Genomic DNA, 288,358 nt, shown 5'->3' with positions numbered 1-288,358 from the left:
ACCCTCTTATCCGACACCAACACAGCAGTGGGCCATACGTACAGCCTATAGATACTGAACTAAGCTTCAAGTCTGACATGATGGATTCCTTTGTGAATCTTGTGTAAATTCAGCGGCCTTCTAATGATATGAACAAGCTGTCATTTATGTCCTATTTTACAGTTTTGATTAAGAAGAAGTAAAAATAAATAAAAAATGTTTTGCTAATGCTTTTTTTCGCCCAAGTGAAAATTTCACAAATTAACGTAAAGGTGCTTAAGGGATTACAGACTGATTGCACAAGAGTTTCAAGGGCATCTGCAAAGCTCAAATGCAATTATTCATTAAAATATAAATAACATGTGTTCTCACAGCTGTATGAGAGATGACTGACGGTTTTCCCCTTAATGTCGTCTACATGAACCCTTCCTACACCTCAGTGGATGAATGCACCACTAGCTTCGGTGTCATCATGGTCTTTGCATATGAATTTAAAGCCGAACAAAAAAACACCACAGCCACTGCAGAAATATCCAGTTTCATGCACTGCAGTCCTCCTGCTCTGACATGTTTCCTTCACTTGAGCCCCACAAACTGAGCATTTGTCATCTGCGGCTTTTACGTTTAGCCTTCAAATCAAATGTCTCCAGTATCTCGAGACTTGGTGTTTAATTATTACTCTGGAACCAAACACAGATTTTTGGGCTGCTGCACCTTTTGGAAGTTAATCTGGTTAAAATTAATGGAGGCACAATGAGAATGAATGATGTATGATGCATCTAATTTAAATGGAATCAAAATTGGATTAAATAGTTACGCCCTGCTGATGAGAACAACTGTGGAAACAGTGAGTACATGGAAGAGCTTGTACTTGTGCATAGAGCTAATGAACTACAGTCAAATGGAAGAAGATTATACAGAACCATACATTAAAACTGGTGACAGTACTGAAGAGCCTTCTTTTAAACTTGTTTTTGAAATATGAGTATTGCTGAAGATTTAATCAATTTTGTATTTTATTTTCTCTTCTCCAATTTAGAGCTGGCTGAATATCCTGGAGGTTTTTTCGGAGAATTTTTCAAAGTTCGATATTCTAACATATCAACTGATATTTTCGTTTTTCTTTCAGACACACGAAAAATGAGCGGATTTCCTAAACCTTTGTCATGTGTAGTTATGCAGTAATCTATTAGATACAAACCTGACACTGTTCATAACAACTACACTGGAGAAAAGTTATTTATAAGGCTTTAAGGTAGGGATGATTAATATGTGGCTGCAGACACAGGGAGCTGTAGCTAATAGCTATCTGGTAGATCCATCCACCAGTGACTCTCCTGGACCTCCTGCTCATGTTTATGCTTCTTTATGCAACTGTCTGATCAATAATAGAGCTTGTTGTCTGGTTAATTGTACAAACATATTGTACATGATGTTTTTAATTCAGTTTTAGGGTGTAGGATTTTCTTAGCTTACTAATTAGCAGGTATATAAGAATGCACATTGCTAGTCAGCTTAACACTTCACTCTCTGTCCAGTAGTCACTTTTGTCTCCAAAAATCCTAACATGGCTGTGGTCTACACGACAATGTTGAGGTTCCAAAGTACAGAGTCCAGAAAATGATTGGTCTATAATGTCTATAATGCTTATTAGCATCCACCACTTAAAAACTGCAATAGCTGGTAGAAACAAGATTCCATTCAGAGCTAAGTGATCATAAACTAAATGATGTGATGTTAGAGAAAGATTAACCATCAAATGATCACTTTTACACATCATCCTGAAGGGAACATGAATGCTAAAATTTATGGCTATTCTTCCTGTCATTTAAAAAAAAAAAATCAGCACAAAGCCTCCAGAAACTACTAAGCTGAGAGTCCAAACCTCTCCAGCTTTTTATTAGCACTCATTTTATATAACATATTGTTAAACGAAGGTTTTAAAACCATGACAGCCCAAATATTTGAATACTTTAGAAAAGAATCCCTCTCAGGTTGTCTGAGACTTAGGAAGAAATCTAAACCATACAGCATCATATTGATGACTAATCCTGTTTTGTGGATGGTCTCATCGCAGATATTCTCCAGGCAGAAATTTGGTCTGCTTTTTTTGTCTATTTGCTGCCATACTATAGCATTTGTCTCTGCCCAATTGAGACGCTCAGCATGAAGTTTGATCACATACAATTTAACACTTCACCAACCCTTTTGAGAGCGGCTTCTTTACTCTCACAGTTATAGCTGAGCTGCTTTGCTTTTTGTTTTTTCTGAAACTATTGGCATGCTACAACCTCACATCTTTAGATGTCATCCAGCTAGCTTACTTACTACTTATTCCAGCTCTGCTAAACCTCATAATGCATTAATGTTTTGGAGTTAAACTGTTTCACAATTGTTTGCTTTCGGGAACTGAAAGAGCATTTGGACCCAGAAATGGCTAATGATAGACTTAACACCACGATGAGAGCACAAGGAAACTGCAGAAACATGAACCAACTCAAGGGATCATCACAACTGGTGTGATTCTTCCTTGGTGGAGCAGATATGTTGTACTGAATTTTGTGAGCAACGCACTGACTAACCGAGACCGTATCATAGCAAAAATTCTTGCAGAAAAATGCTCCAATTTACCTTCAAAAAGCTACCCTCTCGCTAAAATATAAATCTGATCTAGCCACACTGGCAGAAATAAAAGCAGTTCTGCTGCTGCTGCTGAGGCTCAGGCTGTCATCTGCATGACAATAAGATGCACTTGAGTTTCTCTGTGAATGACAGCGGCTGCTCTGCTATCACTTTCTGTCTGTCAGTCTGGATCCCTGCAGGCTGAATGAGGATGAAACAAAAACACTCGGCTCCTGACGGATCCTATCGCCTAATATTGAATTCTGATCACCTTGCAGCAGCAGCATCAACGCACCCGCCAATATCCGGTTATTCCATTTTCTTTTTTCAGAAGCATCATTTCCCGTTGTGCTGTAGTGGCAGCTTTTGAGTCGTCACGTTTACCTGGTGGGTTTTAACAGGTTTGTGCAGGCTTGGTCTCCATGGTGACGTTGACAGTGTTTAGTTTATTCAGGAGGAGTTGTAGTGTCGCATGTAAACAGCTGATCCAAAGCAAGCGAAGCAAGCATCGGGATGGAGAGTGATGAGGAGAGGCCAATGTAAGGCAATGTTCCTCTTTAATGCACCATTTCATCTTTCTCATCCATGTATAAATAACCAGATCACTTTGCCCAGCCAGCTTTTTAAGGGTCCATTACGCACTTACTTGGCTTTTTAAGTTTTCAGCGTTTTAAGCTGAAATCCTCCAAAACTGCACCTTTAAGAGTGAGTGATTATGAAGGATAATAGGCTGAGACTTTTGAAATGTGTTTTTCTGACAAATAAAACTATTGTGCCGTGTTTCACTGGCTGAAAGCTTTCATGATGACAATGAATGTATTACATTTTCAGCTATGGCATACATTTTATTAAATAGGTTGCATTAAGGCTGTAAAATCATAACCATGATTATTCTGGTCAGTAATCGTAATCTTGATTTTTCTCACTAAACATCATGCATTTATTAAATATGAAACCTTTTTCTATAATTTCAGCTTAAACTGTATTATACTGTAAGGATTCCTGAGCTTTTTGGGAGAGGTGAAAGCAAACGACTCTAAAGGAAAAGGTCTTGTTAGTAGGGCTGGGCAGTCTGCCCGTAGGCCAATCATTCTTTTGTTGGCGGGGAGGACGTTAAGTTCTACTATCCACCTTGTAAAACACACAGTGTGCTCAGTAACACATAGTTTAGTTTTTATTCTCACTTCTAGCATGAAGAGATGTTGATGCAGTGACGTACAACGATGAATGATTCAACCGACCTTAACTGGTAAACCGTACCACGTCATAATATTTGCTGGCTCTAAACTTCTACTAACACATTCATCACGTCCACATACAGCAAGTTTGACCATCATCGATCATCATCCACAACCCTTTCTTTCTTTTTTATTTATTTATATTTATACATATATCAAACACAGGAAATGGAAAATAAACATAAAAGAATTCCAGCAAAATTATCTGTAAAACAAAAACAAAAGGTGTTTGAAAAGGAGCAGGAAGAAGCAGCGGCTTATCCAGACCTGCCCCAAAGTTTGCCAACAATTTCTTAATCCAATTGGTAACTATATATGTGTACATATATACACACACACACACATCTGTGTACCTGTGTAGACAAATGCTCTCTCATATCAACAACATAACAATATTCTCATTCTGTACAATAGAACAGCTGTATAGCTATATGCCCATCAAATATGTATTGCTTATATTTATTCTTATATTGTGCAATATTTTTACCTTTTTAAAAATTTCTTTGTTTAGCCACATTCCACAAACTGATATGTATGTGCTGTGAACACATGACTGCTTTATATTGCATTTTCCTCTCAGGTCATATGTGAGAGGAAAATGGTTTATTCTTAAATAAATGAAGCATATTATTTCTTGCTTTTCCTGATACCAAACATTATGCATTATCCTTCTTGCTCTTTTTTTGCATTGTGCATAGAGAGAACTCTTGTGTTACCCCAGACCACTGTTATTCTTATTATCCTTCTTATTATCCTCCTTATTAGCTTTTTTAAAAAAACAATACTAGTTAATTAAAAAAAATGATTTGTTTGATTTGTTGTTGTCTCTTCCACAATCCTTTGTGAATTAGCTTGACAGGAGGTTAATGGTTTGTTTTTTCATTTAATGCAAAACACTGAAGTTGTGCCAGGTTGTGTCACACAGATACTCAAAAACACTGAAATACTGGACGCTGAGATTTAATGATTTAGTTTTGAGACTAACAGAGTTGTCATTTGGAGGGCTGGTGATGGAATAAGTTACAAGGTGGCCAGACAGCTGAATGCAGTGTCTGTTAGGTGGGACTGAGGTTTTCTATATATTTTAATTTATCATTTGTATGTGCTTTTCCTTTAGTGGTATTTTTCTTCTAATCGAGTTAGAGTAAGTTGCTAAAAACTACTTGGTTAAGTTTAGGAAAATTGCCTACATGTTAAAAAAGTGTCAAGGGAGGAGTGAGGACCCAAAGACTGGATGAGCAAATAATTGTGAGCGATGAAATATCAAACTCAAAACGAAAAAATTAAATACAAAAATTCATAAGAAGAAAACAAAGAACACAAAACACAAACTGGCAACCAACACAATGAAATGCAGCATTATAGAGCATGAATTATGGGAAGACAAAGACACAACATCATAGATGAGACAGAAGGCACACAGAGTGAATCACAACAGTAGTTGCCTCAATGCACTTTATATTGTAAGGTACAGACCTACAATAATAGAACCAGAATGACAGTGAAACTCTAAAACACAACAAAACCTTGAGACTATGATAATATCACACTCACTTGGCACTTACAGTGTCTTGCAAAAGTATTCGGCCCCCTTGAACTTTCCCACATGTTGTCACATTACAGCCACAAACATGAATCAATTTTATTGGAATTCCATGTGAAAGACCAACACAAAGTGGTGCACACGTGAGAAGTGGAACGAAAATCCTACATGATTCCAAACATTTTTTACAAATAAATAACTGCAAAGTGGGGTGTGCGTAATTATTCAGCCCCTTTGGTCTGAGTGCAGTCAGTTGCCCATAGACATTGCCTGATGAGTGCTAATGACTAGATAGAGTGCACCTGTGTGTAATCTAATGTCAGTACAAATACAGCTGCTCTGTGACGGCCTCAGAGGTTGTCTAAGAGAGTATTGGGAGCAACAACACCATGAAGTCCAAAGAACACACCAGACAGGTCAGGCATAAAGTTATTGAAAAATTTAAAGCAGGCTTAGGCTACAAAAACATTTCCCAAGCCTTGAACATCCCACGGAGTCAAGCGATCATTCAGAAATGGAAGGAGTATGGCACAACTGTAAACCTACCAAGACAAGGCCGTCCACCTAAACTCACAGGCCGAACAAGGAGAGCGCTGATCAGAAATGCAGCCAAGAGGCCCATGGTGACTCTGGACGAGCTGCAGAGATCTACAGCTCAGGTGGGGGAATCTGTCCATAGGACAACTATTAGTCGTGCACTGCACAAAGTTGGCCTTTATGGAAGAGTGGCAAGAAGAAAGCCATTGTTAACAGAACACCATAAGAAGTCCCGTTTGCAGTTTGCCACAAGCCATGTGGGGACACAGCAAACATGTGGAAGAAGGTGCTCTGGTCAGATGAGACCAAAATGGAACTTTTTGGCCAAAATGCAAAACGCTATGTGTGGTGGAAAACTAACACTGCACATCACTCTGAACACACCATCCTCACTGTCAAATATGGTGGTGGCAGCATCATGCTCCGGGGGTGCTTCTCTTCAGCAGGGACAGGGAAGCTGGTCAGAGTTGATGGGAAGATGGATGGAGCCAAATACAGGGCAATCTTGGAAGAAAACCTCTTGGAGTCTGCAAAAGACTTGAGACTGGGGCGGAGGTTCACCTTCCAGCAGGACAACGACCCTAAACATAAAGCCAGGGCAACAATGGAATGGTTTAAAACAAAACATATCCATGTGTTAGAATGGCCCAGTCAAAGTCCCAGATCTAAGTCCAATCGAGAATCTGTGGCAAGATCACACTTTGTATTGGTCTTTCACGTGGAATTCCAATAAAATTGATTCATGTTTATGGCTGTAATGCTAGTGTTTTATTAGCCCTTTGTCTACCCCGAACTCCTCCCTATGCTGTCTTAGTGACTTTCACTTTAATGTAACATTGTTTCAACATTTTCTCTTCTGAGGATTCCGTTTGAGTGGTTAAACCAAGAGAATAGCCAAAGTAGATTTTAAATCAAATAGATCGCTTACAGAGCTTGGAACATCTTTAACTATCAGCATGGAAAAGATAAAACTGAGCAGCAGCTGTGCAGGTTCACCACCTTACACCTGTAAGGCGCTAATAATGCTAAAAAGGGGGGGGAAAGGTGTTAATGAGGACTGGAAGTGTTACAGTGTGATACAAAGAGAGAATCTGTCGTTTTTCCACTATTGACAGTTATAGAGCACTAAATAAAAATATTCACTTTTATTGGATAATTAAATTAATTGTCTCAAATATTTATTAGCATTTCTTTACCCTCTGCTGATCACTGACTGGACTTTATGATGGGCCCTGCTTTTTTATTTATCATCACATAAAGGTCACCAGCTCTCAGCAGGATTCAAACTTGCGTCATACAGTATGTGTCCAGTTTTCACCCAAGGTTGATAATCAGCAGAGCTTTGATGTTGTTTATCCTTCCTTTTTCAAAGAATATTGGCTGGAGCCAGCATGGACACATAGTTATCTAACAGCCAGCCAGATGTTTTTCCAAAAGACTGAACATGTTTTCTAAAGGCACGAAATGTCTGATTGTGAAGTCTTGATGTGGATTTCTAAAGGGTGGGAGGACAAACCACCAGGGATCTGACACGTGTTTGCTAAAATGTGCAAAGACTAAAATTTACAGCTGTTAAACTCTGAGTTTTATTCTGGGAATGTTACAAGGAGGAAACATTGATATAAAAAGATCTCTGTGTAAAACAATGTCATTGTTTAGAGCATTACAAACAGAAATCCATCATTTCCCACAGGGTTGGGGTACACATGTAGGTGGGCATTAAAAGACGTGAAACCACACCTTTTCCAATGACTTATTAAGTAACACTTGACAATAAATAGAAAAATTATCAGCTGCCGCAGTGAGCTGATGGACTACAGTGATACCATCTTGGACTACAGACTCACAAGAAATAAATGGGCGACCCAGTAAAGTCTTTGTGTGGAAAGGATGGCATTAACGCTGAATTCTGGGTGGGAAAACGCAAAAGACAACATTTTAATTCTTTTAAATATTTGTTGATATTGCCCTGGCTGTGAAAATTAGCTTTGGTTAATTTGTTTAATATGGGCAGTGGTCAGAGTGATCAGGACACCAGTCAAGGCAATTTTTGACTCGCAGGATGGGATTTGTATTTCATTTAATCTACCTGACTCTAGTTTTATGTAGGCATCCCTGCATATAACCAAGAATGTGTGCAGGTACATGCAGCACATACAGAATTTCATGAATGTGTGCAGAACAGCTACACCATCATCATCAGAAAAGAGAGAAAGAGAGAATGGGGGTGTTTGTGTGTGTTGGGTTAATTTTGAATTCGAGCTTAATGCAAATGTGCATTTGCAGAGACAGGGTACTAATTTTTCGCCTCATCTTTTTGTTTAACTGGGTGTGTGTGTTTGGTGGTGAATGACTGCTGTATGTGAGAAGAGGCATAACAAAGAGCAGAGACGAAGCAGACTGACAATAAGTAGAACTACATGCCTAAAGGGAAAAAAAAGGCATGATAGCGGCTTCTGCACAAAAGTAATGAACAAGAATTAAATTTACTGCATTAGTACACATCAAATGGTCTGATTGATAGCGCACCGCTTCAGGGAAACTGCAGAACAACCAAAATTATTGGGGTCAGTTTGGTAATTGCATGCAATCTATTTGTGATAATGCTGCAATTAACTGTGATAAACTGGTGAAAATCCCAAATCAGATGCCATCTGTTGCAAATCTGTAAAACTGTTGTCTTCTACATATAAAAAAGAAATCACATTAAACAGAAATTCACATTAATTTAGATTCAGAGTTCAGCCAGGACGCCACAGATTTAAAACAGAAATTCAGAAATCTCTTTACAAATAATGATGTTGTTGCTGTTGGATGGCAATTTAACCACAAAGTGACACAAATGCTCAGTAATGTTGCTTTTATATAAGAGTATAACCAGAATACATCCATTTGACAACCTGCTGAGTTGAGTCCCCTGCTGCAAAGAGACGTGTTGTGTTGCAGATGAGTTGCACTTACTGCTGCAGACTGAGACTGTGCAAAATTTCATCATCGCCCATTTGTAGAAAAGACTTTGATATGTTCACCCTGTTGAGAAATATTTATTTTTTCCTTCTTTTGTTGCGTAAAATCCACCTTTAATTTCAGTGCTTCAGCAGAGAGCAGTACTGGCAGGAGAGTTTTACTTTGGTTTTGTGTGTTGGCTTCACGGGGCTGTGATTGACAGGAGACTATTGACTGAAAACATGGAAATCAGACAGGCAGAAGGCAGAAGTAGACCCCTTGTGAATATGAAGAAAATCTGAAGCTTTAGAAGCTTTTGAAAATAAGCGAGTGACCTTGGAATGCCTTTTTTTTTTAAATTTTGCTTTCTTTATTTAAACACATAGCTACATTAGTATGCTTCAGTTCCACTCGCCAGCCTTAAGTTAGGTATATAATACAAAGGAGTTTAGCTGTCTAGTCCTTAAAAATATCAGCTTTTACCCCTAAAACATGGTGACTGTAAAACCCCAAGAAACAAAACCCTCAGAGTCTAAATGAAAATGTTTTGTGTCAAATATTAAAAGCTATTTGAAATTAAAGGTTTGAGGTTTGAATCTGTTAGGCTGGAATAAATCAGTGAGAATAAGAGTGGCAAAACCTGGAAGCATGTTTGAAATGTAACAAACATATAGGCAGAGTCATCAGTGTCTTCAATAACGATAAATTAGCAACAGCAAAGCTGCACTTTCATTAGATGTCATTATTATTATTCAACACCAGGCAAATGAGCATCCAAAAGAATGGGTTCCTGGGATTGATTTACCCTTTAAATGTACATTTTATCCTCTAGATTTATTTATTTATTACACATTTATTAGGCATTTAAAATATGATATTGTGGTCATATATCTGTTATGACTTTACATCCCCCATGACCGGCCAGAAACTGAGCTTTGGACAATGTGATATCATTGTGGTTACAATATGATGACAGAGGCGTCCATAGATCCACAAAGCCAGCACGCAGTTCCCTCATTGTTCACTTGTTCAAGGCAGAGCCAGAGTGGAGAAGCTCCAGCAGTTTGTATTTTGTCTTGTTTATCACAGGCCATGACTTGTACTGCTGCATCTTATGTCCTTGCCTCTAGCAAAAGGTAGTACATCGGTCTGTTAAACAAAGATCAACCCACAAGACTTGAATGCATGACTGCAAATAGAAAAACTGCATGATTTATGAGATTTAGGTGCCTTCGGTTCTTCTTTCATACAATTCTGACTTTTTACACAAGGTCTACGAAAAAACGCAATTCCAGGAGTGTAACTTAAAAAAACAAACCAAAGCAAAGAATCACGATTTCACATGATTTTGTTTGCTGTATTGTTTTTATTGAAGCCTTACCTTTGCTTTAAGAACAACAAAACTGTTACTACTGTGCAATCTGTGAGCTCAAACTGTCAATCATTTTGCACAGCCGGGGTGCAGCTCCATTGCTGTCGTTACTGTGGGCATTACTGCAGACAGAAATTTGTGGAGTGATACCACAGCACATGTTTATTTGCTCTCCTTTCCCAACGAGAGAGGGTTGACAAAGATCATTGATCAGCTTGAATAAATATGTAATCAATCAAAGCTAGGTAAGTCTGACTACATGCCAATATTGGCTCAGTTTATTGGCATTTTGATTAATCAGCCTGATGCAGACCGAAGGAAAATGATTTTCTGTTTTACTTGATTGGACAGAAGCTTGAATAGAAGAAAAGGAGAACAAGTGGACGAGCAAACGGCAGTGTGAAGGGTGTTTTTAGAACAGCTCATGTGGAGGCTGGACTGAGAGTCCATTAGCTATCAAAGTATCAGTGCCAACAGAGTGAAAAAGGCTTCATGGTATGACAGTACGCCCACGTGCTCTGCTCTGCAGGCTGGCAGGTTTTCCTTTGCATCCATTCATCAAAGCCTCCAAAGCCACAGGAAACACAGAAATAAAACAGCATCATAATCTCACCTCCCACCGTCTGTCATTACCTGAAAACTCGTCGAAGAATCACCTCACATCCTCTTCTTCTTCGCTTCCTTTCATATTTTATTTAACTGCAGCTTTCCTGAAACATCTTGTAGCGGCTGCACTCAGAGGGATGCTTCAGTCGCTCTTTGACTCAGGCAATGAGTGTCTCATATGTGCTCAAATCCAAATCAGATTAAAGCTGCTTTCATCTGACTCAGACAATATGATGGCAAATCAGGGGATGTGGTTTTTGGAGATGTGGTTTGTGTGCTCTTCCCTTTTTCTAGTCGTACATACTATATAAAGAAAAAGTCTTAAATGAGGCCAGCATATATACTAGGAATTTCCATCAAGAGGTCAGGCTTCAGACTGTTTCAGGCACTTTTTTTCTACTTGGCTCTCTATAAAGAGTGAATATCTCAGGCAAACAGCTGCGGCTGTGAGCACAGAAGCCCCACCCATCTGCTGTTCAAATCGTATGTTTACGAGGGGCAGCGAATCACAGCTCTGTGCTATGAAGCAGGATTTAAGGTTAAGCAAGGTAATGTCAACGTTATTGGTGTACATCACCACCAAAACATGGCAGCTAGAATAGGCAAGTAGACTAACTACACTTACTGTCCCATTGGCTGCAGCTAATTTGCTTTTCATCTCTATTATGTGTTTATCTCACATAATATGCACAGCTGAACTTTTCTTTTAGTCAAACAACATCAGTGAATGCTTCAACTGGACGTCTTTAAATTTCCTCCATCGCAATGATGGCAAAAACTGGGGTGCTCGTTTTCGGCTCAAACAGCTTCTCAAAGGATGGCAATTATTACATCGGCTCCATCAAACCCTTTTGCTAAGAACCTTGACATTATTTGTGACCAACATTTGAATTTTGAATCTCACATCTCAAAGCTCATCCAGTCTTGCTTTTTTCATTTAAGAAACTCTGCAAGAATCAAACCTTTGACACTCAGTAATGTGGAATTTGATAACTTTAAGTAACTTTTTAAGTGCCTGTTTTAACTGGTCCAGAATGCAGCAGCTCGGCTGCATAAACAACAAGCCAACACACAACACATCACCCCAATTATCATTTCCCTTCATTTCTTTTTTCTAATTCATTTAAAAATGTTATTAATAACATGGCTCCAGTCTACACAGCAGACCTGCTCAGACTATTTTCCATCAGTTAGCCTTTCTGGTCTGGTCTGATCAGGGTTTTTAACTATTCCTTGCTCTAATTTTTTAAACCAGAGGCAATCACGCTTTTGAGGCTCCTGAACTTCTGAACAGCCTGTCAGGTCAGCTCAATCAGTGGTCTGTATTAAATGACCACTGATTCAGCCAACCAGCCCATTATTTTTGGCTCTTGTTCTCCTAATGTGTGTTTGTATGTTTAGACACATGCACGTTTCTTTAATCTGTGCTTTTATTGAAACTGCGAAGCACTTGCAAAAAATGTTATACAAATAATTTTAGTTAAACAAAACCACAATGTTCCTCTTACTGTAACTAACTCTTAAAAACACAAAATCCTGTAGATGCCAAAGGATATCATCGAAACCACGAGGATTATTCAACAGTTATATTTTTGTCGACTTGTTTATGCTCTACCATTGTGCTCTTTTTTTAATCCAGTGAACCACTATATTTATATCCTGTTACAGAGCTAACAAGATGTGTTTTATTGGTGTCTAAAGCATCTAAAGCACTAGATGTAATCCACAGAGGCCTGTTGATAGTTACATTAATGCAACAAAAGCAGTGTTAGTCTGTAAATTTCAGTCCAACAATAAAATTATAAATTGCACGCATCTGCAAATGCGGCAATTAATCTTCCTACTTGAAAACAGTGTGGTGGCCGTTGGATTTCCTTTAGTTCATATTTGCTTTTGCAATTCAAGGTTGGCAAGCCACATCTGGTTGTCACATGTGGGGTTGCCATGTTATTACAATCTCTTTTTTGAAAGGATAATAGCTCCCATGCACAGGCTGTTTACTGAGTTGGAAGTAATGGTTCACTGGCCAATCATCTTTGCCATCTTTAAGGTTTCACATTTCCCCCGATGGAGTCTCTCATCAGCCGTCACACTAAGAGCGTGTGATGTCTGCTTCACTTCAGATGCTTTATAATTACATCATTATGAAAACGCTGCTTGCAAACACTGCAACTCGGGGAGATTAATTTATGCAGAATTGTGCTAATGTAATTATTGTTAATGGTTGATTGTGCAGCAGCAGTGTTGAAGGAAAGAAAGAGGTTGAGATATTTTGGAGCAGGAGTTATTATAGCGGTGAGTAATGTCCATTGTTTTTCACTCGGTTGGTTTAAATGCCATTAGAGCTTGTCATTCAATAGGAAGGTAAGTGGTTTTTGTGTGCGTGTCTGTGTGTGTGTGTGCTGATGAGGGACTGAAAAAGGAAGAGCTGAGATGAGCAAGGCTGGAGAGAGAAAATGGGAAAAATGGCTACTATTCGTGAAAACACACACAGTCACGCGTGAAGCACAAACGCAAACACACACTCGATAAACCACAGATTGTCTACGCACACACACACGCCTCCTCTTTCAGCAGCCTGACAATAAAGACAGAGATGATTTTTGTCTGCGAGAAAAAAAAACATCAGTGAGGCTGCTCACTGAGGGATTTAATATGAGGGGAGGAGGGAGAGGGGAGGAAGGACACAAAGAAAGCAGAGGAAAAGGAAGAAAAGAAAAAGGGATGAGAACGAAAATGAGGTAAAGGAAAAAGGAGGATTGATGGATGGGTGGAAAAAGGAAAAGATGGAGGGATAATTGGATTGATTCAAATTCTTTTTGGCATTTTTGAAAAACCGCATTGCTCTGTGGGCGCTTAAAAATGCGATTCAAGATTTAGAGGAAAAAAGAAACATGAAAACCAAAGATGAAAAAATGTCTCTTTGTTTAATTATAGATTTTAGAGTGAGAATTAATGGAAAACTCAGTTGGCTCCCTTGACTCTCACCACCCAGCCTCCCTCTCCTGATTAATTTGGGTAAATCCAGCTCTGCATGCCAGTTAGGACAGCTATTTGTGATTCAACCTCGACACAAAGCTCCAGTGTGTCGGAGGAAACATTAAAGTTGAGTCTGCTTTATTTGAACTGCAGCAGATTTTTCTGCTTGCTTTCTCCTCTTCTCCTCCTCATCCTCTCCCTTTCACCAAAGTGGATTTAAAGGGTGAAATTGACACACGGCTTTTATTGAGATCCCTGAAGTCCCTGAAGCCTCTTTTACAAGAGGCAAGAACAATATAAATTTAGGCATAATCTCATAGAAATTTATTAAATTTGATTTGGGATTTTGATCAAATGAATCAAGTCATTTGATTTGATTCTGTGATGCTGTGATTGGCGTATTTCAAGAGGCGGCTGAGGTTGCGCCTGTCCACTAATTGGAAGGCAGGTTGTTGAATCCCCGGCTTCTTCGGCCCACATGACGTGTCCTTGGGCGAGATAGTGAACGTGTCTGATATGTATCGAAAGTGGTGCATTTATACAATAAAATATATGTGGATTTGTGAACATGGTTTGCCGTGTTAAGCACTTTGTGTGCCTCATTTGCCTAGAAAAGCATCATTAAAATGCAATTATTTATCATTTGTTTCAAGTTTTACTTATAGATTACTGGATAATTGACTATCTTGAGTTCATCTTTCATGAGGCAAACAATACAATAAGGCTCAGGCAAGGATTATATCAAAGATACCAGAAATAGGAGAGCAGGGGAAACGGGTAGGAGGTAGGATAAGGAGAACCTTCCTACCCCACCCCACCACAACCACACAAATCCCACAGTACCCACTAATCAGATGATCCGATGTAATCCAGCACTTGGAGATGGCGGTAAGGAAGAAATTCCTTTTAAACAGGAAGAAAACTCTGGCAAAGCAAAACACAAAAATTAATTACACGCAGGAGTGGCAAATAAACATAAGGGAGTGAAAGGAGAAGAGTGAAGGGTTAGAGAAGAAGTGCTCAGTGCACCATGGGAAGTCCCCCAGCTGCCTGCATCTATAGAAGCATAACTACGGGATGGCTCAGGGTCACCTGATCCACACTAGGCTTTATCAAATAGGAGGACTTAAAAGCAGAGATTCAGTTTGTCTCTTGAGTCCAAACTGGGAGGTAGCTCTGCCTCCCATTTTACTTTTGGAAACTCAAGAAAACATGCAAGCGTGCAAGTTAGCAGTCTGAGAGAGGGGTGCAGTATTGGAATAGTCTTAAAATTAGTTTTAACATGCAATTTAAATTTATTACGTGACAGAAAGATGAGATGAGTATAAATCTGGTAAAGAGTTTTAATAACAACCCAACTGTGTCAAATGTCACAAAATTAAAGGGGAATTGCTCTTTTTCAGATTTATGCATGGCAGGTTAGCTTTTAGTGTTTGAAACATTCAGTTTAGTTTAATCTTTATTATCTTCAGTGTTAGTTTTTAGACTTTTTAAGTATTATTTTATTTATTGTATTAAAATAAGACATTTTTGAAAGCAGGTGATTTAGTTCTGTATCCAAAAGTCTCAAAAACATGCCCGTCAGATCCTTATTAGGCAAACAATATGAAGGATATTTTCTCTATATTTTAATTTTGTTCCACTTACTTAGTTTACAAAGTCATTTCATTTAGTGTTTATTTTTTTCAAAAGTTTCATTTTTACTAAGTTTACTAAAATGTTTGTGCATACCTAGTTTTAGTTTTTAGCTTAGTTTTAGTTCACTATAATAACCTTGCACATTAACTGATCATGGACATTAGCAGATATAAGTGTAATCAGTACTCTCTGAAATGTTGGCCTCTTGCTAACAGTCATCACAAAGCATTTTCTAAACCAGCTCAGGGTTTAAAGGCAACAGCATGTCACCTGAATATTTTCTTTTTTCAACCGTCTTCTTCATGAAAGAGCCCAAAATATGAAACCTCATTGTTTTTGTGTCAGCTTTTTACCATTTCACGTCTCACTGTCACCTGCTTCCTTTCACAGAGTTGTACTGCAAGGCAAATTAAAGCATTAGGGTTAGGTATGTTGAATCCTGAGTTTTCACTGTGATAAAAGTGGCTCTCTTCTTAACTTGCTAAATTATTATGCTAATTTATTTTGGTCATGTTACAAATAACAAGAGTTTTGGTTTAAAAAGCAGCTAGAAATGCCACTTTTAAAACAAATTCTTTCATCAACCATCTGCTCAGCCTGTTGAGCCTACCTCGATAACAACAATGAAGGAAGCTGTGCAGTAACGGTTTGCATGACCGTGTCGAGAAAATTTGCATGTAGATAAAAATAAATAAGAAAAAATGTTTGTGTTTGGTCCTAATTTGCTGCCAAGTTTGTTTTACAGAGCTGAATGACACTGAATCGATTATAGACTGAAAAATTGTTTAGTCTATATTTTACTATATTACACAAAATCTCTCAGACAACAGAATCTGTCTGTTTGTTTATTTCTTTGTCTGCAATCTCCTCCTAAACCAGGGGTGGGCAATTCCAGGCCCCGAGGGCCAGTGTCCAGCAGGTTTGAGATCTCACCTTGGGTCAACACACCTGAATCACATGATTAGTTCGTTACCAGGCCTCTGGAGAACTGCGGGAGCTAATTTAGCCATTTAAATCAGCTGTGTTGGTTCAAGGACACATCTAAAACCTGCAGGGACACCGGCCCTCGAGGCCTGGAGTTGCCCACCCCTGTCCTAAACAGTCGGGAGTTGAGGAACCAAACTACGTCTCGAAGGCTCTTGTATCTGTATTACAGTATCAGATATAGATATCAGATATTATGAAGTCACCATGTTGCCTATTATGATCAATCAGTGGTTGCAGTGGAGTTTTTAAGTGAATATTTATGTTGCTTTACTCTCAGAGTGGAAACAGTTTGTCACCTTCAAGTTAAACATTTATAGAGAAAAAAAAAGAAGTTTAGACATTTTAGGAAAATGTAAAAAAAATGTTGGACTTTAGCCTGGTTTTTGCATCCTGTGTCACATTTATTAGAATGTGACACATTAGAATTTATTAGAATATCTTATCAAGAATAATTTCTCATTTATATGCACAAAAATTTAATTATACAAGCAGAGTGAGCAACTAACAATGCGCTAAAATGGTCACTTCTTAACATCTAAATAACATCTACCACCCACATTTTTTTTACCAACAATGTGAACACAAAAGGAATATTATAGCATGGTCATGCTATGATATCATACAGAGTAGCTTTTAATATTTAATTTTAAAGTTTAAGGTACTCGTTGTCTCTGACTGGGTTCCTCTACGGTTTGTGGAACCAGCTAACTCAAAGCTCAACCCCAACTATGTGGAAGATGCTTCTTATTACAACCCTCTGGTAATCTCAAGATAGCAAATATTAAGAAGAAATAATAAGAAATGCTTAAACATCCCTTTTAATGGTTCGATACTGTCTGGTGATTTGAATCTGACTCTTAGAGGAAAAACGAGCATGGACATCATCTGAAGGAAAGTGAGAACTAGAGAGACTTTGTGTTGTGCACAGCTCCAGGGTCCATGCATATTTTAGTGTTATTTGGATATACTTCGTGTTCCTGTGTGGATTAGTTCAAGCAGCAACACTCGGGCTTCACTTTCTTTTTTTTTTTCATATTTTATTTATTTATTTATTTTGATCTTTGTTCTCTAAAGATACAGAAGGCATCACAGAAAAAGATACTGGGTACTTACGAAAAAACACAAGCGAAATCAGCACGTGCAGGAGCATGAGGCAGCGGCGGCGGTGCAGTTTCAGTCAGTTCCTGGGAGGAGAACAAAGACTTAAGAATAGAAGAAAGGCACTGGAGTGGATTCACAACATAAAGTCTTCACAACCAATCAGCATCATGAGCGCAAGCGATTTCATCTACAGATCAACGTGACTGCTGTAATCAACAATACTCTATCATGCTCTTCAATACAGAAACATCACACTTTTTAGAATTTTTTTGGACGCAATGATGCAAACCGAAAACCGAATGCCACACGAATACCAGTTTTGGCATTGATGTGGCACTTCTGATCTCAAAGCACCACTTAAAGCACTCTCCACTACTAGACACGTTCACCTTTTTCACGCACATATTCATACAGCACTTTATCCTTTGCATTTAAGTGTGTTATCGACCTTGCATTCATGTCCAGTTTTAAAAAATGCACACCTGAGTTACTCAGAGGAAAGCCATGCATAGCTGCAATATGACTGCAGGAAGATGAACGCTTTATTCAAATGAAATTCATTTATTTTAAATGTAAAATTTTACGACTTTGACCTTGACACATTTTGCGTTACGCTCATTAGGTGATTGTTCTGTGTAAGTTTGATTAAATTCTGACCAATAGTGAATGCAGAGTAGTGAAGTGAAGGACGAATGAAGTGACGCTTCACTATGGCATAAGCTCATTGATCTTTTGATGAATTAACAACAGGTAACAGATATGTCTGCATTTTCTATTTCCCAGAGGTACTGTATGTTGTTGTATTGTTTTTCTGCTCTTAGTACTTTGGACGCAGGCTTTTACCACTATAGAGTCATTTTTTATACGCTGTTATGGAGCAAACCAAAAGCAAAGTCTGTCTAAAGCAGGGTTGGGCTGATTTAGATACAGTAAGTGAACTGCCACAGACTGAGCAAAGTGCTGAAATGTGTGAAAATCCATAAAACTTTGGCAGACAAGCTGGTGATGTAGAAAATGCATAACTATTGTTGTGCTCGCCCCTAATCTGTTACTAAGTCCTATTTACAAAACTTGAACTTGTGCCTATTTAAGACAAAGAATATCTGAAGAGTCAATAAAATTTATTTGACTTTGACCTTGTAACAGGCCATTTCCAAAGCTCCTCAGAATGCAGCTCTCCTCTCTCAAGAAACTCTGAGATTACTGGACAAGTTTCTTATTTTTTGATTACTTGATAAGTGTTTAATAACTCAACTTACAGAAAAGGCTACTGTAGGAACCTCTGGTCAAGATATGTCTGCATTTCTAGTTCCCAGAGTTGCTGAAATAATCCTGCCCGACAATAAAACATATATGTTTTGTATATAAAAAAATATACTTTTACATTTACACAGTTTTGCTAATTTTATGATACATGAAACAGTTTGTTTACAGTCATGTGAAAAAATTCTGAGAGTTACTCAGGTGCTGCTAATCAAACGGACTAGATTAACTGATCATCAGCAAGTGTGACCATTTCTGTAAAAGCAGAGGTTTTAACAGTTTGCTGTCAAATACCTTTAAAGAAGTGCAGCTCTAGAAAGACTGATGCATTAACACAGTGCTTCAATCTTCTCACAAATGCACATCCCAGCAAATTCAACCCAAGGTCAGACCTAGCAATGCACCAAGAAACAATACAGGCCTCAGTTAACATGTTAGCTGTTAAAGGTCGTGACACTGCAATTAGAAAAAGACTGAACTACTATGGCTTGTTTTCAAGGGTTGTCAGGAGCCTTCAAAACAGATGTAGCAGCACGACTTAAGTCTGCAAAGTTGCATCTGAAAACAAACTACTAGACTTATAGAAAAATGTCTTTAGGACAGAGAAAATTAAAGCTAAGATTTTTGAACAAACTGCCATATTTGGCAAAAGCCAAGTACAGGATATCAGCAAAAACACGTCATACCAACTGTCAAGCATGGCGGTGGAAGGGTGATGATCTGGGCTTGCTTTCTAGCCACACGACCTTTGAAATTTTTAGTCGTCCATAAACTCCTCTGTACACTAAAGAAATTTGAGTCCATCTTTAAGACCAAAGATGGGAGAGACTGATTAGGTCATACAGAAAATGACTGTGTTGCTGCAAAAGGTGGTTCTATAAGCTGTTCCATTTCACAGATCCTATGAAAGCTTTTGTTTTCACATGAAAACCAGTGTTGTATTTTATGCCATTCTGCACTGTACTGGACGCAACTGTGTTAATAATATTACCGAGACATTTAAAAGGATCCCCGTTCAGTGCATTTAACATATCAGGTTCTATGAACAGAACAATCGTCTGACTAGAAAAATAAAGCAAAAGATAACCTGGTATTTAATCTGGAAAATCACAGCAACATCAGCTCATGACCTGAGCCGAGCCACAAACTAAGAAAGAGCCCTGAGTGAATTTTCATTATTATTTCATATTTAATTAATGACTTTATGTATGTATTTATTTATTCACTTAATCTTAGTGTATGGTATTTTTGAATAATACCAGCGCATTAAGTAATATCATTACAGATCATATGAAACTAAGCCGACCTGCGATTTAAACTGAAGCCTATATTTTTATTTAATAGATTCTCCTGTTCTGGTGTGTTATATTTGTGTGTGCGTGTTGAAGGATTTTTTTAATTAAGAAACAGTGTGAGAAAGGATAATTTGTTCGAAGCGTCTGACTCACAAGGGAGCAGGCCTGTGTTTTTATTGTTATTTTGCTGTGTGAGTCTGCAGCCTGGTCGACTGTAGCTGCCGTGTGATTTGCAACCAAGCGTTGTTATTCTGGGTATCTGAGGGAGGAAAAAAAGGCGTTAACGGCAGAACAGAAATCACCGGGGATCGTGATTCTTCTTTTATAGTTAATTTGCTTTGTGATTTGGTTGAAGAAGTCCTGTGTGGTCTTTGTCAGCAGCTGTGTGGGAGTTAACAGACGGTTTCAGAAAGCACAGAGGATTATCTGCCTTTTGTTTTATTGCTATTTTGCATGATAAATTTGCATTGTTTATCAAGGTTTTAACATAAATTCTGTGCAGTACGCAGCCGAAACAAAGCTTTTCATACTAGCTGGATTACAGATACTGCAAGGGACACTAAACAGGCAACTCAAGTGTTGGTGAGTTTCTTCCACTTATTAATCACTCGGGTAGTAAAGGAAGGACGAGTAATACGTGTTTGTGCCACTTTAATATATGCATGTCACAGTTTGGCTTCATGCATCAGCCTTTGTCCTCAACAGTGTCCCGCTTCATGGAATAATCGATGTATATCACTGGGAACAGCAAACGCTAGATGATCAACCCAAAGGTTGAGGGAGAGCTAACAGGGCATTTCTCAAAAGAGCCAGCCCACCACGTTTCAAGTTTGTTTTCTAAACTAATAAATATGTTTTGTGTTTTAAAATATTGTTAAATCTTCCAAAAGCAATCAGCAGACTCTGAAGAAAGAGGTGCATCTCTGTATTATATTGAACAGATAATAAAAATGTGTGTATATTTTTTAACATTATAATCTGGTTTCTTCTTATAATCATTGCCTTGTAATATTTCATAGTAAACCATGGCTAACAATCCTAGAGTACCAAGGTTTACTGCTGCAGAAGCATGCGTAAAGTGATGATGAAAACAGCTCTGTTGATGAAGACACATTGATTACATTTTTCAACGTCTGCAACAGATAAAAGAAACTTTATAGGAATGAAAAACACAAAAGCAACAATTAAAACAGGCATAAATGGACCAAATCAGTCATTTTAGCCACTTAAATAGTTTCTATATTCTTGTTTCTAATGTTAGTCTGAGAGACCGTGAAGGCTCTTGAGCAAATGGTTATGGTTAAAAAGACAAAAGTTTAAAAAAACAAATACTTTTGAAAACATCTCAACATGTCCAACATGGAGTTTCAACTTGGGAAAAATGTGTATTCCCTGACTCGTTGGTCAGTCGCTGCTGGTTATCTCCAGCTGTAGTAGTACCACAAACCTCCCGTTGGTATCTTTAGCCACTGGCAGATTGTCATGCTCATATGTAGTTTTTTCCACAACAGAGAGAGTTCGCCTTCATTTTGCTTTACCACTCCAACCAACACATTTCAGAAGCTTAACTTTGATGGTGAATGATGTCCGTGTCGAGTTTACGTCGCACTTTTCACAGTCCCACTAATGCTTGTCGAGTAGTTTGCAAACAAGCCGGCTTCTTCCATACAAACCATGTGGGACAAAGGTAACCTGCTAGCAACCAAAGCAATCATTCTTGTTTTTAGTGCAGTACCGTAATCTTGGAACCAGTTTCACTCTAGTGACTGGCAGTAACCCCCGGGTCTCTAGCCTTTACTGACTGAGGCCTAATTAAAAAGAGAACCTTTAATAAGGCCACTAATACTTTTTCAGACATTATCCCAAAGTATGAAATTCTTTTTATTTCTATTTCACTTTTTTTTTTTTACAATTAAATAACATTTTTTAAATTATAACCTTTGATTGATAATCAGGGAGACTATTTCCCTCAAACACTAATGATCATATTTGATTATGGATTTTGAAACCAGTAGTTTTTGGCCCTGATTCCAAAGTGAGCTGGAGCTGCAACAATAAACTTGGCAGTATCGAAATCTGCTGTAGAAGAAAAAGTAAAGGCATTTCTAAAAAAAGGTGCAGGGCACCCTCGAGTCTTTTGTTTTTCTCTCTAAAGAAGTAAGAAAAATCTTCTCTTGTCAATTTTTAGAGAAACCTGCAAGGAACTGATTGATCTCCATAATAACACAACAGCAGCGGACCTCCTTTATCTGGGAAACCAAACACTACAGAAAAGCTCCGTGTCGGACCTGACAAAGTGCTGCTGTTTTCTCGGGCACTTCCAGACACAGCGTGGTGAAGAAGTTCTTTTGAGCGTTAAATCACTCAAGAATATCGCGCAGTGAGATATCTGTCAAGCCCGTAATCTTTATTGAGTCATAATGGCGAGAAAAATCCTTCACTGCTGATTGCTGCTGCTCTCTCAGCAGAATTATTTCCCAGAGCTGCTGTAATTGGGACTATAATAAGTGGTGAAGATAAGAGAGGAGCTCTTAAAGGCACCGTTGACATGGGTTTCATTACATCTAACTATGGTGATGATAGTAGTTAAGATCACTCACAAGCCATGAACTTAAAAACATGTTCTTGGGTTTATGAAACACCACTGGAGCCTGGAATCGAAGAAGAAATATGAAATGACTCGTAACGTTTCACAAAAAACTAAGGAGTTGTTTTTTTGAGTTTGAACTAATTTAGTATTGATTAATATAGTGGGAAACAATGGTGATGTTGGCGTTTAACCAGACCTGAAAATTCAGGTCCCTGCAGAACTGGCAAAAGTGCAGAATTGTTACCTAAGTAGAATTATGATACATGTGTTAAAAAATACTCCTATAAAAGCTGAAGTACTCATTAAACTTCTTTATTCAAGTAAAAGTGAAAATGTACAAGCTCTGAAATATACCCAAAATAGTAAAAAGCAGCTCTTTGAAGGACATTTTGACCAGCTTTTTTCGTGCCAAGCTAACTGAAGCTCTTGTTCTTTTAATTATATAATGATAAAATGTAGCAGTCCATGGGAATACAAACGTTTTTTGTTTTTCTTTGCCTCTACACCTAAACAGAAAAAAAAGTGCAGTCAAGGGTTAAAGTGGGATTTGGCACATGGGGGAACGCTAATATTGGTGAAAATGGCTGAGTGTACGGAAAAGCACCACAAATCACAATAATTCCTGTTGTGTGGTCCAGTAGATTTCTTCTTGTACAGGTGATCAGCTGATCTTACACAACTTAATCCATTAGCTATCTTGGCTGATTTTCATCCCCTACACTGACAGACAGTTTGCTGCCTTTATATCAGCTTCAGTTCAAATCCATCTGTGCTGTACTTGATGTAACCTAATCTGACCATGAACACCACAGCCACTGTGCACCAGTCCAACACTTTATTGTAAATTTGCAAACAGTGCTGCAAACTAACCCGTTTATCCCGAGTTTTTTCATGGATTGCTTTAATAACATAAAGTTAATACCTCAGTTTGTTTGCACTGATCAGTGCAGTCGTCTGTCCTGTCTTTTTTTACATCTTTCTCCATCTCTGACTGGAGTTCTCTCAGTCTCAAATACAGCAGCTATACTTTTAGCTTTTAGCACTGCACAGAAAGAGGTTGTGTGTTTGCTGGTATTTGTTGAGCTGATAGAAACGTATTTATAATTGCCTGCCATTTTAAAACATGTTACTCCCTTTATGCTCCCTCTTTTTCTGTAATTAGCAGACCTAAAAAAAACAGTTTCTGATTTTTCCCAATTTAAGACTTGAGTACAGAGCTTTAAATGATGCATAGATTACATGTTACTGTTTCTTTCATCTGTTTGTATACAATAAGCCTTGGTGATGGATACACCAATAGGATTGTTTTTTCTGTGTTATTGTTCCTGCATTTAGACTCAAATTGGTTTGATGTTTGAATGTGCACAGTGATGTGAAATATAAACTTTCCTCAGATCCTTTAAACCCAAAGTAGGCTAAGAAGAAGACCAAAGAATATTGGTATTGTTCTAATGCATGCTGAGTGGTCATGAGGGTGCCCCCTCATGCTGGCACAGGTTTCTAAATGATAATTAAACATCAGAAGTGAAGTTAAAGCCCATCAGAAGCTTCAGTGTGTGTATAAGAAGCAGCTGGTTGATGTGGATGAAGGTGATGCTATTGGGAGAAAGCTGCCACAAGTTCTCTGCTGCCGTTCCCTTCATTCCTGAAATCTGAATAGCTGATACTGTAAAATGACACTATGATGTCTTTAATACCTACAGGAAATTATTTTACTACAATCAAAACACTTAAAAACATCTGAAAAGAAATCCCTCTGATATATCAAACCCTCATCTTAAACAGATGAAATTCACGTTTTTGTTCGACAGCTCCATAATGTCAACCAGTGCTCCCAGTGACCCAGAGAGCAGGAGGACTCAAATACATTAAAATCTACAGACAATCTATAAACGTTAAAATATCTAATGTGTTCCTTTTAACCTTTTCACACACAAAAAGCTTGAAAGTTGTTTTTTTTTGAAAGGGAGTGTTCCTCACAATTATGTCCACATTTAACATTGATTAATATTAAAATAGAACAAATCCGGTGTGCTGTGAATTTGAATCCAGCCCTCAAAGGGTTGATGATGTTGGTTACACTGACAGTTGTCACACGCATTATTGTTACACAATGAATATCAATAAAGATTCTGAATATGTCATGTGTGATTTCCAAATATTTCTGAGCAGTTACTTTTGTCCTGATGCTGAGAGCGTGAAATAAACTCTCCTGCATCTCTCTCCGTCTCATTCCACCTCCTTGTGTTTGCAGAAATGTTCTCACTGCTCCACAATTAGCAATTAGTGGGTGGATAGGCTACACGGATTGAGTGCAACATTAAATTGTCCCCTGCCCTGCTGGCCCCAGAAGCCGCAGGGTCTAAGCACTTTCCTGGCAGAAACACTTTTTTTGTTGTTGTTATAATCACACTGAATGTATCCATTGTTACCTTCTTGCACTACTGTATTATTTTTCTGAGTCACTCTGTACAAAAGTGGAAGCTAATTATAATGTGCAGCTTCTGTACGTGTGTGTGTTAGCTGGAAACATTCATCCAAGCCTCTGCTCTCAAAAACTGCTCAACGAGTGTGAAATGTTTGCATTTCACAAGGGTGAGGACTCCACCAGCCAGGAAAGAGAGATGAAGATGAATCGAACCAGACCGAGTGAGAAAAAATGATTTTTTTAAAGTCTGGATACAGTTGAGAGATGATTAGCTGACACTCAGTATTAGGAAGCTGGTAACTGCAGACTGAGGGTGGAATAATGAATAGTGTGACATTTGGAGAAAATGTCTCCTCTTCTAAAATGTCCTTCCGATTCTTGCCTCCATTATGCAGCATTATCCAACACTGAAATAATCATCTGTCAGTTGGATTCACTCCAGTAATAATAAAATGACTTTAATAATCCTTTTCCTTATATTTCTGCCCATCTCTCTCTCCCATTAATTTCAGCAGAAGCGGAAGCTCAATCATGGACATATATTTCATTAAATATATTGAAACTAAGCTGAGTGGCATAATCTGATCTTTAATGAATCCTCTTCTCTGCAGGTGGACCCCATGTTCACAGTCCCAGCTCCCCCAGCTCCAGGCCACCCCGGGGCCCCTGGATGCTCGCTGCCCTCGGCCCCCTCGTTTTCCCCCCCGGCCCTGCCCACCTCAAACCCTAAGCAGCTGGCGGTGAGGACGAGGTCCATCGGCACCAACACCCAGGATGGAGCTGCGTCAGGGGCGCTGGAGGGTGATTCGGCCTGCTTGGGGCCCTGCCAACCTGGGACTAGTGTCAACCTGGAGGGTATCGTTTGGCATGAGACAGAGGAAGGTGAGCATTCTTCCTGAAACCTCACACTGGTCAACACACAATTTTAGCACATCAAGCATTAAAACCCAGGTTACATTCAAGAATCTGCAGACTTATGGGGCTATTAAATACTACTTTCTCCTCTTGCAAGGTCTTTTGTAGCAGTGGCTGCCTTGAAGGTAGAAAAACCATAAAAAAGAAAACATAATGGATACAGTGTTTGGCATTCAGTGTGTGTCGGAGCAGTAGTATTGTTCCAACCTTTATACCTTCCTCGCAGTGTTTTGATTTGACACAAGAAACAGTCTGAGGTAGAATAAAGTCATTTGTTGTGAATGGGTTTAAATAAGTAGAAATATGAAGAAAACCTGAAACTCGTTTACAGTGAGTCAGAGCGTTTCCAGGAATGCACTGAATGACGGTGAGAATGTGAAAAGGCTAAAGTGTCAAGCACGGGCAAATGAAATACCTTTGCCATGCTTCAGTAGAATTTGAGATGCCTGAAACGCCCTGGCAGCTTTTCTGATCCTTAGCGAGACATGAGTTTACTTTGACAAGTGGAAAAGTCTAAACTCTCTTTCAGGGATGCTTTTCTTTTATTATTGTTTCCATTTGTTGCAGCTATCCTGCTTATTTAGGATCCAGTTTATTTATTTATTTTTTTTATTTTTTATTTTTTCTAAATGACATCAGAAACAGCAGTATGCGACATTACGTGATGGCAGAGCTTCAGTTCATCCTTTGTCTTTTTTTTTTTTTTTTTTTTTTTTTTTAAAGCATTCTTCTGAGGCAGGGTGGCCTCTTTACAAAAAAGGGGTTTATGCTTCCAGCAAATTGTTGTTTTAGTCCATCTCATTAAAACTAAAGACGGCGTTTTCAGTGAGATATAGTCAATCACACTGTAACTGGAGACTCTTCATTTAAGGACCGTTTATACATTTCTGACAGCTCTAGGGAAACAGACTGTTTTTACTTAGAGCTGAGGAAAAAATTCTACTTTTATTTATTGCTTTGGCTCGTTGGGATATTTGGTATTTCCATAATGAGTTCTTATCAGGAAAACACAGCACATCATAATGCAACTTTCAAGAGCGTTAATTATTTTATGGAGCTGGTCCAGTTATTATCAAGTGACCTTAATGTAAAAGTGTGATGTAAACGACGACCTTATTGGGTGGGTGAATGGATTTTTGCAACGTGGTGAAATCTGATTTGAAGAGAAGCTGATGTGACTGTGAGACAGCTAATGCCTTTGGCACCAGGCGCTGATTTAATGTGACTGAAGGATGTGCGCTGTAGGGTTTGTGTGTTTAACTATCTGAGAAGATGTATTGGCTTATCGGTCATAGGTCATCATCCAATAAGCATGTCTCTGGCTAATCCTTTCTGAAAATTAGGATGATCAAAATTTAGAAAACTGACTTAATTTGTAGTCACCAGGATCCAAAATGAGTCAGTAAGACTATAAACTCAGCAGGAAATGTTTACTGAGGTACAATTTTTCTACAGACTTTGATAGACAGCTTCACATTTTAGTCTTTTAAGCGATGTACGACTTCATCGCTCTATGACTCCAGCTCGATGAGTCCTTTTTTAGTTTGTTCAACATCCTCTTCTCCTGTGCTTTCAGCATCTTTGCATCTCGGCTGTTGCATAAAATAATGCACCGTGTTCTTATTTGAGTAAAGATGGGAAACCACCAAGGTTTAAGCATTAAACAGCGAGGCAATTTGTTGGTCTGTGTGGATGCATCTGGTAAAGCCGTGGAGATAATGCAGCAGAGTGATGACACTGTGCCAAAGAAAGGGATCGGGTCTAGAGAACGTGACATATCATGAAATGTCCTTCAAGTAAAACAGTTTTGACACCCAGCAAAGAGGTTCTGGCCCTAAAAAAATGTTTTTTATTAAAAAAAGACTTAAGTTTAAAGAAGAGGAAAGCAAAGTTCAGTGAGGTTTTCTTTGGTGTGTTTGTTTGTTTTTTGAACCAGCCGTCCACCGACAGCTTCTTGATGTTGTATGCACATCTGCACAGCTTGGCTTCTGTACTATGGGTGATGAGCCGAGCAGATAGGAGTAGTAGCAGGATTGCCTTCCACTGAAGCACAGACAGAACTGACAGCCCCAAGTCGCAGATGAATTTTGGATGATTGATCTACATTAAAAAACAGTCCTTGATTTCTCTAATATCTTGTAAAGATTTGGAGGTTGTTTCCCAATTTACTTTGTTAAGCACCTTTCTGTCTGCTTAAAACAAAATCAAAACCACTGCCAAGCCTACCAACCATATATTTGTACACCTAATATATCACCAATATTCTTCAGTGAGCTCTACAGTCTGCGCCCTGAGACCAGCGGTAGTAAATTTACATTTTTTGGCCTTTTATTTTCTTCTGTCTTGTACTTTCACATTTTACTGGATAATATATTTTAGATTACCTGGTTTATAGGCTCAGGGCTCCACCGCAATACGATGCATTCATTTTAGATTCTATGTTAGTGACTAAGATCTTATTCACAAGGCTCAAGCCTTTCATCGCCAACCCAGAAGAAACATTTCTTCATTTTCCAGCAAAAGACATAAGAAACAATGTCTGTAAATTTGCACCAGGAGAACTTCAGTGCTACCAATATGAGTTGCCGTTAAAACCCAAATTCCAAAAAGATGGGATGTTGTATGAAGGTAAATATAGTGTAATGAGGACTTTCATTGCATTATTATTATTTACATTTTATTCAGGGTCTCAACATTTTCAGAACCGGGGCTGTAAATCACCAAATATCAGTATCGATCAACTGCAGCCATTTTTCTCTAACCTTAACGATGTGCACTTCCTCAATTTGGTCCTGTCACTGGAGATCAGATTTTATTTTAGCTTCTCCTTTTTACTTTCAGCCATCTTCGCAACCCACAGCCAGAACATCATCTGCCAGCTTTTTCCTCTTTGGAGTGAAAATATGCATATTAAAAAAAAGTTGAATATTTCAGCTGTTTGTGCCCTGAAAAGATACGCTTGGCCCAATTAAAGCGGGCATTGCTACAATCTGTGTGGGTTTGAAAAACATATGTTACAAGAAAAAGTAGATGATAGTACTAATTTTTATTATTCCAGACCTTTCAGTCCCACAAACAAAAATAACCACGATTCTTTTCAAACAAGGCTGGACGTCCTCGTGAGAGCAGTTTTGGCGTTGCACCGCGCGCTCATGAGTCCAAATAACGCAGAACTAGAAACGCATCCAACACTACAAAATGATACCATGGGAGTGCTGGGCTGTAGATCAGACGGCCCGATGATTCACCCGCCGATTTCTACGCCACCGCACTTTGATAGGCCGTTAACGAGGACAGCATTCAGCACTGCAGCCTCTCAGCGGAGGTGTAATAACTTACTGCAGGCTTTTAATGAATAAATCCAATCTCTCACTGCCCATCTCGCTCTGCCAGCCGCTGGTCCTCTGAAGCTGAGTGTTGAGTTTGGCGTAGAAGTGCCCCAGTATTAATTAACTGGTGCTTTTCGCTCTGCCCAGGAAAAAATAAAGAAGAAAATATAAACACAGTGCAGGGCAATATAACCCTGGCCAAGACTGCTGCTAAACAGGATAGAGATGGAGACGAGAAAGAAAGTGAAAAATGCATCTCCCACTTCAGACTGTTTGTATAACAGGGCCCAAAGAGGCAGAGAAAACAAACTGTGGATAAAACTTTTGACTACACTTAGATGTATTCTCGTGGACCTTGACGACCTCAAATAGTTAAAAAGAAGGAACAAACTGCAGGTAAAAAATTAAAATGAAGCTTGAATGTCTTAGAAAAATGAGAAATCAGCGTTCAATCCTCCTCCAAGGCTGAGATAGGGGTGGGGGTGTGACACAGACTGTATATAAAAACTGAATGTTAAAATTTAAGCCAATGTGGAAGTGCCGTAAACCTGATTGTTTCTAATTGCCAATAGGGAGCAATTATGTTGTAAACATCTGTAGAAAACCAAATCTAGTTTGAACAAACGCTTTTCTGATGAGTTCATGTCTCTGTTGTTAAGTCTTATTAAAACCAACATGATGTTCATTTTGTAAATTATTGTCCTCATTAGCATAAAGAAAGGAGAATCAGGATATAATTGTGTCCAAACTAAAACCCTCAACTTCAGGTTTCAAAGCTAACTAATGAGTGACAACATGTAGCTGTGGGGTGTGTTAGAGTATTGAAAGAAATATCTAAGGTTTTCTTTTTTAATTACATTTTTCCCAAGAAATGTAAGCCTGAATCAGTAGATATTGTAAACTTTACCTTATTTGCATAAATGTTACCTTACTGAAGGAGAAAGCAACAGTCAGCTTCTGTGTGAGCAGGAAATGAGTTTTCAGTATTAAAGGATATACAAAAATCAAGAAGCTAATTCAAACACGCAACACTACAGATGAAAACACTGTGATACAGACTCAACAATATTTAGTGTAGTACTGATCAGCTGATCTCAGTATGAGTCCACACCCATCATGGTTCAGCTGATACACTTCTATAGTTCAAGCAGGGACTGCTATGTAAACTGTGCATTTGCAAGCTGCTTTGCAACCCACTTTCACTCCAGCCTGTCTGATCTTCTTTTCACTATAAAGGTTCTACCTTGGTATTAAATGCTGTGATGTTACATGAATCTAGAGATTAACTCTGCAGACGTATCCTGAATAGTTTTTTTTCTCTGGTCAGCTGGTAATATCTCAAAATATCTTTCTGTAAACTGTTAAATTCTAAATTCCAAATATTTCTTCTCTCCAAAAGTGAATATTTGTGTATTTAATTATTTGTTTATCTTGACTGTTTAAAGGAAATCTGATCAATTTGAACCCTCTCAACAACTCACCAGCCCAGTGCAGTCTGTCCAGAACAACTTGGGAGTCAGCCTCAAGTGTCTCCAATTCAAATTTTTCTCATTTGTAATTAGCTCTCTGTCTTCAGCACAGTAGTGCGGTGGTTAGCACTGTTGCCTCACAACAAGAAGGTCGTGGGTTCAAATTCACCATCTGGCTGGTGTCATTCTTTATGGAGATTCTCTCATTGATGTCAGTGTCTCAGGGATTAGCAAGCCTTTTCCAATTTAATTTTTTAAAAGAGTCTGAATTTTAAATTTGCTTTGTGCTCGTAAAATTCATGGTTTAATAAGGCAAAAATACTGTTACCGAGTTCACCACCAAAAGCTTCTGACTTCCCACCAATCTCGCACCGATTCTTCCCTGAGATACCCTGCTGAGTAGAAAACAAAGAAACAAACAGGAGTGACAACATCCTCCAGCCCGCCACCCTCCCCCACCCCCACCCCTCAGTGGAGGCACTAAATGAAAACATCAAAGCATTGTGTTTCCAGGTTTGTGCAAGTAAATAAATAGAAACAGCATCAGGGAGATGATGCGTTACGTTATTATATTAGGATAAAGTGAGTCACACACTCTAATGAGCAAATAAATAATGATATAGAGACATAAACTGCAGTATATCACCAGATAATAAATAATACACAGACAGGGAAAAGGATGGAGGGTGGCTGCAAGAGGAAAGAAAAAGAGCAAGAAAATAGATTCGGTGCTCAGTCTGTCCCAACAGGCTGACAGATGGATGGATGGAGCGAGAAGTGGGGAAATGGAAAGAGCTGTAGCAGAGGTTTAGTCTGTATTTTTAAACTACCGCAGGGATAAGAGGAGATGGAGAGGAATGTAAAGACGGAGGCAGGAGGAGACCGACAGAGGCACGAAGAAGAAGCATTTCATCAGTGATGCAGACTGAAAGCGATGGACAATGTCAGAGTCAAAGAGAGAGACACAGAAAGACAAAGAGAGATAGTGTTTTTCTTCCTGCCGCTCAGGGACTATTGTTCAGGAGGTGGAGTGATAACTGGAGCCCCCTCCTTGTGACGGCGGAGGGATACGGGAGGGAGAGATGCAGGTTGCATGTTAATTAAGCTGAATACTAATTGGAGAGACAGAAAGGAGGAGAAGAAGAGACCACCATTTCAGCTTCAACCCTCCTCCCCGTCTTCTTCCCTGTGGGGGACCAGACTCTGATGAGCGCTAATCAAACAGTGATTGGCTCGATTCTTAACTAAGCTGCACAAACTCCATGACTTCGGATCTCTCAGTCTGTCTGTCTGGATTCTAGACATTAAGTCAATTACAAGTACTGTAAATAATTATGCTCAGCAAGTGATTTGCATTTCAATGAACACACAAAATAATCACATGTAATAACAACTAAGTAGCTCCTTCATCTTATTGGCCATAAAATCTAACTATTAAAATTTATTTTAACACAAACACTGTTCCGATCTGGGATGCTCATACTGAGCGTGGTTAAAGTTTCAAATGATAACCTTATCATTTGATATCAGTGCATGTTCAGCTAATTCCTGTGAGCCAAAAGCATCACACTGCTCTTTTAATCTACTCTTTCTTGTGTTGGATGTCATTAAGGGTGGATATCCCATCCATCCATCCATCCATCCATTTGTCCATTTATCCAAAGTCTGGTCACAGTCGCAGCAAGCTAAGTAGGGTGTTCCAAACATCTTTTTCCCCAGAAACACTTTCCAGTTCCTCCTGGCAGATCCCAAGTCATTCCCATGCCAAATGAGATCTGAAATCTCTCCAGTAAGTTCTGGTTCTGCACCAGGGACTCATCCCATAAGTTATGCCCGGAAAACTTCCAAAGGGAGATGGCCATGAGGCATTATCCCTTCAGATAGCAAAGCTCCTCATCCCAACTCTTATAGCCCTTTTCCACTAGTACCTACTTGGCTCGACTCAACTTGGTTTTGGTCGTTTCCATTATGATCGAGTACCCCCTAATGTGCTGTCATTGTAGCAACACGATCATGAAAGTCCTGTGATCGTTCGGATGGGAACTGAACACCACAACAATGGGGCGATATACCTGCTGCTCAGTGTGGCTTTTTGTCAGACTTGAGGACTACGGTGTTGTTTTTGTGTAGTCATTTCCCTTGTTGCCAGGTTCGAAAATGGCGGTTTCGATTTTCATGAAAGAGGCACTCATGACTCATCAAGTGGCACCACTGACTAACCTGCTGACATCACATTTTGGATCAGATTGCTTGGAACCCTGGCAGAGTTGGTATTAGAAAGTATCTGATACCAGGTACGGCCACCTAATTGAAAACCCTAAAAATTGAGTGCAGCCATGTTGAGCCGACCCGAGTAGTTACTAGTGGAAAAGGGCTATAAGAAAACCCCCTAATAAGATTTAAATTCCAGTTTAAGGTCATGTTTTCATACACCCTAGATCGTTTTCAGTTCAGCTGCTATTTTTGGATAGCTTAACTGAAAACGACCACATGCAAATAGCACTCTGTGATTTCACCACAGACCTCAAACTTGTACAGACGAGAAACATCAACTTCCGTTTCAAACTGATCCGAATTTCATGTGGAAGATCGTCAAGTGATGAGCTTCATTGAGCTACAGCCGAGCAGTTTGTAGTGGGAGAATCCACAGTTTCCAAGCCTGGAGGCAATGTGTCAGGTGATAAGTGAGACCAGGATAATACTCATCATTTTTTCAGCATTCAAGGGATCCTACACAGTTAATTCGCCCCTCAGGATGAGGCTGTCAAAGCAAAGTTTTACTGTAACATCCTGAGGTGTCTATAGGGGGACATTCAGAGGAAATGATCTGAACTGTGGCATCGCAATCTTTGCTTGACAGGTTTGCTCTCCTGCAATGTTCTTCAGATACCAAAAATAAAAATCAAGTAATACTGAAGGAAACTGTTTCCAGGGCCTACTCCGTGGATCGGCTTCCTCCGAGGCGTGGACGTCTATCAGCAGAGAATGTCCCTTAGTCTGTAACACAGTCAAATATATTCTCAAGTAATATTCAAGCATGCCATTCAGCGTGTTAGTACGAGCAGCTCGGGAGCAGCTTGGGAGAACAAGAAAACAGAGACTGCTTTAGATTGTCTTCCCAAAGTGACTCAACTTTATTCACAAGTACAACAGTTTATATAGAGGGTAAAATTCATGAGACAGCAGATTTATCAGTTTAAACCAGTACAGACCAAGATAAGGCAGCGTCTTCCTGCCCTTGGGTGAAGAAGCATCCTTTGTGTAGTTTATTAGTTCAGATACAATTGTGATTATCTCAGCGACATATTTTCAAGGCACAAAACGAAGAGTTCTTTCATTAGTGAAATCTGAAACAAACCATTTGGCCTTCAACAGGCGTCTAAAAGATTAAGAAACTAATGTAGCTGAGGGAGTGATCTCTGTGGTATTTCAACCTTGTACCAGCCTGTGATTCTCACACATCAATTCTTGGGTCAAAGAGAAAAATAACTAAAACAAAGGGGCCTTATTGAATGACAGAGTTTTCCTGCATAATGTCACTATAAAACAATATCCAGTAAATGCTCCCATGGTACTAAAATACCTAACAAATACGATCATTGTTTGGAAGCACTGGAGGAGACGCAGTGTCCATCACAGGGGGACTGTTTTGATACAAGTTTATTAGCACTGTTATTCTTTAACCTTATCTAAGCTGCTTTTGCTGACTAAGCAATTACACATATAGGACTCTGAACCTTCTTGCCTGCCATCCATTCTAATAACCTCCTGACAAATCTAACTTGATACATAATTCCTCATTCTCTCAAAAATTCCCCTCCAAAATCTCACGAAGCAGTAATTAATCACGTTAATTTACCAGCACTTAAATGAGAAAGTGCACATTTTATTGCTAAATACATGTGATACTGTGGAGTCAACTTCAGTGACTGTGACTGGCTCAGGTTTAAGGATTGCTGTTGACAGTGCTCACACAGCTGCAGAGGAGAAGTCAGGGGATGCTTGCCGAGAGCTTAGAGCAAATCAGCAGAAAAATATGAAGCAGCAGCGACACAAACACAGGCGAGGCAGAGCTGGGTGATTCTGACAGCCTCGACAGACACTTAAACTGCACTCAGTGCAGTGTGGATGTCACATTTGGATGCAGCAGTGCAGCTCGAGCATCTTTTTTCATTTCGTTTCACAGCAAAAGCAGATGCAGGTTCAGACTGCGAGGGAGAAAATGAACAGAGAGTCAATGCAGAGTACGTGTGAATGAGGGAAAGACATTCATTTTTAATTTCTCCATTAAGATGTTGTTATTTTCTGCAGTGCAGAGGATAAAGAGAGGGCGCACAATGCGGAGAACATTTTCTTTTTCCCTGACTCATAACAAACAAACCCTGAAGTCCCTCAGATAGAGATGCTTGAATTCAGGGGCGTTTAGTTCAAGCACTACTCAACCATTGCTCACTCTCTTTTAAAAAGTGGTTGCTTGTTTGTGCGAAGCCTCTGTGAAGCAGTAAAATTGAGTCAGGGCATTTATTTCAATAAGTGTTAGAAACAGACTTTGAGGGATCCTGAATGCCACACAGGTTCTCTAATAGCAGCACAAACGCCCACGTTCATGACAGCGAGACACAAACTGACGACCTATTGAGTGTTTTGGCTTCTTCCCAAGAAGAGACTTGCTGACTAAAAATAGAAACGCTGTCACGTTTCAGCCCGAGCGAGGCTTCAGGGGGCACGAGAGTGAAGAGGAAAACCTCCATTGCTGCACTTTGGACTTTGTTTCTACATATTTCATCTACTTCATCCTACATCTTGTACCCTTTTATCCTTGTCCTTGTGCAACTATTATTTAACCATCAGTTTGTTTTACTGTCTGCTTGACTTGTTCTATTACTTTATTGCTGCTCATTTCTTTATTGCAAGCAATGCAGCACTGAAGAAGTAGATTTTTCACATCCACGTGGGCCTGCAATAAGATATCAAGAAATTCATGAAAGATTAAACTAGAAGTGACATTAGCTCTTTTAGATATGGTTTAGATATGTTGATGCAGCAGTATCGTATTGCTTACTCCTCCATTGTTCAAGCGCTCATCATCATCATCATCAGGTCTCTTGCAGTGTATGTGTAGACTTGATGTCAGACGTGTTTCCACTGTAGGTGATCCTGATGAGGATTGCAAGATCCACACCAAGGATCTATAAGTCATCAGTGCTAACGTTGGCCCAGCGGGTGCATCGTGGTTGCTTCTGTTCATTGACTTCACGCTAATGACTTCATGCCTTCGTTTGCGCTGAGTACTTGAGAGCTGAATCCATCCAATCAGTCTCTGGAGATTTGTGGAATTTGGCATTTCAAACCGATTCCTCTTCCAATCTGACTCATTGTATCACTGTATGTAGCTGATTGACTGTCTTATAATGTAATGAGTCACTATATTGTGATACAGTCGCATCATCACTGTATCGTGATGAGTATCTGAGATTCTTGCTTCTGCTATTTAAAGTTACAAATGACCAAACCAGCTCATCACGGCTGTTTCTTGACTCCGAGGACCGCTGCCTGCACATTACAGACATATACTGATTTACAGGAAAGTCAGTTTAAAATGTCTGTTTATGTTTTTAGGTCAAACAAAACCCTTTCTTTGTACACAGTATGCGTCAACCTCCCTGTGTTGACCTCATCATCTCAGCTGTCTTATTAGTCAGACCAGCTGTCAGAGACCCTCTGACTTTTTATTTTGAAATTTGGCTTGAACGCCACATTCTTGTCTTTGCGCACGGCTCGCTTTAATCAGTGCTCCTCAGCTGCACACCAGGGGCCAGATGTATAAATGATGCATACACACAAAAATCATGCAAATGCCATTTATATAACGCATAAACCGGTATTTATAAAAGAATGATGAGCAGCGAGGATGCACCCTGCAGGTAAAATAAGACAAAACCTGATAGAAAAATAATGTCTTGTGGTATTGTTTTACAGCTTACACAGATATCTTTAAAAATTTCATCCCAAAAGGTTCATTTATGAGCTTAATTTTTGTATGATGAATGTCTCAGTCAAGTTCAGTCAATTTTATTTATGCGGCATTTAAAAAAGAAATGAAACGTGAACTCAAAGTGCCTTTCAGTTGTTTCAGTAAAATCATAGCAAAAGTCTCTGAGCCGTTTTTCCATTTAGAGAGGGCGTCACATCCAGCTTGTAGCTGCTTTATTTACCACAGACTGTATTAAAGAAGATAAAAATAGCCTCTGTGATATTGCACATTTGAAAAGTCCCTTTGGCACTGCTATTTTGGTGTTTTGAAGCCAGATGTGACAAACTAGAGGTGGATCTGACTGAGAAAACAAGGAACACTTCACGCTAATGCAACAGCTACCTGTCAGTCATGTGGTACAGCACACCCTGCTTTATTCTCCATTTTGACTATAATGGGGTCCCTAATTTATAAATAAACATCGTGCTGTGTTAAATAAAACTTATTTAACTAAAACTAGTGACTGAGGACATAAACTTATTCATTAATCATAGTCTTAGTCATTAATCAGGGAAAGCCAAAGGGTCATTTTCCTATAGCCTTTATGCCACCAGGCTAATATCTGCATCCACAGGAAACGCCCCCTGTTGGCCACTCAAAAAAGTGCAGGTGTAAGACTAGTGTTTTTACGTAATGTTCCTTGTTGACGGCTGTGATTTGAAAACTGTGAAGCTTACACACATCTTGTTGGCGTCTTTGAGATGGTGTCAATTAGTTTGTTCAGTAAGTTCAGTAAATTTAAATATAATTAAGCCAGAAGTCAGTTATGTGAAAATACCTCCTGCTGCCAGTAATGGATTGGTCCTGCTGTGCGTTTTGTATTGTGAATGTAAAATTGCCAGTTGTCCAGCCAGTGACAGTTTAGTCAGGTGGGAGCATATCAAACACTGGACCAGTTCTTTACATTTTAGTCATTTTTTTCTTTAATTTGAGTCTCATCTGCTGAGCCTATTTCAGAATATGCTTCATAAATGTATTATTGAGCATGATTCTGATGTTACATTTGGATAATTATGATAAAATAACTGTGTTCTGCTGTTGAAGAGAGTCGTCAGTGTTGCAAATTGGTTAAATTGCATGTCTTCTTGGCCCTTTTTCTCACTAACACGACTAATGAGTGGTGATGTGCCCTCAAACCATGTTGTTTTGGGCAGTTTGTGTACATTTGTGATGAGAATTTAAATGAGGCTTATACATGTTGTCCTGCAGTTCTACAAATATTGACTTTTATGCAGCGGAGCCATGTGTATATGTAGCTTTATAACTCTGATGATTTAAAAATCTGCTTTACTGGTGAGAGCTTTATGCAGCTGCACCCCTGGGCCTTACACAGCTTCCAAAAACCCACACCTGGCCTCTAAATGAACTTTTAGTGACTGAACAGAATCAAGAGAGGATTTTATTTACAGCTATATCCAAACCTTTATAGTCTCAGAAGATACAGAGGCATACCGAGGAATGCACTCAGCAAGCAGTTTCTCACATATTTGCAGTGGTTTGTGTTGTGTATTTTGGGTTATAACAGGATCCGTAGTGGGCTTGCCCCGATGCTTTTCGGCTGTTGCTCGGGCTAGCTCCATGTTAAGTTGCTCCGTTATAATAAATACCGCAAGTTACGTCGTGGTCCGAGTATCATTGTTATACTAGTAACCCGGAGTGAAGATATAACAAAAGTGGCGACGAGGACGTCTGGACCGACGCTGCAGTCCGCTTTGGAGTTTTACATTTTTTTTCCCTGCTGATGCCTCGCGCTAACCTGGTGTTAGACGGCGCCGGAGGTAGGACGACGCTACCGGTGTGCGAAGGTGGATGCCGTTTTTTTTTTTTTTTTCTCAGCGAAACGGGGAGGAATGTACAGCGGACAGGACGACGAAGGCAGACTCCGTAAGTGACGTTAACCAAAACATAAACGGATAAAAGAGACGTTACGAAAAGGAACAGTTGTGAGGGGAAGAGTGCCATTCAACCAGGAGCCGAGTAATGGCTGGAGTTACTGGCCCTATCGGTCCCTTCGACGAAAGCACGGAGCAATGGAGCTCATATACGGAGCGTTTTGGATATTTCGTTGCGGCTAACGACATACAGGATGCTAAACTGGTGCCCATTTTTTTGAGTGTGATAGGCCCAAAGACTTTTACCCTGCTAAGGAGCCTGCTACAGCCAGCAAAGCCAGGCAGTAAAAGTTTCACAGAGATCGTGGACACACTGACCAAACACTTCTCGCCCAAGCCCCTCGTGATCGCTGAACGGTTCAAGTTTCACAAGCGAAACCAAGAAGAGGGTGAGTCTGTCACAATGTTCGTTGCATCGTTACGCAAATTAGCTGAACACTGTGAGTTTAAAGATGTTTTAAATGACACATTAAGAGACAGACTCGTGTGTGGTTTAAGAAATGAAGCTGCACAGAAGAAATTGCTCACGGAAAGTAATTTGACTCTTGAGAAGGCAATTAATATCAGTGTGACCATGGAAATGGCATCAAAAGAAGCCCATGCGCTACATGCTACAGACAGAGTACACAAACTAGACAATGGTAAAGCAAATGCACAGGGACCATGCTTCCGCTGTGGCAAGTTAGGAGACCTTGCTAGTGATTGCTGGTGCAAAGAAATGGATTGCAACAACTGTGGAAAAAAAGGTCATGTAGCACGGGCATGCAGGAACAAAAGGTGCAAGGATAAGGGCTCAAAGCCTGGGAATAAAAGAGGCACTGCAAGATTCAAAAAAGAAAGACATGTTCACACAGTTAAGCTTCATGAGGATAGAGCAAATGACTCCTCAGATGAAGAAGTGTTGTCTGCAATAAATACTGTGCGAATACTGAAGGTGGACGAAACCTCAGACGGCTTTTGGGTCACGCCCAAACTGGAGGGACATGTTGTAAAAATGCAGATTGACACTGGGTCAAAAGCATCACTAGTGTCATATAATGTCTATAGGACATGTCTGAAGCACCTTCCACTCAAACCCTCCGACACAGTATTTAAAGGATATACTGGACATCGAGTGCCTATGAAAGGAATGGCAGAGGTGACTGTTCAATACAATGGCCAAACTGCTAAGCTGCCTGTGTATGTTACGCAGAAGAACTGCCCTGCTATAATGGGACGTGTGTGGCTCAAAACAATCAGACTCAACTGGCAAGAGGTGAGAAAGCTGTCGCATGGTTCCTCTCAGCTACAGGCCATACTGGGAAAACACCAGGAGGTTTTTCGTGAGGAGCTGGGCAGCATGAAAAAAATTACAGTGAAGCTGCATCTCAAGCCTGACTCCAAGCCAGTCTTTATGAAGGCTAGACCTGTGCCGTACGCCATTCGGCCCAAGGTGGAGTCTAATTTAGACGCATTGGTCAAGAATGGTGTTCTGGAGCCGGTTACGACCAGCGAGTGGGCCACGCCCATCGTTCCAGTTCCCAAAAAGGACGGCGGAATCCGGATCTGCGGAGACTTCAAGGTATCCGTGAATCCTGTATTAACAGCAGAGCAGTATCCCCTTCCACTGATTGATGACTTATTTGCTGGTCTGAGTGGAGGACAAAAGTTCAGCAAAATAGATCTCAACCAAGCTTACCTGCAAATGCACGTTGAAGAGCAGTCACGTGACATGTTGACTATTAACACACATAAGGGACTTTTCAGATTTTGCAGGTTGCCTTTTGGCATCACATCAGCTCCAGCATTGTTTCAACGAGCGATTGATCAAATCCTGAGCGGATTACCTGGTGTGCAATGCTATCTGGATGATATCCTGTGTACAGGAGCAGATGATGAAGAGCATCTGCGCAACTTGGATGCGACCCTTCAGAGGCTGAAGGAATACGGATTGAGAGTCCATAAGGAGAAATGTGACTTTTTCCAGTCATCTGTGGAATATCTAGGGCACGTGATTGATGCAAATGGACTTCACACTGCACCTTCGAAGATCACAGCAATCGTGGATGCACCCCCACCACGAAATGTCAGTCAGTTAAAGTCTTTCTTAGGGCTGTTGAACTACTACGGACGGTTCATACCCAACTTGGCATCACTCCTGAAACCACTGCACAACCTGCTACGCAAGGAAGAAGCATGGGAGTGGACAGCAAGCTGCCAAGACGCCTTTCAAAAGGCAAAGGATTCACTGACTGCATCTGAGGTGCTAACCCACTTCAATCCCAAGTTCCCAATTCAGCTTGCTTGTGATGCTTCTCCCTATGGGGTGGGGGCAGTGATTTCCCACATTCTCCCAAATGGCGAAGAAAGGCCAATTGCATTCGCATCAAGGACATTAAACACAGCAGAGTCCAACTATGCTCAGCTGGAACGAGAGGCGCTGAGCATTGTATTCGGTGTTCGGAAATTCCACCAGTACCTGTACGGTAGGAAGTTTACACTGTTTACTGACCATAGGCCTCTCACAACCATCCTGGGACCCTATACAGGGATTCCATCTCTTGCTGCTTCACGTCTCCAGAGGTGGGCGTTGATATTGTCAGGACATTCTTATGACATCAAGTATCGCAAATCGGAGTCTCATTGCAATGCAGATGGGTTGTCCAGGTTACCCCTTCCTGTTAAAAAACCCGTCTCTGACACAGTTGAGATCCTCTACTTCAGGGAGGTAGAGACAGCACCTGTTTCGGCTGTGCAGGTGAAAAAGGCGTCCAGAAATGACCCTGTGTTGGCAGCAGTGCTGGACTGGATCATTAAGGGTCTGCCTGCAAGTAAGGGTGTAGACCTGAAGGCTTTCCTGGGAAAGCGGGCGGAGCTTTCTGTTCAGGCGGGATGTTTGCTGTGGGGGAGGAGAGTCATCATTCCCATGTCACTGCGACCAAAACTGTTGAAGCAACTGCATGCAGGACATAGTGGAATAGTGAGAATGAAGGAAATAGCGAGAAGCTATTTTTGGTGGCCAAATATGGACAAACAGATCGAGGAGATTGCTAAGAACTGCTCTTCGTGTCAGATGGTCCGGAACAACCCACCACTTGCTCCTCTTCATCCCTGGGAGTTCCCACAGGAGCCATGGCATCGGGTACACATTGACTTTGCAGGTCCATACGAGGACAAAATGTTTCTTGTAGCTGTTGATGCACACAGTAAATGGCCTGAAGTGACCATCATGAAATCAGCCACCACTGAAAAGACCATAGAAGCTCTAGGAGAAATGTGCAGTAGGTTTGGATCTCCTACTCAGATAGTCTCTGACAATGGACCTCAACTGGTTTCACAGGAAATGGAGGCTTTCCTACAGGCTAATGGAGTGCAGCACATTACGTCAGCTCCATACCATCCTGCAACGAATGGTCTTGCAGAAAGGTTTGTTCAGACAATGAAACATGCACTGAAAACATCACAAGGCCAAGGAACACTGCATCAGAGACTGCACAAGTTTCTGCTTAACTACCGGAATAGTCCACATGCGACCACAAGGACATCTCCTGCCAACGCAATGTTCAAAAGAGATCTGCGCACTACCTTTGATCTTTTGAAACCCTCAACTGTGAAGGACACTGTACAAAAACAACAAGAGAAACAAATCATGTACAGGGGTCAAAAGGTCAAGGGCAGAGTCTTCAGCACCGGCGAGTCAGTGCAGGCCAGGAACTACCGAGGAGTACACAAGTGGGTTCCTGCAACTGTCATTGCTCAAACTGGTCCAGTTTCATATACAGTTCAGGTGGCCGATGGAGTCTGGAGAAGACACGTGGATCAGCTACTCCGGTCCGCACCAGTGTCTGCAGAAGGGTCTTGCGGAGATCTTGAAAATGCACTCATCGACTCGTCAGCCCCTTCACACACACAAGTAGAGAACTCCACCACATCAGGAACAGTGGTTCCACCTGTAAAGGAGACTGTAAGAGAGACTGAGACATCTTCGGTGTCAGGAACAAAGGCTCCACAAGAGAGCACACAGACTGACGTTACCACAGACCGCCGATACCCCAATAGAGAGCGGCGGCCTCCTGTTCGTCTGAGTTATTAGATGGCACCTGACCCAAATGAACGGGGCAGAATAATCCCCATGGGTCATGGGGGAGGTTGAGGTAGTCCACCCTCACTCCCCAAGATAGCAATTAAAAGAGTTGGTGTTGTAAACTTACAGTTAATAAGAGGTGAAATGTTTGTGAGGCTATTACTGTCATGTGCCAGTGAAGACTGAAGTTTGTGAGTAGATCACCTGTTTATTTCATAGTACATCCTTTGTAAGAGGGGAGGAGATGTTGTGTATTTTGGGTTATAACAGGATCCGTAGTGGGCTTGCCCCGATGCATTATGGGAAATGATGCTTTTCGGCTGTTGCTCGGGCTAGCTCCATGTTAAGTTGCTCCGTTATAATAAATACCGCAAGTTACGTCGTGGTCCGAGTATCATTGTTATACTAGTAACCCGGTGTGAAGATATAACAGTTTGTTTCCAGTCCTCAGGGAGCATCTGTACTTGCATTACCTCCATTTGAGGCTCAAGACTGCAGAGAAAGAATCTCAGCTGGCAGTCGAAAACTAGTTTCAGTGTCATTATGCTGCACGGATAACAGACTGCGTTACATGAATACAAACCTTTCAGTGTTCAATAAGACTTGAAACTCGTCACTGACATAAAAAAATCATCGGGATAGTGTTTACATATCAGAAGCAGTGGGATTATTTTCGTCTATAACTTCAGTTTTTATTTTTCTGTTTTTTTAACCAGAGGAATTGGCCCCTGCTGACCACTGTTTTTCCATCTTTTAACTCTTATTGCTAAACCAGCTCTTATATACACCTTATTTCAGTGGGCTTGAGTCCAAGTGACTGTGGAGAAACGTCGGTATCGTCATTTGTAACAGCTGATAAATGAAAAATCCATCCATCCATCATCCAGCTCATGGTTGTGTGAGGGTCGTGGAGTCTATCCCAGCTGTCACAGATAGCTATGTTGACTCCCCAAAGGACTTTTCTGAGTCTCTGTGAAATCTGCATGTAACATGCATCTTACGCATCACTCCAGTGCTCAGCTTAGCTGCCCAGCTTGTAGAACACACAGTCCACTTCCATGCCGAGTTGAACCCGAGAAGTGGGAGCGAGCTTTGCACAGTTTTTCTGGTAGTTGACCTTTTGTCTGCTCATATTTCCTGCATACATTACACATTGCCTGTACAGCAATGTAGCCAATTTGGGCAGGCATGTGGATGTTTGTATTTTGCTGACTGATGTCCATACTCAGTTGCTCGCATACAGCATTCTCCAGTCCGCCTCACCCCTGGGAGTTGGTGCTCACAGACCCAGGTCAGTCCCATTGCTTCACAGAGAGTCCAGAGTTATGTCACAGCTATGTCTGTCAACCTGGCCTACCTTCAGTAGAGCAGTTGCAGAAAGGGAGGACGCTCTCAGCAAAACAAGAAAAGGAAGAACCATTGGAGACTTTCAGCGACACAGTGGTAGCAGGGATGTTTGATCGTTTCCACAAGGCTCTGCTGGCCACTAGAAGGTTCCTCACTTTTATGTGTAAATAAAAATAAAAAGTAAAAAAAGGAGAAGAGAAACACCCTTCAGCCATTTTAGATGTGTCAACATTGCATAGTTTGTCCACCAGAGGGCACTCTGTAACGTCCTTCAGGTTTTAGATCTCACCTTGGGTCTACACACCTGAATCAAATGATTAGTTCATTACCAGGCCTCTGGAGAACTTCAAGACATGATGAGGAGGTAATTTAGCCATTCAAATCAGCTGTGATGGATCAAGGACACATGTAAAACCTGCAGGACACCGGCCCTCGAGGCCTGGGTTTGGACACCAATGCATTAAAGTTTTAGGGAAATCTGTTTCATGTGTCTGAAAGAAACAAAAAAAAGAATCAGTCTTAAAAACCCCTGTATTGGTCATGCTCTTATGTCTTTTTTCCATTGCTCACTGTGAAATCAGCTGCATCTGAGCCAAATCTGAGCGTTTGCTCTCCTAAGAAGTCATTTAGAGACTCTGAGACCATGTCTAGAGAGCTTTCTCTCACAGGACTTCTGCTGATTGGAGTCTGAGTGCTCCTTGATGTATTGATCTTCCGTTGATGTGCTCACTTTTATTGCTTTGAATCCAACTGCACAGTGTGAACACAAGAAGATAGAAAGAAGATAAACGTGTTCATAGTCATCTGAATGTCAAGATGAGAAGACCGGTTTTTATGACTGCCTTATACTGCATGATCGAGATGATGGAGGCACACTACAGCTTTAGCAAAACAGCGAGCTTTTCATTGCAGCGTTGGATGTCTGCAACACTAAAAATGCTTGAAAAGTCATTTGGTGTAGTAGTCAGTCAAACAACCTCTGATAAAACCACTGAATTTGTCATTTGAAAGCTGCTTAAATTGGAGGATACAACCTGAGGAAATCTGACTTTTATTACCAACGAGTTAATGTGGTCGATAACACTAATCTGTTTCATTTTACACGTCAGACCTCGTGTTTTTAAACGTTCCTGCATTCCTAAACATTCCTTTTCCAGTTTGGCATGAAAATGAGACAGGACCTGGCTGAACAAAGTAGAAAATACATTTGATCAAAGCCTTGTTGGAGTATTTAAAGTGGAAATTATGAGGGTTAAGTTCTTGACTAATGAAATCCGTCCAGTTCATTAAGTGGAGATTTTAACTGGAGATTTTAGGGCCTCCGCCTGATCACATCCACCTTCTTGGCTGCGTTTCCTGCCTCTCATTTATCTGTGAGAGTGTTCTGTGAAGGTGGCGGCTATCAGACATAATTGAAGAGTGGGGAGTCGTGTGTTGCAGTCAAGCCTCGTTTTAAAGCTGTAATGCGTCCAAAATTTGATTTGCCTGGCGTTGCCGCTGGCGCATCACAAAACGGAGGTTAATGGTTTTCAAATGTCAGTCTGGGAGCGAGAGAGAAGAGAGAGGCATTTATTTCAGATGGCTAAAGCGTCTTCAGATTAGAGTTTAAACCTTGAAGACTAAATATTTCTTCCATACAAAAACCTGACAAGAATGTAAGACTGTATTTTTCCTCCGAGGATGTTCCTGAGTAATATCAGACCGAGTGATTTCACAGGCTGTAGCAAAACAACGTGAAGCACTTTGAAAACATTTCTTAAAAGCCTGAACTCCGTCCTTCAGGTTGCCACGGCTTTTTATTTCCACACTATTAACTGCTGCTGTTCTCAGATGTCTGCTCATCGCAGCGATTTTTCTCTCCTCTAAAATGCGGTCTGCTCCATTTTATTGTTTCATCATTCATTACACGTTCGTCTTTAGATAAAAGCCAGAACAGAAAAATGAGAATTTCCGTGGCTCCACAGAGGGCCTGGAAAAGGGTGAAAAAAGGTGAACGCTTCTTTCAGACACAGTTGATATGCTGTAAAATCACTTCAGCAGATCTTTCAACACACCTGTGTCACTGTTTGATATGTCAAATATCTGTATAAAAATCACTTTTGAGATCTTATTTCCTCTAAATGTGTGCATGTGAGTGTGTATATTTCAGAACAGCGTTGTAGCTGAACACCCTTGTAAATTAAAGCCTTCATTCCAGTCACATCTGGGCTTGATCTGGACTCGTTTTGGCAAGTACAACTTAGTTACAGCACTTGTTGTGTGGGCCAACAGTAATGAGGCGAGCAAAACGTAGTAATATGGGTTGTGACAATCGTGGTGTGTCACAACAGACCGAACATCTGGCACGTGTAAAGTGTAACTGTGGCTGAGTCGAGGCAACAAGTCTCTCCCTGAGCCAGTGCAGTCAATCAAAGCCAAATGTGGTCCAAAGAAAACTGCAGATGTGAGACACTTTTGGGCCAAACAATTATTTTTATCTAGGATGCTGAGTGGGGGGGGTTTGTGTTCTGAACTCTATGCCAAACTCTGATATATAGGCTTGTCAGTGAATCCAATGCTGACTGCCGTCCCTTTCCTCTGCGGCTGACAGGTGTGCTGGTGGTGAATGTGACGTGGAGGAAGAGAACCTACGTGGGAACTCTGTTAGACTGCACCAAACACGACTGGGCTCCTCCAAGGTAACATTTACTATTTACTTTCTTTTCTTGCCTCTATCCAGCACTGTAGACAGGCTTTTGGGGTCCAGGCCCAGCTGAAAAGGTCACTGTGCTCCTTCAGCAAAATTCTGCTGATCTACGTTATGGGGTGACTGTTGCTCAGGAGGTAGAGCAGGCTGGAAGGTTGGTGGTTTAATGCCTGGCTGCTCCACTCTGCATGCCAAAGCGCTTCTGGGCAAGATACTGAACACCAAGTTGCTCTCTGGAGTGCGAATGTGTGTGAATGTTAGATAGAACGCACATAAGTGTGGAAAAAAAGTGCTTGGGTGAATTAGGCCTGTTGCATAAAGTGCATTGAGTGCTCAATTACAGTAGAAAAGCAGTTGCTGCAGCTCAAGTTATTCAGTTAACAGCTTAGTGTTTTTGCAGCGACAGCGCTAACCAGCATGACTGAGGAGGACGCTGACTTTGGAGCAGATGGTCCTAGGCAAGAGATTTTGAGATGCACCCCTCTCATTGCTTCGGAGCTAAGAAGAGATTCGTCAGCTTGTGAGGCTAGCTCTGAAGCATCATATCACTTAACAATTGCAAAACAAATGGAAACATGTTGAGAATATTCTGCACTCACAGACACTAACTGTGTCTGTGAGAAAATGTATCTCCTGCTTTCTACACTTTGCAGTCTAAGAGAGATATTTTGCACTTTGTGTCTGTGGATACATTTCTGTATGAGCATACTGTGTGCGTTTGTTTGTGATATGCTTTCAAGTAGCTTATTTATCCATAACAACAGTAATGATAGTAGTCATGTGTATCTATTTGCTGTGTGTGGGAGTGTTTTAATGAAATAGCAAAGTGAGTTGATGTCCCCCTGTCAAAGTTCATATGCTCTGGTGCCGAGTCTTCCTCTAATATGTAAGACAAACTTTACTCACACTGAAACACACAAGACTAGTGGAGCTCAGACAAATCAAGTGGGAGGTTTGGTTGGAGCTGCTGACCGCTATAAATCATGTCAGGCCATTCTCCTTTCCAGGACTTATATCACATTAAATTTTATACTTCAGTTTGGTACTGGTCCCACGCCACAGTGCATTGTGTGGGTTGTTTGCAATGGCAATGAATTGATTTTTCCAGAGAAAAGTTTCAGTAGTCTAGGCCAAAAAAAGACAGACAGACAAAGAAAAAACTAATCAATGAAAAATGTGTTGGACCTTCTTTACTTTAAGTTTCTAAAAGATGGTTCCTTACTCAAGGATGGCATCTGTGGTGAAATAATTGTGTGGATGCTTTAAGCATCCACACTATTGAGTTCCTCTTGGGACTTCCGTACACTTTTTGGCACTTAACTACTTCCACAATTTTCAGCCGATTTTCACCGATTTTCACCGTTCAAATTTTAAAATATTCTGCTATTTCTGCTAATTCCTGCTATGTCTTTTGGTACTTTTTAAAATATTAAGCTTAATTTGTCCCATTGAAATGAATGGGAAACTTCTGCAATTCTGCTAAAATTTGCTTGTTTCTGAAACTTAACTACTTCCTCATATTTTCACGTAGAACAACCATTCAAACTTTAAAATGTTCTCAAATTATTGGGCTATTCAGGTATGATTCAGCTTTTTCAAATCTTTTACCGTTTTACCTTTATGCCTCTTAAAGTTTTCAGTTGCAAAATTGTGATTTTTCACAAAATACATGCGTTGTTATGGTTGCTGTGCACTTGGCTTCCAGTGTGCCACTGAAGGTTTTGCAGTCTTCTCTTCATGTCCGAACAACTTCTTGCTACTTGCTCAATCTTCACTCAACTTCCACAAATTATACATCAAAACGTAGGTATTTTTGATGGGTTTCCGAAAATGTCACTATCATTGTTGTGGGATTTATAGAATTTTGGCAAATCTCCTCAGACCAACACAAAGTCGCAAAACTCTCCATAGAAAGTCAATGGAGAGCTTGTTCAAAATCACCGCTTGATTTCTGTAATGAGAGGCATATTCGAATCGTCATATCTCCTTAACGAAGCAAAGTTAAGACATAAGGCTTGTCCCAGTATATCTTCAGACACTCCTGACGCTCACAATTCAAGAATTATTTTCTCACCTATTACCGTTCTGAAATGAGTTAGACTTGTTTGAGGGTAGGAACTTCGTCCTTCGCTCAGATTTCTTCAGATTTCAAACTCTGGAAATGAACCACTTTTTTCTCTCGTCATATCTTTTTAATGGATTTCCACAGAGACCTGAAAATTTCCATGATTGTTCACCAAAGCCTGCTGTCTCTTACGGTGAAAGAATGATATTGATACTCCAAATAGATTTAGAGTTAGAAAGCGTTGTTTGAGGGCAAGTCAAGGCAGTTTTTGCTTTGCTCTACTCAGTTATGGTGCATTAGAAGTCAATTATCTTTAATAATTCATATTTTAATGATAAATTGTCAACACTTTAAGATTCCCCCATCTCTTCTGAACAAAACGGTGTAAGAATGACCGTTCTAGCCCCTACGGTTAGGAAATTATGGTCATTTATTTGAGGGGAGTCGTCATTATGAGAAATAGACTGCAAAAATCCTGTGTCTCTCTGTGCTGCGTGCACCTGTTTTGGCGGGAAAAAGTGCACACGCTCTCTGATTGGTGGATTCAAATTCAGCAGCTCCAAGGCTGCTTGACTGAGCTAGAAACTTACTTCTCTGTGTGTGTGTGTGTGTGTGTGTGTGTGTGTGTGTGTGTGTGTGTGTGTGTGTGAGAGAGAGAGAGAGAGGAAGCCTTTTTATGGGATGATCTCATTGTAAGATTCAAATTCAATATATTTAGACTGGTTGACTGAATTGGATCTTGTGTGTGTCTCTCTCTGTGCATGTGTGTTTCCATATGTGTCCATATTTGTGATTGTGTGGCTGTTATATTTTTTTTTGCCAATTTTTTTCATTTAACAAGTATATTTGAGGGACCCTTAGCATGTTCAGCATTTTTTCAGCTGTCCATTTTGCTTTTCCAATTTTTCTGTTTAAGTTATTACTATTGTGCTAAATCATACTATTTCTGCTATTTTATAAGATTTGTGCTAAATATAGTATTTCTGTCAAATTATAGTATTTGTATTGATTTAAAATTACAATATTCATAGTTCATCACAGTGTCTCTGGTAAATCACAGTATTTCTGCTCTGTTGTACTATTTTTCTAAATCATAGTGTTTCTGTAATGCTTAAGTATTTTTGGCTAAATATATTCTTTCTGTTATCTTATACTATTTCTCCTAAATTCTTGTATTTTTGAGAAGTTATCATGTTTCTGGTAAGTTACAATATTTCTGCTAAGTTCTGCTATGCTATTGTATTTCTGCCAAGTATTATGTTTCCTCTAAGATATTGCAGTTCTGCTAAGTTATTCCATTTTAGCAAAGTTCCTTTGCTTCTGCAAAGTTTTTACAATTTCTGCAACTTTTCAGCTTTTTCAGCTAGTTTTTGCATACAGCTTCAGCTTTAAAGCATCCACACTGCATTTTCGCAGGAAATGCAAATCTTTCTAGTTTTCATTAACATTTCAAAACTAGAAGTCAGGTCTTTAGGTGGAAGCTCATTTTGATCTGTCTTTCACTTCCATTTAGACAAAAAAGAAAGGTATTATTAAAGATTAAATAGAGAGCCTTGCCTGCTAATGTGGTGCTTAATACAGTCACCAGGAGGTTTTTGCAGCAGTTTTTTTTTTTCTCTGCGCTGAAGGTTATAGCAGTCGTTTAGTATGAATTTCGGTTTTCAAAACATCAATTTGGTTTGCTAAGCTGGGTTGTGAGCTTCGCAGTGTGTTTCTCTTATAAGCTCTCAGACATTTACTGTTGAAATCAGGCCCCAAGCAATTCATATTCCCACTGTAAACACACTTAAGGGCATACTGCTGCCTGGTTTATTTCCCTGTTTGATCCACCGCGTTTTGTTTCATCATTTTATTGTTATTGGCTTTTATTTGCTGCTGATTGTTTATTTGATTAACTGGAAAGAGCACCTATTTCTTCAAAGTGCTTTAATGTTGCTAAAATGATAAAAGGGCTCAATTGGCTTTGGGGCTGTCAGCTGTTGTGATGAGCTTTAACAAAAACGCTCTCCACTCTACATCTCAACTGTTTCATAAACGATGAGTGGTTTTTGTAATTGTTGAGTGGAAAATGTGACAGTCCCTCCTCGCTCCGATGAAACCTCTCAATTATCAACCCTGTATGTAAACGATTGTTGTCATGGCAATTACTGCTTAATCTCAGAAAACGGGCACCAAATTCATTCGGGTTCTCATCAGTGTGGACGTCTGTCAATGGTGACCAAATCTGGGTTTTGTTATATAATTCAATGGAATAAAACCCTTCCTCTTCTATGATTGATTCATCCATTTTTGAGTGAAAACGCAGCTGAAAGATTTAACTAAAATTGGATGAAATATCAAAAATAAGTTTCAGATTATTAAAAAGTTGAGTGGTCGGAAAGCATCATCACTCAGTTGATTAAAAAACACGTTTTAAATAGAAGAGATATCCTTGAAATGTCAAAGGAAAATACATAAAATTTCAGTTGCATGTTCCGGCTGCTTCTGTGACATTCAGGGACACACTGATGGAGAAAAAAGCAATTACAAACATCACAGAAAATGTGAGATATCATCGTTTTAAAATCACAGAGGGAGACGAGAAAGTCTAGTCTCAACGTGCTCTGCAGTCCGTTCCATTAATAAGGTGATTAATACCCAAAACTCTTTTTCCAAGGTCAGAATTTATTCACTGGGTATTTAACACAAATCAGTCCTGTGATAACGTGTCATAATTAATGCATTAGAAGGCCAGCTCCGATGCAAGGTTCAGAGTCCGGCGTCTAAAGCCATGCTTTACACTGCGGATAAACATAAAGTGAGGCATTTTTCTCATCACAGCAGACAGGTTTTTGATATGAATAACAATATCCGAGTGTGGAAAAGCATCTCCAGTGTTAAGATGCTAGGCACCGAGGTAAACAGCATCAAAAGACTTCAAAGTAGAAGGGACGGCAAGTGAATACAAAATGTCTCCATATCAAATACAGAGATAACTGGATTGTACAGGATTTTTTTTATGTTATCAAAAGAGGAACAGGCTTTGTACAGAAAAAAGTCGATTTTTATGCCTGACGACTGGGTAAATTGGTTCAGATGAGCCTTGAATGGTAATATGTTATCTCATGGGGTCTCTGTCTGATTCTGGAGTTCAGTTTGGGTAATGATATGAACAAGCTGTTCTTGGTATAAAAAATGAAAACCTTTCAGGAACAAAAGCATGGACATGAAAAAGAGAATCTTGTTTTCAGCTCAGGATTTAAGGAAGATGTCATGACCTCAACAATAAATAATGGAATATATATTCTACAAACACAACAACACTAGGGCTGTCCTGAATAGCATTCAGTTCATAGTTTACAGCAACAGTCACCTCAAGTCAGTGTTGTAGGGTAAAGACCCTACAGTATTAGATGGAAAACACCAACAATCAGAGGACAACCCCTCTTCATCCTCATTAGTAAGCACAGTACGAGAGAGACAAAAGTAAGAAACCTTCTGTTGTGTCTCATTATTTTACATGTTATTGGAGCCAAAATCACAGCACAGCCGTCATCTTTAAGCAATTTCTTTTCTCACTTTCGAAGCATATTTCCTTGTGTGGAAGAGTAAAATCAAAGCAAACTGTTTGGAAGTACAATGTTGAAAGAGTTTCTTACTAACTTAACTAACCCAAATTGCACTTTCCACAGTTACTTTTTAAGTTGCTCATTCTCCTATTTCTGTTTTTCTATTATTCAGAACTTAAAGAGTTACCTTCTGGATAACCTTCCCTCTCTAACTCACACAAAGGCTGCTTTCGCAGAGCAGAATGAGTTTAATTATTTTTATGTATTTTGTGGCATCAGTGTGGGTTGTTTTTGGAAGTGCACAACTGTCCTCTCACATGTCTTATCTGATTTATTACTTGACACTATATTTTTTTGTTGTACTTAACATGCCCAGGATTACTCCAGTCAAATGATTTGAACTTTGGGACAAGTCAACCAGAAGTCCTTTTATCAGTCTTTCACATGACTGTCAAAAATTTTGTCCCACTCTTTTTTACATCGTGGCTTCAGTTAATTGAGGTCTTAAAGTTCAGAGCATTGCAGACTTGTCACAGTCTGGACTTTGAGTTGACCAATATAACACCTTGATTAACAGAGACCTGTAGAAGTAGCTCTTGTCTTTTGGCAGTATTACATTGTCTGATCTTGTCATGTTTCGGCTGTGTGCAGGCAAGAGAAGGACCCAAACGCAAAACTCACCACGCAGGAATAAAACTCAAAAAGCTGCTTTATTGCAGAATGGCACAAAAATATAACAAAACTAAACTGGGGCATGGATAAACTGACACACAGGCCACGAGGGAGACTACGACACTAACAAAGAGAAACACAGGGCTCAAATACACAGAGGGATAACGAGGGAACAAGACACAGAAGGAGAGCACAGCTGGGAGTAATCAAGCTGGACGAGACAAAGGAAGCAAAACTAGAAACACTGACTGAACTCTAGACATGTAAACTTAACAGCAACTGGGGAGACAGAACATACAGTAGGAACCTGAAACATGGTACAAAAACGTCACAGTAGACACAACATGGAACACAGGGAAGCCATATTACAAAGCCAAAGAACTAAACCTATGATAACCATAACTGAGACCTAGGGAAACAAGAAACAGTACAACAAAGGACTCAAAACATAAACCATAAAATAAAAACACAAGATCTCTTCAAAATAAAATAGGAAACATAATGAGACGCAGACATGACAACCAGAACTTGACAACGTAAGACACAGACATGAAACACATGAAGAGCAGGGGAGACTTAACATGGGTTGGAAACACAAGGGGGAACTAATAAGCAAATGAACATAGGAGACCTAATGAGCTTAAACATACTATAAACATCAAAATGAACTAAAACTCAAAACACTGGGTCATAAGACCCAGGATCGTGACAGATCTTAGGGTGAATTTGCTGGAACATCCTTCTTTGGGACTTTCCCAGGAATGTTTTTCCATTTGTGAACAATCTTTCTTATGGTAGAATGATGGGCCTCAAATTGTTTGGGAATGGCCTTTTAACCGTTTCCAGATTTATGGGCAATAACTGTTCGTTCTCAAAGCTCTAAGATCAGCTGTAGAAGTCTTTTCTCGATTGAATTGTGTTATTACCCACCTCAAAACTGTCAGAAACTCTGCTTTTGTAGAGTTAGTCACACTTAAAGATGATCAGTTAATCAAGGGCTTTTGATTAATTGATTAGTATGACTGTTATTTGATCAAAGGGAATTTACTTAGTTCATTGTTTTTTTCCTCCTCTGTCTAGGTTTTGTGAATCACCCTCCAGTGACCCTGAGTTACCAGGTGGTCGTGGCCGGGGAAAGCGTATGCGAATTGCCATGGCCGATCGACCCTGTGTAGAGCCGACCCCTGCTGCCAAAGTCCGTGGTCTGTCTCAGCACAGGAGCCGCGGAGGTGGTGTGGCCGGAACAGCTGCACCTATCCACAGCAAAGGAAGAAGAGGCAGTCTTAACCTCATCAACAGCAACTGCCGAGCACCTCCTTCTTTCTTCACTGTGGAGGAAGTGAAACCAGCCTCTCTCTCATCTGGGAAGCGAAAGAACAAGCCACCATCTGACTTGGATCTCAGCCTGGTGTCCTCAGATGACGTTAAAAATGGCAATGGGAAGAGGATTCGTGCAAAATCCCGAAGCGCCCCGTCCACACCACAGGGTAAATCTGACCCATCGTTTATGGATCCAGGAGGAGGCTGTGCTTCATCACCACCACCACCCATCCTCATTGACTGCCCCCACCCAAACTGCACTAAGCGCTATAAGCACATCAATGGCCTGCGCTACCACCAGACGCATGCACACCTGGAGGTTGAGGAGCAGCGGAAGCCTGAACTGGAACCCATGAAGGATGGGGAGAGCGAAGAACGGCTATCAGACTGCGAGGACAGCATCAGCAACATGACATATGACCTCTCAGAGACAAACAACAGCACTAATACCAACAGCTCCTCAAAGAAAAATGCTCCTTTGTATAAGGTGACCACAGTGGGGTCACCTAAAAACAGACGACTTCTTCTCAGTACCGACCACAGCCCCACAGCCAACTCCAAAACCAGAAGAACCTCACTGCTAAAAGATGGTCTAATTGATGACCTTAGCAATCTGCCAATCATATCTAACATGACTGTGGTTCTGGAGAACTGCATGGTCCCAGACAGGAACTCCTCAGTCGAGATGCCCAAACTGGAAGCTGAAGGTTTGATCGAGAAAAAGGGAAATGCCTGTGATAAGGGCAAGAAGGCCAACGGGAAGGTAGAGAAGCTGTCCAAGTCAAGGACCAACCGGCCAATTGCTCCAGCCCCTGCTCCCCCTAAACTTATCGCCATACCCAACACAACATATCCATCCAGCACAGCAGATGCTGTTAACTCACAGCAGCCATCTCCTATGGCAGCTGTAGGCCTCACTAGTAAAAATCTTCCTTTGAAACCCATCAAGCCAAAGTTAAGCATTGTTGTAGAGCCAAGCCTGGTCAAAGCTACGCTGGTCACCTGCAAGGAGACCAGGAAAAAAGAAAAGCGGAGACTTAAAGACAAACATAACAAAGATGCAGTGAGAACACCTAATGGAGACAGCAGTGGAATAAAAATGGATGATGGTGTTGGGTCTAAAATTGGGGTGAAAGAGAATTCTGGAAGCCTTCTAAAGGAACACCTCAGCAAGCAGGATGTAATGAATGGACTCAGTGAGAGCCAAGAGAGCAGGATGGCCAGTATTCGTGCTGAGGCCGACAAGGTCTACACCTTTACTGACAATGCCCCCAGTCCCTCTATTGGTAGCTCATCACGCCTTGATGCAAGTGGTAGTTGCCTGGGTACAGCAGACAGCAGCAGCAAGAATAACAGTCCCGCCTACTCTGACATCTCAGATGCTGCAGATGATGGGGGATCTTCCGAATGTCGGTCAGATGGAATCAGATCCAAGTCTGGCTCCTCAACTTCTTCCGAGGTGAGCTCCAACAGCAACCATAGTAACTCTGGTAAAACTCCACCCACAGCATGCACCCCGTCATCAAAAGACCCTCAGTCCCCGTACTACCATAGTTATGAGCCCTACTACCTGTCAGGATACATGCAGTCAGATAGGCAGAACAGCAGCAACATGACTTTCCACAAAAGCTCAGCCCACGACTGCAAGGGGAAAGACAGAAAAGAAGAAATGAAAGAGGAGGATAAAAACTCCTCCCACGAGTTCTCTGATTCCAAGAAAGGTGACGGACCACCTCAGTCTCAGCTACAGCTGGCTATGAGTCAGACCCAGACAGCTTTGGCCCAGTCCCTATATTATGGCCAGTATTCAAGGGGACTGTACATGGACCAAAAACTGTTATTATCTTCCAAATGCTGTGACCAGACATCCAGTGCCAAGCAGAGGGCACAGACTGTGAGAGACAGTGAGGAAGTTAAACATATGGTTGGGTGTTCAGCTGGTGGACCCATGCTAGGTAAAGGTCCAGACGGTGCTAAAGGTTGCTGTCCCAAACCTGTCCTGTCCTATGTAGAGATGAGTGAGAGGGGAGAAAGGGGACAGAGCCTGGGCATAAAGTCAGTGCACAGTGGCATGGTGGACCAGCACCAGGTCTCAATGAAAGACTGTGATGACATCAAGTCACCCTCCTCTTCCTCTTCTTCATCACTCCACAACCCAAACAGTCAGACAGATCTGGACTCAAATGTTTCCTTTTCCAGTGTAAGTTTCTCCCTGTGTCTATAACCTGCCGCCGCCGCTGATGGTGTTGTTGGTGTGCTTTAATGACTGCTGTTGAGTGTCACAAAGAGATTAATCACACAGTGTGTACAGCTAAACCAATAGGTGCTAATAAAAAAAGACCATGTGGCTTCTGTGGTGGTGTAGCTCTACTTTAACATGCTACTTCGTTCAAAATTGTTTGATTTGATGGAGGCAAACGATTTTGATGTTTAGAGAGAGAATTACCACCTTAGCTGTAAAGAAGCTAAAAAAAACCCCTTTCTAACCCGTAAGCTTGTACAGATTTGTAACCCATGTCTTCTCACAATGCGATTAATCGCTGACTCTAGCCATGCTGATGTAAAAAAGAAAAAACAAACAAAGGCTGTACAAATTGAGCGAAAGCTGCGTTGGGGAGGGTAGGTTCTTTTTTTTCTTGGCCTAAATTCTGCACTTGATCATGTGTGAGGCGTGTCTTGATTCGTGTCATTGAGAGGGACGCCACAGTCTTCACATCCCACTTCTGAATGGCCGCCTGCTGTTGAAACGTCGTCATCCTTCATCAACATCACACCCAGAGCCAGTGATAGATGGTCTGTCTATGGCTCTGTTCACTCAGTGTTTCCTCTATAGTCATTCAGCAGCGGTGGGCCGCCGCAACAAGAAATTTTCCACCCCTGTTAAAAAGAAAATGTGCAATGAAAGTCATAAATTTGCTTTGCTTTTCCTCCAAAAATCCCAAGAGACAAAGAGATAACATTTAGACTTAATCCAAAAAAAGGCATTTAGTTTTAGCCCTTCGACTACCCGTGTAAACACAAACTGGGACAGACATGGACTGGAGTTGAACCAACCCCAAAATGACTCCCACCCACCACTGTTAACAAAGAATTATAGGGGAAACACTGCAAGTAGCACCAACACTTGTCCCCATCGATCTAGCCCTCAGACGGCCCCACCTGGGCTCACCGCCTCGCTCACAGCAAATACTCAGAGCTACAGAGTCAGCATGGGGAGGAGGCTGAGGAGGGCGAATCAGACAGTGGAAAAGAATGGGGAGCTACCATGGAGCCTGCCGGAGCCAAGATGACTTCAGGAGGAGGAGGTGGAGGAGAAAGAGGAGGAGTTGTGGGTGCAGATGCTAAAAAAGCCAGGGTCCATGCACCGCACGATCTCCCGCCTGCCATCGACACGGAGGATTCAGACAGGCTGGAAGGGCTGGATGATCAGGGCCAGGAGCCAATGGGAGGGCTGTCTGAGGAGTCACAAAGTGCCCGGGCGGCAGTTTCTCCTCCAATGACCCCTCAGCAGCCCTACATTCAGTACCAGCACTCCTCCTATCAACCCTACCTGGCAATGTGCGAGAGCAGTGGGGGCTCCTACAGAGGGGTATCCCCAACCCTGGTCCACAATTACCCAGGTAAGACTGAGTGAAGGTTTGAGTTAATGTTAAGGGCGTAGTTCAACATTTTGGTAAATATGTTATAAGAGCTCAGAAGACAAAGGCGGAACAATGCAAAAATTAATCTAGGGAACTGTTAGCTATTTACCTCTGTTTCCACCATTTAGTCTCGGCTCAGCTAAGTAGTTTAGCTAAAGTTCTTGTTTACACTTATACTTGCGTATTCACATTAAAATACAGTAGAGTGCTACATCTGAAACATTCAGTTTGAAGTTTAAGCTGAAGCAATAACAAGAATTGATGTGTTAGTTGAAACTGAATCACTGAAAGGCTTTTAAATGAGTGAAGATGCATAGTTACATAGTATTAGCCATCATATGAGTTTTACCTGCTGTCATTCAGCAAATAAAATACCCTTCACTGATTACAGAGGCTGGTGTTTATCTGGCATGTCGCATCAGGTTTGTGCTTTTTAACATCCTAAGATACCAGGAAGATGAGCTGACTATAAAACAGTCAAGCATTTCTTCTTTGTTCCCCTCACACAAAAAGAAGTGGGTTGTTCACTTGCCTGTGCAGTCTGAAGTGCGTACACTTGCACACATCACATACGTTATGCAGTGCTCCGCTGCACATAGTCTAATCTCCCAACACTTTGTGAATACTGAGAATATCAGTGAACATAACTGAGCAATATATAAATTTGCTTCTCCGGTGAGTCACTCATTCTTCATTCACAGCTGATGACAGCTCAGCCTCAGCAGGATGGCTGGGGGTCCTTTGTCTGAAAGGATATTGTCACACAATGCTGCCCCCTATACTGGAGTATGAAAGGCAACTGCAACAGCAGGCCTTTATTTATGAAACTGAATTCCAATTCACAACATAATCTCTCATATATATTGCGTCTGTTCATTCTCCTTGTTCATATACAGCAAAAGATGAGTTTGCTTAACATGCAAAACTATATTAAGAAATTTTCTTGATTATTTTTGGCTTAGTTAATTCTTTAAAGCCTGAACCATGAAATAACTGTCAGAAAATTCAAAGGTTTTGAGTATTTGGTGGCAAATTATAAATATATCAATTTGCATATATGAGTTTTAGTAGTGTCACATAGCTACGTTGTGTATTTCTTAAAAATGTAAAGTGCAATTCATTTAGATTTATAATAAAGTTTAATAAGTGCAAGTATAAATATCATATATATCATGTTAAGTATTGCAAATGAATGTACTGGTTTGGAGTTGGTAATATAATTTGTATTTTTTATAGATATGTAAAGTTACTGTGTGCCTGTTTCTTTGTTTCTGTGTTTGTCGTCATAGGTTTTCATTATCCTCTGTACGGTAAGACAGCAGGCAGGGAAGAATCGGAGGTGACACCACCCGGCAGAGGAGGAGCGGTGAGCAGCAAGCAGAGCAGCGACTCATCCTCATCCTCAGCCATGGAGCTGCTGCAGCAGCAGAGCCATCAGTATCACGGAAAATCACCTGCTGTGAGAGGCTTTACTGCCACATCCACACTGCAGCTCACAGCGACACACTTCTGATGTTTGTTTTCCTTCACACGACACAGATCTGATATCTTCCTCAGACAGGAAAAACACCTCAGGGAAAGATAAAGATGGGGGTAAAAATGGTAGCCTGCTTTGATTCCACTCTGCATTTAAAGCAGTCACTCATGAAGACCATCACATAACATCAGCGTGGCATAAACATGCCTTATAAACCCCTAAATAGGAAACTATTGTGACGACCTCAACACATACATGTGCAAAGAAGGTTTTAGGATTATTTTTATAATCAGGTTATTGTTTTGTTTTTCCTTTGCAGACAAAGCAACAGAGAGAGAGAGGAAAAATATACTAAAAGCCCTGCATGTGGGTGTCCCGCAAATGATTTGGTTCGTAAAGACTGGACTTATTATATTAATAAAGTTCAGCCTGGAAACCACAAAGTAAAGCCGGCAAAATGTTGACTGTATAAGTTAACTGTCTGATGGATTATATTTCTATTCCATTAAATGAGTGTTTAGATGTGCCCTAGACAGTTTTAGCCTTTGTGAAGTTTAACAGTTAAAGAAAAATAAAATCATTTGAATATTAGCACACTTAGAAGTCTCATTTTTTAACAAGTTTAAGGCGCATATATTAAAGCTTAAAGAACCAAAAATGTTTTACAGTAGCCTGCAGGTAACAGGAGAAAAGCAGGAATCAAGTTGCTTCTAACACAATGTACGCAACAAAACATGCACAACTTTTGACTTTACTTTTCGACTTCAGACTGACACTAAAACCTATAGATGCTCCTCCTACATCATGGTTTGTGGTCCACAGGCTCTTCCAGGATTGGTAAGGGTATTTTGTCTAGTCTGTAAGTGGTGGCTGCTTATCTCATATATAACATCTCCCAACCTGAACTTGGATTTTACTCATTAGCTTCTTATTATAGGCCTGAATATGTGTGTATTTAAACACTATCACCATGCAAACTTGTTAACAAAGGCATGACTGTTTCAGGATGTCTTGTCTTACATGGGTCACTTCAGAAGGCAGAAACAAACCTTTTGCTGTTTGCTGAAAAAATCCTAGAGATACAATTTAGCATTTTTTTCTTAAGCTTGGCAAAATTAGCCAAGATAATTCTTGATTTGATTTTGTCAATATAAAATAACTTCTCTTGGCATGATGTGAATGTAATAGATCAAAATAGTGATCACATCTAAAATCTTATGGAGACAGAAAAGTGAAAGGCACAGTGTAAGCGTGTGTGTGTATGTCTGTATGTGTATGTGCGTGCGTGTGTGTGTGTGTTTGTAGCCTGGTGAGAAGGGATCCCCTGAGGGAGAGAGAGAGACGGAGAGAGAGAGGAACCATGTGTCATTCGCCCGACACCTCCACACACACCATCACACACACCTGGGTATGAGCTACAATCTGATGTCAGGACAGTACGACATCTACCAAGGTATGAATCTGCAAAACAAACGCAGACAGTGTTTAGATAATGAGATATGCTATACAAAATAACATGTTACTGGAATCACATTACATTTTTCTGTAACATAGTAATCACATTACAGTTATGGTGTTACTTGCATTAAGAAAGTTCTTCAGTTACCTACAGGATTGATGGATTTCAAAATAAAAATATCAAACGTGCATTTTATTCCTGCACATGCTACAATTAGATGACTTCACATCATGTGCAGGGAGGCAAAAATTAGTTGAGTGGTTGCAAGTTTTCAGGAGTGGACACATCAATAATACTTCTACTCTAATTGCACAAAACGGGTGAGAAGCTAATATTAAAGTGGAAACAGACCAAAAAGCCGAAAAAGCTGTTGCTAACGTGACTCCTTTTGCTGATTTTCAGCTTTGTTGTCAACCTGATGTTTGCTCTTAAACACTGAAAACACATTTTGTGTGTTTGTCCTGGTTAGCATAGAGATTTGTATCATTGTGTGGGGCTACAGCCTAAAGTGAGATTTAAGCTTCTGTGATAAATCTATGCCATAGATGCACCATAACCACAAACCTTTCTGAATCCCTGTGCTTTAACTTACGCCATAACCTCACATGCATCTCCCTAGAAATGTAACAGGATGTCACATTAACAGAGATTGTAATCAACTGTGATTGGCTCATCCTGTAGACCAGCGGTCCCCAACCTTTTTTGCACCACGGACCGGTTTATGCCCGACATTATTTTCATGGACCGGCCTTTAAGGTGTCGCGGATAAATACGACAAAATAAAACTAGTACCGGTACTGAAAAAAAGATTTATTCATAACACACGTGAAAAGACCCAGGAAAACCGAGTTAACGATAAAAACGATAACAAAATAACGCTCAAAACCGATAAAAACCCTGAAAACTATACATTTCACACCTGAGCCTCAACTCTCGCGGCCCGGTACCAAACGACTCACGGACCGGTACCGGTCCGAGGCCCGGGGGTTGGGGACCGCTGCTGTAGACAATGGATCAATTCAAAGAGAGAATCTTCAGCACCATGTAGTGTATTGGCAGTGGAACTGCAGAGCATTGCATGCACACAACACACACATGGTGGCAACAGTGTCGGCCACTTGAGTGTACTACGACATAGGCTCTAAAAGACTTAAGTCACACATTACTCTCATACTGTTAATTGGTAATTATCTGACAGTGCATCTCAGGCCATGCAAAGCATACGTGATGTCACAAAGGAGAAGTTGTATTAAATAAATGACTTTCCTCAGGTACCAGCTGAGGAATGTAGTTCATTACCTGTTTCAAAAAGTAAAGTAATACATGACCTTTTTTTGAGTAACAACTCCAACATTGATCACAGCTGACTTTCTCTTCATGTTCCTATTCCTATGTTTTTAAGGGTTGAGCTCCAGGTCGCTGGTCTCCAGTCAGCAGGTGTCAGGGCACTCCTCAACTGGTACGTTTGAAACACACACTGAAATTATGTTAAAGCTTCACTGGTTCCACCTGGGAAACCAGGGTAAATGGACCAGAACATCTTTAATACATAGACTAGACATCTTTGTTGAGACTTCCTTGTACAACTTTGATTGAAAAGGGTGGAGCAGCATGGACTCATTGTTGGGATACTGCTCTTTAGTCTCTAATTCACTGTCTTTAAAGATCTTGATATACTGCACATATATTTATCGTTTTGCCTGCTTTTATTGTTAGACTTTATATATTGCTTTAGTTCATTTTTTATTATTTCTTTTCATGTACAAGTTCTTAAAAGAAAGGTTTATGTCGCCCTAATAAGGAGACAAATTAAGCACAACTGCTGCTTAGATTTTTAATGCAGATTGCCTTCAAATCACGGAAGCATTTTCTAAGTTAGCTTGGATATTAATACTGTAAAAACTAGGCCCATTTTTGTATTAAAGCTCTGGCACACAGAGTACTGAAGTGGCCAGGGTGTTGTTTTACTGCTGAAATTACTCATCATTTATGTGCAGAATATCCTGTTCTGCTCTCAGTGTGGCTCACAGACTCATAAATTATCTACCAGGTTTTCATATCATGAAATGAATTGGCTAAAATTTTCTCTCATAAAATGCAAACTGAGAGCAAAACGAGCTGGACAATTGTCTCATTTTCATGCCGTCTGCCAGGTCAATAAATCTAATATCTGAAACTTCTCTGCTGGGAATAACAGCTCTCTGCTTATTCGGCTGTGCGACACTCGTACCTCGTTGCTGAAATTATCCTCCAGTAGATCATTACCCTCTCTCCAGTGTTTTCCATATACTTTCATAAACCATATATCACCATGTTTGCTTAAAATTGTGAAAATATTCCAGAGGGAACCTGACAGGCAGTTAAAAAGCTTAATGTGATGATTACAGTACTGCTGCAGACACTGCAGTTGTCTATAAATGTAAATTGCTGTGAAATGGAGGAGATTAACAGCAGTGATGGCAACAGTGGAGGCACACAGCTGCAGAGAAATGAAGAATATCCACGTTTCTCTGTAGAATCCAAAAACAGGAGCAATTTGTAATCTTCCTGGAGTGACATCTGCAGATCATGTACCAATTATCTCTGTTTTTCCTTCAGGTATTAAAGAGTTGTGTTACAAAAAACTACTTGAAAGAACAAATAATAAAATGCCCCTTAAAAGAGATCCTATTTCGATTTTACTGGCTTTCTGTTATATAAATATACTGTTGCAAGGAGATCCTTAATATGGTCATCTCAGGCACATATGTCCCACCCACCTGATGTTTAAAACTTCTTTTTGTAAGTGGACAGTAATCAGGAGAAGGCTGGCTTAAATGTGTCTTTTCTAATCATCTTTTTAAGAATTTAGCAAAAAAGTTCCCGCCAGTATCGGCATCTTATCAAATGCTGTATTAAGTTGTATTGAGATATTTTCAGGATGTGTGCTAGTCATTAATTTATTTTTAGCTGCTCCCACAGAAATGGGTGTTGCTTCAAGGTTACACTGACTCACTGTGCCATCTTGTGGTACAAATTGGTACTACACGAAAGTAGAGCACAGCCCCAGTTCAGCTTCAGTTGATATCTCTTCAGCATATATGTGTGCGGGTCATAAAGATGTAGCAGTTGAATCTTAATGTTCTTTTCAAAGCTTTAGTTAATTCTGAAAAGTTTGAAGTTGGTGTTAAGCACAAGAATTTACAATAAGTACCTTTAACGGGAGAGTCACCGTCAATGAACAGGAGTGAAAACATCTTAATGTCACACAGAGGATGAACTGAGGAGGCTGCACCAACGCCCGGTATAATTTACATTTGATTAATCATGTAAAGTGACTCTATTAGCTTTAAAGAATAAAAATACAAAGTGAAACAATCATAATCTGTCCTATTTATAGTTTACACGATTCAGTGTCCTCTGAGAGGAGGAAGAATTTTCATGGACTATAACAACTATTCATGCAATGTTAGGGATATCATTAACATGAGATAACAACAAGTAGATGTAGCCAGTTTTATGGTATGTTTACACATTAAGAAGCAGGTTGTCCACCCTGGTTCTTGAAAAACATGACAGAAAGCACAACAATGCTGCATTAATTTCAATCATAGCAGTTAATAAACAGTGTTTGTAATTGAAATTGTGTTGTCAAATCTAAACAGGAGGCCTGACTGTTTTCACCCAGCACAGATGCATCTCTACTTCTGTTCAGCATAAATCCTAAGTGTAGTAAAGTTTACCTTTTTTTTTTTTCCTGTCTCCACAGACAGCGAAGGGAAGAAGTAGGACCATGTGACCACGTCTCACATGAGGAATGGCAGATTTATCAGACATCAATTCCATGGTGTTGAATAAGCTTCGCCTCGCTGAGAGGCAGAGAACAAAAAAGAAAAAAAAATCAAGAAAAAAAAACTTCTTTCATTTCTTACTAATAAAAGAAGAACCACTTTTATAACTCATCACAGAGGAACTGATGAGCTGACAGCAGGACGGGAAGCAGGACCAGGACCTGTTTGAGGACGAACTACCTGTATAAATCCAGAATCACTGACTTTTAGAGCTTTTGGTTTTACAGAGTTTTGACAGAAGCAGGTGGCATGTATGAAACAAAACATCCCAGAGCGCCGTGCACTCAGCCCAACCAGGGCTGTGGTACTTAACTTTAGAAATGCACAGTTATTGTCGTGTATTATGATGATGATATGACTGAATGTATTGATGATGACTTACACTTTACCACATTAGTGTGGATCTGTTTTTTTTTAAAAATGGGACAAAAACAGCATTAGGAAGCTAAAAAGTCTATTATTATCCTTATTATTCTCATTATGATTATTGAAGTGGAAGTCCTCCTCCCTCCATAGTGCTGACGCTACATTTGTATTACTAACCTGTAACTTGAGCGTAACCATGTTGATTGTATTGTCTTTATGTGAGAGTAAACCTTCACATTGACCTGCCCAGTGCCATGTAGGAACCCAGTGGTGTATATATTCTGTACAGATTCATGGCAGAGCACTAACATGCTTTATCGTACACTATGTTGATCTCCATCGGCCGTGTATGGGAGCAGAGGGCAGAGCGGGGACGACCGGCAGGAACAGAGCCACTGTTTATCTCGCTGACTTCAGTTTATCTGCAGCACATGTGGTGATGTCATTGGTTAGACTGCATACGTGATGAATACAATCAGTTCGCCCCAGTTTGTGCTTCTTATGAGTGGCAGTGTGCCTGAGGGATGTTAGTGTCTGTGAAATATCTTCACACCTACTGGATGCACTTTCATTATTTGCGTACAGATAGTTTTTCAGGTGTGCTATATTTAGGCCACTGTTGAGTGAAGTATAAGTAACAGATGATTTCTTTTGAACGCATTGCAAATCTACATCACATGCATCTGAGCTTTGTACATCAGAGAAGGACATGGCCACTGTGACTTCCTTTACTTTTGAAGCCTCACCTTTACCATTTTGGTCCCCACCATGTTAGTCTGTTTGGAGTTCATATTTGGCCTCGGGAGTGGGGTGCTAAGTTATCAGCTAGCTAGTTACATCCATAGACTCTAACAGTGCAATGCACAGACACAGATATCTGCTAATTAGTGCTATATAAGAGAAATTTACATAGCACTAATTACTAACTATAACTTAAGCACAATTTAATTTTATTTGCACGAGCATGTCCTGCGCAGCAGGTCATACAATGTAGAATGTATATAGAGTTTTGTTAAAAATGTTTCAAATGGCACCAACGGCACAAACACAGTTGAGAGATCCAGTTTAGAGACTCCGATTAGGAGAAGAGGTGCAGGCTAGCAGACAGTGATCAGGTACAGCTACCTGGGTTGGCACACCTGCCAGCCTTAACAAAATCCAAAGCTGAGCAGAAAAATTGATTCATCCCTTATAGAGTTCTTATGAAAGAGCAGAATTAACTAATTTTATAGCTACATTTTTTGCAGGAGCATTGATTCATTTTGGAGCTAGCCTCCAGCAGCTATTAGAAAGACTGCAATTCAACAGCAGCATCGCATGCATGTTTTTGCATGCACGAGCAAGCCAGACTGATAAAATCAGCGAAAACAACAGTGTTTAGCAGCGGCTATGAGTAATATAGGGATCGTGTTTTCAAAAGCTGAATTGTTTTTTGAGGCATGCTCAGGGTCCATCTAACTGAAGTTCTGGAGCTCGCAGTCATGTCAAATACAGATTACTCTAAAAGTCTATAAATAGACTAAAAAATGCAAATTAGAACAGTTATAGTTTGATCTACTGTGAAAGATCATATGATATGTGACATGATACGTCTAATCTGATGAGCTCAAGTTAAACAGCTTGGAAAGAGCAAACGTCAAGGCTTAATGTCAAAGTGATTTTGAAGTCAGATGTACAGACTGGGGCTTATAAATTCTGTTGTTAAAATACCTCTCTGTGAAGGATAAGTCCAGTGAACGTTTTCCTTTCTAATGGAAATTATTTACAATAACCTCGAGGCTGTCTGAAACATGGTATTTTCACTCAGGTAAAATAGTGAGTTGATGGCAAAAAACCAAAAACAATAACTGGCACCGATTTGTTTATCAAATGGAACGACTAGATGCAGACTGTGAACTTGGGGTTGACTTCTGTTTTCTTGTTATTCTTTTGTTTTTTCACATTGTGCATTAAATCATTGACTTGCATGAGATTCTGCTCAGTTTCGATTACAACATTTTGCCATCTAAACAGTTTTTAGATGCATACAACAGAATATTTTAAGATTCTTGGGCTCTAGGAAAAAAATAGTTGGTTTGATTACAATATTTATTTTCAATGACACTTACAGTGATAGAAAAGTTGCCAGAAATATCTAATGAGATCAAATCTGCACTCAAATAATGAAAAGTGGATGCACACTGGCCATCCTTTTGTTGAAATGCCCACATTTGTATTGTCAGTGATGACTGTGGGGACATACTGTATATGTGGAGTGCCACAATCCTTCGCCCTGCTCGTGCTCTTGCTCCCATGCTTTCTACAAGTTAACTAGCTCACAGCAGAGTCCCTGATAGACAAAAAGGTCTGACTTTACCATTGGTGTTGTACCACTGCCAGCTTAAATAAGGTTCAGTAGATGCATGTATGTTTACAGATGATCCAAAATTTGTTCAAAACTCACTGGAGAACTACTGTCAGAGTGATAATGTTTATATCTGGCATATGTGCTTAAAAAGACCAACAGTAGACCTCTAATAGGCTGTTTCCGCAAATATAGTTTCAGGTTGTCAGTCAAGCAAATAATCCAAGGCTTATTTCACCAGCCCTCTGATCCAAAAGCCTCTGGATGGTCAGCTATTATCAATAGCCACCATGTCAAGAGGATTATGGCTGAGAGTGAGGGCCAGTTAATGGTTTCGATATCAGCTACAGACTCAGAACAGTTCCAAGTATGACCAGTATGATCTCCAAAAATTTGGAAGCACTGACTAATGACTATTGGTTTAGGCTAAAGACATGAGTAGCTCAATATCACAGTGCTGCAGTATGTGTATTTGTGTGTATTAATTAGACAATAGCCTTTATATGAAAGGTGAATCAAATAGATCAAATATCACAGAAAATTGGAGATCACAAAGTAGAGACAGCCATTAGATTAAATGGCCCCCCTATATAATTAACAGAATAATCATGTTTTAACAAATGAGCACTCAACAAACGATTGTGACTATAACCTCGCCAGGAAAGTGTGCACTGGGGTTATAGCCCTACTGAACAGTAGGGGGCTTCCTTTTTGTATAATTGTTTTTATTATAAATAACCTCTTGTGGCCCCTTGACTGACGACATCATCCCAGTGGTCTACCTTGTCTATGAGTAGCTCTGCCTCACTCACAACACCTTACCTGCATAGTATCAGTGATCATTCTATTACTTGAATATAGTGCTATGAACTCTGTTTACAAGATGCTGTCAACTTTTGGGAGACACAGTGTTGTCTTTAAAAGGCTGCTTGGTATGTTCAATTCATCCACCTGGTATATCCAGTTATTCACACACTGAAAACGTACAAAAACATGAAACCTGCTGTTGCTTTTTTATACTGTATATGCCTTAATTCATATGTTTGGCAATCATGATTAAAGGATGTTTATATACATTTTTGGTCAGTGAAGGTTTTTTTTGTTTCTTTCTTTCTTTCTTTCTTTCTTCAGGATATTTGTGTTTCAACAGCATGTTGACCATTGGCTTTTTAAATGTTTGAAAAATAACTGTGTGAAAAACAGTTTTATGTGATGAAGTGTAACACCTTGCATATGACAGGCAAACATCTGTCCTCTGCAAGGTACAAGTGATTTATAGGGTCCTGTTGGAAAACGGTTAGAAGATGATACTAATAGTAATAATACAAGACAAAAATATTTCAGTTAATTCATATTAATGAACAATCTGTCAGTCATTCAAAATAATACATGATTATTTGACATGGTTGAATTTAGAAGTTCGGTTTAAGTGTGTTGCTCTTTGCTTACTTGATAGTAGTAATCAAGGTAATTAATACTAACTAAAATTAAACTAAAATGAAAACTAGACTTGAAAAAAATAATAAAAAAAGATTAAAAAAAATAAGTGAAACGATTTTGTGAACTTGCAAAAGTAACTTTGTTTAAATTCAGCATTAATGTTAATTTGGTTAAAAAAAATTGTTATCATAACCTACCTGAGGCCTTCATGTACGGTGGCCCTGAGAGGCCAAGCGGACTGCAACTTAAAAAAAAACACCAGCAATAAGAAAAAAGGTTGCAAAAGCACACAGAACACAACGGAAATAGGGAAAACAACAATGGAAATAGGAAAAAACAAAACAGAAAAAGGAAAAACGACAACAGAAATAGGAAAACTGAAAGCAGTAATAATAAATTCCTGCAACTGGTGCGTCGGGTTATTGTCTCCCCAGAAACACTTCCCTTGTGCTTTTGGAAGTCTGTTTTCTGTTTTCGCTTTTCCCATTTCCCTTGTCGCTTTTGCAGCGTTTTCTTTTTATTGCTGGTGTTTTCTTAAGTTGCAGTCCGTTTGGCCTCTCAGGGCCACCATATTCATGGCTGTGGTTAACAAGGACTGTCCAAAACATCACGTTCAGCACATTCCCTCCATGTGCTAACATAATGCTTTCAAAATTAACATTTTCAAACTATAGGAAGTCAATTTAAATAAGTAAACCCACGCTGGAAACTAAATGAAAATCAGTTATATTAGAATAAAAAAAAATCAAAACTAAATTACAAAATACTCAGAAAACACAAAACTATAATAACTCTGGTAGTAATAGCAGACGTAGCAGTACTAGTGGTAGTAGTAGTAATAGTAGTAGTGGTTAACTTTTACTGCAGTTCCACCTCCAACCAGCATGAGGTGCTAAGAACTCGGGCGCCTTTATCATCACTTCCTCTTTGAAAACAAAATGGGTGGCGCCAAAGCTTGACAACAAAGCGGCTGTTTGCTGCCTGTAACGGTCGTACAGTTATTCTTTATGTAAACTACGTTTCTTTACCTTGACATCTTCGTCAAAACTCAGCTGAGCAGCGGCGGGAAGGAGAGTTTTCCCATTTTGAATAAAACTTTTTTTTCACTTCCCTGCTGTACAAATGTCAACATGGCTGCGAAGACTGACCAACTTCTCATCGTTCTGTCCATTCTGGAAGGTGAGCGATTTAAAGAGCTGGATATCCTCCGATAACCCTCCTACATTGGAGCTACCAGCCATGTTTGCTTATACGTGACGTGTTTGACTCGTTGGTACCACAACTGCAGCCGTTTAACGGGTGTTGTTAGTCCCATGGGGAAAAGCCGAACCTGTTGCTGCTGCAAGTGTTGGTGGTGATCTCAGGTCGGTGAATTAAATCCAGGCTGAGGAGGCATTAAGTGTTTGCTGTTCGAATGACACGCCCTAAGCTGGTGAAGCAGCTATTCCTGTCACTGGGGACAGTATAGAAGCCACGTTAATGTCATTTATGCTGAGAAAGCTTCTTACACCTATGACTTTCTATGTCATCGTTGAATTTGCAAGTCATCACATTGTGTTGGTGTTTTGATGAATTCAGGCTTTCAGAGATAATGCATCAGTATTCTGATTTGTGGCTCAGCACACAGCAGATAGGGTGGCCAGGTGCAACACCCCATGTGTGATTTCACTGCTTTCTGTCTCTTGTTCACCTGTTTGGCCTTTGTTGGCCTTTATATTATTTCTTTAAACTGTTCTTTTTATAAGGTGGAGTAGTTATACAGCATACATCTTTAGTGACATTCACAAACAAGAATTGAATGCAAGAGTTTTAAATTATTTCGAATTAAAAGGCCAAATTTACCATGACATTAATGGCCAGCTCAATTAACGAAAAAGTCATAGTCACATATTGATTTGTACTGACGTCATGATCATTTAATACAGCTACTTAGATGGTAAAAAGTAAATGGACTGATTCTTATATAGTGCTTCTCTGCTGTGTACATCAAAACCTTTTTGATGTACATAATAGAAAGTGGGACAAAGTAGAGAATTGATCAGCATCTGTGTAACCAGTGTGTCGGAAACACTTTGTGTCAATCCCTAGGTCGTCACTTCCCCAAGAGTCCTCGGCTCAGTCTGGTGGTTCAGGCGAGCTTTGACGGGGAGCAGCTGGCCACGGATCCTGTAGAGCACCGAGAGCAACCGCAGTTCAGCACCGAGCTGGCCTGGGAGCTTGACCGCAGGACGCTGCACCAGCACAGGTTAGATATCATGTGTTTTTGAAACTTTTTAATCACATCCTGGGCTCTATGAGTAATTTAATATTTTTGATCTCATGATACAGCTGTTATTTTCATCATAGATTTATACAAAAGGTCTTTGTCGTTGGATACATTTTTCCAGCCCTGTCCATGTCTATCTTTTATATTGTCTGTTCTGTCAATACACAACTTGACTCCACCCACTGTGTTTAGCTGCGATGCTTCTTTGCTACATGCTTGTAAACAGTGGAAGCATAGCACATTCTACTGGATTTACTATGTGATGACGCGACTGTTTTTTTTTTTTTTAAATTATGTTGTTGAGGTTAAAGTTGTGGTAATATTGTAAAAATCTAATTATTATTATCTAATTATTTAATTAAGAACCACAAAATACTAATATTAGAACAATTTCCATTAAATTACAGTAGGTTGAAAAGATTGACTGTAGAGCTGCAACCACATGCCTCCATAGACTGTATGTAAAAGATGGACATAGCCAAGTACATGTAGAGTTACTTGGAACTGCAACCTTGGAAGAAAAATAACACCAACCAGGGACCAAAAAAGGTTTTTGATGTCTGTACCTAATGCTCTGCCTCTTCACAACTGTACAGAGGCTGATTATTGTTATTAATTTTCCATAATTCACATGTTTGGACTTTCTTAAGACTTAAGTCAAAGAGGTTTCTGTTGAGCTGTAACAAATGTTTATTTGGCTAGTTCATGATTCCCTGGTTATTTTCTCATTTAATCGTTTGAGCAACGAGAACAAAACATAATTAGCCAATGTTTCTTTTTTCTTTTTTCGCCTCACCTCCCAAATTGTTACAATAGATAGCTACTCCTCTCTGAGCCTGGCCCTGGTGGAGGTCTTTTCCTGTTGAAAGGAAGTTCTTCCTTCCCTGTGTCCCCAGGTGTTCGATCACAGCAGTTTGTCTGACTGTTTGGATGTTCTTTCTAATACTTTTGATTTGTTAGGCAGCTACCCTTTGAAGTATTACAGAAAACAAATTTTATCTCAAACCACAAAAAAACCTTTCTAAAGTAGGGTTGTGAAAATGTTAGCCGAGTCACACTAATGCCTCTTGATGGCCTTGTCTCTTCAGACTGCAGCGAACTCCCATCAAGCTTCAGTGTTTTGCTGTTGACCCTGTCAGCAAGAAAAAAGAAAGCGTCGGCTACATTGTCCTTGACCTTCGATCAGTTCAGGAGGTCAAACAGGTGAACGTCTTCTCTGTCTGTCTGTCTGTTCAGAGGTGCGCTGGTAGAAGATTTATTATGCAGGGCTGATGTTCTGATAAATCTGTTGTGTGTATCAGGAGTCACGCTGGTATCCACTGCTCAGCAGTAAGTACACCAAACAGAAACCTTCCCTCCTGCTCAGCATGGTGTTGGAGAATGACAACAAGCCCTCTGAACCTTCACCTGATAGGTTCAAAGCCAAGAAGGCCCCGCCCCGACAAGGTGAGCTCTCCCAGCTCTCTTTCTTTTGTTTTCACCTTCCTTGGTTTTATCTTTTCTCTATTTAACTGTATTACTTGTGTTTGATGGTGATGAGCTGGAACAGTCTACATTTTAATAAACTATTTTTCTTTCTGAAGTCCAGTCGGACTCTGTGCTGAGTCGTCACTGCTGTGCCATATTCCTGCCTTAAAGAAACTTAAAAGAATCAGGGCAAAAGACAAAGCTTGGGATTTTATTTTCCTTTAACATCCTTCTATAAAGTTACTGCTTACTGTTTAGGTTTTGGTCACCCTCAAATATAAAGTGTGAGTAAGAAGAAAAAGGTCCAGATCTTGGCTCAGTTGTAGAGAAAACACTGACTCATGTTTGAAATCTAAGAAGGGAGAATAGTGGGTTGGCAGCATACATGGAGCCTAAATCCAGAGTTTTTAATGTGTAAAATCCGTCTCTATTTAAACCGGGCATACTTTTAACCTCCTCCAGGGTTCTAGATGTGAAAAAAAAATTACTTTTAGAAATTCTTGTCTTTTTTTCTGACAATGACAGACAACTCCAGAGCTTATCCATCATTTTGACAGATTAGTGCACTGATGGAGGATCTGGTGTAACTTTTACTGACATTGTAAAGAACAGTGGTCTGATGGTCTGTCTCTTTCATAACATAATATAGCATTAGTCATGTGTTATGTTAGTCATTACAGGGTCATAGCTGCAGAAGGAGCTCAGATTGTGGGATTTCCGTTCTGTGAAGTGAGCACTTGTAAGATCATAAAGTCGCACATTCAGAAAATTGAATCTCATCATTTCTCTGGGAAAATATTCCCAGTCTATACAGTTGAGCCTCGAGCTGAAGTTCACTTAGTTCATATTTGCCTGTTAAAGTGCACTGACTGCAAGGGCTTTGTGTTTCGGCTGTTACTGCAGGGGGAAAAAATCATAAGGGAGCACTCAGTCTATGTTTCTGTTTACGATTTACTTATGAGGGTGAAGAACTACTATTCTATTACTCATTACATTTAAAACAAATATAATATTTTCATTGAGATTATCACAGTTTATACTTAGTCTAAATGCTATGTGCCGCTTTTTCACAAGATTGCATACACAAGTAGGTAATTCAGAAAGTGAATAAATATATTTTTACTGAGAATGGTTGCAGCTATTGATTATTTTACTAATCGAGTAATCAACTGATTATTCCGTCGATTAATCGAGAAGTCAGATAAGAAATGCTTTTGTTTTATTAATAAGAAATAATAAACATTCAAAAGACAAAAAGCACGTCTTTCAGAATGAACTTTTCATTGTTTTCTATTTTAGAAATTGTAATGCTTTAAAGTTTAACTGCATATAACGTCTGTCAGAAAAAAGAAATCCTTTGATTGTATTTATGTGCCATATTAAAACGTAATTAAAAAAAATAAAATATATAAATATTAGATATTTTGAATAAATAAATACTCTCAAGTGCAGTCAAAGCTAAATAAAATAAGATATGTAAGCAATTTGTACTCTTGCTTCTTGGAAGGTTTTCTGACATTAATATGAGGCAAGTGTTTGTGTGCTTTTGACAACAAGTTAATGATGTAGACGTAATAATAATTCAGCGTTCTACCTAACAACCCTCAGGTCAGTGGTTCAGAGTTTATTGGTCCATGTACATTTTTATTGGCTTGCTGGGAAAAAAAGCTTTTATTTTTATGAATATTTTTAATTCAGTTTTTAAAAATATGAATGCAATTTAATTAACACAGTATTTTGTATTATTTCATTATTAATCTGAGGAATTGAAAATGCCCCCCTGTAGACTCACCCTGTGTGCTGCAGGCATCGCGCCACGTAAAATAAGACGTCTGTCGTCAGTCTTCAGGAAGCTGTGTAATTTAAACATCCTTTCAGACCAAGTTAACATTCATCTGCATATTTTAATACAACTTCTGGAGACTTACTGCAGATTTATTTGCTGTGTAAACCAAACGGCAGTGGATGGAGCAGCTACAAAGTTCCTCATGTCAGAGTTTGCTGACCAGGTGGTTTGAAGAAGGACGTTAGCTTTTTCCCAGGGAAGGTTTTAATGGTAATTCCAGGATATTTTGGATGCTAGAAACACGTTTTCTTTCACTCAATCTGAGCTCACCTTCTCAGTCACGGTGGTGTGTGTGTATGTGACAGTGTCATCATCACTGCTGTTGTTGTCTTATCAGTGTTTTTGTTGTGAAAAACTGGGGGCTACATGGTCTTACGTTTTATTCATCCATTGCTCCTAAATAAGGTTCAGTTGCAGGTCTGTTTTTAGTAACAAATGTGAATGAAACACTCGCCTGCTCATCGTTTAACACAAGGGCGTGCTAAAGAGCCGTGCTTTTACCTAAGCATTTAGTTTATTGTTGCAGCCCTAACTCTGAGTCCTTTTTGCTGCCAAGTTACTGTAACAACCTGTTCTGACATCTCAGTTTGTACACTTCAGATCTGAAAATGTGTCTGAGGTGAACATTGCTCTATTTAGAGTTAAACTTCTGTTCACACAGTTCCTGGTTTGCAGCCATGATGTCTTGCTTGTGGTTTTGTACAGTCTCACTTCATGCTCAGCTCCGGTTCTTGTGTAAGCGTTGCTCTGCTACCAGCAAACATCAGAGAGGAATAATTGGTGGTTTCAGTGAATAAAAATAAAACTTGTGGTTTCTTCACATCTGCAACCTGTAAGATTTTTGTTTTTGCTCTTTTATTTACTGCTTGTTTTGATCTCCTTGTTATGCTGGTGTAGGTTCCTCCTCGGTGACCGATCTACTCCCAGAGAGGCTGGAGGCCATACTGATCCCAGACCAGGGATACCATCAATTAGGGCCGGCAGATCTTTGCACCGACATGTTTGTCCTTTCTGTCACCGTGGCCTTCGCAACCAAACTAGAGCAGGTAAAGACCGAACTCTGACCCTGATGCCTGTCTGATCACGTCAGACCTAAATGTTGAATTGTTATTGCTTAAGATAATGTAGCCAAAGTGATGTCACACCCACAAATTTCCAGTATCTGGACTAAAGTTTGATAACAGAAAATGGAGAAACACTCTTTTTCTTGGCTCGCTCGTATGTTGTCACTGCTGCATGGGTTGTTTCTGTTTCCACGTGTCAGATAATGATGATAAACCCAGCTGACAGCATCCCCAGGCCTGCTATTTGGGGTCATCTAAAGGCACTCTGGGAGAAGCTGAGAAAAGTATTAAAGAAATAAAAGCACAGCAGTTTTCTCAGAATGACTTCTAAAATATGGATGAAGAATATCACAGGTGGTTATTGTTGTTGAAAGATTATTGCTTCATCTCTTAACTGCTCCTACAGGGACTGCCTCCTTTGGAGTGTCATAATAAGAGAGCAAAGACACTGAGTATCTCACTGCCAAATTAAACCAATCTCTTCTCCAACCATTACAATTAGAATTGTTTTCACATTACACGCTGCGCAGCATTAGTTATAAATCTTAATTAATGTGTAGTTGGGGTGTTTTTATTTTATAGCTTAATGTGGCAGTAATTCTAATCTTGAATGTTTAGTATAACTATTAATTAATGTCATGCATATATTAAACATACTAAAACTAATAAATGAATTGAAAAAACATGGCTATGGTGTCAGGGGCCCAGATTAGCAGTTGCTTTTAAATGTAAAGCCAATCCCTGCTGGCCTACAGCCTCTCCCACAAGATGTCTGCAGGTGGCAATAAGAGCCCTGCAAAGAAACGAGGGAGAGCTGAAGCTGATAACCAAATGACGTCCCAGAAACCCGAAAGCAGAGCGGGTGAGAGAAAACAAAGGAACCTGCAGGCACCCATTAATTGTCCTTCTACTGGTTCACCAATGGGAGCCATTTTCAATTATTTCATGCGCTGTAGATTTTTTTTGACCAAAAGCTCTCGTTTTTATAGCAAAAATAAAGGCAGAAAAGTAATCGTTTTATCCCCAGAAGCCAAAAATGTAATTAAATGGAAATCCAATTAGTCGACCAGCCCTGCAAAGAAGAAGGGAAGCGCTGCATGGCTCTGATGGCTGATGTGCTCTTCAGTGAAACAGATAAAATAATAAAAAAACAGAATTCAAGAAGTACTAGCAGGGGTTCTCTATAAACAAATAAATGAATGTCATATTGACAATAACTCACTGTTGAATAGCCTAAATGTAATCAGATTTTTAATTTGAATTGACGACTGTGTTGCAGTGGTTTGCACTGCTACATCACAGCAGCTGTCGAATCCAGCAGCTGTCTTTCTGTGTACAGTTTGCATGTTCTCTTTGTACCTCTCTGGCTTCTCTGGCTTCCTCCCCCACAGTCAAAACACATGATGTGATCCCAAATTGGTCATAGGTGTGTCTTTGAGCCTGAGTGAAAGAAAGCCTCTGGCTATTGAAATATATCTAGAGAAGTAAATCTTGAGAAATGTTCTGTAGAGGAACATGTGGAAGGACCATTAACACTTGCAGCTGCCAGTTTTCTCTGTCGGTGTACTTCAGGGTCACGCAACCGAGTAAAGTCGTTTGACTTTTGCTAACATTTTCTTAAAAACTGTATGTTTGAGTTAACTATCAATTAATTAAAAGTGAACTTCAAGTATTTATTCATATTTAACTTTAAATGAATGTTTTTTTATGGTAAATGGTAAATGGCCTGTATTTATATAGCGCTTTACTAGTCCCTAAGGACCCCAAAGCGCTTTACATATCCAGTCATCCACCCATTCACACACTGGTAATGGCAAGCTACATTGTAGCCACAGCCACCCTGGGGCGCACTGACAGAGGCGAGGCTGCCGGACACTGGCGCCACCGGGCCCTCTGACCACCACCAGTAGGCAACGGGTGAAGTGTCTTGCCCAAGGACACAATGACCGAGACTGTCCGAGCCGGGGGCTCGAACCGGCAACCTTCCGATTACAAGGCGAACTCCTAACTCTTGAGCCACGATCGCCCCGGTTTATGAAAATCTGCAGCTTCTGTGGGAGTTAAAATTGTTATAAAACAGTTCTTCAATAAAATAGTAAAATATATATAACTCTATAACATTATCACACACATGCACACACTCGTATTTTACCAGCATGCTGACTGAAACTGAAAAATTATCTTCACATGTACATGTAGACTTTAAAAGAGAATCCTTTAAAACCAGAAATGTTTTTGTTTCGCTGTAGTTGGTCCCCAGCACCATGAAACTGTCAGCGGAGGGCTCAGAGTTCTTCTTCTACTATTCTTTACTGGGGAACGACATAACCAGCGAGCCTTTCCACAACCTCCTGAGTCCTGACTTTGAGCCAGAGCGCGCGTCTGTGCGCATCCGCAGTAGCAAACAGATCCTCAAAGCCTTCCTGTCTCAGCAGCCCAGTTTACAGGTGAGTGCCTGACTGGGAGCTCCTGCCTCCCAGTTACCTGCTGTGTACCTGTATGGCTTAGTCCTTTCTCTTCCTCAGATCCACCTGTGCTGTGGGAATCACTCTTTGGGCAGCACTGACATTTCTCTCTCAGCTCTGGCTGGTATTTCCACGGATCTGGATAACAAAGCAGCGACACTAGAGGGAGCCTTTCTCCTGCAGCCTCCGAAGCGAGTCAAGCAGACGCTGCCTGCTCTGCCCACCGACCTGCAGCCGACTCTGGGAGTGGCTGTAACCCTGAGGAGGGAGGAGGTCACACTGCAGGTAAATGAAAACAAGTACTCAGAGTTTAATTTCTAAAACATTTATGATTGGGATGTTGTCAGCTCTAAATTACATGAGATGAATGAAGGATGAATCTTTGCACTCACAGCAATTTGGAGGGAGAGCAGAACTCTGCATAGAGCCTCAGACTAGATTTCATGTGTTTCTTTACCACTGTGATTTTATAACTTCCTGATGCATTGGTTGTTTTTGTTATGCTTTATGATGGACCTGAGTTGTTGTCCGATTATCACACTACATGTTCAGCAGTCTGTGGGGAATAAAGAGGCTAGTGGAGCGCTGTCTCCTGCTGTTCCTCCTGCTGAACAGAGACCTCGAAGCTCTTCTCCAGTCCATAAGCCTGCAGGGTCTCCTCCACATCCTGGTCCTCGGGGTCCTCCTCTCCCTCCTCCTTCATCTCATACAGAGAGCGAAGCCGAGAGTCTGCTGGATGAGCTCCGGCACGGCAGAGAGCCGACAGGATTGGCAGGTAGGACTTAAAATAAGCAGCTGTCATTTTCACACGAGAAGTTTGAAAGGTTTAGAGCTGAAGTTTGTTCACTGGTGTCCAGCTACAGATTTGGAGGCTCCAGCATCGCTGCCCAGACAGCCTGAGGCTGCAGCGGATGGTGGAATGTCATCCGTCAGTGTTTCTGCTCCCAAAGTCTCCATCCCCCCCTCTGCTCATCACTACTGCTTCTCTCTGGACCTTCGCAGCCTGGGAAACCTCAGCTTACCCCACCCCATTGCTGCTACGCTCAGGTGAAACACTTTATCTGCTTTCAGCTGTCAGAATGAGTTTTTCCACATACGGTGCTGTGCAGAGATTTTAGGGAACTTTAGATGTTCACATTAATATCTGTCAAACACTCAGCAGCATTGAGCCTGAGTCAGGAGGAAGCATTTTAATTTCCATTCAGTTTTATTTACATGGTGCCAAGCATTAGAAATTGCAGCTTGTTTACAACAAAGCAAAGAAGGACTCATCCAGGCTGGAGAAACTGATCAGGAGGGCTAGCTCTGTGGTCGGCATGAAGCTGGACACTCTGGTGACAGTGGCAGAGAAAAGGACATTAAAGAAACTGATGGACATTATGGACAATGCCAGACATCCTCTGCACACGGCCATTAACAACCAGAAGAGTCTGTTCAGTGGCAGGTTGCTTCTCCCAAAGACAAGAACTAACAGACTTAAAAACTCCTTTGTCCCACACGCCATCAGACTGTTTAACTCCTCCCTGGAGGGGACAGCGAGGGGAAACAGGAGGACAAAGGAGGGGGGAACAACTAAGCTGTAGTGCCTCTTCACCTCACTGTGCAATACCTTTTGTGCAATACTTTTGTAAATAGTCAACGGTGCAATAGACTCAATACTTGAAATGTGCAATTCACCTGTATTTTTATTTTTATTCCTATTTATTCTATTTATCCCCTTCGTGTATTTTATTTATATTGTCTCTGTATTTATATATATATATGTGTGTGTGTGTGTGTGTGTATTATATATATATATATATATATATATATATATATATATATAAATATTCTGTAACTCTGTAACTTCTGTCGGTGCTGTGCTTTTTTGGAAATCGAATTTCCCAGAGGAACCCACCCGAGGGATTAATAAAGTTCTATCTAATCTAATCTAACAATTAAAAAAATATTATGTCAATTGAATTGATAAGAATTTAGCGATTCTGATGCCATTATTGATATTACTTTTTAATTCATATCCTTATCGATTTCACGGGGTTCTCATTGACTCCGCCTTGAGAGTCATCACCATCACTAAGCAAGATATCGAAGACATTCGATTCTTGCAAATTAATTGCATGCTGTGGGTCGAAGGTTTGTTGGAGGTATTCTTCCTCTTTTTTCTGAGTCATTACTGGTTTTACAAATAATGCAGTGCGTTACTTAAGTATTTACTGGAGAAATTAATTAATTACACAATGTGATGCATTAGTTTCTTGTTTCTCCGTAAAGTCACCTGAAATGCATTTTCTCATAGTTACATTTTACAATATAAGGCAATAGGCCACACCCCAACATACCGGCACCTAATGCACTATCCTAATGAGCACACACGTGATCTTTCTCTTAGTATGTAAGCACAACACCGGCAACACAAAACAAACATGAAAACCAGCACAAAGCGATCGCCACAGTGATTCTACTTTAGAAACATTAACAGGTAGAAACTGAGGCTGTAGCCTGAGTGGTCATCTATTTGTTAGCTGTTGAGGTTCAGGGTCTGGCTGCATAACTAAAATTTCTGGGCCTAAAGTTGTTATTAATGAAATACACAAATTATTTGCATTAAGAACCTACAAATCCTGTCTGCCATGATTTCGTTCCCATATAAAAAACAAGCCCAGTTGCGACTTGCAATCATGCAATGCTATCAGTGCCATTAAACCTGTTTATATGTTCTCAAAAACCATAAGATGTAAACTACCTGCTAAGTATCTTGAAAACTGGGTTAATGGGGCCAGTAACGATTTTTAATTGTTAACATGTACAAATAAATGTACTGATTTTACCTTTAGTGCTTTAAAGGTCTGTATAAGTGTGGATGGTTAATTTATCAACTGTTCAACATAGAGGAAGTAGTTTTCCTGTATTTTACTCAAAATCATCACTTCTAACATTTTATTTTAAAAAATCGGTTATAACAAACATGCCTTTAAAAAAATTATTATCGTAAGATTTCATGGACTTCTGTCTGGTGTTTGATTGAGATAATTTTCTATTTAGGAATCCATCCAAATATTTAGTGCAGTGGTTTTAATTTTATCTGTTCATTGATGGTTGTATATTTGTCACACTTCAGGTACTCCTACCAGTTCTTTGGCAGTGCTGCTCCGATCATGACTAACCCTCCTGTGGAGCTGCAGAGGAACACGGAGGTGTCTCTGCCTCAGTCCTACTGCGCCTTCGACTTTGCTGCCCTGCCACAGCAGCTACAGGAAACCTTCAGCAGGTAGGGAAAAAAACTTCATTCTTCCATCAAAATTTAAAGAAGTGCAGCTATTATTGCAACTGATGGACCCTGTTTTTAATATCATGCTTTAAACATATGGAAGGAGATCAAATGTTGATCGCAGTTAAATAATTCACTTTCATTCAGTATCAGTAAATATTATCAGGAAAAAATATTCAGTGTAACTTACCTTGTATAGTTATAAAGGTCCAGTGGTGATATTTTTAATGATAACACAGTAAAACATAAATAAGTGCAAAGAAACCATCTCACCTTCATACATTATTTAAACAAAGCTGAGCTGTCAGGTTTATCGTTGGTTTGCTCTTTGTCCTCCTGCTTGAGGGATCAGCTCTCTGACTCTGTGTCAGCCAACAGGCACAAAACTCTTCTGATGGAAAAATAACTCCAGACCTATTATAATGACAGCTCGAATAGTGTTTCCTTTTAAGTTATCATCTATAATTATCTTTTCCTTTTACTTCAAAGTTTGTTTTTCATGACAGTATAAATGACATAAATGGGTGAAAAATTAAAGGAAAAACCTGAACCATTGAACCCTTCAGTGATTTCCTTTTTCTTAGTTCTGCTGTAGAGAACATTTTGCTGTTATGTTTTGTGACACCTTTGAGGGAATGGTCACTGCAAATGAACATGATGCCCTTTTTTTATTTTTAAATCCTGTCCTGTCTGGCAGCTTTTGCAATCAGAGTTGTGATCTGAGTGCACTGTGGTGCCAAACACATTTTGCTTTTCCAAAAACAGCTATATAAAATCTTTATAGCCTCCTTGTGTTCATGTGAATCTTTTATCTGATTATTTATTCATTTCCTTTTGTGTTATTTCAGTTATTACATTATATGTGATAAAGTATGACAATGTGTAAGGTAGGACAGGCAGGGGAAAAAGTGTGTGTGGGGGGTATAATAATAGGATGGAGCACAAATAGAAATGAACAATGTATCGACACCTGCTGCACCTGTAAGAAAAACAAACATACAGCACCTGGAACACAAAAATGAGAAAATATACTAATCACCTGAGAGATGTTTATGTGTATTTGTCATGAATTGACTTGATAATGAGGGTGGGAAGCTGCAGTAACAACCCCACAAGAGCAACAGACAGATGGAGATGGAACCAGGGCAACTCTCCCATCCAAGACCCTGAAGAGTACTGAGGACCCAAGGCCACACATCACTGCGACATCCGCGCATCCATCCAAGGAGGAGAAGGATGGAGGCCCCAGATGGGGTGCCCATGGCCAAAGGGTGAGACTCCCAGAGGCAATAGGCAGTGGACCTGCTAGAGGCCGGCCACCCTGTTACAAGTTGAGAACACAGTCACCCAGCACGCAGCAATCCCCCCCCACCCCACCAACGAGATCGATCAAGCTACCCTGACTCACAAAGGGAGCGGGCCAACGGCCACACCAGAGCATCCAGTCACGCAACCCGGAACCAACAAGCACCCACATCCCAGGGAGAGGCATAAGCGTCCAGCAGGGAGCGGTGACCATGTCCCACAGGGTCCGGGGCTCAGCCATGCACACACACACTCATAGACCACTCACTCACTGTCACATGCACACACGTTGACGTCCCACCTTCGAGATGTCACCGATGACATCGCCCCGCACCAGCAGCAAACAGAAACACTATGCAGTCCCCTGGTAGTCACCTGGTTTTTCTTTCTTTCTTATTCTCTGAGGAAACATTGTTATCCTGATACAGTGTTTCCATAGAATCAGATTGTATTTGTGCAGTAGTGAGGCTGGGGAACATGTATACGGATGTGTTTTTGTGAGAAAGATGGCTCACTCGTACTTAAACTGGATTCATAAATAATGTTGTGAACAGACTTCAGCTCCACAGTTTTGAATTGCAGCCTGCGATAGTTGTCCTTGTTCTCTTATGACGCCTCATTGATCTCAGTGTAGCAGCACGAGCTCTCCTGCTACAGCTCATACTCCTGCAGCTTTGTACATGAATGCCAGCTATGCTTGATGAGATGAGCTCCACTTTTTAAAGTGAACCGGTTGGTAACAAATGTTCTAAAATCTCACAGCAGAAATTAAGAAAGAAAAAATGCAGGAATGTTCATTAGTTTGGTGTTAGTTCAGGAGAAGTGTTAAAAAAGCAGCGGGGGGATTTCATGTGTTTTAACTGTGTGTTGTAGAGTTCCTCTGGTGGTGGAGGTTTGGCATAGAGATACAACCAGCCGTGACCAGCTGATTGGACGAGCCTCCATCCAACTCTCTCAGCTGTTGAGCACTGAGAAGAGCAGATTCCTGGGATCAACTGGAGAGCAGTGCTGGAGACAGACTCACCTGGACAGGATCCCTGTGGTCCAAAAACACCGGTAGAAACCAGACTGACTGATGGATCACGTAATGATGATTAACCTCTGTTTAACAGCTGCATTTCTATCTGTCTCTCAGGCCTAGTGAGAAGGTGGCAGAGTTGGGCTACATGGCAACGCTAGAGGACCTGGGATTGGTTAAAGCCACAGAGGTCATAGTGTCTGACTCATCACAGGTGAGAGAGCAGCGCAAATAACAGCCAGTATGGTGCATCTTCCTTTCAACAAGATAAAGAACAAAAATATTCTGGATTTAGATGACCTAGGTGTGTTTTAGTCGATCCCTCCGTGCAACATTTTTCACCATCAGTCAGACTGAAAACTGACTTCTTTTACTTGCTGCACCATCTGTGGTACAGAGTGCTATTCTATAAAAGCTGCTTTCAGTTCATAACTCTCCAACATGATACACAAAGTATTGGATGTGGAGTCACAGCTTTAGTTGATTTTATAAGGTTTAAAGGATTTTTAAGCACGTCATCTACAATAAGTGCCTTTTAAAGAAACAGGATGTAAACCTTTGTTTCAAAGGATAAACTGAGTGCCAGGGTTTGAAAAATATGTTTTTAACTGAGTCATGTTCCAAAAATAAAACTATATAAACACTGTAGAGCTGGGAATGTGTTCTGCTCTAAAAACAACCTTTTTCTGTCCATGCTAGTTTTCTTTTAGAGATAAAAAAAAAAAAAAAAAAGTCTTTCTAGTCTTCTATCACCACAGATTACTTGGAGTAAAATGTTGTTGTTTGTTTCTAGCTCAACTAGATCACTTTTGACATGTTTATTTTCCTACATATCTACAGAATGAAGTTGCACCTCGCTCGCAGCCATCCTTCCACCCTGCAGTGCCCAGACCTGCAGCTTCCAGCCTCCACACAGCGCCACTGGGTCTTACAGTCCCCAGAGAGACTCTGGAGTACCGCACAGCCCTGGAGCTGGAGATGTGGAAGGAGGAGCAGGAGGATCTGTTTGATGATCAGGTAACCACTAGCTCCATGCAGTTTATTGGATTCTTACAGCGCTCATATATTTTCTTACTTTTGCCAAAAATTGAACAATTTTTTTTCCTGTAGGAGTTGACTATTATATAACGTTTATAAAATATGCTTGTTTTAGCTGAGGAAGAAGGAGCTGAGCCACATGCAGGCGTTAGCAGAAGAGTGGAGGAGGAGAGACCGAGAGAGAGAAGCTCTGGTCAAGAAGAAGGTGGAGAGTCTACACCCGCCTACACAAATTCACATATCAATATATGCTTAAGTTTTACTGAAAGGTCCCTCCTGCTCACTTCTACACATCTGTGTGTGTTTGCAGGAGGTGGAGTATAACCTGCTGGAGGAGCAGCTTCAGAAGACTTTGTCTGATCTGGAGAAGAGAGAGAAACAGTTGGCTGAGGCTGAGCTGGAGGTCTGATGCTAGCTGATGACACAACATACAGTATCAAAGGCTCATAATATTCATACAAATTATTGTAATTGTAATTCTGTAAATGTGTGTTTTAGTGTGTTGTCAACACTTAAGAATTGCTTGACAGAAGGAGGACTGTAGACAGAAAATTGATCATCAGACATCACATGAAGTGTTTGGATCATTGCATTATTCAGTAATTTATCAGCATCTGTCATCATCCATCACCTCAACCGCTTTATGACTTTTATGCCACACATTGTAGCACCATCTTGTGTACAACGTTATATATAAAACCAATTCTTCATTCATTCCAAATGCTAATAGCTCACACTTCAAAAGCAGCTATCAGTAAAACTGTACTTTTTGTAGTTCTTGTTTAACATAGACTAGAAATTATGTGGCCATTTCCAAACTCAAGATTATAACTGACCAAACCCTTTATAGCAGGTTTTGTTATTATAGAAAATGTAAGCATAACAAAGACACTTCAATAAATCTAAAGATACAAGTGTATGTTTTAGATTTTTGGCTCTTTTAAAACACTTTTAGTCAGAACATCGGCTGTGCTGATGTTTAAAATGTAGATTAAAGGTGAAATGCTACACAGAAGTCTTCATTAAAGCTTCTCCAGGGCTATTTTGACCATAGAATGTATGTAAAAGCCTTTTTCTTAACATTTTTAGTATTATTATCATAATAATAATTTTTTTCTGAGATCTCTTAAAGACCCCATTTAAGCAGACCATTTTACTCTTGCAGTCAAAGTGTTCACTGGTAGATTGTAGATTTTAGCTCTCTGCAAAATGTAATATCTAAAAATGTATTGATTATTGAGAATGTGAAATGCATGCAGTCTACGTATATTTCACACATACAAAGGTAGAAGGAAGTGACCAGGCAGTGACATTCACTCTAGTCAAGATTATAACTGACCAAACCGTTTCTCTACAGTAAAGTGAGTGCATCTCTGTTTTCAGACTCAGAGGCTGCAGAGGGAGCTGCGGGCCGAGCATGAGCTGACCCAGAGGGAACTGCAGGAGAGCAGCAGGCGACTGCGACAGGAGTGCGACCACCGGGTGGCGCTAGAGAGAGAAAAAGTCCGACTGATGGAGGAGGAACGAGCACGGTTACTGCAGCAGGTAGAGATTGAGGATTAATCTGTTTGACTGATTCTGATTGTAAAGTCAAGTGACTTCTTCTATTCTTTTCTTTGTGCTCCTGTTGTGCAGATTGCAGATGGTGAGTCTCGGTACAAACAGCTGGAGAAAGAGTTCCAGCTGTTCAGAGAACAACAGAACATCAGACCCGAGTTCAGACTGCAGTCAGAGATCAACCTGCTCACCCTAGAGAAGGTAAAGCAGCTGCTTTAGGAATAGTACTACCTGGAAAGACGGTACTCATTATAATGAAATTAAAGTCAAAGTTACAGCAAAAGAGTAAAGAAATAAAAAACTGACAGACCTTATTTGTACATCACCTTTCTGTGCAGGTTTCCAGGTTTTCTTCACAGATATACGATAAGCTGATGGGACAGAGCAGATGTAATATATAAAAATATTACAAGATGAAATTTAATGAAACTCAAAGAAAATGACACAATTTGCACTCCACAGGTTAGTTAGTGAAATAAAGCAATATTAGAGAAAATGCTAAAAAAAGCTGCTAAAAGTCTAAAATAATAAAAATTATTATACAACATGTAATACTACAATATTACATAAAACAGTGCTCTATAACCTTTTTAAGCTAAAAGGGTTAAATAACATTAATACATTTTTGCAATAATAACTCTAAAATAAGTAAAAATAAAGCAATACTGAAAGAAATAAACTAAAAATGAAAACAAAAAAAATGCAACACAATAAATATGCTATTGAAAAAAGCACAAAAGGTGTTTTTCGTTGTCAGGTGGAGCTGGAGAGGAAGCTGGAGTCCGCCACTAAATCCAAGCTACACTACAAGCAGCAGTGGGGGCGTGCCTTAAAGGAGCTTGCTCGATTCAAACAGGTATGGTTCACCCAGAGAAGGATGTGATTCTTATAGGAGCTGTTTACTGTAGAGTGCTAAACTTTTATACCGGGGTTACAGATTTAAAGGATGGGTAGTCTTAACAATGCATGTTTGCATGTTAGTATGGGCTATAAAGGTATGTTCATGCTAGTTGTCTAAGTATAAAAATATGGGCCAGTGGTTATCCCTGTTAAGTATGTAAATGTGTTTAAAAACTCATAACAAACCAAACATAAAAAGGATTTTTCAGCAAATTACAGTTACTTATTTTTGTTTTTAGAAAAGCGCAATAACATCTGAAGCTAAATGTTAATTACATTCCAAGTTGATATTCATAGAGTATTCCAGTATGTAATGACATCAGTAACCAGATGGATGAAAACAAGACTAGTAGTCCAGAATCTCAACAGAACAGGACAGAATGATGACAGCAGTACCTGAAACTGACAAAAACAAAACCCAAACTTTACCATTAAAACAAAGCGAGTGAGAGGAGCTGACCTCGGACCGTCTTGACAGCGGTCATATTTCACAGCAGATAATTGTAGTTTTTCAGTGAGGGGATGCTGCAGGTTTTTAAATCTGCTGCTAGAGATGAGCTGACAGTGTTAGGACATGTAAGTGCTCTGTTTAAAGACATAGAGTGAGCAGAGGAAACCAACCATAGCTCCACACACGTCACATCATACTGAGGATGCAGCAGCATGTAGATGTGTGATTGAGTTTTAAGGCAATTTAAAACTTACTGTAGACTTTATATTGCTGTCACCTTTTTTGGTGTTGTCTTTTTATTTCCTCAATCTAAACATGTTCTTTTTAGACTAACTGGTGATTCTAAATTAGCTGTAGGTGTGAATGTGAGAGTGAATGTTTGGTTGCCATTCAGTGTCTTGGTCCAAATGCTGCGACAGATTTCATCACCCTGCAGTTAGTCGCCAAGTTGAGTAATTCACTTTAGTTTAAAGTTCATAGCTTAAACATAATCTCAAAGCACTTTATATTGTAACATTAGGACCCTAAATAAAGCCCCAGATATTAGACGGAGAACCCCAGGAAGAAATTTCCATTAAAAACAGTCTCATTGAGCGGGAGTGACCATCGATGACCAGCTAGGGGGTAAAAAGAGAGGATAAAGGAGCGTAGAGAGATGACAAACAAAAAGGCCAGAACTTAAACTACAAGAGAAACTGGATAAAAGCTGAAGGTGTGCAAAGAGTGGAAAAGTAATGTTTGGTGCATCATGGGAAGTTACGTGAAAGCATCAACAGCAAAAGATGGAAATAGAAAACCGGAATTCAGCTTTTGGTTAGTGACGTCTGCTGCTGCTCTACTCTACTCTAATAGGGACCATCACTTAAAACATGACCATGACGTTGTAAGGCATGAAAGCAGTCTTTTTGAAAACAGAGGAGTTGCTCTCTGTTGGTCATTAAAAAGATTTAAGGCACTTTCACGTTGCTACATGCATCTTTTACAGTATACACTCTGTGGTCAGAGGCCCAAAAAGCATCAAAGTGTATATATCTATGCTATTTGAGGATTAAGAGTGGATTTGTATTGGTTTTGTGTCCTCACAAGTTTGGAAAGACACACGTGTGTGTTTGTATGTCTGAAGGAGAAAGAAAACGGGAGGAGAACGAAGTGTGTTTTTACATTGGAGTCAAATATTTAGCAGAGTTGAAGTAGACAGCCATCAGTTCTTAACAGCCCATACACACTCATCCACCTATCTTTGTGAGGACTCTGATTCACATACAACTACTAAATGCCTAAACCTAATACCAACCCAAACCCTGAAACCAAACCCTTTGAAGGTCTGTCACAAAGTGAGTGAGCACGTCATCACTCCACAGGCCTACAACTGAAACTTGTCCTCACAAGGGTAGACGTTTATGTGCACACACACAGCACTAAGTGGGGCTTTAGTCAGACTAAGCCTAATGTAAACACACGCAGACGCACAGACCTTATCTGACAAACTAATAACTGTTACCGACATTAACCAGCTGGAAAACTGGACGGACATTTTTCCTCCCCCTCGCTCTCCGTCTCTCTTTCATTTTTCCTTTTTACAGCAGCCTCGCCTCTTTTGTTTCCTCCTGTCTCCTTTTTTCTTCTTGTTTGACAGTTTCTCCTTCTCTTGTGTCTTCACTATTTATCACGTTCAAACTTCTTCCTCATTTTAGTTCTCCTTTCTTTTCTTAATTTTCTTCGTCTGCCTCACGTATCCTTCCTTGTACCTCCTGTCTGCCTCCTTTTGGTTCACCTTCCTTTTCGTTTCCCATCTTTGTTCTCACTTTTTTTTCTTTTGGTTTTTCCTCCCCATCCCTCCTTCCTCCCCTCTCTTAAGTGCCACATCATTGTAAAGAAAACACAGAGTGATTTATGCACCTCTAAGGGGGTTCAGCTCTGAGTGTCACCCCCCACCTATTAATCATTCCCTGGGTTTGCGTTGAGCAATAAGCTAGTCAGGCGCTAACTATTCAGATGTCACACTCTCGCTTTTTATAAAATATCAGGCCTGTGTTTACACGACCATCCGTCTTGGTGCGCCGCGGTTTTTAAAGCCGCCGCTTGTTTGGTTTTTCTCGGCCTCTACTCGCCTATTTATTCTCTCCTCTCAGCGCCTCGCATGGCGTGCTGTTTAGCTCAAGTCAGATCATAAAAATTCTTGTCCAAGGAATAATGTGCTTTTCTACCCAGGAGGTGCAAGCGGCTGGAGAATTAATACCCACACAGGACTGTGGTTTTAGATCAGAGGGTCGGCCCCTGCCTTTTTGAATTCAAAATATTGGGACAAGGAGCTTAAGTTGGTCTTTTCAAAGAAAAAATACTAGGGCACAAAGAGATTAAAGTTTTGGGACGAGAAGCGTAAATGTGGTATTTTTAGAAGCTAGGTGTTGTGGGACAGAGAATTACACTTGGTCATTTTCTTGAAAAGAAAGAAGCAAAGACTTCTTGGCCAGTTTATTTCTGCAGATCCAGCAGTAACAAAGGCTTTGATACAAAATCCAAGTTTATGGAGGAAAGAAAAGGGGCTGTTGCTGTTCTGATGTGAACTGAAGTCCACCATAGAAGTCAAATATAATCATAAGCCACAACATTAAAACCACCTGCCTGCATCTGATGGGCAAATTATGCAAAAGTGGGTTATTTTTAATGCCTTTTTTTTTTTTTTCCAGCATTTCTAGGCCACTCAAGTACATTTTGCTTCACGTTTTAGCAGGTTTTTTCCCCCCGAAGAATCTATTGTTTCTAGCTTTGGGTACCGCTCACATTTGAACTGCTACTGAGGCCGTTGCTGGAATTTGCAGATGGCCATTTTAAAAACCATGAATCTTATATTTTTAGAATTCAAGTAAATAATTGAATATATACAATTATTTATTAACAATAATAATAATAATAATAATAATAATAATAATAATAAGGTACTTTTTGTTCTTTTGTGAGCTTAAAATGATGTAAAACCTTGGAAAATTAATTGAAACTATAAACAGAATATAAAGAAATGCCCACTATGACTTTTTGTCAAAACATCAGTGTATTGTGATGAAGAGACATCAATTGAAGTTGAGAAAGATCCAGGTAAAAAGAAAAATTAAAGGTTAAACGGAAGCATACGTTCTGAAATATTTCAGCAGTTTTATCTATAATCATACAGTCTGTGTATCAGTTTTGCAGTAATGTAAATCTACTTATATAAAAGTGCACATAATGTACTCAGTAGTGCAGTTTTTAGTACATTACATGTGGAGATTGCGCGTTCTCTCCAGATACTCCTACAATCCAAAAAGATGTGTGCTAGGTGATTCTAAATTGGCTGTAAGCGTGAATGGTTGTCTGTCTCTCTGTGTTAGCCTGGGGACCTTTACAGGGTGTACTCAACCCTTCGCCCTATGATACCAGAGACACGTTCTGACCCCCAACCACCCTGCGTTAGATAAGTGGAAAAAAAACTTGATGGATTAGTGTTTCATTCAAAATATTGTGGACCACAAGAAGAACACAGGGTAGCATTATAGGGTATACAGTGGGGCAAAAAAGTATTTAGTCAGCCACCAATTGTGCAAGTTCCCCCACTTAAAATGATGACAGAGGTCAGTAATTTGCACCAGAGGTACACTTCAACTGTGAGAGACAGAATGTGAAAAAAAAATCCATGAATTCACATGGTAGGATTTGTAAAGAATTTATTCGTAAATTAGGGTGGAAAATAAGTATTTGGTCACCTCAAACAAGGAAAATCTCTGGCTCTCACAGACCTGTAACGTCTTCTGTAAGAAGCTTTTCTGTCTCCCACTCGTTACCTGTATGAATGGCACCTGTTTGAACTCATCATCTGTATAAAAGACACCTGTCCACAGCCTCAAACAGTCAGACTCCAAACTCCGCCATGGCCAAGACCAAAGAGCTTTCGAAGGACACCAGGAAAAGTATTGTAGACCTGCACCAGACTGGGAAGAGTGAATCTACAATAGGCAAGCAGCTTGGTGTGAAAAAATCAACTGTGGGAGCAATCATCAGAAAATGGAAGACATACAAGACCACTGATAATCTCCCTCGATCTGGGGCTCCACGCAAGATCTCATCCCGTGGGGTCAAAATGATCATGAGAACGGTGAGCAAAGATCCCAGAACCACACGGGGGGACCTGGTGAATGACCTGCAGAGAGCTGGGACCAAAGTAACAAAGGTCACCATCAGTAACACACTACAACGGCAGGGAATCAAATCCCGCAGTGCCAGACGTGTTCCGCTGCTGAAGCCAGTGCATGTCCAGGCCCGTCTGAAGTTTGCCAGAGAGCACATGGATGATACAGCAGAGGATTGGGAGAATGTCATGTGGTCAGATGAAACCAAAGTAGAACTTTTTGGTATAAACTCAACTCGTCGTGTTTGGAGGAAGAAGAATACTGAGTTGCATCCCAAGAACACCATACCTACTGTGAAGCATGGGGGTGGAAACATCATGCTATGGGGCTGTTTTTCTGCCAAGGGGACAGGACGACTGATCCGTGTTAAGGACAGAATGAATGGGGCCATGTATCGTGAGATTTTGAGCCAAAACCTCCTTCCATCAGTGAGAACTTTGAAGATGAAACGAGGCTGGGTCTTCCAACATGACAATGATCCAAAACACACCGCCCGGGCAACAAAGGAGTGGCTCCGTAAGAAGCATTTGAAAGTCCTGGAGTGGCCTAGCCAGTCTCCAGACCTCAACCCCATAGAAAATCTGTGGCGGGAGTTGAAAGTCCGTGTTGCTCGGCGACAGCCCCAAAACATCACTGCTCTCGAGAAGATCTGCATGGAGGAATGGGCCAAAATACCAGCTACTGTGTGTGCAAACCTGGTAAAGACCTATAGTAAACGTTTGACCTCTGTTATTGCCAACAAAGGTTATGTTACAAAGTATTGAGTTGTATTTTTGTTATTGACCAAATACTTATTTTCCACCCTGATTTACGAGTAAATTCTTTACAAATCCTACCATGTGGATTCATGGATTTTTTTTTTTCACATTCTGTCTCTCACAGTTGAAGTGTACCTCTGGTGCAAATTACTGACCTCTGTCATCATTTTAAGTGGGGGAACTTGCACAATCGGTGGCTGACTAAATACTTTTTTGCCCCACTGTACATATACAGGGTAGAATTACTTAGATTACAATTTGGCGATGCACAAACTTCTGTCACACAAGATAACATTCTTCACTCTTCTGGACCTTTTGAAGATGTAGCAGTAGAGTTGGAGTTGGTCATCACGATTAGGAGCTCAATACTCCACTGATTGCCACAGAGTATTTGTTATTTTATTGATTTTAAGTGCAGCATCTTCCATGTGCCCACATACCTGCAAATGCTTTTTATCTTACCACGTAGAAAAATGCAATCCTTTTCCATGGGAAAGAGTCTGCCGGGGGTTAAAGTTTTATAACAGGTTGTTGAAGGTCCATTCTCTGCTTGGACCAGTTAACCTCCATCATGTCTTGGTTTCATTGGTCATGTGATCTTGCTGCTGAGTTCAGCTCCCCTCGGGGCTATCCAGACTAAAAGTGTCCTCTCTCATGACGCCGTGAGTGTGTTTGTATAAAACTGTCTGTCAAACAGCAGATGTAACATGTTGTCTGAGGGTATTTCAGTGTTACTGGTCTCAGTGGACACTCTGATGGTTCCCACTGGTCATTCCTGAAATATTATGGAGTCCCAGGGTGAGGGGTGCTGTCCCAGACAGCGAGGGTCAAAGGGTTTGATCGGTACTGAGAGATTTTAAGGAATAATACTCTACACATGATGAATTTTCAAATTTTTTCCACACAGTTGCTTTGCTGGATGGTTTTCAGTCCATCTGGAAGTAAGCACGCGGCTGAAAACACATAAGCAAAGCAGGAAAGGCAAACAGTGGTAGTTCATAGAAGTTTAATATAAAGAGCCAAGCAGCTCCACTGGGAACGTGAATTTAACACAAATTGCAAACAGTTGGAATAGAAATGACGTTTTTGACCACTTGTCGGTCAGAGAGCTGGTAATGAACATCAGTTATTTCTCAGGAACAGAAACCTCAAATGGAGCCAAAAGAATGTGTCGAACAATGAAAAATGGGAAACACTCTACTATAACCATTGTTAATAAATGGTAAATTGACCGTTAATTAAACTTCAGTTGCCTCTCGCCCTGCGACAGCTGAGCTAGGCTTCGGTCCAGCCCCCCCACCACAACTCTGCAATGGAGTAAGCTGTTAGGAAGCTGGTTGATATTAACAGTGAAAATTGGTTTGTAGAGCATTTTCTGGATGGTTATTATAAAGCTGAGGCTGATTTTGATCATTTTTGTTTTTTCTCTTGTCGTTTTCTTGCATTTCCACTCAGATAGGTTTAGTTTGGTTAAGTCCAGGAAAACATTGCTGTTTAAAGTTAAGTGAGCCTGGTTTTGCCCCAGGAATAGACTAGCGCTCTGTATTTGCCTTCTGGCACCAGGCATGCTTGAGGCAGGGTTGAGAAGACATGGGTGCACAAGCAGTTTAGTCTCTAACTGCTTTTCACTTTTATTTCCATGCAGTAACACAGAGATTCCCAGATGACAGAGGAAGATTTTGTGACAGTTGGAAAAGATGACTTTCTCAGATCATTTGAAAACCCTTCATGATCACTTTGTTTGCCGCTTTGACTTCTTGCTCTACAACAACACTGATGGGCTTGATTTTTATTTCTGGTCTTTACTGCAGTGAGTTTTAAGCTTAGGCCTGTGTTGACATCACAGTTTAGGTGAACGACTAATATGTCGGGCAGAATTGCAGTTTTTAGTGATTGACATGGTTCAGAGTTGGTCTTACAAAAAGCTCGATCACAGCTTTACACACTCGTCTGCATGTTGTCACTGTTTGTGCCGTTCTTTCTACAGCTCACTGTGGTGACTGAAGTTATAATATGCAAACAACCAACGTGAAACATTGTAAATTTGAAAGCTGATTTTGGTCAGATTATTGAGCTTTTGGTCCCATAATTTATTTTTAAATCGTTTATTTTGTGTGTCGCTGCTTGTTTTAAAGATTGAACAAATAAGAACTTCAGCTTTAACTAGGTATCGCAACTCCGATATTTCAGTGCTACTAATACATTGAAACTTCACTTCAAAGAGTGAATACAAACCCAGTGCTTAATGTTAAATGTTTCGGTCTCCATTATAGACGGACGGCATTCTTCAACTCTGCTCCTGCAGCTTTTATCTCCTGCTTATTGGTCTTAAACGAGGGCGATCGTGGCTCAAGAGTTGGGAGTTCGCCTTGTAATCGGAAGGTTGCCGGTTCGAGCCCCGGCTTGGACAGTCTCGGTCGTTGTGTCCTTGGGCAAGACACTTCACCCGTTGCCTACTGGTGGTGGTCAGAGGGCCCGGTGGCGCCAGTGTCCGGCAGCCTCGCCTCTGTCAGTGCGCCCCAGGGTGGCTGTGGCTACAATGTAGCTTGCCATCACCAGTGTGTGAATGTGTGCGTGAATGGGTGGATGACTGGATATGTAAAGCGCTTTGGGGTCCTTAGGGACTAGTAAAGCGCTATATAAATACAGGCCATTTACCATTTACCATTTAAACCTCCACTCTGCATGTCCCTGCAGCCTGAACATATGGACCTTAACCCTTCAAACACAGCAGATATAACAGAGCTGCAGGCATGTTTAACCCTCTGTTGCAAAGATCTCATCTGCTCAGTGCTACATTTAATTAGTGAGGTTGAAAAGCCTGCAAACATTACACTATTTAGGCTGCTGGTTGTGATATTGACTTAATAATTATATCAGTATGATGGTAAGAGTTCTCAAGATGAAATTGATGACTTCAATTCTGAAAACTTGTTGATCCGTCTCTATATTCAAAAACATTTTATTCCAGTTTTATTTCCTAAAATTGGCAAATTTCTCATCAGTCTACTTCTTGAATAAATAAAACTTGCTGATATTTTTTTTTCATCTGAGGAAATGGTAAATGGCCTGTATTTGTATAGTGCTTTACTCAAACAATGTAAGTTGCACATTTTCTAAAAACATCTGTGAGTCCTTATTACTTAAACTCCACTTTGTTTTTCTCCAGACGGCCAAAATGTGGGTTAAGTGATTTACAAAACTGCTCTTGTGTGTGAAGCTCACCCAGCTTCTTATGGAAACCAGAGATTCTGTATATGAAGCTAGGAACCCTCGTTTATCTCTAATCATCCTCATTTCCTTCGTGTTTTATCCGTCATGTCTCTAAACAAGCTCACAGAGCGCTGGTGGAAAAACTCCCCCTGAACTCCCACAGGTGGCGAGCTGCTCAGAAAACTTCATGTGATTATAGAAAAGTGTGTCCACATGTAAGCGATGGGATGAAAGTGTTTGTACGAGGCATCCCCCACCCAGCTGCTCAAGACTTCTGACAGTACAGGCGAGTAATGGAGGGTCAGACAGCGGGGGAGGAGAAGTCATTCTCGGAGCATCCATCCCAGAAACCAGCATCCAGCCTGGTCTTCATCTTCAGGCTCACACCAGTTTTTTTAGCCGTTGATAAAGGAGCAGTGAAGGCTGGATGTTGTGTTGTGGTTCACAGTGGTCATGGATATCATTTTATCTCAGTTTATATTTTCGGTCTGTTTAAACATTTCATTTGAATGTGTTTCAAGAATCAGGAACTTAAGATGGATGCTCTTTTATTCAAACAGTCTGATATAATAGACACAGCTATATATTCAGAGATTTCGATACAGCGGTACCACTAATGTTGAAAAATGAAAAATACGCCAATTCAACGTCTATAAAACTGGAAATTCCAAGTCCAACTTTCTTTCTGTTGTGATTTTTGATTGTTTGACTTTTTGTGATTTGAACCACACCAGTGGGCTTCACATGCTAGATGCTCTACACAAGATGCTCGTAGTCTCTCGATTACATCAAAGGATGTAAAAAGGCCCCAGGAGGAGGCCTGAGGGCAGACTCGGGACACGCTGCAGAGATTACAACTCTCGGCTGGCCTGGGAACGCCTTGGTGTTCCCCCGGACAAGCTGCAGGAGGTGGCCGGGGAGAGGGAGGTCTGTGCTTGAGCAGTAAGGTCGTGTTTATACACCACGGACAAGCAGTTGTGCCTATTATATTTTATTAAATGCACCTGAAGGTCGTAGTTGATGGATCATAGATAAATGACCAGTCACAAAAAAAACTTGAAGAGCAGGTTGAAGTCCACTTGGACACTTGCATATTCATGGAGAAATATAAATATTATCGCTGCATGATTGTGGATTTTATCTTATCTGCAAAGAGATGACACTTCTGAGTAGAGGCTGAGATTAATTTCGTTAATTTAATCGCTTTTGGTGACCAAAGCTTTTTTATTTCTTTTTTTAATTTAATGAACAATACCAAAAACTTCCAAAAATTGGCATTTGCCCCTAGAGTCAAAGCATACCTTGAGCTTTCTTCTACATGGGTTTTGTTAAGTGAAGTTTCTCCTTTGGTTACCTCAGCTGATGCTAAGATTTTCATTCGGAGTGAGCAGGATGAACAGGGTTAGAAATGAGTATAACAGAAAGATAGATGGACGGATCAAATCAACAAGACATCAGGACAGCAGAGTGAACGGGAAGGTTTACAAGATGGTAGCGAGACCTGCTATGATGCATGAACGACAGGAAGTCGAGCTGGAGGTGGGAGAAGTTGAAGATGCTTTTCACTGGGAGTGACCCGAAGGGACAAGATTAGAATATCAGAGGGACAGCTCAGGTTGAGGTTTGAGGGGCATGTTTGAGATGGTTTGGACATGTGCAGAGGGGGGATGGTGGATATATTGGGGAAAGAGTGTTGAAGATGGCTCTGACAGGTTGGAGGAAAAAAGGAAGACCACAGAGAAGTTCATGGATGTCGTGAAGGAGGACATGATAGTTGTTGTGATAGGGTTGGGTGCTAAGGGTAGGGCGAGATGAAGGGAGATGATCTGCTGTGGCAACCTCTAAAGGGAGCTGAACAGAAAGAGGAACCAACGGAATAATTTTATACAGATTATTTTGTTTTCATAATTGGTGGAAGCCAAAATCAGATTAATTGTGTTGCCTTATATTTAGTTTACAATCCGTGGCCACTGGTCCCCCTTCATCCAGAACTATGTCTGTCCTGTCAAATACACTTCTCGGGTAGGTGACCACATTTTGTTAGAACTGTCCATGTGGTTATTTTGATGCTGTCAGCTGTGATTCAGAGCCCAACTTTGTAATATCTGCTTCAGAGTCCTGACTTTTAGCTACTTTTCTCTGTGCCTCCCGTTCCTCCTACCCCCCTGTTGAGGCCTCGGTATCACCTCGTCCTCTGATTGTTTCAGGACTCAGCCTCAGGTTGTCCTTGGCAGCGGGCACTAGAGAAAATGTTTAGCCTGTTTGTTTTTCTAGTAATTAGCCCTAAAACGGCCTGTAATACAGACTGTTAATGGTCCACAGAGAGCTGAGCCTGTGTCAACACACGTGTGTGTGTGTGTGTGTGTGTGTGTGTGTGTGTGTGTGTGTGTGTGTGTGTGCGTGTGTGTGTGTGAGTGAGAGATGGTGTGTTTTTTCTGTGAGGAGGCGACCAGCCGTGTGAAAGTGGAAGCTTTCTGTGTGTGTGTAATGTGAAAATGTTGGTTTTCCCATCCAGAATGAGCCGGCTGCTCGATCTGCTCTCTATCAGCCGAGCGCACAGACAGATTCCAGCCTCTCCGATCACCTCCCCACTGCCTGCGCTCTGCTGCTCGCACTCTTCCTCATTATTGCGCCGTCAGCTGAGTATGGGATGGTAATGTTGCTCAGCCTATTAAAGATATTTTAACAACTGCTTTTAGTGGTTAAATTTAGAGGATCACCTTCGACCTTTGGTGCGCCTTCTCCATGAGATCATGGTCAATCTGCACTGTAACTAATGGATACTAAGAAAATAAAGCTGCAGTTAGTCAGTAAATCCATTAGCTCATCAATGGAAAGTTATTGTCCATTATTTTGATACATGATTACATATTAACCGTCAAGCTTTTGTTCCCATTTTACAATTCCTCTGAACTTTCCGCTTTTGGGGCCTCATTTCTGTAAATTTAAAGACTTTTGGATTTTGTTCTCTAAAAATGTAAACTGTCGTCCGATTTCAAAACAGACTCCAGTGAAACTCTTTCTGCTGGGGAAAAACAAAAGAGTTCATCGTTTGAGTGCATCAAAAACAAAGTGCTTAACCATCACGTAACCACACACTGCCATTCGCTTTAGGGAGAATTAACTTAATTGTCAACATTTGCTGCTTTTATTTGCCTTTCAATTATGATAAATTTAATATTTTGGAAGTTAGACAAAACAGCTTTCACTGTTTCATAGACCTTTGATCCATCTGTTGTCTGAACAGCTGATCTGATTCAGGGCTGCAGTGAGCTGGAGCCTGTCCCAGCTCATTTTGGCAAGCTTGGTCAGAGATGCAGGGTAAACTCTGGACAGATTGCCGGCCCTTCGTAGGCCGAACACAGAGAAACATTCTGGTCCACATTCATGCCTACAGTCAATTTTGAATCAGCGATTACTCAAATGTGCCGATCTGTGGATAGTGGAAGGCAGCTGTCATACCCAGAGACAACAGGGAGGTGCAGCAAGAACATTAAGCTCCCCTGTGAAAATCATTTATTTAAAAATATTTTAAAAAATCAGTTACCTAATAAATCAACATAATTTTTAGTTTAAGCTGTTAAAGAGAGCATCTCAGTTTTTTCATGATAAGAAATAAGAAGCCCCCCCCCCCCAAAAGACAAAAACAAAAACAAAACCAAAGTGTTGATTGTCATAACTTCCTACTGTTTGTTTGCTGTTCAGCCATCAGATATTAAATATTTTAGTCTGTTTGTCAGAACAGTGGATAACCTCCAGATCTTCAGCACAGCATGAAGATAAGAAACAGGTTACCGCATAAAGCTGCCATAAACCAAAACCAGTGGCCAAGTGACTTAAAACCTTTGTGCTAAAGCCCAGACAAACTTCATCCTGCAAGTAACCCTAAAAACCTAAAACCCAATTGGTTGATTTGATTAATTGTTTACCTGTTAGTAAAACATGTAATAGTTTGATATTAAGTGCTGCCAATCTTGATCCTGACATATGACAGATTAAATATTTTGGACTGTTTTTCAGACAAAATGTTTCTACTTTAAGAAATTCCTGCATTTTTTGGTCTCACATTCTGTTAAATGTTAATGAAGCTGCTGGTCAGCTTGCCTCTGTGTTTTATGCAATCCCTTCAATATTTCAATTCTTTAAATAATATTAAAAAACAATGTGCCAAATATTCAGCTTTTTCTGTCTTTTATAATGAAATAAATTATTTGTTTAGATTTTGCAAATGCAACTTTGCAAGCAAAACATTAGACATGAGAAGAATGTCACAGCTGAGTAGCTGCTAACCACCACCCTGTTTTCAAAGGAAAAGGGCAAATATTAGATGTTTCTAAATGACTCATTACTCTTTAGTTCATTCAGTTTAATTTAAATATTTAAATTTGTTTGTGGACTGTTACACAGATCAGACTTCACTGCTGGATGTTTTACAGACCAAACAACAATCACATGATCATGAAATTAGTCATCAGATTAATTAATACATTTAAGAAGTGGTTTAACTGATTAATTAACTATAACTTTAAACCTTCAGCGGTAACTAATTACCAAACATGAGAATTTACTTTAACCACTTTTCTGGATCATCATTTCTAACCACGTAATTCGTTCTCAAATGTGCTTAATAACAAAAATAAGTGTTAGCGGCAGCCCTCGACTGGGGTTATGAGTAATTTTGATGACTTGCTGACCCTCTGCTAGTGCTGGAAACATTCACACATCCTTCCAGGGTTCACGTGTAGCCAGATATTTGTCACTTTTAACGGTGACAGTCAGAATAATAAGAAATACCCCAGTAACTGTTTTCTCCAATCACTACATAAAACGTGAGCTGCAATGATTAGCCAATAGATGATTCATTTGCAGCTGTTTTCATATTTATTCAACGTTTTCGGTCATTTTTAATAAACTGAAAGTAGAAAATTCTCCCAGTGCGCTTTTCTGCTTCTCTTGGTCTCGTGTTGAATATGTAATATTTTTCTAATTTAAAAGTAAAAAGATATTTGGTAACATCACTTTATGCTTTTGTATGTTGAGATTTCACATTATTTTTCTCCCATTTTATTATTTTATTGACCAAAAAAGACTTTGTACTTTTTTAATCTAGATTATTTGATCATTTGTTTACATTTAATTATGTCTTAAATACGGTTCGAAAGCGCGAGGTTTTCACAGCACATGCTCTTTTTATCCCTTCTCGTAGACAGTAGGTTCATATGTTGGAGTTATGTCATCACCTTCAATCTTTTATGTTCTTATATCAGATTTTTTTTTCTGCAGGTTGTTGGATGTATAACCTGCAGCCTTTAAATGATAACTCTTTACATTTATAATTAAAGGTCTGAAGGAACGCCACATTTGTTTTCTCTCTTCAGACGGTTTTGTTGATTTATGAGCGTCCAGCTGACTCGGCTCAGATTGCTGTTCGGGACGGTTTTGGGAACTCTGAGCTGGAGGCCCGAGCAGCTGAGAGAAATACGGCTTTTGGACATTTTTTATTAAGTTTCCTTTGAGTTCTCACCGCGTTGCTGTTGGTCTCCGTGTGAATTCTCTCGAAGCCCTGCGGCATTTTTCTCAGGCCAGCTTTATGAAAATGTGAAACCAGACAAATTTATCACCACAGTGCTCTGTGTGCAATTTGGAAAAACACTTTCTTGGCATCTGAACTCACACATTTCAGCGCACGGGTCAGAGGTTTATTTTCAAATATTCTCAGTTCAGATCTGATCAGTTGACCGGTGCTTGAATGCCAAGGTTCAAGTCAAACGTGTTGGAAGTCACAGTGAAGATCTTGAGGTTACGTGAGGTGAAAGAGAACCTGATTCTGCTCACATTTAACGAACATTCACAGCTTCATAGTTTCTCTTGTTTTGTTTTTTGCAGCGGGAGCAGGAAAACGCCATGACGCGTCTGAAGAAACAACAGGCTGAGCTCGAAGCCATGAGGCTGCGTTACCTAGCAACGGAGGAGAAGGAGGCGGTCCGACAGGACCGACAAGAGCTGGACAGCATCAGGAACGAGCTCAACAGGTGATGGTGATGATCAAGTTCAACAGACTCGGGGTGTCTTTCTGTTACGTGGCTGCACTTATCCCAACATCAGCAACCGCAAAGTGGTCGCAAAAATCAGCTCGACCAACCCAGAGTTTCCAAATTTAGCTGTGAGCACGCTCACACGAAACAGTTGAAACATCATAGAGAATGGCAGGAGTAAAGCTGTCTGCACGCTTAAGACTGGAAATGCCTCTGTAGACAGAATTCACTATAAGCCAGCAAACAGCTGTGAGCAATTAGTTTTTTTAATTACAACCAACAGGAAAAAAAATAAAGTTGCGCCTAAAACATGAATGAATAAAATTCAGTTTCTTATTTACGCTACTTTCCAGAGGACTGATGCATCCTTTGGCAGTAGCTTTTTCTCGTCTTGAGCATAAAAGTTCAGCAAATCTGCAGCATAAGTTACCATGGCAACATGTCTCATTTGTAATAATAAAATCTGAGCGTTGAACCTGAAAGTATATTGCCCCAAACCCTGCTTCACAGTACAGACTCCTGTAAGGCATTTTGTTTTCTTCAACAGGTTAAAACAGCAAGATGACAGATTAGGCCCCACCCCCTCTGTGCTTGACCCCGCCCCCGGTCTGGCTCTGAGCGAGAGCGCCGAGGAGCACCTGAGCCGCCTGTTGGAAGAGAGAGACGCGTTGCTAAGGACCGGAGTTTATACCCACGAAGACCGAATCATCGCCGAGCTCAACAGGCAGATACAGGAAGCCATGACGGACAGAGGGAAGCTCTGACCGCTGCTGCAGCCGTCCAATCAGAGTCTGAGTCACACCTGAGGCTGCAGGTAAATCGGCTACCTGTTTGAATTCAGTTCGAAACCTGAGTCCGATTTGATCACATCTTTGTAATTCTTCAGAAAGAAAACAAACAGGCGACACGTTTGTTGTAATTGGGTAAAATTTAAATGGACCCTTTCTGCTAATATCCAGCTTATATTTTTATTTTTTGGAAAATACTACAACAGCTTTTCATGATTTACAGTTCAAAGTAATCCCTGTAACCTGCATCCCCCCCTGGCTCATCTGAAACGCGCTGTTTTAGCTCCTCCCCTTTCAGGACCACCCTCACTTTCAGACACACACGGGCGAAGCAGAGCCTGAGGGCTCCAACCGACCACAGACCACATCAGTCTGAAAGATGTTTATTCAGCAGATCCCGACTGCTGAATAAACATCTTTCCTCTGTGCTGCACAATCAGGCATTAAATTTTTCATTATTATGGTATTTGTGTATAACATATAAATAATTAATGTTAACCTAGACCTTTGTGCATTCGTGCAGATCTGTGCTGTGTTACATTTTGATTAAATGTAAAACAGTTTCCCTCTGTATTTATCACATAAAGCAATGAGACGTGCACAATGTTCCTTTTAAGACAATTACCGAGCAGCGGGGACATTTTTAAAGTAAATGCAGCATATTATTGAATTATTGCGCTCTCTGTAAGTATTTTTATTTTTTAAACAAGGCCTTGAGCCTCCTGTGCTGGCAGTGATATGTCACATGTACCTTAATCATGGAGTTTAATGTAGTGCAGTGTGTAAAGTTCGATATCAGCAGCGTCTATATGGAAAAAGGCAGCTTTCCTACGATTGGCTTTCACTTTAACGCAAAGATGAACAGCATGTAGCCTCTATGGATTCTGTGTCTGAGATAACTGTATTAGGGATACCCCCTCTCTGTGACATCATACAGAGCAAGCAGTAAAAAAAAAACCTGTGATATTAAGTATTCAGAGCAGTCTGAAGTCAGAGGTTTCAGCCCACAGAGAGTACTTGTACATGCACTGACCTCGTTATTTAAAAATTTTACCAACCTCATTATGAACATGCACCAATAGAATAGATATGATAGAAAATATAGCAACTTAGAACCTGAATGAGATCTTTTTCTCATGTGCGCCAAAATCTGTCTCCAAACAGAACTCAAGCGCATGATGGTGGATGAACTCTCCCGGAGTCCTGAAGCTTCGACAGCGTCTGTTACATAAATCAACCTCTATTTAAAATCTGTGTTTATCTGTGAACGAGTGAGTGTTGTATAAAAACTCAGAGTTTTGCTTTTAAAGCATCATCCTGCTGATTTTCAGTGTTTTACCTTTAAAAAGACAAATGCATAACGTTCAAGGACACTGCAACATTCACTGAGTGTCTGTTAGTGTATTAACTGTGTAAATAGACTCGTCCTTCATTTGTTGTGTCAGTGAACGCACCACAGACTCAAATGATGATTAGTTAATTGTTCGATTTCTTCCTTTATTTCATGTTTTGTGAATATCTGAAAAAGATATTCGGTTTAGTTTAACAGAGGATCAGGAAAACTTCCTTTTTTTTCACTCCATGCAGATAAATTTATTTTGTTGACGTTATTATGCTCATTTTTACATAATGGCTGCTTAGGAAGCAGAGAATAAATTATAATATAATAAAAACTAACTTTTGATTTTTGGATCTTGTTAAAATCAACAAGATCGGATGTTTCTTTACTAAAAACAGGAAACCAGCAGAGTGATCCTTGAGAGCCTGAAGCATTACTGAGTAAATGTTCTTTTTAAGTTATTAGAGACTCTGACGAGCCTGTGTGCAGTGTTGAGGAGTTTTTCTGTCTGACAGCAGGTGGCGCTGTAGCCTCAGAAACTCTCCTGCAAACACTGAGATCTAATTTATTTTTTAATGATCAGAGATGACTGATCTGTGTGCACGTGTGGAATAAATTATTTTGAGAGAAAAGCTGCTGTGTGTCTTTCATTAGTGTTTTTTAGAGAGCAGATCAGTATATTTACTCATCATTAAAAATTTTAAATTCTCCTGAAACCGTTTCTTTTAAATAAATTCATTTCTCTGTTCGCCAGTAAATGTAAATATGAGAATATTTCATTGGAGTCCTGATTGTGATTTTATTCTAAACCAAATGAGGAGGAAGAATTACAGATGATGTAAAAATGAATCTATAACTGCTGTTGCTCATTGGACTGGAGCTTTAGTACTCGAGTAATACAGGACGCAAGTAACTGAGTGAGGTCATTTATGATGCACACTTCCATGTGCCATCGGGATATTTTAAATTCTCAAAATATTCCCTACAATCCATCCAATTGATTATTAAACTGTAAGTTCTGCAAAGTTTCTGTTAATTACAGCTGTTAGAATTATTTTTTTTAAAGCAGTAAATATAAAAGAGTAAATCCTAAAAATGCAAAACACTTTTAGGTCCAAAGTGAAATGAAACAGAGCTGAAGATGGACTGCGCTGAGCAGACAGACGACATGTGTTATAACATGTAGAACATGTTCTCTCACACACGCAGATGCATTAGTGTGTGCTCACGGTGAGCAGATGTTCCAGCTCATCCGTGCAGACGAGGACGAGAGGAAGACGTGAAGAAAAAGTCAAGTGAAAAAATGTTGATGTTTAAAGCGAAATCCTTTCAAGTCTTGTCGGCTTTCTGCGTTTTTACCTCCAGCTTTTAAAACTTCAGTTCAATTTGCTGCATAACAAGGATGTAAAATGATGCTCAGATGTTAGTGACCCTCTCACTGTTTTTATTCTGAAAAATGTTTTTACTTGATAAGTTTCCAAAGAAAGCCAGGAGCAGCTGTGATGCAAAAGTGATGTTATTTACAAACTGAGTTGGCACCTCTAGTTGTATCTCTCCTCTTTTTGATTTTTTTCATATCAGACATCATAATGTCATATTTACACCCAATGAGACAATTGAAACAAGAGGACTTTGAACTGAAACAATGGAAAGGATGATCCAACTCCTTCAAGTCTCTTTCAAAGGATGGCAGTTGTTTCCAGTTGTCTTTTTGTGTCTAAAATTTTGGAGCAAGTACAACCAAAATGGAAACAAAAAAATGGGTTTTAAAATCAAAACATACGGACAGAAGACTCAAAGAAAAATGCTTTTGAAAACAGAAAATGCAACAAAATAAATGAAAAGCAGTCAGTGTTTGCAAGAGTGGGACAGATGAAATGAGATTCACATGCAGCCTTTAATTATTTTCTTCCCTTTTTTAAGCCAGAATGTTCACTTATTAACCCTCTGAAGTCGTCATCAGTGACAACCTGAATCCAATCAATAACCTGAACTCTAAAATCTAGGCAATCAGAACCTGTCATTTTTGGTTTTACTAAATTGTCCTGCCTTTGCAAACAGCCAGCAAAGAAAAGTGTCAGTGGAAATGCAGCACAACAAATGCACCTTACACTTTTGCTCCTAAAAGTCCATTTAGTCTTCCTTCAAAATATAGGGTTAGGGGTATAAGAAAAGTAGGACTGTGTTATAGCTGCTGCTAGTTGAATGGTCAACCTTCAAATATTGTGATTCCATTTTTGCCAGATGTTGGATATTGGAAAGTCTCGAAAGCCATTCACTGATGTCAGCGGGTCATTTTTAAAATGTTCTGCTGCTACTTTGTAGTGACTTACAGAAAGTCTTTGATACAACAGATTTTAGAGTATTCAAGAAACGTGTGAAGAGCAGGATTGGAGCTATAGCTCGCATGTGGATGAAAAGCAACATGGAACAGACACCAGAGAATTATTAATGATACAGTCAATAGTTAATAGTCAAAGGCCATTTAAAGTAATGATACTATAATTTTATCATTTAATATTCTTAGGAATGGTTTTAATTATTGTATTTTCTGTTATCGTGTATATTTTCTTTCCAAGTAAACATATATTTATTGTAATTTCTTATCTTTGTATATTGTGGATATAAAAGCTCAACTAGTCACAAGGGTTGGAAATTACGAATAGCTATACAATCTGTGCAACATACCACTTTTATTGCACTGCATTGCATTGTCTCTATCAAATAACATTTAATATGTAATAATTAGTAACAGTAATTTACTCTTATTTCTTTCGTACAGACGATTCAAATTTATTTTGTTCTGGGAAAAGTCAATAGTCAATATATGTCCCTACCCTCACTTATCATCGTGCGCTCTGGGTAGTGACCAAAAGAATGATGGAGATTGTAGATACAAACGACCAGTAGGGGAAATGATCTTCATCCAAAGATCCTCCTGTCAGGATCCTCCTCCATCCTGTCAGATGGAGAAGGATCATTCAGGAGGCATATAACCACCTCTCCACCGCACTGAAAGGAGCTAGTCGAGATGCTTTGGTCACCTGACCTCCTGGATGAGGTGTTCGGGACATGTCCCATCAGGAGGAGGCCCAGAGTAGAGCCTTGATTCTTGCTGGTTACCTGTCAACATCTCAAATTTCTTCAGCAAGAGTCAAATCTGTCTTGCGCACAAGTTTATTCATGCTGTGCATTTTAACATTTTAACATTAGAGTCAATGGGGATCGTCTCACTTTTGCAGTCAGCCTCTCGTGGCCATTAGAGGGACTGCAGTTTGGGGGACATTTCCAGCCTTGAAGGTTGCTGATCGTCTTTTGAGCAGAACATTGCTCTGTGCTGAGATAAATCTCATCAGCTTCACCTGACAGTGGGTTTAATGTTGTGGCTGCCGTGCACAAACGGACTCTTTCATGTGATATATCTGAAGCTGTGGTCGGGTTACCAGCAGACAGATTTTCTCACAGTGAAACTTTCTCCTCCAACATGTTTCCAATTAAAACTTAAGAAAAAAACCCTCCAAAGCTTGATGTCTAATTGGTTTTGAAAGTGCAACCTCTACTCTGCTTAATATGCTCCCAGTCTTCCGAACAGGAAATTCCACTCAAAGCAAAGCATTATAACCATTACACCCATTACACACACACATGGTGGGGGAAACCCCATTCTCTGAAGTCTTCTTCTCTTGTATCTGCCACTGTAGAGTACAACCGAGCTGACCCACAGTGTTTGTTCTAAAGTGTGTGTTTTAGTTCCCATTAACCATACTGTCGTTATTATCATGTTTCTGTTAATCCACCAGTATGTGCAAGCTCTGAAACTGAATTTGCAACTTTACTTATTCATGAATGAACAGTTACTTTTAGTGTTTGACCTGATTGATGATTGATTAATGTTTGACTTCAGGGTGTCAGCTCAAATTTGGACATTTAGTTCAGTGAATGTAATTTTTAATTTTAAATTTAAAAAAAATCTTAAAATGCTGAACAAGTACAGTTTGTCTGGAGAGGTTGCCAGTAAGAAGCTGCTTTCCTTTATAAAGAACACGGCAGTATAGCTTCGGTTTGCAAAGTCTCATCTGCGGAAACCACCAAACGGCTGCAACAATCCTTTGGACTGATGAGACCAAAGTGGAGATCTTTGGCTATAATGCCCAGCGCCGCATTTGGAAAAAATAAAACACAGCATATCAGCACAAACCATCATCATCATCTCTGAATCACTGTGGGGGACGGATGATGATGAGGGCTTGTTCTGCAGCCACATGACCTGTGCACCTTGCAGCCATTGAGTTGACCATGAACTTCTCTGTAAGTGTTTTAGAGCAGCGGTCCCCAACCTTTTTTGCGCCACGGACCGGTTTATGCCCGACAATATTTTCACGGACCGGCCTTTAAGGCGTCACGGATAAATACAACAAAATAAAACTAGTACCGGTACCGAAAAAAAGAACATTTATTCATAAAACACGTGAAAAGACCCAGGAAAACCGAGTTAACGATAAAAACGATAACAAAATAACGCTGAAAACCGATAAAAACCCTGAAAACTATACATTTCACACCTGAGCCTCAACTCTCGCGGCCCGGTACCAAGGGGGTTGGGGACCGCTGTTTTAGAGAATGCCATTTCTAACAAATGAAGCTAGGCTGACAATGGGTCAAGCAACAGGACATTACCCGTTACAGTTAAGCACAGAAATCTACAAAATGACTGAAAATAAAAAGAATCAAGTTGTTCAGTGGGCCAGACCTCAACCCGATCAAAATGCTGTGATGGGACCTCAAGAGAATGGGTTAGTAGTAAAATGAGTCACAAAGCAAACCAGATTGTCATTTGATTGCATTAAAAATACTCCAAAATGAATCAACAGCACAAACCTGGTTTAAAAGTCTGATTCAGTCACTCACTTAGCAAACACGAAGCGCTAGCAGCTGCAGCTACATGTCTCAGCATCCACCTGCCTGTCAAAGAGGACACGACCCTAAACTTAAAACTGGACATTTATGACAGGAGTCTGTGGAGATGGACTCACTTTGGGAGTCTAAGCCCCCGTTAGAGCACCTTTGGTTTTCCAGCCCTGAAGGCTGTGATGCCTAAACCTGCAATGCTTCGATCCCGTTTTGTAGTTTAGTGTTTTTATTTTCTTCAGTGTTGTTTTTTTGGTAGTTTTCTCTCTGTTTGTTACATGTTTTGTTTATTATCATTTTATAATAAAAAAAAGTTTAATATTATTACCTCCTTTGATGTTAAGCAAAGCTTGTAATAGTAAAGTTTCATTATTGCTCAAGGGTTAAGTTGTTCTTGGGTCACAGTAACCTGATTTCTATTACAAGTACTCTGTTTATGGTCTAATTTACATCCTGTTGTACATTAACAACTTTTTTCCCTTCATTTCAACTCATTTCCAAATGAGCGATTGCTATAATTAGTGTGCAATTTTCCTTTTTTCTGATTTTCCTCATTGCATAATCTGGATTCTCTTTCAGCTGGGGATGTTTTAAATTATTTAGGCTGAGGTCATAAATCAGGCATTCTTCTCTTTTTTTCCTCTTCCTGGGAATTTAATGTCTTTGTTCATTTTTCACTTGTTCAAACAAATGAAACTGAACAGTTTTCCTTCTCTCTCGTCTCTCAGTCAGCAGTTTCTATACGTTTGTTTTTCTTCCTTCACACTAACTGCTTCTAATTAAAACTATCGCTGCCATAATCTCATTACGTGTAATCTAATCTTGACTCACTCATGTGTCTGTCAGACATTTAGAAAGTGGGGGGAAAAAAACTCCTCAAACTTCTCGTTGTGGGATCATTTGTTTGGCTTCATAGTTTGGATCAGTTTCCCACGGTGAAAAAAAAAATCCCTGTGAGTGATGTCTGAAGGCTCGCCTTGTGTTTGTTTTGGTAAAATTTTGTTGAATCCTCACAGGAATAATTTCAGAAATCAGACTGGAAAGTTTGAAAATGCAGCTTGCAGACTGACAGAGAGGAGGTCAAGGCAGGGCTGTGTGTGTCACACATTATTAGCAGTAAGTAGAGGCAGCTGGTGATTGAGGGATGGACCATCCTGTGTGACAAGAAGATAAAATATTTAAGCCGTGTGAAGGTGAAAAACTTCAGAAATTATTTAAAAATGGAATTTGGGAACAGGGATCATTTTAATCTGATTAATATCCGATTCTCGTCTGATCAGCACCTCTGTGACCACTTAAAGGTTTGACAGTAACAACTGACAGCACCAATACATGAAGGGTAAACACCAAAGACTGTATATAAAAGATGGCTGGGGTCTTCGTGATGTAACCATTTTCTTTCTAGATACATTTTGAAGGTTCAATGTTACCATCATGACCACTGATCATGCCGTTTTTGGGAGCCATACGTGATCATATTTGTTAGATACAGTAAAAAACTTTTCAGCTAATGATAGCAAGCTAATAACACCTTCAGTCATTTTTTTTACATTGCTAAAGCTACTTTCATAAACATAATTTAAATTTAATTAATGGAAAAGAGAATTTTCCCCATCAAGGACAAACTTTTTGGACTCCTTCACAAGTAAATCATATCATCTGTAAATATAATGTAGCAGCAATAAATCCAGATGGATGAGTTATAAAAAAGACAACAAAGAAATTCTATAACGATGATGTTACAAGAGGCTAAAATCATTTTTGTACCAGACCAGTTATTTCTGCTCTATAACAGGACATTTGGAGAGACTCACTTCTGGAAAGAGCCTTAAGCCAAGTCGGCTCACAGTAGTAATATTTTCTGTGCAGAGATGAAAGCGCTGTCAATTTTTGTTGTAAACAAGACAAATTTCAAGCTCAACAAATTGCCGCGGACATAAAAGTGGTTACATTTTTCTGTCATCCCCAGAAAGTTAATGTAGTGCAGGTGATTTCAGCAAACAATGTAAGACAATAAGATCACAGAGAGCATCATGGGTAAGAATCAAAAGTGGATGTCAGCTTTATTTTCCTCTGGAACAACGTCTTTTTGCTATTTGATCTCATTTTGTCAATCTTTTTAAAAAATGGGAATGGGAGGAGGGAGGGGAGCTGAGGGAATCATGCAAATAAGATTGAGCTGAAATTGGAGACTTTCTGTTTGACATTACAGAGCAAATGATTATCATCATCATCATCATCATCATCATCATCATCATCATCATCATCAGAGGCCCCAAGTAAGTTTCACTTTCTGTTCAGGTCATCATCAGAGTTTAACACTGAAAATGTCAGAAGTAGGACTTAGAACACAGAAGGTAAATCTTTATATTGCCTAAATTATTATTAGAATACTTACCTATTTAATTAGAAACATCTGTTGGAGCTACATTTTTCTCAGGTTATAGTGTTAAAGTCCGGCTTCTGGATTCTGAACAAGAAGTGAGTTTGGTCAAAGTTTCACTTTAGTCCCAACTGATCCACAGTTTGCATCTTTCTATATACATCGTTGGATCAAGCTGCGTTCTGAGTAAAGAGATATTTCTCTCAGGTGCAAAACTGTTTTACTTTTAAGAACACAAACGAGTCTGTAAGAGTTTGAGGGGCACCTCTGTCCAGATGCTCGACTGCCCAAACATCTGGATTTATTATCTTTATTGCAGAGGCTGGAGGCTGCCAGTTGCTAGGTGAAGTTGGATGCTAACAGGGTGCTGCACCAAATCCTCCTCATTGCTTTGGTCACTAGCAGGTTGCTTCTGTTGCCTGCAGTTTGCACAGAAGATGTGTCTGTAAACACAGTTGCCAATCGGTAGTGAAAGAAATAGAACCATTCACCTGCAAAAATAACAGTTTTCACCTTTGGAAATATGCCGTGTCAGCACTAATTTCATGGTTTTTTTACTAGTTTCTGGTTTGCATCACACCTTTTGGTTTTCTGCACAATTTACAGCCGAGAGCAGTAACCTGATAGAGGTCAGAGGAATCCCAAGGGCGTGTTTGGTGTAGCAATGTCCACCAACCAGTGTGGGGTTTTTCTCTGGTAACCTGTGGTTTCCAGGTGGATTCTCACTGGTTTGTAGGCCTGTGTGACTTTAGCGATGATTCTGTCGTCAGCCTTCACCAACTGGTTGGGGAATAAACATTTTTCCAATTTCTCCAGGCCTGTGTGAGGTCTAAAGGTGCTCCTGACCTCTCTGAGACACGCATGTGATAAAAAATAAAATAGTTTCCCTGCAGTGAAACATCTGTTTGAGTTTTGGTTTGGACAGCAGAGTTACATCCACTCGGCCGGTCTTTGGAAAGAGAAGCTACAGTTTTCAGATTATTAACATTATTAAAGCTTTTTTAACGCTCAGGCACAAAAACCTATTTGGTGTTCATCTGGTATTAAATGTGCTTTTTACCCTCAGTCGTTTTAATAGAAAGTGAATCGTTATGACACAGGACTATTTACACAGCTGAGATCTGAGTGGATTCAAACTTGCATTGCGTAGCAAATATACTCTACCAGACAACATGATAAACTATTCTTCAAAACCCAAAATTTGTTAACATGTTTGTGCCTCATCTGAGATAAAAAAAACAAACAAAAAAACCCATGAACTTAAGAAATGTTTAGCATACGAAAAAGAAATTAAACACATGCTGTCAACTTCATATTGAAACTTTTTAAAAAATGATTATTTCATCAAGAAAAAAGAAATTTCAATCATCGCATCCATCATCTCTGCACTATTTCCCTCTTTTCTTCATCATCTCTAATATTAAATTATAAACATTTTAAAACAAAAGTGCCTGAAGCATGATATGAGGAAAAAGATAAATATAATTTGTTTCCTTTGTCCTTTCTTTTTTTTGTCTGTTTTTTGTTTTGTTTTTGTTTTTTTACAGTACATACTCTTTGTATGGTGTTCATTTTGTGATGTAAAACTCGAGCGTCATCCTCAGACGTTCGAGTCGTTGCTCACTGTTTGCTTTGGTCGCGCCCTCCTTTGGCATCACTGTTGCAAAAAGAAAAAAAGAAGTAAAGCTACAGACAGACCATTAGTCTTAATATTTTTGGTATTTCATTGTTATTGTCCCGGTTTCAGGAAAGAGTTTTCTTTGGAGGGAACCCTGTTGTGGATTCCAAAACGTCCCCAATAAATATTCAAAAGTTTGTTAGTCCGACTCCTCCGTCTGAATCTCTGCTGAGAAAAAAAAGAAGGAAAGAAAAGAGATCTTTGGTTTGGTTGAATCAGGAGTTTCTCCAGCAGGATGAATGTGGCTTGAATGCTGCTCCTCTCCAGAATTCTCAGTCAGTCAAGTCAAAAGTGTAAACAGTCAGACAAACGTTCCCACCAAGACAGATAAATCTGAAAAAAGTCTTAAGTAAAGACCCCCATCCACACAGAAACATCGGGAAAGCATGAAATCTGTTCCCTCTCTTCCTGTGTGCTTTAATAAAGAGCATTCAGTTTGTTTGCAGAGACATGTGACCTCTACTGTGTGTTTTCAGAAACACTGGACATATCCTGATATAAATCTGGTGACAGTTAAAATAACTGTTTTTTTAATGGTCACCTGACACTGCATCACTCAGGAGAGAGAGAGGCCCAAAAATGAGCCCAAATAAAAAGCAATAGTTAGTATTTATTAGGGGACCAACACATTTAACTCCCTCTGCTGGCATCAGCTAAGACCTCCAGGGAAAACCATCCTGATCCAGAATCAGCTACAAAGTGAGGATCTGACATTAGGAGCTGGTTATTTATCATACACTGACTCTTCTTCCCATCATCAAAAAAAAGTCTGCAATGGTCACGGCAGACAGCGCCAGCTCCCTGAGCCAGAGGTGTTTTTCCTGTTTAAAGGGAGTTTTTCCTTCCCACTGTTGCCTTTCTCATAGGGATCATCTGATTGTTGGGGTGTTCTCTGTATTATTTTAGGATCTGTACCTTACAATATAAAGCGCTTTGATGCAACTTTTGTTATGATTTGGTGCTAAATAAATAAAACTGAACTGAATTAAAAAGCCGTATCGTGTCCGTTAAAATGGGCTGATCTATTGGAAGCTAACAATGACTGGTGGAGAGTTTGGACATAAATGCCACAACCAGCAGCTTTTCTCTGTGTGTTTGCAAGTTTTTTACTTCAACCGCAGTCAGGTGGGTCAACACGACTGAAAAGTTACAACAACCATGACACTTCCTCTCATGTTGTTTGGTTTAGAGCTTGTTGGAAAGCTGTTATTGCATTACTGTGGTAACTTAAGGTGTTGTCATCAACTTAAAAGCAAGGAAAGGTGAAACAAATGTGATCGTAAATAAGACCAAAGTGATTCTCACACTACACTGAAATGATACTTGCCCAAAAAAATTTACCATACATTCACATTTTGTTGTTTATCCCTGGAAACTCCTGGAATTTGCAAACTTTATTTTTAATCCACACATTTAATTTAGTGCAGGTTGGACCCAATTAACACAGTGATGCTCCTCAGGAGCTTTATTTCTGGAAAACTAAATTAGAATTAATATGAAGTGAGCGTCTTGGTGTGGATGGAGGTCCAAAACTGAAGAAAGAGTCACATTTTCATATTGAACTGTCTTAATGTGGACGTGGTCTCAGTCGGGAAACAGTCGGGGGTTAATCCACCTCGATGGACTCGCTGGTCTCGTTCACGGGTTTGCACTCGTTGGGAAGTCGCTGATGGCGGCTGAGCTGAGTGGCCTGTGTGAAGCTGCGGTCGCAACGCTCGCACCTGACGCACAAACAGAAAGACGCACAAAAGACAGCGATTAGAGGAGTCTGCACGTAGAGAAGCCTGAACAGAGCTGAGGAGAAATACACTTTAAAAGGCAAAACCTTAACATCTGCTGACGCACATGTACACAATCACGCGCACGCACACACCTCCCTGTTAACCCTAATATCCAGTGACAGTATAAAGTGTGTGTGAGGCCCAGCGGAGCAGCAAGCTGTAATTGTTGCCCTGATCCTCACAACCTGACCGACAAATTACACACAGTCCACCTGTCAATAATCTATCAGGCGGGCTGAGGAGGGTATTCCCATCTCACACACTTTAACACACACTCAGATATATCCAGGCCCGATAAGGCAGTGTCACTGTCACTTTCAATAGAAGTAGAGAAGAGAGGGAGCTTTTAGTGTGCGCTGGAGGGGGGTTAGGGGGTAATTTAAATGTATATGAATGTGTGTGTGGGGGGGGAGGCTCTTCAAAGAGAAAGCTGTGTGGAGATATTGGACTTAACAGCCCTGAAACAAGACTAACGTGCTCTCGGATAGATAGATAGGTTGAAGGGGAGGGAGGTGGTGTTAGACACAGGAGGAGAAACAGTGTGGACTGGACAGCGGTCGTTAGGAAGCTCTTTAACCAGAGCTTTTCCTCATTAAACCTCATAAACACGACACAGTTTTCTGATACAGCTTCTGCCACTACATTCATCACAGGGCCTGACTTTCTGTCTCGTACATAAGGTGATCACTGCCATAAACCGGCAGCAGGATTATTGGATGCAGGGTTGCTCAACTATAGCAAAAAACACTCATTATTTAGGTCAATATTTATAATAATAAAGTTATTTATTCCTTAAGCTTTGTGCATTTGCTGAACTTTTTAAAAGAGTATTTATCTGAGATTGCATATAAAAGATGGATGTAGCCACAGTGAAGTCAGCCGGTGTGTTTGTGTTGAAGTCAGTTCACATGTGGACAGCTAAGACACTTGTAAGCTGGATGGGTGCAGCGCACAAAGCAACAGCATCAGCATTATTCCCTCCGAAATGTTACTAAACCCACAAGCTCTGTCATGATGTCTGGTTCAGTGGCTTGAGTTTTTTGAGGGAAGACAGCTTGTTGACTGCTGCCTGTGTCAAGATCCTTTCAATTCAAGTTGCCACAAGCTTCAGTGAAATCCAGGTTAAAAAAGAAGAAGAAGAAAAACTAAAGAAAAACCTTATTGAGCCCATACAGTTATTAAAGCTTTCTCCTTCTGTGAAGGTGGACATTTTAAAAAGGAAGTCTTTAATGATTATCTCACTTATGGCCTCAGCTTCAAGTGAAGTATATCTCAATTTCCGAACGGGGAATGCAGGGACGATATGGGTGTTCAACCATCTAGCGTTGACACCATTAATGTGGTGGAAAGTTGCAGAGACAGTTATCAACTGCCAAGAAGAGCAGGACAGGTTAACTGAACTGATGTCTGACGACGGGTCACATTTGTAGCTTTTTGGATTTGGTGGTTTTATGGTCGCTCTAATTAAAATCAAATGTTTTTAAATGTGTTATTTAAACGGTGTAATTTTAGCTAATGTTGCTGATCTGACTGACCACTGTAAACCAAATTTCATCCTAACATTTTGAATAGATTACTGTCAAACATGTTGCTCCTGGGCGAACCTAAACCTTAAGGTCTCAGAGAGAAGCATTTACCATGAAGGATCATGTACTTTGCATTCAGTTTTATTCCAAAACGTCTGCAACAGCTGAGACCTGAACTGGTTCTCCCCATTTTTTTGACACATTTTGTAAAAGCAGCTCTAGATTGAAAGTACATTAAAACAATGAAGCTTGTGAAACACGTTTTCAGTGGGTTCCACCTATTTTAATCTGCTTGGGTCCCTGTAATGTAAATTTCAGCATCAGTCAGAGCGTGCAGCGGTCTGCACAGACATCCACCCGCTTGCCTGTTTTCAGGTGTCCAGACAACGCTGCAGCGACTTCTGCCTTCTCATTACTTTGTCTGTCACTCTTAAATAACCAGTTTCTTTAAAAAAAATAAACACAAACTTCTGTTTAAGCTTCACCAAAATTAGTTTGACAGAAACTGTTAGCTCGCCCCATCACATCACAGGATATGAATGTTTTTCTGTGATCACATGAATTTAAAGAAGTCCTGTATGTTTATATATATTACATATACGTGTGTGCGTGAGGACCAGACTTTGAGCTGATGGATCTGAAATTATTCTCATTTTCTAAATTTTCTTGCAGCACAAGAAAAAGAAAACAGACCCCCGACTGCTCTGCCATTAAGGTGGATGTTCCTGCTGTCATTCGTCTGTGAATTTACAAAACCACAACAGCTACGGACTTCAAAGCTTCTCTGTCACAGCGACTTATCCAGGCACAAAGACGGCTGTCCTGCACAACAAAGAGCAGAGCTGAAACGAGGCAGCTGCAGTCCGCTGGCTATCGACCAGCGGTCGTCTGTTAGCGGCCGCCGCCTCCATTTCTCAGCAGGGAAAAATAATGTTGAGTTGTTGTCCTGACAAAATGACAGAGGCCGCTTTAATCACTTTCCCTCAAGGATCAGTGAAGTTTCAGCTCACCTCTTATCTTAATCTCATCTGTACGGATGTGGATCGAATGCGAGATAAACAAGTACAGACTGTGTTCAGTCACAGACTGATAGAAGCTGAAGGGCTAGAAGAAGTACAGACGAAGTCTTCATTTACAACAACGTTCAGCACCGAGACCGAGCAGTTCAGACAAACTCTGACCACACCTTTACTTCAAAATCAAAGGCTGTGTTTGTGGGAAACGTGCAACTCTGGTTAGTAAGATCTCTTTCCTGAGGGAATATTTTTGAAAATAAATCATGATCTAACCATGCATTCATGTGGTGTTGGATTAACTGGAAAAGAGAATTTCCCACTGGGGAAAATCCACATGAACACCACCTTAAAGTTGGAACACTAACTGGGAAAGTCTGAGAAATTGTTGTTGAGCTTTTGCAGTCACACATTAAAACATGGCGGATGAAAGACAATATTTTGTTGAGTGCAAGAAACTTTTTCAATTATTGGCGCAAAATGCTCAAAACTTGTTTGGGCAGCACCATCGAAATGAAATTTCACGAACTGGTCTTTAGGGTGTCGCGGATAAATACAACAAAATAAAATGATACGACCAAGACAAAAACTGTGGTATTTTATAAATATAATGATAAACGCGAAATTCACTGTGTAATTGTGTAACTTTATTAGCAGCGTCCTCCTGAAATGCGCCAACAACACTGAGAGTAACATCCTCCTCTCTGCCCCTTAATGGTCGCTGTGGTAACGCGTAAATATTTCTTTCAAAATAAGACACACAAAGCGCATGAAAATATATAGGAAATTTATTCATAACACACGGGAAAAGACCCAGGGAAACTGAGTTAACGATAAAAACCCTGAAAATCACAAATTTCAAACCCGAGCCTGAACTCTCGCGTCCCGGAACCAAATAACTCGTCCAGGGCCCGGGTGTTGGGGACTGCTGCTCTGTGTCACGGTCCTGAGTCTGGCGACTCATTGTTTATGTTCTTGTTTATTATTATTCTTTGATTGAGTTAGTTTCCGCTTATACTTTAGTAATTTTTAGATCTCAGGTTTTGTTACTGTCCTTCTCTTGTGTTCCATGTGTCACATCAAGTCATGTCAAGTGTTATTGTCCGTTTTTTCCCCAGTCTCCATATTCATGCACCTCCCGTGTCAGTAATGTCTCCGTGTCGCAGTTTGTTATTGTCTCTGTGTTCCATGTTCTCTCTGTCTTCCCTGTCAGCCGTGTCTCCTTGTCAAGTCTGCGTTCCCGTGCCTGTGTTCAGTGTTTCCTGTTTTACTTTGACAGTCTGGTGTTCAGTGTTTTCAGCTTTGCTTCCGCCCTTTCTCGTTTGGTCAGATTAGCCCCAGCTGTATCTCACTCCTGTTTCCCATTCCCTCGTTACTCCCTGGTGTATTTAAGCCCTGTGTTTTCCTCTGTCCGTTGTCATGTCACGTTACCCGTTTAAAGTGCTTTATAAATAATATTAAATTGAATTGGATAGCTATCTAGTTTCCAGTTTAGGTTAAGTTTCTGTGAGTTTTGGGTTTTGTTTGATTTTTGCTACAGTGCAATAAAGCTGCTTTTTTATTTCATCTGCATTTGGGTCCTTCATCCTGCCTGCCACACAGCGCTGCATGACAAATAGATTCAACAAATGTTTAAAGAAACATTGAAAAAATGTTTAGTTTTCCTAATTTATTACAAGAGGTAATGACTCTACCAGCATCCACTACACAAAAGCATAATCTCTGTGTGCTGGCTATAGAAATAGGCATTTGTTAGTCCTAAAGCATAGTACATATTAGTGTTTTGGGTTTTTTGTCAGTGTCCGCTCACTCTGAATGCTGTCTCTATGCAGCTTCACAGTAATAGAATCATAAATATAATGTACTAAGTCAAACAACTTTCTGTGGTCTCCAGGATGACATTTAAAGCTAAGACGTTGCTTCTCTGAACAAAATACAGAAGAACAAAAAGCGGAGCAGAGAAAACAGCAGCACGCTTTGACAGCCTGCACAGTCCAGTGAGCATCAGCACCGAAAAGCTGCCGACCACACAGAATCGCGGCCTCCGTCTCCTCAGTGGGAAAATAAAGTTGAGCGTTTTCCTCCTGACAAAGTGACAGTGGCAGCTTTAATCTATCCGCTGCACCGTCCGAAAGGAGATAACTCCCCGAGGCCATCGATCCGCTAAAGATTTCTGACGCACGTCCGTGATTGTCTTTGTCCCGCTCTGCCTCCACCGAGACTCTGAAGTGCTGATGAAAAGGTTCAGGGGTTTCCTCTGATTGCTTATTAAGAATGCTGATTTGGTTTAACTGAATTTAATCGCCACCGCTTGTCGTTTCACTTTTTACACCATGATCTCTTGTTCCTCCTTGCTCTCTCTCACTCATCCTTCTCGCCTCTTCGCTCTCCACGTCAATGATGACTTTGGATTCCTCTGATTGCTTATTAAGAAGGTTAATTTGATTCTACCCCCGTGTTCCCCTGATGCCAGTCCTTTAGATTTTGCACAACTCAAACATCTTATTTTGCTTTCTTCACTTTCTTTTATGTCTCTTACTCTTTGGCCCTTCTGGCCTCCACTTGAATGCTGACCTCTTGGTCCACTGGAGGAATCCTTATTGTCCTCTGTTGCTGATTAGATGACAGGATGACAACAACAGCATCCAGAAGCCTCGAATTGCAGCGTGGCATGCCCTCTAATTATATTAGCCTTAACCAGCAGAAGAAAATGGAAATGAGTGTGGGGAGATTCATTACCGGGCTGTTAACAGATCCTGTATTTACACTGGACAATCTGCTGATGCCCTCTGATTTACAATGAGGAACAAACAAGAGAATTTCCTCATAGTTTAACGTTACAGGCAGCCAACAGTAAAGCATCAAAGGTCAGAGGTCACAGCAGACATGATGGAAGTGAATGGAAGCAAATATTATCACGAATAATGAATAATAGAAAAGTGATTGAGAAAGTAGTAAGGGATAAAAAAGCAGTTTGCAAATGACTCTTATTATGATTTTGGTTTTTAGGACCAGAGCTAAATTTAGAGCTGAAGACCAAAAAGAAAAATGTAGACAACAAATCAACTGGTTTCTAAACTTCTGAAGCGTTTGGTAGTTTCAGTGAAAATGTGTTAGCCACCATCACGTTTGATTTTTGGAGGCAGAAGTGATGCGTTTGGATGGAGTGCTAACTTATCAGCTAACGCTAACTAGTTTGGTGAGCAAGCTGGATGTAAGTGTGTAATGCACAGACTAATAGCGGCGTATTAGTGCTTCTTATTAGTGCATCAAAACTGGGGCATGGACTTCTTAGATGGTCTTTTCTCATTTTTAAACTCCAGTGTCTCCTTCACATACCTTTAGATCAGGGGAGGGGAACTCAAGCCCTCAAGGGCCGGTGTTCTGCAGGTTTTAGATGTGTCCTTGATCCAAATGGCTAAATTAGCTCCTCAACATGTCTTGAAGTTCTCCAGAGGCCTGGTAATGAACTAATCATTTGATTCAGGTGTGTTGACCCAAGGTGAGATCTAAAGCCTGCAGGACACCGGCCCTTGAGGCCTGGATTTCCTCACCCCTGCTTTAGTTGGTCAGTCCTGGTATGTTAACAGCTGCCAAAGTAAAACTGTGACTCAGTTGGAATATTTACCTGTAGATAATCTGAATGGCCACTCTAGAACCTGCAGCACCATTGGAGGACGTGTTGATGTGTCTCTCCAATATTCATGAACAAGAACCTGAGTTCCCGCTGCTTTAGTGCATATTATTTATAAATTTATTTACTAAAGCATATCTGTGTACATCTGTTGACAACAATGAAATCCCAACCCATTTACTACCATTTTATATTTTTTTTCTTTTGTGCAAGCTAAAACCTTCAGGACTTCAAGCCCTCGGTGGCTCACTTTAGTTTTCTTATGGTGACGTAATTAGCAATGCTAATGAGAGAAAGCGTTGGTTTCAGGAGTGCTGGGGGAAATTGATTTAGCATCCAGACAAAGCAGATGTGACACTCTTTAAAAACATATTAATCATTTTATGATTCTACAAATTTGATGTCAATGACATGAAATCATTCCATTGATCTGTATCAGACTCATATGGGAATATACACCATAATTGCTTTTATTACTGATTTAAAAACCTGAATAATTTACAAGCTGGTGTAACAAAATATTTAGATTCACAGTTTAGTACCTGCTATTAGAGAAGTTCGGTCAGAGCTTTATTTGTTCTAAATCGTTCTCTGCTGTACCAACATGGGTCGCTGTTGATAATTACCAGTTTATGGGAACATCAGTTGCCATCCACATTAAAAACAATCCATGGTGCCTTTGACATTTTGAGCGGTTTAGCGGATCCCTGAGCGTTATATTGTCCTCTGTACAGTTTATTCAATGACCTCAAAGACATAATTATGAGAGACACAGAAAGACAGAGACAGCGCTCAAAGTTATGGAAGTGAAATTATTGGTGTCAAAAGTATAATTTTCAGGAGAGGAAAAACTTATCTGGGACAAAGTCACCCAATATATCTAAAGGTGAGACTTGCTTCTACAATAATTTTGGTGGTGACAGTTAAGAGCAAGTCGAGTGGTATTAGCTGGGTTGTTTGTCGCAACAGGTGGCAGGTGGGGGCAAGGTGGGTGGATTTTATGGGTGTTTGGGGGTACTCACTGTTACTTACTTGAACGGCTTCTCTCCTGTGTGTGTGCGGATGTGGTTGTTGAGCGTCGTGGCGCCAGCGAAGGCCCGGCCGCAGTATCCACATTTGAAAGGTCGGTCGCTGGAGTGCGTCACTACATGGTTCCTCAACTCTGAAGGCTGAGAGAAGGACTGGGAGCAGTGGCCACACTGGTATGGTCTGAGGACAAAGACAGTCGGATGAAAGAAGAAAACAGAAGGTGTGTGCGTGCGGGAATGGCTTAAATTCACTGCCTTAAATTTGCATTCTTTCTAACAGTCAGCAGGGGGCACCATTTGTAGTTGCAAAAAGAGGACTGCTACTAGTGCTCACTTTATCGAAAATGAATTTAGAATATTATTGTAAAAGGCGAGATTTTAAACTAGTGATTGAGGCGAGGTCATAGAGGATGTGAGCTGAAGCTTCATTTTCTCATAGACTTCTACACATTCACATCCTCTTCAGTTACCTGAGATGTCTCCCCCTACTGGCCATGATGTTACTTACCCGTAGGTCTATTGGTAAGATCATATTTTATTTTGTTAGCTCTGTTACTTTGTGACTCTTGTGCTCCATGTATTAATTTACCACGACATGAAAATTCATCAAAAAAAGAATTATTTCTTCATCTTCCCCATGAAGATTCTTCATTTTTATGGGTTTGTTCCACCTTTTCTGTTGTTCTTCCATTATCACAAAGAAACAATGATGCACAGATGAATTTTTCTGGGTGCTTGTAACTGGAGTGGAGCAACGTGAATTAACACAAAATGAAAATTTGGAGACATTTTGTTTACATACAGAAAAACATGAGCCTGCACACATTACAGCTCACTAAAAAGCAATATATATGGTCTATAAACACACGCAAACAGGGGGCGGGGGAAGTCGGACACTGCTCCGGTAACCATGGCAGCCTGACCCTCATCAACAATGCAGGCCTAGATCATGACTGGACCATTTATCATGGTGTGTGTGTGTGTGTGTGTGTGTGTGTGTGTGTGTGTGTGTGTGTGTGTGTGTGTTTGTGAAGAATAGCAGTTACAGAGAATGAGATAGAGACAGTAAGAGAACAAGAAAAGAAGAGATATATTAGGTTATTGTGTGTCAGTGTGTGTGTGTGTGTGTGTGTGTTTGGCCCAAATGGGAGTTAAACAAACAACCAAACAGAAGCTGTGTGTCTGCTAATAGAGTGTCCTGCTTCCATACAGCAGCAGATCTAATCTCACACTCCTTCCATTCGCTGAGCCGAACACGCAGCCAGCTGTGAACATTATCGAGGTATTTTGTTTTCACTTACAGGACACTTCAGCCTCTGCTCATATCTTGCATCTCCTCTCTTTTCCCCCATTATCATTTTCAGGCTCTGTGTGCAAACCTCTGTTTCCCACATACAGACTTTACTTAGGCAGCCCGCCCAAGCATATATGTTGATGCTTTTCTTTATTATCTTTTTGAGAGGATAATTTAGTACTGCTCAACCCTCTGCTAAACAAACTCACCCCGGCTCTTTTCTTCACATGTTTTCCTTACAGGCTGTCTCACTGGCCACATTGCTATCTGTGTAGGTTTCTTGATATCATTTAGCTACGTCTTCAGAGAGGATCATCGTCCACCTCCCTGATGGCAGCAGTCCCTTTATCTGATCTGAAAACTTACTGAAGTGGAGAGTCAGTCTAACCAGAACACAGCAGCTGATTATATTGGTCCAATATATACATTTATCTGTAAGTATTTTGAAATGTCACTATTTACAGAGCAGAGACTTGTAGCAGTAGTATTTCACATGCCTTTTTTCTTCCACAGTTTGGTTTGCACATTGCATTCCAGTTTTATGGACTGCTTGTTTAAAATCACTAAAATTGCAGAGTGAGACCTGAAACAAAATCAAGCTTCGAGGCACTCCATGGCTTTGACACAGCACCACAGGAGGATGTGGGGTTAAAGTACATAGAAAGTCAGTTAGTGCCGTGTATCAGTCAGTGTGCATTGATGAGCCGGGAGCTCTGAGGTGATTAGCTGCTGTGTGTCTTCTGTCAGTCACATTAACGACCTCAGGAGTACACTGAGGATCCCGTTTTTAAAGCTACTTTAAAGACAGGGATCAGGGACGCTCTGGTGATTACCATTGGTACTTTATCTGCTACAGTCACACTTTAGCTAAGCATGGATATTATCATTAATTACTTTAATGAGTGTTATGGCTACTTTTACTCATTGTAATTGTAATCAGCATTATTATTGCGTCAAACGCAGGTGGGGCTCCTCTGTGTTTCATTTGCTGGTTCTTCCCATGTGTGGATTTTCTCCAGGAGCCTGGGAGACATTCAGGCCCAGGATATAAAAGAACCAGAGCTGGAGCCTATCCCAGCTGTCATAGCAACCTCTCACCCCACGAGAGCAGGGTTCACCTTGGACATGTTGCATGCTCACATTCACACCTACGGCCAGAGATGGGCAGTAAAACGTTAAAGGTAATGCGTTACTGTAATCTGATTACTTTTTTCATGTAACAAGTAAAGTAAGGGATTACTGTTGCAAAAAGGTAATTAGATTACTGTTACTTTCCCTAATATGGAGTGCGGGAGAGAGTACGACCATGCAGTGTTTAAAGCTTGGAAGCATTTACATCACTTTGAGTTTGATTCCATGAAAAGCGACAAAAACATCAGCGTCCAATGTACTCTGCGTGGGAAGAAAATTTCTTTCTACAGCGAAAAATTAAACTTCTAATCTGAGCAGGCACCTAGCACGCCGCCACGGGAATGTGAAATTTACAGAGAAACCCCCGGATCTCCCCCACTGACATGACTGCTGCGGCACTGGGCAAACCTCCACCTGCCTCACAGGACTCAGTGCTGCTGGATCTTTGAATGTGTGTTTTACTTGCATCTATTTGAAAGAGTGAGTGTAAACACAAAACACTTGATTTTATATGATGGATTATGCAGAAAAAAATTGAATTGGGCTGAAAGGTCTATTCTTTATTATGTATTTAGGTTGTGTGGCATGTTTTTGAAAAGTAACTAAGTAATAAAGTAACAAATTACTTTTGAAAATAAATAATCAGCAAAGTAATGGGATTACTTTCATTGAGAAGTAATCAATAATTAGTAACTAATTACCATTTTCAAGTAACTTGACCAACACTGCCTACGGCCAGTTTAAAATCACCAGTTAATCAGGCAATCATGGAATACACTGCAGAAGGATTTGCAGCTCTCTCAGCTGATTTCGCTGAGAGGTCTCCTTCTTCGGTGGTTTCTTTCTTCCTCTTTTTCTCAAATTTATGGATTAATGAAGTTTATTTTATCCTTTTATGAACCAGGCTTTTAGACCTCTCTGAGACACACTTTGATTTCTTGTCTTTACCATCTTTATCTCTCCGTAGTCCAAAAACATCTCATCAGACTTGTATATCCATCCATCCATCCATCCATCCATCTTCGACCACTTATTCGGGGCAGCAGTCTAAGCAGTGAACCCCAGACTGCCCTCGCCCCCTCCACGTCTTCCAGCTCATTCAGGGAGCACACCAAGTTTATCCAAGACAGCTCAGAGACATAACCTCTCTGGTGAGTCCTGGGGCTGCCCCTGGTTCTCCTCCCAGTAGGACATGCCTGAAAGACCTCACCTATGAGGCACTAAAATCGGTTGGCTCAACCACCTTAAGTGGCTCCTTTCAGTGGAGGAGCAGTATCTCTGAAGGAGATCCCCTTCATGATTTCCTCCTGGTAGGATCTCCCAAGGCAAATTGGACCTGGATGAGGGGCCAGACAAAGAGAAATTCTGACAACCGCTATGATGACTAAAAAAACCCCCCCAAAAATCAAGGGTCCAGTTTACACTGTCCAGACAAGGTCACCAGAGGTAGAGGCTGAAGGTGCGAGCCTCTGGTGGCCCGGTCCAACTAGGCTTAGCCTGAAAACCTACATGAATATATAGAAGCCGCCAGGGGGGCTTGAAAAATGTTTAGTCATGAAGGAAATGGAAAAATGATATAGTTTTTTCTGTTTTTCTTTTCATATGGGTCACTTGGTTCTGTATTACTGTGTAAGCTGTTAAACTGACAGAATAAACTCCCATGTGCTGCCTGAAAATAAAGCGATTTTCATTCTGAAACTAATAAGACAAAACTCTGACATCAGTTCCTTACAAATGGGTAAATACCCCAGAACTAGAATAAAACAAATAGACCAACATCTTCACCACTCTAATAAATCACAAACACCCACAATACCCTAAGACGATGTAGACACACACACACACACACACACACACACACACACACACACACACACACACAGGAAAGTAATAAGAGTAAAATAGTGTAATATAAAATCGAAAAATTCTCACTTGCAGTTTTCCACATAAAAGGCGTCTCGCTGTGGGGGTCGGTTCATTTATCAGCCGGCCGGTCTATAAGTTCACGCCTCAGTGGGCCGCACCACTATTTATTAGGTGGGTTTTCTATGAAGAGCTGCATTGATTGTGAATAGTTTAAGTTGATGAATGTGTGGATATTATTTATTAAGGCAGCAGGCCGGGAGATTAATGCCCGGTTATTGTTTATTACAGGGAGGAGTGGAGGAGGAGGAGGTGAAGCATAAACACCTCTATCATGCACATAAACACACATGGACACACAGGTATGTGCATATGCAACCAAAATATGGGAACAGACAGGCAAATGCAAATACGATCATTTATGCATAAATTACCGCACATACTGTACGGTCTGGGTTTTATACCAGAAACACTGAACTTCTTTACCATGAAACACAGGGGTGTGCGGATAACACAGAGAGGGGAAAAAAGCTTTAGGAAACTTTAGTTTTTAACAGATTTCACTGGTGAATGTGACACTGAGCACTGAAATGAAATACAGATAATATTTCAAAATATCAAGGTTTTTCCTGGCTTTTAATGGGCGTGCTGAAAACCAGACTAGGTCTGCCTATAGCTAAAACAAGTAGTCTGTGTTTCCACGTTTAAAAGGACCCTTTTCCTCTCAATTTCATAATGAAATGTAGCTAGCAAGCTTTCTACTCTTGTTCTATGACAGCTGAAGTAATTAAGAAAAGTGATAGATTGACATTTTTTGCATGCGGGATAAATCCTAATTAACTCCCCAAATAAGTTCCTAGAGGACTGTTGCTGAAACGGCACATTAAATTTGTTTCGAAGGGGAAACAAATTTCAAACAAATTGTTTTACATTTTAGAATAAACTCATATTTTGATGGAAAAATAGGTTCTAGACAAAACTGAGAGTCATTCTAAAACCATTTTAAACCCAAAGTCAAAAAGCATGGGGAGAAAATATTCTCACAAAATAGGGTTGAACTCATCTTTATGACTCAGTGACTCAGATCATGTTCATATTATCAAAACAAAGCACTAGATGTCAAACATATGACACATCATCTCCATTTTAGGGATGCTCCTTGTGACTATTTTACTAACAAACAGGATTTAAAAAAAAGTCTAAAAGTAAGAAAACATTAACTAGGAGAACAGAGGAGAAGTGGAAAGTGTATCATGGGGTCTACAGCAGCATAACTAAGTGAGGCTCAGGGTCAGCCGATCAAGCTCTAACTATAAGCTTTATGACAAAGGAAATCTTAAACGAAGACAAGGTCTGTCTCTTAAATCAAAACTGGGAGCTGTACAGGAGTCTGATAGCTGAATCCCTGCCTCCCATTCTACTTTACGAAACTCTAGAAACTGTTATGTGATGGCTATGTGCAGGCAGGAAAAGGACCTAAAGTGCAGACTCCGGAGACAGAACGTAACTCAAAACAGCTTTAATGCTGAACTCAAAAGGGTACCAAAACTAAGACTACAAAATACACCTACACAGCTAGATAAGGGTAGATCGCGACAATGACAAACTGAAACACAGGGCTTAAATACATAGAGGGAGCAATCAGGGAATGGACAACAGGAGGGAAACACTTCTGGGGCAAATCAGAACTGACGAGACAAGGAAGCGTAAACTGATCACACTGAGGTAAGACAGAGACCTTCAAACTAAAACAGGAAACACAGACTGAACAAAGACACAGACTCACATGCAGGCACTACAACAGAGGGAACAGAGACGTGGGACCAGGGCAGACACAGACACTGACTGGACACGGGGGATATAGCGGACAGGGGAGACAGCAACTAAGGATTACACAGAGACAAACCATAAGACATGACTCTAACAAAAACCCAAAGACTAGAAATTATAAATAATATAATGAACTCAAAAACCCTGGGTCAACGACCCAGGCATCCTAACAGAAACCACAAGTAAGCCTGCAGTCTGAGGCTGATATGTCTACTTGGATATACTATCATAACATCATAGATGGAGCCTAATAATTATGTGACAAGAAGGATTTAAAATTTGGTAACAAAACACATTTTAAATGTTGCAAATGCCTGAGAAGTCCAACCTTTATAAACAGTCTATGTACACAGTTGGACATGCTTTTTACAAATATGAGAGATTTTGACTGCAATTTTCACAACTTTTATGTTTTCCAAATAGTGTTCATTATAATTTGTCAGAAGCTTAAGCTCATGTGTCAAAAAAATAGACACACTGGAGAGCATTTCACATTTATGATGAAAAATTCCTTATTTTACTGTCAAATTAATGAATTAATTTGGTATTAATTCTTGTAGGAAGTTGTTATTTCAGTCTTTTCTTCATCTTTGTTACAGCTGATCTCATGAACCTCTCCCCGTTTCTCTTTTTATTGCTACAAACGAAGCTGCTCCATTTGGACTGCTGGCTAACTGTATCACGTCTCTCTCGGTGGCCGTTAGCATCAAGTCGTTACTCAGTCCGATTGTGTCGACAGCACAGACAGCCAAATATGTCTAAAATCAACAACGCAACAAGGTAATAAAAACACCAAATGGACAAGTTAATAATGCTTAGTTTGGATACTCGATGAGAGCTAAATCAGCTGCTGTGTTTTTCACGCTTAGCTTAGCCTGTGTGTGTATGTGAGATCTGTAAAATTAGCCATTTTCAACACATCCGTGTAATACGGTTCAGGACAATAAACCTCGTGTCAGCTTTCAGCACAACATGTGGTAGGAACAACAGAGTCAGAGTCAACATGTCGCTGTGTCCACACCTTTAACACATGAGCTGATGAAAGAGGCAGCGTGTGTGAGAGACCGACTGCATGCCGACCAGACCTCACTACTGAGACTACATGGGAATGAAACGTTCTGGCTCGCATACATGTTTTCATAGCATCAGAGAGAGGTCAGAGGTCAAGAAGGTGGACAGGCGAATGGAAAGTAAGAGCGTTGCTGATCAGAGCTCTCGTAGACTGGAGAGAAAAACATTTAAACGGTGTGTGGTGAAGTGGGAACTTCACACGATGACAAAAACATGCAAATGACTGCTCTACTGCAAGACCGCAGGCAGTGAAATTATGGGCTTAAATTGTGGTTATAAATATTGTGAACTGAGTTTTGTAACCTTGTAAACAAAAATATCTGAAAATTTTACGTTTGTGCATCTATTTGTATGTTTGTAAAAAATATTTACACAAGTTGCTTTTTTTTTGTTAAGGTCCAGATACAAACCAAAGAACTACGTATAAAACTCTGCGCTCACGTTTGCTCACTTGCGTGTGAAATACTCATGACCACAATTTGAGCCCAGACGAAAAGTCTGTCCATCATATTGCTTGTACAGATTACTATGAAGCAAGGGCCTGTGGGTTAGAGTTTTCCCTTGTGACTTCAAAATAAAAGCCTGGGTAAATATAATCACTAAGACTCTAGACAACCTGAGGTTTGCAGTAGCGGTGGAAAAAACTTACAAAAACACTATTTGAAAGTCTATTTTCTAATCAGTTTGTAACATTTTCTTTGTCAATTTTAAAAAAAAATGTACAGATGTTGTAACATCTGTAAAAATTGTAGGATTATCAGCAAACAGTAAACACCACTGTGCTAAAAGTTGCAGTATGATCAGTGGCCATTTAAGGCTCCAAAAGTGAGTTCATCCAAAAAAACAAACAAAACCAAACACAATGCATCATTAGCATTACCAGGGGTGCAGCTGGTCTGACTGACAGGTGGATGTTCTGCTCTGACTGTAGGTTTCACCTCCATTAATTGGAGTCACTGAACTGGACCTTTTTACCATGTCTCTGCTGCTGCTCCTGCTGCTTTTGGACCTTCTTCAATAGAATTACCTTAGAGTTTGTGCTGTTTTATAGCAGGTATGCATTTGTGAGTTGCACTCATGCAGTTTCTGGATGCAGACTAACAAAGTGAGCGTGACAAGTGTTAGCTTGTAAGATTATTTTTACAGAAGGACAAACATATCTGCTTCTAGATTTAATAAAAACAATATTTAACCACTACATTTCTGACAGCATCACATTCATATTTTTATGTGTTTGGGGGTTAAATCGGTTGCTTGCAGATGATGTTTTCATTTTCTGAGCTTTTAATTTGATTTAGGACCTCAGTGACTCAGTGAATATGTGTGTGTGTGTTTATTTGCAGCGTGCAGTGATGCAGAGTGAAGTGTGTCGATTGACCCGCATGGACTCAGTCTAATCCATATGGAGTTATATCTGTGCTGTGAGGACGTCTCCTCTGTCTGCCTCATATGAAGACATTATTCCCTTGAGACCAGCAGCTATAAATCACTGCTCCCACATCGTCAATACAGAATCAATGGCCCTCTGAACACACATAAAAATATGTATGTATGTGAGTGGAGCACGGACATCCTAGCACAAACAAAAATCACTGGAAGACAACCGTGAACACACACAACTCCTTTTTCTTTTATGTGCTGTTTTTTATCCTCCAGTATCCATGTCTTTTTGTTTCTCTCTGTCTTTTCTTTTTCTTTCAAACCTTATTGACTGATCTATTAGAGCAGAAAGTTCACATAATGTCCTCTCATCAGCTAGCTGTACTCATCAAACCAACCTCATAAAGAAAACTAAGCAAACAGCCAATATTGTGTCATTGTAGATAATGCCTTTTGTGTGTTTTGTCTGTTTTAGTGTGTATGTGGTCAGGGAGTACTGAACATACATTATGGGTATTGTAGTTCAAAAGGAAAACATAGTTATTAAGAAGATCTACTGATGGGTCCCAAACAACACTGGGTGATTTTACCAATTTACCATTTTCTGTTTATACTCAATGATGGATTTCCCGCCATTGTAATATCTGCAGTAAATGTCAGCTTTGAATGTGCATTTTGCAACTTTTTTCACTGATGCATTTATGATTACGCCCTGAATGAACAGACCAATTTTATGTTAAAGACTCAGGATTGACGTGTATGAGTGTTTGCTATGTCTCAGCAATCGGGTCTTTAAGTCTGACGTCATTAGCCGTGTCTGGGCCCAAACTCCGCTGCAGGTCCATAAGTCAACGATCACTGCAGGATCGCTGAGAGTTGGAAAACTGTCTAAATTCTTTCATCTGTAATAAAATGATCAGTGTGGCTGCTCTACCAGGTGTAACAATTAAGTTTAACATCCAGGCATCCAGCCAAGTGGCGGAGGGCTTTCGCTTTGGTGGCCTCAGAATCTCATCTCTGATTTTTGCGGATGATGTGGTTCTGTTGGCTTCATCGGGTGAGGGCCTCCAGCTCGCACTGGAGCGGTTCGCAGCCGAGTGTAACGCAGCGGGAATGAGGATCAGCACCTCCAAATCTGAGGCCATGGTTCTCAGCCGGAAAAGGGTGGAGTGCCCACTCCGGGTCGGGGATGAGTTCCTGCCCCAAGTGGAGGAGTTCAAGTATCTCGGGGTCTTGTTCGCGAGTGATGGGAGAAGGGAGCTGGAGATCGACAGACGGATTGGGGCTGCGGCTGCAGTAATGCGGACGCTGCACCGGTCAGTCGTGGTGAAGAGGGAGCTGAGTGTAAAAGCGAAGCTCTCAATTTACCGGTCGATCTACGTCCCTACCCTCACCTATGGCCACGAGCTGTGGGTAGTGACCGAAAGAACGAGATCGCGGATACAAGCGGCGGAAATGAGCTTCCTCCGAAGGGTGGCTGGCCTCTCCCTTAGAGATAGGGTGAGAAGTTCGGCCATCCGGGAGGGGCTTAGAGTAGAGCAGCTGCTGCTCCACATCGAAAGGAGCCAGCTGAGGTGGTTCGGGCATCTGGCAAGGATGCCCCCTGGGCGCCTCCTGGGCGAGGTGTTCCAGGCATGTCCCACCGGGAGGAGGCCCCGGGGCAGACCCAGGACACGCTGGAGAGATTATATCTCTCGGCTGGCCTGGGAACGCCTTGGTATTCCCCCGGACAAGCTGGAGGAGGTGGCTGGGGAGAGGGAGGTCTGGACCTCTTTGCTTAGGCTGCTACCCCCGCGACCCGACCTCGGATAAGCGGATGAAGATGGATGGATGGATGGATCCAGGCATCCATGGAAATCGAATTTATTATCTCTCTGTAGTTAGAAGTTAGCAGGGAGGTAGCTCGCTAGTTTCCATCTAAATATAATATACCATGTCCTGACTGAAGGATTTCTGAAACAAATGAATTAGTGAATGTTTGAGTGGATATGCTAATTGATTAGCTTCACTTTGACCAGTTAACATGATACATAAAACTAACCTATGTATATGCCATCATTTGCTTTCTAGTGTTTGCTCTCCAAAGCTAGCTGTAACTTAGCTATACAATATGAAGCTGGCACTAGAAGCTTTGTCACATCCAGTGATGGGAATAACGGCGTTACTAACGGCGTTACTTTTTTCAGTAACAAGTAATCTAACTAATTACTATTTCTATCGTTACAACGCCATTACCGTTACTAACAAGAAAATGCGGTGCGTGCGGTCGCGTTACTATTTTTCAACAAACAGACAGTTGAAGCTGTCTTCTGCTTACTGCATTTTATATCAGTTGCATGGAAGTAGCTGTAAGTAATCTGGGCGCTACAGCTTTAAGCAGCTGCGCGCGCTCCCATGGACGGTAATCACTTTCTGCCCGTCGATCACTTTTTGGCACAACACCTGGAGTAAGTGCAAAACAATCACATGAGTGCTGCTGTTTGGCTGAAGAAGAATAAAGTAGTCGTCGTAAGCCAATCACACGATCACTTCAAGACGCCAAAGCAACAAGGTGATATATACCAGTTTTTAAATTGTGGTGATAGGCCACGTAAAACCAGAGTCATGATAAACAATATATACGCGGCGTTTTTCCTGAATAGTTTTGTCACGTTTACTGTCTAAGGACAGCGCTAGCAAGCACTCTCTGCTTATGACCAAAAAATAAATAAACAAATCAAAAAACCCTTTCGTGTTGGTGGAAAAATGCACCATGTCGACCAATCAAAAATGATATGGCAACATGACATTTGGTTGTTTAGGAAGACGGGGAAGTTTTAGGAGTAACTGTGTGTGTGACAGAGAGAGAGCCGAAAAAGAGAGAGAGCGAGTTTTGAGATGTGAGAGATTTGTGACGTTTACTGTGTTTGTAGTGTGTAGTTAATGTGTTGTCTTGTGTAGTTAGTGTGTAGTGTTGTGGATAGTTTTGTGTTGTGTGTCAAAACAATGAGATGACTGCTGTCTTCAGGTAGAGAACAGGAGTAATACACCTGCTGTCAGACCTGCAGGTATGGGATTTTCTCCTTTATAGTGGACAGAAATAATTTTTTTGGAGTGGCACAAATAATTTGTTTGGCATCTTATTTAATGCAGAAGACCTGATTGTTATGTAAATAGTTAGGGTAAAAGGTAAACGGCTGCAAATAACTTTGTTTGCAAAACTTGTGCATAGGATTTTAAAATTGACAATTTATATTTGCATTTAAAGTTATGAAATATGATTCAATAAACATGTTTGTGGTTGTTACAGTAAAAAATATTACTTTTTCTACTCGGATTTTATGTTTTTTGTCTGATTTTAGGTCAATTGAGTTAATACAGTAAGTCAAAATGAAAACAATTGTAAATTCAGACACGTGAGGTTGTGCTGAAAAGAATGACATCAATTTTTAACACCAGTTTGTAAAGATATGACCAATTATACCCTGGACCCCAGAAGGTTAAACATTTTTTTTAAAGTAACACAATAGTTACTTTTCAAGTAATTAATTACTTTTAGAATCGTGTAACTCAGTTACTAACTCAGTTACTTTTTTGAAGAAGTAACTAGTAAGAATAATTAATTACTTTTTCAAAGTAACTTGCCCAACGCTGGTCACATCCAAGCTAATGCTATTGTCATTATTCAGGTAGTATTCAACATAGTGATACATGACAGAGCAACTTAATTGTGCAAGGCAGTCTTGTGCATGTCTCAGCAATGTTTTTGTCAATGCCAGCTGACAAATGTGAGCAGCGGTTTACTGACTGCAGTTCACTTAACAGCCACGGGTTTCATTTATATGATGGTCTGAGGGTACACTGAGCTTTCTGCTTCGGTTTTCAGAAATGGTGGCTGAAAATGTCCCAGGCCTCTAAGCACTGTAATATGACCAAACTACATTAAACAAATAAAAGCGATTACGGATAAGCACATGGGAACATTGGTGCATTTTAAACTGGAAAAAGTAAAACCACCTGAGACTTGAGGGTCTAAAATTTGCTCCAGTGTGCTCTGCCAGCCCACAGAGCTTTACTTACTGATACTAAACAAAACTCACTCGCATGCAGATGCAAAACAAAGTAGGTGTTTATTATAATGGCAAACATGACAGATAAAAATAGACTTTGAAGAAATTTCTACAAGCCCGTCCATCACAGTGATGAATCATTATCCTGCGGCTACACATTGAAAAGAGAAAAAAGCTATTTTTCAACACATCTGTATGTCCAGCAGGGACAACACACATCTGTGTTAGTGTTAAATGCAAATATGTCTTCACTGCCGGGTGATAAATCTCCTAAATGTCAACTGTTTAGTAACACAAAGAAACAGCCTCGTTATAGCCTGGCATGCAAACATTTTGAGTTAATTGTGTTTTGAGAATTTTCTCAGCTCACAGAGCAGCAAGTGAGACCCAGCTGAAAACATGAACAAGTGTGTTGGTTTTAACACTGATAAATCCATTACACTTCTGTAAAACATCTCTGAGCATTCAGATTCTTCAAGAGACAACTAAGGTTTAAATGTGTAACCAGTTACAGTGCAGTCCAGAGGTTTTATATTTATATTTAATTCACAGAGAAACACTTTCAGATGTTAATTACCACCACTGGTCCCCCCCGCCCCCCCCCCCCCCAATGCTCCCAGTGAGCTATGGTTTACTCCGCTAAGATAAAGGAGTGCAAGATATAATTAATTAACTCCATCACATGTCCCTCACCATCTAGCATTTTGACCGTTAGCTGGAGACAGTAATACTTGTTTTGCTTACAACAAGCTGGAGTAACAACTGCCAAGTTGATTAGTTCTAACCAGAACGTGAGGCAAGCAGAGAACTGGTTTGATGCTGCAGAGCAGAGCAAGGACTATTTACACCAAGATAGTGGAGGTGGAGTCTGTGCATAGGATGACGAGCTTAGTGGAATGGTAGCTGATTATTGCTCCATTTTGTATTGGGACTAAGTTTATACATGGTATTATTCTATAATAACTATTTATTCAAAATGTGTACTACTCAAACAATGTTAGTGTTGGGAAGAGTTTAATTAGATCATTAGAGAAGGGTGATTGGACAAAACAGCAGAAGCTTAATGCAGTGAAAAGTGACAGATGAAGCTCCAAGAATTAAGGCCAAACACAGGCTGATATATTAATGAAGAATAGTCTACCAGAGTGCTAATATAAAGTCAGTGGCAGGTTTCTCAAACTGTGGGGCAGGCCCCTCTAACAGGACTTTAAATCATTGCAAATTGGGTTTGGCTGACCAGGAACAGAGTGAAACTCAGTTGAATAGATGAATTTGTGGGGGTAAAATTTCAAAAGATTACAAATAGATTGTTAATGCTTTGGTGATCTTTATTTTACTAAAATTGAATATTTTTATTTTTGATTGGCAAAAATTTTAGCTATTGGGTATGCTGGTTGGGTATCCCAGAAAAATGTTATCTGTAAAATCAGCACATTTACGTCAAAAATATTTGAAACGCTTATGTTTTTAGCATTAAATTAAAAAATATAAAATTGTAATCCTAAAAAATGGTAAGACAAAATAACACATCTTGGATTATTTTGGGGTTAAGCTAAATGAAGCCACCAAAAAAGGAGGAGCTGGGGTGGAGGTGGGTTGGTTAAGGCTAAATTTTGTATTTTAAGTAGGCTATATTGGATATGTCAACAATTATCAGATGAGCCATCAGTTGACCTGGACTGCCATTTGATCAACATTAACATCAAATATAATATATAAAAATACATAAATAAAAATCAAATCAAGTGGGAATTAGGGTTTGCCATATATACTTGTACATATGATAAACACGATGATTAAAAATGAAATATTGCTATCATATTTATATTTTTCCTTTGGGATGCATGTCGGTGTAAAACAGACATAACAGGTGCTAAAAAAATTCACTACTTGATTAGCCTGTAACACCCAACCCATCAAAAAATAGCCTGAAAATTCTTATTTTTTTGGAACTGAGATGTTTATTAACCCTTATAACAAAATTCACAAAAGCTTTATTGCTATATCATGTTGTTAATGATATATTTATTATATATTTTTTGTATCACATTTGATACATTGGGCGTCTTTGGCAAGTTTTTGTTAACAACAATGTTAATTTTAGACAAAAAAAAGAGTTTTGTACATAACATTTTGGAATTATGACAAGCATCAATCATGTTGATGAGCTAGAGGTCTCAGAAACTCATGTATCAAATATGATGCAAAAGCATCATAGGGTTAATAATCAAGTGGAGAATATATAATATCATGATGTCCCTCCCCAGTGGTATTATAATCAAGGAAAAAAAATATTTAACACGATTAATGTCTAGGAAAACTTCTCGCTCTATCAGTTATCTCGGTTCAGGGTTTTTCGGCTTTTCCACTGAAAAACATTAAACCTTAGAACATTTAAATGCCTCAATGCTCTCATTATTGTAGCGCTTACGTGAGTAATGGAGAATTTTAAATGTTTAACTGGGCTGCTGGAAAGCCGGAGAAATCAGGCCAAACCACCAACAAGGGATTGTTAGATGCCAGAAACAAATGACAGAAATTAAAATTTAATTCCTCCATAAAGTCGGGCTCTGTGATGATACACTTTCAATCGGCTGTAAACCTTCTGTCCTCCGATATACAAGCGTGATTGTGTCCATATACAAATACAGGCCTTACTCATAAACAACATCAGCCACCAGAATGAGACCTGAATTGTGAACTGTGGAGATCAAAGTGCTTAGCAAAAATATCCAACTTTCCCTAAAAGCACTAATGACTCCTTTAAACACCAGTGCGGTAAACACATCAATCATAAAAGGAGTGGTTATTAATTTAGTCCATTGCTGTGGTTTACACTGCACTGCTTTTGTAATATGTCAAGGCTATAAGTGGAAACGCAGGCCATTTATGATCTGATTTTTTTCCTGATTCATCACTCATTGCCATCACAAAACTTAAACAGTATCCTGTATCTCGACACCAGTTTAAAGCTGAATCGAAAGCACTTCCAAGGCCTCGCTGACATAAACAAACTGCTCCTCTGATGATGGATTCTGTTGAAATGACACACAGAGGGGAAAAAAAATGACAGAGAAGAAGAAAAAGTTCAGAAAAAGAAACAGTCAGCAGAAAAAAAACAAACCGGAAAGAGATGGAGCTCAGAGGAGGTGTGCAGTGTTTTTTCTTTCCCTTTTTTTAGGCTGATATAAAGAGCCATCAGTCTTCAGCTCCAAATGTTCCCATCAAGTAAACATCAATAAATATGTATGAAGGGGGAGAGGGAGGCCAGGAGAAAGTGAGGGAAGCTGTTAGAAATCAAAGTGAGAGATGAGCTTTTATTACTAGTGAAACCATACTGGAAGAAGAAACTAAACCTTACAATACTGGTAGTAGAATCTAAAGACTCAAATCTGCAGAGGAAAAACAGAAATCTGTAACTTACCCATCAAATATGCATCTGTCATTGGTGGCTTTGTCAACATCAAAGTCAACTCTGTTGTCATTACATCAATACTGATAATTTGCTTTTTTTTTGAGGCAACGAGTTTCCATAATTTTTAAAAGTTAAAACCAACTATCAAATTTAACAGTGTTTGAATGTTGTTAGGGCAGTACAGCTGTTGCACCAGATGGTGGATTTAAAACAGGGACCTGCTTGCTGTGAGGTGCAATGATCAGCACTGTGTTGTCTCCCAACAAGAAGGTCCCGGGTTAAATTCCAACATCTGGCCAGAGGTGTTCTGTGTGTTTAGGTTGTTTCCAGGTACTTCGGCTCCTCTCCGTAGACCAAAGATATGCAGTTAGTGGAGTTAAACTATGATTCTAAATTGGCTGTAGGTGTGAATGTCAGTATGAATGGCTGTCTGTTTCTCTGTGTTGGCCCTGTAGGTTGTACCCCAACTCATGGTCTATGATAGCTGGGATAGGCTCCAGTCCCCCTGCAACCCTGAATTGAATAAGTGGACAAAAATGGATGGATGCTGTTAAACTTCATTTCAGAAGCTAACATTTTAATCAAATCGATATTTAATTGAACATTTTATTCTTCCCTACAACTTACCTTAACCCTACAACACTAACATGAGTTTTGTAACACTATCACTTTCAGCCGTTAGTGTTCTACGTTTAATCTTGGATATTTGATGTCAATGAAAAATTTCACACATGGGGTATATTGAGTGCTTGTTTACACTTTAAAGACCTTTACAGGATGTAAGAAACTAATACCAGTTTTGCATTATCAGCATGTCATGACTTGTAGGGATAGTGGTAGTTCATAGAGCGCATTTTTGTGAAACACCTGGCCAAACAGAGCCCACAGTGATACACTATGATGACTTATGAGTTGGTGTCCAACAGAAGCTTTTCTGATTTGCTTTACTTTCTATTATCACAACTTCATTCATATTATGAACTTAAATATAAAAGATAAGAGATGAGATAAGATAAGCTTCATTGTACTCCACAGACCACTGGGCTTTCGGCCTGTGTGCCGGAGAGGGCACTCTTCCACAAGTGGACAGAAGAGTTTTTCCCTCACCAAATATAGCTAATATAGCGATTATGTTTTTGGAAGTCAACATGATTATATGTTTTCGTTGTATAATGGGTTTTTTTTGGGGGTTTTTTTGGGTTTTTTTTTTTTTTTTCCTTCTTTTCTTTTTTCTCTTTTCTTTTCTGTTTTGGGGGAGTACCTTTCGATCTTTGGCTATGTACAGAGATTGGAATTATATAAGGTCGTACATCAATGCCCTGTAAGGTAACTAAAATAGTGTCATTTAATGCAAATGGTCTGGGGAGCCATATTAAAAGAAGTAAAATTATGTCAAAAATAAAAAGAGAACAAATAGAAGTTGCCTTTATACAGGAATCTCACTTATCGAAGCTCGAACATGATAAATTAAAGAAATGGAAATTTAATCAGTATTCCTCTTCCTGCCCTCAGAGTCCTAAAGGGGTGTGGTAATTCTAATCTCTAGTAGGTTAAATTTTGAATGCATCCAAGAAATCAGTGATAAGGAGGGGAGGTTTGTGTTAGTCAAAGGGTACCTGGAGGGTATACTGATTACTCTTATAAATGTATATGCTCCCCCAGGATCAGAGATAAAATTTTTCAAAAAGGTTTTTGAATTGATTGTTGGAGAGGCACAAGGTACTCTGATATTGGGAGGAGATTGGAATGTTCGCCTCAACCCGTCCTTGGACTCATCAAACCCACACGCTCCGGGATTGAATAAAACAACCAAAAACATCAAATTAATCTTAAAGGACGTAGGGCTCATAGATATATGGAGAGAACTAAACCCCAACAAGAAGGATTATACCTTTTTTTCTCACCCTCATTCATTTTATTCTAGATTGGATTATTTTTTTATGTACCAAAAAGATTTTAGCAGGGTGATCAATTGCAGGATAGGAGTGATGGATTTATCAGACCATGCCCCATTGTACCTGGAAGTAGTGCTTGGATACGAAAGAAGAGTTACATTCTGGAGATTAAATACAAGTATTCTAAGCACGATGAAAGAACAAATTAGTCAAGATATAATAGATTATATAGCGGAAAATAATAATGAAGAAGTTTCCCCAAGTATTCTATGGGACGCCCTAAAAGCAGTGATAAGAGGAAAACTCATAGGTTACAGCGCTAATTTAAAAAAGAAGAGAAATGAGCATTTAAGAAAACTCCAGACACAACTACAATATCTTGAAGATGCCCATAAAATAAGCGCAGTTACAAACTTACAATTAGAAATACAAAAGAAGAAAAACGAAATCGATGAAATTTTTTCAAGTGAAATACAAAAAAATATGGTTTTTTTTAAAACAAAGATACTATGAGGTAGGAGGCAAATCTGCTAAATTACTGGCTTATAAATTAAAAAAACAACAATTAGAAAATACAATATATAAAATAAAGGACCCTCAAACAAATAACATTGTGTATAAACTTGAAGATATACAGTTAGCCTTCCTAAAATTCTACAAAGAACTATATACACAACCTAGAGTGGATATTAAAGGTATGATATCTTTTTTAGATTCATTCGACTTACCAAAGTTGAATGAAAAACAGAATATAACCCTAATCGAGGACATATCTGAATTTGAAATTAAAAAAGCTATTACAAAATTGAAACCGAATAAATGCCCAGGCCCAGATGGATTCCCATCAGACTGGTATAAAGAAATGAAAGAGGTACTGATTCCTTTGATGAGAACATCATTCAACTATATTTTAAAGACGGGAGTAATTCCCCCATCTTGGAATGAGGCTTCTATCTCTATAATAGCTAAAGAAGGAAAGGACAGGCTTGACTGTGGAAATTACCGCCCCATTAGTGTTCTTAACCAGGACTTTAAGATATTTACATACATTCTTGCCAAAAGAATTGAAAATATTCTTGTTCAGATAATTAGTTTGGATCAGACTGGTTTTATTAAGCAGAGACAAACGCAAGATAATGTTCGCCGAACACTACACGTTATTGATTATGTTAGGAAAAATAAAATTCAGATGGTCCTTATGAGCTTAGATGCAGAAAAGGCCTTCGATCGGGTTAATTGGGAATTTTTATACAAAGTCATGGATAAATTCGGATTCCATCAATCGTTTATCAGGATTATACAAGCATTATATAAATCACCAAAGGCAAGAATCAAAGTTAACGGGGCGCTTTCAAATGTTTTTAACCTACAGAGAGGGACACATCAGGGTTGTCCTCTAAGCCCCTCACTCTTTGCTCTCTTCATAGAGGCCCTGAGTCAAAGTGTAATACAAAGCAATACTATTGGAGTCAAGATTAGGGGTCGAGAGCATAAGATTTCCTTGTTTGCTGACGATATTTTGATTTATTTGACAAATCCAAACACTACTTTCCCCAAGCTATTGTCACTTCTGGAGATCTTTAGTTCAATATCAGGTTATAAACTAAATATATCGAAGACTCAGATATTAACTTTTAACTATGAGCCCAATTATGAAATTAAGGCTAAAGCCAATTTGAAATGGGAAACGGAGCAGATGAAGTATCTTGGAGTAAATATTACTAAAGATCTGTCTAAGATATACAATGCAAACTTTAATCCTTTAAGTTATAAAATAAATGAGGATATTAAAAGATGGAATTTATTACCATTTTTAAATTTTGAATCACGTATAGATACAGTTAAAATGAATATCTTGCCCAGGATGCTCTACCTATTCCAAACACTCCCTGTAGAAATAATTGACAAACAATTTCGGGAATGGGACAAAATAATCTCTAGGTTTATATGGCAGGGGAAAAAACCACGGATTAAGTACCAAACTATTCAGTTGGCTAAAGACAAAGGAGGGTTGGGGTTCCCATGTTTGAAAGACTATTATATTTCTGCTCAATTGAGGACATTAGTGTGTTGGTGTAATGTAGATTATCAAGCGAGATGGAAAGAACTAGAAACAGTGACCTTAAAAGATTCTCCAATTCAGGCAATTCTAGGGGATGTGACACTTATTAAAAAACCAATTCATCAAGGAAACCAATGGATTAACCTACCTTTAAAACTCTGGTTACAATTTCTTAATAAGAATGATTGGATTGAAGAGGTTAGGATTTTAAGATGGTGCGCTTTTGACAGTGATTTTTTACCTAATGAATTAGACGTAAGATATAAAAAATGGTCTGGACAAGGTTTAACGGCATATTGTATGTTTTACGATAAGGGAATTCTTAGGGACTTCCAATCAATAAAAGATCAATACCAGTTAAGTAAAACGGACTTTTTTAGGTTCTTACAAATTAGGCATATATAATTTTATACCTAAGAGAACAGATCTTTTTTCTTTACCTGTTCTGAGTATATTTGTCAAGGCTTATCAGGCTGACACAGGCCTTAAGGTGATTTCAAGATTGTACAAGGGTATACAAGAGGTTAAGAAGTGGAATACTACCTACATCAAAAAAAAAAGGGAAAATGAAACAAATATAGCAATATCAGATAACATTTGGTATGAGCAGTGCGCTTTTCAGTGGAGAATTTCTAGTTCTAATACATGGAGATGTTACGGTTGGAAGAGTATCTGTAGGTTTTTTATTACCCCTGCACAAAGTAAACATTATTTTAATCACTCTAATTGCTGGAGAAATTGTGGGGCCCAAGGAGTAAAACATTTTCATCTGTTCTGGTCTTGCCCAAGGATCAACATTTTTTGGGTATTGATCCACTCTGAGTTGCAGATTATTTTTGGTATGCAGCTTCCCTTTAATTGGGACGAACTTTTGTTTGGATATTTATACTCAGTAAATGTAGATAAAATGTCTAAGCAGTTGTATGGTATCCTGAGTTTGGCTGCCCGTAAAATTATTACCAAGAAATGGCTTAGTGTGAAAATTCCATCACTGGGTGATTGGCATGAGACTGTACATGGGATGTTTAAAATGGAAAGAATTACCTTCATTAAAAGACTCCAGTTTGATATATTTAGTGAAATTTGGGGTAAATGGAAACACTACATCCGGTTAAGGAGACCCGATCTTGTTTGAATCTCTGTAACTATATATGCCACATTTCTGAATCGTTATGTGTTTATATGTATATGTTAGTATGTATGAGACTACAAGTGAACACATATGTAAGTAGGTATGTGTATGTATGCTTAAGAATATGGGTGTGTGAGTGAATATGTGTGTGCGAGTACATACACACTAGAGGGTACACCCGTCTGTTTTTCTTATTTTTATTTATTTATTTTTTTATTATTTACGTCTGTTCTTGATTATATGTTTATTTTGGATTATTTGTGTTTATATAGGTTGTTTAATAAAAAGAGAATAACAAAAAAAAAGCTTCATTGTACTCATAAGCACAAACATGCAACGGAACTGGAAGCACTGCTGAAATCATTCTACTTGAATGAAAGAGTAATAAAATATAAAAATAAAGTAATAAATACATAGCTAATAATCCTAATGACAGCAGCTTTGACAATGGCACAGGTAGAAAGCAGAATAGATGATATCTAGAGGTATTTTAGCTATTGCACTTGTTCAGTGAATGCTTAGAGTTTAATTTGGGTGTTGAATAGCCTGATGGCCCAAGAAGCTATTCTTTAGTCTTCTGGTACTGCTTTTAGAAGGTGGCAAACTAAAGAGTTGATGGCCAGGGTGAGAGTGAACCTCTTAAACATACAGATTGACAACTCTTGTCCTTTGTACAATGAAGAATGGTGGAGCAGAAAAACATAAATTTCATCATTTGATGCATATAATAGTCTGGTTAGGTGCAACTTTAAGAAAAAGATTAGTGCTTATGTTGGGGCATGACTTTGCCTCATGGGCATACTGGTATAATTCCAGTTCACCTGAACGGTACAGTATGGCCTTGGAGGTCCAGGACTGTTTCTGTTTGGCTTGTTCAGCTGAATTTTATCTGCTCCTCTGTCCCATAAAACCTTCCTATTGACAGGCAGCTCCCCATCGACTCTCCCTCCCTCCTCCATATCCAGCCCACATTTTTCTTCCCTATGAGTATTAGTTTATTGAATAAGTGGCATCTGTTTTCCTGGCCCCGTCACCGTAAGGCGAGGTATTTCTCAGTGACGCACAGCGCTGATTTATACGCCGCTCTGACTCTCCCCACAAAAATAAAGCTAAGCAAAAAATTTCCAATACATCCTGTGTCCCCCTTTTGCACACACATACACACACTCCACGCATGCTGTATATAATTAACTTGGCAGATGTTATACACACTCAAACACTTTTACACACTCTTCACTCTCATCCCCAAACTCCCACTTTCTGTCACACACAAATAGTGCCATGATGGAACAATGAGAGTCATAAATCACAGCAAACGCATCAGATTTACTGGCTTCCTCTGGGAAAACAGCAACAACTATCTGACACTTTGTCACTTTGAGGGTCATATTTTTTTCTTTTTACACAAAGTATTGTACACTATAATACAAAAGACATTGATGTGGTGAAGTGTCATCTTTGTGCCAAAAAAGTATTTCTTTTCAAGCTGCCAGTAGGTACAGACCAAAATCTCGAAGCCAAATTCTTGACTGAAAATGGCGTTTCTGGACATATGAGCACTTGGCACTTGCTACCTATGTTGATTATACACGTTATCTCTAGATCGTGCTTTGTTTACAGTTAAAATCATCGCCTTTATTCATTTAAAACTCATTTTAAATTATGCCGAAGTCCTTCTACCTTCTTTAAGGGCTTTGGTACAACACAGTTGCTTACAATGTTGATTGTAAGCTATCAAAAGATTTTGATCCCCTGAGGTTTCAGACATAAAGAAAAGTTTTTGGAGTCATTCTCAAACCAACACTGTGTCCCTTTAGTGTCAGTTTATCCTGCATTACAACAGCCTTGAGACAAACTGTCAAGTACCTAAAACCACTGCGTCTTACCGGTCAGGATTTTGCGGACACACATGCATCTGGAGCAGGATCCTCTGGGTGAAGGTCTTGAAGCACTGGCCACATTTCCACAGGTGCCAGTCGCTGAACTCACTGCTAAGCTGGCTGGTGGATGTGGGACTTGCCAGGACTCTCTGGTTCTTTGACCCCAACTGGCCAAAACTGGAGTCCGACTGAACCCCAACCTTATCCAACAGGGAGAAACTCCGAGGGCAGGGGGAGTGGGGGAAGACCATGGAGCGCATGAGGGTGGAGGACGGAGTGGAGGACGATGAAGAGGATGAGGAAGAGGGTTTGCCGTTTTTGCTGAAGGACTGGAGGGATTCCTGCCTCGTCATGGCCTCCACCACTGTGGCTGGGACATTTACTGGACACAAGAAAAACAGAAATGATTTGGTTTTAAGTAGAAAAAAAGAGAGTCCAACAACTGCCAACAACTGAGGAAAATGATGTAAGTTAATGTTGATGAAGATGTTCTTTAAAATTTTGACTTGGAGGAATAGCTGGAAGGCACTCAGAAGACTAGCAATGCTAACATGGACTGTTAAAGTTTTCAAAACTGCAGCACAGGATCAAACAAGAGTGCAAGACTGGAAAAATATTCTTGGCCTGAACACAAACAAATGGATGAAACCATTTATTCTTTCAGGTGGCCCTTAATGATATCTGTCCCTATAGGTTGGATTGTTGTCAGTGGGCTGGGCTTAATAGATAAAAGTGTCATGGTCCCTGTGCCTCCCCGGCCAGCCCAGTGTGGCCACAAGTGTTTGTTGTTTTTCTCTCACTCTGTCTCTCCTACCTGTCTGCCTGGGCGGAGCTCTGATTGGGCTCCTGCCCTTGGCCCACGCACCTGCAGCTGATCTCGAGCGGATTGCAGTTCTCTGGCTCTTAAGGCTGGGGCTCTGAGCTGTTCGTCGCTGGAATATTGAGTAACTCTCGTTAGTATTGCCTGGCTTCCTTGCGATTCTACTGTTCCCGTGTTTGCCTTCGACTTACCCTCGTCTGTGTAAACAGGTTTACCTGGATCAGCCCTTTTGTGACCCCTGGACCCCGTGAGTAGGAGAGTGAGCTGAGCTGCTTGTGTGGAGACTGTTTGGACGAGGAGCAGAGCGAGTGCGAAGAAGTGTGTCTCCCCAGCCAAGTGATCCCCGGGACCCTGGTGTTTCCCCCCCCTTCACGTGTATATAGTGCACCAGTGTGATTAATAAAGTGTCGTTGAACTGTGCTACCTCAGTCTGCGCCTGAGTCCGTTCCACTCCCGTGACATAAAAGTATGGTTTAGCTGTTTTGATGGGAGGAAAGGAAAGGAAAGCCAGAACTTTATTGTCCTAACTGAGACCAGAGCTGGCTGACCAGCCCGGGGCAAACTGCAGCTCCTGGTATCAATGAATGGAATTATGGGAATTATGTTAGTACAGCGACTCACTGTTTTCCTCTCAGGGAAGACAGAAAGCTGCAAAAGCTATGTTTCAGGGTCAAAAATGGACCTCCAGCATGATGCTACTACAGATGAGTTTTAATTTACAGAACTACTAACATTTCTACTTTAAACTTTGCTTTCATTCCAGAAACTCAAACATTCTAAAATGTTCCCTTCACTAGTTCACTGTTAAATCCAGAATTAAATTTACCAGTCCTTTTCATATAAAAAGTTAGCCCCCATCATATCTGAAAGATCTCATAGTCTTATACTGTCCCAATAAAGCATTTTGTTCTTAGACTGCAGCCTTACTTTTGGTACCTAGAGTTTGTAATAGAAGAATGGGACAACAAGCTTTTAGCTATCTTGAAGTTCTCCCACAGAACCATCTCCAAGTTTAAATTTAGGAGACAGACACCTTCTTTACTTTAGAGATTATATTCAAAACTTTCCTTTTTAAGAAGGCTTACTATTAGTGCTGGTTGAGTTGATATTGAAGCATCCTTTAGTTGTGCTCCTATAGACTCAAACTGCTGTGGGACTTCCCATAATACACACCCTTCCTTTTTCACTGCGCCTACAGAGCAGAGGTGAGCAACTTATTTATTGTTTTATAGAATTCAATTCAATTCAATTCAATTTTATTTATATAGCGCCAAATCACAACAAAAGTCGCCTCAAGGTGTAGAAACCCACACAGATTTAGATAAAATAAGCAAAGGGCCCTAGAGTGATATTGCTAGCACTAGCATGCTAATAATTGCAACCATGGTTGCAGGTTACGATGAAAATAATACATTCTATGCAAATGTTGGCATTTTTTGGTTACACTACATAAGTGTGTCACTTGAATTGAGATTCCTTACTATAACAAGGCCTCTTCTTGATTTTGTGGGGTTTGATGGTTTTACCTTTACCTTATGCTGGTCAGATTGACCAGACTCGTGGGCCAGTTCTGGTCATTGGAGCTTTTTTTCTGATGTGGTTGGGCCCTTATGTTACAGTACAAAATGACTGCTTTGACATGACTGCTATATGGTGCTATATAAATAACACTGAATTGAATTGAATATAGTAAGTGCTTCAGAGAAAAAAAATGAACACAGGAGCTGGCATAATAAATCCATTAGACCGATAGGAAAAACAGATTCTGGATAAAGTGTTGCTGGTGAATACAACAGTCAACTACAATGAGATTAACAGGAAAAAACACATTATATAAAAGTGTGTAAATTAGATTTTGGTTGATGCCAGCTGTCCTCACTTGACCCAGAAGTCAGCTTTGTTCTGTTTTGTGGTCAGACCAACTGACAGACCTGGAGTCCATAACCCTTCATCATGTTTGAAATTGCATTAAGAGGGTTGATTTACTTTAACTCACTGTGGAGGGTTTTGCTTTTCATTCTGTAAAACTGGTTTGCTTGGGAAAACTTGGCATGCAGACTGGGAGGAAGGAAAACTATTGGACAAGTTGTTTTACATCCTTAAACTTAACCAGACAAACCAGTAGATGCTCATAACGTGTTATTTAAGAAGACAAATAGCTTATTTTGTGACTTCTTTAGTTAGACTCATTTGGGTAATTTGTGAGTCCATTTTGTTATTATTATTCTTGGGTACATTTTTCCTTCTCTACCCACGCACTAATGCATAAACAACACTTCTGGCTTTCTTAGTTTTTCTGAATTTCTTCACATCATTTCGATTGCATCATTTTACATGAGTAAACACCCCTCTCTCTGAGATCTGCTGCTTCAGTCGTCATAACCATTTTCCATCCCTCATCAGCTCACCTCTGCCATCAGGCCACCAGGCTCGATTGATCCTCTAATAACCTGATGAGGAGATAATTACACCATTTGTAAGTTGCCCGACGGTGTTATTGACGCCCGCGTTATACGCCGCTCGCCCACACTTAATTCATTTTGCAACCAACATTGCATATACAAAAAATGCAGGTCAATACGGTTTGGATTGCGTATGAAATGCATCATCAAAATGAGAGAATTATGCAGATGCAGCTGGCAACATTGCAGAGTTTGTATTTTCTTTCTTTATGAGGGGTGTGTTCTCTCCTACATGCCCCTCATAAAGATACAAATGGAGGAGATGCTGGTCTTCATCGCACAGAACAGAGTTTTAAAAGCAACTTCTGACACCTAAACTTGGAGTTTCATCTTCCTCTGTATTGTCTGCCTATCCATCAGTTCTGTGTATTCATTCAAACATTTTTCCATGTCATCTTCATTACGAGAATCATCTGAGGCCCTCTCCTCATCCTGTCCTCTTTTCCCTTTTTGTATCTCTCTCTTTGTCATTCAGTTTTACAATATATATGTTACAGCCATCAAAATGTATTATATCTAGAAGTTCCCCAAAAATAAAAAATAAAAATAAAAATCATGAGACTCATCTGTCAAAGGAGTTGGTGTTATCTGTTTGTAAATGTAAATGCAATCTATTTGTGGAACTATGGTGCTTAACAGTGATATAGTTGCTCTATTAAAGGATGAACTGATGTGTTCATATTCTTAGATAACAAATTAGACCACCTTATTTTGCAAACCTTCACCAGTCTATTTGAGATGGATTCCAGTCACTCCAAGTAAGAGCCCAATTGTTTGGAGACAATATCCCTCCCACCAAGGGCCTATCCAATTACCATACGTTACGGTTGTTCCACGATCAACCTTCGGGTCACCAGAACTACTTGCTCTTGGTAATTGGCAACAACAACAGCAAAAAAAAGTAAGAACACTGAGCAACCATTGTTGATTGTGATCAAACTATGAAAGGACTCTTTATTTTGATGACAAGAGTTTCACTTCCTGCACACCAATTAGATTGTCCAAGTTGTCCAGCGCCTCCAGGACAGCATAATTAGAGCCAACATCATATGTGCCATTGTAAGTAGGTATGCTGTGTCTCTCAGCATAGTGTCAAGACTTAGGAGGATTGACAACAAATTGCAGTCAATCTGTCTGTATTAATCAGTGGAAGGACAATTATTTATTTATTATTTATTAAACTTTCACCAATGTACTTGAGTGTAAATACAGTCAAGTCTGAGTCCGACTGTGATTGTTTGGGGACATGCTGCCTGCTATCGGCGAGGCATCTGAGAAGGATTGCACTCCACAGACCATTGCCCTCTCCTTATCCGTCTCAACTGACTTTTCTCTGGTTTTGTTTTTTAATCAGTGTCCTTCTCATGACTATTAACATGAGACAGTGACTGGAGGCCATTCAGGCCCTCCAATAGTTAAGCTCCTCCAGGGTAACCACACGTGCTGCCACAAGAAGATATGTTATGTCTCCCAGCATAGTCTACAGAATGAGGAGATACCAGGAGATGGACTGTCAACATGTGGATAGTTGGACATGGTCATAGAATTGAATATTCTCAGCAGAAGGACAGTTATCTGTTCCTTTGTGGAAGGAGGAACAGGCGGAGCACTGTTACAGCCCTACAAAATGACCTCTGGGGGCTACTTGACTTCATTAGGGTGTCATGAGAGACCAACATCCACGGATTTACATGAAATAAGTTAAAAATAATAAGAATATGCGTCAGTCTTGTACATTTCAATCATACTGAATTAGCAGGAAGTTTGACTCTTGAGAGGCCACCGTTCGTCTCAGAGTGTCTTCCTCTCTTTACAGGAATGAAGTACAGTTCTGATTATGTTGCCAAATCTTTGCTGGGTAATCAATAACCATAACGTTACAGCGATTATAAAGTTTCATAAAATCAATGGAGGCAATTATAAGACTGGTAATAATAATACGTCACATAAAGAAGAGAAGTACGGAGGAGTTTACTGCAGAGGTGGACAAAATCAAAATCATTCTTCCCTCTCCTTTCTTTTCTTCAATCTTTTGCCTCTTTGACTCCTCCACTTTCCCTCTCATTTCATCCATTTTCCTGTTTTTTCCCATCATTTCTCACAGTTCTAGAGGATAAAGGGAAGTTGAAAAAACTAAATAAAGAGCAGGAGCAAAGAAAAGAAAGATAAAGCAGAGTCTTTCTGAGATGTTTCCTCGTCTGCTGGTGCATATGTTGCTGTGGAGCGTCAAGCCGACAGGCTGTGATTGGATGGAACATGTATGAGTAAACAACCATGGGGTGTGTGTGTTTTCCTTGTTGTGTGGTTTGGATCTTGATTCATCTTTAATGTGTCTGTGAGTGCTTGAGCTCTGCACATAAGCAAGAGTATAGAGAAATGTGTGTTTAATGTTATGTGCGTGTTTCCTGTTGTTTGTCGTTTGCCTTTGTGTATATGAGTTTACTTTAAGGGGTCCTATGATGTTTTTATTTATTTTCTGTACTACTGTTACATACTGTGGTGAATGCTCATATTTAACATGGACAGAGTTCCAAATAGTGATCAGTAGCAGGTGTAACGCATTGCAAAGTAACACGTTACTGTAATCATACTACATTTTACAAAAATTCAGTTAACATACTAAATTCAGAAACCACAATACAGTTAAAATTATGTTATTACTTGATTTACAAAGGGTCTTCAGTTATCTGCACTGCAGCTGGAAATAATGAAAGAAAAAAACATCACATGCATTTTCCTTCCTGCACACTTCACCTACAAACAGCTGATTTCAGTTTGTGTGCAGGGAGGAGGAAAACAGTGGATCAGTGTGCCGCTTTTTTGAGGAGAGGGGATATGGACATCCTTTTTATTTTTACTACATGAAAGAATAAGTGCGTAATAGTAAAATTAGGACAGAAATAACTACATTATACTGCTAACACAACACTGCCTCTCTGCAAGAATATGCACAGATAGCATGCTAGCACAGAGCTAGCCAAGAACCCAGAGTGATGTTATAGCTGAGTGTATGTCGACCCGTCCAGAGCACCAGTCCAGAGCCTGATCTTCAGCAGGTAAATAAGGCAGTGATGAGCAGCCAGGCTTGCAGCGTGTAGCCTCCAATTCTGCCTGTGCATGCTTTGAAAGTAGAGTCACTGTGGAAGATCGGTTTGAAGTCTCTTCGGATTGTTGTCAGCTTTGCATTTTTGTTGGTTTTATGTTCATACGGAAACAGCAACAGAACGACTGTATGTGTGTCCTACTGTAGCCTCAGGTTTATATAACGACCTGATAATTGTGCGGCAGTGCATTTCAGGTCATGTTATGGAATAGCACGAAAGTAACATAATGCGTTCTTTCTCTAACATATAATTAAGTAATATGCTGCACTGGTTTCAGGAAAAGTAACCAGTAGTGTCTAATCCAAGACTTGTTTTGTAGCAATAAGCCCAACACTGATAACGAGGACAGAGAATGTGTGAGTCAGTCAACTCAGATTGCTCTAAACAGTTTTAGACAGTTTTTTTCCTGCTCTTTGATATGTATTACATCAATAAGAGGGGATGTCCTTATATGGTCACCACTTTTAAGAGTTTGAACACTATTGTACCCAAACACAGCAGATAGAGCTACAGGACAATGTGACTGCACTGGACATTTCCCAGTCTTATTGTGTTCAGGCAGCCTTTGGAGCACTAATAAAGGTCAAAACTTTAAATGTCTGTTCCACTGAGGACAGCCTACTGTCTCCAGTGCAGTGTTTTGACGTCACAGTCATCCTTTGTGGGTAGAATTACAAGATAACAATGCCACAGAAACTAACTGCTCCAATGCAGTTAGAAGCAAAATGTCTTTAATTTGGAGCAGAACTGCTGCTTTTCATGTTTGCACAAAAGAAGCTTAATCTAATTTCATTAAATTTTCATGTGAACAAACTTTTTTCACTGCAGGGTGGAACAAAAGCAAATCCTCCGGTATTTGTTTGTGCGATGCCAGGGTGTGTATGTGTGTGTATGAATGTGTGTTTGGTACATCTGGACTGCTGAGGACCAGATGCCTTCACATGAATAGAAACCATTCAAAGGTCTCAATTGTCATCCCGTAAATGCTGACAGTAAATGGTCCATGTCAACTGTGAACACACAGGAGGATTTTTAAAAATTTTATCCACTTCATTTATACTAATTAAGTCACTCTAATTAACAGAAACATATTTCTGTATAACACAATTTAACAACGTTGCTGACTATGTTTTTCAGACTGTTCATAGAGCTGAATTAACACATCATCTCTAAATCTGATACTATTTCAATAAAACCTGAACAAATAACACCATGTCATTTGCAGAGCTGTTGAATTTAACTCATTTCATAAATCTGAGGGCATCATGTGAATAAATTAATGAGGAATCTGAGTCTGAAACAACCTTGGAAATAATGTTTTCAGTTCACACTGTTTTTGTTGTCCTAAAACTAATACGTTTCTCATAAATGAATCCCATTTTCTTTCAGTATTCATATTATTTTTATTTAATATTTAATGAAAATCTGAATTTTTTGGAACAAGACAAATTTTCTTATATGTAAAATCCATACATGCATAATTCTCCTCTGGCTTCCTTCTCCAACTCACTTCGCCCAGTGTTGCCAACTTAGCGACTTTGTCACTATATTTAGCGAGTTTTCAGACCCCCTTAGCGACTTTTTTGTCTAAAAAGCGACTAGCGACAAATCTGGCAACTTTTTCTGGTGTTATTGGAGACTTATGACTTTTGACGTGAAAGCACGTGTCGCTCTTACTGTCAACAAGCAGAGGGTGCTACTGTGGGCAGTTTGTTAACAATGTTATAGTTAAAAATATTCTTCTTTTACTGTTACTTTTTGTGGATCACAAGGTTTAAAACTACTTAAACACACACACACAAAGATTGCTTATTTTGGGTCACTTTTGCCAGTACCAAGCCTGGATAAAGGAGGAGGGTTGGAATTGTGACATTAAAAAAAATAATTGCTGAAAGAAATTCAATTTTAGTTCTAAATATATTCGAAATGCATTTAGCGTGTTCTTTACTGGCTTTATGTCTCTTCCACGATGTTATTTCTCTCTCTCCTAAAGCGTCAGTTGCAATTACATAAGCATGACCAATTATGCAAATTAGGTGATGACATCATTTTGTGACTTCTAGTGACTTTTAGGACAGCCAATAGCGATTTTCCTTCCTGAGGAGTTGGCAACACTGCCTTTGCCTACCAATCAGGCTTAAACTTCTCTATGTGTTTGTTAAAATGTCTTATATATTATCAGAACTGATTTAAAAGACCAGCCTGAACAGATGGCCAGAACAATAAAAGTCAGGTTGTTTGGCTGAGGCTCCCTAAAGCCTGTGTTACTCGGTTGCAGACACGAAAAGCTGGAGACCTGACAGTGGAGTGGGGTCTGCTTGAAAAGTCTCCACGAACTAGTCCACATAGTCATAAAAAGAACAACAGTCAGGCTCGTGGATGTCCATGAGTCTAAAATCCGCTTCACATTTTTCACTCAGTTGTTCACAAAGTGGGATGAAACGTTCATATCTTCAGTGCACAATTCCTCCTTCAAACCACGGAGATAATGGTTTTTGTTGTGTCTTTATTTCTCTCTGTCAATCAGTGCTTTGTATTTGTCTCTGTCCCTCCTCTCCCCAGTCTTCTGTCTTTAGTTTCTTTCTTTCTCCCCCCTCTGTCTCTTCTCTATCCATTCTCTCTTTTTCTCTGTCACTAATTTGTTTTTGTTTACATCTCCTCCAGTTTTCTGCTCAGTCAGCCTGTTTATATCTGTTCCATTTAAACATTTTTTTCTCCTGTGGATTTGACAGAGCAAGCCCCTGCAGGGGGATAAAAACAAACTTTGACCAAAAAACCCCATAAAAAACCAAACATGAAAAAAGATGTTTAATCTGTGGAATCTAAATTGAATTGAATTGAATTAGAGGCTCGTCTTTCACAGAGTCGCAGTGAAATGAGATCGTGCTGCTGATTGCAAATTAGAGACGTTTAGCCACAAACTGGTTTTACAGATGGAACAAGTCTTTTACATGCCATCGTTCATCATGGCGGGACTGTGGCAGCAAACTGCAAACGCACACAGTTGCATTACTTGTGTTTACAAAGACCTAAGCTGCCTATGCATTATTTTTAATTTCACCTAATTTAATCAAAACTCAGACATGAAACCTTTTAAGTATTTTAGTAAAATGCATGAAATAACTGGCTAGTATTTGCCCAAAAAAAGCACCTATAAAATAGGGATGGGTGTTGAAGTTTTTCTTGACTTTATTATAATCGTCGATTTTGCTCTTTGATCAATTCTCGTATTAATTCCTGAGCAGTTTCGTGCATTTGTAGGAAAAGTAGATCTGTAGAAACAGAAACGAGGCTTGAATATGATTCAGCAGGGTTTTTCCTGGCCCACAATGGGCATTTGTGGACTAACTACATACCAGTAAGCATGACTCTTGCATACAGTAAAGGATCTGAGTCACTGTTACCTTCTTGATAAACATCTGTTCCAATGAGTTCAAAAGGATAGCGCCTAGGGGGGAATGATCCAAAAGATACTGAAACGATGACAAAAACCCAATACTGTAACAATATTTATGCTTTTTCCTGATAATATGGCGATAATATTAATACATGCACCTGTGCTTTGAGTGAATAAAACCTATAAAAATGGATGGTAAGGATTTCTTCATAACACTGTCAGGGAGAGGGGATTTTTCACAGTTCTAACAAAAAAAAAATCCTGAAAAGGTGTGCAACAGCTCCTTTGGTATGAGTTTAACATCATTGTTTTGCAATGTTCAGCGTTCAGGGAAACACCTACACTGATAAAAAACACTGATAAGCTTGGAGACAGACAATTACGAAAGAGTGGACTATGTGGAACAGGTTCTCAACTCGTCCTGGTTCTCATGTTTTTGTGCAAAAATTCCTCACAGCGTTTTCTTATCTCATGGGGGAGAGGTGAACTTTTGATAAAATGGTGTTCTGCTGCTGCTAAAAACACAAGATTTGGACAACAAGTATATTTAAATTACAATATATAACCTTTACTCTGAAGGCAAACACCCTCCATTTTGGGAGACCACTCTTCCACTTTTCTCAGTTTCACTGCTACTCGCCAAGTGGTTTGAAGTAGTTGTTGCGTAGGTGCAGATCAGTCAGAGCCCCTGCCTGACTGAAGGTCGTGGGTTCGACTCTACTGAACGGCTACCCTGAGGTACCCCTGAGCAAAGTACCGTCCCTACACACTGCTCGTTGAACCCAACCTGCTCTGGAGTAGAGAGAGCTTTAGAAACGTGTGGGTTTTCAAAGAAGAAAACAATGAGAAGTCTTGATGGAAAACATCCTTAGTTTCATTTGACTTAAGGACAGGAAAATAGGCAAGTGTGTCAACACTAACCCACAGTGTGGCCACATTTTAGCAAATAAAAGACCTGCCCCAGTCCTGTTTTGGCTGGCTTGGTTTTTCAGACAAATAAATCCCCTTTTTTTTTTTCTTTCTTTTTTTTTTCTTTTTAAAGAAAATGCATTTGTATCATTGTTTTTGTGGCAGGCCAAAAGATTTCCTCCAGTTTAAATACTGTCAGTAATAAAAGCTAAGGAATGGCCAAAGAAAACAGCTGATTTTAAATGCAGGCAGGCCAGTTTTCAGGGCAGAGGTTTGGCTTATGTTTGGACGTGTCAGACATTTAGATATCATAGTCAAATTTACATCTGAGTCCATTTTTAGTGCTTCAGTTTAACATAGGGCAGCTGAAGAAGGTGAACCTATTGCTTCCTGGGAAACAGATGACCTTTAAACACATTTTCTTAACTATGTAAATAATGTTGTACTTCAACAAATTTGGAAGGTGTGACCTAACAAAGTTTGGACAGAAAAACACATTCAGTAAATGTCTTTTTGTTTCGTTTGCCTAAATTTAAGGCTTATTTTAAAAAAATGTTTATCAATCTCACTATACGTATATGTACATATACATACACTAGACAGGTCAACTTAGATTATTGAGACATTTTCTCACAGTTTTCATCCTGGGCGATGCACTGCAGCGGGATACCGAAGAACGAGGTGTAGGAGTCGTTGTACCAAACCAGCAGCTCTGTTCCTCTGGGGATATCCATACATGCTCTGTAGAAGATGCAGGATCTACAATACAGACACAGGCATATTTAGTTTGAAAAGTGCATCAAAAGTAAACTTCACCACTCTCTCAGGTCATGTTGTCACTTTTAAATTACAATGCAGGGTAGACATTTAGTGCAGTTTATTTATTTATTTATCCCAACATGTAGTGATATTTCTTGGGAGTTGCAGGGAGTGCATAATTCAGGCATTCATCCTGAAAAAATAAGGTGTTTTACTTGAGAAGAGCTGAAGGAAAACCAAAATATTCTCTAGCTGAATCGAAGTTAAGAAATAAACACTAAATAGATAAATGCAACCATTTTGATATATAAACAAATTCATTCATTGGCAAACCTGAGAACTGATTTGTGGATAAAGTGTGATGTTTCAAAAATATATAATTGAGCTTTGCAAGAAAATTACAATTTAGAAAAATAACTACAAACAAATAAAACTATAAAAACTTTAAAGTTATGAACACACAAAAAACACACCAAACTATATGCAAATGAACACACATATCCACATTATATGCATTAGAATATTGAGGTCAATAGTGGTTCAGTTAAAAAAAACAAACAAGCAAACAAAAAACTTTCAGAGTAATAATGCTGAACAAAAGTGAAAAGCATTAATGTTAATCTATCCCTCTGTGGATCGGCGCCCTACAGGTTACAGATCAGGTCACTGAGGTCGTCCTCCCAGCAGCTCCTCTCTGTCCCAACCTCACATATAAAAACTAAAGGTGTGCAGGCTTTCTGTTATTGCCAAAGCCTCTGGAATAGTCTGCAATTACACAAAGTCCACAAAGACTCGCCTATTGCTGTTTACTTCGAGTCGAGTCTGAGGTGTCTCATCATTTTTCTCAAGTTGAGTATTGTTTCTACAGACTTTTTATTCACTGATTTTTTTAAATTAATATAATTTTAACATTGCCAGCAATCACTGCAAAGATTTTTTTCAATCTATACGTGTTTTTCTGCACCATAGAGCACAGCTTATCTGCAGTGTGTCTCTTTGCAATATGGGACTCAAGCGACCTCCAACGTCCTATAGGTTGCTGAACACAGGTTTCAACAAAGGGTGCGGTTAAATCCATGACTTCTTGCAAAAGCAACATCAGTATATTTATGGCAGAATGTTTAGATTTCTGCCTTAAAACGTGGCTGGAATCTGAATGTGATCATTCAGAGTAAATTTCTGTGTGTGTGGACAGCAACAGGTTTGTCATTTTTCCCGGTTAATCACAATATCATCACAAACAGATTGGACGTAACTGCCAACTTGACCACATGTAGTCACAACGTGATAGCAGACTGTTGCTGTCTTATCACAGTTTATCACCACCTTGACACACCAAAGTATCTTTAAAGATGTGGTCGCAGACCTTTCCATAACTTTGGTTGTGCAGAAGTCTTCAAGCAGTGGTGTGACTCTAGCATTAACTGTGTGCTGACTCTGGAGAGTGAAGGCCATTGTATGTACCTGGCTAAGAGGAACCCACCCTGAGGAGAGGTTTATATAGACTGCAGAGGTTTATATATAAAAACATACAGAGACAGCCACAGACCATTAAGTGTAAAGCACATCTTAAACATATTTTTCTTTTATAGGTACAGACCGCTGGACTTCTGGAAGGAAATAACTTAATTTTCCCTGCAAGGAGCCATGTAATTTTACTCTTTACCTAGAAGTGAAGCAGCACCAAAGCTCTCTAAAACAATAAAGAAAAGACATCGAAGATAAGCGCATGCCTGATTTATAGATGTGTGGATAACAACTTTGATGAAAATGTTGAACAAACTGTCCTTAAACCCTACTTCGGATAAAAACAGTCCTGGAAACAAGATGGTGTGAGGTGGTTGGTGACTCTTTCCAGGTCTGATTTTACAAAAGCTTCCCATCTGATAACAGCTTAATTTCACATCGGACCAAATCCGAATGATTTATGGGAAATATCTGGTGTCTCTCACTCTGTTCAGACCAACTAATCACCATTATATTGTTCAAACATGCAGCCACTGGGCTGTCGGTTCCCGGGTCACACCACCGCTAAAACAAACACCTCATCCACCCAAAAACATCTTTGTAACAACATGAGCGAAATCCACATTCAAAACCACATTTTCATACCCAGACTATTTTAAAACACTTTCCCACATGTTTTTCTCCCACCGGGGCCGTACAGTGTCAGACAGACCAGATTGTAACAGAGGTCACAGGTTCAACTCCCTCACGACTCCCTTGTTTTTTTGTTTTTTTTTTGCCAAAGTGCCTTTGAGCCAGAAAACCTAGTCTGTGCAAACAGCTTGTGACAACCACTTAAAGTGAAATCAAATTACATTTAATACAAACCATAACTCCTTTTTCTTTTTTAAATTTCCATTCGAAGTGCACCAAGTTCCTCAGTATAAGAAATGTTCAATTAATAAAATTTGACTTGATGTTTCAAAAACACCTCAACACTGAACCTGCTCATCCAAGAAACACTCAATACTAATAATGTATTTATTTATTTTAGATTGATTTTGTATCTTCAAGGAGACATCAGTTCTCCTGAAAGTATCTATAGAAAGATATACAATCAGAATTTAGACAACTTTATTTTTTCTGTTCAAGTGACTCTCTGGGGAAGAAAGGGTTGAACAAACAGTGAGAGTTGGAGAATTTAAGGAGGACAAACGTTAAAGCAGAAAAACACACACACAAAAAAGTTAAAGATGATACAAAGCAAAATCAGACAGACAGGAGAGGGAGGTGGGAGTCAGCCAGTGACATTATGCTTAATTAATTAAGTTACGAAACATAAAACTAACAAGGGAGGAAATGGAAGAAAATGTAAAAATCAAACATAGAGACAAACAAATTAAAAGGAGGACTTAGAAATACAGAAATATGAGTTACATTTGCACTTAACATTGGGGGAGACAAAAATAACAGAAAACAGAAGCATCATAAATCTCTTTAAAATGGTCTTCCTCTCAGATTCATCAGTTTAAAAGATTTATATGATTTTTACAACATAAGATACTGAAACACACTGATGGCAACAATAACATCTAGAGCTCCCATGATCACCATGCATTCCTGCAAAAGTTGCACAATTTGAATGCATGATAACACTCAGCACAGCAATACTTTATTTTGGTTTAATAGTAGTTGATAATGACCCTGGCTCCGCCCCCCAAAGACACAGCTGTAGTAGTCTAATTTGTAAAAAACAAAATAAAATACAAATACTACTAAGTAAGTATTTCAAAGACGCCTATCAAGTGGCAAGATGTGTGTTTAGAAAGATTTTTATAGGACTACACTAATTAAATTCACTTCGGTTTATTAACAGTGCACACCTTTCCCATTGTCTACCGTGAAGTCCTGGCAAACTATTGCAGATAATTGCTATTATCAACTGACACTGAGGGACTGAAATGGACCTTCCAGGTTACGTGAGTACTAAAAGATCTGCTTATGTAAATGTTCATGACTATGATAACAGGAATGAGGCATTTCCCTCTTGTAATGTGTTATAATGTCAGAGAGGAGTTAATGAAGCCAGACAAGTCCTGAAGATCTGCGTTTAAGAATGTGTGTGTTTTATTAATTCTTTCCACACAGTGACAGGAGTAAGGTGTTTTTGGATCCATGTGAAAACACAGCTAGGAGGGACTGGGTTATAAATCAAACACACCCAATGACCTCCCCGGAAAAAAAGGAGAAAGAGGGGTGCACAAATATGCAGAAGCTTGTATGCATTAAAACAAATGTATGTATTGAAAACATGCGTATTGAACACATGCCACTACTTTCAGGTGGGGCTGTGTTATAAATCAAACACGCCCAACAGGCTGCGGTATGAAAAATAAAAACCCCTGCTGCCTTACAGCAGCCGACAGAGTTCAAAACGATTCGTCTGGCAGATCAGTGGGGCAGCGTCGTCAAGCGTCTGATCTTCTTCTGTTGTCTGTTTTCATAGAAAGCAAAGGTAAAAGCTTTATAATCAGGTTTTCAATAATAACACATGCCCGTCCATGTGCGCGGTTCAGGATTATAAATCACACAACTCCAACACCTCACAAGGAGTGCGTATGTGTCTTCATTTGCTTGAATGTGTTAAACCATTCGAGCTGACAAAATGTCATAAAGTCATGACTTCAGACTGAGTCTAAAGGATCAAAGACCGACTTGTAACTCGAGAATCTCGAGCACGAACATAAATGCAGGAATCCTGCTCTGTTGCCTCATCAGTCTTTTCAGATAAAAGCCTGTTTGTCTTAGAAGAGGATCATTTGAAAGCATCTCCAGGAACTCAACAGGGAAGTGAACTCATGTCCTGACACACCTTTTTTTAAAAATAGATAGAGGTTATTAAATGTGTAGTTTGATAATGTGGATGTGTCTTAGCTTGGATCAGTATTACCAGTTTTTCCAGCCCTGCACCATGCAAGCCCATTAAGGTAATTTTAGACTCTGCTGTGTTTTTAATGGGAGGGCCCTAAAGTTGGAGTTTCACTTCAGTCTAGTTTTTCTGATGGGAATCTAGCTAAACCCAATATATTACTATAAACAGAGACATTTTAAGAGACAGGCATGGTGCTCAATTATACATGACTTTTCTGAAAGAGCAACACTGGTGGTAGAAGAATAATGCCCAGTAGAAATTAGATTTGACTGGTAATTCTGCACACAAAGTGTTTAGATTTTCATGACCAAGATCAAGTTAAAGTTATTTTAGATAATGCTTTAAAACATATGTCCAAATAAGTGTCTTTTCAGGGTTAGGGTTAGGGTTAAATTTACAACTTTCACTACATGTATTTTCAGTTCCCCGTCACAGCTGTTAGCATAATTGCACGTTAGCATTCGACTTTTGAATCTATCAGGAAGATGTTTTAGTCACCTGACCCAAGGCTCTTTATAATACTGTGTCAGTAAAGTATTAGATAATAGAATGTATTGCTGTAAACATAATTGAAACTGAGTGGCTGATGGGAACCCTGCAGGGTGTCAGGTTTCTGTTGTCAGGCTGAACAATGAAAACATTTCATACTTTTTGGAATTTGGCAGGCGTTTGTCAGTGCATGTATCCTGCCGTTTAGGTCTCACACAAACTCTTCCTTGACATTATTCTATTTTGAAGCAGCTCTCCTATCTGGTATCTGGTAAGTATAAAACAGAATATCTGTGTGTTTAAATGCATATTGTTTGTGTATATCTGCAATCCAAATCTTGTTTAGTCATTCGTAACTTTCAACAACTGGAAAGAAAGTGTGTGGTAAAGCACTTAAGTGGGGTCAAATAAATACCTGCTGCATATTTAGTGACAAAAAACAACATAACTTACATAGGTCTATGGTGATGTCATTAGCATGTTTAGAAGTAATGATTATTTTCCAATAGAAATGTACAAAACTCTGGAAAATACATTTGTAAATCCAGTTTGTATTTCTCTCTATATTCTATTTCTACAGAGGGGTTAGTTCATAGATTAGTAAGACCTTTAAGCACTATTTACAAATGTAATGCATATTTGTAAATTTTTGAATATTTTTGCAAATTTAGCATTATCAAACATGAAACTTTAGTAAAATTCTAATAGAAAAAAAGTTGTTTCTTTTTTCATTATTTTCAACATATACTATGTTCATCCTGGTTTCCTTAAAAACAGACAAACCGACATGACGGTGACTTCAACCAAAAATATGACAGAATGATGTTCCAGTAAAATATACCACAGCCTCAGGTAAGTGCAGCAGATTTTTACTTTGCAAAGCAAAATCAGTATTCAGCACGAAAGCTGTAATTCAGAATTTTTGTCTGAATTATAAATTAAATATTTGTTTGTTATCACAACTTCTGTCAAGTTAAAGTTTGCAGAAACTAAAAATGTTGATACTCGTGCACTTGTTGAGTGTAATGATTTTGAATTATTTCATGTATGTGTTCAATGTAGCTTGCCATCACCAGTGTGTGAATGTGTGTGTGAACTGGTGAATGACTGGATGTGTAACGCGCTTTGGGATCCTTAGGGACTAGTAAAGCGCTATATAAATACAGGCCATTTACCATTTTTTAAGTTATATGTTTATTGTATTTTATAGTATGGCTTGGTGCATGGTACTTGATACTTTGGCTACTATTATTCACTATTCCTATACTGGTCAGGTGAATAATGCCATTCTATATTTGGCGACATCTATGTTTAAATTCTATACATTCACCAGCCTCCAACTGTCACACAAAAGAATCTTGAATGGTTAAACATGTGAACATCTTATCCTTAAATACATTTGTTTATGAAACAGTTTATGATTTTTTGGAGAAACGAATTCTTCTCCTTATACTAACATTCACTTCTGAACATTTGTGCTTCTAGTAGAAAAATATTTTAGCTATATTGTTTGCAGTAATGAAACAATGAATTAATTTTGCTTTTAATCTGAACTGAACTCTTCATAATTGTATTTAATTTTTTCAAATTTAACAGACACTGAACTGAACTTCTGTGTGGTGGAGTTTTGTTTGCACAAGATGGCACCTGGTAGGTCCAGATGATGTTTGTGTGCAAGAATAATATAGGTCACATAAAGAAGAATAAAGGCAGCACACACACACACACACACACACACACACACACACACACACACACACACACACACACACACACACACACACACACACACACACCTGTGAGTTGGAGAGAAAATCGAGAAAATGTACACCTCTAACCTTGGCCTGTGTTACCATAAAATACGACAAGAGGTTCATGTCATTCTTGGGCTTTTCTTTACCGTATAATATGAAGTTCCTTGAGGAGACAACTGTTTTGATTTGGCGCCTAATCAACAAAATCAAATTGAATTAAACTGAATAAAGAGCAGACAAATGATCTACAATAGTGTATTCTGCAGCGCACAAAGCATTACTCTTTCCTGGGATAATAGCAATCCTGTTCTAATCTTGATATTAATAGAGAAGGGTTGATAATTTCCTGTCATAAAATTGCAGCAATATGTAATGCCTTTGTTTTCTTTTTTTTGTCCTCTGTTTTTGTCTTTTACAGTATCTGAACTCAGAATTGTGATTCTTGGAAAAAACAATGACGATAAGACAACGCTGAGCACTTTCATCAGTGAAAGATATGACTGTCCTTATCAAAAGAAAAACAAGCAGTTTACTGAAATTAAAGGAGAGTGGAGGAGAACTCCATTCACTTTATTGAAAACATCAAATATCTTCATTGTGCCTGCAGAAAGAGTGCGATATGAGATAAAAACGTGTATCGCACACTGCCAACCTGGACCAAATGTTCTGTTGCTCCTAGTAAATCCTTTGGATTTCACCGAGGACGATAGACAAAAAATGAAGTTCATCGTGAGTTTCTTTGGACGAGATGCTTTTAAACACTCATTGGTCATCACAACACATAATGACAGGGGAGGGAATTCCTCAGTGAACCAACTCGTCCAAGACTGCAGACAAAGACAGCACAAAATCAGGCTTGATGAAAAATATTTTCTTGAACACGATCTTCAAGAACTGATGAAACAAATGGAGAAAATAGTAAGTGATAACAGGGGGTATTTAACTTTTACTGAAGACGCTGATCCCATTGTGGTGCCTACAACTACAAAATCCCCTCTAAACTTGATTCTGTGCGGGAGAAATGAAAGCTTGAAAACTTCAGCTGTTAATGCCATTCTGGGACAAAGAAAATGTATTCCATCTAAGAGCTCATCAGAGTTGACCAAACACCAGGCAGAGGTTTGTGGCCGTCGTGTTTCTGTGCTGGAGCTGCCTACTTTGCACGGAAAACCTAAAGAGACGGCGATGAATGAATCGTGCAAGTGTGTCGACCTCTGTGAACCTGAGGGTGTCCATGCCTTCATGCTGGTCTTTCCACTGGACCATCCTACTGATGAAGATAAGAAAGAACTGGAAGCCATCAAGAATACTTTCAAGAGTGTGATCGATAAGTTCACTGTCTTGCTTTTTATTGTTGAAAATCCAAATCTTGACCAGTCTTCAGCAGTGGAGAAGATTCTAATAGACAACAAAGACATCCAAGAGCTCTATAGGCGCTGCGGTAAACAACACATCGTTTTTGACATAAAGGATAAGCATCAAGTCGCTGATTTGTTGCGTACTGTGGAAACAATGAGAACTGTCGGTTGCAGAAGCTTCACAAAAGATATGTTTCCAAAACCTCCACTGAAACCAGTTTCAAGACATGTATCCCTTTTAAAGCCAGAGAATTATAGACATCGCTGGACACCACCTATTAGGATGGTGCAAAGCAGAGAGCCTCTCAGGATGGTGCTGATTGGGAAAACTGGTTCTGGGAAGAGTGCCACTGGAAACACCATGCTGGGCAAACAGTGCTTTTATTCAAAAGTCTGTCTGAAGTCTGTGACAAGTGTTTGTCAGAAAGAAACAGGAGTGATTGACGGGCGCCCTGTCGTTGTGGTTGACACGCCCGGCTTGTTTGACACGATTTTGTCCAATAAAGAAGTTGAACAAGAGCTTGTTAAATGTATCAGCTTACTGGCTCCTGGACCTCATGTGTTCTTACTGGTGGTGCAGATTGGTCGCTTTACAAAGGAAGAAAAAGATACCGTGGAGCTCATCCAAAACTTTTTCGGTAAGAAGACAAAGGATTTCATTATTGTCATATTCACCAGAGGAGATGATCTTCGAGGTCAAACATTTGAGAGTTATATAAAAGAAGACAGCGAAGGATTCCTAAAACAACTGTCAGCTGATTGTGAAGGGCGATACCATGTCTTCAATAACAATGATCATAACAATCGTTCTCAAGTCAGTCACCTTCTGACCAAAATTGAAATGATGGTGAGGAAGAATGGTGGTGGCTACTACACCTCAGAAATGTTTCAAGAAGCAGAGGCAGCAATACAGATGGAAATGCAGAAGATCATGAAAGACAAAGCAAGAAAGATAGAGAGTGAAAAGAGGGATCTTATAAGAAAATATGAGGAGGAAATGCAAGTGAAGAGGAACAAGTTAACACACCTAACAGCCAAATTTGAAGAAGAAATAAAAGCAAACCAAGCCCAGGTAGCCAAAAAAATGGAGGGTTGCATTAAGAACCAACAGGAAAATATGAATAGAGAAAGAAAAAAGAGAGAAGAAGAACAAAGGACTAAGAAATTGGAGGAGAAGGACCAAATTTATAAGTGGGATAAAGAAGATGAAGCTCTGCAGAAAGAAATACAAAGACGAGTGATTCCTGATGGGATTTTATTACAGAACAGAGAAATAATAAGAAAAGAAAGAAAGGCTTGGGAAGAGGAAAGAAGAGCATGGCGGGATAAACAATGTTTAGAGGAGGAAGAGAGATTTTGGGAGGAACAGAGACAACTTAAAAAGCTCAGAGAGGAAGCTATGCAGGAACTAGAGAGATATGAAATCAAAAGAAGACAAGAGGAACGAATCGGAAGAGAACAAGAGGAAAGACAACTGAAAGAAAACTATAGGAAGGAACTGGGAGAAATGATGAGGAAACATGAAGAGGAGGCCAGAAAACAAGCTGAAGAATGCAATGAATTCAGACAGAGATTTAACCAGGATTTATCAGCTGAGATGGAAAAATATAGAAATGAAACAGAAGATTTGAGGCAGAGTCAACAAAACCAAAATGACTTCATGATAATGCAGCTCAGGAGAAAAAAGGCCTATGACAAAGACTTCGACAAGCTGCAGAAAAGACAACAAATTCAAATGACTAACCTAAAATTATCAAGTTTGCACTTTGACAGTAAAGAGCAGCTAAACAAGCAAATTGATGAGCTGAAAAAAGCGCATCAAGAGGAGATAAATGAGTGGATTCAGGAACATGTGAAGAAAGCCACACAAAATAACGCTTGTAGCATTTTATGAGAAGTTTTGCGTTTCAGTGTTGTTCAGTTTTTCAGTGTTAGATGTATTATATGTAAAGTCTGTATAAATAAAGTGATCACCATAGCTAATGGGTTTTGCACATGCAGGTCAGAGTAGCTGTAAAAGACAGCCAGGGTGGCAAGTTTCACTTTGTAGACATTTTTGGATTTCTTTTCTTTTTTGCCATTCGACACAGGTCAAATGAAGTTTACTAAAAAGCATTTACTCTGTTAATATATATGTATTCTTTTTTTTAAAAGACAATTGGAAAAGGAAGATGCAGAATTGCTGACAAAGCACATTTATTTTTATTTCACAGGGAGCCTTTTATCCTTGAAAATTGTCACTCCGGTGATAAATTTATGTACAAAAATAGGCAAAGACTGCAACAACACTTTTGAAAAAAAAATATTGTTCTTATTTTCTCATATTTTCTCTTATATTCATGTTATTAATCACCATGGACGATCTGATATCTTCCTGTTGGTGTTGTTTCCACATCATCATAATAAATGTTGTTCCATGTTCAACATTGCAAGTGACCAATCACATTGTTGTGACGTCGCCCTTTTGTGCCTTTGAAAAATCTACTTCACTTGCGAGAAGAGAAACCGCTTCTGTCCGCCGATCCAGGAACTTGAATTCTTTGCATTTCAGGATACTTTTCTTCAATAAACGGTAAGCATTATACATATTGTCCTTACAGAGGCGGTTTCTCTTCTCGTCTCGTTTTTTTCAAGGTCGCGGATGACCTCAGGAGAAGGTGATTGGTCACTTGCAATTTTGAACCCGGAACAACATTATTTATGATGACGAGGGAACAACACCAACACGAGGATATCAGATCGTCCAATCACCACACTGGCAGAGAAAGCATGTCTTACACTGCAGTGCCAATCAGCTGGAGATTGCTACCGGTCACTTTGTTAAATTGGTCATAAAGAGGTGAAAATAAATAAGTAATGGTGCTGCACAGAAAACCACTTTGTGATTATTGATTTTACTTTTTAGCTGGTGTTTCTAGCAGAGCTCTGCACCAAAGGACAGCTACGACGAGGACGGAACATGTATGTGTGTCAGCTCTGTTGACTGTCAACATACAAACTTTACTTTAGTGTGTTATTACACTGACCTCTTCTTTTTGGCACACTCCTTATAAATGTTCTGGTTGCTTGTTTTGGTGTCTGTTATTATCAGCTTATTATTCATATGTAAATCTTCACTTTAAATCTCAATAGAATATGCTACACAAATTAAGCTTGACTGATTGAGAAAAAAAATCTTTACAGAAGTGAACATATTGAAATAAACTAATAAAAGGTGACTGACCTGTAGGACCACCTATTCTTTAGTTTGCATTGACTTGTATTATAAATTATGTGAATGGAATCAAACTAAAGTCTAAATAAACATGAGAGTCTAGTTTGAGACTTTTGAGACTCCAATTGGCTCTTCATTACAGTAGGTCAGAGTTTTACTGCATCCTTGTATATTTTTACTGCACAATAACTTTATATACTGCCAGGTAGGTTTGTGTATCACAAAGAAAAATAATTTATTAGCAGATTTATTAGCAGACATTAATGGATGAATATGATCTTATACCTAAATAATAACTAACTGTAGGAGACTAAAAGAAGAAAAAAGTACTATGTTACATTCCACCACTTCTTTCCTTTCTGATAACGCAGAACATTGTCAGATTGAAAGGAAAGGGTTGGGCAGGTGCATAGTTTGACAAGGTGTTTCATGTTTCAGGCGTCATTACTGAAGCGAGAGAGGGGGGGGGGGGGGGGCGGTTGGGTGCTGCCAAGGTTTGTTTTTCCTTCAGAGAACCACACCACTTTACTTGTTGAGTCAAAATCGAAACAAAACAAATCATGCTACAGATGTCACTAGCAAACGGGAAATGTCACCTGAACATGCATATTTTTTTTCTTTTCTTGCTTTGGTGCAAAATTTCTGTAAGCCAACAGGAAATGCTGAGAACAAGTCCAACAACTAACGACATGCTGCAGAAACCTACAAATCACTGACAGTGACACCCAGGAAGACGAGTCTGTGTTTCAAATGCATTTTGATATATATCTTTAATGGATAATAATAAAATACCTTAGGTCAGTGGGAAGGGTTAAACCCTTAAAACTCTTTTATTTGAACTGAAGTACACTCAAAAAACTGGTACAATATGAGTGCATACTTGGGATACATGGGATTATTATTTTGTTCCAGTTACACACAGATAAATGGCCTGCCTGCATTTGTATAGCGCTTTATTTAGTCCCTAAGGACCCCAAAGTGCTTTACACTACATTCAGTCATCCACCCATTCACACACACATTCACACACAGGTGATGGCAAGCTACATTGTAGCCACAGCTGCCCTGGGGCGCACTGACAGAGGCGAGGCTGCCGGACACTGGCGCCACCGGGCCCTCTGACCCAAATTAATTGTATATGGCAACCTGTTTAGGTTTCTACTAATTAAATATAAATTGGTGTATGAAGCCTCAGCTTCAGTATCAGTAATTTTTTGCCCATTTGAAGCTGTGCTTTTAGAAATAGTTTCACAACAGCAGCATCATATCTTGACTGTTTGCATGCTTCAGATTTAATCCCAACATTTCATTCTCATTTCACGTGGGCTAAAGTTATGAACATCCTCCTGTGGACAGGTTATACTAGTTTTTACTGCCACACTTTGTTTGTTTAGAGCCCCTAACATTTGCCTTATGGTTGTGGAAGAACTTGAAAAAATAAGTGTAGAGAGAACAAGTAAAGTCACAGTCATAAAAATCCAGTATCTGTTTCCTTGACGTACCACAGTTGTCAGTCATCGTTATAGGTTAAGTCACCTGTCTGTCATAATAAGCACAGCTCCGCCTTAGTGAAGTACGTGAGCTGCTTTCCTTTTAGGGTGCTACCTTCATTATTAGCTTTGACACCATGAGGAAGTCGTCTGGTGAGTACTTACATTAAAGTATATTTAACAAAAATTTAAAATACATGGACGTATGTGGAGTTCAAATGGTTATCCTTAAACTGTAAAGAGACCAAAACAACAACAACAACCTTTTAATTGTATTTTTGCTTAGGTATATCAAAAGTAGTATTACCACATGCTCTGACAAAGGGACAATTTCAGTGCAGCATGTTTAAGTATGTCAATGTAATTCGACTCAAAATGTAATTCAGATATTTAGGTTATTTATGCTGAAGCCATTTAAGTCAGAGATTATTCATTGAACTGTATTCATCATATACATGTACTAATGCTTAATTATTACATTTGCCAAGATACCACAGAAATATAGTTTTATGCCAGAACACTTTATGTATTATCTAAGAATACATTTTACATTATTTAAACACTTGTTAGCTTCTTCTTGTGTGACAAAGTCAGCTGATTTAAAGAAAAACTGCCACATCCAAACGAACAAAAGGAGAGATACCTTAGACACACCCTGTTAAATGAGTCTAATAAGTCAGTGAGCAGATACAGAAGGACCTCTAATTCAAACTCTAATCAAATTAATGTCTTTAGTTCATGGTTCTGAAAAGCTCATTGTAGAAAACACTCCCATAAATACCACAGGTAGACACTCCTGTTTCATAAGGTTGTATCTGCTGAGTGTATATATACACACACATACATACATACATACATACATACATACACACATATATATATATATATATATATATATATATATATATATATAGTGTCACAAGTTCATTGTTAATCCCTTGTTGTTGCTTTCATTTAACCCCAACAGATTCCAACATTTTGTCCAGCTGAAGTTTCCAGGTCAAAAAGGTGAAAACATGGCAGCACGTGGTGAGTTCAGCAGATGGCCAAAAATATCCCTGCATTCAGGATGGTTGCTATTTGAGAAAGTAAATACAAGCTAGCAACACTTAAAGATGTTTAAGTAACAGATCCATGAGTTTGAATATTTATTAAACACTGAAAGACTTCCCAAAAGAGTTGAAAGACTTTGACATCTTTCATTCCACACATTATCCAAGTAGCAAGTTCACTGTAAAGTCATTCACCAGGAATGTGAGCTTACAGGTATTTTTGGACCACCAAAAGACACTTTACTGTGTGTGTGTGTGTGTGTGTGTGTGTGTGTGTGTGTGTGTGTGTGTGTGTGTGTGTGTGTGTGTGTGTGCATTGTGTTTAGCAGCTCTTTTTCCCCTGATGATCCTTGTTTTTTTTTCACCAGAACCCTCTGAACTTTTCAATTCTGTTTTATTTATATAGCACTAAATTATAACAACAATGTCCTAATAGCGCCTTATATTGTAAGGTAAAGACAGAGAAACAGAGAAACCAAACAAGCAGATGACCCACTATGAGCAAACACTTGGGTGTCAGTGGGAAGGAAAAACTGCCTTACAATACAAAGAAACTGCCAAAAGAACCGGCTCAGGGAGGGGCGTCCATCTGCCATGACTGGGTGGGGGTGAGTGGAGGAAGACAGGACAAAGACATGTTGTGGAAGAGAGTCTGAGATCAATAATAACTAATGATTACAATATAGAGTGGTAGCAACCTTACTGTCCCACAGAGCAATAGGTATCTATGGAGTGTTATCCATGGGTTAAATTTGATCATCAATTAAATCTTTGTAAACCTAGTAACGGTCATTGAAACGAGGGTTGTGTTTACTGTACAGAAAAAAACAATCACGTATTGCTGTTATTTAGACATCTGCAAACACATCTTTTCAACATCTTATCACCGCGCTTTTGCCATGTTGGGATTTTTCATGACTAGCTGCAATTAATTAAAGAAATGAAAACCTTAAAGTGACACCAAATGCAGATACAGACTTAACAAATGCAAGCTTTTGTATGACAGGAAGACCCCTATCATTAAACAGCTTCACTAGATCAATGCAAGACAAAAAACACAAAATTAAAAGACAACTATGACACTAAGCAAATTGGAACAATATGGCATTTAATATGTTTTTTGTGTTTTTCTACAGCATCTCAATTCAGGATTGTCATATTTGGGAAGAATGATAATGAAAAGACTGCACTAAGCAACTTCATCACAGGGAAAAAGAATCCAATTCGTCTAACATTACCGAAGAAATCTATAGTCCAAGGAGAATGGAGAAAAATACCTGTAACAGTGGCAAAAACCACAGACCTCTTCAGTCTGCCTGTGGAAAAAGTGAAACTTGAAATGAAGATGTGTGTGGCCCGTTGCCCCCCTGGACCAAATGTTCTCCTGCTCGTACTCAATCCTTCTGATTTCACTGAGGATGACAGACGCACTCTGAAGTCTATCCTGTGCTTGTTTGGTGGTGAAGCCCTTAAATACTCTATGGTCATCACAACACAAAAGGGTGAAGCAAAGAATACAGCAATAGATCAGTTTATCCAGAACTGCAGAAAGATGCATTACACACTGGACTTTGACAAAAAAGACTTCTGTGACTCAGATCGTGAAACACTGATGGGAGAGATGGAAAAAATTGTGGCTTACAACAGAGGAGGACATTTGAACTATACAGAGACTGCTGACTTACTTGAAGAACCACAAGAAGAATCTGGACATGGGACTGAAGAGCCTCAAATTCCCAATCAAAACTCTTCTTTGAATTTGGAACTGTATGACAGACCTCGAGTTGATAAGGAAAACCTGCAAAGTCCACGTTTAATTCCTCCTTTAAACCCAGAACTGAATGTAAACCCTCAGGCCAGTATGGAAGTACCTCAAAGACAAAAACTAAAATCTTTGAATTTGGTGCTGTTTGGGAGATTTGGAGTTGGCAAAACTTCAGCTGCAAATGCCATCCTGGGAGAAAGAAAAGTAGAATCTGAATCATCTCAGTGTATTAAAAATGAGGCTGCGGTGTGCGGTCGTCTGGTTTCACTGGTGGAGCTGCCTGCTCTCTGTGGAAAACCTCAGGAGGAAACAAAGAAGGAAGCATTCAAGAGTATTTCCCTCTGTGATCCAGAGGGTGTCCATGCCTTCATCTTGGTTCTACCGCTGGATCCTCCAACCAGTGAAGACAAGAAAGAGGTGAAGACTATCAAAGATACACTGACATCCCAAATTGACAACTACACCATGATTCTTTTTACTGTGGAGTCAGATCCTACACACCCAGATGTTGTTAACTATGTAAAAACTAATAGAGAAATCCAAGAACTTGTTCAGAGCTTTTTTGGCCGATACATTGTCTTCAACATCAATGACCAAGAGCAGATCCCTCAGTTATTGGATGCTGTAGAAAAGATGAAAGGTGAGGCATCAACAGGCTTCAAAATAACAATGATTCCAAGACCTCGCCGAAGGTTTCCACTGCCCGGATTGAAACGTGAAGTAATGTCTGAACTGAATAAGAAGATACATTTTGAAATAAATATGAAAAAAGAACAAATTCCGAAAAAAGAACAAATTCTGAAAAACAGACAGATTCCACAAAATGAAATTCAGAATCATCTCAGAATCGTGTTGATTGGTAAGACTGGAAGTGGAAAAAGTGCCACTGCAAACAGTATATTGGGAAGGGACTGCTTCCACTCGAAAGCCAGTATGAAATCAGTAACCAAGCTCTGCCAAAAAGAAACAACAGAGATTAATGGGCACCCTGTTGTTGTGGTGGACACACCTGGTTTATTCGACACAAGTCTGTCCAACGATGATGTTAAACAGGAACTCGTGAAATGCGTCACAATGTTGGCTCCCGGACCTCATGTGTTCTTACTCGTCCTGCAGGTCGGTCGTTTTACAGAGGAAGAAAAAAAAACTGTGGAGCTCATCCAAAACTTTTTTGGCAAGAATTCAAATGACTTCATCATTATCTTATTCACCAGAGGAGATGACCTAAAAAATCAAACAGTTGAGAGTTATATAGAAGAAGACAGCGAAGGATTCCTAAAAAAACTGACAGCTGATTGTGGAGGACGATGCCATGTGTTCAATAACAATGATCGAAGTAACCGCTCTCAAGTCAGTCAGCTGCTCACCAAGATTGAGTCAATGGTGAAGAAAAATGGTGGCGGCTACTACACCTCAGAAATGTTCAAAGAGGCAGAGGCAGCAATTCAGAAGGAAATGCAGAAGATTATGAAGAAGAAAGAAGAAGAGATAGAAAGACAGAAGAAGGACCTTGAGAAAGAACATGAAAAGAAACTCCAAGAGGCACAGCTAAAAATTGAACAAGAAAGAGCTGCAAGAGAAAAAGCATTGCAAGAGAAGGAAGAACTCATTAAGAAAGAGGAAGAGGAGAAGAAAAGGATGGAGGAAAAGAGAGCAGAAGAGGAAAAAGAGAGGAAACGGAGGGAAGAAATTCAGCAACAACAGTGGGTACAGAAAGAGAAAGAAATTAAATCAAAACCGGAAGAAGCTACATATGCAAACCAAAGGAACGAAGAAATACAAAAAGAAATAGAGGCTTGGGAGAACGAACAAAAAGAGTGGGAGAAAAAACGACTTCGAGAAGAACAACTGAGACTGAACGAGCAAGCACGACTGGAAAAACTCAGAGCTGAATATGAGCAAGAAAAAAAAGAACATGAATGCAGAAGAAAAGAAGAGGATCGACTCAGAAAAGAACAGGAGGAAAAAGAATGGAGAGAATTGCAACAAAACTTAGAAAAGCAAGTGGAGGAGATGAGGAGGAAAAATCAAGAGGAAGCCAGAAAACAAGCAGAGGAGTTCAATGAATTCAGACAGAGATACACCACTGACTTTGCAGTTGTGGTAGCAAAGCATGAAAGGGAAGTTGAGAATATGAAACTAAAGCAACAAAAAACCAACGATTTAATGATTCAACAGCTGCGCAGGAACAAGGCATATCAAAAGGACTTTGACCTAATGAAGATGAGACAAGAAGAAGAAATGAGCGAGCTCAAACGGTATAGTCCAGAACCAAAACAAATTGATGAACTACAGAAAGCTCACGACGAAGAAATAAATGAGTGGATCCAGGAACACGTGAGGAAAGCCACAGAAAAAAACTGTTCCATCTTATGACTTTTTACATTGATATGCTGATATGATGACACTTTAGTGATGATTACTTGGATGTGAGCAACATTTGAAGTTATCACATCAATGAGTGTTTAATGGAGGCCATTTCCTTTGAAAGAAAAGAAAAAGAAAACAAGTTTCCATATGTACGTTTCTACATGTAAACATAGTCATTGTCAGTGTCCCACATTAAAACCTCATGATGAATATAAATTTCCTAATTGCCAAGAAATGGTTTGCAGTAGAGATGAAAACGGCCTTTGACATATTTTTTTTCTTGTGTAAGCATATAAAGAAAACCACTCACTATGGAACACACAAGGATGAGCAATATGTAAAAAGATTTAATGTAGGCACTGTGCTTTTAGCTTTGACCAATAATTAAGTCGTTTGGTTTGTTTCTGGTTGGACTAACATTACATCACATATGACTTAATTTCCTTTTTGTGCTTATGGTAAAGCACTCCTGTGCTGCTAGAAAGTTCTATAGCTATCCGGTCGTTAAGTCTGACGTCACTAGTTGTGTCTGGGCCTAAACTCTGCTGCAGGTCCATATATCAAACGATCACTATGGCATTACTGAGAGTTGAAAAACTGTCTAAAGTCTTTCATCTTTAATAAAATGATCAGCGTTCTGCTCTACCAGGTGTAACAATTGAGTTTAACATCCAGGCATCCATGAAAACGGAATTTATGACATTTAACGGAGTTAGAAGTTTGCAGGAAGTTAGCTCGCTAGCTTCTATCTAAATACAATATAGCATGTCCTGACTGCGGGGTTTTGGAAACAAATTAAAACGTACAGCTCTGTTATCACTTCCAACATAAATGAAGACAGAAAACTAAAGAGCAGTGATGTTTGTAGGGTTACTGAAGTTTGGCTAGCTGGTATATAATGATGTGCTACGTGACCGCTAGCGACACAGCTATGTTAGCATAATATAAACAAGCTAACTTTTTTTCCACTTGATAAAAGTTAACGTGAGTGTTCTCGGTGGTCAGGAACAAATGTAATCGCATGGCAGGATGCTGTAAAAGGACCAAAAAACTTCAGCCAGGAGAAGAAGTGAGATAATCCATCCACAATACAAGGTTAGTCATTCATATACTGCTGCATGGGCTGGGCTGTAGTTACATCCTAAGGTTTTAAAAACTGAGCTTAAATAAATGATTAGCGGTAATAAAAGCCGAGGGAGGTCAACAGTGATCACTGACTGTTTTAGGAGCTTTTTGAGATTAAATAGAAGAAAATACATAATATTAAACATGTTAACAACACAAAAGCCATATTAAACGCAGACTACTTTAGGCCCGGAAGTAGGATTCGTCACGTCATCACTTAACGACAGGATAGAGCTGTAGGCGAACACAGTCACTGTTTCAGTACATTTCAGTCTCCAGGGAAAGGAATAGGCTTAAGTTGGGAACACTTGTGTTACATGTGACTTACTTAAGCCAGATTTTGAACATATCATACTGGTACAATTCTCTTCTCTGATTTTAGGTAAAGTTTGTGGACAGTTTAGGGGTTAGCACTATACTGCATACTCAGTATAACTGAGAAACAACCTAAATGTATAATTAGATTTAGGTTGTTCCTTTTGTTTAGTGACTACTTAATATGTTAGCAATTGAGTTTACATCAAAAACAGACTATAGGCATTGTTCTTTACATCACTTAAAATAACCAATGGACAAGCAGAGTTATAAAATTAAGCCTCATTTTGAATTTCAGTATCAATAATAACTGTTTTTAGTGTAATTTTGATATTTATATCAAGAAATGTAGCTTATTTACCAAATTAGGTCTGAGGAATACGTGAAAACAAATTAAGAAAGCTTAAAAATGTTTCTTTTTACAATTTTCATGAACTTTTATTGAAATATCTTGCAAAAAAAATGTTTCTCTTTTTCACTTATTAAATTATTCAGTTAGTGATGGATTCATAGGAATGTCATACAAAGACAAAGCCCAGCCCCCTGAATCATGTGAATTGCTTTTCTTGTGGTCGCTGTCATTTACATGCACATCTGACATACTTCTTCTGGTGAGTACTTGCATGAAAGTCAATTTTTAAAAAGTCTACAAGTACATTATTGATAGCTATCAGGTGCATTAAATGTGGTATTTTATATATTTATATAGCAATTTTGGTGAGAAATTGCGACATGTTAATATATGTCAGTGTAAAGCAGTTTTGTTCTTTTTGCTTTGACCTTTGATGGTGACTACGACACGTCTGAGATTCAAAAGGAAATCCAAAAGATTATGAAGGAGAAGGAAGAAGAGATAGAAAGACAGAAGAATGAACTTATTAAGAAAAAGGATGAGGAAAAGAGAGCACAATAGCAATGGGAACAAAATAAAGAGGAAAATAAATACAAATTGCAAATAAAAAACAAAAAGAGTGGGAGGAAAAAAGCCTTCAAGATGAGCAAATGAGACTGGAGGAGCAAGTACGGCAGAAAAAGCTCAATCAATTTTGAGCAGGAAAAAACAGAGCAGAAGAATATAGACTCAGAAAAGAACAGGGGAATAAGAATGGAAAATATTGCAAGAAAACTAAGAAGAAGAAGTGGAGGAGAAGAGGAGGAAAAATCAAGTGGAAGCCAGAAAACAAGAAGAGGAGCTCAGTGAATTCAGACAGAGATACATCACTGACTTTGCAGTTTTGGTACCAAAGCATGAAAGAGAACTTGAGAATATAATTCTGAGGCAACAACAACAAAAAAGATAAATAGATAGTTTTTATGTATTTGTACTGACATTTGCTTGCAGTGGAAGTCACCTGACTTCACCACATAAAAATAAACATATCAACACAAGCAGACAATATGCAGACATTTTCACTCTCTTTGGCCACACCAATTTAGTAACCTCTGTGTTGCTAATGTTTGGAGATGTGAAAACCTTGAAGAATAAAAGATCGATCCTGTTTTTGTGAACAAGGTGGGACAATAGTAATATACATATGAAGGAGACAAATGGATTCTTCACATGACATATTATTTGCTTTACTCCATATACAGGCCCTATAAATGCTTTCCATGCTTGATAATGCAATTCCGAGCAACTTACTAGCTTATTGTTACAATCATTTTAATGGCCCTTTTCTGTGCCTCAGAGACATCTTCCAATCAACAAATAACACAGAAAGTCAACTACAAGGCTCTCACATGAATTGGGCCTTCTAAAGATAAAGCACAACCCTTAATGCCAGACCCAACAGTGGCAGAATCAAAATATTATTTTCTATGGGGTTTATGTCTTTGGAAAATCAAGATCCACCACACCAGTGCTCTGCTCAAAGGACTCACACACACCACTCCAGCCTCAAATGAAGAGACACTAATTACTTTCACCTGTGCTTATAAAGGGAAGAAAAACAACTCAAACCTGCCCACAAGGAGTGGAGCTTGGTTTGAGTTGTTTTGTTGGGTGGAGCCTAATTGCAGTTGTTGGGTGGAGCCTAATTGTGAAAGGTTCACCTTTCACCTTTCACAATTAGGAATCAAGTATGGGTTTTTGTGACAGGCTGGTAGTAACAAAGTGCCTAAAGATGTACAGGTAAGACACAGCTTACAGGGTTGGGGAACACCCAAACTGTATGTACTCTTAGCTTCAGGAATTCTGCTTTTAAGGTTCACCTACAGAGTGTGCTATGATAAACTGTGGCTTGTACAGCACACTCACTTCTAACCTAACTCCCACCCCACAGCTGCATTTCTGTTTAATCCAGCAGTGATTACAATTACTTTGTTATCTTGGTGCATGCTCAATCATCCAGGTAAGGAAAATCCCAGAAAGTTGATTCTGTTCTTCTGCCCATAGCTTTTTCAGTGGGAGTGTCCCAGTTAAACATCCAGATGAACAGAATCAACTTTCTGGGAATTAGTTTGGTATGTTTTGTTTCTTTTTGTGCAACATTTCTCATCTGCATTTCTCCAGCATCTGAGTTGATTTGTCTATTGATATTAGTCATGGTTAATTAGTTTGCTTAAAACTTAAGCTGGGGGAAAAACTGACCAAGTACAGTTATAAAATGAAACCGCACAGAATGTGTACACTACACTATATGGTTCTACTTATTGTAATTTGCCAGTTACAAATATTTATCCAAAATACTGACATGACATAAATTATTAATTTTATCAATTTCAGTAGAATTCTCAGTGCAGAGGCTGATATTGTAATAAAATATGTTTTATTTGACCTGCTTTATTACCTAGGCTTGGTCTACTCACGCCAATACCATCTCCATTTTAATTTGTCTACCACCAGTTGGCAGCAAAGTCCTAATATTACAGGACTCAGTAGGAATGGTAATAATTGATGTGGCAGAATTGGTTTATTCACAAGAATCACTGCCCATAAAAACAGAAGTGGGGTCAATGGGAAAGAGTGCATAACAATGTTGGGAGCTATAGTAAGATAAAAGTTAGTGTTCCTAACACAGTGAATATAAAATGTGCTTGATTTTAAGTTTAAGTTTATTCCCATAAAATGTGAATGCAAAGTAAAAAAAACAAAAACAAAAACTAAGGTTAATTTCCTTTATAGAATCTTGATATAGTTTGTTACTTCTTTAATTTGTGCAGTGTGAAAAAATATCCAGCACTTACCCCCGACAACCTAAAGCTAAATAAAAGCTTTATAATAGGTGGTTACACCCATTAAAAAGTCCTTCTACAAGCAAGTGTTGCCACGTGGCAGCTATAACTGTAATTTTAATGACCACTGGGACATAGATTTACACCACAACTTCAGAATACCAAGAATGCTACATATCTCATTTTTGCTATTAAGGATTTCGATAAAATGATATTCTCAAACTTTTTTGTGTGATGCGTCACTCTTTTTTCTATGAGTCTATGAGCTTTATTGGCTCAATTGCCCACTTTGTGTTATAATGGCAAACTGCTTGTAAAGCATCATGTAGTTTTGACATCTAAATGGTAATTTTTAAAGTCAAGGCATTCAGTACATATGGTGGACTGTTTGTGGGTGTTGCACTGATGTGCATAAAGGAATGTGATAAGACTGAGTTTCATTTTTACGATTTGTCCGCTGGTCTGACAACTCACAGAGATGAAAGACAAATGTTTAGTGATCTGATAATATTACTTATCTAGTAGCAAAAGGGTAACTTTGTTCAGTGCTGGCATTAAATAAGAGATAGGACGTAGTGACTCACAAGGAAGTAGTCAACACATTCATTATAAATTTTATCTCAAGGCTAATACCTGAAAGACTCAGCTGAGATATTCAGGATATTAGTGATAGGATATTAGTCCTGGGTGATTAAAGGAAGAAAAGAGTACTTCACAAGTTTAAAAGTATGAACACACTAAAAATAAAACCATTGGTAAAACAAATTAATGGACATTCGGGTGACATGGTTATATATTGTCCTAACAAATATCGCAAATAAGTAGTCGAGTGGTTACATGTTTGCAAAAACATCATTTGCAACAAAATGTAAGCTCAAATGAATTAATTTATAATTATTTTTGTTTTCTAAATGACAGACTGCATGATAATATCACAATGTCACTCACAGGGCATCAGTAATGAGCAATATGTCAGTAATGTTGTTTCTCAGTCAACCATAGCCATTTCATTGCTGTAATAGCTGAACAGAGCACTCCTTTCAAACTCTCCTGATAAAGGTTTGTTCAGCTGACCTGTTTTCAGTTTGGGTTTTTAGTTCCACTTTTGAACTTTGACAATATCATTTTCATCTTGTGAACCTTTTAATTACTGTACCAGCTGCAACAAGTCCTAAGTAGGCCTGTAACTTCAAACACTGCTCATATACTCAGATGTTCTCCAATCCACGTCCAATAAACAAGAGTGGTATAAAATATCATAAATGAATTCGGGTCAATTCGTATAATCCAAAAGTTTTTGAACACTCTCAACAACATGACATAAAAGAAAAATGGAACTGAAGAGGAAACACTATTAAGACAAAAGTACTGGGCCACCTAAATATTATACCTACATACCAACTGCTGTTAATTTCACAAGTTTACTTTATGTGATCTGCTACTTTGTGGCTGAGTTACTGTAGTTGCTTCCACTTTACCATTTATAATACCACTTATAACTGATTGTGGGATATCTAGGAGGGCATACATTTTACATAAACTAAATTGTTGATGTCTTTAGAACAACCCTATTCCTTAACCCTAGACTACTTTTCAACAATGTTTGTGAAGACTGCTTGATGCTTGAAGTGCTTAATTCCATACACGCATGGCAACATAATGAAAAACACCTAAATTCAAAGATTAAATGATATGACACCAATGCTTTTAATATTATAGTGTATATTACACCCATAAATCCAAGTAATATAATGTGCATTAACTGTAAATTACTTTTGGCCGTTTATTTATTATTTAATACCAAATAATTCTAGCAGGACTTTCCAACTCATATGGGTCAAATTATATTTAACTAGGAAACAGCTGTAGTAGTAAAAGTATGAACTAAATCAAACGCTGATACACATAGATTTACAAAGTATCATTTAGTTAAAAGAATGGTTCGCTGAATTAAATGGCAGGGCTGTATCAATTTAGAAACCAAAACCAGTTCAAATTTCTGTAGTATCTTATCACAGTTAAATCATGGCACCCAGATGGGGGTGGGATGCCAGGTTAAAGCATGTTTTTATAATGATACTGTAGCTGGTTCTGAGGTCTGGCTCTGTGTGTGTTTGGCTGCAAACTGGATACTTCTGAAGCACTGGTGGAGAAGAGGTCACCGCAGATTATTTTGTAGACCCTCTGCAGTTCCTGCTGAACGGGGAGTGAAGCCCCTTCTCTCACAGACTGACCGACTGATTCAGCTTTGCTTTACATTCATCGGGTTTTGTATCAATTCAGTTCATCCGACAGTAAAACCATCTATATGAATGTGTTCTATTCTAGTGTTCTGAGGCAAATTTGACCTTCACAAGTATTTGCTCCCTAAAATCCTAAAAGTTTATCGATTTTCTGTAAATATAAACCAAATTAAGTGGTTGCTGTTTTGACACACTAGTGTAGATTCAGTTGAAAACACAAAAAATACAGGACATTAACCACATTTGAGATGTTTTAGAAAAAGAACATTTTTAGAACACCTTTCTTAGAACTCCTTTGATCTTACAGCGTGCATGGTATTTTACAGATGGACCAAAATCTACAGATTTCAGTTTTCTTCCCTTCAGTTAGACAAGTTAAGCCCCTTTCTTTTGGCCCATGGTTTGCTCATTGCCCTGGGTAGCAAGTGAAGCACTCTCAATAATATTTTAGTAAGCTAGCTGTAAGCCAGAATGGCGACGTGACTCGAGCTGATACTCATCAAACAGGAAACAGTCATCAGTGATTGGAGTCTTAGATAAGACCTTTACATGTCCTGTATGTTTTAGTTGATCAAAATAAGACTCATCCAAAAAATTTATTAGCATGCTAAAATGGATTAAGTATAAAATTATGAAACCATGCCTATGACTGATAGCTGACCTGTATCACCTTTTTTTTAGGAAGGAAGATGTTTTGAAGACTCACTCGGTGGATGGAGCCTTTATGATAGACTTCAACTGATAGAAAAATTCTTTATGCTAAGATGCAACAGAGCATAAACAATGCAGAGAATGCTCTAACTCTATCAGATAGAGCCTTTACATTGCTGTCATACTTGTACAGGGCAACACCTCCCAATTCTGTTAATAAAAGGTACTTTCGAGTGACCTGATTCAGTTTGGATCTGCAAAGGCACATTTAAAACCGCTGAGGACGATCAGCAGTTTCACCCGGTAAGTACATTCACAAAGAGTAAAGGCAATGAATATAAAAACCTATAACTGCATCTGTTCTCGGTTTTGTAGGTCATGGTAGACTCAAGTCCTTAATAAAATCTGTAATTGTGCTACAAAAAGAGTGTGGTCTTAAATAGATTAGTCACAACTGTGTATATTAATTAAGTGTATGACAGCAATGCAGGTAAGTTAAAGTACCGCATTTTGTATATATTCATATTATACTTTGGGGTGAATGTTCTACAACATGATACGAGCAATACCAGACATGTCAGTTTTTAAATCCTACGTACAAAGAAGCTGACTTTAATTCTCCAAGCTGAATTTACATATAAGGTTCACCAGTATGAATAAATAATTTAGACTTACTTTATTTATTTTCATAATTCAACTTTAGTTGGAAGCCTTTTGATACTAAACTGTTCTGATGATTGTTTGCATTTTTTAAACATCCATTTTTTTTTATACAACTGCCAGTTCTGCCTTATAATATTATTGCACTCACTGACAGACCTTTACCACACCACTATACTGCACTATACTACATATACAACACATTCTCAGGTCTTGTCAAAACTTTTTGACTTCTCATAACCATAGGGAAAACAATGTAATGACACTGCAATTATTAAATAAAACATATATTTTGTACTCCAGTACCCGAGCCATTATTATCAGATCTGATAAGGAGAATATTTGTAGCCATGCTATCCACAGGCTGATCCTATAGTGGCAATGATATTGCACTTATTCTACCTGCTCCTGTGGCATCATATCCACCACACAATAGAGCCCACTGGAGTTTTAAGGTTTCTTCTAAAGGTCCATGTATTCAGATTCTTTTTGTCTGATGGTTTATTATTAGATGACAACTTTCTCTTCCTTTTTCTTTCATCCAACAGACACCAACCAATTTCTCATATTTCTATCACAGTGGCACTATGGCATCACAACCTCTTTCATCACGCGGTGAGTCTGGCGAGATTTATCAGAACATAACACAGATAGCAAGACAGAAAGAATGCAAGTATCTGAGCATGACGAGGACAGCTAAAATCCAGGTTAAGCCCAGTGCTAGGCAAAAGTCACAAGAAAATAAGGATGTGTTAGGGAGGATAAAGGTGACAAAGAAAATTATTAACAAAACCAGAAGCCACGTTTACTCCCGTTAACACACTTAGAATGACAGTTAGAAACACTAGTTATGTTGGGAGTAGGGACAGTTATGACTTTACCCAAACCCAGGGCTGGACTGGTAATCTTGCATACGCATAAGTTTCGTCAGGAAGAAGTGGCGGAGAGGTGGAGCTGGAAAACAAAATGAAAACAATAAAAAGAAACTAAAAATTGGTGCAGCTAATTGTAGTACTAGCAAGAACTAGTAACAAAGCTTTATGGAGAAGTGAGGAAGAAATCAAGGAATGTGAAATTCACAGGGTAAGACAACGATGAAGGGACATAATGGGATTAAAAAATGCTAGGACCAATTTTCTGACCCAGTCCAACCCTGACCAAAACACATGAACATCCGAATCTAGAAACAATAAACTTTAAAGCTGTTTGACACTTATCCCGAACATGTTACACGTTTCTAATTTACAAACTAAAGGACAATTACTACAGCTATAAAAAGCATTGACTCTCCCCAAATTTCTTAAATGTGCCCCCTTGTGCATTAGTGAGACATACAAGCAGCTTTAGCACATTATCATTTGATGCACCAAAATTTTAAAAAGGCTGGTGTTCACACCTTCACAGTGGGGGGAGAAGGATAAGAGAGTTTAAAAAGATTATTTGAACACTTAAGGATGTGTTCAAATAATAAAGAGTAGATATTTTTTTACAAATAATTAAAAAAAACATTAAAGTTAAAAAAGAATAAAAGAAATAAAAGATATAAATATGTATGTATGTGCTGGAACACATGTAATAATTTTTTTGTTGATTTACAGCATATGAACTTCGGATTCTGGTTTTTGGAAAGACTCAAAGTAAAAAATCAATTCTAACCAACTTCATCACTGGGAAAAAAGATTTGACTGGGGATCTTCTGCAAAAGGTGTCCCCATCCACTACAGTCACTCAAGGACAGTATAGGAAAACACGCCTAACAATAGTGAAAACTTCAGATGTCTTCAGTTTAGCTGGAGAGAAGGTGAAGCATGAAATGAAGAAGTGTGTGGCTCTTTGCCCCCCTGGACCAAATGTTCTCCTCCTGTTGATAAAGCCTTCTGAATTCAGTGAAGAAGACAGACAAAAACTAAAGCTCATCCTAAGATTCTTTGGTCAAGATGCTTTTAAATATGCAATGGTCATTTTGACACATAGTGAGGAGAAAAAAACTTCAGCTGTGGATCGACTCATACAGGACTGTAGACAAAGGCAGCAGAGAATCAACTTTGACAAAAAAGATCTGCCAGAAAAGGATCTTCAAGAACTCATGGAAAAGATGGAGAGCATAGTGAATGAAAACAGAGGAGGCTATCTAAACAGAGGTGAAGAAGCTGACACCACAACTTTTAAACCGCCTCTTAACCTGGTATTGTGTGGGACATATGAAGTTCTGAAGAGTTCAGCAGCCAATGCCATTGTAGGAAAACACCAGTTTGGTAAACCTGCTGACTCCTCAGAATGTGTTAAGAAGGAGACACAGGTGTGTGGACGTTTAGTGTCCCTGGTAGAGATGCCTGCTTTGTATGGAAAATCTCCTGAGGCAATAAAGAGCTGCAAAATGCAATGTGTTTCTCTCTGGAATCCCGAAGGTGTCCATGCCTTTATCCTGGTCCTTCCTGTGGGACCCCTCAGTGACGAAAACAAGCGAGAGTTAGAGATCATCCAGAATGAATTTGGATCTCAGGTCATCGACTTCACCATGATTCTTTTTGCAGTGGAATCAGATCCCACAGATCCAGTTGTTGTCAACTTTGTTAGTGAAAACAGAAACATCCAGGAGCTCTGTCAGAAGTGTGGAGGACGAAACATCATCTTCAACATCAAAGACAAGCAGCAGGTCTCTGAGGTGTTGCACACTGTGGAGAAGATGACAGCTATGGGATCTAAGTGCTTCACAAGACAAATGCTTGTTAAGCCTCGATTGATTAAACTCAAAGGAAACCCTTCACAGAAGACAGAATCCTTTGATAATCCCAACCACAGCCCAGATGCTCTCCGGATAGTGATGATTGGGAAGACTGGCTGTGGGAAGAGTGCAACTGGAAACACCATTTTAGGCCAAAAATGCTTTTATTCTAAAACCTGCATGAAGTCAGTGACAGAGGTTTGCAAAAAAGCAAAAGGAGTGGTCGACGGCCATCCAGTTGCTGTGGTCGACACACCAGGCTTGTACGACACAACTCTGTCCAACCATGAAGTCAAACAGGAGCTTGTGAAATGCATCAGCTTGTTGTCTCCAGGACCTCACGCGTTCTTACTGGTAGTGCAGATTGGTCGATTTACCAAAGAAGAAAAAGACACAGTAGAGCTCATCAAGGAGTTTTTTGGCAAGAAATCAGAAGACTTCATTATTGTTATATTCACCAGAGGAGATGATCTTCAAGATCAAACAATAGAGAGTTACATGGAAGAAGTCAGCGATGACTTTGTTAAAAAACTCATTGACGACTGTGGAGGAAGATACCATGTTTTCAACAACAGAGATCAAAATAATCATTCACAAGTCGCAGAGCTTTTAGACAAAGTACAAACAATGGTGAGGAAAAATGGTGGCAGCTGCTACACTACAGAGATGTTCCAAGAAGCTGAGGCAGCCATACAAAAGGAAATGAAGAGGATCCTAAAAGAGAAAGAAGCAGATATGGAGAAAGAGATGGAAGAACTTCAAAGGAAACGCGATGAAGAAATTCAGGCGAAAAAGAAACAAATTGATCAAGAAAGAGCAGAAAAAGAAGAAGTACTGAAGGAGAAGGAAGAACTGATTAACCAGGAACAAGAGAAGACAAAGAGAGAGGAGGAAAAGAGAGAACAGGAGACCATAGCATCAATAAGATATGAAGAAAAACTCCGAATGCAGTGGGAAGAAAAACTTGAAGCTCTTGAGCAGAAAATAAAATCAGAATGTGAAAAAAATGTACATGCTGACAGAAAGCTGATGGAAAACCGAGAAGAGATGAAATTAGAACGCGAAGCTTGGGAAAAAGAACGCAAAGAATGGTGGGAGAAACGAAATCAAGAAGACAAACAGAGGAAAGAGGAGGAACAAGCGCTGCTTATAAAGCTCAAAGAAGAATATGATGAGGAAAGAAATGAATATGAAAGCAAAATAAAAGAACAAGATAGACTCAGGAGAGAACAAGAGGAGAGAGACTGGAAATTAGCGCAGGATATCTATGAGGCAAAAGTCAAGGAAATGAAGAAGAAAATTGCAGAAGAAGCCAGAAAGCAAGCAGAAGAATTCAATGAGTTCAGACAGAAATATTCAGTAGATTTTGCAGCGTTGAGAGCAAAGCATGACAGTGAGATGGAAGACATGAAGCAAAAACAACAAAAAAGCAACGCCATCATACTTAAACATCTGCTCATGAAGAGAGAATACAAGAGAGACTTTGACAGACTGAAGAAAAAACAGGAACAAGAAATGGATGAGCTGAATTACAATCTTTCTATAGGAAATGAGGGCGAGCCAATTGAAGAAGATATCAACCAACTACAGCTAGAACATGATAAACAAATCAATGACTGGATAGAAGAATATGTACAGAAAGCTGACGGAGATAAGTCTTGCAGCATTTTATGAAACGGGCTCTTTTACCTGAATGTCAGTTTGATTTAACTTTGATAGCTTTTGGTTTTAAAGCTTTTAATAAACAAATACTTTTGTTATAGCTGCATGATAGATGACACTTATGTAGTTCCATATAACATAATATACTCAAATTATTACAAATTGATTCATTTGTTCTAAAATCACTGTCAATCTTTTTTTTCCTTTTTCTTTTATTTACTGCAGAAAATGTTGCCTGCTAAGTAAAAACATGAATGAATGTAAACTAATCATATAAATCATTTAGGTAAAGATCTCATTTAATTTGCATCATATGATTTTTACTGCAGGAAGTAATGCATATTTTTCCATTTAAAAACAATGACTGGTGTCAATAATCTCACGAAAAGCACAAAATGTCTTTGGCTCAGATGGGTTTGTTATTTACAGAAAACACTTTATTGCACTATATAACCATTTTTTGGCACAGCTTGTCTCTTTTTTCAGAATGATAAAAATGTTTCGGTTCCTGATTGTTTTTTGTTTTTATAAAATACTTATTGCATCTGATAAGTAGTCTGTGTAGAGATATATTAAAATGTAAGCTTCATATTTTGGACAAAAACCAGTTGATGGTCTTATCGTTAATTTTGATGATCACTTTATCACCAAAAATAATTCTGATTCAATACGGGACAATGAATAAGTACTACTGTTGGGAAATATCACAGTAAACTTTAAATAAAAGCAAACATTAGCTGAAGACTCTTTAAGGATATTGATTGATTTATTGATAGATTAAAACTGTTTTAATCTAACTTTAAAGTGAAGGAAATGTAACAAAGTACAGGCAACCTAAGCATGGAACCACACTTCATAGTGAAATACAAACCATATTTGTTGAAAAGCTTGATTTAAATTGTTTCTTCAATTTTGAATCTTTGAAATAAGGGAATATGTCCTGCCTTTATTCAAAAGGTCCTTTCATATTTAAACCCAGTTTCAGAAAATTTATTTCACAGAGTTTATAGGGTAGACGTCATCTTTTAGACCTTAACAAATAATCTACACACCTGACAGTTACGCCACATTCTTTAAACGTACATGTACATAGGAAGAACAGTGACAGTTCTCAATTATAATAATGTGAGTGTTTGAGGTGGAAACACCACTGTTGGAATAACACAGCTTGTACTAATGCTGTGAGCTCTTTAGGACAAGAAATTATTTAAAAAACTTGTAAAGGTAGACTCCATGGTTTGCTGCTTGATTTCATATGCCTGTGGCAATCATGCAGAAAAAAATAACCGAATTCAAAAATTAAGAACTGTAGTCCATTGATTTTGTCCCTAAAGCATACAGGTTTTGATTCTGTGGTTATGACTCAGCAGTTTTTACTCATTCACACAAACTGCTTTTTCTATGTAAGTCTATCAACTGCATCTTAATTTAAACCCACTGTCAGTTTTTTGATAATGGACCAAAATCCACACATTTCTGTTTTTTCAACTAGTTAAGGCAATGTGCCCTTTGCCACCATTTGCTCCTTGCCCTGCATAGCAAGTGATATCCTTGCCATCACATCGTGTGAACATTTTCTACATGTAGATCAGGATGATTAGCTCAACTTGATATTTATCACTGACAATGATTAGATCTTTGGGTGTCCTGTACGTGCCTGGTTAATCCAAGTGGAAAAACAGCCCAATAATAACAAAACAACTAATGCGGATTCTCGCTTAGATTAGACATAAAACCACCTGAGACTTGTATGACCTTTTTCTGTTGTTGAAGGTTCAGACAATGCATGGAGGTTGCACAGATGCAACAGAGCATAAAGAATCCAGGGAATGCTCAGTGTTTGGTCATTTATCAGTAACTGTATCAGACATCACCTTTACTCTGTTGTCATACTTGTACAAGGCAACACCTTGATATTCTGATAATGAAAGGTGGTTACAAGTAACCTGATTCAGTTTGGAACTGCCAAGGGACATTTAACAGCACTGAGTAAAATGTCAGAGTGTCACCTGGTGAGTACAATCACTGAAAATAAATAGTCTGAAGTGATTAAGAAAGTCTATAATTGTTGGAAACAGACTAGAGTCCTACACTGGTTAGTTTTAACTGTTAATACTGACTAGGTGTATGAAATATATACAGGTCTGGTAATTAAATACAGATCACATTGTGTAGTTAAAGTACTGCATTTAATATGTCTTCATATTATATGTGTGGGAAATGTTTTACAAAATAGTACAAGCAAGAGCTACATAGATATTAGTCTGAAACATGTAGAGTTACATAAAGAAATACAGACCTGATTAATGCAAGTTACATTCAAATATCAGGCTAAAATAGTTAAGGCTAATCCATAAGAAACATCAAATGGGCATAATTTAATATAATTTTAACTTTACTTGAATTGCCATTTTATGGAGGTATCTGACACTTGCTGCATTTGAAGGAGAAGTTAGTGAAAGGCTGTATACCCATATATTGTACTCTAGTACTGTACACAGTATTAGAAAATATATCGAGACTCATCTGTAATCTGATGTAATCTAAACTGAGGATTCTCTTCCAATTTACACACAGTACAGAAACTTCAGCAGGGGTTTGAGTGGTCACTTGAGAAACCATCATGCCAAAAAAAAGAAATCAATTTAGACTTGAAGCAAAAAAAAATTCATGCAGTCTGTATAGGATCTCAGTCATTAAGGTCATGGTAGTCAAAAGAGTGTAAAGTTATTGTCTTTTTTAAAGGGACAGCACTTAGCCACTGGTATAGATATGTGGATGGCACCTGGGTCAAAATCAAAACCCAAGGAGGAGTAGCCTTCATGGTTCAAATCAACTCGTTGGAAAGAATAATATTTTGCCATTTCTAGACTGTGCATAGCACATCGAGGAGAATAGAAACTGGTGAAAAAAGTCAGAATTTTGACTTTTTTCTCAGAAGCAGAGGGACACCTAGTATACTCCTCCATCTTTGTTTCATCACAACATTCTGTAGTGGGATACTGGACTTTCTACCAAACAGACCCCAGACTGTAAGGATGCACAACCAAACATCCTTCACCTTGTCTCTGAGCATAGGTGTTATTCAAGGTTATGTGCCGAGACACGTTTTATACATTATTTACATGACTGTATGCTAATTGTAGTACTAGCAAGAACTAGTAACAAAGCTTTGTGGAGAAGTGAGGAAGAAATCAAGAAATGTGAAATTCACAGGGTAAGACAACGATGAAGGGACATAATGGGATTAAAAAATGCTAGGACCAATTTTCTGACCCAGTCCAACCCTGACAAAAACACATATGCATTTTATGTATTATGAACATCCGAATCTAGAAACTTTGAAGCTGTTTGACACTTATCCCGAACATGTTACACGTTTCTAATTTACAAACTAAAGGACAATTACTACAGCTATAAAAAGCATTGACTCTCCCCAAATTTCTTAAATGTGCCCCCTTGTGCATTAGTGAGACATACAAGCAGCTTTAGCACATTATCATTTGATGCACCAAAATTTTAAAAAGGCTGGTGTTCACACCTTCACAGTGGGGGGAGAAGGATAAGAGAGTTTAAAAAGATTATTTGAACACTTCCCCGTAAAGAGTAGATATTTTTTACAAATAATTAAAAAAACATTAAAGTTAAAAAAGAATAAAAGAAATAAAAGATATAAATATGTATGTATGTGCTGGAAAACATGTAATAATTCTTTTGTTGATTTACAGCATATGAACTTCGGATTCTGGTTTTTGGAAAGACTCAAAGTAAAAAATCAATTCTAACCAACTTCATCACTGGGAAAAAAGATCTGACTGGGGATCTTCTGCAAAAGGTGTCCCCATCCACTACAGTCACTCAAGGACAGTATAGGAAAACACGCCTAACAATAGTGAAAACTTCAGATGTCTTCAGTTTAGCTGGAGAGAAGGTGAAGCATGAAATGAAGAAGTGTGTGGCTCTTTGCCCCCCTGGACCAAATGTTCTCCTCCTGTTGATAAAGCCTTCTGAATTCAGTGAAGAAGACAGACAAAAACTAAAGCTCATCCTAAGATTCTTTTGTCAAGATGCTTTTAAATATGCACTGGTCATTTTGACACATAGTGAGGAGAAAAAAACTTCAGCTGTGGATCGACTCATACAGGACTGTAGACAAAGGCAGCAGAGAATCAACTTTGACAAAAAAGATCTGCCAGAAAAGGATCTTCAAGAACTCATGGAAAAGATGGAGAGCATAGTGAATGAAAACAGAGGAGGCTATCTAAACAGAGGTGAAGAAGCTGACACCACAACTTTTAAACCGCCTCTTAACCTGGTATTGTGTGGGACATATGAAGTTCTGAAGAGTTCAGCAGCCAATGCCATTGTAGGAAAACACCAGTTTGGTAAACCTGCTGCCTCCTCAAAATGTGTTAAGAAGGAGACACAGGTGTGTGGACGTTTAGTGTCCCTGGTAGAGATGCCTGCTTTGTATGGAAAATCTCCTGAGGCAATAAAGAGCTGCAAAAAACAATGTGTTTCTCTCTGGAATCCCGAAGGTGTCCATGCCTTTATCCTGGTCCTTCCTGTGGGACCCCTCAGTGACGAAAACAAGCGAGAGTTAGAGATCATCCAGAATGAATTTGGATCTCAGGTCATCGACTTCACCATGATTCTTTTTGCAGTGGAAACAGATCCCACAGATCCAGTTGTTGTCAACTTTGTTAGTGAAAACAGAAACATCCAGGAGCTCTGTCAGAAGTGTGGAGGACGAAACATCATCTTCAACATCAAAGACAAGCAGCAGGTCTCTGAGGTGTTGCACACTGTGGAGAAGATGACAGCTATGGGATCTAAGTGCTTCACAAGACAAATGCTTGTTAAGCCTTGATTGATTAAACTCAAAGAGATGATAGTGGACTACAGGAGGTCTAACAAAGACAACTCTATCTTTATCAAAGGTTCTGATGTTGAGGAGGTAACACGTTTTAAGTTTCTTCATAAATTGTTGAAGACCTGACGTGGTCTTTATTTAATTCCTGTTAGATAAAGGCCCAGCAATCCCTCCACTTATTGAGCAGGTTAAAAAGGCCAGCTGTCTCTCTTGTCAATTTACTGTATTATACAAAGCATTATAACATCTTGGATATCAGACTCTATCCAGTGAAAACAGTTGTGACAGACATCTACATAAAATGCTGTATCCAGCATGCACATAACAACACCCATGACCTCACTCACCCTAGCAAAAGACAGTTTGAACCCCTGCCAATTTGGAAATGGTACTAGTGTCTCAGGGCTTGCACTACAAGTAACAGGTTTTTTTTTCACTCAGGATTGCAAATCTCTTAGACTGTGTTTCTGACCATATGTTCCTAAGCATTTTATTGATGTTTTGTATTAATGTTCAATAATGTTATTAAATGGACAGTCATGCACTGTATAACACACAATCACTGAAACGGGAACTGCCACATACTGACAGTTTATCAGCAGTAATAGACTGCTTATAATTCACTAATCTGCTACCATTTTACAGCACACCCTGGACATCTTGCCCTACCAATGCAGGGATGAAACAGAGACTGATAACCATTCATGCTCCACGTTCACAGCTATGGGCAGTCACCAGTTAACCTAAATCCATCCATACCTTTGGGCTGTGGGAGGAAGCTCGAGTACCTGGAGAAAGCCTACGCAGACTTGCAGAGAACATGCAAACTCCACACAGAAAAGATAAATGATTAATATGCTATTTCTATTACCGTTTGCCTATTTCGCTCTTAAAAAATAAATAAATTTTTAAAAAAAGCTCATGTAACATGGGATAAGTATACTTTACATGTTAAGAGACCAAGAAAAGAGGGACCAGTCATTCCCCTAAATAGCCCATTGAACTTGGGTGCACAAATCAAACAATGCTGCACACTCTCTGCTTAAGACTCAGTTTGTACCTGATCCTTGTCACTGGTAGTTGCCAGTAGCAGCCACCCACATGTAACCGCACTCTGTCAACATATTCTGATAGTCTTGATATATAGAACATCCTGTGGTAAGCGAATATCTTGGTGTGCAAAAACTCTCACGTTAATGGAAGCTCTAGGCTGTATTCAACATCAGACCTTTGACTTCTATGCAGAAAAAGTGATCCAGATTGTAATGTAACTTCCCAAGTGCTTGTTTTGGATTATATGTAGATTAAACAATACTAACTACTGTCTAGAGTTTTAACATATACAGTAAAGAGAATACTATACAGTGTTTTGCCTGTGGAAGAGAGAAGTAAATAGCCCATCTTTTTTGTGTACCAGCAGATACTGGTACGCTGCTACAATATAACTGCAAGAACAAGCTCTACAACTCAACTTTGCAAAGAATTCTGAGTCAATGTTTAGGCAATACATTTTTTATGAGCCTTCTGATGCTCTGAATTTGGCTAATTTCTCTTTTAATCACTGACGATGGCAGAAAGGATGAAAGTGCATCATGTTTTGTTTCTTTTGTCATAATTTTCCCAGCATTCATATTTCTGTGTTTACTGTCCCTGTTAACATTTTTTTGTGTCTAGCATATGTCTATTGGCCATTTCCTGTTTACTGTGTTAGCTTTTCTTATCCTGTCTGGTTTTTACTTCTTGTCATTCTTAGTATCTTCACTTGTGTTGATTACTTTTGCCCGTGTCTTTTTCCCCACCTGTTTCACAGTGAACAAAGTCAGGTCTACATCATTGCCCAAGTTAGCCATTTGTTTTCTCTGTTTGTTTTTTCCATGTGGAAATTGCAGATTATCCTGCCAATTTGGAGCAGCATTTTTTGTTTCTCTCTCTCTTTTTTTTTTTAAGTTTGTATCCTGAATTTTCAACACCCCAGATTTGGATCATCTCTCTTGCAGCATCCTGACATGCACTTTGTCAAACATAAAGTCACAGACTACCGCTCTTAAAGTGGCAGACCATGAGATCCACTACAAAGCTAGAATAGTGAAACTGACATGGTAGGGAGAGTTACACTGCAAGGCAGCACTTCAAAATTCTTTAAAAAAAAAAAAAATCATCTATGATGTGTTGGCTAAATACAGATTTGGTTGTTTCTCTATTGTAAATGAAGTTTAAAGGTAAATGAATGGTTAACTGGTATTTTTACTGCTGACTTTTTTTGAATAAATTACTGTAATGTGTAATGTGATAAGCATTTTTAAGTGTTGAGAGAGCAAACTAGTAATGATGGCTATTTTGCCCTAACAGAGCCCACTTAAACTTGGGTGCAAACATCAAACAATCAAAAACAAAAAAACTCAGAAATGCCAATGAGTTGCCACAGTAGAAAGCCACTCCACAGTCTGTCAACATATTGTGATACTTTTGATAGATAGAATATCCTGTGGTAAGTGAACATCCTGTTGTGCAAAATCTGCAAGTCGTCTGCAAGTAATTTACTACATGAAATGAATAATGTGAGCTAAAACTTAAACGAAAAACACCAGCCCTTGAGCCTGACCTTTGTAAACATTTTCCTGATGGGGTAATGGGCTCAGTCAATCATTTAAGATTATACTGAATATATTATTAAGTCCATTTTCATTTATTAAACATTTTTAAAATACAGACATTCAAGAATTAGCAGAGAATCCTTTTATTGTTGTTGATGCTGTAATTATGAATTTCCATTTTAAAATATTTATAAATGGAAAATTATTTTTTCTAACTGCTGTGTATTACTGTGATACTATTCAATGAAAGGATTTTTATTTTATCTTAAAAGATTTTGGATTTTAGTAAAAAAAAACAAACACTGAGATTAGATCACCTTAGACAACCTTCTTGAATAGTTAAGAGGCAGGATATTTGTACAGACACAGTTTCATTTCCAATTCAACCGAAACTAGCTGACAGAAAATTCTTTTAAGAGCTCCAAGCAAGACGTTCTCACAGATCTGGTGAGTACACCTAACAAAGAACATTTAGCACTATATGCAACAGATCCAATGCTTATACAATATGACTGAACTGAGAATTAAATAGTATTCAGTGACTGAGACAATGCATAATACATAGTGCATTAACATAAGAAATATTAAAATCCACATGAGAAGTGAGGGGAAAACCATATCTTACACTTTAACGTTTTTGGTAAATTATTTGTCCGCTGCAGAAGACATAAATAAATAGGTTGGGTCTCAGAAGGCTATAAATTAAATTTATTACGATCAAAAAGCAAGTATAATAGTAACAAATAAGGGCTGGTGTTTATATTTTGTTAACATTTAAATCTAACAAATTGGTTGGTTTTTTTTAAGAACACATCTGTTGGAGGTGTAATAGAATCGTTTTGAATTCATTTTGAAAGAATTTATCCATCTTACGCAAATAAATAGCACTTAGAAAAAAGTTCAATTTATGGCACAATTTGTAACTTTGTGTGAGTAAGAAAAAATGTTCTCTCACTGTCACATAGTGACCAGTGGTTCATCCCTGGTAAAGGCAAAAAAAAAGCATAATTGTCAGTATTATATGTATATGAGTTAGAGAACCAGCCCTGTTGCAAGACACTTCAATGATAAACATCCAAATTCACCATTATGTTTTTAGGCATTGAAGCCATTAAACTAAACCACAGAGGTGGTAATATTAATTTTATCCGGAAAAAAAGAGAAGCATTTTGGATATTTTGGATATAGAGTCTGCACCCCAGAGGTATGAATGAGGATTTTTCGAATCAATGAGTTTTTGTGAACTGAACCTTTTTTATTTTTTATGTTTTTATTCTAATTTTATCAGTTAAATTATTCACGCATGGGTAATGTTTATTTAATTAATTTTATTTATTTTTTCAGCAAAAGAAGGAGTAGCATTCTAGACATCTTTTCTTAAGTCTACATTTTAAGTCTACTTTTTAGAGATTTTACATTTTAGAGACATAAATTAGGACCTTTTAACAAATGTGTTCCCATGTGATGATGTCCTCTTGTTTTTTAATTCAACTGCTAGACATACTTCCTTTTATTATCAGATACTGCCCTTTGTCCCTTTTTTTTGTATATTCACAGTATTCTTTTTATGTATTTCACGCATCTGTTATTTTGAGACAGGTGGGGATTATGTCTCCACCCCCCGTCCTCATCATTAATGATCTAGTCCAGTATTTACTTGGGTGTGACTTAACCAGTTATATAACCTGTTATATGTCAGCTGATCTATCTATGAAGTTTTGATTGGTTAATTTGAATTTTTTTCTGTTTCCTGTCTTGTATTCAAGCAATTTTCTACATTCCTTCTTTTTAAGATTGTTAATTTGGTCACTTTCAAAGTTTTTGATATCTCTCTGATTTTGTTTTATTTTGTTCTTGCAAGCTTCATCACCATCTCTTTGGACCTACTATTGAGACCAAATACAATAATAGGATTTTTTTTTTTTTAAAAACCCTCCCCGCTCGCCCCTCCAGCTAGTCTGTCCTTCAAGCTCTGGTCCTCTACCAGAGGCCTGGAAGCTTGAGGGTCCTGCGCAGTATCTTAGCTGTTCCTAGGACTGCGCTCTTCTGGACAGAGATTTCCAATGTTGTTCCTGGAATCTGTTGGAGCCACTCGCCTAGTTTGGGAGTCACCGCACCTAGTGCTCCGATTACCACGGGGACCACCGTTACCTTCACCCTCCACATCCTCTCAAGCTCTTCTCTGAGCCCTTGGTATTTCTCGAGCTTCTCGTGTTCCTTCTTCCTGATGTTGCTGTCATTCGGAACCGCTACATCGATCACTACGGCCATCTTCTTCTGTTTGTCTACCACCACTATGTCCGGTTGGTTAGCCACCACCATTTTGTCCGTCTGTATCTGGAAGTCCCACAGGATCTTAGCTCGGTCATTCTCCACCACCCTAGGGGGCGTCTCCAATTTAACCTCAGGACTTCCTGGCCATATTCGGCACAGATGTTTCTGTATACTATACCGGCCACTTGGTCATGGCGTTCCATGCATGGCTTGCCTGCTAGCATTTTACACCCAGCTGCTGGATTGTCTCATGGGTGTCTTTACATAGCCTGCACCTGGGGTCTTGCCTGGTGTGATAGACCCCAGCCTCTCAGAGCTTGTTCCTGTGCTGCCATGATAAATGCCTCTGTGCTGTCTTTCAGTCCAGCTTTGTCCAGCCACTGGTAGGATTTCTGGATATCAGCTACCTCCACTATCTGCCGGTGGTATATACCATGCAGCAATGTTCCCTCTAATTTTTCATGTGTCTGAGCGAACACACAAACTCCCTGAGCGGTCCCTTGGACCACTGTCAAGTCAAGTCAAGTCAAGTTTATTTATAGAGCACATTTAAAAACAACCAAGGCTGACCAAAGTGCTGTACAGTAAATACAGATAAAAATACAATAGAACACAATTTCGTAAAACACCTCGCTGATCAAATAAAAAATAAATAAACAAATAAATTAAACCTTTCTAAAAGCCAATGAAAAGAGGTGAGTTTTAAGAGCAGTTTTAAAAGTTTCTAGGCTTTTGGAGAATCTGACGTGAGGAGGTAAACTGTTCCACAGTCTGGGTGCAGCCACAGCAAACGCCCTCTCTCCCTTTGTCTTTAATTTATACCTGGGAACATCTAAAAGCATCAGATCGGCTGACCTCAAAGATCTCCTGGGGCGATAAGTACTAAGGAGTTCTGACAGGTAAGAAGGTGCAGTGCCATTTAAAACCTTAAAAGCCAGCAGTAAGATTTTAAAATCAATCCTAAAGGCAACTGGGAGCCAGTGGAGAGAGCAGAGAACCGGAGTGATGTGGTCTCTTTTTTTTGAACCGGTCAACAGGCGAGCGGCAGCGTTCTGCACCAGTTGAAGGCGATGTAGACAGGAACGATCTAGGCCAGCACTGTGAGCAACAGTAGACATCACGCCAGCACTGAATCCATCCAAGTTACATGGTTTATTAAAATAATCAAATTACAGCATTTACATTTATGTTAGACTACAGGGTGGGCCATTTATATTGATACACCATAATAACATGGTAATGTTTGGTGATATCAAAGTCCTGTTTGTGGCACATTAGTAAATGTGAGGGGGCAAACTCCTCAAGATGGTTAACTCCTCAAACTCCTCAAAGTTACGTTAAAATCAAGCACACCATTGTTTTTCTTGTGACATTACCAATAAGTTTGATGTGTCACATGGCCCTCTTCCTATTGAAAAAAAAAAAAAGTTGTATCCAAGATGGCCGACTTCTAAATGGCCACCATGGTCACCACCCATCTTGAGGAATTCGCCCCCTCACAAATACTAATGTGCCACAAACAGGACTTTAATATCACCAACCATTCCCATGTTATTATGGTATATCCATATAAATGGCCCACCCTGTACTTTTAATTAAGTGCTTTAGCCCACTTACAATGAAAATTAAAAAAAAAAATCTTGCTCATGACCTGTGTAGTATGTTAACACTATTGGAAGTAAAAATAACTTGAACTCCAATTTTGAAAACACAACTTTTTTTTTTTTTTTTTTTTTTTAATAAAGCTCTGACTTGTTTTAGGAGTATGAGTCTGTGGTCTGGGAGAGAGTCCTGTAACTCTCTGTCTGCAAAATACAGTAAATAATGACCAATGTTGGGCAATTAATTACATAGTTACTTCTTCAAAAAAGTAACTGAGTTATGCAAACAAAGTTTTTTGCAGCTGTTTATTTAAAAATGCAGCCAAGGCGTTTTTTAAAATAAAATTTCAAACTATTTACAGAACAATCAGCTGTTCTGCATCAAATTTGATGCCACACAAATTATTTGTGCCACTCCAAAAAATAATTTCTGTCCACTATGAGATAAAGGAGAACACCAGCCTGATACCTGCAGGCCTGACAACAGGAGATGTATCACTGCTGTAACACCTGTACCATTCAGCAGTTGCCTCATTGTTCTGACACACACAACAAAACTATTGACTAGACTACACACTAACTACACAAGATTTGCGCTAAACGTCGAAAATCTCTCACATCTCAAAACACCGCCGTCACTCCTAAAACTTCCCCCTTTCCTAAACAACTAAATGCCCTGTTGCCATATCCTTTTTTGATTGGTTGACATGGTACATTTTTCGACCAATAGGAAAGGGTGGGGTTTTTTTGGTTTTGTTTTTGCTCACAGGTGGAGAGTGCTTTCGAGCGTTTTCCTTATAAAATACCATTTTTATCGTTTCTTCCCTCAGTAAATATAAACAACGACAGTATTCAGGAAGAAAACCAAACATTGCAGATATTTTTATCACAACCCTGGTTTTACGTGGCCTATCAACACAATTTAAAAACTGGTATGAAGTCCACACTTTTTCCGTCAATTGTTCCGTCTGTCCTGCTCACATCTCCAATGGTTGTACACGTTGTCATTAACGTGGATTCACTCCACATCAGCCATGCGGCTTTGCTAGTTAAAACACCGGTGTCGGCACATAAGGACGCTGTCATAGCCTGTCAACGACGTTGATTAGCTGCGTATATACGAATGTGAATCGCATTATTGGCTGGACTATGGGATAAGGTTGCATCATTCTAATCCCATACGGGAGCAGCCAGTCACTTACTGACTAACACTGCAAAACAGAATATTTAAAGTATTCATTTGAATTTCAATTCAGGTTAGATTTTTTTTGTGCGCAACGCAGATTTTCTGTGTGCAGAGACCGTGCCAGCTGTGCGCAATTGCGCACGCACGCAGCTTAGAGGGAACATTGCCATGCAGGGGCCTGTCCTTTCATGATGGTGCCTCCCCTTCTTCCTCATTCTTGGTTTTCTGCTGCCTGAGGTATTCAGTGAGCACGCGGTCGGTTGGGGCCATCTTGCTGATGTATTCGTGAATGTTTCTTGTCTCATCCTGGACTGTGGTGCTGACACTCACCACTCCCCGGCCCCCTTCCTTCTGCTTAGCATACAGCCTCAGGGTGCCGGACTTGGGGTGAAACCCTCCATGCATGGTCAGGAGCTTCCTTGTCTTGATGTCAGTTGCTTCTATCTCCTCCTTTGGCCAGCTTATTATCCCAGCCAGGTACCTGATCACGGGCAGTGCGTAGGTATTGCTAGCCCAGATCTTGTTCTTACCATTCAGCTGACTTCTCAGGACTTGCCTGGCCCTGTGCAGGTACTTGGTCTTTGCAGCTTTCCTAGCGACCTCTTCATGGTTCCCATTTGCCTGTGGAATCCCCAGGTACTTGTAGCTGTCCTATATGTCTGCAATGTTGCCTTCTGGTAGTTGGATCCTCTCAGTTATGACTACCTCCCCTCTCTTTGTTATCATCAGACTACATTTCTCCAGTCCTAATGACATTCCGATATCATTGCTGTATATCCTGGTGGTGTGGATCCGTGAATCAATGTCTCGTTCACTCTTGGCATACAGCTTGATGTCATCCATGTACAGGAGGTGGCTGACAATTGCTCCATTCTGTAGTTGGTATCCGTAGCCAGTCTTGTCAATGATCGCACTGAGGGGATTCAGGCCTATGCAGAACAGCAGTGGGGACAGAGCATCTCCTTGGTAGATCCCGCACTTGATGGCAGCTTGTGCTATGGGCTTGGAGTTGGCCTCTAGTTGGCCGCTAACTATATACATATATATGTGTGTGTGTATATATGTATTTTCAGGTCAGGTATTCCTCATCTTCCTCTTGTCAATACCCTTACACATTCTCTCTTAGTTTCATTTCAAGTGACTGTTCTGGAAAATCAAACACAGCAATAACATGGTCAGCGATTATTTAAGATAAGATAAACTTTATTAGTTTATTTGACCCACATGTGGGATATTTGAAATGTGTTGTTTGATAGTAGTTTTAGCCCTGTGAGAAAGTCCTAAGCCCTGCTGGAAAAGGAAATCCGAATCTGAGCTTGTCAGCAGATGACACAAACGTCTCTAAAATCTCCTGGTAGAAGGCTGCATTGACTTTGGATTTGATAAAATGCAGTGGACACATTTGTGTTTCAGTGTTATAACTTTTCTTTTTTTTTTCCTTCCCTAAAATTCAACAGACATCTGCATATTCTGCTGCTGAACTGAACAAAATAAAATCATGGCAGGATCAGCATATAGGTCTGGTAAGTGCACAAAATATATATATTTTTGGGGTTGTTTGTTTTTTAAGTTAAAGAAACTTATTCAAATTTATTCATATTAGTCATAAATAAAATAATACCTAAAATGCTCCTTTTTGAGTTTTACAGCAGCTGCTAAATTTTTTTGTGACAAATTAACTGAATATTTTTCAGAGAGTGATCCACCATGAATATGAACTTGAAAATATTTGTTTAGCGCTCTGAAGTCTATTTCAATTTAAACAATGATTTAAAAAAAAATTAATAAAAGAAAATTTATTTGTAACAGTGTTTAATCATAATGTTTCTTGTGTCCACTTCAGCATCCGAACTCAGGATTGTGATATTTGGAAAAAACCAACATGAAAAGGCAACTTTAAGTAACTTGATCACTGGTAAAAGAGATTCTCATCCTCTAAAAATATTAAAGAAATCCATTGCTCAAGGACAATGGGGAAAAATGCCCACAACAGTGGTGAAAACCTCAGACATCTTCAGTCTTCCTGTGGAAAAAGTCAGACATGAGATGAAGATGTGTGTGGCACGTTGTCACCCTGGGCCAAATGTCCTGCTGCTGTTAGTGAAACCTTCAGATTTCACAAAGGAAGACAGACAAACACTGAAGTTCATCTTGAGTTTGTTTGGTCCAGATGCGCTTAAATATTCAATGGTCATCATAACACAAAAGGATGAAGAAAAGAATGTGGCAGTCGATCAATTTATCCAGGACTGCGGACAAAGACAACATAAATTCAACTTTGACAAAAAAAACATTGACTTTGATTTTGAAATACTGATGGAAAAGATCAGTCAAATTGTGACTGCCAACAGAGGAGGACATCTAAATTTTTCTGAAAGCGCAGAGCACCTTGAAATACCTGAAATGCCAAAATCAAAAAATTTAGCACTATTTGGGAAATGGGAAGATGGGATTGAAGAATCTGAGAAACCAAAGCCTCCTGTGAAGTTAGTAATTTGTGAGAGACCTAAAATTCCAAATCTGAAACCTATGAATTTGGTACTGTGTGGGAGGTTTAGAGTTGGGAAGGCATCAACTGCCAGTGCCATTTTGGGAGACAAAAAAATAGAATCTAATTCATCAGCGTGTGATAAAAATGAGGCAAAGGTGTGTGGTCGACTGGTTTCAGTAGTGGAACTGCCTGCTCTCCATGGAAAATCTCAGGAGGAAGCAGTTAGTGAAGCAATCAAGACAGTTTCTCTCTGTGATCCTGAGGGTGTCCACGCTTTCATCCTAGTTCAACCCTTGGATCACCTTACTGATGAAGACAAGAGTGAGGTGGAGACCTTCAAACAAATAATGAGCTCTAAAGTCAAGGACTTTACAATGGTTCTTTTTACTGTGGAGACCGATCCTACACACCCAGGTATTGTTCACTTTTTAAAAATGAACACAGAGATCAAAGAGCTCTGCGAGAGTTTCAGTGGCCGATATGTTATCCTCAACATCAAGGACAGACAGCAGATCCCTCAGTTATTGGATGCTGTGGAAGAGATGAAAACACCATTTAAAGGCTTCAAAAAAGAAATTATTGAAAACCCTTTCATGCAAAAAAGCGCAGGAGATAAATCCAAAATGGGAGAGTCAAGATTTGAAAAAAAGAGCCAGGACTGTCTCAGGATTGTGATGATTGGGAAAACTGGAAGTGGAAAGAGTGCCACTGGAAACACTATTTTGGGAAAAGAACACTTCCATTCGAAACCCAGTGCGGAATCAGTGACCGTGGATTGCAAAAAAGTAACAGGAGAGATTGATGGGCGCTCTGTTGCTGTGGTGGACACACCTGGTTTATATGACACGAAGCTGTCCAATGATAAAATTAAACAGGAACTCAGGAAATGTCTCACAATGATGGCTCCTGGACCTCATGCGTTCTTACTTGTCTTGCAGATTGGTCGCTTTACGGAGGAGGAAAGAAAAACTGTGGAGCTCATCAAAGGTGCTTTTGGCAAGAATTCAAATGACTTCATCATTATCTTATTCACCAGAGGAGATGACCTAAAAAATCAAACAGTTGAGAGTTATATAGAAGAAGACAGCAAAGGATTCCTTAAAAAACTGACAGCTGATTGTGGAGGACGATACCATGTGTTCAATAACAATGATCCAAGTAACCGCTCTCAAGTCAGTCAGCTGCTCGCCAAGATTGAGTCAATGGTGAAGAAAAATGGTGGCGGCTACTACACCTCAGAAATGTTCAAAGAGGCAGAGGCAGCAATTCAGAAGGAAATGCAGAAGATTATGAAGAAGAAAGAAGAAGAGATAAAAAGACAGAAGAAGGACCTTGAGAAAGAACATGAAAAGAAACTCCAAGAGGCGCAGCTAAAAATTCAACAAGAAAGAGCTGCAAGAGAAAAAGCATTGCAAGAGAAGGAAGAACTCATTAAGAAAGAGGAAGAGGAGAAGAAAAGGATGGAGGAAAAGAGAGCAGAAGAGGAAAAAGAGAGGAAACAGAGGGAAGAAATTCAGCAACACCCGTGGAAACAAAAGGGGAAGAAAATTCAATCTGAATCAAAAGAAAAGACAATTACGGGCCAAGATTTGATACAAAATTCAGAGAACATCAGAAAAGAAAGTGAAGTTTGGGGAAAAGAACCAAAAGAGTGGCAGAAGAAACGACTTCAAGATGGCCAACACAGATTGAAGGAGCAAACACGACTGAAAAGGCTCAGAGAAGAATATGAACAGGAAAAGAAAGAATATCAAATCCGAAAAGAACAGGAGGAAAAAGAATGGCAAGAATTACATGAAAACTTTCAAAAGCAAGTGGAGGAAATGATGAAGAAAAATCAAGAGGAAGCCAGAAAACAAGCAGAGTTTAATGAATTCAAACAGAGATTAACAGCTGACTTTGCAGTTGTGGTAGCTACAAAAGAAAGAGAAATTGAAAATATGAAGCTAAAACAACAAAAAACCAATGGCTTCATGATTCAACAGCTGTGCCGAAAAAAGGAAAATAAGAAGGACTACAATCAAATGAATAAGCGACAAGAAAAAGAAAAAAATGAGCTTAAACATTCTTGTCAAGCCGTAAAACAAATTGATGAACTGCAGAAACAACATGAGGACGAAATAGATAAGTGGATCCAGGAACATGTGGAGAAAGCCGGAGAACAACAATTTTGTAAAGTTTTATAAAACATTTTCTGACAGCAGATTTTAAATGGGAGCAAATGTGTTTTAGTTTGATATTTCCCTATAAATTGTCAATGTAATATTTTCATTTTTTCTCATTTTGAGAAAGATTAAAATGGTTAATTCTCTATGTATTCAACTACCATTAAAGTTATAACTTTCTCTCCATTAATTTGGACAAGAATTTTAAAAATGACATCCTGGAGGTAATAACAAGATGGTTGCCAAGTGACAAGACTTACCTCCAATAAGCCTTGGCAGTTGATAAAGACAACTGAGTTATTTTATGAGTTAATACTTTCTGAGGCAGCTGTCCACAAAGATAACCTGTTTCTTATGTGGCCCCTTGGGAAAATTAATTGCCGACACCTTCAGGAATGTCATACTGTTATTGCTTCAAAATAAGAAGTAATACGCTTCCATTATAATAGTTGTAGATTTTATAATGTCAGGCATAGGAGGAATCTTGCAAAGATGCCCAAATTATTTGAAATCAGTTTTGCTGAGACTGATAGTGACAGTGTCCAAACAATTATTAGCTTAGTGCAGCTAAGGCCAGCTGCATCAAAGATACCAAACCACACCAGACCATATGGTCATTCATCAGAAACTTTATTATTTGCATCTTGTAATAATACAAAAATTATTTTCTAAGGAAAGAATGTACATATTTCTTGCTATTCTAGCTCGAATCCTTGATGTATAGTGTGCCAGTGTATAGCAGAACTGTCTTAACAATTTTCCAGTTGCTACTGCATCATAATACATTTGAAGCATACCTTAGAAGCAAGTGCTGAACTTCAGACAGTATAGCTAAATGAGCATTCTATTGTTTTAAACATGTTACATGTAAAGAGGCAAGGTGTTCTAAGAGATCTTTGTAAAATCCTATTTCTTTTTTTCTCCATTTTCATTATATACACTTAGCAGAAGTTTAATAATAAACCAAGTGCACTTTTATTCTTAGGTGAAGTTCAAATTACAAACCCGTAACCTGAAATTCATTGGTATATTACAATATACCGATGTCATTACATCTCTGTGTAAAGTGTGAAAATGTTTGGGGTTTTTTTTACCTAGTATTTACGATTATCAGCAGGTTTTTCATAATAAGTTCAAAGGGATGTCTCATCTGCACTCCTGCATTTGAATCGCACGGTATGGGGTTTGATTAGAAACAACTGCAAGACAGTCATTGTGAAAAAAAAAATGTAAATGATAGATTCCCTGTAAACAGAATAAAAAATGGCACCATACTAATTCAACTGTGGTTGTGTTTTTTTTAATGTAATGCTAGTGCATAAAGCTTGCCATTTCGTAATCAATTTTCATCTCTAAAAATTGGGAAAGAGAAGAAAAAACCCAAAAGCTTAATTCTCTTAGATCTCTACTCTACTGGACAAGAAAAAGAAAGATGGATAGAGATGTATCAAAAATGGAGAAATAAAAAAGTATATGCAAAAGTTTAACCTTAGTTTTCTACAACTAAAAGAAACCAACAACTCCTGCAGCTAGAAAACACTAGGATATAAATAATTACATTGTACATATTATTAAGGAAATTTCTGTTGACTTTAATAAATTAATATATACATGCTAAAATACATGAATAAATGAAAAGGAGTGAAAACCTCAGACATTACCAGTAGATAAAGTTAAAAACCACATGAAGAAATTTGTGGTTTATTGTCTTCGCTGAACCAAAGGTTTGGCTGTAGTGATGTGAAACCTAATTTCAGGGCAATACGCTTGTGTCCATTTTGGTGTAGATCATTTTAAATACTGCACTGCTGGCAAAGACAAGGAATCAACTAAACCAATCATCAAAACCAGCACACCCAATCTTAGTCTACATTAGACTAAAACATGCCCTATCATGATACTATATGTGGCTCTGAATCTGAACTTTGCAGCTGAAACTCTCATTCATGTCTTCATTAACTCCTGCCTGGACTGCTGCAATGCAAAGCCCTGGACATGTTCTATGTTCAGGACACAGCTGTCAGAATTGTTACCCACAGCAAGTCCTAACAACCTACAAAATGTAACTACAAAGTCTCCTGGTCTTCTGTATCTCCTACAAAATCCTTCTCCTCTTCTACAAATCCTGACACACCCCTGCTCCCCAGTACTTACTGGATCTCCCCTACACTGCATCTTAGACTCTAAGATTTTAACTAAGTCACCCATTCTCCATCCCATACATAAGACAGGTCTTTTGGGGCAAAGCCTTTAGTGCTGCCCACTCCCTGAAACATGCTCCCGTGACCTGTTCATTGAGAAATTTGGCCTTTGACTATTTTCTTTTTCTTTTTTGTTTATAAAGATAAATTTACATTGTGCTAAATATGCAAAAAGCTAAGAGATAAGGAAGGGAGCTAATACATAGTGCGTTTCAAGAAATCCAAACTGCTGTTGTTAGTAGTCGTATCAGTATTAGTATTACATTATTTAGATCTATTTTGAAATTTAGCTGGTGAAGCAATCTATGAAAATATAACAAAGAACTCCAACCATCCATTATCCTTGTCAGGGTCATGGGGTGAGGGCTTGAGCCTATCCCAGCTGTCTTAGGGGGAAAGGCAGGTTACACCCTGGACAGGCTAACACTGCGGTCCCCAACCTTTTTTGCACCACGGACCGGTTTATGTTCAACAATATTTTTATGGACCGGCCTTTAAGGTGTCGCAGATAAATACAACAAAATAAAACAAGTACCGGTACCAAAAATAAATAAATAAAATGTATTCATAACACACAGGAAAAGACACAGGGAAACTGAGGTAACGATAAAAACAATGAATATTAATGATAAAACAAAAAAAACCTGTAAACCATAAATTTCACACCTGGACCTCAACACTCGCGGCCCGGTACCAAACGACTCATGGACTGATACTGGTGCATGGCCTCGGGGTTGGGGACCGCTGAGCTAACACATAGAAACAGACAACCATTCACACTCACACCCACATTCATACCTATGAGTCTCCAATTGACCTAACCCCACTGACTGCGTGTCTTTGGGAGGAAGCCGGAGTATCCGGAGAGAACCCACGCAAACACAGGGAGAACATGCATGCTCCACACAGAAAGGCCCCGGCGTGATGTTGGAACTGACCTCAGAACTTTCTTGCTTTGAGGCAACGGTGCTAATCACTGTGCCACCGCGCTGAATCAGATTTAAAAAATAGAGAAAATACACTAGACATTGTTCAGCTTTTTGTTTGTGCATGTATATTGTTTTTGTTTATGGTAAATCGTGACAGTAGCACTATAAATGCAAAGAATGTCCAATCATTTTAGCTAAGCATAACTTATCATTTATACAAGTTTATACATATTTACCTTACCTTGACATTTATTATAGAATAAGTTGAACTAAGGTTTGTGCTTATAACTCACTAACAGGTGTTAGTGAGATTCGTCTTAAAACAAAAGGTCACAGACAGAGTAGAATCTCAGTCCAACCCAATAATTAAAGGTGGGTTTTTTTCTGAAAAAAGCACCACGTCTTGGTGACACCTTTTGGTGTATGCATAGTAAAATATATTCCGTGATTAGGTGTCTTTTTGTAATATTTCTGGGAAAATTCTATTTACATTTTTAAAGGAAATCCAAATCAAATTTTATACAGAACCAGTCTAAAAAACTTGCCTTTGTTTTAAGTTACTCAATATAAACATGCAACAGTATAAGTAACTGTTCATTGTGTGCTTTGAATCTACACTGTGAAAAATGAATACAAATAACATGTAAGACTTGCACCTACCTGTACTGTACAACCATCATGTTCTGCTCCCCACAGTGTCTCGCACAGCGAATATACCTCATCCAGCTGGATTTACTGGGATCATTACCATCGATGAAGTGCTGTAACGTTCCCTCTGAATCGTAGATCTGGAAACACAAATGATCAGAGTTGAAAACAGAGACATTAATTCAGGATAGTATTGATATATCTGAAAACAGACACCCTTCAGAGTTAGAGGTAGTACATGTATCTTTTTCATCCATAAAAGAAAAAATGTCAGATACGAATTAGACACAACTAACTTTTTAGTAACTGTAATTGTAGCTACTGTAATAACACCTTGACTGTAAATTTTAATTGTATAGATTGATATACGTATTGAAATCTACTTTTACCAGTCAAATAATTTAGCTCATTTTCCAAATTGGCAGTGAAACCAACCTTACTTAACTAGGGCAGAAAAATGTTAAATATAATAATTATTAGTTTTAATTATTTAATTATTTTTATTATATATTATAATCTTATAGCTCAGTGTAAATCCAATTCAAAATAAATCTGAATTTGTATATTTGCCATTACAATCGTATCCTGTTAAAAATGAGGTAATAGTAAACAAGGTTATTATAGATAACTAAAACTAAAGACTCAAACTAGAAATAACCACTCTTTGTGTCATGGTTTGATCTTTAGGGATATTTAGGCGTTTTGTAGTTTTGGTTAACATAAACAGTAAAGCTGGAGGACGAACGCTAATGAACGGAGGACTTTTTTCCACTCGAGAAAAGTTCATGTGAGGGTTCCCAATGGTTAGGGGCAAATGCAATCGCATGGCAGCATGCTGTAAACGGACCAAACGTCAGTCAGGAGAACCACCGAGTTAATCCATCCACAATACGAAGTTAGTCATTAATATACTTCTGCGTGGGCTGGGCTGTAGTTACATCTTAAGGGTTTAAAAACTGAGCTTTAAAATGATTAACGGTAATAAAAGCCGTGAGAAGTCGACATTGATCACTGACTGTTATTAGGGGCTTGTTGAGATTAAATCGAACAAGATACAAAGCATTAAACATATTAAAAACACAACAGCCTCATTAAATGCAGACTACTTTGGGCCCGGAGGCAGGATTCATCACGTTATCACTTAAAAGACCAGATACCGGCCATGGAGGCTAACAAGGGCTGCCCAAAGAACATGTGGATTAAGACATACCGCTTAAAAAAGTTTTGGTTCTTTACAACAAATGCTCTCAGTCGCTGTTGCCATTGGCAAGCAGTAGCCGCATAGACACCAGTTGGTTGCCCTCACTCTCTCGTCCTCGTGCAACGGATTGTTTCCATCTTCATCTAAACTAGGTACTGGTAGACTATTTTCATTCTCTCTCGGTTTGCTCTGGTTCAAACTGGAAAGTGTCACGGGTTGCCGGGGCAAGCTGTGTGTGGATTATTTAGGACCCAAGATGCGGCAGCTCTGGTGAAAGTGAGTTTATTAACCAAATGTGGATACAACAGAGATGGCGGGGGTGAACATGAAACTAAGAAAACCTAAACTGGGAAAAACTAACAGAAACTAACCAGAAACAGAGATGCAGGGAGGCACAGGGAAATACACAGAATGACGGACGGAGAGACGCAGACGAACCAGCCACGAGGACGAGGTAACACATACTACACAGCAAAATCTCCAGTGTTAAATTAACACTGGAGAGTGTCTATATGGGTCCACACCTCTGAGTGTTAAATACAACACTGTTGAGTGTTAAATTAACACTTTTGACAGTGTTATATGTTTAAAAGTAACCTAGTCAGTTTTGAAGATTAACAAAGACTAACACTGAGCAGTGCTGATTTTCTAACACTGGAAAATAACTCAAAATGTTAGAAATATTCCAGTGTTAGAAAATCAGCACTGCTCAGTGTTAGTCTTTGTTAATCTTCAAAACTGACTAGGTTACTTTTAAACATATAACACTGTCAAAAGTGTTAATTTAACACTCAACAGTGTTGTATTTAACACTCAGAGGTGTGGACCCATATAGACACTCTCCAGTGTTAATTTAACACTGGAGATTTTGCTGTGTATAAATGCACACACCAGCAAACAGGAGGGCAACACACCTGGAAGACATTACAGCTGACGAGGCAGGGGAACGTAAACAGAACGCACTGACATCAGACAGGGACCTTCAAAGTAAAACAGGAACACATACACGCAAAGACACAGACTAAGAAACGCGAACTAAACACAGAGACCTTACTACACAAAAGGGGATACACCAGCAGGGATGACACCAAACAGAGGGAACACAACTAAACCCTGGGAAACCAAAACACAACAGTCATAATACATAAAACTATCAAAAGTAAAAGTACAACAACCAAAAACACTGGGTTACTGACCCAGGACCATGACAGAAAGGTTGAACAGAAGCCATTTCCAGTGTGCTGTTAACTGTGAACTGGATGCGGTGCAACCGTATGACGTCACTACCCAGAGAAGTAAGTAACAAAAAGTTAGTAAGTAAGTAAGTTAAGAAGTAAATAAAAATGGCGGCCTACTGGTAAATTGGTTTTATATAAAATGTGCTTAAAAGGAAAACATTTGGCGTATTTTAATACCACATATGTGTTACTGAAAGCACAGTACATATTTTAGGCAAACAACTCTTAATAGCCGGGGTTCCCTTTAAAAAGAAACATAAATTGTACATAGATGAGAATAAGATTTCTAATGAAATCTAGAAGATTATAAGTTGTGGGGCGATCGTGGCTCAAGAGTTGGGAGTTCGCCTTGTAATTGGAAGGTTGCCGGTTCGAGCCCCGGCTTGGACAGTCTCGGTCGTTGTGTCCTTGGGCAAGACACTTCACCCGTTGCCTACTGGCGGTGGTCAGAGGGCCCGGTGGCACCAGTGTTCGGCAGCCTCGCCTCTGTCAGTGCGCCCCAGGGTGGCTGTGGCTACAATGTAGCTTACCGTGAATGTGTGCGTGAATGGGTGGATGACTGGATATGTAAAGCGCTATATAAATACAGGCCATTTACCATTTGTCCTATTAGAACTGTCACTTCCAAAATTTCATCCAACATTGAAATTTATCTCGGCGTTTAAGATAGCATCTCTCGTGACACTGGTAGGGAGTTGCAGATTCAAATGTGAACTGAAATTTTTTTTTTTTTTTTTTTTGCTAATTTACGATTTATAGTCTGATGATGTATCAGCCTCTTTTCATAAGAATGAACCCTTGCAACTGAAAACGATATCGAGTTGTGCACTTGCAGCTCAGACAAATAACTTAATTTGATTTGAAATGTTTTAAACAAGCTTTTGCAACTACTCATTAGGCTCTTATCCACAGTCAGCTGGAGCTGTGATGATTACAGCCTGCTGGGCGTTAAACATTACACAGACCTGATTTACACCTGCTTAAAAGCCTTACAGCTCTGTCTGCCAGCTTTAACATCGAGGCCTAAAAATACTTTTTCACAGCAACAGTGGAAGGCTGCACATCAAATAAGAAAAATGGAGCTGAAACGTAAACCAAACAAGGGTCCATTAAGAGGAAGAAGCAGCTTGCTTTTTTTCCTGTTGCTCCTGGCTCAAAGATGAGATCTCTCAGTCTGTTCCCCTAAAGAAAACCACAAGTCCTACTTTTAAACGGAAAACGTTAAAATGAAATGTTTGAACTGGTGGGAAATTTGCTGATCACATTCCCCAGAGATTTAATGTTTCTTGTATTTATAATGACCCAGTGACCTCTAGTGCCACCCTCAGGCTCAATGATTTCATTCTCTATTCAAGCTTTCAGTTCCTTCAACAACAGATCTTTTTGTTGCATGGAGAGTCTGAAGTTATCATTTTACATTGATTTGAGAATGTGTAACTTAAAGGATCACTAGTATTACTGGACCGATGTAAATGGTATATGAGAAGATGACATCTAGATATCTGCTGCAAAGGCAACAGGGATGAGACAATTAAAAATGAGTAAATAAATCAACAGAAATCTGAAGAGTGCACAGCTAATAGTGATCATAAGCACTTAAAAGCAGTCGATCTCCCTTAGCCTCCGTCTGTGTGTGTGTTCATTATTAATCCATCCCTCCGTCCATCCGTGGTAAAGATGCAGTGTGACTGTATTGAGGCGGCGTTGAGTGTGTTTATAAGGTGATGACCTGAGCCAATAGCCTGCCTCTCTGCTGTCCATACAGCCAACAAACAATCAATGCAGTAAATGACTGTGAGAATCAGAGGAAACAGCTTCATTTATTATTCTCTGTATGTAAGCACTTTACTGTCTGTCGCTGTTGGACTGCCTGCACACTCTCCTGCCTTTATCCGAATCTTTGTCCATTTCACATAAACTACTTTATATGATTAAGTGTACATTTTTTTCTAGGTTGTTTATCTTGTGGCCTGAAACTCTTTCCACGTTTACTGTTTTACATAATTAAGACACAAAAACTTCCAAATTAGCTTTTTTGTGCTATGCACAAAGATGTTGAGTTTGCTATGATAAATACTATTTAATTTATGCAGTAAACCTTCACATGAGAAGCTGGTGAAAAAAACAAAACAATCTATGATTAAGGCAGTTACAGACTGTATATAAAGACTGTGAGAGGCATGATGGCTTTGCCCATTTGTTTGGGGGCATTTTATAGCCTCATTCTCATATTTTTTGGGTGGGAGGGGGTGGGTGGGTTCAGGGGGTGGAGGAGGTTACTATAATTAAACAGAAATGGTTAGTTACCAACTTTGGTGAGCTCGGTTAGCATGCTGCATTCATAAACTATGAGTACAATGCAGAGACATAGACACCTGCTATTTACTGCCAAGTCGCATCCCAAAAATCATTTTTAGTTCATGCACTATAATGTGAAAATGTTTATTTCTGCTGGATATTTTTAATATGGGAATCTATAAGAATGAACTCACTTTGGAGTCAGCCTCAAGTGGACATTAGAGGAACTGCAGTTTCTGGCACATTTGTTTTTCTTTTTTTCCCCCTTTTAATTTTTTTTTTTTAAATTCCAGGAGGTAGCCACTCAGTAAAGTTTGTTGTTTTGTTTTAAATAAATGAGGGCTCATAATTATTGTCTACACCAACAATTCTCCTGGGGATGACTGATGAGGTGCTTTATTTATTATTATGCAGCATCATGGAGATTAGAAGCCTTATATATTTCACATTAAAAATCAGTCACTTTCAAATATCACTGTTCTGTTCTACTCAGAAGTTTACTTGTTCATTTTTTTAACATTTAGATTTTCCAAAATAGTTTTTAAAAATTTAGCCTGCTGGCTTCACATTCACCGTGTACAGTAGTGAATGAGTGTCATTAAAAAACTATTTTTTCATGATATTTTTGTTTTTTGTGGGGTTTTTAATCTTGTTTCAGATAATGACAAACAACAATGACGTATCCAGCACATTTGTTTTTCCTAAAGCTTTAAAAATGCACAAAGCAAAATATACAGGAAAGTAGTTCAGAAAATATGTTAAAACTTGTTTCGGTATTAGTCCTCTGCATGCTATGATCCAATGGTGTTGTGCACTGTAGGATTAACAGCACTCTAGTCTGACTCTTGGTAAAACTGACCGATTAGCTGAATTCTATTTTTTGTTTTCGTAGACTTTTAATTTTTGTTTTCTTTTTGTAATTTGTGTCCTTGCCTCATTGAAGCATTTTGAATTTCCTGAAATGGTTTTAGCATTCATTTCTTGTCACGAATCTGTGCTGATTTAAAGTTTTACCCTTGCTATTATATTATGTCACTTTCTCATTGGCAGGGCCAGCTTTTGCTGAGTTTACATATGACATCTGAAGCTCCAGTGAACTTGGGCCTCTCAGACCAGCAGCTGGTTTCTAGCTCGATGCTGTTCTGTCAAAGACGTTTTGGCCGCCTGTGTTTATCAAATCCATCGCTACAAAATTCCAGCCATAAGATAAACGGCCAAAGAGAAAATGTTGTTTAGCTGAACAGACAGAAAATGTTGCAAACATTGCCAGGCTGCCGGATTGGCTTCACAGCTCCAGCTGTCATTTTTCCATCTGAGCACAACAGTCGTCACAAAACGAGACTTTTTTTTTTTCTTCGTAGCTTCAGTCTGTTGAAGCTAAATAAATTCTCCTTGTTTGACCCTCAGTTTGTTCGGGACAGATGACCCTTACAGCAGCACACTGGTTTATTTTCTCACACTCAGACCACACATAATACATACTATAAGTGCTGCTTCTGCAGAAAGCGCAGTGTCTTGGGAGCTTTATTCAAAGAAACTGCAATGACTAACACGCCATTTCATCTTTGTTTAATCTATTGAATAATTCTATGTAGTTTATGAAACAGTAGAAAAAGTTCACACCACATCATATCCACACTTGCCTTGTTTTTCCCGACACAGCAAAGCTTTCCATCTTACTCCCATGTATAAATCTGCAAATGCTGGAGTTTGACAGCTTTTCATCACAATTATAACATTTTAAGATTTTATCTTTCAATTCTGGTAAAAATCCTGATAATATTGAGAAAGCCATGCATGACACACTTTCATGTGGTAAAGCACTATGCTCTGACAATACACTTAAAGGTACTTATTTAAATTACCCTCTTTCACCACCAAGAAATTACATTTTACATATAGGTATGCAGTATGAAGACATTTCCTCCCTTTAAGGTTTTAGATTAATAATGTAACAACATACACCGCAGCTCTAATGCAGCTTCATCTGATATCTCTTCAACACAACACATTTGACATTTATCAGTAAGTGGTTGTTTTGTTAATACCTTTAGTTAATGTTGCACAGAGTGCTGCAGAGGTGTAAAATCCACTTTCAGACATTTCTACTACTATTTCACAATTTTGTTTAGAGAAGGATTGTTCAGATCTGCTCCTTACTTTGAGTATTGGATGTTTTCTGTCCTTATTATTGTGGAAAGTGTGGCAAGTTACATAAAGTCAAGCAAAACTGATTATTTAGTTTTAACTTTTCAATAGAGCTGAAGTGGAGGGTGAGAGAGCCTAATCTATCTGCATCCGCCTCTTTGGCTTTACAAGAACCAGAAAACTGGAGGTAAGAGGGGAGAATAACACACACACAGACACACACACACAGACACACACACACACAGACACACACGTGCAGACGCAGAAACCAGTGACAGCTTGTGTGTCTTTTTAAGAGAGTGGATTACAGCTCTCTCTTTCAGTCATTGATCTCTGCTGTCAGGTCTTCACTTACTGCTCTGTCACTGTCCACACACACACACACACACACACACACACACACACACACACACACACACACACACACCAGGCTATACTAAATAGATGCTCTTACTTGTTACCCTGGAGCATGGATGTATGTAGCTTTCATAGATTAAATATTTAATAATTAATTTTTGCTTTCGAGCTCAAGAATTTGAATTTGGACGTATTTGTGATTGATGGCTGTTAATGAGGGACCTGCACAGCCTCAATCAACACCCTGGAATGCACACATACACACACTCTCTCTCTCTCACATACACACACTCTCTCTCTCTCTCTCTCTCTCTCTCTCTCTCTCTCTCTCTCTCTCTCTCTCTCTCTCTCTCACACACACACACACACACACACACACACACACACAGGAGGAGAGACTACAATTTACCAACAGTGTTTTGACCTTCTGACCTAATTACAGAGAGTAAATCTTCTCCTTGTCTGGGCCAAGAGCAGAGATACTCTGTGATGTGTCTGAGTGTGTGCATGTGTGTGTTTACAGACAGGAATGCATTTCAGCTATCAGTTAAAAACACTTAACTGTCGCTCTGAACCTACACTGGCATGTAAATGGCCACTTCGCCGTCAGACGACGATATGAGTGAGACAAGTGTGTGCGTGCGTTAAATGCATTTATCACTTTGTGTGTGTCAGTAAGTCACTAATGCAGCTGTGAGTTATCATTTCTGAAGGCGTTACGACACTTCCTCTATCACACACACACACACACACACACAAGCATATGGGAGTGTGTTTGAAGCTTTTAACAGAGAACAGTTTTGTTTGTTATGAAATGAAGCTAATATTAGGTGATATTTGGTGTGACAGTTCAGTTTTTCCATCTTCAGTATGTCAACACACACACACACACGCACGCACGCACGCACACACACACACACACACACACACACACACGCACGCACGCACACACACACACACACACACACACACACACACACACACACACACACACCAAGTGTCAACAGACTTCAGAGTCTGAATTCTCTCTGCAAAACAACAAAAACTATTTTATAACGGACCCTGTATATGTAATAAGTATAAAAAACAAAAACAAAAACATACTTGTAACTAATTAAAACCCCTGGAACTGGATAATTAATACCATAACCTTTGTGTTCTTAAAGGTCTTGGGGAAAAAAGGGTGGAAGACTGACTTCAGGAGTGAGTTATGATTGCTGGGGGGAAGACTTTTGCATCTTAACAATGTTAGATTTCTTTGAAAATGTAAATGTTCTATTTAGGCCCCAAAACACTGCAAAAAAAGGGGAAAAACCCCAAAACAAACACAAACACACTTGAAACATAAATTTCTTTGTTACTCAAAGCAAGCAACGTGTGGTTACACTTGAAATGAACACTACCATTTTATGGTGTTAAATGATGTGTAAAAAAAGTTAGGGTTAAGGTCGGGGTTAGAGTGCTGCTCACAGCATGAAAAGAAATAAAATTTAAAGATGAGGGTCCTAAACAATTTCCTTAACACCATCTTACAACATAACAGTTTCCCTCTTTGGGGGCACTTTATCTATATTTAAGATCTTTTAATATATGCCATGTATCCAGTTGAATAATTGAATAATTGAGTTTGAATCATTTTGAATTGATTTTTTTTTTGTCAAAAGTAAAAAGCAATGACCAATAGTTACTGTATGTCCTGAAAGTAGCCTTAAAAATGTAAAAGTTAAAATAAAAAGGTGCAGTTTCTCTACTGTGAGTTGATCTTGTCCTGCACTTGGGGCTAACTCCAAAAGTGAGTTAATCTCCATTGACTTTCATGTTAAAATGTGCAAATTTAATACAGAAATAAAAGTGCTTACAGTTATTATTATGGTCTTTACAACTAATTTCCCTCCTTTATAACAACTGAGTCCATCTCACCTATTAAAGGGCAATTTTTTTAATAACCCAACCATTTCAAACTTATGAAGGCTTAAGGTAACAAGTGTGATTCCTGTGATTGACCTATGCGTTGCATCCACAGCTTTTATGACATCCCATTCTAAACAGATCCCTCCCTTGGCAGCTCTAACAGCTTCCATTATTCTGAGAAGGCTTTGCACAAGATTTCAAGCAGCGTTTGTGGAAACTTTTGCCCGTTCATCCAGAAGAACATTTTTAGGGTCAGAGTTCAGGGCTCTATGCAGGTCAGTCCAGTTTTTCCACACTAAACCTATCCAACATGCCTTTATGGAACTTGTTTTGTGAACTGGGGCACAGTCATCCTGGAAGAGAAAAGGGCCTTTCTCAAACTGTTCCCACAAAAATGGAAGCATAGAATTTTCCAAATTGTTTCTGGTAAGCTGAACCATTAAGAATTCCCTTCACTGGCGCTAAGAATGCCAGGCTAAAACCCAGATCAAGATCAATGATCAGGGTAGCCCAACTTTTGTCTTTATGGTCCATCAGCTAGGCCTCATCTCCACTGTGTGCTGTTGGTTCATTTTAAATACAATTATCTGACAAATAATATGGCATAATGTATCATATTGCCCACCTAGGTCGTTTGTGGGGGGTTTCTGTGAATAAATTCCTAGTATTTTTGTTAATTAGCATCAATTAACAGGAAATTATCTGTACGTAACCAGCCAAGCATGCTAGCAGTAGCTGACTGAACAACTTAATATGCCACCATCTAATGCTTATATGCTATGCTAACTTCTAGCTCCAAAAAACCCCAATATGGTGGTGGTAAAAACAGAGGCTTCAAAAGAAAAAGACCCAGAGACACACAATGGCTGATTCCACTTTTTATTTCATAATATACACACACACAAAACACTATGTAGGTTTTGTTTTTGTTTTTTTTGCAAACCTGCAAAGTTGAAGTAACTGCAAGTCACAAGTCACAAAATGTAATCGTGGTATTTATAGCTGAAAACAATAAATCACAGATTTCCCTCTGAGGGGTTTTCCAGACTGTAAATCACACAACAAATCAGCCCTCAGACCCTTCATGCAGAATTAATGACTGTGCAATAAGTTTAAAAATTTTTGTTTTGATTCAAGATCTATCACACAGGTAAGGAAATCGCAGAAAGGTGTATATATATATGAGTGACAAAGCAGTTCTCCCAGTGAAAATACTACAGCCAGATGACCAGACTTCCTGCGATGTTATATGAATAATGAACCAGCTTAACCTGTAAGTTTCCAAAAGCTTTCAAATCAAAACTACACAGTGTGTAATTTAACGTCATTTGTAATAATTGAACTAAAACATGATAAAGCTTACATGCTAATAAGTATGTAGTCTTGATATGGTAACATTAAACCACAAACGCTCTTCTTTTATTCAGAACTCAGTCTGACCAACCACATGCTTTTCTCATCAGCTGACCACATCTGTCAGCTGTTATAAAAGACAAACATCAGCCTCAGAAAAAGTCAGCCTCTCCACCCTCTTCTTCTTCTTCTTCTTGTACTAAACGCACCATTTTCTTCTTCTCGTTCTTCTTTTTCAGTCCAAATCCTGTAAAACTGTTCCTGAGAGCGGATCAATGCTTGCACACTTCACTTTTACAGCTAATCAATGATTATCTGCTAATTCCACTGTTATCTGCTCTCTTCATCTGCCTCCTCCTCCTCCCTGTTATCTTACCATGTCTCCTCCTCCTCTGTCCTCACTCACACTGCTCTCCTCCTTCACCTCTTCCTCCTTTTTCTAATTTTACTATAAAAGATCTCTGCATTCACAGCTTGCACAATTGACTTGATTACAGGACTGTGGGGCCACGTCTGCAGTGATTTTGCATCTCTTTTGTCATTTTTGTGTCTGTTTGTGGTCATTTTTGTGTCTTTGTGGTCATTTAACCTCTCTATTTGACTATTTTTCTGTCACTTTGTGGCAATTTTATTCATCTTTGTGTTCATTTATGTTTTTTATGGTGATTTTTGATCTTTATATAGCCATTTTGTGTGTTCGTGGTCATTTTTCTCTTCATGTTCACTTTGTCCCCCTTTGTGGCAATGTCTGTGTCTCAGTAGTCATTTAAGACCTCTGGTAAATTTTTGCTTCTCTTTGCGCTCATTTTGTGTTTCTTTGTGGTCAGCTGTGTTTGTGCAGGCCTTCAGTAGCCCTACATTGTCATTATCTTTGTCTTTGTGGTCATTTTGACTCTATTCATATTCCTTTAGTATCTTTTTTAGTCATTTATTCATTGTTACTCTGCAATTGTTTTGGATCTCTTTGCCTTGATCTCTTTTTCCTCAACCTTAGACAATACGTCCCATAAGGGTAGTGTTCATATCTGTAGACATTTGATTCTCCTCGTTATTGTCACTCTGTTAAATCTTCCATAGCCACATGATTTATTCAGCCTGCCAAAAATAAATGGAAGGTTAAATAAAGCCACAGTCCTGCTTATTCACCCAATCTGACACACTGCTATTCAATCGTTCAGTTTCTTTAAAAACACTACATGTCGCTGAGGGGTCCATTTTTCAGCACTAAGCCTTATAAACTGTGCTGCCATTGCTGCCATCACCACCGCTGCCATCATGCCCAAGAGCAACAGTCTGGGCCTCTGCACACAGCCAGAGCAGCCTCACCATCTGAAACTGTGTTTTCAGCAAGCAGCAAGCAGAGTCATAAATCTGAGGGCTAATAATCGTTCAGAGAAACGGATAATATTTGGATAACCGACGCTGATTCACCTCAACGTCAACAGCAGAAAGTTCTTGTCTGGAAGCAGAGGTGCTGCTTTCTCACACAACAGTAAGAAGCAGAGGGGGCCAGCAGCCCACCACCCAAAAGGACAGAGACCACCACCCATCAGAACACCTTTGTCTGTGCTGCAGTCCATGGCACAACTCAGCTCCTTACAACAGTCCTGTTGACCCAAATTAGCCAAACCATAGCTCATCTCCAGCAGCTCTTCATCATGCTTTACTTTTTCAGCAATTTTTTTAAAAATTTGAGTTGACTAATGATTCTTTAAATGTAGTTTTAAAGTCTTATGCGACTCGCAGTCTTAAGTGTTTCGAGTGGTCAGTGAGACTGGAAAAGTGCTCGATATAGATGCGTAAAGGTTTTTGCAGAAATGTGACAACCAAGAAGACTGCAATAACTTCAATAAGGAATCTGCTTTTTTACTTTTAAATTTTAAAGTTTTGGCTCTAAAAAAAAAGCCCTTGCCTCTTTTACGCCAACGTTTTGCCATTTCTGCCTCTTTGCCTTTTAAGAGCCACCCTCCATATTTGCAGGTTTAAGAGAGAATTATTAATGGGCAAAATATGTGGGCTGCATCTGCCAATCATTGGTAAATTTATTGCAGTAGCCCCTCACTTAGACGTGGTTTCAGAGCGTCCAAATTTAGGACCATTTATTTTGTTTGCAATGTGTGAAACAGGGTTTAGATTGAGCATTGTCTGCATCAGTGGAAAAGACGTAAACAAGAGTAGCAGTTCCACATTCCATGCTAATGTGGGGCATAATCGCTGCATTCACTGAATCCATTCCTTCACGGTCAAGAGTTCAGGTTTTTCTTTTAATTTGTCAAAAGTCTGTGTTTGTATGTCTTAGCCTGAAACATTCTAATCAGACAGAAACAATAATTTTAGAATGAGTCAATTTTTCCATGCACACCATGACACTTTTTTTTTAGCTATTATTATGACAGAACAAATCTCAATGATCTAGCCAAGTTTGAAGCACAGATTTAAATTTGTGAAACCTTTGTATAATCATAATCTTGTTACAGCTTTGTTGGATAAAAGTAATTTATAAAATCAGCTCATAAGTGCTACCACAAACACAAAATTTTGAAAGTTGCCAAATTTCAAACACACCAATGTATTTGGCCAGGCTAACAAGCATGCTAACATGTTTGGTCTTGTGGCCTTCAGAGCATGAACTGCTTGCTCCTGTCACTGTGCCACTCTGATTTCGTCTCACCCCTGAAAGTCTGATAGCTCGACCACAGGAAAGGCAAAAGTCGGGAAAGCTAAAATTGTCTTTTTGGATAATAATATTGAGAAATTGGTGGTGATTTCCCTTATCACATTTCTGAGATTTGCATACCATTTTCTTTTCTGTTTTTATACTTTTTCACACTTTGTGTCATTTCCACTCTGTCTTTTCTATCATTTCTTCTCTCGTCTTCTTCCTATAAAGCCCTGCTGTTTTCCAAAGAGCTAGATCAATAGAGTTCAATCCTCCCTTCAGCAGCTGTCTTCAAGACCCAACCCAGAAGACTGCCTATTGCACATTATGAGGCTGCTTCAGCATCCAGCTGACCCATCTGTAGCCATGACCTCTGATGCTACTTCTTAAAACTGACCACTGAAAGAAAATCCCAGCGTAACTGAGCTATTTCGAGGATTTAAAAACTTTCCAGTAAATTAAAACTGTTTTACTTGTTTTAAGCTCCAAACTGAACAACAATCTCTCACTTCCTTCAGGGCATTTCTAAAAAATGTTTTTCCCGACACAAATCATTTGACACAAATCATAAAACTGAATATGAACAAAAAATGTTGTGAAAAAACTGGAACGCAGCCAGTTTGGTGATTTTGAGCAACCACCAGTTACCAATAAAATCATAGGGATAGTTGTGGAGAAGGCAGACATGCGTGCACACACACACACACACACACACACACACACACACACACCGGAGAAAAGAATGCAGAATCGTATATCTTGGGATTATTTTCGCTTTAAATCTTTCTGGTGAGATTAGATAAGAACACATGGCTAGCTTACCTAGCATGGACTCCAGGATAACTTGTTAGCTCAAAAATTTATCTGACACAGAGCAGACACATTGCACACTGGTGCTTTGTTCGATGGTTTTTAAACACTGACCAGTGCTTTCTTTGACAGACAGGTGGGTGATAGCAGAGGCAGCTATAGCTGCTAGCTGTCTGCTGGGGTTCCCCTCCACTAATTGGAGTCACTGAACTGGACCTCTTGGTCAGGTTTGTGCTGCTGGTGTCTTTGAGTATTTTTAACACAATTATCTGACAAATAATATGACTTTCTGTGTGTTTAATTATAAGAACAAACCACCGCAGAGTTCACGAACCCATGAATAGAGTCACAGTGGTCTGTTCATTTGTACAGCTTATGTGCACAACACAACAATATAAAATTAGATAACCTATACACATAAAAATAATAATAATTTAGAAAAACCCCACATTATCTCATCAATCAATTCTAACCATTAGGAAGGTGAGAATAAAGAAAGTCAGTGTTTGCAGAGTAATATATAAAAAGGATCTTAAGGATAGCAGGAGTGTTGGTAACACTGAAAAAAGAGAGAGTCTGCATTAAATTTCAGATTTGTTTTCACAAAGTACTAAATTATAGTTATAATTTAAACCATATAATCATACAATACTGCCTGAGGTGAGCTGAAAGAAACGATAAATGACTGTGGGTACTACAATGAACTTCAAACATTGGCTGAAACATGTGGTATGAAGAGAGTGGACATGTTTGTACTATAGCTCAGCACAGCAGGTGAAGCCTCCACAGAAACCAGCACAGGAGAGGAAACAACCAACGGCTCTGACGCTGGAAAAACACTCTGATCAAACATGCTGCTGGATTATGAAGAGACTATATACATGTACACACACACACGCACACACACAATGTTTTTCTAACATGTAGGTCTGGGTGGAAAACCCCAGTCTTTGTTCTTGAACCCCTGCTGTTACCATGCCTACAGGGTAATGTCACGCAGAGCAAGAAATGAACTGAGTTAACCCGACTCACCGAGTGGGTTTAACCAAACAGCACCAGGCTGAGTGGTGGTTTATAACAGCCACAGTTTGACCTGCAAGGCAAATGATTCCCCGGGGTATTGAAAGAGTTTTTAACTCAGAAATGACAAAAGAAGAGCATGAAGATGGGCAGGAGAAGAATTCGAGAAAGGTCTCTGGACAAAGTTTGGTTTGGGTTTATATAGCAATGGATGGGAAATGGTATCAGATCATGATGCAAATGCACCTTCCAAATAAATTCCATCATTTGATACATCCAAGAAAAAAGTGATGCAATACCAAATGACATAGAGGCTGTATTGTACAGATGTACGGAAATAAATACAAACATGTCTTAAATTTTCTAGCTTCTCCGTTAGCATGCCTTCGGCACAAAAAAACGGTCTACAAACTCAGACCAATACAAATGGTAAATGGCCTGTATTTGTAAAGCGCTTTACTTAGTCCCTAAGGACCCCAAAGCATTTTACACTACATTCAGTTATTCACCCATTCATCCACACATTCACACACTGGTGATGGCAAGCTACATTGTAGCCACAGCCGCCCTGGGGCGCACTGACAGTGGCGCTAGAGTTTAAACTTAAACCCAGTTGGAGGACTGTGGATTCTGCTGAATTTTGACTGGATCCGGAAGAAGGCAGAAGAAACAAAGCAGGTGTCCTCAGTCATGCTAGCAACTCCAAGATGTTTCATTGGGAGCATGGATGCAAAGATTAGTACTAACATCACATCAAAGTAGTACTATTCTACCACCACGCTTTTATATTCCTGCATATACTGGGGTAGCGTTGCATGATTCACAGCTCAAAATAGTCCCTGTTGATCTTATACGAGCCCTGATGCAGCTTTTCAGTTCAAAATGAGTTGTTTTAGCTCCTTCCTCCTCTTCTCCTTTAAGGCTATCTTCCCTTTGACTCAGCTTTCTTATAGCTTTCCTATTGGCTGGTCTTCACAAACAGAAGGTTTGTTCTAGTAGTCTGCTCACAACTTGAGCTCAAGACCAGTTTTGTTCACATTTCACACCCTGTTGGGCATCTTGGGTACCCTCTAGAACTGTGTGCCCAAGATGACCCTATTAGGTATATCCCAGCCATCTATGGGATATACCTAATACAGCCTTAAGTGTCGTCTCTCTATATGATATCACAGAGAGACAGAAATAGAAAAAAAACCAACTTGGAAAAACTGGGTAGTAAGAGCAGCAACCTGATCTTTTGGCTCACAGAGATAAGTTGTGCAAGGGACTTTATCCACCAACTCCTACAATTCAAAAAGAAATCAGGACCCTTATAAATATGTGCCTCTTGCTTGCTAAACGTCTAATTGCATTGTATTAGAGAAAAATTGATAGAGCAAAACCGGGCATTGGTTACGGGACATGTCCTCATCTCTGGCTATGGAAAAGATAACCTATATTTTGAAAGGGAAGAAGGAGCTGTTTGAAATTGTCTGGAAACCCTTTATATTAAACTTGGAAGGAGTGGAAATTTCACAAGTGTTGGTGGAAAAGGGGAACCTGGAGTCACATAATTTGGAAAGACATAACGTGATATAAATATGAGGGATATGGTGGAATGATACTTTGTATAGTTCATCTGCTTTTTTTGTTTGTTTGTTTGTTTGGTTTTTTTTTTTTTTGGGGGGGGGGGGGTGTTTTTTGTTTTTTACGTTTTTTTCCTGATGAATATTCTGTCATATTTCTGTATACGATTTATTTGACCTGTATTTTATGTGTTCTAAAAACTCAATAAACATATTGTTGCAACAGAGATAAGCTGTGCATACACTGGCCTCATTGTTTGAAACTTTGTCCATAGTTATTGTGAGCATCCAACACTGGAGCAGTTTAAGTAACAAAAAATAAGGAAAAGTCTCCAAAACAAGTGTATATGGAAATGACAGAAGCTCTCATCAATCAGAGAAACACCAGTTTTGTACATTTCCTTTTTAAAGTTTTGTCTATATTTATATAACAATAATTTGTTGTTCATTTATTAAATCAAACTTTTTCACTGAATTCTAAGTTGAAGGAATGCTACTGTCATTATCAATACACATAACTTGCTTTAATCATTGGGTGATTGTTTGAGGAATTAATGTCACATCATGGCTTAAAAAAAAAAAAGCTTTTGTAGTCGAGTGCCCAAAAATCCAACGATATTGAGTTTATGTTTTATGGTTTATGTGGAAAATTATTTCAGGGCTTTAAGACTTTGTTCCTGCCATCTATCTGACGTCATATTATCAGTGTGAGCGTTTCTGCTTTATTAATAAATTCCAATGATAAAAACGTACTTGCCTCACTGAAATCCAAGCAACACGAAAACCACCATATGGAATTTGCCATAAACCATTTCTGATTATGTAATCAAAGCGATGATGTCAAAGGCGATCAGGCCCTTTAATAAAACCCAGAATATATAAACATGAAATAATGACATCAGTCAAGAAAACATTACAAAGCCTTTACTGGATGCTGTGACCACAAACCACTAAAAACATAAAGTCAATGGGAATTCTGCACTGATGGACGGACAGGAAAACACAAACGGACAGACTGACAGCCAGGAACAGACAAAGAAAACAGCCTCATGATGCAAAAAGCCAAGATGCCAACAGGCATTTGGAATTTTCTGAATCCTCATGTGTCCCATCAACATCCCACACTAACAAAATATTTTGCCTCAAACTGAGCAGCTCCAGTTTTTCTTTCTCTGCGGCTCTGAAGTTATGATGTTTGGGCCATATTCACTGACTCGGCGCTGACAGCTCATCTAGTCTCTGATCTGTCCAAAAAGAAAACTCCTGTAAAACCCCAGAGGACGAGGTCAGAGGACGGCGCCCGTGTTTTTACTGCACATTCTTTTCAATCAGAGCGTACTCGAGGTTCAGATAGAGAGGTCGCCGGTTCGAGTCGAGAATGAGAACCTGTCACGCTTTCCCTCAAAAAGAAACTGAAACTCAAATTGGGAATATTTGGATGTGTATGAGATTTTCCACTGCTACATCCAGGATTGTAACAGGATCTTCTTACTAGAACTTCTTACTAAATCATCTGCAAACAATCTAACGTTCTGCTGTAGCCACAAATAGACAAATTTGTTGGAAGAGTTTACATTTAACTTCATTCATACCTTTTGGCTTTATAGTTTTTCTGTTTAATGTGTTCCAGATATTTGAAAACACTTAAAAAAAAAGGGTGGAGCCAGTTACTGGGTCTCCAATAACTGGGTGGATGTTCAGAAGCCAATAAAGCAATTTAATACCAGTTTCAATAAATAATACAATAGAATAGAATGCCTTTATTGTCATTATACAGTTGTACAATGAGATACAGACCACCTCCTACTCAGTGTAAACATGCTGGGGGGGGGGGGTACAGTTCTGCAGCACTATGTACATATGGACAGTATTAACAAAGGGGAAAAAAAAAAAAAAAAAAAATATATATATATATATATATATATATATATATATATATGTAATGCACAATATACAAGACGTAAGTAATATGTAATAAATAGTGTTATGTATATACAGTTGAGTAAATAAACACATAAATAAACAATAAAAACAAGCTGGAGTGAACCAAGACTTTCTCCCTGGGTTATGGCATTAGTCCTGTCCTTCCTTCCTATCCCTTTTTTCCTTCCTTCCTTCCTTCCTTTCCCTGTCCTTTTCAGTCTGTCCTTTTGTTCCTTTTCCCATCAGCTTCACACCCTTCATTATCCCTTTCTTTCCTTTTCCATCTTCTTTGTACACTTTATTTATCCTTCCCCCACCTCCTGCCTTCCTTCCTTCCTTCTCGCCTTTCTTCATTTCTCTGTGCTTTCCATCAGTTATAGCAGCGGTCCCCAACCCCCGGAGTCATTTGGTACCGGGCCATGTGAGTTGAGGCTTAGGTGTGAAATTTATGGTTTTCAGGGTTCTTATCGGTTTTTATCATTATTTTTTATTGTTTTTATCGTTAACTGGGTTTCCCTGGGTCTTTTCCCGTGTGACTTTTTTTTGGTACCGGTACTGGTTTTATTTTGTTGTATTTATCTGCAACACCTTAAAGGCCAGTCCGTGAAAACATTGTTGGACCTAAACTGGTCCGTAGCTCAAAAAAGGTTGGGGACCGCTGACTTAGAGCACTTATTCATTGCTTTTTCTGGCCTTTTCCTTCACCTTCCATCTTACCATCTTTTCACCTCCATCTGACTCTTCCTCCCTTTTCACTTTTTCCATCCAACAAGCAGAAAGGACTTTCTGAAGTTTTAATTAACTCTGTGAATATATTTTAAAATCTATTTATCTATAATAGCATAAATCAGTGAATCAGCATTTTCAGAAAGCTTAAGGTAAGAAATTAGGAAAACTGGACTGTGGGAACTGCTTAACCTACTCAGTATTTATTTTACTTAATTGATTAACTCATCAATGTAGCCCTAAATAAAACTTTATTACAAAAATTACATTTACATCAAGATAAAGTTCAGTTTTAGCGCTCTGCTCCTGACTTCTCTGCCACAGCGCTGGAGTAGGGAGTGATGAAGCTGCCGGTCAGATAGTTCAAGAATTATTCCACCATAAAGTTGGACTCCAGCACTGAGCTCTGCCTCGGAGGGGATCGATTTGTCGAGCAGTAAAATACTGCCGCTCCAGAAAACCCTCTGCTGTTCCACTCAGACGTAACGGTAAGTGTCTTAATTAAAACTGGCTCTTCTAGGATGCCATAGACAACATGACACCAGCTCCCTGATTGGCTATAGGACAAGCATCTCTTCCTGTTTTGGGAGGCGTCAATAAGTGAGTTTAACAACCAGTGAGTTTTAATGGAATCTGTGTGTAAAGCTCCTTCATCAATAGGCCTAATGGCCAGTCGTAGCCTGGCAGCCGGTAATCTGCCGGTTAGAGCTGGGTTATCTGACCAGACCAATTTCTTCAGGGTTAGTGAGTTTAAAAAGCTGGTTTCAGACCCCATGGAGGGTCACTGACAGTTTGTGCCAGGTCCAAATAATGAGCTGCAGCAGCAAAACAAAAATTACATCCAGGATATTCTTACATCTTAGCGCCAGAATATTCAGTTTCTACACTTTGTGTTGTAGATTTCATTTTAAACAGGCAAATTGTCTCAGATTGTCAGTTTTAATTAGCCTTAATATGCAACTAGAACAGGACCATTTAAACGAACTATTTAAAATCAGCTGTGTTCATTATTCATGCTGCACATCGGGACAAAAACAAACTCTTGAAGTCTCCACAATCTTTACCTGATCACAGAAGTGTATAACTGTAGACACCAGACCAGCCCAGGCATCAGGGACAACAGATATAATATTGATATTATGTTCCTGCCTTGATTCACAAAGACATTCGATGGCGCGCTGAGTACAAAGATACACTTCTTTATAGTCTTCCAAAAAGCCAGTAACTACTCAACAGGAAGTGATGGCATCCAATTGTTGAAATAGAGTAGTTCACATATTTATGAAACTGCCCCCTGGTGATGATAAACAGCTACAACAAGCAGACAAGGCTTTGCAAAGCTCTACCAAAAGCATAGCATGTAAAAGGGGAGGTGTAGTAGATGGGTTAGAAAATGACCTGCAGACGTGGTGGTCATAAATAAGTTTGCTGCTGTCTGTCACTTGGCAGATTAGCTCTTGCAGGTCATACTGTTGGGCACAACAGATTTAACTGCAGCTTCATATTGGGTTCAACAGGAGTTAACATGTGAAAGTAAAATCTGCTCAGTGATTGTCTGCATCAGATAAACTCATAAAAACATGTCGTCAGTTTAATCCTCATCACTTTCATGTTCTTTTTTCCCCCCAAGCAAAGACCTGGTGGCCCTGCCGGACTTGGCTGATCATGTCTTCTGTGCCCCCTAACCTCTGACCTGTGATCCTCTACAGCCTCCCACCACCACAACCAGAAGCCCCTCTCCACCCACGCCCACTCCCACGTCCTCCTCCTCCACCTCCTGTCCCACTGCAGCCAACAGCAGAGAGACTGATGTCCGGTCAACCGACGTCTGACTGACCTTTACCAGCTCAGCCACACGGGACTCATCTATCTCTGTGTCTCCCTGCATGCCTCAGTCCACCCTCCCTCGCTCTCTCTAATGCTAATGCAGCTGTTTATAACTGCCACATTGACTTTCTCCTGCCACTGTATGTAAATACAATCTGCTCTGATCAATGGACTGAGAGGTGACATGATGCTGACCACAAGCACACACGCACAGAAAAAAATCCACACAAACAGGCAGACACACAACTAAGTGCAAAATGCGAGAACAGGATGAAATTTAAAAACCTATTATTTGTTGAATTAGTATCAGTTTCCCCCCCCTGCAGAATACAACAGGAACTCCAAATGATGCAAATAATACAATTACTTGAATAGGAAGCCTAACATAAATGAATCGGTCTAACAATTCAAGTTAGTTAATTTAACATTTTAACAAAAGGAAGTCTGGTCCTCATTCCCTCATTTCAAACTATGTGCACATAACATAACCCCCTTCTATATACTTCCATCATGTGATAATGTTGATAATGTGGTTGTGATGCTAAAACCAGTGTTATAGTCACAGATAAACATGAGGCTCCATGAGGACATCCCTGTACTCTCCAAATGTCCGCAAGAGACTACGCTTTATTCCACCAATTGCCCATACATCATACAAGCAGACTCCAAGTGCACATGAAGAACGTATAACAGGCGCTTGACTACGGTTTCATGGTTTTTTCACATGTATGTCAGGATACAAGTATAACCTAAGAGTACCTCCAGCATCTAGCTAGCTATTTGTTGTTTTCCATTTCCTCACTGCACCGCTAAAACTCGATTTAATGAGCTAACCACCTGTAAAAATGCACCATTAATTCCTGGGTAAATAAGCAAAAAGCAACCCCAGTAATGTTATTGATCTCAATTCAAAGATACATTTCAAAATGTGTCTTTACCAGCCAAAAATAATTAATCTTCCTCGTATGGGTTTTGATTCCTGTGCATCGGAGCAGCCATGAATCTTTTTGGAAGGATTTAATGACACTTATTGCACAAATGCACAAAGCCATGAGGCAATCGTGGGTGCACGCATAGATATAAAGCTCTCCCCTCCTTACCTCCCACAGGTGTCGGGTGTTCCTGACCACTCCAGACTGCAGTTTTTCCAGCATCAGGGGGACTCCTTGAAACGGGCCAATCCAGGTTCCCTGAGGGATCCTCTGAGCTGCACAGATTCCGTAACCCAGACCAGGAACTGTGCTGGTGCACAGACACACCTGCATACAGAGGTCAAAACAACGTGACACCAGCAGCTGCAGTCAGCTAAAGGTGAGACGTGTGTAGTTTGTTCTGTAGAAGAATTTACTTACAAACTGTAGCTGTGATTTATTATATCATGGTCTTACAGCAGCCTACTTATCAGACATGTATCACCCAGTGGAAGTACTAGTTTCACAGTATTTGTATAGTTTTATTTATTTATCTATTGTGTGTTTTTTTTGCAGTGACTGTGTGTTGTTGTTTTTTTACTAAGCTATACTTTCCACCACTGACACCTCAATTCATCAACCAAAATGACCCACACCTGTTTGAGCCCAGTTACTGTGATTGACATTGTGTGTGGCCAATAAAAAATAAGCATTCCTCGGGCTTGGACCAGTTGGATACCTGGAAGTAGAGATGAACGGACTTCACCCAGATACAAAGCAGAGGTAGTCATGATGAAGGTAGATGGCAATGGAAAGATAACCAGCAGGGGATTGATGGGCTTACTATGTAGATGTTATGATTATTAAGCTTTTAAAGCTTTTTGGTGGTGTCAAATTAGTAGATAAAGATATTAAATGTTGCTACCAAGTGGGTGCACAATGAGGTACATTTATATGATTACTATTAAATATAATTTTGCAGGCACTACATTGAATTTAAGTATTTTTCAATAAATAATGAACCACTCAAATATCAGAGAAGAAAGGGGGATTTTACTTGCTCTGAACCAAACTGTTTTTAGTTAGAGGCTGCATATAGGAAGTGGGGGTCACCTCTCTGGGCAGGTCTCTCAGCCAATCAGGGATGTCTGGTAGGGTGACAGGTGCTGCCGTGCTGCTGGTGCCGACGAGCCGGCGCAGAGAGTGAAGAGGGCCGTGCATCGGACACTCACCGTTCCTGTTGTCTGCACACATGTCACAACCTGGCAAGGAAAGAGAGACTTTTTAACACCAGCAGATGGAAAACTGAAAACAAAACAACATAACATACCATAACTGAAGACATTTGTTTTAAATATGATGAAACTCATTTTTAAAAGGGCAAAAAGTGTTGTTTGGGTCCTGGCTGCAGGCTTTCAAGTGTTTACACATGTGTACTCTGTCTTCATTTGGAGATCAACACACTTATGAACTGTTGTAACCTTATGACAGCTTGTGTTCCCAGACTTTTAATTAATACAAGAGCATGAAAAATGTGTTGCTTTTGGCACAAAATGTCAAAATCATTTCTCACTGAAGTTAAACTCACTTGTGCTCACTCACTCCTTTAAATTAATATTTTAATGTTTTGCAGTTTTCTAGTGTTTATTATTTATTGTTGAAAAGAGATAATTTATTTTGAAAATCTAGGAAGTTCCCTGGAATTTCCTTTCAAAATTTATTGAAGTTTTTGTTTTGATAGCATAACAAAATTTCAAAATCCGATTTCTATGTGAACCTTCTGATTTAATAACTGTATGAATGCATTTTATCCGTTTGGATTGTTTATGCAGAATTCCATTAAAAACCTGCAAATTCCATTTTGAAAACACCAATTGAAAAGTTTTAACTGGAAATGTGACTGAATGCTGGCACAGTTATACAGATTTTGTACTGATATATACTTTTTATTAATTACCAGCTATTTAAAAAATCCCCTTAGCACACACATTAAGTCCCAAACCTCCAAATTGCAGTTCATTATGATGTAAGTGGATGAAAGACTGACATATCTTTTTGTATTTTTACTTGTAACTACACGACTGGAAGAAAATCCACAAAGCAGTCATTGCAAATCTAATCTGGAATCTTTATGTAACAGTAAATAAACAGTTTCAGAGTCAAAATTGAAGTACGAATGATTAAATCTTTCTAAGCAGTGGTTAATCCTTCAGACTGAATGAAAAACTGAAACTGAAGAAAAAGCAAAAGAGGAATAAAAAGCAGGAGCCCTGATGAAGTCCAAATGAGGGGGAAAAAGTCCTCTCCTCTGTGTTTTTCCAGGTTAAATGTGGCAAAGAGCGTATTGCTGGGAGTTAGCGAGTGTCAACATTTACTCAGAGATGCAGTCTGACAGTAATGGATGTTAATTGACTGTAGCAACATAATGAGAGATTATTATCTGTGCAGAAAACTCCCACAGAACAGAGCAGCTGAGAGGAACAGGATGTTAATGTTGTTTTTCTTCTGTCTTTCCCAAAATTAAATATCCGTCATTTGATCGACTGACGGCTGCTTTTACACCATGATGGATTGAAGTTAATTAAACCATATTATGGTCATTTATAAAGCAAAAAATGTAACTCTGGGTCACGGTCGAGTAAATGGGAAAAATTCTCCAGGATCCTTGACTTATTAAACCGAGATAAAATAAAAACGTCACTTTTATTTCAGCTCAGGGGTAAAAGTAAAGTCTGCGACAACGAAAAACACCACAGAGCAGCCACTTAAGATATTTCCTCTCATGACTGCTTCATGCATGTGGGTAAACAAACAAACCAAAGAAAACAAAAGAAATAACTAAGTAAATACATATGTGTGTGTAGGAGTCCCGACACATGAGCCAACAAAAGCTCAAAGCGGAGCCTTGACAAACAGAATAACTGAAGCAGGGAGAAGAAAGATTAAATCTAGATCGCATGGAAAAATGAGAGGATTTTAATAAGGTGCAGCAGCTAATGTTTGGACATAGAGTATGTCTTCATCAGCATGTGAGGAGGCAGGGGGCATGTGGATGTTTAAACTTTTACCCAAAGAAATATTGAACGCTAAGAAGACATATGGAATAACAGAAGAAAAGAAAAGCATCTTGATTTTTTTAGGGTACAAAGAGATCCCAGAGGCCCAGGATTGGAGGGCTCTGGTCTTCACCTGGAACAAAAAGAAGAAAACCACAAACACAAACATGATCTTGAAGACCCAAAGACAAAAAAGCACCAAAAGGAAACACAAATGTGAGCACTGTTACTTAATTTAGGAGAATAGAAAATACATACAGAGTGAGAGTCAAATTCTATATATAAGAGTTGGACATAGCCGCTGTGATGTCACTCTCAGGTTTAATTTATTTTAAATTTCAGCTCCCTTCATAGTGTTAGTAGAAGAGAGGACGGAGAGTTGAGTTGACAGTTGTGCAAACTGTTGCCTGAGAGTGCATGGGAGACACACAAACCCATCCATCCATTTCATCTTCTACTACTTATCAAGCCACAGGGCAACAGTCTAAGCAGAGATATTATTTTTCGGTCCAAGTGACCAAAATATTTTTGCACCCAGATGTAAATATGTTGATTTCTGCTGTAAAACTTAAAAGATTTATTATGTGAGTCTGTGGAGATCAACTGGCTTTTAGAGCGAGCCTCCAGTGGCCAATCTAGGAACTTCCGCTTCTGCCACTTCCTCACTGGCTTAATTTTTCAGACCCAGAGTTTGTTCCTTACTTTAAACACGCAAAAAGTCCCGGAGACATAAATCTACTGGGGTGCACTGGCCCAAACCTGGGTGCTGAAACCGAACCAGGCCTGTAAGTTGCACATCTGGCCACCATTGTCAGTGCTACATCCATCTGACTGCTAGAAACACAAAGAGTTTGAGGCAATCTCCTGATTCAAACTTGTGATCCTATAAATCTGATGATAAATATCACTGGTTCTCAAGTTTGTGGTGTTCCAGTTTTAGCACATGAGAGGATCCTTCAGAGGGTTGTTGTATTTAAGTTGAAGTTACCCAGGTTTATATTTCATATGTGCGTGTGCGTGTGTGTGTGTGTGTGTGTGTGTGGTTTCTGGAATAAAAACATAAGAGAAACCACAACAATAAACAACAATGCTTTGGCTGAATAGGCCTTTATGTCATCTTTGCAAGCTGTCAGTCCTGCACGGCTGTCGATATCTTTAAGAATAAAAAAAAAAACTAATACATATAATAAAACTACTATAATGCCAAGAAATTAATATGCTTACGCTACATTGGATGTTTCTATCTGAAGCACACGAATGAACCACATTTTACCAACGAGTCTATCAAAACACATCAAATCACTGGACCTTCTGCTTCGACACTGAAATAACAAATGTAAAGCATATTTACATGTTAACTAAAACATACAATCCCAAACATCTCCATCAAACAGAGATCAAACAAACTATGAGCCAGGTTATCAGTTAACCCCTCAGAGGAGCTGATGGACTCCTGACATGTGTGCACACACGCTGAGAGAGAAGAGACTGTGGTTTATGAATCTATGAACTACAAACCTTCTTTACAGAAACAATACAACAAGATAGCAGGGAATATAATTGTGGCTTATGTATACTTTTTTCCTATTACTTATCATTAACACATACTTTTACATGTAAGTAACTTTATAATCGATTCATAAACACACAAAAAAATCCCAATCCTGTTGTAATGTATACTAGTCAAATCTAATTATACATAAAAAGTAATAAAACTAAGATTTAAATTAATTCATGCTAAATATTACAGGATATGCTGTGCGTCAATACACTAGAACCAATCCTTTTTGGACAGCCAAGACCATTGTGGAGATGCACAGTTCCACACTTAAAGAAAATTAAAGAAAGCATAACAGCGCTAACACTGAATACAGACTGTCAAGCAAGATGATGGAGGGGTGAGGATTTTGGATCGTTTGATGCTGCAGTCATTGAGTAATAAAGTACTCCAAAGTCAAATATGAGGCCATCTGTCTGAAAGCTAAAGAAAGTAGGAAATTAGGATTGCTGTGCTTCATCCTAAGCACAGCAGCAAGTCTACAGCAGACTGGCTGAATGAAAGGATGTGAAGGGACTGTCATAAACAAATGCCCACAATGAATGAAAGCAACACTGTAAAAAGTTGGGCCATTGCTCCACAATGATGTGAATACGGATAAAGTCACATGGGAAAATAGCACTACAAGTTATTGCCAGTAAATGTGGTTCTACAAGCTATGTATGTTTGTTTTCACGATTGCATGTCTTTTTCACATGACTGTATGCAACACACACAAAGATGCATGCTCATATTAAATGTGACAAAGATGTAATGCGGTCAGAATATGTGTGAATATCCTTGTAAGCCAAAAGCTCAGACTTCAGACTGCTCTAAAGGCTCAATTCTGTATGATGACATGAAGATATCCCCAATATGTCATCTGAGACACTAAAGCTCCTTGACCGTAAGACCTTGTTTTTATGAACGTGACCCAATCAGAAGAAAGTTAGCTGAAAGGGGGAGGAGCTAAAATTGTTTGTCTTGACAGATGATTGGTGATAATATCACCAGATGCGCCAAGGTCCAGAATGAGATAAAGATTGTTTATTTTAAATAGAGTCCAAGAACACAGGTCCCCCTTTAATTTGACTCTGTTGTTATCACTACTGAGACTACGTCTGATACTGCTGCTAATTCACCGCATACAGGAGCAGACTTAAATCTGTAAAAGTGTCATTGGTGAACATATCTTCTGTTTCTTCTCTATCCTTCACTCCTCTCTTCCTCTCTTCCAGACTGATGAACTGGCTGTGAACTTGTTATGGCATGCTCTCCTTGCTACCCATCATTCAACCTCAGTATTCTGTTGCATCCATCGCCAGTGTTTAGACAGCTCCGCTCTGCCTCTGATCCCCGAGCTCCTTCCAGTGAAAATGGCTACAGGCACTTCTTATTCTGCTGCTTTATGAAGTGTTTTGTTGTCATAAAAAAAGATTTTTTAATAAGTGTGTTTGACTTTGATATCTCTTATCTCTTTATTATCTCTTTAAACTCCACGCAGAGTTATTAATCTGCTCCATTTACGTCTTAGTAACAAGCATTTTCATGTTTTGAAACTTTAAGGTGCCTCTTTCAGTCTCCACAGTTTTTCTTATGTCACTCTGATCTTCAGCAATAACTGTAAGAGTAATATACATTTTGTGTTATTTCCTGACTTTCTGCCATTACAAGCATCAAAGAGCAAGAAATTTGAGTTTCGGTGACTTCTCTTTGGCAAAATCATCACATTTGATAACAGCTGTGGATGTTAATAGCACAGCTGTGAGTCCAGAGGAGATGGGACCACACAGTGAGGCTTATACTTACTTCTTCTACGACCAGAACTATACTGCTACACTTTTTAGCTCTCAGTTATCCTCTTTAGGTTAGAAGGAAGTGGTTATAGAAGCAGATATTTCTCTCAGGATTTTGCTTTGAGACTATGTGGACACAAAAAAGACATTCTGCTGTTACAAGTGTAAAACACTTTTTTGTTAGCTATATCAACTGTCATGTGGAGTTTGTGGTGAGTCTTCTGCCTCCTAGTGGTCATAAATTAGATGGTACAGCTTTAATCTATTACATCAAAGTGAACTACACACATATATCCTGCAGCATCTTTAATATAAAGCCAGAAATACCTTCTTAAAACAAAGGCATACATTGCATTGAGTGTCTAATAGTTTGTCTTAATTTTCTAGATCAGGGGTCGGCAACCTGCGGCTCTTTAGTCCTTATAGTGCGGCTCCGTGTGGTTTGGGAAAATAAATTAGAAGTATTTAGCTGAAGTGTATTTTATTTATGTTAGTTCTTTTTTAACTTGTAGTTCTAAATTGGAAGATTATTGTGATATTGAAATATAAAAATACTATTATATTCTTTTATTTTTTTCATCGCTCAAAATAAGCGTCACACTCGCGGAAGCCAGTGTACCCGCCGAAACGCCGTGCATTTATCAAGACTTTCAACCCCAGGTAGGCCAATTATGGACCTTCAGATCCACATTATATCAGCAGCTGTTCTCCACCGTGAACTATGTTAAAAACAAACACGGCTCACGCCTCACAGATGACAGCTTACAGTCCTGCGTGAAGATGAAAGTGACTTCGTACAGCCCCGATTTGCAGACGCTGTGCGCAGAGGTTCAGGAGCAGAAGTCCCATTGTAAACATATCACGGCAGACCCGACGATGTTTGCATGAACACGCTTTTCAGCATCTCTTTATTGACCACTTTTCACACACGGTTGCTGTACGCATACAGCCGGCTGTAGCTTTGCAGCTCACAGCCCGACACACACCAACACAACAGCATAGATGGCACAGACGTTAAGGCGGCGAGGCGTGATTGCGGGTGCCGCTCAGGTGCGTCCGCCTCCCCTGCAGCGGCGCTGCAGACCACGCCCCGCCACACACATTAACCAGGTAAAATACATATTTAGGCAGAATTTTGCAAATATCTATTTTTTATCTTTTAGCAGCATAGTGCTTTTTTTTTTTCAACTATTTTTTAAAAGTCAGGTCAAGGCTCCAAAAGCCCAAAGGCGATATGAGGGTGGCAGCACAACAGTTTTTGTTTGCTACATGGATCATTTTAGTTCAGCTGGGTGTCTTTCCTTTTGTTATATTTCTTTAAGAGTTCAAAATGTGTTAATTACATAAATAAAATGTAATTTTCTCTGTAGCACTTCATGGATTTCATAAGCAACACATCTTAGTTGTTCACACAAAGTGGCTGTAGAGGCAGAGTCCACTTAAAAACTAAGAGTTGTTGTTGTATTAGGGACAAATTCAGACTCCAAAGTCAGCATTTGCCCAAAGAGTGAGGTTTATAAGTGAATAAATATATATTTCTGTAACATATTCAGCATTCTTGAGTTTGTTCTTCCACCTCGTAGTGGTCAGAAATCCTTGTGGACATCTTAAAAACACATTTAGGTAGAAAACCCTTCTCCTGTTTTTGGTTCTCCTTTTAAAATAAAAATAAAAATGCTTGTACAATCATAAAATATATACATAAAAACTATTAACATTCTGTGATTCTTTTCTTTTTCTTTTCTCAAACCCATTTGAAAGACAGAGGTGTCGTCCTGTGTCCAGTCTGGGAGGTCTACACTTTATGTATATACATGTTAAACATAACAGGCTTGACTGCTGTACTGTAACTATGAATTTCATAAATGCAATTATTTATTTTTCTTCACTTGAATTACATCGATGGCAGAATATCAAGGTCTTTAAATGATTTTCTAAGACAGGTCTGGTTTAAATCTTTCAACCCTCTTTATTTCCACGATTGATCATAATCAGGAAAATCAGCTCTGTGAGGTCTGTTGTGAGGTCAACATCAGCTCTTACACAGAGAATAATTGTATCTGGAGCTCTGTAATATGATGGCTTTTTGTTTTTTGTAGGAGAAACACATATCAAACACAGGAAATACTGTCATGGTTTAATATTAAACATGTCAACAAACCATGACAGGTTTAGATTTTAAATATTTAATGAAAACCACAATCTTTTACTAACATGCATGATTCTGAATCCTTCTCCCTGCATCAATGTAACCAGATGAGACATAATCCAGGCAGCAGTCACAGCATGCTGCCTTTAAAATGCGATCGCAGCATCAGTCAGAACTCTATGCATGTGATTTTTCAAGAATTGGATTTGCACAGAGCATACGTGACGTACTGCTTGCTCCTCGTCTTTACAGAAGGTTTGGATTTCATTTCAAGCCTCTCATTAGCACTTAAAGACAGTAAACAACAACTTAACCTGCAAGCTTGTCGGTTAGAGAGAGGTTAAAGTGTGATTTGCATTTAATATCTGTCACACAGTATAATGTCTGTGCTAAAGTTGTTTTGAGTGACTCCACACAAAGTGACAGAGGCTGAAAACCAACATACAAGCAGTCAGAGGTCTGTGTGTGTGTTCAGCCGTTATTAAATTACTGTAAAACTGTCAGCTGGTATTAACTCCAGATGTAACTCGGAAGAACTGATCTGTGTTTCCTATCAAAGCAGAATGCATCCCAGCTGGCTGATAACTTCCAGCCATTTTTGCTGTTGGGAAATCGACATAAAGCTTTAAAATTTATGTATGTATTTATTGAACATAAAATTCCAGCCTCTTTATGTTTTCTTTCAGTTTGTTTTTCCACTTCTGCTCAGTCACATCAAACTGATGTGAACACAGATGACTTAAACATCTAAAGGACTGGGGGAAATATGGCTGGAATTTAATTTATTAAAAATTATTAATATTTTATTAAATTAATAACTAAAAATGTATATATTTAGGCAATAAACCAAAGGAACTAATTGTATGCTAATCCGCCAGCATGTTAGGTAAGTCTGCTTGATTTATCTGTATTTTTTGCTTGTAATAGCAGCAACTAATGGAAGAATTTGTCATTTATTGATCATTTTTTAATCTAGAAGTAGCCAAGAATCTGTGAATACTAACATTATGATTTTTAAATACAAATGAGTCACAATCCAAATGTTTGAGAACATTTTGACTCATCTAACAAACTCACACATTTTGGAGCATTTAAAGAACTCGGTTTTCTCACCACCAGTAGTTTTACTCAGTCTGTTGAAAAAAACAAAAAAAAATCTCTTTGGAAAATATTTTTATAAAGTCTTAAAAACTACCTCGAATGATGTCACAAAGGCATCCTCATGTTTATCCTGGGTTAGAAGCTTCTAACAGAAAGCTCATGTAACAAAAGCAGACTGTGATGGGCTAATGAGAGGTTATTCCATGGCATAATGGCAAATGTGGGATCCAATGTTGCTGGACTTTGAGGTACACCAAAGATTGATCTGTGAAAGCTTTAAACTGTTTTAATAATTATTTAATTTAATAATCATTCAATGTTTGGAGAAAAAAACATCTTTTAACTAATCAATCAATTAGAAAATAGTGAAAAAACAACAAAAAAAACAAGTGACCCTCTCTTCTTACATGTAAGAGGTAAACATTTGCAGTTTTCCTCTCTCAAAAAACAAAATAGTGACATAATAATTTATGTCACTCAACAAATCATTGCAGTCAATCATTTTAATAATAACTTCATTTATTTTAAACTGTATCAACATATGGCGAGCTAGACCTTCAGTCAGACCTGCATTCTGTTGGTGGATGCTTTCTACATTTATTCTTCTATTAGTGCGAGAGAGAAAAAAACATTCTACGTTTTTGAAAATATTTATCTAAAGACGTAAGAGCCCTAAAAAACCAAGCGTGAAAATCAGTGCCATAAATATTCAGATAGAACCTGTTAGCATAGCAAAGAAGGATAAACGACTTGCAGTTATTGAACTTAAATAAAAATAAAAATAATAAAAAAATACCCCCCCCCCCCCCCCCCCCGCCCCACCCACATTAAATAAGTAAAAACGTAAATGGATAATAATTAACCATCATCATCATTATCATCATTATTATTATTATTATTATTACTGTGATTAATAATCGAGCTGTGACAGTGACACATGAAGGAGTGCGTATGTGACTGCTTTATCTACACCCCCACTCCACCCACTCAAGCACACACGCGCGCGCGCACACACCCAGGAGACCTCAATACGACCGTGTTGGGATGATAAATAGCGGGCCGGTAGGTCGGTGGATCGATCCCCCCTCCTCCTCTCTCACTCTCTCCCTCTCTCTCCCCTCCACAAACACAAAACTATATACGGCAATTAATTCCTGCTTGTCCCTCCATCCCTCATCGGCCCTGCCGGCGCGTATCGACTCAGATTACTGCTGATGGTCCGTTTTATCACCGCGGAATATACGCGCTCACACACACACACAATCTGCGTGCTGTTTAGGATCGCTGCCATAACGCCTGAAAGCAGAAGCGGCGGAGATGAATCCCGAGGTTACGGCACAGACGCCAAAGCGCCAGATTACAGGATTATTACAGCAGAACGAGACAGAGCGGTGACGCTGCAGCAGCAGAGAGCACGAAGTTTAACGTTTAAAGCAAAAGAAATAAAATGAAGTCCTCGTTATTCTCCTGCAAATTCTGAACACTTAAAAAAAAAACCCAATGAGATCCGACTGAAATTAAGATGGATCACGGTGCAGCCACTTTAAAATCACCTTTTTTGTGTGGGAATGTTCTGGAAGTCGGAGATTAGAGTAATCAAAAACGGACCTTTTTTAAAGCAGTGAGCGAAAAATTCCTCCATAATGTTAGAAATGTTGTGAGGACATTAAAATAAAACTGCGCGACAGCAAAATAATAAGAATCGGGCTAATAAATGATTAAATTACAATAATAAATAAATTCTGACTGTAATGTTAAACTAATGGAAAACAATGCGATTTCAAAAACTTAAATTACGCTTGAACAAATCTGTTCAGTTCAGGATTTAACTCACTCGGTGAAAGTTTGATTATATTCAGAGGGTAATGCACATCACAACAGAAAACTGAATCACTGATATATATGAAATTAGAAGCATTTTTCTGGGTATTTAAGTGATTTCCTGGGGTAGATGTCAAACTTTCCGAAACTTTAAATCAATCTCCACGTGCACAGCGGCTGTTTTCAGCGCTGAGCCTCCACCGTGAAGTATGCGTGTGTGTGTGTGTGTGTGTTTCTTTTAACGGGACGTCCCGACAGCACTGAAGAAACGCACCTCTAGGCCAGACTGGCGAGATTTTAACCGGCGTGTTCGTGCGTCTTTTACGCATGACAGCGCCTCGTCGATATCTGTGTAAACGTGTGCGAGGATTCACAGCCGATATCGAAGCTGGAGTTTAGTCGGCTTTAGAGTGAAAAATATCCGTTTTTAAGATGAAGATTGTCTTTTTTCGAAGAACACAAAAAAAGTAAAAGTGAAAAAACATTAAAACTAAATAAAACTAAGAAAAAAAATCTCTAAATGTTTCTATTTTTTAATATAAAATTTTATTACTTTTCGGGAAATAATCCGCAGCTTTGACCGGAGTGAAATGACAGCGCACTCTAATAAACACCCTTAAATGGTGCATGAAGGCCGACAGGTGCAGAGAAAAGAGGCGTTTGTTTTTTAACATAAGATCCAAATGGACTCTGGTTAATATTAACTGTGAGCTGCAGGACTGCTGCTGTCTGAGAGCGTGATCCCAGGCCAGGCTGCTGACCTTTGACCTCTGACCCTCCAAGCCAACCACTATCCTCTCCTTCCAGCTCCTACTGTCCAGCACCGCAGCTGTCAAACCAACTGTAACGTCTCACACAAGTGCTGCATGACACGCTTTAAAACTGCAGTGAATGAAATTAAGTCTTACATTAGTTAAATCATGTTAGATTTGCTCGTAAACTTAAGTTACAAGTTTACTGCACTTTAATGACCAAATAAATCTGAAATTATGTGCAGTTTAAGGAGTGAATCACATGTCGAGTGATGGAGGAGATTTAAATACATCCTTTTATTGGGAATTGTCTGTATAAATTATTGTAATTTTAAGAGGTTGTTTAGGTGGAAACCGATGCTGGCAGCATGCCACATATGTGTGTATTTTGAAAGAAATGCCGCAAAACAAAAGAGAAAATTATTGTGGTCCAAAAGAGCAGACGTTATGTGTTAATTTATCTTTAAAATTATAAAATATATATTTTAAAAGATTAGTTATAACTTTTCAAAAACTAATAAAAAAAATTTTTTGCAGTAATAATACATAAATATTCATGGGAAATTATAGAAATAAGCAATTTTTTAAAATAAAAAATTATAATTAGCAACACTCAGTGGTTAAACATTTTATTAAAAATTTGTTATTTTAGTTGTAATAATAGGATTAAAAAACACCTGAAACGCTGAGCAGATGATTTTAAGCCCGACAGAAACACTACAGTGTGATTATAAGTACTTGATAGTTAAACACTGAGTACACCAAAAGGTCAAAGGTCATGGTCGAGCGCCATAGAAGGATTGTTAGAACTGAAGATTACAGGACTGCTTCTCTAAATAAAGCGTGTGTGTCAGTGTGTGTGTACGTACGGTTGTTGAGCTCTCCCGTGTGGTTGCTCAGCGGGATGATCTCCATCCTCTGCTGTCCGTACAGATAGTAGTCCAGCTCCTCTGCCGTCAGCTTGAACCTCGTCACGGTCCCTTTGCCGCCCTCCTCGCTGCCTCCGCTGCTGCTGCTCTTCACGCTGGACGACACCACTCCAACCCCCACCCCTCCGCAGCTCTGCTCTTTGGCCTGATGGAGGAGCCCAGCTGCTGGGTTGAGCCCCTGCGGGTTCTCTGGAGGGACCACCACCACTAGATCTCCTCCTCCGCCTCCTCCTGGTCCTCCTCCTCCTCCTCCAGGACCTCCAGGTCCAGCACACACTGGGGCCAATGCCTGCCCAAAAAGTGCGATCTGCTGGGGCACAGGCAGCTGGGAGAGCCCTGCGTTGGTGGAAATGGAGATGGAGGTGGACGGAGTGAGGGCTGCCGCTGCCGCTGCTGCTGCTGCTGCTGCTGCTGCTGAAGAAGAAGCTGCTGAAGAGGAGGAGGAAGAAGAAGAGGAAGAAGTGCAGTGCGTGGAAGCTAGGAGGTGGCTATGCAGGCGGGACGGGCGCATGGTGTCAATAGGGATGGAGAGACGGTCAGGTGGGGGTGGCGGAGGAGCCAGAGGAGCTTTTAGCTGAGCCTGAGGGAACAGCTGCTGCCAGTGCTGCAGGTAGGACGGGTCCACCTTAAGGAAGGCCGAACCGCTCGGGTCGCCCGGCTTCAGCATGGCTGTCCACTGACTGCTGGGAGGAAACATCAGAGAGAGCGGCATCAATCATCAGGATCAAAAAACATATAGAAACATTCAAGAGGTCAAAACATGAAGCGCTGAACATGCAGGGGTTCCAGTTTGTTCACTTCAAACACGAGAAATACAACAAGTGTCAGATTCACTACAGACAAATTTTTTTAATTGTGTGTTTAATTAATTTTTAAACATATTTGACAACTTTAGTGAGACATTTATGACTTTTTAAAAGATAAAATCAGTGCTTTAAGTTACTGCGTTTTTACATAAATCAGTTTTCAGGGACTTAAGAGAGAGCTCCACTCCAGAACTCAACTGATGACCGATGTGTTTGCTTGATTTTTTTTCTGCAGAATTCAGTCTCATTGCTCATTTCAAAATCTACAACAGATCACATCTGATTCACACTTCTTTTTTTTTTTTTTACCAGAAAGCGTTTTGTTTCAAACAATTTATTTTCTGAGGATTCATCCAAAATTACATTTGTGTTAAATTTGTGAGCACATTGAACATCAGCCTGCTGATCGATAATGTTTTTTTTTTCTTTACTTTTTTTTCCTTTTTCTTGCGTTTTGTAAAAATTGTAAATGTAAAATGGTGCAAATTGCATTGAAATGTTTTAGGTATAAAGTTTAAAATGACAATTTATCAACATTACATGTAGTCTGAGTTTTTTTTATCTATAAATTTACAAAGCAGGTGTTTCACTTTTCTACAACTTTGATTGCAAACCAAATCTCAAATAAATATGTTTCACAGTCTGGCTTCTGCTCTCCTTTCAGTCACCCTAATGTGTTTTTAGGCTTCAAACAAGCTAAAAAGGATAAAATCCGATACAAAATTCTAAATTTAAATTTATATCCGTGTTTATAATTAAAAAAGAGTGAGAGGGTCATGCTTCAGATGTTTTTGGTGATCATGCTGAGTTTGTTCAGTCTTAAATACTCCACTGGTTCAACCTGAATTCTTTCACAGAGGAATTTCAAAGGTGGATGTCCACACTGGTGTGTTTTTTGTTTAAAAAAAAAGAAAAGAAAATCTGCAGATCTAAATTCCAATGATAAGAATTAGGTACGATTCTACACATCTTAAGAAGACATTATTAGAAAGTAGAAAGAGTTTTTATAGTGGTGAATATTGGCGAATATTAAAAAGAGGAAACAATTACATCCACTGAAATAAGCAGACGTAAACGATGTACAAATAAAAGAATCTTCTGTATGACTTAAAATAAAATGATCTTATAACTGAATTGTTTGCCTCTATTTGCAGTTTTTTTTCTTCTACGTTCTTTTTAAAACTCGTGACGAATTAAGTCTCACCAACCAAATAAAAGCATTCAGTGTGGAACATAAACTTCGAACACCAATAAAACACCAAATATAAACTGACTTCTGCCTCCTTCCTCTGCTCCGCTGTCCCTGTCTCGGATGGTTTGTTTTAGCGCGGATTTTACGCACACCGAGCGCAAAAAAACGCGTTAGAAAAGCCAACAAAAGCCGTTAACGCACTCACGTTCACACTTCCGAGTAGTTTACAGTGTAAACCAGTTCGTGATGAATAGTTTCATCTGAATAAGTGAGCAGATGATCCGGATAAGTCCCTGGAAGCTCGGCGATCTCGCGTGCTGATCAAGTCCAAGCAGAGGCAGCGCTCGGCGGGCAGAGACGCGGAGAGGCTCCGATAGGTTTTGCTTGGAGTTCCCTTTGATGTTTTCCCTTTCTTTTTATAACGTGAAAGTTGGCAAAGCAGCAAAGCCTTACAGTTATCAGAGTGTGTGCGGCTCCTGGGCGCCGATTTCCGGGCAGCGGTGGAAGGTTTGTCCCTCCTCCGGGCTGCGGTGAACCATCGAGAGGAGCCGGGACAGTCCGCTGCGTCCAGCGCGTCTCCGGAGCCAGAACTACCGGAGAGTGTTCTACACGAGTCTCTCTCTCCCACCCCCTCTCTCTCCACTTCCATTCACTTATCCTCTCTCCTCCTCTCTCTCCGCTTTTCTCCATAGTCTCTCTCTCTCTTTCTCCCTCAAATTCACACGTATCCTTTCTCTCTCACTTCTCTTTTCTCCATCCTCCTTTTTCTCCAAACACTCAGTTTTTACTATCTCCCTCCTTTCCCCCCTTTTATTTCTTTCATGTCTTCTTTACAGTGCTTTGCTTCAGACTGGACTCTTTTTACTTCATTCAAATGATCTTTATTGACACTATGAACAAATGCCAATATGGTGAAAGCAGCACTGGCTACATGCAAACCTCTCTCATGTGTCTATCAAAGGTTGCTGGTGATTTGTAGTAAATCAGTTGAGCACACCTTTGTGTGCTAAAGATTTGAGTTTGTACAACTAAGCAGTTTTTCTTTAAATCAGTGCAGTTTGGTTCATCAACCAAAGGTAACTGAAAGTTTTTCAAATATCAGTTCGGTACATATACTTTGTTACCCCTGGAGGTCATAACACCCCGTAACCCTAATAAAGAAATGCTGTTTGTTGACTAATGTCACTCAAAGCTGACAGAGCAGAATCATTCCACTTCCTACTCATTGCCCAGCAGATTGTTCTTGATGTACAGAATCACAAAAGATTTATAGTTTTTTCCAAAAACAGTACAGATAATGACTAAGTCATGCTAAAGTAAACATCTTTGAGCAACATCTTTGCAAATAGGAAAAAATAACTTTCTGGTGACTGGATTTATTCTTTTTTTGCAAGTAGTGTCGGCGACCAACTAGTACCCCAGAGGTGAAAGGTGTTGCATGCTCAGCCTCTGGGGGACCGCAACATGATTACACAGGTCACTTGGTGGGAGGCAAACTGCCATTCTACAGCAACTACATCACTCTTTGTGGAAGAAGTTCAGACTTTCTGTTTCAACTCTATGGGGTTCTAGCTAGATTATGAACATCAGTAGTGAAAGCGAATTTCTGATTTTTTGTGTATGTAGACATCAGCAGACTTATGCTTTTAACAAATCTGCTACTAATGAGGTTTCACTGCAGCAATGGAGGCTATGTCTACAACCTGGATTCTCTATGTAGACAAGCAATCACATCCATAACCACAAGAGGTCTCTTCTCAGGAAAGATTTTTTTTTTTAAATTCGTATAGTTTTTGAGCTTCTTGTCAGTTATTTTTCATTCTCCTCATTCATCCACCGAAGAACTTTCAACAATCTAAAATCTTGTTTTTCTGATATTTATTTTTATTTCTGATCTTATAGGTGGTCATTCTGCCAGTTCAAATCGCACAGACTGTGTGTCTGTGTAATGTATGTATGTGTGTATGTGCGTGTGTGTGCGCACGTGTGTACCAGTGAAGATAAGACAGATTACAGCCGAGCTCATTGTGTTTTGGGTCTGACTTGTTATCCATGACCCCAAGCTTTCCCACCCGTCTGCTTCACAAACACGCACACGCACATGCACGCACACACACACACACCTACACCTACACACGTAAAGCATACAGTATGTGTGTGTACATCAGTCATTGTAAGCTGCTGTGGATAAGAACAGCTAAGAATCAGCTAAATGCCTGAAAATGTAAATGTGTGTGTGTGTGTGTCAGTATGAGTGTGTGTTGTTATGACTGGCGTCGCCCTGACAGGACCCATTTGTCATCCTCGAGACCTCTGGTGGATTGATAACGAACAAAAACACAAACATAAGCGTCTGAAAATGAACTCTTGTCGGCTTAAAGCGACTTTTTCAGCATGGAGGAATGTGGAGCAGCAACAGCCCGTCTGATTGGCTGAAGCACAAGTTCAGGGTCGACAGTAGCCCGCAGAAAAGCGCAGGGTTGGTAGTTCAAATCTAGGGTCTTCTTACATGTAATTTTTCACCTCCAAGGAGGTAGGTCCTTATTGTTAGGAGATTGTTTTTTTTTTTAACGTGGACTCAAAAAGGCAATTTTAATCACAACATCAGTCAAAATGTCCTTGTATGGTTGGTTGTTCAATTTGATGAAAAAGGAATATTGTTTTAACAGTGAAGGAAGCCAGCAGCACTGCAGCCCAATCCAACTTCTTTACTTCCTTTTTCAGTGATTTGTGTGTCTTGTTCTAAGGAATTAGCTGTTAGTCACTGCTGAAGAGTCAAATCGCTGGCATGACACTTCCTTTTAGATCTAAGGCTTTTCTTTTTTTTGCATCCAAATGAACAATACCGATGAATTTTTAGTGCTGAGTTTTAATAAAACGAAGAAATCCATAAAGCTGGGAAAAAACAACCTGAGATTTATTGTTTACATTTCAGTGACTTTTTAGACTTCCTGCTCCTGGCAAAAACTATACAACTATACTAGTGAACAAAAAATATTTGGTGCATTTTACATTTTGAGTTTAACTGCTGGCCAAAAATGTCATGATTATAATAGTTAATATTAGTTTTACACTTACAGATTAATTTGTTCAATGTTAATAAACTACATTTTACAATGCTAGCACTTGTCTCAGATTTGTTTTTATTTTATACAACAATAACAATGCACAAATATATAAAATTAAAACTCCAAATTCCTATTGGAGAATTACAACACCTCATAGTTGCATAGACGAGAAATTCTTTTCATTCAGTTTTCATTCTTATCTATATAAAAGTAAATAACTGCAGCCACAAAACAACATCAGCTGAGTTCTTCAGTCTATGAGCTAAACTTCCTTTGCTACACTGAGCAGGAAATTGCGCCCTCTACCAAATATGTTTATTTTGGTCCTAGCTTACTTCGCCACTAAATAATTGTCTGGGACAAAAAGAGCCCAGTGTGAGGAAAACTAAGCCCCAAATGCACCTTTAAAGACACCAGAGATGATCTGAAAGTTCACTTTACTATTTTTTTCTCATGTTTCTTATGTTCTGTTATGAATTATTGTAAGAATTTATAATTTATCATAACATTTTACATTTAAATGCTGGCTTCCTCTTCACTGTGCTCGCTGTGTACAATAGTCAAAAAGCTACACTTTGTGCATTTGTTCATCATAGTTTTTTGCCCTCTTGTGTGTACAGACTGTTGACTGACAATATATTGTTTTAACTTGTTCATAAACATTACCAATGATAAGATAGTGGAGGTATTTCAATGTGAGATCAGAAGATTGCACATAAATAACACACCGCTTCTGTCATGTTTTGGTTGTTATACTGAGGTCGTTTGTGGTGTTAAATGAGAAAAACGTTTAAAAAAACCCACACAAAGTAATGGTAAATGTGAATATTATTCCTATACACTTGTTATTGTCATTGTCAACTGTTTAATTTCATCTTTGAAAATGAATTTTTAGCATTTATTTTCATCCAGTTATGATATTGTAACACCATTCACTGGAACAAATTCATAATATTTTATATAAAGGTCTTTTTTAACATCAGCATGACTCCCACTTTAAGCTAAACTGAAGCTGTGGTGTTTGTTTTTATCATTACAAATGTAACATTGAAGCAAATGTTCCCTAACCAGCAGATATAAATGATGAATTCATGGTACTTTTTATTCTAAATGTACATTTCTTATATTTCTTCTCCATCACCATCATTTTTAGTTCATAGTTTTGATTCGTCTCCATAATGCCGCGGGGGATTTTCCATTCCAGACAGAATGCATAAAGAAAGAAAAGAAAAGGGGGGAAAACAGAGCAGGAGTAGAATTAGGTGTTTTCATCCATTGATTAATGACTTTCTAAAGCAAAGCACATCGAAAGGAGCCGGACGATCAATAAATTAACTGCCCAAATTCATCATTTTCTACAACAAAAGCTAATTATTTAGACGGCTGCAGGAAAGGAAAAAACACAATATAAACAAGAGTTCATTTAGCAAAGCTGTGTATTCCTGCATGTGAGAACATTGCAGGAATGCAAGAGGAGTTTCATTTTCAACAGCGACATGGACGCAGTTTAACTTTAGATTACATTTAAAAAACATGCAAACTCAGATATGGCCGTACAATAACTGCGCAGTAATGTATATTAAAGGATAAAAGATAAGTGTAAATAGAACCGATACAAATGAGTGGCAGCAGACCTCGGACGAGAATCATCCTATGAATGTAGCCATCCATGGAAAAAATGAAAACTGTCCACTGCAGTTACCTCCTTTGATTCTCATGCTGTACTTTTGATTGTTGATGTATTTTATTTATTCATGTATTTATTTATTGAGTTGTTGTTTTCTCCTTGGCACACGGGTACATCTTAGGCCCCTGAGGGTTCTTATCTATATCAGAAGTTCTGACATCATCTTGTTACCTAGCAACCACCTAGCAATGAGCTAAAATGGCCCATTTTCTGCATTTATTCAGCTATAACCTCATAAAAGCAGTGTATCATTTTTATTTCTTAACAATAACATCTAATTTTTAAAATTTCTCTCAGTGTGATTAAGTATATCAGTTTGCCAACAGCACAAACAGGCCAAGCAGGGGCATGCACGAGTGTTTTTGAAAAAAAAGATTGCTTACAATGAGATGCTTGAAATTAATGAAGTGAATAAGAGTCTTCTCGTGTATACGGTACAGTCCCTGATACCAGTGAATATAACTTACACCACTGATATGTTGTTATAATGGCATAACTACATGCAATAATATATATTGTCTTTAAATATAAAGTTGCTTCCAGAGAGCAGACTTCATGGTAAAAATGGCCACATGAGGACATCCTCATATAGATTTTACACAACATTTTATCCACTGTGTTACTAACGAGGTCATCAGCCTGAATTCTCTATGTAGACACGTAATCACATTTATGACCACAAGAGGTCTCTTCTCAAGGAAGATAAAAACACTTTTAGTTTGTTTGTTTGTTTTTTTAGAGTTTTTGAGCTTCTGTTCCTCCTGTTGAAGGTGAGCTCAGTTGTCACTCCTTTTGCTCTTCCAGCACAGTTTTTAACCCCATCTGGATCGGACAGCGTGTCACCCACGTTGACTTACATGCTGTTTGTTATGTGCATGCACATTATGTATGCAAGCAAGGTTGGAAATCCCTTTAGGCTCTACGCAGGCAAAAAGACCAGTCGTACCATAAATTCTACATTTGCCCCTCCTGAAAACTGAACTCAACGCAGAACTGCCTTAAACATGTTTCTTTCTAATGGACAGCAGGTGAAGATCCTTCTGGTAACAGAAACTCTAAGAGAAAACCCAAATATTCACTTGACTTATGACCTCAATAAAGATTCTTCTGTTTATAAACCACCGAGAGGGAACATAGTTTCTTTGAAAATGTGTTTAATTAGATCTATGCATGTTACACATGGGTTCATAAAATAGTTATATTTATTTCAGATTTGATGCATTTGGGTTAAAACTGCGTTAATTTAGTTCAAGCTGTAAAACAGCTGCAGGAATTCAGCTGAAATAAAAACTATTTTATTGAACAACCTAATTTATAAAAATAGCACCAAATGACAGTATTAAAGGTCAACATAGCTTTTGATTCTGAAAGTGAAGCCAACACTAAAATGGCTAGCAGGGGCCAACATGACTTTTTAGCAGTTGTATCATTTTTATGGGAAACGTAGCCTCAGGTTTCTTTCTCTGTGAAGAAAATGTGTCAATTTTCTAATTTATGGTCATTATTAGAATCAGAAAGGAGAATTATTGAGGTTATGCTAATTGGCTACACATTGACTTACTTCCCATTAGTCAGCAAACATGGGGTGTCCTTGGTTTCATAGTCAGCTTCACACCTCACACGTGAAGTCTAGTTTGATCATCCTATATTGCCTATGAGTACTAATACGAAAGACTACAGAACAATGCAAAATGAAGGTCCCAAACTGCTGCCAGGAACACCTAGTAGTTTAAAAAACAAAACAAAACAGTGTTTTAATAGAAACACTATTAATAGAGGGGATTTTTTGTGCCCCAGGCTGGTATGGAAGTACTTGTGATGCACACTGTCCCAAAAGGATTTCCCCACTGTTGAATTATTCCCAAGAAAATTGACCTCAGGTTTTGCTTTACAAGTAAAACGTCAATCCATCAATCCAACAAGTTTTCAAGTATCAGACAATTATTTCAGTTGACTTAGTTTCACTTAAAGGAAGTCAGAGTATGACTAATACTCAAGCTCTATGGGTTCCATTTCAACTGCCTTTACACAACCCATCAGTGACAGAGAGAAATCAGACAAAATGATCAACCAATCAAATCTTGATTTGTTGATAAAAACGATCATCTAATTTACTTGTAATTAATATGGCTACGAATCACTCTTGTGGCCATTAAAGTCTGGAGGTGTTTACAGGGTTCGCTTCCACTATTGGTTGATTGAAGTCTTACTGGTTTAAATGCATGGGGCCAATTAGTACACAAGTGGTGTTAATTCAATTAAAATGTTTGTAGTTACGCTGTGCAACACACACATGCATAAATACATGACTGTGACCTTGGTATAAATCCACATGTAAACCCACAGGTTTAAAGCGGTGTCACTTTCATTTACATAGGAGCATGTTGTTAAGGTCCTGCTTTGACATTCAATTAAAACGTTTACATTTCTGCTTAATTAATTCGGCGGACGGCGGCAGGAAAAGACGAATGGACGGGCTGCTTTGACAGGAGGCCGATAACCGTGTGTGTTTGTGTGTGTGTGTCCCTGCTGTGGTGTTAAGGTCACGGCAGGCTGACTATTATAATTCATCTCTATAGACATGTATTCAGCGGGGACTTATATTCTCTTTTTCAGCTTTATTTCCTGCAGCTGAAGCCAAGCCCAAGCAGACCTGAGGTGTTTTTAATGCAGTAAAGTATTTTAAAGATAAAATACTCTGCTGTATGGACTTCATTATCCTTCATTTAGTGTTAAAAACGAGCCACTGCACCTTATAGATCACTGCATGCTGGAAAATGCAACTCTTTGTCAATTAGTCAAGAAAAATATAATCCTCTGAGCTACAGAATCTTTTTTCCCTGTTTTGAGGTATTATTATTCTCATTGGAAAATAGTAGCTTGTGTCTTTAGATTTTTTTTATTCTGTATATTAGACAATCTTACAGAAACATATATAATTCATCTATTCTTTAACATACATAAAGAGCCCTGCATAATTTCCATAAAACTTTTGTTATTAATGACACACATAGCAAAGTGAACTTAAGTGAGAAATAAGATGCTCACTATAATATGTGCTATATGTCATGTGTCTGCACTGTATACATGATTATCATAGAAATGGACATGCCAATGTCACCTGTGTCAAATATATGGTGCATCCAGATATACGTTATAGCTAGTTGGATAACTGTGTTGGCTTTTATGGTATCTGACGAAGAAATCAAAGGGATACTGCACCCTAACATATTAGCACTAATTATTTACAAGGTAACTTTGCACTTATGTTTACCCCGCTTTGGGGTCAAACTGAGAACCTTCACAGACATTTTACCCCGCTTTGTTGTTTAGTTTACTTTAAATGGGACCAACAGTTACAATTTGAACATATTTTTGTATTGAAGAAAGGTTTGAAACTAGCAACTGACACCACAAACTCATCATGAAAGTGTTTTCTGAAGTCACAGGTGGGAAAGGCTGGCGGTGGAAGAAAACTCATCTCCCGTTGGTCAACAGAAAGAATACATGTTTACATTGCCTTCACTACTTCACTACTCAAACACAGATGCTTCATCCATCTTTTATATACAGTCTATCACTAATATAAGCACAGATTTTTATTACACATGGCAAAATACAATCCTGACAAGATAACATTTTTGCTGTTCTGAAATCTGTGTAACAACCCAGTGGAGGATTTGACTATAAACCACATGTACACTGACAAACAACTTTCTGATCACAAGTCATTAGCCAGTATGCATACTCTGCATTATCCTCCTTCATGACACTATATCATCATAAACTATAATCATCAAAATTGGGTTTAATGTTTTATTCAACATTAAACCTCTTTCTCAAGTCTTAACATTTATTTTCTCTGCAATTCTTGTTTCCTCTTCAGTCTCGTCTTTTCCTTTCACTCTGTCTGCTCTCCTCTCCCTCTCAGTAGGCAGGTCTTTGGTCCAGACTCAGCCCACAGGGGGGAGTGGTCTTATGATGTAGCCGGGTTATGAGCGCCGTTCCCCGGCCAGCCTTCCAGCTGTGACTTGCTGTGACTGCCTCTTTATCCTCTCGCCCTTTCGGCGGTTCTCGCAGCAGGGGCCTGTCTCCGTTAATCAAAGATGGAGCTCCGGACGAGCCTCCCCGCTCTCCTCTTCCTCTCTGCCGTCGTCCTGCAGTCGGTGTCCGGCGCAGTTTCACGGACAGGACCGAAAGTCACAGAGAAGGTGGGTGCATATTTTGCCGCATTTATTTGCATTAATCCAAAACCGCGTAGGCTTCTTTTCCGCGTGCTCGATCTGCATCTTCTCGTGGGTTCACGGCGATCCCGCAGAAGTGCTGTACTACAGGAAGGGCACGCGCGCACGGTCACCCGGAGTGCGAGGGGAGACGTGTCCGGTAACGATAGGAGGCCAAGGCTTCTGTCTCCGTGATTCTTCGAGAATATGTGGGACACACACACACACACACACACACACACACACACACACACACACACACACACACACACACACACACACAGCTGTATACGTGTCCATTGAGATTAACTTAATGCGCAATGCGTTTGTCCGCAGGCGAACACACGCGCACACTCTTAGATAAATGTGTGACCTCCTTACTCTGAGGCTGTAATAAACATGCACAGACCCTGAAAAGACATGAGCCACCCAACATCTGCAAAAGCCATCTGTTAAACTCACACTCTGTTATTCAGCCACATTCCTGCTTTTACTTTGAAATTCATTTAAACACGGAGCTTGTGCATGAAAGTGTATAAAGAAAAAGCACCAGTGATTTTCAATAAAATTACCCGTATATCACCCGGCATGCCTTTGGCTATTTTTTGACTGCAGGATTATTCTCTTTTTTGCATTTACAGTTGCATCTACATGCATCAGATTTCTTACATAAGGAACATTTGGTGTCTAAGTGTCTTTAGCTTTTCTGGCACCATGTTGGTATTGGCTAACCTCTCAAAAAAGCTATACTTTGGTTGAGGCCTGTTGACATCTTGCACAGATACAGACCATCAGACAGGCAGCACTTCTTTTCTTTATTTGGTTTCTTCTCAGTTTTCACCCTTGTTAGCCTCTTTAGTGTCAGTTGTAACCTTTGATGTTACATACTCTTTCAATTCTCACCATACACCAGGTGTGCCAAGGAGTGGATTTATTATTATTATTATTATTATTATTATTATTATTATTATTATTATTAAGATGGAAAAGCTGCATAAAAAAACACAGCTGAACTTTTAGAACCATTTTGCAAACACTGTGTTAACATATGTGGAGCTCAAACCCTGATGTACTCTCTAAGACGATGTTAAGGACCTTCTTTGAACAGCCATGAGATCCTTTCTTGACATTATAGCTGTTGTATTATAGCTCTTTTATACTGTGCTTAAAGGGTGCATAGCTCTAATTAAACCACACATTTCTGTGATATGATGTTCTAAAGTAGGAGCTCTGGTCAGTTTTTGGAGCCACAGAAACCTGATACTTAAATGCAACAGAGATGGCAGAGGGAAACTGACTCCCTATTACGGCTGATACGGCCTCTGGTTGCAAAGGAAAAGTAGCACGCTTACATATAGACACAGAGGATGAGTGCTCAGTATAAACTCAGAGTTAAGTTTGCATAAGAGCATGGAAGTTTTTTTTGACTAAATTAATGTTGACATCCATGTGCTACATGAAGTTTTATCTGAACCTCTCCGGCTTATCAGATGGAGATGATTCCTTTGGCGTCATGTTTACAAGTGCTCCTACTATTTGCAACAGTGGGATGTACATGAATGATCTTCTAACTTCAGACTATAAAAAGTAAATGTAGGAGACGGCTAAATTCACATGGTATCTTGAACTCAGTCTCTTCAGGTGAATATGGCTTCTGGAAATGGGTTTATTTTAGGTAAGGTCATTATCTTGAAAGTGTGTACAAGAGGAATGGCACTGGATGACGACTTGCTTGGTTTTCTGTTTTCACAGAAGCTTAGTTCGTCATCACATGTCTAGAAAAGTACATGGCTGCAGTACATGTGTGAAATGATGGCCATTAGTGAGCTGATTGGATGACAATACGTTGTATGACGTTTTATTAAATGACAGCTGTTTTATTTTCCAGGTATTTTTTGACATAACGGTGGGAGGTCATGAGGTGGGGCGGATCGTCATTGGTCTGTTTGGAGAGGTCGTCCCTCTAACAGTGAATAACTTTGTCGCACTGGCAACTGGAGAGGTAGGATGATGTTGGACAAATACACATTTCCACGCACACTGATGTGATTATGGTAGATATTCAGCAGCCACTTCAATTGATACACCTTGCTAGTACTGGGTTGGAACCTCTTTTGCCTTCAGAACAGCTTGAATCCCTTGTGGCAAAGATTCAATAAGGTACTGGAAACATTCCTCAGAGATCTTGGTTCATATTGCCATGACAGTTTCATCCTTGATTTGAGTTTCCCATTCCACCACATCCTAAAGATGGTCTGGTGGACTGACATCTGGTGACCTTTGAGTGAATTCATTCTCATGCCCAAGAGAACAGTTTAAGATGATTTTAGCTTTCTACCCTGTTGGAAGCAGCCATCAGAAAATGAGTAGACTGTGGTCAGCAACAATATTCTGTGTTGTGGCTGTGGTGTTAAAGAAAGTGCTCAGTTTGTATTGGTGGGGGTGGGGTGGGGTGGGGGGGCAAAGTATGCCAAGAAAATATTCCCCCACGCCATTAAACTGCCACCATCAACCTGAACTGTTGATACAAGGTACATCCAAATATTGTAGCAGAAACCAAGACTTATTTAAGCAGGCAATATTTTCCAACATTGGAAAAATACAATTGAATTCTGCATGGTCTTCTGCTGCTGTAGCCCATCTGCTTCAAGGTTCAGCAATCTGTAAATTCAGAGATACTCTTCTGCATACCTTGGTTAGCTATTCGAGTTACTGTTGCCTTTCCAGCAGCTTGAAGATGTCTGGCTATTCTCCTCTGACATCTGGCATCTAAAAGGCATTTTTGCCCAAAACTGATGCTCACTAGATATTTTCTCTTTAAACACTGGAAATGATTTGGCAGAAACAATCCAGTAGACCAAAATACTCCAGTACAACGCAAACAACCATGCCACATTCACTGAAAGCAGCTTTCTTCCTCATTCAGTTGCTCTGATGCTGGTTCGAACTTCAGCAGTCTCCATGCCTAAATGCACTGAGCTGCTGTCACGAGACTGGCAGATGAAATATGTGTGTTAGCAAGTATTCAACAGGTGTAATGAAATAATCAGTGAATGTACATAATCTTTACAAATTAATATGTCAAATACAACATGCATGTGAATAGACAAACAGATGAAAACACACACATAAAATTTAACGGTAGTGATGGTGATTAAATGTAGCCATCATCATAACCACAACATGTCAGTCAGGCCCCATAAAGGCCTCAGAAAGTTAGAAATTAGCGTTGACATTGTTTCCAAGGTTACTTGTACAACATGTTTATATTTTAAGTTCTATATGATGTTTGGGACATACAAATGTATCCACAGGTGGAAAAATCTAGTTTTCACATCGATCAATTCTTTTTTTTTTTTTTTGTTTTGCAGTTTCATAATTGTGTATCACTCTTGATGCACAGTGGTCTTTGTGTTGCAGCATTATGTTTTTACATGTCTCTGCAGAAAGGTTATGGGTACAAAGGGACGAAGTTCCACAGAGTCATCAAGGATTTTATGATCCAAGGAGGAGATTTCACATCTGGTGATGGGACTGGAGGTGGGAATGAAAGACAAAGTTGTACCTACACATTAAATTTAAACCTTTTTCATTTTAGGAAAAAAAATCCACCAGAGCTTAACTGAATCTCCTTTTTTAAAATCTAGGTCACAGCATTTATGGAACAACTTTTGCAGATGAGAACTTCAAACTGAAGCACCTTGGAGCAAGCTGGGTGAGCACACTCTCACTAGCAATTCATGTATTGGAGAATAAGGTAGTTGACTCAAACTTAAATATGACAAGTTATGACATGACGTAACAAAGAGTTGTGTGTGTAATTGTGTACTAGGTGAGCATGGCAAATGCTGGGCCAGACACCAATGGGTCCCAGTTCTTCATCCTAGCTTCCAAAGCTCCGTGGCTGGATGGGAAACATGTGGTTTTTGGCAAAGTCCTGGATGGGATGGTGGGTGGAACTTAAGATTTTTTTCCATTAATCTTTTTCTTACATCTGGTTGCAGGGGAGGAGAAGGTGTGGGTTTATTTGTGCAAATGTGTCCTGACTGTGAAATAATCTGTTAACAGCCTGCAGGGTGAGCGGTGTGATACACAAGTGGGCCTCTGAGCAGAATCTCAAAAAACGTCAGAGATGCATAAAATGACCTCAGTGACAGCAGAGAACTAAAAACAACCCCAAGAGAAAATTAAAACAAAGCCAGAACAAATTAAGCATAAAATATATGAACAGAAATAGAGATGGGAAACTGTCAGATTGCCAACCAACCAATATTACATGCTGAAATGTTTTTCTTTTCTTTTTATGGTCGTCTTTGTGCCCTCTTAGATGGACCTAAAATGTTGTCCAGACTTTAATTTGTAATTGGCAAAAAAAAAGCCTAATAATAATTGAATGGGTGGAAAAAGGCAGAAGCAAGGTGTCGACGAACATCACCTGCGAAGAACTATGAGTAATTAGCAGTCCCATTCAAACATGTCAAAACATAAACAATTCAGCTGAATGAGCCATAAATGGAGATCAAAATAAGAATGACCAGCAAGATGAAAAATCACACTAAAGAGAAGCATTTGCATGTAATGCACAAAACTCCAAATTAATACAAATTGCACCTAAGAGACATTAAACTTGTATAACTTGTGTGTTATACTTGTATAACTATGCATGTGACAAATAAAGAACCTTGAACCTTGAAACAGCTGCACATTCTCACAAAACTGGACCCTCCTACTTAAAAGGATAGCTGGGGTAGGCATTTTCCTGTCTGCTCAGAGGGCTCATAAAGTTCTGTTTCCTTCTCCCTTTTTTATTTATTTATTTATTTTTCTATTTTTAAAAAGAGTACTGATGTTTGAATAATATTAGCTGAATACAGCTGGCATGGGAGGACTCTGGTTTTCAGGAAGCTCGAAGACTCTTCACTGAGAGCTAATGAGTTACTAAATGTACAAACTATTAAAGAAAGTAAGCTCACATTTGATTCTTTTAGTCCTTGTATTTGTTCTGAAAGGTCTGCCAAAGGCGAACTAGTTTCTTGTATAGATTCAGGAACTCCACCCGTACAGGAAATAATCCAGACTTGGGCTGCATTCAGCAGGAGCAAAACTTGGCAAAGCATTAAATCAAGTAGAAGATTTTAATCTTGAGGTACAAGGAAGCAACAAAAGAGATGAGCACAGGTATGCAAAGGCTAGGGAAGGTCAGTATTAGCAATGTTCTGAGGTGTGGGGACTCAGCAGAGGGCAGGAAACTATTACTTAGGTTTCTAAAATTTACTGGGCTTTCTCTGAGAGTGTAGTAAAGTCAAAGTGCTGAGAAAATAATGAGTGTAATGTAACAAGGGACAGAATAAGATAAGTACTACACATGGAAGCGGAAAATATGTTTTAATTTGGCAGGTTTTGTTCATCATTATCAGACTGAATCTGTCCTGGGTAGAAGAAGGTAGGAAAGGAAGGACATTTTCTAATCGTGTGCTGTAAAGGATTTCTGATTTTAGAGATATTATGCAAATAGAAGAAAGAAGTCCTACTTGTTTGTTTAGTATGTGCATTGAAGGACATTTCCTGGTCAAAAATGACTCCAAGGTTCCTCACGGTAGTACTGGAGGCCAAGGTAATGCCTTTCGAAGTAAAAATAGGGTTAGATACCATATTTCTACGATCTTTAAGGCCGAGTACAATAACCTCAGTTTTATCCGAATTAAGAAGCATGAAGTTAGCGGCCATCCAGGTCTTTATGTCTTTAAGACATTCCTGCAGTTTAACTAATTGGTGTGTGTTATGATCAAATTGGAGTATATTAGATAGATATGATTCAAACCACTGCAGCGCAATACCTGTAATACCTACAGCATGCTGTAATCACTGTAATAAAATATAATGATCAGCACTGAGGTCCACTGTCAGAGGCCATAAGAAGATCATTTGTAACCTTCACTAAAGTTGTTTCTGTGATGAGCTCTGAAACCTGACTGAAACTCTTCAAATAAGCCATTCCTCTGCAGATGATCTTTTAGCTGTTTGACAACTACTCTTTCATAAAGTTTTGGGATAAAAGGAAGGTTGGCGATTGGCTGCACCAAAAACCTTCTAGTGATTGCTTTGATTCCTATCAGATTTCTGCATTTATCTGTAGTTTTCTATTTTTGGCTGCAAATACTTGCTAATTAATAGTATAAATGTGACAAAGTGTGAGAATATTTGCAGTTGTTTTAACCCCACAGCCAGTATGTTTAAAAAGGTGCAATTTTTCTTTGAAGGCTTTACTTTCAAAGTACTTTATTTCCAGTTTGGGTCGTACTTTCCATAGTTTTATTAAAGCTCCTGAGAATAGCAAGACATTGTTTGCAAGTCCATCACTTGCATTCCAACTAAGAACACAAGAATTAGGGAATGTCCGTTTTTTTGGTTTTTTTGGTTTTTTTTCCCCCCTCACAACCTGTGGTTACCAGATGGTCAAATGCTAGTTTTAAGACCTGTGTGAATGGGACTTTAACGACTTGATCCATTGTCATGTGTTTAGTGGAAATACTGCACTGCATGTTAAAGGTGACACCTAAAACAAACTGATGTGTGATTCACTGTCACTAAAATAAAGTATCTAACCTGCTTCTGTGGATCTCCTTTTGCAGGCTGTGGTTCACACCATTGAGCTTCAGGACACCAACGACAGGAACCTGCCATACACAGAGTGTGTGATCGTCAACAGTGGCAGGATCCCTGTTAAAGAGCCCTTCGTAGTGGAGGTGGAGGGCTGGTAAATGCCAATGGTGCAAGACTGTCTGTAGGAGAAATATATTAATATTTATATATTAATCATTAGTCCCACTGAAAGCGTGCCAATTATTATTATTATTATTTATTTATTTTTTATATTCCTTTCGTATGTTAACATGCTCTTTCTGGGGTGCTAGCATGTTGGATTGGGTACTTTTTAACACACTTATAACTAAAAAAGTCTGAAAATTTCACCAAGCAAGCTCATACGATGCTAACTGGGAACATATTAACTCACAAGCTAATGTTTACATGCTAACATACACCAGTGGCTAATGTTAACTAAGAGGTACTATACATATTAAGTATTGTAATTCTTAACATGTATAGTAATAATGAGCTTGCTAATGCTACCTTGCTAGCATTTAGCAATTGTGGGTCAAGTAGTTAAAGTAGATCGTGACTTCTGATTGATTTCCATTGTATGCAGATGTAATAAAAATTGGAAATTTCTATTAAGTTATTAACAGAAATCGTTACAGTAGCTAAATAACAGGTGTTAACTTTCTGAGAAAACAGGAAAACCCTTCAAAATAAGGTGTTAAACCTGGATGCCAATGTACAGGTTCAAATATTAGTATTAGCATTGTATTAGTATTAATTAATTGTTATTAATATTCATATTAATTTGTCATTCTTAGACCATCAAATGGAAGCTTTACATTTCCGAAATGACCCATTTCAAAGTCGTGGCAGGGAAAAGGAAAAACATATCAAAACCTCAAAACACAAAGTCTTTAACAGAGGAGTCGTGGCAGTGTGTGAGTCGATGTGTTCAGTATTTATCAGGTTCACTGTGGTAAATGCTAATGGTTTTACACATTAGTATACTTCAATACTTTACGTGGATGATGCTAGTTAGTATCATCTAGTATTAGTAACAAATAATGAAGACACTGTATAATCTGCCATCAGAAACACTTATGTAGCATTTGTTGCCAAATCATTCTTTCTTTGCCAAATGCATTTCCTATGCATCTATTTGATAAATATCAGAATTTTAAAATCCGTTAACATGCATATGCAAAAAATATGTAGCACATGTCAAGTGCCAAATGTTTTTGTTTTTTTTAACATTGCATCACTGTAAACATAGAATTTGCATTGTGCTTGGGAATACATTATGCACCATATCATGTTTGCAGAAACTACAGCACAAACTGCACAGGATGAAATGGTTCAAAAATTGTGAAAATGAGTTCTGTACGGACGCTTTTCAGTGACGTTGGTGAACTGTCACAGTTCTTTTGTAATGACCCCAAAACTGTCATGGTAACATACTGTAGAACATATTCTTGTGCCACTGCAGCTAATACAACATTTAAACCTCTTCAAGAAACATTTTTTTTTTCTTTATTTCAGCAACAATAAAGGAAAGTGCCAATGAGTATGTTTTCTACAATAAAAATGTTATTGCAAAACAACCAGAACTAGTCTTTATATTTGTTACTTCTTGTGTCTCTAGCTTTTCACCATTCGCCTACCATCAGCCATCAGCTGATCCCCTTTGCTAATTCAGGTAGCTGTACTGATGAATTCTGTGTCATATCAAGTGGAACAATTGAGAAGCCACTAAATTATAATAAAATTAACATTATAGCCACTACATTGTAAATCACATTTTGGGTTTTTTGTAAGCCCCTAACATAAATGACTGTTTAGGTAGTTTTTGACACATGCTACGAACACGACCCCAAAAATATACAACAATATACCACCTACAAGCAGCAAAAGCATAAAAGTCCCTTTTTAAAAACTGTAATTCGGATTAAATATGCTTATCTCATATGGATTCTGATGTGGTGAATTTTCATATGACAATGAAAATGGCTTATTGCTTGCTGCACAGATGTTGGTAAGGACCCATTCAATCCACACATGCAAAGAGACTAACCATACATGCTCATATATTAAGTTGTGTAGCAATGAGAAATGACACAGAAAAAGTATTGAACACATGGAGAAAAGCAGGTGCAAAAAGGTATGGAAAGTCACGACACTCGCCAAAGTCTATCAGTAATTAGAAAGCAATCCTGCCACTGCATAAATTAATATCAGCTGCTTCAGTCCCAACGGATGGCCTATAAATAAGTGTCACACATAAAAACTGAGCTCAAGACCTTCACAGCCTTATTTTTGCAAAACACACTGATTGTGACTGACACTGATTACAGAAGATTTTCGAGTGAGAACTGTTGGTGCCATAATCCGGACGTGGAAAGACCATCATTTCACCATGAACCGGCCACGACCAGGTGCTTTTCACAACATTTCAAACAGAGTAGGGAAAATAATTATCAGAAGAGTTGTCCGAGAGCCAAAGGTCACTTGTGGAGAGCTACAGCAAGATCTGAAATCATCAGGTACAATTATTTCAAAGAAAACAATAGGTAATGCACAGCCCATAGCCTCTATGCACGCTCACCGTGCAAGACTCAATTGCTGAAGAAAAAGCATACTGAAGCACGTTTAAAGTGCATTTAGACAAGCCTGTAAAAACTGGGAGAATACAGTATATACACCATGTTTGGAGGTCAAAAGGTATCTCACCTTAAAAACATCATACCAAGAGTGAAGTTTAGAGGTGGGAGCGTCATCATGTAGGGCTGTTTTGCCAGGAAATGGCACAAGCACGCTTCATATAATTGATATAATTGTGCTGTATATTAAACCCTACGGGTGGCTGTTTGAGGAGCGTTGCAGTTAAATGGTGTAATTATAGTTGGTAAAAGGTGAAGCTGCAGCGGAAGGCCGAGAGCTGACAGCTGATCTCTCAGCACTGACACAAAACTGCTGCTAATGAGAACTACAGCGGGTGATTTGTTTTCCCCTGTTCTACAACATACACACATACACACACTGATACAAACAGATAAACACACACGCACACAGGGGGGAAAACATCTTTGAACACAAAGGTCAAAATGGAGCAGAAATCTCTGGAGGAAGACAGGAAGTCGACAGAAAACAATGAAATATATCACAGCCGTCTGCTCAAAGCCTCCCGCCTTCTGAAAAATCAGACCTTCACAAATTAACAAAATAAGAGAATAATTTCACTGACACCTGTTTATAACAGAGCAGCTAAAGATGAACAGAATATGGGAGAGGTATTTAAATAATCAGAAAGGTTGGTTTGTTTGCTCAGATTGTTCACATTCATTTCCTGTCATGTTTCTGGTTTTTTCATTTGATTCTAAATGTCATTAAACCTACACGTTTTATCTCGCCACAATTCAACAGTTACCGTAATAGATTACGTCTAAAATTAACTAAAATTACTGCTTAAACATGACACCGAAGATTGATTTCTTTGAGCTGTGGAATATTGGATACTTTGGCATAGAGAAACATATTTTTGTGATTTCTTACAATTTTTCATCTACCTCATTCTTTCCGATTTCCTGGTTTTGAACTTCAAATCAGCTCTGTAAGTGGTGTAAAACTGTTTCAATTTTTACGTAACAGATCTTACGGCCTCATTGTGTTTCTGAGATTATGTGCTGCTTGGATTATTTTTTGGTCTCTTTGGTTTCTTTGCTCAAACTCTGTGGTCTGCTAAAATTGTCAAGCAGAGAGCAATGAGAGGCCAGAGTGTTTTTAGAGACCACAGTATAAGAAGAAACGAGGACTATCCCCTGATTGCAAAAACAAATCAGACTGTATCACAGTCCCTGCAATTACCCTGCTTCAGTCAAAGTTTTTGCTTTGATTTATCACCTTGGTAAAAACTTCTTGATGAACTTATGGTTTCAGTCTTTTTTATATAACCTAATTAATTTGAACCTGGTTGATTTTCTAAATTATAATCCCGTTAAGAGCTAAATTACACATTACAGAACTACTTCACATGTGGAGTCTAAAAACCGCCTGGTTGAAATAATGGTGGTCGTGTTTTTTTTTCTATGTGTACTGCATGTCTTATTTTGTCCATTTGTTATGAATTCATGAGTAGTTTTGAATGATTTAAATTTGAGGACATGTAAATCCTGGCTTCAAGTTTCCATTCTTTTATGTTTTCAGTACTTAGTCACGCTGCTACAGTGCATATCAAGCTGTAAAGATGACTAATAAAGAAATTGTGGAAACTTAGATTCGCTTAGGAAATCCAAACCTTCATTCATCTCATAATTTTGTTAAACGATCATCTGTAGATGCTTAATTGTATGTGAGCAAAAAGTTTTCCATTTGAAACCAGTTAAAACAACTTTTGTAATTTAGAAACCATTCTGACCTGCAACTCACTGTCAGCGAATTAAAGGTAAATAGAGACATTTAAAATAATATATTTTAAAGGTTTGAAAGCCACTATGTGCTAATAAAATAAATAAGGGCTCTGCTGGTAGCCTGTAAGACTGGAAGCTTATTTTAGATGTAATATAAACTCACTCAGAAATGTCATTTTTTGATCCTGTTACTTTCCTCTCTGTGAAACTTCTCAGCTGAGTCTATATTTCCTAGCTGGGTTGTTTTATTTTTCCACAGGAACACCAGGTGAGACGACGGACAGATGGACAAACTACCACCTTAAACATCCACCACCTCCACATCGGCACGCCGTGGAGAAACCCCTTTCTGTTTGTCAGCCGATATAACAAGACTGTCTGAACCCAGCGAAGGAGCCAAGAGCCGGAGATGGAGGGGGGTTTAGGAGGATGGAGGAGAGAAACAAAACACGATAGAGAGACACAGAGGGAAAGAGACAGAGAGGCAGAGGACAGAGAGAGCGAAAGTGGTGGTAGGTTTTTAAATGGTCCAGAGGGATACGTGTCGAGGAGAAGGAGGAGGAGGAAGAGGAGGGGAACGAGGGGATGCTCCCACAGTGACTGCTAGTTGTTATATTGGGGATCTGTTAGTGGATCAATGAAAAAAGAAAGAAAGAAAAGAGAAAGAGGGAGGGAGGCTGCGTGGAAGGATGACAGGCCTCATTACCACCAAACCTCAGACAGTGATGCCTCTGTGTGTGTGTGTGTATGTGTGTGTGTGTCTGTGTGTGTGTGTGTGTGTGCGCGCGTGTGTGTGTGTGTGTGTGTCTGTGTGTGTGTGTGTGCGCGCGTGCATGTGTGTTTCTAGTGTTTTTGTGTGCACATTTTTACATGTATACTGTGTGAATCCCTGTGCTGAGAGAACCCTATTTACATGCATGTGAGTGTGTTTGTCTCTTCTTTCTACCTCTGTATAATCCAGTGTGTGTGTGTGTGTGTGTGTGTGTGTGTGTGTGTGTGTGTGTGTGTGTGTGTGTGTGTGTGTGTGTGTGTGTGTGTGTGTGTGTGCGTTCACTCCCAGTGGGCCTCTGTAGGAGAAGCAGAGGATGATGGGACAGAGTTGTTTAAAGGTCAGCTGCAAACACATCATCAGACAGAGAGAGTTGCTCTGAGAACTAACAGCTAACCTGCGCACAACCAACCCCAAATTAAACTACCCACAACAGCTTATACACAACTGTGAGGCTGTATTCAGGCTGTTATTTAAGAATAATTATTATATTTTTTTTCCTTATTTTTATATTTTATTAAACAATTCCTGTTGATAATAATGCAAAAAATATACAATTGAAAAAATATGTTATCACCCTTTTTTTTCCCTCTACAGTGCTGTAGCACTCACCCCAGAGGATAATATAACACCATTAAGTCAGATGCCTTCTCAATCAGTGTGCAACAATATTTGCCTCCATGAGATAGCAGTCATTTTTAAAGACCTATGTCTGTGTTACGGGGTTGGCATGTTTACAGTAGCATAAATCGCTGACTTGTCAGCCAGGAGACCTTTGTGTTTTGCACTTTGCTTTCTTTTCTTTTCTGTTTTGTTTTTCATTTCACCTATTGGTTAGTTTTCAGTAATAGAACTCCTCGGTTTGGGTTAAGAAAAAGATTTGACCTAAAATATGCCCCTAGCAGTGACCCTGCTCTTTGACAGATCTCTGGAGTGGCAATCCTCCTGACAAATGCCATAGCTCGGTGTGTTCGAGCACAAACGCCAAAAGACGTGAACACCAGCCACACCACTGATCGAGGTAGGAGAATGGGCCCTCCTGTAAGGTCTTTACTTTATACTGGGATTTTTATAAAAAGGAAAAGGTGTCCTTGACATATTGGTAGTGGACACAAAAGTCACAGCCTAACCCTCCTTACAGTTTGTGGACTTATGTTGCTCTCTGAAGCAGAGCCAGTTTTTGGTTATGTCCGCAATAATTGCTCCTCACACTGTTAGGGTTTCTACTGTGTAAACTAAGTGAGCAAAGTAATTCTCACATTTTTTATTAACTTCTGTTTCTACAAAATCAATTTAAAAATCTTTGGGAAATAGTCTTCAGTAAAACAATCTACAGTTTGAACTCAAACCTTTCAGCCTTTTGAAGTGAAATGTACTCTTTTCTAAAGCTCTTTAAGTTATAAAGGACATGAGATTTTTTTTTAGAGCTATGTATTACTGGAGAAGTGCATTTTGAGGCCAGCGAAGTCATAGACAGGGGACAAGCAAAGCCTGAAGTGTCCCAGGTGTAAATGGTGATCATAAAGAAGGAAATATTATACTCATTTTAGACTAATTGTTCTTCTCGGACATTACTTTGCATTATTTACAATTAAATTTTCTGCTTTTATTTTTTATTTTCTGCAATATTTGCTTTATACTGGGGCTAGGTGTACCCATAGACAATAAAAGCTGGATGGAGCTTCAAGTGAATCCAACCTGCAGAGCCTCTATTCTGTTTAATGGCCAGCAGCAGGCAGTTCCTCTGGTAACAAAACTCTTTTGGTTGTACAGAAGTCTGTAGAAAAGGGTGAACTCCCTTCATCTGTGACCCCTGTTAGCACTTTCCTGATGACTTTCTGGGCTCAGTCCCTAGTTTTAAGTGATAGTGAATAAAACTGTGACCATATTAGGGATATCTCCTTTAATTGACACCATACTGAACCATCTATAAAAAGCTAACATTAAACACTAACATTAGAATTAGAAAATTTTGCAATGCTAATATGACAGGATATATTATTTTTGTGAGTACATCCAAAAGACGGTGGAACTGGATTCAGTCTTACTTGAGTAGAAGTCCAGAGTTTTCCAATCTACAGGTTTTTTCGAACTAAAACATAATAACTAACAGTCATGTTCTTTCCTCACTTTTACCTATTCAGGCCCACATTTTCAATACTCTTAACATGTGCAGAGGAGTCTCACACTCCCCTCTATCCTCCTTTAAAGCGACAGCTTCCTTCTTTCCCCCACCTCATCCTTCCTTCTCATCTCTGACTTCAATTAGAAGCAGGAATAATCATATTGACAGGACTGACAGGTCGGGGCAGGAGAGCGGGAACGTGAATAGTCACATGTCTCAAAGGCAGAACAAGCCGGAGGAGGAGGATGGGCGGTCAGTTATATCAGTGTGTCTTATTGTAGCTTTGATATTATGGCAATGACACACAGTCAATTCAAATTCAGAATCGCTGGGGCCACCAGCTCTAGTAAATGCCCAGGAATTAGTCTGCTGACATTTCTACCAGTCACTTTGACATCTAACACTGTAGAACTGAGCAGACTGAGACTGCCACTGAACCAAATTACATATCGACACACATGGACCAAGAGACTTCGTGCTTGATATCAGCTGCCTGTAAAATTATAGAGCTAATCACAAAGTTGTTGGATAGATCATTCATCTTGAAGTCAGCGAGTTACTTGAATTGTTTTTTGGTAAAAGTCCCACCTGTGGTATAGCCCCCCAATTTCAAATGCTCAAAAGTAATTGGAATATATTTAATTAGGAAAGGTGTTTAGTGTTTTTTTCATGTTATTTCGATTTTGCTTCATTTCCTTGCACACACATATATGTGTACGTGTACATGTATAGGCAGGTATATATATTGATTTGATTGTTTTATATGTCCAAAATGAAAAGTTGTCATCCTCATCGTCAGACCTAACCCAATAACCCTAACCCTAAACTTTTATTCTTATCTAATCTTATCTTATTAAGATAACATAAAATACAATTTTTAAAAACTCTGTGGGACCTGAACTGTTTTTTTAGTTATGTGAGTAATGAAAAGATTTCTTTTGCTTATAAATGTGGATCTTTTCTCTCTTTACAAACTGAAAATCTTTGATTGCAATATCATTGTGATGAAGAACGCAGTAAACAAAACAAAAATGGGAAAATGTGCAGATTAATAGGTAATGTGTCTTGAATATTTCACATATATGGGGAGTATGCTTGTTTAAAATTTTACCAAAACTTGCGTTTACCAAAAAAACCCCAAACAAACACAAAAAACGTTGTTTCAATTTTGAGAGGATTTACAGTTTAAAGTTTCTTCTTTATCTTTGTGCATACATTTGTGTATTACATTTTTTTAACTGTAGTGTGTCTTGTGGGAAGGTTAATGTAAAACTAATTTCTTCTCGTTTAACTGTGTGCATCAATTCTCCCGTGATCTTTGTCCCATTTAAATTCAGCCGTGTATTAAAAGCTTATTTTCCTCTGCTTCTTTCTTACAAACGCTATTGCATTAAACCCAAATTTCTCTCTCTGTATGCATTTTGTCATTAACACCTAATTGTCCAGTAATTTTGCTCCCATCTGTATGCGGCCCTGCGTTGAAAGCCTCATTCTGCCTCCACTTCTTTCACCACCCACACATATTAAAAGCTATTTCCCGACTCTGTTTCTGTCTTAACTACATGCATTCCATCATTAAAAGCTAATTTTCTGACAGCCTCGCTCCCATTTATATGCATTGCTGCGTCGAAGCCTAATTTTTCTACTTTCTCTACACCTCCTCTCCTCCCGAGCTCCATCAGTCGGTGGGAGCCGGCCGGGGAAATCGTTAGAGCGCCTTCTCTTTAAATTGGGGAGGTGGACGGCAGGTGAACATCGCATTGATCGCCCTCTCAAGGCCTCATTCTCCCCCCTTCATCCCTCTCTTGCACATCCCTCACCACCAATTGTCTGGCCTTTACTTCCCCCCTCCTCCCTCATCACATCACCACCAATTGCTGGCCATTTTCTCTTTCCCTCCATCTCCTCCTTCTTCTTTTCTTCAGATGCTCGCGGAGCTCACAAATTTACAAGAGAGAGTTAAGGGGAGGGTTTGTGGGGGGTATTGCTTTCTATCTGTCTAACAGCCACCATCATGGGGCGGAAAACAGAGATATGGGATGGGGTGGGGTGGGCGGTTAGATGGGCCAGGGCAGCAGGGGGTTATGGGACAGAGATGGTGGGTGGCGTGGGAGGAGGGAGGGGCCGGTGTAAACATAGTGATGATTTCCCCTGAGTTTCGTTCATCCAGACCAATGAGGAGGGAGAGAGAGAGAGAGAGAGAGAGAGAGCAGCTGCTGTCCTGTCACCACTGGCAAGTACAGTTGTGGTGACACCTCCTCCACCTTCTCCTCCTCCTCTTCATCCTCAAAACAACCAAGAAAAGAGAGGGATGGTGCAAGAAAATCGAAATGCTGACACACACACACGCACACACATGAACGCCAAACAACCTCAGCGGGCTCCTCTCATCGTCCAATTAGAGTCCTAACTGAGAGGAGAGAAGAGGAGAGTTTCCTCTGTCAGACATTGTTTTATTTAAAGTGCTCTTGTTTTTCCAGGTTTTTTCCTTTAGTTGTTTTGAGTGAAAAGCTTTTGGTTGTTCGGACCATTCTTTAACTCATTAAGTCTTTTTTAAAGACCTGGGGTCAAACAAGACACATTAGCATCCCTGTTCTGTAACTCAGTGTTAGCTTCACACACACATCAAAATGTTTGTACTGGCTGTTCGGCATCACAGAATGGTACATCAGATGTTGCCTCCTCCTCCCACAAGGGCTCTTTTGGCTTCTGGATTGGCTTTATGTCTCCAAACCTGCCTTTACCAGGAAGCTTTCCTATTCCTGATGACTTTGAGGTGTTGAGCTGTTGAGGTGCCCACTATTCCTGCGGTTGTGGGCACCTCAACAGCATAATGATACCACTACCATACTTTGCTCTACCACCATGATATTGTCACGTAATCAGATCTCCTCAGAATAGCTTCTGTCAACCAGATCAATGAAGTAAATGGTTTCTTAAATGCTTAAACGGCTGTCCTTCTAGTAGGTTCTCCATCTTTCCAGAGGACTTCTTAATATCTGATAAGCAGAGTGCTGGGTTTGTGGTCACCTTCCTCACAGGGGCCTTTCTTCCACAGTTACTCAGTTATTCTTCCCAGAGTCCTGGCGGCCTTTAGATTCTTCAGAGTTGGAGGCCGGGGAACACTGAAAACTTTTGGAAGCTTTTATACTTTTGTCATGATCCGTCTCGTGACAATCTTAAGTGATCTTGTGTGATAATCTTAGATAATCTTAATTGGTCTGACTTTGTGGTTTGGTCTTTGTTCAGACATGCAGTGTAGATCGGGAGTTCTTACACAGCACAGGTGCTGGCTTTTCTAAACTATACATAAAATTAATTTCACAGACCTTTAGAGTAAATAATATTAACCGGACTCCAATTTCAAGCCACAGGAAGGGGTTTAAAACCTGTGTAAAAGAAACAAAGAAATCCTTCTTCTCATCCAGGTCCTGATTTCATGGGGGCCCGTCTAAGGAGGGCATGTCAGCCCAGAGGTGTAATGTCTCCAGCCTCACCGGAGTCTACTCTGGGATCTGCCATCCTGCCGTGGCGTCTGCATTCGTGTGGTCAAAAAATGTACACATTTAGTGTGCACAGAAGAACAAAGGCATGCAGCAGAGTTGAGGGAATTTGTAATGAATCTTTCTTTACAGACACCTCGGGAATTTACAAGAGAACTCTGCTTTACATTAATTCACGCGATCAAAGACCTATGAATGTAAAAAAGAAAAGAAACCATAATGTGCCACCCTCGACCCTGCACAGGCATTAACACGTGATATGAACAGGACTCTGGAAATGGTCCAGAGTCCTGAGACAAACTTAATATAGACATAACATTCATTTAAATTTAAATTAAATAGGTCTTCTTGTGCTTATAAAATCAAAAAACTTTTTGCATTGCACCTTATCTACATTAGTATTAAGCTTCAGTAATAATAACACTATAAGCAGTTAGTCAATATGTAATTTAGATGTATATTGGTACTAGTAGATGCAATAAAATAAATGTAGAAGTAATTCCATCTGGAAAAGTGTTACCACTGCATATTGATACTCACAGCAGCAGTTGTCGTAGCTGTTACAGGTATGCTATATAATTAGGTTAACCCTCGATGTAGTAAGAGTCATTTTTACTAAACTCTCCATTTTCTCTCTCTCCTCATGTGTCCTTTCGTCTCCTCTTTCTTTGCTCCTCACCCTCCCTCACCCTTCTCTGCTCTCCCTCTGAAACTAATTAGCAGTGAAGGCCAGAGCAGAGGGAGGAGCGAAGGAGGGAGAGATGAAGAACGAGAAGGGGACTGAGAAACCAGAGGAGGAAGATGAAAAAAGATACTAAAAGTGGAAAAAAGATCCATATTAGATGGCTTGAGCCCTGGTTCATCCCGAGAGCTGTAAACAGCCTCTTTCTACATGTTCTTGACAACTGTGCTGCTCACGTGCTAAACTTAGAATTGCTTTAAGATGTCCGTCACCTTATCCATTGAAAGCAATTTCAGTTTTCATGTTTCGTGCTTAACAAAGCCAGCAGGAAGAAAAATGTTACTGTTAAACTCCCATGGGTCAAATTTGGAGAATAGGGACAAACAACAACACTGGGCTGAAATGTTGTGTATGACGCACTTCAGTTAACGGATCGAGCATCGTACTACTGTAAAACTGTCACACTTAAGAAGAGACAGTTAAAAAAAACAAAGGCCCATATTACTTGTTCACATAGTTATATTTTATTGTTTGTGAAACTGACGCCACAAACACAGAGTCCAGTTTACTAACTTGAATAAGTGGAGGCAATGGCTAGCTCCTTGAGCCATCTGTGTTGATGCACCTGTCAAAGCATAGCAGCAAAAAAGGATTATTTATCCATTCACCCACTATACAGTTGTTATAAAGGGGCGATGAAACTAACAAGAGCAAAACCATATTTTGGTGCAGCTGTACACATGTGGATTTTTCAAACAGTTACACTTGATGTTAGCACAAATATATTTTAAGATTACTTTTGGAGTTAACGTGGCAACAGGTCAAGGTCAACGAGTATTTTGTGGTACAGCCAGCATGAAACAGGCACACATTACCTAAACTCGTATAGTCACAAAAAAGAAAAACAAGAGCGCATCACTGCAGTTTCTTATTCAAATCAATAATAGCAGATGTAACAAAGGAATACCTAAATTTATTAGTCCTGAACTGTGGAAATTTGTATCTGTGACCAGATGGAAGCAGCTCAAAGGGTGACACGAAACAGCAAATACTGACTGAGCCTTACTTAGAACCCTCAAATCGCCCTCAAAATATAAAGCAACACGTTCTCATCTCAACACGTAACATACGGACACTATGTGACAAATCATCGGTATGTTATGCATTGGGATGAGAATGCTCTGTTTAACATGGTTCCTGTCACTTTGAAACATGCATTCACACACCCTGAAGTTTTTTTGTTTTGTTTTTAATGTTAAGGAAGTCATACCAACTGATAAACGTGAAGGCAGGTAGGTGAGCGACATCTGCATAGCATTGGAAAGGTGTGCAGTATTTCCTCAAGAAGGCATTATGTGAGAAGTATGGGTCCTAACACAGAACCAAGGGGAACTCCATGATTAACTTTTGTGTAGAAGAAAGACATAACATGTGTGCGAACAAACTGCAACCTGTCCTATTAAATCATAACAATATCCTCCTGAGAACCAGGAGAACCAGCCTTCATTTATGTCCTCTGTAATGGACATTTGTTTTTGGTCTACATCTTTTGACTTTTTGAGCGACCCCACTAAGTCCTGATATACTAAATAGAGAACATCCTTGAGTTTCCATTGATATCTCATGTGTTTGGGTGGCCTTTTTAGCTCCAAAGAGGAAGGAAATCACTAAAAAAGCTCATTGGGTTGATTCTTTTCTCCTCAGTTCTCAGGAGGATATGTCCACCTTCCCAGTAATTCAAGTTAGGAAAGCTTGTTTATCTGTCAGCGTGTTGAAAGTTAGAAACTTCCTACCTCCCACATCAGCAGAGAAAAGAATAAAACAGACTAAAATAGGCTCTGGTCTCATTGCATCTCTTCTCCCCACTTAAAGCTTATTTTTCTGTCAGTAAACAGCTGATGGGCTGTGTAAAGCTACAGCTGATCAATAACATTATGCAAAGCGCGAGAAAATATATAAAGAGAAATGCTGGAGAGGAAGAAGAAGAGGAGGGATGAAGTTGAAAGGAAATCAATCCATGAACCATTTTAAACCCCGCGTCTGGTCATATATGTATACTTAATTTTGTTTATGCACGTCGGGTGTCAGCGAGAATGCAAATAACCATCAAAACAGGCTCTTTGCTACTTTCTGTCAAGTTTGGCTATTTTATTTCTGTTATCTAACCACGGAGCAGTAAAACAACAGTTCCTTATATCGGATCTGATTCTTCATGCCTGCATTTCTCACTCACAGAAAAAAGCAACAAAGCTTTCTTTGACAATAGTGACAGACAGGAAACATGAGGAGGCAGTTATGTAACAAGCTGCTCTAACAGTGCTGTAAATCTGCTACCATTGGGGACAGTTGAAAAAAACATATATATGGCTTAATTTTGTTCATGTTATGCTGGAGCATGAAGATGAAGTTTACTTCTCTGATGAATATCTCATAAAGTTTGAAGAATTTTGAGTGTATGAAGTATCACTTCATAAACTGAAGTGATACGTCTTTACAGTTGTAGTGAGGAAGAAGTTGATGCAAACCAAATTTAATCAAAATTACTTTTTGTCGAGGTTATAAAGAACAACACCAAAGCTGACGGCTGAAAAATGATGCAAACTTGGAAGAAAAAAAATGAACGGTAACTCCCCTCCATCACAACTACACAGAGGGAAATTCATTAATAACTCACATATTCAAATTAATCATAAGTAGAAGAATGGCTGCACTTAGCAACTGGTGGGTGTAGACACTGGCCACTGTAGCTGCTTGTTGTTATTTTAGAGCTGCTAAAAGAAGTTTTTGGTGCATTTTTGTTAAGTAAAATTCTAACTAGCACTAGCTGATAACTTAACTGTCCACCCACTTATCCACCGCCCATTGGTCCATTCTGCAGCCTCATTTTTGCTAACATGTGTTAGTTTATTAAAGCCAGAAATTACATATTAGCACAAGAGGGAATAATAAGTTAGCAGCTCGCTAGCTTGGTTAGCAAGCTGCGTTCATAAACAAAATGGTTGTGATAAACAGGCAGATACGTGCTAATCAGTGTTGAATAGCAGATTAAAAACATACTAGAATTTCACTAACCCTAAATGAAGCACAAACTTGTCCATCTGTACCACACAACAAGCCATAATGAAGCTTACTGTATGTGTAAGTTCAGTAAGGAAGCACTGTCCCTGCTTTCCTGGGTGTTGAACTGCTAGTCTATTCTTTACATCCTGACATTATTGCTCTAGTCCAATCATTTTCTTACTTACTTTCTCCACCTTGAGCCTCCATTCTGCTTGTTTAAAATCTCAGTGCTCTTCTGTCATTCTGCCTTTGAGACTCTCATTTGTGCAACATGCCTCCTCCCCGTCTTTACCCCATCCTGGTCACTTGGAGCTTCGACTTCATCTTCACTCCACCCGTGTCTAGAAGTTGGGGGATTCTGTCCTAATTCATATCACTGCTTGGATTCCATTCTGCTCTGAAGGGTCATTAGAGTCTAATCGCCAGGTAGCAAACGATTTCTTCTTATTGAAACATTAGTCAGATAATCTATTAAAATGTTTCAGAAAGCATTAACAGCACAAAAATAAAAGGACGGTCTAGCTCACTGACTCCAATTATTGAAGATGAGGCCTAGAAGACAAATAGTATTATAGCTGTGTTCTCCTGCCAATCAATGCAGTCATACCATGCACTCTAGTAGCCAGCTGCATGAGTCAGTAGACACAGGTTAGCCAACCCTTGGCAGGTTATGGGAAAAAGTTTTATTCCCATACTAGTTGGTGAGTAATTGTTAGAGGTTGTTTGCAGGTACCAGGTGAAACTGGTCAAAAACTCCATCGAATACCTCCTTGCAGACTGCTACAGTCAACCACAGTTTGGATGGAAGACTGATATTTACTCCGAAGACGAAATTTCCCAGTTTCTGGCTTCTGTTGCTTTTTTTTTCTTCTTCGCTACAAATTGGTGACTAGTTGCAAATTTTGAAGCAAATACAGTTGACCACAGCAATCTGGTAGTGACCAGAGCAATCACAGGGATGTTTTTGATGTAGGACTCTCACCGGTGGGGTGGTTGTATATCAGGAGATAAAACAGGTCATCCTGTAATTGGAAGGTTGGTAGTGTAATCTCTGGCTGCTCCTGTCTGCATACGAAATATCCATGGTCAACATTCTAACCCCAGGTTGCCCTCCGATGCATCCACTGGAGTGTGAATGTGTGTGAATGTTAGATAGTATGAATATCTAAATGCATTTAAATTGGGCGCTCATGTAGAGCAGAAAAGTTTCTCCCACTGGAAACGCTACGTCCAGATGAACAGAATCAGCTTTGTGGGACTTCCTTACCTGGATGATTGAGCATGCATCAAGACACTATATAAGAACTATTCTATTTTTCCATTGCAACCACTTTCACCCAATAAAAACCAGCAACCTTCAGTAACCACTCACCAACTGATCAGTACACACGCTTCCTGAGTCCACAACCAGCCTTTTGGCCTGTGTGACTGTGGTCAGTAAGAGAAACCAAAACTGTTTTGTGTACTGAGCCATAAACATGTTTATTTCTTCTTCGGGGTTGGTTAAAAAAAACCCTCTGGTGGCCATGCGAGGAACTGCAGTTTTTAGCACCTTTATGTTGGCTTAAAGTGTGCAACATGGTCACTTCAGGTTTTTGGATGATGGATGGACTTTTAAGTTTCAGCTGCTGTTGTTTTTAATGAGACCTTCACGATGTCTCAGCTGTTTCTATGTCTTTGATACTGGCTTGTTAAAACTGAAACCACCTACAGAGAGAGAGAAGATTTTTTTGTAAGATGATGGAGCTCTCTCTCCTCCCCCCCTCTCAGTGGGATGGATGGATTTTTCGTCCTCCTCCATCTCTCTTATTGTTTTCACACACCAGTAGGACGAGATGCTCCACTGAATGGCCTTAACACCCCGCGGACACGTGTGTGTGTGTTGGTATTGCTGATGTTATGGGGACATTTATATATTTACTGTGTAGACTGTATTTCATTTTGAGGGTAAAAAGCAGGTCTACATGAGCTAGATCACTGTCATTGTTATTTTTTAAAAAACATTTTTGTATCAAGACTTGGTTTCGAGTTTAGTTTAAATCACCTGGGAACAAGTGGAAGTCAATGTAATGTCCTCTGAAGTGAAGGAAAATCTACTTTGGGTGTGTCTTTGTGATCTTTACTCACAGCTGGAGGTCTGAAGATCGAACACACACAAACACACACACACATTTTAATGCACTTTACTGGCATGATTGTTAAAGAGAAACAGGAAATGTGAACACATACACACAGACACATGCGCAGTGATAAATGCAACGCTGGCAGCCGATCAATGATACCAAACTTTGGTTGAGCAAACAGCGATCCATAAAGAGGACTAATGCTTGTTTTTCTATCACTCCATCTTTACTTTTATTTGTCTTTCTCAGCAGTCAGTCGTTGTCTTTCAAATCACCCTGACTCTCTTTTTCTACATGTCCTACATGTCTTCTTGAAATGTTCTCTTTTTGTACTTATAATCATGTAAAATCCTGTATTTGCTGCTGATGTTCTTTTAGTGCCTCTTTTGTCGTCTGTTCTTCTTCTCTTCTTTTCTTAAAATATTTTATGTTTATATTTGTGTGTGAATCCTTCAAATTTTAAGAATAAATGCAAAATTGAGGCTTATATTGTAATTTAAATGACCATCAAAATAAATGAAATCCATATTAAAGAGGTATAAAATAATCTGCAAACACAAAAGATAATATTTATGTCCGTTATCTTGATTTTTAAACTATAAACAAGAGACAGAAGGGGGAATTTGGCTATGTACATGTTGAACATTGATAGCATCAAAATAAAAAAAACTAGAAAACAACAAAACTTGCTTTTTCCCAAAGCAGCAGAAAGACATTTTATCTTAGGTTGTCCCAGAATCTCCCAAATTTAACATTCTTAAATTCCAAACAGTCATCATTAAATCTCTGTCTGCTCTAATTTTCCTGTAGTTTCTCTCCTAGTGAATCCATCCATCCATTGTGTTCTTGCGACCTCCACCCTCTGTTCTTCCCCTTATTTTCTGCTTTGATGACTCTGTCCACCCTTGAAAGTAAAACCAATGTGATGGAGCTTCAAAAGGAATATCTTCCACTTTTTTTGCCCTCACTTCCCCTTCCTTCCTTCCTTCCTTCCTTTTCCTTTCTTCATGTCTCTCCTTTCTTTTATCTTCCCTTTCATCCCTTTTTCTTTTTCATTCAGACCCCCAATTCCCTCCCACCCATCTAACCCACCCCTGTGGCCATTTCTTCCTATTTTCTCTTTTATTGTCTTCGTAACGTCTTCTCCTGTCCTCTTCCCATTCCTTCTTTATCACTCCTAACTCCAGATATTGCACTTCATAATGTTTCACACCCTTTTTTCTTTCAGTTTAAATCATCTTCTGCTCCCTTTTGCTTCACTTGTCCCTTTATGTCCTTTCCGCTACACCTAATTTTTCCTCTTATCCCTATTACTTTCCTCTTCACCTTTCCCTTTCATCCCAGTTTCTACATCTTTTATTCTCCTTATATCTCTTTTCCTGTCCTCCCTTCCTAGTTTCCTCTTTCATCTTCCTTCCTCCTCCTACCTCCGTCCGTCAGATATTGTTTAAAAAGCGGAGCTGCAGTTTGATGGTTAAAACGCTGGCAAATCGATACCTTCACACATGACAGAATGCCGGCAGACGACAGGACGGCGGGCGAGTAAGGAAGGGAAGAACAGACAGTGAGAGAGAGACTGAGGAGGAGGAGGGAAAAATAACAAGCTGACAACGAGGAGGCCCTTATTTCCACAAGCTGAGATGGATGGATAGCAGGGGGACGAGTGTGTGTGTGTAGCTTTAGTCTTCCTCTTGTTTCAGTCTATTACTTTTTATCTTTTCTTGGTTCCCTGGCGACACCTTCTCCGCTCTGTCTCTTTTGCTGTCTTTCTTTTCTTTCTTTCGGACTTTATCCCTTCATCTGTCTCTTGCGCTCTTTTCCTCCTCTTCATCACTGTTTTTTGTTCTGATTGTCATCCATTACTCCTCACATTTTTTCTTAATACTTGCTTTTCTTTTCCGTGCCTTCATTTTCAGCTTTTCATTCTTATTAATTCTTATTAAATCTATAGCCTATCAATTTGAGGATTTTTTTCTCTCACCTATATTGTTGGGCTGTCTAAATGACAGATAGAAGAAAAATAAACACTCCAAATTAAAGAAGATAACCTGAAAACTGCTGAAGATACCATGGATGTAACGTTCTCTGTGCTTTATTAACCTCATAACCTCCATCATAACCCTGCCTGTGAGGTTGGGTCATTTAGGCATTCTGTCATAACACGTTCACTTGAGAATACCATGGGCATTAAAATTCCATATGAAGCTGTTGACGTGAACTTATCCCTAATCCTTATCCTCAAATTGTTGGCCTTGTGGATGTTAAGTGGTTAACATAGCGCAGACCTTTATATGTCAGACTTACATAGTGTATATAATGTTTACTGTCCACAATAAAAATGGACTACCTATTGATTTAAATTCTCCTCAGCAGAATTATGCATAAAGTTCCATCCAGCAGGAAACAAAGTCAAACTCGTGTGCAGTCCTGGTAGATCAGGTTATCTCAGCTTATCAAGCTCACATCACCTGATGGGTTGGTGGATACCCTTCCATACATTAAATTTTACCTTTAGCATAGCTCCAACAGCTGTAGGTCTGCAAGCCACTTTGCAGCGCACCTACACTCCAGCTCATATTTTCCCTGCTATTGTAATCAGTGCCATGATGATGCCTTCTCTGCTGTGTGCTGGAATCTTTCTGCTGTTCTTCATTCCCCTGATTTTCCATATATGCGCACACAGAAGGGCTTGGAGGTCCTAGAACAGAGGCGTGCCACAAATAAACTGTAAGATACTGCAGATAGAAATCACAGTCTTTTAAGTGTGTTGATTGTCACTAATAACATTTTCTGGTTGTTATGTAGGGAATGGTAGGGTAAAAATCATCATTTAAAGTTGGCTGATCTGACATTTGCGATGATCCTCTTGTGGACATCTGGACTGTTTCCAGAGTATGTGCTATTGTTCCCGCTGTATCCTGTTGTTGGCACAGTTCGGACTGACGTTTAAATTTGTCCTTCTATCTGGCCAACTTGAGAAGATTTTTTTGAAAATTAAATTGTCCAGCTTTAAATCAGGTAATGTTTATTGCTACTAAGATTTTGAAATTATTTTTCTTTAAATGATGTGAAATCAGTTTAATAAAGACCAGATTGAAGCTTTTCACCTTTGACAGTTTTTCTCAATTCTCAAAGCAAAAAGTCGTTCTTACCAATCTTCATGCAGTTCTCAAAACTCTTAAGGCATTTTTCATAACACAGAGTCACCTGTGCAAAAAGACACAGCAACAATAAAAAACAATCAAAAACAATAGCGTGATGAATAAAAAATAAAAAAAAAACTTTCACCACCCTTTAAAGACCTTTAAAGTCATCAAAATGTTTTTTCTTTCTCAAAACCTTACTGACGAGTTCACATAATTTAGAGTAAAACAATTCAGAAACAACAATTAAATGTGAATTAAATGTGTTTTTTTTAAACGTTATGAAATTAATGAAATGGAAAAAAGCAAAAATAATGATCATTAAACTAAAAGGATCAGAAAACAGACACAATCTGAGAACATAGCACCAACTACTGTATAGTCCAAAAAAGTCACACTACACATTCAGCAGCCACTTTATTAGGTACACCTGTTCCACTGTCACAGTAATCCAAATATCTAATCAGCCTTTCACATCAGCAGCGACTCAAACCATTTATCACCTGCTGAAGTTCAAACCGAGCACCGAATAAGGAAGAAAGATGCCTGAACGTGGCTTGGTGTTGATGTCAGATGGGCTGGTGTATTTCAGACATTGTTGATGTACTGATATTTTTCCATATAACCATCTCAGGGTTTATGGGGAATGGTGTGAATGAGAAAATATCCAGTGAGCAGCAGTTCTCTGGGTGAAAATAGGTTGTTGATGTCAGAAGTCAGAGGAGAATGGCCAGAGTACTTTGAGTTGTATGGAAGGCAAGAAAAACTCACCCAACCACTCATTACAAACACGCCATGCAGCAGAGCATCTCTGAAAAGACAACACATCTGACCTTGAAGCATATGAGCTATAGCAGCACATGACCACACCTGTGGGGCCGCACCTGTCAGCTAAGAGCAGGAAACAGAGCCTAAGTTTTGCATAGACTCACCAAAAGACAGCAGAAGACTGAATAACACTGTAATGGTCTCCACTGTCACCAGAGCTGAGTCCACTGGAGCATCCTTGGGATGTGCTTAAAAGAGAAATTTGGGTGAGCGGCTCTGGCACAACAGTGAAAATCTGTATTTCAGTGCGTTATTGTATTTGCTCTTTTACACATATTTGAACAAAACTTGAAGTAACTAGATTGAAAACACTGCAATGCAGGACAGTCTTTGGGAAAATGAGCGATCTAGAGCTGTGACTGAATAAAGTACAAAGTGTTTTGATGAGTTGTCATCAACACAGTGACAAACATCTTTGGTAGCGAAGTACGTGTAGAAACAACAGCAGTGTGGATAAAAACAATTTGAATGTCTAATGCGGGTGAGGAAATCTGTTACTGATTTGAGAACTGCATTAAAAGTAGTTCTTTTCTCTTTCTCATTCTTTTCTCACAGCAGAAAAGAATGACTTTTCTGCTGTGAGAATTGAGCCAAAGCAATCGAGATAAACTGTAATTCCAGCCTCTGTACTGTTACTGTTATTGAATCCATCGCCATTTTTATAGCTTGCAGAGGGCTGCACATTCAGTGAAGTGACGGCATGGGTCTACTGCATTTTCCAACGGCCTTAGATAGCTATGAGGGTGTAATTTAAACCCTAATTTGTAGACTTGATTAGATGGAAGTGAAATAGCTGGTTGAATGTTTCTCCTAAATCCTCCAGACCATCTCTTTTTCACAAACACGAGAATTTTCATTTTGATCTTGCAATTTTGAAGATATTTCTGAAATAAGGATTTTAAACATTTTTATTAGGTGGAAATACCATAATACAGTTCAATTTTTTCTTTATGTGAAGGTGACAGAACAAAACAAAAGATAAAAAATATGAAAATACGTAAATATAAAAACAGTTGTTTGAAGGAGAAAAAAGAAAATGACAGGAGAAGGGACAAACACTGAGAAAGAAGGGGGTGCATAGAGGGAAAGAGATGAAAAATAGAAAAAGAGAAAACGGGAGAGAGCTGATTAACCCTTTCTCCAGCTATTTGACAAATGAATAAAATCAACAGGAGCCACACTGCATTTATCACTGCTGAAACACACACTCACACACACAATCACACACACAGGGGGCCCCAGAAATAACTAGTTTCTGCTAATAAACCCAACTAGCATGCCAGGACACATTACTCTGTCATAGGCCACACACACACACATCCATCTTCTGCAAAGAGGGCAAGAGAGAGAGTGTCGGGCGGGCGATCGAGCTCTACTACACAGGCAGGAGTGATAGGGACATTTGTTAAGGATGTGGTCCGTTCAATAGCAGTCATAGACCACCGCCGTCACTTTAAGGCCTCATCCATCTCCACCACCCCGTTTTTTTTTTTTTTTAAATAAAAAGCCTTTGTGAGGAAATATGACTTCCTATTTTTATTGTTTCATCATTTGTTAAAGGGCTCGCCAGCAGCCGGGTGACCGGATGCGTGTCTCTCTAACGGCCACGAGGCGTCGATAACTTGCTGCCGCCGCCTCAGAGTGGATCTGTGCGGAGCGAGGAGGCCGATCACAGGTCAGGGCTGGATCTGAAGAACAAATCCATCCAGCTTGTTAGCTGAAAGCCACTTCTCTGTTGCTCTGATCCCAAATGTGTGTTCAATGTTCAGACCAGAGACCATTTATATATCTGGATCAGTGTCAGATATCACACATTTAAATTATAAACTTCACCATTCGTAGTGTGAACTTTTAGACTAACCATAAGCAGCACTTTATGTATAATTAATGTCACAGTGTAACAGCAGTACTTGTCTATTCCCATAATCTAGGTTTTAATTAAAGCCTCTGTGATAAATATTTTTATAGCAATGAATTAAATTAGTGTGCGATGTGAACTGAGGAAACTACTCTGCCACCATCACGGCACTTGATTTTTAAAAAGCTAGCTGCGGCTAACTCCCCCAAAAAACACTAAAAATAACAAAGACTTTTGAATCCTAAAATCACAAAAACATCAACATCAAACAACAACATCAACAAATGTGAAAACACAACAACAAAACAGAAAATATCACAGGAAATAGTCCGACGTTATCTTAACTCTGTTTTAGCTCCGATTTGGTCTCCACCAACTCATAAACTCATAGCTGGTCATTGACAATCACTGACAATGACAAACATACATTGTACAATTATCTGGAAACAGCACATAAATAAACACACACACCAACATAGTAAATACATACACAGCTCCCTGTTGAAATAATCAAGTTATATAGTTGGTCTTGGCTTCAACGTTTAAGTTGCTGTGATTCATTTTTTTCAGGGTGGGGCTATTTTTCCTTTGTTGTTTTTATTTCTAATAAATTGGAGCTCCTTTGTGAGAAAATTGTTGTTTTTACATTTGAGGAAGACATTGTTAAGCTGTCACAGCCTACACTAAAACAACAAAGTCAAACCAAAGGAACATGAATCACTAGCCTGGAAGACAGAACATGAAACATGCTAAATGTTAGGCCATCCATCCACCCCAACCTCCTCCCTATCCCCACCTTGCTGCTAGTTAGCAACGTCACCTAACGTCCCCCTTTGTTCCCAATAACAGTCACAGCAGCAGCTGTGAAATGTGTTCATAAGATCTGTTAAACTGATGAAACGAATCATACATCAGCTATTTTCTGAACAGGAGTTTTCTGAGCATTTTAGAACACAGAAACTCATAAGATATCCAAGAGAAAAGTAAAAAGTTGACCCACAAAAGAAATGGACTCTGTTAAAAAGAATCACTTACCGTTGACCCACTTTTAGGTATCTAAAAAGGTTTCATCTTTGGAAATATCCATTTTACAGGATTGATGATTTTTATAACCACAGCTCATTAGATCTTTATATTTGTTTTGTCAATATTCACAACAGCTGGAACTATATTATTTCTGAATGCCCTTTCACTCAGACAGTGGGGCCACTTGGTTCTTAGCAGAATGTTATTCTTCTATTTTGAAAGAGGAAATGACTTTTTATTTAAGACAATATTTAACAAAAATCATGATGTTGAAAGCTCAGGGGAAGTGGACATTAGTTTAAAGTGTTTTTAAGCGGCTGTTTGTTGGTGGTCTGACCCTGACAATCCTTTATAAATAAAAACAAGTAAAGCCCTTCTGGTTCACCGTGGTTCACAGGGTTTTGTTGGTTTTTCTGCTGGCTGTGTAACGGGCTCTCAGACACATCCATCACTGCTCACAGTCACAGCGCGCCTAACGTTGGCAATCTGCAGCTAACACGCCCTCACACCACAAGGTCAATTAGCCTGACCTGGCTAATTACACGACCGGTCAGCTGGTGCGTGCACACACACTTGAACGTGTTCACACATAAGCACAAAGACCTTCATGTATTTCAGGACACACACACACACACACACACACTCAGGTCCATTAGTACTATGTGTTGGCCCAAATGAAGACCAATGGCCAGGCAGCTTTAATCTGCTGCTCCTAATGAGGAAACAGAGGAAATAAAACAAGGCTAAATGATGATACAACTCTCCTTCAACTGTTTGTGTTTGTGCACGCTCGCCCCAGTAAAACACTCAGCAATTCTCCAATCTGATGTTCAGGTTTGCTTGAAGCTGATTTCAGACCACAGCAGTGACCACAGAAGGAAAACGATGCAGGAGATAAAGTTACCGTACGAGTCAGACTGGATGCAGCATGCAGCAGTGGTGCAAAGAGGTGCATTTGCACCATGAGTCTTTTACTCCACTGTGTTTCTTCATCTTTAGCCACTAGATTTTTGCAGATTCTGATAAAGAAAAGAAAAGAAACTATTAACTCATCACTAAATGTAGAAGCTAATCAGCAAGATAAAGTCAAATGAGAACAGCTCATTAATATATTGCAAAGATAGTTAGAATTTAACTACTATAGTTTAATATAGACCAGTATTCATAGTTAACTAAGTTTTAATGTATTCAAATGGCAACTTTCTGACGGGCATTCTGTTGTTATAAAACACTTGCGATAATGTGAAGGTAATGCTACAAGTTTTAAAGGTTTTGTGCAGATAATAGGTACAATAGGAACAATCACTGACAACTTTGATGGTGATTTTGTTATCTTGCCTCTGGGCTTTTACATAAACCTCTGTTTTGTTGATTTTCTGCAGTTCTTTGAGTTCAGTACAAATCATAAAGATTTCACTAGGACTTCTGTTAAGATTTCAAAATCCATCCAAACAGTGAACAGTTCATTTTTGGTACAAAATATAAACAGTAAATGAACAATAAATTAAATCAAACACTCAGGAGAAGGTAAAATAATGTAATTAGCTTAATTTGATAATAATCCTGTAATTGAATTGACATTATTTGGAAATATGCTATTCCTAATAGAAGTCTCAGTTATTGTTGAGTTTCTTGTCTGTTGGGTTTTTTGGCTTTTCTCAGTGGCCTGTGTAAGCTCAAACTTCACATAGATGAGAAAAAACCCTAATAAAAAATAGAGAAACAAAACAAACAAACAAATTATAAACAACAACAACAAAACAGGTTGCTACAATGCAAAGTAAGATCTAGCAGGCTGAGTAAAACCTAAATAATGTAATACACATTCAACCAAAATATTAACAAGAGGGTGTTTTTCAAACAACTCAACACACACACACACACACACACACACACACACACACACACACACACACACACACACACACACACACACACAGTTTCCAGAAAGTGAAGGCAATCCAGAGAAAGAGGAAGGAATTATTTTTTCTTTATTAAGAGAGCTGCTTTCCTCCGGGACAACAAACACAACACACATTAATCTACCTGCTACTGCTGCGTTTGTGTATGTGTGTGTGTGTGTGTGTGTGTGTGTGTGTGTGTGTGTGTGCGTGTGTTTGTGTCTGAGAGGTTGAGTCTCAGGAGTTTTGGCTGTTGCAGAAACGGCGTATTGGCTCTCTCCTCAGCACAAAGACTAATTACTCCGAGTGACGTGGTGGCTGCACTCAAGCAAACACACACTCACACACACAAACACACATAAACACACACAAACACACATCTCAGTGAGTCAACAGGTATGTCACGCTGCTGCAAGTTGTGGAAACATTGCAGCAGAGAAAAGCAGACACACACAGAAAGCAAAATTCAGCTTTGTGTGTAACAGTCAGCATTAAATTGTAAAACAGGTTTCCTGTCTTTTCACATGCAAACTGCATTATAAGCCATATTATAGATGCCATTAGTGACAATGAGACACATTTAGCACTATTAGCACTATACTTTTAAAACACATTTTAAAAGTATAAAACAGAGAATGTAACGTCAAAAGACAGAGACATAGCTGTATGTACAGAAAGGACAGACAGAAGGAAAGGTGAAATGAACCAAAGCAGAGGGGAGAAAAGAGAAGAGGAAGACGAAAATGAACCCAAGCAGATAAAGTGGAGGGAATTAGACACACACGTACAAGCACACACACATCGCGGCGTAAATCGAGCGAAACAGTGATGGATTTCAGTTATTAGCCAATCAGAAAGATGGATGGCGCCGCGCTCCGTCCAATCAACATCATCATCTAGATCCAGTTAGCAGATAGCGCCTTGCCGCTAATCAACTTATTAAAGTTCCTGATAATATCGCCGCAGAATAATCTCACACGCGGGCGCACACAAACACCGGCTGAGGAGTGGAGAGTCGATAAAATCACTTGAGGCGAGGGCGAGCGCAGAGGTAAGTAATGACGCTGGGGGTCATTAATATTATTTAACACCTGCAGGCACAAACACTAATGAAGAAGAAAAACTGGACCGCCCGCTTCCTGCTGCCTCATTCTCCGGCTGTGAAGAGAGAAAGAGTGTGTGTTTTATTTTATGTATCTCAGGTATACCACACATGTTGGTTTGAATGGTTTCTCCATGCTTAAAATAAAATAAAATTAAGCACCTAGCCATGTAGTCTGCCTTTACAAACATCTGTGAAAGACAACACTGCTGCAAAAAGTCAGTTCATGAACTTTCCCTTCTAGATCTTTCTCCATGGATTGTAAGGTGCATTTTTGCAAAGCAGAACCATTTAGGAACCAAAGCAACTCAGCCACAAAGTGGTAGATGTAAAACATCCGAGCAGGGTCGCTCAGTGCGGCAAAAAGTGCTTAAAAGTTGACAAGGTTCTGATTAATCACTAACTGCAGCACAAAAAAACTTAACATCAGCACAAAAACTGTGAACCAGGAGCTTCGTGGCATGAGATTTCATGACTAAGCACCTCCAGAAGGTGTAATGTCTGCGTGCCCAGGACTGTCCATGCAGTGTATTTTTAAAAAAATATTTCAATGTGTAAATAACTGATTACCATTCTGCTCACCGTTACCGCATAACAACATGCAAAAATGATCTAAAAACACTTTTTTAGACCTCGTTTCCTTGTTTTCAATACAAGATTTTGAAAGATTTTATAGTGAGTTGGGAAATGTACAATTTAAACAAATTATACCTAACTCAGTATGAAATGGTTTAAGCTTAATGGCATGGTTTAGGTTATATAAAAATTCATCTGCAGTTTGCAGTGCCCTTTTATTTTTCTCAGATGTTACCACTCGACTTTGTTTGGCATATTTATTTGGTACTATAATTATTCCAGCAACAAAGCACCTTTTTCTAAATTCATATGGGAACTCATATGTCTTCATACAGACTTAGAGAATTGTACATAAACCAATCAACATTATTGCTTTATATATACTTGTCCAAATATTTAAATAAATAACCATTTGAGAGTGGTTTAATCGCTACCTTGGCCAAAAAGAAATTATCTCTTAAAGAGGCACTCATTTCACTGGAGGGGTCAGAGTTCAAAGGTCACCTCGAAGCCTGTTTTGATTTAACAAGGAGGAACAGAAAGAACGGAAACTGCAACCATGCAACTCTGCATGGTTGCGAAGCACTTGAAAACAGACAGGACGATGACGGTGTACCTTCTCACTGTCAACGCTGTTTAATCTGAATAGATGAGCTGCTATTAGTGTTAAAAAGGAAAATAGAAAAAACAGCTTTTCTACTCATTAAAGAGACTCCTAATTGAGTATCAATTCTACTTCAATGAGTTCTTGTGTTTTGGCTCTTCTGCTGGACGTCTAGGCTCTGGGAGAGGATGTTTGATTTCCATATAGATCGAAGCCTGAGAACTGGCTGTGTTGGACA

General features: G+C 39.2%; 8 protein-coding genes across 16 annotated transcripts in view; 7 read left to right on the top strand and 1 right to left on the bottom strand.

Annotated features, from left to right (window-relative positions):
* The window catches only part of znf608 (zinc finger protein 608), a 72,760-nt gene extending 4,118 nt beyond the window's left edge, over positions 1-68,642 (top strand). The window contains exons 2-9 of one of the 5 annotated variants that reach the window (XM_004555754.3): positions 25,736-26,006; positions 46,764-46,851; positions 54,225-55,923; positions 57,607-58,084; positions 59,395-59,564; positions 60,888-61,035; positions 62,444-62,500; positions 64,790-68,642. In XM_004555754.3, the coding sequence (XP_004555811.3) occupies positions 25,736-26,006; positions 46,764-46,851; positions 54,225-55,923; positions 57,607-58,084; positions 59,395-59,564; positions 60,888-61,035; positions 62,444-62,500; positions 64,790-64,809 (2,931 nt within the window). In that variant the 3' untranslated portion in view covers positions 64,810-68,642. Of the gene's footprint in view, positions 1-25,735; positions 26,007-38,459; positions 39,153-46,763; positions 46,852-54,224; positions 56,665-57,606; positions 58,085-59,394; positions 59,565-60,887; positions 61,036-62,443; positions 62,501-64,789 lie in introns of those variants that run through there. The other 4 variants (XM_004555753.3, XM_004555752.3, XM_076891167.1 and 1 more) reach the window with 4 other exon arrangements.
* A 1,425-nt stretch (positions 68,643-70,067) lies between these two features.
* cep120 (centrosomal protein 120) lies at positions 70,068-104,613 on the top strand. 3 transcript variants are annotated; one of them, XM_004555751.4, is made up of 21 exons: positions 70,068-70,200; positions 71,110-71,266; positions 72,376-72,490; positions 72,589-72,733; positions 75,498-75,646; positions 77,914-78,111; positions 78,190-78,414; positions 78,685-78,904; positions 78,987-79,176; positions 81,248-81,397; positions 83,576-83,758; positions 83,838-83,934; positions 84,561-84,737; positions 84,874-84,963; positions 85,069-85,161; positions 86,142-86,303; positions 86,394-86,516; positions 87,073-87,171; positions 101,687-101,832; positions 102,383-102,649; positions 103,788-104,613. In XM_004555751.4, exons 1-20 carry the CDS (start codon positions 70,152-70,154, stop codon positions 102,597-102,599), a joined length of 2,985 nt encoding a protein of 994 aa, XP_004555808.1. In that variant the 5' UTR covers positions 70,068-70,151; the 3' UTR covers positions 102,600-102,649; positions 103,788-104,613. The 3 variants fall into 3 exon arrangements, with proteins under 3 accessions (XP_004555808.1, XP_076747283.1, XP_004555807.1); XM_076891168.1 differs by having other exon boundaries at positions 78,682-78,904; positions 78,993-79,176; XM_004555750.4 differs by having other exon boundaries at positions 78,682-78,904.
* A 6,295-nt stretch (positions 104,614-110,908) lies between these two features.
* prdm6 (PR domain containing 6) lies at positions 110,909-245,420 on the bottom strand. 3 transcript variants are annotated; one of them, XM_076891164.1, is made up of 9 exons: positions 245,045-245,420; positions 242,782-243,524; positions 230,814-230,962; positions 229,890-230,048; positions 207,766-207,893; positions 156,242-156,366; positions 144,922-145,297; positions 121,918-122,094; positions 110,909-114,652 (listed from the first exon to the last, which is right to left on the bottom strand). In XM_076891164.1, exons 2-9 carry the CDS (start codon positions 243,506-243,508, stop codon positions 114,538-114,540), a joined length of 1,956 nt encoding a protein of 651 aa, XP_076747279.1. In that variant the 5' UTR covers positions 243,509-243,524; positions 245,045-245,420; the 3' UTR covers positions 110,909-114,537. The 3 variants fall into 3 exon arrangements, with proteins under 3 accessions (XP_076747279.1, XP_076747278.1, XP_076747280.1); XM_076891163.1 differs by having other exon boundaries at positions 242,782-243,521; XM_076891165.1 differs by having other exon boundaries at positions 114,563-114,652; positions 121,908-122,094; positions 242,782-243,521.
* On the top strand, positions 161,338-167,181 carry LOC143421383 (GTPase IMAP family member 8-like). The gene is made up of 4 exons (XM_076890490.1): positions 161,338-161,504; positions 162,011-162,085; positions 162,830-162,883; positions 163,406-167,181. Exons 3-4 carry the CDS (start codon positions 162,874-162,876, stop codon positions 166,237-166,239), a joined length of 2,844 nt encoding a protein of 947 aa, XP_076746605.1. The 5' UTR covers positions 161,338-161,504; positions 162,011-162,085; positions 162,830-162,873; the 3' UTR covers positions 166,240-167,181.
* Positions 169,129-174,881, top strand: LOC101468011 (GTPase IMAP family member 8). Its single transcript, XM_024801676.2, has 3 exons — positions 169,129-169,202; positions 170,017-170,078; positions 171,238-174,881. The coding sequence occupies exons 2-3, from the start codon at positions 170,066-170,068 to the stop codon at positions 174,240-174,242; spliced, it is 3,018 nt and encodes a 1,005-aa protein (XP_024657444.2). The 5' UTR covers positions 169,129-169,202; positions 170,017-170,065; the 3' UTR covers positions 174,243-174,881.
* Positions 182,012-187,459, top strand: LOC101467709 (GTPase IMAP family member 8-like). Its single transcript, XM_014408153.3, has 3 exons — positions 182,012-182,047; positions 182,953-183,019; positions 184,003-187,459. The coding sequence occupies exons 2-3, from the start codon at positions 182,992-182,994 to the stop codon at positions 186,801-186,803; spliced, it is 2,829 nt and encodes a 942-aa protein (XP_014263639.3). The 5' UTR covers positions 182,012-182,047; positions 182,953-182,991; the 3' UTR covers positions 186,804-187,459.
* On the top strand, positions 194,646-205,243 carry LOC143421531 (GTPase IMAP family member 8-like). Its single transcript, XM_076891162.1, has 3 exons — positions 194,646-194,705; positions 200,777-200,842; positions 201,163-205,243. Exons 2-3 carry the CDS (start codon positions 200,818-200,820, stop codon positions 203,994-203,996), a joined length of 2,859 nt encoding a protein of 952 aa, XP_076747277.1. The 5' UTR covers positions 194,646-194,705; positions 200,777-200,817; the 3' UTR covers positions 203,997-205,243.
* Positions 245,421-253,545: 8,125 nt separating the features above from the next.
* ppic (peptidylprolyl isomerase C) lies at positions 253,546-262,018 on the top strand. The gene is made up of 6 exons (XM_004555759.5): positions 253,546-253,805; positions 255,706-255,819; positions 257,264-257,357; positions 257,465-257,532; positions 257,650-257,766; positions 260,450-262,018. The coding sequence occupies exons 1-6, from the start codon at positions 253,701-253,703 to the stop codon at positions 260,576-260,578; spliced, it is 627 nt and encodes a 208-aa protein (XP_004555816.1). The 5' UTR covers positions 253,546-253,700; the 3' UTR covers positions 260,579-262,018.
* Positions 262,019-288,358: the final 26,340 nt, after the last annotated feature.

The sequence above is a fragment of the Maylandia zebra genome, linkage group LG12 (assembly GCF_041146795.1).
Source record: "Maylandia zebra isolate NMK-2024a linkage group LG12, Mzebra_GT3a, whole genome shotgun sequence".
Lineage (NCBI taxonomy): Eukaryota > Metazoa > Chordata > Actinopteri > Cichliformes > Cichlidae > Maylandia > Maylandia zebra.
This window is presented reverse-complemented; position numbering and strand designations above follow the sequence as displayed.

Coding starts and splice junctions, on each gene's coding strand:
- cep120 (XM_004555750.4), top strand. CDS start 70,152: ATGGCTGCGAAGACTGACCAACTTCTCATCGTTCTGTCCATTCTGGAA. Junction 70,201..71,109: donor CGTTCTGTCCATTCTGGAAG/GTGAGCGATTTA, acceptor GTCAATCCCTAG/GTCGTCACTTCCCCAAGAGT. Junction 72,491..72,588: donor CAGTTCAGGAGGTCAAACAG/GTGAACGTCTTC, acceptor TGTGTGTATCAG/GAGTCACGCTGGTATCCACT.
- LOC101467709 (XM_014408153.3), top strand. CDS start 182,992: ATGGCATCACAACCTCTTTCATCACGCG. Junction 183,020..184,002: donor ACAACCTCTTTCATCACGCG/GTGAGTCTGGCG, acceptor GTTGATTTACAG/CATATGAACTTCGGATTCTG.
- LOC143421531 (XM_076891162.1), top strand. CDS start 200,818: ATGGCAGGATCAGCATATAGGTCTG. Junction 200,843..201,162: donor AGGATCAGCATATAGGTCTG/GTAAGTGCACAA, acceptor TGTCCACTTCAG/CATCCGAACTCAGGATTGTG.
- prdm6 (XM_076891164.1), bottom strand. CDS start 243,508: ATGCTGAAGCCGGGCGACCCGAGCGGTTCGGCCTTCCTTAAGGTGGAC. Junction 230,049..230,813: donor TGAGAGACCTGCCCAGAGAG/GTGACCCCCACT, acceptor CTCTGTATGCAG/GTGTGTCTGTGCACCAGCAC. Junction 122,095..144,921: donor TGTCCGCAAAATCCTGACCG/GTAAGACGCAGT, acceptor CTTTGTCCTCAG/ACCATACCAGTGTGGCCACT.
- ppic (XM_004555759.5), top strand. CDS start 253,701: ATGGAGCTCCGGACGAGCCTCCCCGCTCTCCTCTTCCTCTCTGCCGTC. Junction 255,820..257,263: donor TCGCACTGGCAACTGGAGAG/GTAGGATGATGT, acceptor ATGTCTCTGCAG/AAAGGTTATGGGTACAAAGG. Junction 257,767..260,449: donor GCAAAGTCCTGGATGGGATG/GTGGGTGGAACT, acceptor CTCCTTTTGCAG/GCTGTGGTTCACACCATTGA.